Source organism: Electrophorus electricus, chromosome 12, assembly GCF_041902795.1.
Source record: "Electrophorus electricus isolate QZ-2024a chromosome 12, ASM4190279v1, whole genome shotgun sequence".
NCBI classification, from domain to species: Eukaryota; Metazoa; Chordata; class Actinopteri; order Gymnotiformes; family Gymnotidae; genus Electrophorus; species Electrophorus electricus.
Window position 1 is genome coordinate 14,795,566 of NC_137508.1, and position 241,215 is coordinate 15,036,780.

Genomic DNA, 241,215 nt, shown 5'->3' on the forward strand with positions numbered 1-241,215 from the left:
CTACCCAACGTTCTTTACTAACAGAAGCAATTTAAATGCAGCCATAACAGTATCAAAACAGAATGTATTTTAGATGTTAATTGAAAATTGTGCATTAAATATTATGATAATACTGATGTTCTATATTATTATCTTAAACTTGGACCTGGATATATTTCTCAAATTAACAACTGGACCACTTTTCCACTAGAATCATTTGTTTAAATGATAACTAGAACATTGATTGAATACAATCTCTTGGTGATTTGCAAAAGGTAGAAATGGATTGTTTCTTCATTCATGCAATACTGTGAACGTACGTACGCACGCGCACACACACACACACACACACACACACACACACACACACACACACACACACACACACACACACACAAATAAAAAAAATCTCTATCTTATACTCTTCTTGGTGTTCCACGGCAATAAAGTACCCTCAAAAAAAGTGAAAATGTGTATTCAGAGTGCCATTGTAGAAGCAGCAAAGGAACCGTTCGTCATAAAGGTGCTGCAATGCAAAGAAAAGCTCTGGACTTCTTTGCTCTCTCTTGGTGGCATTTGAAAGTGTAAAGCTTTGAATACCAATTGCTTGAACTGGACATATGTGAATCCCCTTTAATCCTACTAATCCTGTCCCCAAGTGTTTCTTTGTCTGTGGGGCGACCACATAGATCTAAGTGAAAGTGTTCCTAATCCAGCCAATGTGGAAAAATGTCTCAGTGTGTGAGGAGAAGCAGAGAGGACAGCCTAGAGATTTGAAAAAGGGGGTGTAGGCTGAGGTGGTCATTAAATAGATGTAGATTGGTGGGGGTGTCATCTACTCACTGCTGTCAGAGAAGGAAACCCAAACAGCAGGATGACCTCCTTCATACATACACACACGTATACACTCCCACCCTCCTGCAGTCTGTTGGGCCCTCGCAGCTCTATCTGCAGCACTGGGGAAGTGGCCCAAATATATGGTTGTTTTCAAGCTTCCCCTTAGTCAGCGTTGAAGACCCAGCAGGTAGCTTCTAATGTGGCCGATCCATTCTAAAGCCTCCAGCTTTTTCATTATACCAACGCTCCACGCTCCATCCCTTCCCCATGCTCCCACCTCGTCCAAAACAGACGTTTATCTTAAATCCATGCGGTTGGTCCGCTTAGCACTGTGGTTAGGCCAAATTATCTTTTATGGGAGAAAGACAGAGTAACCTATGTAGTTACTTAGAGACATTTGAGAAGGTTAATATACTTTGGAAATGGACAAATTGTTTTTGGCTCATGCCGTTCACTGTACACTGACTAAGCACTGATATAATAACTTAAGTCAGTTAATACGAATTTGCTTGGAATGCATTGTCCATCCATAAAAAAAATCTTACAGTGTCTGAAGTTTTTCTATTCTGCTTGTGACACTGCACCCAGTCAAAGGGAAACTCGCTGGGTAGCCACATGGCTATATGTGTGGGGGAGGATGGGTCAACCCATGACCCTTCTTGAGAATCTTTACCCAGGCGTAGTGCTTTCACACAAAGGGTTACGTGTCAGAGGGCAGGATTACACCGGTGTGGGTTAGAGATAATTTACTGCTCACCCAGGGTAGAGCACTACTAACAACACTCTTTAGTCAGGGTATGGCCCTGCTGACAAGAGAAACACCACAGTGAAACTTTCCTATGTCTGTGGCTGTGTGGTTTTAACTACGTTTTTCATTTAAAGGAACCCTTTAGCTATTTTTAGGAGCTTTGTTGTTTATGTCACTACAGAAACATAATGTTTGTTAATTCTATCTGGCAATTCTAATGCAATTCTAAAAATCTGTGTATTTTCAGAATGTCCTTCCAACCAGTTATACCTACCAAAATCAGACACACTGATGCACAACTTTTCAAATTAATGAGTAAATAAGAGTTGGAAAATCAGACTTTTATTGTCAAAAAATCCCACCTTAAATTGTTTAATTCTTTTTGAGTCTATATATAGGACAGTGTCATTAGAAGTTGAATTCTTACTATCATCCATATGTTAATCAGTCAAAGCCAGTGACTTGCACTCCCAGACTAAATAACAGCTGAAGAATAAGGCATTACTTGTGTTGTCCAATATTTAACAAATGCTAATGTAACAACATGAATATCACTTTTAGCAAGATATGGAGTTTGTCTCCATCAAACATATACAGACTCTGAGCTTTTTGGTACTGATTCTCAGTTTCACACAACTTAGGACAAGACACCACTTTTTTATGTACAGTCAGATATAAGCAGTCATATTCATTTTTGACCACAATAAATACTTGTCTTTTATAACTTTTATAACTTGGCATATTTTATAAAAGTGCTACAAAGAGTTTGTCCCAGTGCCACAGGAAGGCTGACAAAAAGTATATTTCAGTAAAAGTTTGGGCCTTATAATACTATACTTTTCTATGATAAGTAAACAAACCTTCAAATTAGATATATCTAATTAAGATTGCGATCAAACAACAAAACAAACTAAATGCTAATTAAAAAGCTCACAAGGAACACTACAAGGAATTTGTGTTTTCAATTAATATTTTGAGGGTTGTTACTTCAAAGAAGACATTTGCATTAATTAGGCAAAAAGAAAAATTTACATTTCAGTGTAAAAACTGGCACCTTTATGTTCTTCCTTAAACAGAAAAGTTCTGAAGTCATTTGGGTTGCCAGTTATCTTGCCAGTGAAACTGAGTGTTCTATATTTCAAAGCTTTCACTGAGCATTTCATGCTTTCCATCGAAGACAGAAGGCCATGGTAGAGAACGAAATAGTCTGCATTGTCAGCTATTACCACAGTAAGCCCTAAAGAAACTCCCACAAGAAAGACTCATATCCTTTTTTAGTATCAGAAGAACTAAACTGTTACAGCAAACAAAATCTGATCAACACGTGTAATATCATTATGGCTTTTTTTTCTACCTTGGCTGCCTGCAAACAAGCTTGTCACTTTGCAGTAGCGCTTCCTCGTTGTGCTAAAGACACTGTTAGGACAAATCTGCCAGATGGTTGGGAGGTCCTATCTCTGCATTTGCTGTGGTCTGCACCTTGCATCCAGGCTGCTTCTTGTTGCCTGTCCATCACGTCGGTGGGTGCAGGCCCACAGTGCAAGATCTGCCCTCAGCCGCCTCATTTTAACCATCCCTTTCAGCAGACACAATCAGTCAGCTCCTTTTAGGTGCCTTTCAGGCTCCGTTTCAGCCTGGTAGCTCCCATTCTACTTTGAATGTCGCCCGGTGTCTGGTGCGTCCCTGTTCCAATGGGTGCACGTGACCAGAAAATGAAGGGTTGCATGAGGCCTCAGCGAGATTCAGAGTGGGGGAGAAGGGATTAATATGTAAGCTTTGCGGGCTGATCCAGACCCAGGGGAAGGAGCTTTGTGCCAAGGCAGGGTTACATGTAAGCAGGGAGGGGCCAGAGCCTTCTGCGCTTTCACGCCCGTGCGTCCCAAGGAGCGCCTGCTCAACCCATTGTGTGAGTCAATCTGAGGGAGGTTGTTTCATTAATTACACATTAGCCATTGGGCTGCAAGGTGGGAGGTAAGGCAGGACGACTAAGAACGTGCAGGAGGCTGGAGAAAGAGAGAGAGAAAGAAAGAGAAAGACTATATAAAGAAGAATATATTAAAAAAATTATCTTTACCAAAGGACTTTCAAGAGCTGTGTGCAGCTGTCGGAGAGTGAGAGGTGCATCTACTTTCCTTTTTCCTCTGCTCTGGTTCCATTTTTTTTCACCAAGCATCTTGGTCTGCATGCTGTGGCCCTTGCAATGCCTCTCTGCGAGTGCCCTCGTAAGCCTGATTTGTCCGACGCACTCCATTGGACCGGACACACCAGCTCGATGAGGCGGAATGGCTCCCTCGCCACCCTACCAACAGCAGGCTTTCGAACAGCCACATCCCTGTGATTGAGTCTGAAAGCGGCCTGGGCTTGTAGCCTGAGAGGGTGCGTCAGGCATCTGCATATTGTGCTCATTCTCCTCCAGCTCTCTGCCACCAGAGACATCGACAGCCTCGATTGCTCCCATTGAGTCCCGGCCCTCCCCCTCCAGCCCCTTGACGACCAAGTAAAACCAGTGGGAGGATCGCAACTTTACAACAGCCTGCCAAAATGTGGCCATCCTATGGCCTCCCCTTAGAGCACCCCTCCTTTACAGAGCCAAAGGCTGACATAGAAGTCAGAGATGGCAGGCAGATTTCAAACCTGCTTATTGCAGTGTTCATTTACCAGCATGGCCTGACTAATAGGTCATAAACATTTTTGACCTATTAGTTGCCTTGACCTATTTTTTGATCTATTATCTCTAAACCTAGTCCTATCTCTTAATTTATCTGAGTTTTCTCCTGACTCTCTAAATCTGCAATTATGAAATCCTATTGCTCTTTACATTACTGGCTTTATATACATTTCATAATCAAGGACACATGAAAAGTTATGAATGGTTAAAGGAGGATTTAATCCAAAATACTGACATTAACAAAAATATTAAAGATTAACAAAAACTAATAGGGCCCAGATATAATTAATTCACATTATCTTTCACTCACTGTTATGAGCTTAACCATAAATCATTTTGTGTAAAATCTCATGAATTTCAAATAATATTCAATTTTTTATTCTTATATCCCCTAATTTCTGGTGAGACAATCCAAACTGTAAAAAACATTTCTTTGCATTAAATATCATTAGCACACTCAGCTTTCCTTGCTGCAGTGTGTAAGAGACAACTTAAGGTTAGCAAGCTTCAGTACACTGGCATTCTGCCACTTATTGCATCTAGCTTCATACCTCCAACTGCCTACAGTGTCTAAAGAAGACAAGTGAAAAATTGTTTGTATCATAGACTTCCATATTATTATAGTAGTTTTTTCAGATTCTTGTTCCACACTTTCACCTTTTGGCACATCGTGTCCTTCTTCTCCAGAAAAGATTTCTGGAAAACATCCAGATGTAAATGGTTGTAGCACACAAATAAGCAAAGCAGGTTGATGACCAACTGTAATTTCATGTCAAAATACATTACTTTGATAAAGCCTGCTCTTTCTGTTGTAAATCCCATTTTGCTGAGGAAGTCTGAAAAATATAATTTTACTTTAGGAGTGTCATTGCTGTCAGTCTGTGTGCTCTGAGAAGACCAGAAGATCAGATGCCAGATGCACACACAAACCATGAACACACAAATGCAAACACATAGTGCTGTCCCAATAAGCTCATCAACCCATTACCCCAACTTCCCACCCCCTTCCCCAGGGAGGCAGGGTACACCTCATTAGCACTCACTAGTCAAGGGCCATTAGCTCTTCAGGTAGAACAGTCAGTGACAGAGGAGAGGTTTACAGCAGTTAAACTAACACTTATCTAATTACTAATAGAGCAAGCACACAGCAGCTTTGTTCTGCCTGACTGCTAAAATACATACCAACACTCACACACACACATACACACACACACACACACACACACACACACAAAGAGAGAGAGAGATCGACAAACACATTGAATGACTGTCTTTCTGGGGTGTTGAATTGTGTGTGTTACTCTAGTTTAAAAATGCAATACCTTCACCTAAAACTCTTAGTTGCTAAAATAAAAGCTGCTTTTTGTTAAACAAACAAACAGACGGACAAGCAAAAAATAAACGGGACTAGTCAAATGTTGTCATCAACATTTTCATGTTGTCCTATTATCATGGGAACACTTGGCTGTGTATGCCCCCTACAACACACTGACATTCAACACATACACTTACTTTATTGGTTGATTGAATTTATTGTTGAAAAATGTAAATGTAATGTTTCTATCTAATCTACTACTATAGAAAGAAGAAATCTGGAGACAAGGAATAAGTCAATAACAAATAAATGCCTCCTCCTCCCTCTTCCTGTCATCTTCAGGAAATCTAATTATTTGTCAAAGAAATAAGAGGCCTAAAAAAGTTGTGGGGAAAAAAGCAATATCAGTAGAAAAGAAGGGCATCCACCTCCTTCACAAGCACCTATAACATTGGCTCGCAACGTTGTATGGAGAAGAGACATTAAAGAAACAATACGAAACATAAAAAGCAAGAACAGAATTCTACATAGATGCCTTTAAATTTGTAACAGGCTTTTTCATAAAAGACAAAGGCATATATCTGAAAGTGTCAAAAAAGGAAGTTGAAGGACATTTTAAAATGATCCATACCAACAATTAACCAATACTTCTCCCTGCTGACATCCCACCCCCACAACATCAATATAAGCCCTCCCAACCAGAGTGAGGTGAAAGAGGCAGTGAAAAGGCAAAACTAGCATCTGTGCCAGGCCCTAACAGTGGGTTTGTTTTTTTTATTGTGCCTACAAAAATGCCCTGGATGTTCTGAAACATAAGGGTTGGCTGGGAAAAGAAAGTTATCCCCAAGGAAGAGTGTTAATCTCAAAAGAAAATCATTTGAACAGTTTTGCCATATAAGCCTTCTGAACACAGAAGGCAAGAGCTTTTTCAGGGTGTTGGGACAAAGGCTTACAAAATGTCTGAAGCAAAAATATTTAATAAATCCATCATTCCAAAAAGCTAACATTGCAGGCATATCACCTTATAGCATAATTATGATACAAGCATAATATGGCATCAAATGCAGACAGGAAGGAAAGAAGGATAGAACCAGCATGTGTTATTCCTTGATCCATAGGCCAGTGCCTATGGATCAGTTCCTCATTGCCTACTGTGGACTACCTGCAAATGAGGAATTTTCAGGTGCCTGCAACAATAACAAATTTGGCAAACACTATTTTCAGGATCTGAAATTTTCTCTCACAACAAGCTACTTCACCACATCTTGGCAACTAGCAGAAGTAGTCATCATGGCTGGGTACACTCTCTCCCCATTGGACTTTACTATGGCAATAGAGTTCCTTATCAGAAGCTCAAAATGGGTTGTGGGAGGAATAAGCCAGTTTGGTCAGCAGTTACCACCAATATGAGTCTAAATGGATTATAGAACTATATCAATAACATCTGTGTCCCACACCAAGAGACTTCTGGAAATGCTTCATCAATATATGACATGGCAAAGATGAGGATCAAGCCCAACAAGTGTAGATGCATTTCCACTGTCAAAGATCAAGACAAATTAAATATTTCAGATTGACAGAACACCTGTCCCAACTGTTTTGGAAGGGCAAGTAAAGAGCTTGGGCTGATGGTATAATGCAAAGCTCAAGGACACAGAGCAGTATGAATAACTCCAAAAGGATACAATCACGTATGTAGATTGCATCAATAAGACCTTATTGCCAGAAAAACACAACTTGTGGTGCTTCCAGTTTGGTATACTAACATGGTCTTTAACAGTGTATGAAACCCCCCATCAACAAAGTGTAAAAGCTGGAAAGGGAAATCACCATATAACAAGGGTTAAGACTACCATGAGGCTTAAGTCCTGTTGGACTGTGCAGGAATGGCAAATTGGAATTACCAATTGTAAGTCTTATGGAAGAAGCAAATCTACCAAGGTAAGGTGAATCAGAAAATCCTGTTATTCAAACAGAAGCTGCTCATGTGGCAGTGGGAAGGAATTGGGCCCCATCTGAAACTATTCATTTTAGGGATATGGTTGGTTAAATCCAACTTGGAGGTCCAGTTTTGGGCTTGACCTAAAAGGTCCCTAGTGTCACAAAGTAACACCAGTGCAGAAGAGGAAGCTTGTGGTGCTAGAGGTGAGAAGACATGCCAAGGTTGTCTCAATAGTCAGACAGGGCCAATGGACTACCTGGGAGAGTGGAATCTCACCTAGCATGAAATCTGGGAGATGGAGGGACCTTGGCTAAGTTTTATCTTCAGAGCCACTCATGATCTCCTACCCACATCCCAAAATCTGAAGCTGTGGTTGGGAGAAGACCCTGCTTGCATCCTTTGTCAAGCACCTTGCATAATTAAAGCATATTCTAAAAGGATGCACTACTAGCCTTACCTAAGGACTTTATACTTGGAGCACAACCAAATTCCTAAACAGCAGGCATTGATTTCAGAATAGATGTGAACACAAAGGCTCTCCCAAAAACATCAACAGGATATATACTCTTCATGCCATTTATACCAGCAGGCCAACCTCCAAAGCATCAAATAACATTAAAGGATGTAAGCATTCTACAGTTGGCTCAGGAAAATGAATGTGGACATGGGAAAACAGCTTGTGTTTCCCTCAGACATTGTAGCTACAATACTCCAGCCAGACTTGGTCCTGTGGTCCATATCAGTCAACCTGTTGCCGGCATACGTTATAGAACTGACAGTACCATGGAAAGATAGTGTTGAAGCTTATGCAAGGCAAAAGACCAAATACACTGAACTGGCAACAGAGCTGCCCAGAATGGCTGAAAGGGGTTTCATTGCAACGGGGGGGTGCCTAGGACACCAGGTATCACCACTGAGGTATCACCCTCTGGCTATGTTGTGGACTTATCAACAAAACATCAAAGATGAAACTCCCTCACACAAAAAAACAAAAACATTCCACCTGCTGGCAAGTTGCTAGTTAATCATGTTTTTAAATCCCAGTTAACCAATCTTTCTCATGGATAACACTCTGTGTAAGAAGTATACTCTATAGCAAAGCTGCAGTATATAAAATATATACTTTCCAAATAGGGTTTTAAACCTAAATCTAATAACATTTGTGAAGCATTCTCTTGTATAATCAGTGTGACCATCTCTAACCATTGAAAAATAATTTGCAAAATACTTTGGAACATTGTAACGAACATCTTAATCCATATAGCTGTCTTAAAAACAGCTAATGACTATGTGGGTTGAGTTTTAAAACAACTTTTTAAAATTTGTTGAGAGCTTTTAGTAATTAGTTTTTATACTTTTGTGCTAAATCTGTATATCAGAAGGTGACCACATACTCAAAGTGACACTGAACCAAAGCTCCAGCCAAAATTCACAGTTAACCAGTCCAAAAGGTCAACTGAAATAGCAGAATCATTAACATATAATAAATATTACATGGACAGGCTGATTTTAAATAATTCATATACAATAAAAGGAATAAGGGTCCCAATATATATTGGGGCACCCATATCTCATCATTCTTGAATCAAAAATGATAATATTTATATAAATTGATCTGTTAAGTGTCACTAAATATATTTTAGGGTCAACCTGGCAAAACCCTCAGCTTCATCAATAAAATTCCTATCAGTTTCTATAAGTCCAATTGTCACGGAACACTCCTCTTCCACTGCTCACATGGTATGGCCCGCAGCATGCAGTGGGAGTTCTTGGTTGACTGTGTCTCGTTTGTAACCACGCCTATGTTAAGCACACACCTGCATTGGTTTAGTCTTGTCACGTTTGTATGTGTTTAAACCCTTCTTAATGTGTGCATTATTGTCAGTCATTGATCCTGTTTGCGTTCATGTTTGTGCCTCTGTTCACCTTGCAGTGTGTGTTGTCTGTTGCACTTGTTTTGTGTTGCACCATGGTCCTGGAGGAGCATTGTTTCATTTTTGCTGTGTACTTGTATATAGCTAAAATGACAATAAAGCCCTTTTTGAACTTTTGAACTACAGTGCTGGTGTTTGTGTTCATTACTTGTGTTCTATGTGAGTGCCATTGTCATGAATGTGCGTTAATAAACGTCTGTCTCCATCAGCGATTCTGTACGTCCTGGTCCTTGACTTGCGCCACCAATTTAAAGATACAAGTTTTTTTTATTTTGTCCACTTCTTTTGAGGTTTGTTAAATAAAATAGTCATGTATCTGTGGAATAAACCCTGTCTATTCATATAAAAACATGTGTTTGTAATGTGTTCAATTTTTAGCATAAAATTCAATCAGGTACCATGAATTACATCATGAATTGATCCATAATTTCCTGTGTCATACTTATGTTTTTGCAATGGAAACACTTGAGCAATTTTAGGTCATTTGTATAGCTGATTGAATAGAGATTAATATGAATAATACAAATAGTAAAGTCCTTAGCAGCATCTCTATATAATCATGCAGGTATGTTATCTAATCCTGTGCCTTTAATAAAACTTAGTTCATTAAGGCTTTTAAAAACTTAAAATTTGAAACCCTGGTAAAGGAGAATCTATTTAGCACCTTTTTAAAAATAAAACTGCTGAATGTGACTTCTACCATACACTCCTTACTCCTGTGGGAGTTCATTGACCTTTTTTTGAGAAACTGTGGTCAAACAAGAATTAAAAAGTTATAACTTATAACTTATAAAGTTGTCTGTTTTAATCTCTCCATTTAAGTCCAAACTGATATTACTCATCATAGTTTTAGCATTGTTCTGTTTCCTAATGCTTTTATCATTAAAAAAATTATGTGATCTTCAATTACTATTTTATGAGTAAGCGTCTGAACTTACTCAGTCTTGATTCCACTTCACTCTTCTTAAAATCTGCATAACTGGCATTCTATAATATATTTGTCTTCAGTATATCACCACTTATAAATTCATTTGATGTCTATTGTTTAATTGTTTAAGTTTAATTTATCATTGATTAATTTTTATTTTCCTCAGTGGAGCTACCAAATTTAAAATAAAACACCTTATTAAAAACTCCACATGCTTTTTCAACATCATAACATTTTGCCAGAGACAAAAACAATCATGAATTCTTGTGCTCAATGCAAATTTTAATGAAAACACATTGGAAAAGAGAAAAATAAACAAATATGAGCTATGAAACAAACACAAAGTGTAAACTAAGCACTAAAAGATAGACGTGACTTACTAGAGCTAGTGAAAACAAGCACAGCAGGGACAGAGAGTGGCATTTGAGTCCACTGCCTAATGGTAATTGGAAACTAGCAGTAGGTGTGGAGAGATGTAACACATTACAATACCTGGAAGCATAGGTGTGAGTTGGGGCAAGAGGCGGGCGAACCCCGCCCCCTCCCCGCCGCCTGGACCATGCTTGTTTTATTTAACATAAAAGACTGTTACCTAATATAACAAGTTTGTGGTTTCATTTGCACATATTGCCTTAAACAGTTCATATAAATCACATTGCTTTTGAGACCTACAGTATGTTCCAACCAATATTGGCCTGCCTTTATAAAAAATAATATTCAACCAAAACACCTCTAGCCTAAATCATCATGATAAAAAATCCTCTCTAATATTAAAATTTATGGTCATTCTCACATATACAGAGACCCCACCTCCCTTCTGATTTTGATCCTTTCCAATAACGATCTAATTTTCTACCTCAGTCTCAGCATCATATAGAATGTTTTCATGTTTCAGAAAACTACTAAGGCATTATTATAATACTGAAAAGGCCATAGTAAAACAATTAAATATTGATATAATTCAAACTGCCTCTTTCCGGTTTATGTTTGCCATGACAGAAGAGATAATAAAATTAATAATTTTGTCAGTTCTTTGGACATTTATTTTTAACTTACTTACCTACTTTTATTTTAATGAGAAAAATCATACTGAAACTTACATTTGCAAAATACACAATTAGACACATCCTTGCAAGATGCACACATATATGTTATTCCTTTACAACACATATTTTAGAATACATTTTATATCTTTAGTGTCATTACCTTTGAATAGCATATGTCCTTTATTCAATCAAATGTACATCATTTAAGATCAGACCAGTTTTAGAGGAGCATAAGATGGATAAAAAAATAATTAGCATTCCTTGGGGGCATTTTGAACAAAGAGTGTTTGTGTGTTCTTTTGAACAATAAGGAACTTGCTAAAGCCTGAATAAGCAAAAGATATACAGCATAGTTTTTTCTAGGGTCACAGGACCTCCTTAGGGCTTATCAAAAGCCTTATACTACACATGTCAGTGTGGAGGAGTTAGGTATAGGAGAAAAGGGCAATTTTCCCAAGTGATAATTACCACTGGGTAATTTAGGGATACCAAAAAGGATTACTTGTCTCCACCCACTAATACACCACCATAAACAGTGTGTTGCTGCCTCTCACACCAGGCACTGTGTGCTCCTAGAATTTCCTCTGGTTTTGTCAGCCCATCAGCTAATGGAGGAAGTTAATTGTGTTGGTTGTAAGGCCACCTGTCACGCCAGCCTCATTAACATAGTAATAGGATGAGGGTGGCATGGACAGCATGCCTCGACCATGATAGTGAAACGCTTCTGCTTGTCTCATAGACTTCACAACTACAGCCACACACATTCATAGTGACGACAGCCATAGCTGTTATGTTTGTATGCACTCCAAGATGGATATGATTGTATACAGCAGCCCAGGAGTAGTAGTTAGCATATGGACAATGTGTATGACACAAAAAGGTATCCAAAAGAAAAGCTATCCACAAATAAATAAATAGCCCATATGTTGCTATGTATTAAAAAAAAAAAAACTTGTTCAGTTGGTGTGTGGAAAAAATGGATTATAGATAGATAAGCAATAACAACATTTGGGTGAGTTTGTAGAATAATACCAAGGGATTAGAGTGGCACTTTAACTAGGCCATCTGTATGACATCCTGTCCATTCTCTTCAGGCCCACTTAGAGTCTCTTGCTCTGCCTGTCAACTAGGCTTTCAGCTAGCCTAGTTAACAAATGTATTCCAGCTCCACAGTTATCATGTAGATTGGGTTGTTTGCCTAGTTAACCACTAACTGCTCAATTGGACAAATTACAATAGGTCACATAAATTGCATGAAATGTATCCAATGGCCTACTGCCGAGGCTGTTTAAAAATAACAGAACTTTTTTCTTATAATAAATATGGATTTGCCATATTTCAGCATCTACTAGTTGTTCCTCATAGCCAGAGGCCATTAAAAGTTTGGATATCCTCCTATGCTCTCATACCATGTAAAGCTTAAGACTTTTGAACATAAAGTTTGTCAGATGTTTAGTGTCATTCATTGCTGTTGAATTATGGGTAGTGGGGATAAGATTATGACATGTAGCTGTACATTTACCTCATCGCCAGTGCACATCACCTTCCCCCCACATCTTTTCTTATGATGCATTTAAAATGCTAATAACCGATTTATTATGTGCTCTATCAAATGCAAATGTTTTGTTTTACTGCTACAAAAGTTGGGTTGACAGAGGCATTAGCATATCTTATGCCTTCCTCCTTAGCATGCAGTGTTGGAGCTAGCACCATGAAACAATGCAATAAATTACATTAACAGTCGCATTAGATAAACAAGCCAAACGATGCCACCATTAAGATGTACAGCGAGGTTGCTCAGGCAAATGAGGGTGTCTAACTCTGCTAGCATATGGTGCACCAATTCCGTCAAAGCAACACCATCTCAACATTAGCTGGAAGTGTCAGGCGAGGCTGTCTGGGTCCAAAAAATCATCATGCTAATAGCCATTTATGACACTAAACGAGGAACTCATGAAAATGGACAACTTATGTGCTGGTCTTAAAGACACAGTTTTGCTAATACTGTTGTACTATAGTATTCCCCAATAATTAAGCTATATTCTAGTAATTAAAGTTAATATTAAAAATAGTAGCACTTTAATAGACTATTAAAGAGATGTAAGTATTCTTACTCCATTAGTTTTCCCAAACTTTTTACTGATCTTAAAACTTTTACTATGACATTTTAGCAAGTTATAGGCACTGAGAGTGAGAGTGACATTTCTTAGGACCTATTGTTAGAGTTCCAGTGGGTGACAAAAGCTTGCATCTGAAAAAAATCATGAATCATGATATGATATATCATGAACCCTGAGTTCAAAAGAGTGCAACAATCAGAATTGTTTATAAAGGCATTTTCCTTTTTGTGTCCCACAAAGCTTTATCTATAAAAACATAGCATCTTTGTCAGGGTATTATTGATGCACTTCAGATGAAGATGCAGAGCCGCTGCTGCTGTGTAGTCTGTCTCTTTGAAGTCCTGATCCACTGGTCACTAGTTAGACCATAATCCTAATCGCAACCATTAGCCATGCAACAACGCACGTGACCCCACTGTAATCTTTGGGGCACCATCCATCTATTTGTCTAAAGGGACCCGAGCATCCATAATCCCACTTCACACCCTACCCTGCGCTGGAAGAAAAGCTCACCCTTAAACAGATGGCCTGCAGTCTAAGCGGACAGGAGGTCTGCATTGGCCCTGGCCTGGGTCTGAGCAGAGGGAGGGGGTGAGGCTGAGGCATATGGCCGCAGCCCTGTCCCCTGCTGAATGCTTAACGGCCTTTGAGCCGCTGCGCAGTTTTTGGCCACAGAGATACACACATGCTTGCACCGGATGACATCTCTATCACACTGTTTCCCAAACCTGGTGCTCTATACATTTTGGTGTACTGCCTGCTCTAACAAACCCACTTTAACTTCAGAATTGCCTTGTTAATTAGCTGAGGAGGTGAGTCAGGTGCACTGGAAGCAGAGAATATCCTGGAATGTGATGTACAGGGGTACTCCACGGCCAGGATATTTGCATGCATTCTGCAGCTCTCACATAGGGTTCAGGTGCTTTCACAGTGGCATCTAGCAGATTGCAGTGAAGAACCTCCTAGCCCCCTTCCCATCTGCACCTAAAGACCTGCATGCCCTGACAATGAGGTGACCATGTCCCTGCCTGCACGCAAACAGAGGGGTTGGCAGAGGCATGAGTAGGAGGGTGAATGTGCAGCGGGGGAAACACATTAACAAGCTATAATCTCAAACGCCTTATCCATAATGCATTGTCTGGGCCAATTTACATGGTGTGGAAGCCTTTGGGGGAAAAATCTCATCCATCAAGTTATTTTATTAGCTTTCCTCCCTCCTCTCCCACTCTACCCGGCCTTTCACTTTTCTTTTTGTTTTTCTTTTTTTTTTTTGGCTTCTGTTTTGTCATGGTTGTTGTTCTGTTCAGCGCAACTGGCCCCATAAAAAACTCCAAACAGCTTAATTGCTGGGTTGTAAAAGATTAGCATGTTCTGGATCGGGGGAGGGCTTGATGTAGGGGGAGTCAGGGATGGAGTGGTCTGGGGAGGGGTGGAAGATAATAGGAAGGGTGTAGATTAGACCAGAGACCGGCTGGGGGAGGCCAATAAAGAAACTTCATCATCCTCATCAAGTGCAACACTGCCGGCACAAAATGCCTGGCTGAATTCCCATCTGAATTGCTCAAAAACGCCACCAATTATAGTTTTGGGATCTGGTGAGGTCAGTAGCAGGGCTGTTGCCATGAACCTGTGGGTGCATGCGCCGACTAATAAACAGTTCCATTTTGAGCCTGTGATGAGAAAGAGAGTGCTGAGAAGGAGTTCTTAATGTTCATCTGAGCTGGGTCTACACCATTAGAGCACAGGAGGCACTAAAGAAAAAGTCAATATTATATTTAAACTAGTTCTTTTTTTTCCTGTCCTTTAAAGTATTTTTAGACATTAATAAGTAAAAATAACAAATTGCTATTTAAGAAGAAAAGAAAATGAGGAAGAGCCTGAAACAGAAATACGTAACTAACTCATTTTCATGTTATTCCATTTCTTTCATATCTGGTACATGAAAAGCAGAAATGGAAAATATAGATATTTGTATGATTGAGAACAGCTTTTTATCCAGTAGCATGATTGCTCTATTATTTTAATGTTAGTGTTTATAAACTAATTAAATAATAAACATATTAAAATGTGTGATTATTCAGAAGCAACAATACACACATTTTGTTGTGTAAAGTTTTGAATTATCATATCTGTTGGTGTTATTAACTGAGCAAAACATTAACTGAAAAAGCTTAACTAAGCTAAATAAACACTTCAAACTAAATAAAACAAACGTTTTTATTTCAGCTGAAGAGACATTTGAAACACTTATTAAGTGGACACATTTTTGATCCATTATTTTAAAAATATTAATTCACGGTCTGTTAACTGTAACCATTTTACCTAAAAGTTTTTAAGTATGTTAATTTGACTGATTTTACGAGTTCATTAATCTGTTTTATTGTCATTCTTCCCTTCTATTAAACTGATTTCCCCTTTTCGTATTAAATATTTAGTGTAGTCTGTTTTCGTGCAAGAGATTAGTGATTATAATTCACAGCCGCCAGCCCTCATTAGCCAAAAGTATGTTTAAATGAAAAATTCGTTTACTGCTCTGTAAAAAAAACTTCAGCTTTAGAAGAACCTGCCGCTACCAACGGGAGATGGATGTAACGGAGCGTTAGAAATTCTGCTGCATGTGTGATGGCTGGGGTGGGATACGGAGCTCAGCCAGTTTGTTTCGTTGTTGGCACATCAACAAAGCAGTGCTTCCTCACTAAGCTCACTCATTATCATCGTACCGACTTTGCCCACAATCCATCAGGCACCACATATCACACAGGCAGCCTTGGAGAAAAGGACCCCATAATTGCAATCATATATGTAGGGATTTAGCATGCGTGCCATACTGTACCATTAGTTTCACAAATAAGTAATAATTTACTAATGACAACATTATGTTGAGTCAGTTTAGGGGCAATTAAAGTGAGTGATATTTACATATGCCTAATGAATCACAGTGCCGTGGCAGCTTGAGTGAGGCTCATGAATATTCATCCGTGCATTCGCCAGGCCTAGCGCAGTTTATAAACTGAATTATGGTTGATTTGCCCTTTTAAAAGATGAACATAGGCGCATCTCCCTCAAGGAGCGAATGAACAATAATGGCTGATTATAAAAATGTTTTAGTGGTAAACTGCCGGTGAGGAGATCAAAGGCTGATTTTTATAGACTTCCACAGCTTTCAGAGGGGGGGGAAAGCGTTTGCCGGGGCAGTTTGGTGTAAGGTACTGGAGACGTCTGTGACCGCCCCCCCATTGGCTGGCACACCAGTAAGGTCAACTATATCATCCCGAGGCCATGCAACAAGCAGCCTGAAATAGAGACCTAATTTGTCATATCTCATCTGACGACTGGCTGTTCAGCAAGTGCTTGCCCATTTAATATCTGTAGGAAATGCAAAATGTGTGTGGGTGTGCCTGTGCATGGTCAACCTGGCCTAACTTTTTAAAAACCTTTTTTTCTCGTGTACTTTTAAGTGTGCTTGTAAAAATCTAAGTTTAGAGTTGCTAATTGGTCTCTGTTAATTGCAGTATGTGTGTTTTGAACTGGTTCCATTTAATTCCCAGAGTAGATTATTAATTGTAAATGCCAACATCTGCCTTGCTGAAAACGATTTGATCGGCTCTCTGGTACTTGAACCTTGATCAGCTCGCTACAGCGCTGTTTACTTAATGGTGAGGGACTGTGACTCATTATATGCTTCGCATAAACTATACATAAAAACTGAATATACTGCATTTCTTTCATCTTAACCTACCTATGTAGGTTAGAGAACACAGTTTAAAAATATGTATACTATTGTCACTCGTGCCAGTTTTGTAAAATTTGAAATAGTACAGATTTTGTCATTTTAAAAAACTAAAAATATTATGAAGACGATATTAACCTGTACCTTAGAACGGATAATAGCATGAAGTGATTTTACGCATGATGAGAAAAAAACAATATAATAAATTAAAAAAAAAACCGAATTGTTAAAATAATAAAAATATAATAGGAACATAACATAATAAAACAATGCAACAAAATCTGATTTTATAGGACGAATCAGCCCACCGTGCTTTATTGCCCCATTTTATTGTCAACATTCTTTGTAGGAGATTTCCCAGTTTTGAATCTCATCCTTGCCTTAAAACCAGTTCAGGTCAGAAAGCGAAAATCCTCCTTCACAACAAAGAACAATGTTCCCCCCTTGTGGACAGTTTCTGTTAGACAGGCAATCTGGGTTGTTTGTACTTTGCTGCTCTCAGTCGTCAAATACATACGCGGAAATATTATCCTAGATAAAGGATAGATAATAGCCCAAATTATGCAATGTAAAATATATATATATATATATATATATATATATATATATATATATATATATATATATATATATATATATATATATATATAAAACCACCCCGCTTAGGCTTTAGATTTAGTTAACTACATATAAAAGCTGCATACCCTTCTCCTTTACATGCATCATAGCAAGACTTTTCTGGTGTGAATTAAATACGATATTGCTGCATAACGATATGCATTTCTGGAAGCCCGTCAAGAGACATGAATGGGCATTAGGCCATAGCTATCCACACAAGTTTTCACTGTATACCCTTTCAGCCCACCCTTGCAAGCCAGCAGAGGTGTGTGAATGACAGCTATCCTTTCCTCTTCATGGTAGGGTGCTCCCATGTCCCCGCCCAGCATAACACTGTGCCCTGCCCCCTGGGATGGGTACGAGATGGTTAGCCTCTCCAGCTTCCGCACTGTGAAATGGTCAGAAGGTGGTGACCCGCCTTTGGCTGTCTGCTCACCTTCAACCAAAGGCCCGTCCCTAGTTGTGCTTCACATGATCAGCACTAGGTGGCGCACCTCTGAGTTGTTCAGGAGCTGTGCCGTGTCAAGCGGTGGTGCGTACCACGCAGTCAGACTCCTTGCACGCAAGGACCACTGCTGTGTGGAAAATGGGTGTTCATTACAGTGGCACTCACTGGAGTCAATGGCGACACAGGCTGCCGGCTCCTGTGCACATGTCCAGGCAAGGAGGCTACACTCTCTTACATAAGACGGCATGAATTCCGCATGCAAGAGTGCCAATCTAGGCCAGGCATAAGGACAGTACAGTACAGCAATGCCTGTCGGGATCAACAGAGGCTTTGTGAGCACGAAGGTAACAGTGGGAAGGCTAATCAGTCCGGCATGAACTTGCACGCATCAGCAGAAATGGAGGTCCGAGGCTAACAGGAACTGAATCACTAAGACTGGGAGCTTTCTTCTCCTTCAGATCGAAAAATTTTCATTTTTGCTGTTACATTCCACTTTGTGCTCACAGTTTGAGCAGTCTTGAGCTGAAAAGGTCGCCATTGGTAGATTGTTGTTATCACAGCATGCCTGGCTGTGCAAACAACAACATAAACAACGTAAGACAACAGAAAGAGCAGAAAAGTGGTTAGAATGTTTTCATAAGAAGTATCTTTTATTATAAAATGTGTTCTTATTTTCACAGCTTTCACTGAATTCCACTACTTCCATGTTTGTCTTTCAAACATGATAATATCCTTTAGAGGCAAGATGTGGACACAGAATTCTGCTAACTACTGCCAGGTCTGGATAGATTTTTGCGGCTCAGACTCACAGTTGGTCACTTTTACGCAACAAATAGGCTTTACAGGAAACTGCCTGCCAATGAACTTCACATTCTTCCAGATGCAGTCAACTAAACACATACAGCTGCTTGACATTTTCTCCACTGACTTAGGGTGTGAGACACAAGCGTATTGTTATTCTTTTAAACCCCCTTTCCATCTTTGTGATAAATATTGCAAATAGTGATAGTATGTGAATACTAAGGTTCATACATCAACAATTTTGAATGTTGGCTTTAAACATCAGTCAACCCCATTCCATTTATATGAACAGATTCCTTCTTAGAAGTACTGTAATAGAAAAAAAATGGAACATTCTGATAGTGATGTATAATGAAAATCAGCTGACAATTTGTGAAACCTTTAAATAATCTTATTTGCTGATGATCAAAAAAAAAATCAAGATGTATTTATATAGAGCTTTTTACAACAGTTGTTGTCACAAAGCAGCTTTACAAATGTTCAAGTCCAAGCCGCAAGTGAGCAAGCCAAGGGCAATAGTGGCAAGGAAAAACTCCCTAGTGCATGAGGAAGACTCAAATTGGGGGGGGGGGCATCCTCCTCTAACTGACAATGGTCACCACAAAAATAATTGTAAAAGAAAAATAAATGAAAAAATAAGCAATTAATATCTAGTCCAACTTTTTAGAGGTCCTAGTCTTGTTCCAAGGTGTGCATGTGTCCGAGACCCATCCGGCAAGAGAATGTCCATTAAGGGCAAGGGCTGACACTTTATTAACAATTTAAACTAGCTGTTTATAAACATGCTTTGCTCTTTTGAATCTTGTTACTGCCAGAATCAAGGGCTAGAAAATTTGATGATAATATTGCAGACAAAGAGGACTTATTATTTTAGCTGCATGTTTGAATAAAGCATCTGAATACAGCATTTCACACACAATCCCTCATACATTCAGAATCCAGTTACAATCACCTTGACATCAAACACAGCTATTTTTGTGATGTGTCCAGTTTAAGTATAAGAAAGGAAAGGAAGAAAAAAGACAAGGCATTATCCAACACAAGTCCTTTCCTCAGTATATGGATCTAAGAGACTGAGCAACATAAAATTTTACTTGGCTGACTGAGTCAGCAGTGCTAGCCAAAGCCACAGACATTGTCCTCAGCATTTTGCTATGCATGGTCAGTCAAGCCAAGCAGGAAAACATTAAATACGGAGGGAACAATGTGAGGTAATCACTCAGAAAAATGGTGTCAATGCCGATCAGTCAAAATATTCACCAAAGAGAACATGTTTTCTGCCGAGGACAGTATAGTATTGCCTTTGAAAAATAAAACATATTACATGTTCTGTGTTATGTCAGAAATTTACACTGTGCAGACTAAAGCAAATGTATCAAATAATCTGCGAGTGCAGTTGCTATCCTGTGTTGAACTATTTCAAAATTAGGGCTCAGCCAAACCATAAGTGTGGGCCAATTCAGCAGAAAAATGAGTCTTTTGGTTACGAGAAAAGCAGTTTTTTGGTAACGAGAAAAGCACTATGTTGTCAAATGCTGTGGAAACCTACAACAAGTAAACAAAAACTGTAGTGCAAAAAAACTACACAACTGCATATCTGGGGAATACAAACACCTGAGAATATTTCAGATATGATTTACCCATTCCAGTTTATCCTACTTGGTAAAAATTGAAATTACTCAAATGGAAACCAAATGCAATGATAGGTATATATAACAGTTTTTGTTTAATTCATAAAGTTACAAATCCAAATCTGTATTTTACAAAGAAGAGTATGAGATTCTACTTCTGCAAAGCATGCAACAGTTCTGCATTTAAATTCATCAGGAAGGTATAGGCATCATTAAGGATCAAAATAGTCAAGTTGTTTTTAATGTAGCATGCTAAACCAGTGGGAGAGGGGCCTTTAAGGTGGAATTTCTCAAAACACATTAACTTTTGTAACTTGTCATTTTGATGCCAGCTATAAACAGTGATCAGACCAAAACAAAAGGCTAAACAGTTAACTGACCAGGCAACACTAAAAACTGATTTAGGTTTGTCATAAAATACACACGAAAATTTTAATTAATATAACAAATTACACATTTATCAAACTGCCAATAAAAACCATGTAGATCTTTGTCCAGAGTAGAAGTTGCAAGGAGCAATGCTTAATGACATCAGGAGTGAGTAGTAATTACATTTATTAATTCATAAGTATGCAAATAATATATTAAAATACTCTTCTACTCTTAATCTACTTTTTAATCAGTTTTATTTTAGTCATTTACACTTAGTTACTACTTACTTCACAGTTTAAGCTAGTTCTTTTATAATTCATCTTACCTGGACTGCTGTTGGCTACTCAGGAGGGTAATTTTAATGCTTCTGCTAGTGAAAACTCATTTTTAACATTCCAACATGCAGAGTTAGCCTAATTAATTAAATATTAAATAAATGTTTTATCCACCCTTTGTTTAGGCATGAATTATTCAGTACAGCAGTGTTTGTGCATCCTACTTAAAGGGGCATTCATATAAGTGACATGGAAAGAACTGCTCCTTGCAGGCTCTATGAAGGCATCCCACAGTGCTTGGGCCTCTCTTCGTTTCACTCTAGGAGAGATAATTCTTACATGGCTTCTCCTGTTGCCAAACTGACAACACTTTCTGTTCTTTAAACCCTCAAACACAAACATCTTGACTTTCAGCATACCCATCTGGGATATCATTATAAATCTCTGTCCACATCAATCTTTGTCTGAGCAAGACAGAGCTATTACATATCTCAGGTGATATCGCCCATGGCAAGTTCTGGTCATCTTTGAGATGATACTGCCATTGAATCCCCGAACTATCATTTTTTGCTGATGTTGTGTGACCTGGATATGCACATTTCTCTTCTATATCAAGAGGATTCACCCCTGTCATTTCAGAGAAGTGACTCTTCTGGTTCCTAGATCTTCCTAAGTTCAAGACTGTTTACTCAATACACACTAAATAGAAATATAGAGGCAGACTCTGGAATTAATTGAAGAGAATAGCTGGTCCCATCTTTATTCTGAGCTCAATGTTACAAATGAGGCATTGTCCGGAGAATGTCCAACACTCTCAGGTGGGCACACCTTTTATACATTTTCTTCAAGGACACTTACACTTACACTTAAACTTAATGGACACTTACCATTTTTATTTTTTCATAATACTTTTCCAGGTTTCCACTATTGTGTCTAAATTGATATTCAATATTTATACCAGCCAGTTTTTGGTACCATTATGTTCAACCTGAACCTTTTTTTTTTTTTTTTTGTATACGATCCTACTTCATATCACCAGATGCCCATATTGGTTCTACCGATGATGTCCATAGTGCTTCTTCCGGTGCTAGGTCAGGATGTCCTGTCCTTGAACCCAGGCTCCCCCCTTGACTGAGGCCCCTTGAGGCCTGTCAAAGAGGCCTCCTGAGGATTTATATTGAAACCTATAGAGGCCATTTCTGCATGAAACCAGTTTATTCTGGACCATCCATACTTTTCTGCTTACGATATCATTTTATTACCTCACTCTGTTGCTTGTTAGTCTGATGTCATCTCAAGCCTGGACTACTGCAATTTACTTTTGGAAGGGCTCCCTGTACACACCACTAGGCTCTTGAGAGAGATCAAGAATGCAGATAAATGATTTCATGGGACGGTGCATATATTCAATCTTCCAAAGTTCTCATACTACTGCATTTGTATTGCATTTCTTCCACTTTCATGTAGTTGCCTTTATAAGATTTATAACCCAATAAAACTTGCCTACAAAACCAAATATGAACCTGTCCTCTTCTACCTGAACCCACCTTGAAACACATCTCGTACACTTTAGGACACACAGTATACTTGCCTCAAGACTAGCAACCAAGTGGTGGAAGGAACTTTCACTACTTCCATACAGTGGAGTCACTTGCTGACTTAAAAAATATGAACAAAAATATATGGACACTTTGAGCCTTATACATATCTATATGAGCTTGTCAGACATCCTATTCAGAAAGCACAGGCATTAATATGGAGTTGCCACCCCTTTGTGGACATAAAAGCCTCAATTCTTCTGAAAAGGCTATCAACAAGATTTTGGAATGTGTCAGTGGAAATGTCAGTCTAAAGAGCATTTGTGAAGTCACAGATGAGAAACTTATCCCCAACTCATCAAAGCATGTTTTTATAGAGCTTGCTTTTGCACAGGGCCATAGTCATTCTAGAACGGGAAAGCGCTTTCCTCAAACTTGCCATAAAGTTGGAAACATGATTGAATAAAATGTCTTTGTATGTGGTAGCATTATCCTTCCTCCACCAAACTTTACTGTTGATACAATTGTATAGATAAGTAGCATTCTCATGGAATCTGCCAAACTCAGATTTGTCCTTCAGACTTCCAGATAGTGAAGCATGATTCACCATTTCAGAGAACATGTTCCCACTGGTCCAGAACCCAGAGGCAGCATTTTTTACACAGCTCCAGTCAACACTTGACATTGTACATAGTAATCTTAGGCTTATGCGCAGCTTCTGAGCCAGGGAAACTAATTTTATGAAGCTCCCAATGCACAGTTCTTGGGCTGATGTTGGTAACAGAGGTAGTTTGTAATACAGCAATAAACAATGCAACAGTATATATATGTGATAATCTGTGTGGTTTGGAGTTGAAAACTTGGCAGCCATGCTTGGCAAGTTTGCATGGCCTTCTGCTATATGGCTGAGCTGTTGTTTTTCAAAAAACACTTACATTTCTTAATAACAGAGGGCAGATCTAGCAGGACAAAAATGTCACGAACAGACATGGGCAAAATTGCATTTTTTACAATACAACAGATAAAGTTGCTTAGCTCTTCAGTACAAACCATTTTACTGCTAGTGTTTGTCTATGGCTCTTGCATCAGCTCTGTGTTTGATTTTATAACCCTATTTGCTTTGGGTGCAACATCTAGCCTCAATAATTAGGAAGAGTGTCCACATACTTTTGAACAGATATCATGTCTATCTTTTTTTTTTTTTTTTAACTCTGCCTGACTTAGCTTTCATTTTATGATCTATATACATTTCTAATCAAAGCATTATGAATTACATCTGTGTTTGAAATAATTAAACAAATTTAATTGCCTTCTCTATAATGAAGGCATCTCTACTATCCACTAGCCTCACTTTCTCTAAAAGGCATTCCTTAAAAATTCTTATAATTAGACAGTTAGAGCACAAAATACAATCTTTCAGTAAATAGTACCTTCTCAATTTTAAAGATAGCTGTGTTAGGTAGCTCTCTGTAGTAGAAGTTTAGTTCTTCATTAATTTAATTACAAAAATATATTTAAAAAGAACACAAAATTTGATTCTCACCATAACAGATTAAATAAATGCCATAAAAATGGCATGTTGCCTTGGCCCTAGTCTCACATCACAATCTTTGCCTACCAAGTAGCCTACCAAAAATGTAGCAAGCAAAGAACTCTTAAAACACAGGCCGGTCAGAAGCAAATATAAGATTTCATATACTGTGCTGTGTGTATTGTAATCTCTTTTAAATGGAGCTAACGGGGTGAGATGAGATGCAAGTGCAGAGTAAAACGCAAGCAGTAAGGTGACAGTACAGTAGTCCTGGGAATTGGACCTCTGGTGGCCATTCCGGCTAACTGCAGACACAGATGTGACTTCCAGCTGTTTGTATTTAATTACTGTAGATGAGAAATCAAATTTGGTCTGTCTTGAGTTTGTAAACACTAACACTGTACCAACAAACATTTCTTCTTACCAACCAAACAAGAAGTGGTTTAGTGGGTAATTATGATGTAATCACTTCGATCTGAATAAAAATGCAAATCTAGTAATGCTATTTGATATGCCATATAATAAAAATTACCTGTAAGTCAGTTCTTGCATAGGTTCATGGCTGTGCAGTTTATTTTAGTGGGCTCCATAATGCATATTTATACATTTGCATGTATACCAGCATTTAAAATGAGCTGATCACCATCAGCTGATTTATTACTGGTGATATTATTCAGATTCATTAAGAACAAATGTAAAACATGTACATTTAAAACAGTGGTTGTTGTATGCAATTGGAGGCAAAACACAAATTAATTTATATAAGAAGAGCCCCTCACTTAAAGTCATCTTAATCTCCTACTTCTTCTTTGCATAAATGACATACAATAACACTGAATCCTTGTTATTTATTTTTGCATTCACTGTAGCCTGCTAGGGACCAGCTCAATTTTAAATCTTATAAAAATAGATCATAGAACAAGACACACAATTATCACAAATTTAGATGCTGCTTGCTCATTTGTAAAATGTTACATTAAAATTAGTAATTGAAAATATTCTTTAAAATATAAAATTTCCAGACTATGCTTGGCAACAGGTAGGTGCATGCCATATACGCACTGAGAAGAATGACGCAGTATCTGACCACCCTGGCCTATAAATAATCGAAAAACGCTTGCAACAACATCAGAGGCTTAGCACAAAACAAAACAAAACAAAACAAAACAAAACAAAACAAAACAAAACAAAACAAAACAGACTAAATGGATAACAGGAATAACAGGGGTTCCATATACTGTTACATGTGGATCCATGCGGATCCCTACGAGTAACTAGTATTTAAATACACAAGGCCGCGCCAGGAAACGCTGGGGAATTCCGTAATTTTTAACGGGAAACTGGCGCGTTCTCGGCTTGTTGGAGAGCCGTTTGGTTTGGTAATAATCCTGTTGGGTTTAACGTTTCGTAGCCAAGTGTGCGGAGGAAACGGAAGCTGTTTGGGAAATATTTGACAAAAATACCTGTACAATTGTTCAGATTGTTGCGCTGTAAGAAACGTGATCATGTTCCAGTGGCCAATCGTCAGTGTATTGTCACTTTATGGGTTTATTTTACAGGTCTTCTGTTCCGGTAAGTAAACAAAGTAGCTAACAAAGTTAGCTAAGCTAGCTAGATAACGACCGTTTTACAATATCAAGTAATAGCTATATATCTCAATTCAGCTCGCTAGACAGATGTTCAACTATGACTGCGAAACCAAATGGGCCTAAACAAATCTAAACTAGCTAGCTCCGCTTAGCAAAATTTGTAGCATAGTTTATGTCAGTTATATAGCAGCTAACTAGCTGTCGACGCATGATGACCAGTATTAAGTTTCTGTTATCCATAGGTAGTATTGGCTAGCTAATTGTAACTCTTAAGATAAAGATGATGATGGCTGGAAATTGATAGTTTTTAAATCAGTTTCCGAAATGTTAAAAATAGCTTAGACGAAAGTTTGATAGCTAAGTTTGTTTTTTGGGAGTAACCTTAGGCCCATTTTCCCGCATCCGTAGTTTACGTTAGAGTCGTTAGTGTGATGGCCTGACCCGTAAAAAAGTATTTATAATAATGTAGTTTACACTCCATCGTTCATTTAAAATAAGAGGTCATGTAACAGTTGTCTAACCTTTTAATTATTACCTCTGTTTTGCAACTAAAGCAGGAAACGAAAACAAATAACCCTTTGGATAACTATCCAATTGCTTTGTCACGTTCTAGGCAAATAAATAGGTCTATTAAAATATGGGCCACATATGCAGTTTTTTCATGTGTGATATATATTCTTGTAGTAAGAACCAAGCTTTGTAGTCTTGTTTCTTGGTTTGACCACTTTACATTGTAAGCTTTTGAACATACTTGTTAGAGTTAATAACTCTTCCAACTCAATGTGCTAATTGTTTAATATGACTGGCAGTATGTAAAAATATACTCGATTTCAGCTGTTAAAGGAAGCTGTAAGCCAAAATACAGCTTCTATGATTGCACAATGTTTGCAGACTGCTACATTTAAATTATCCATGACTTTTAGAAAAATATTATTTTCTTGCTATAATGAATCCCTGGAGATTTGAGTTTCAGTTATTTGAGGTTTACAAAAGCATGTATATAATTAGCTTATTTTCAATTAGCTTTTTCTGAATTCCCTTATATAAGATGAGTAAGAAATTGTGAGAAGTTGACACTTTGTTACAGTAATGCCAAGAGTTGACTGTCATGCTTCATCTTATTTTCACACGTGCAAACCACAGTGAAAGCTGATCTGAAATGTTGTGAGAAAACATGTGAGGGACACTTGTGGTTAAATCAAAAAGTGAGGATGTGTTAAAACCATGCTCTTCCTGTTATTATGCTGCTCTGTCAGAGCTGCAGCAAAACAACCATGCTGCAGCTCTGATATGTAGTCTGAAAGTAGGCCTAATCAGCAAACCAACACTAAGATTTACGATTCACTCTGACACACAACCTATGGGCATAGTTGAATTATTGCTTTTTGTGTACTTGTTGAAGCTGCAAATACGTTTTTTTGTTTGTTTGTTTTGGGTTTTTTGTTTTTGTTTTCCCTTTCTTTCTTCAAAAGTGTAGCTAAAGATAGTGACTGTTTAATTGACACCTGTTTTGTCCATTAAATACTAAAGCCTCTAGTTAGTCATGTTCTTATAGGCAAGTACATATACAGTGTTTCTATGAATACTGTTCCTAGTCCAATAAATAACTAACCAGATTTTGTCCCCTTCCAATGGAAAATGGATGTTCCTAATGTTGGGTAAATCATTCATAAGCTTTACACAGTGTAGGCTACATTTACATTAACTACAGGAAACTGTAAGATGGTCAGTGCTGGGCTTAGTTATGTGGCAGTGAAGGTTGCAAAATCACCATTGGTATGTTTGTACATGGTAGGGGTGTATAATTCTGATTCTCTCTGCTCACACCACTGTATTCAACTTTGCTTGAGACTGTTCAGTGGTTTTTAAGTTGTGTGCTCATTGGAATATTAGACCCAAATCCAAACCATTCTCAGCTAGGTCTGACAAGCCAAAGTGGTTGGTCTTTGAGTAATATTTTATTATTTCTGTTCTTTTTTTTTTATTGAAAAAATACTGAATGTTTAGAATTGGTGTCATCCAAACATTTTTAATATTTTACATCATGCTCTCTGGTACTCTCAAGACAGCAGTATGGCCAAAAGAGTACTGTGTTTTTCTTAAATGAGCAATGGAAAATATTTTTAAAAAATCAACAAACCTATTGTGTCAATAACATCAACAAAATGGGACTACATCCGTCTATTCACTTACATTTCTCAAGGGCGTAGACTTGATCTAGACTGGGTAGCAATAAGTGACCCTTTCTCTCAACCCCTTTTTATAAAACAAATATTTATAAACATTAAACACCTTAAAAAACTATTTATAAACATCACTAGACCCTTTGCAGTGCCAGTTATAGTTCTCAGCCAAAATGCTGTATGATAAGAAAAAGTGGAGAACAAAAAGCTGATTAAAAGAGAAGACATCCTTGTGATGTTAGGTTGCTACTGACTTCCTCTTGTTTGAGGAAAGGAATTATGTTGCAACTTGAAATTCTCACAGTTGTTCTTTGCAGTTCCCTTTTAAAGGGGTCTTAAAAACAGCAAACATGAAACATTTTTATTATGTGTGGAGGAAGGGGTCATTAAAATATGATTGATATAACGAGAGGCCTCACCACTCTAGTACCATGATGGTGGTGCTGTTGGGTAGCAATTTTGAGATATGCAAAAACTAAATTGGGAATTAACCATGTGGGATTTGTAAAACATTGGTAGATAAACATTTTTCAGCATATTACTGTGCCCCATGTAAAACCTAAATAATAAAATATGAGGAAAAAGCATCTGAAGAGGGGCATTTAAAACAAATCCTTTTATGTGGTTTCAAGTTAGAAATCACAAAAAAAGAACTACAACTACTGTAGAACTACCATGCCATTCAATCTCATTGTGACAATTATAGTGACAATTATCTGGTAAGCAGTGATCCTGTGGTCAGTAACTGAATAACAGTGAATGGGGCAAGAGGGTAGCTGACAACTTATGTATGATAAAAGAGGGTCTATGGCATGCAATTGAATACAGGCCTATAAATGCACTTATAAGACAAGAGTAGCTGATATGGTCAGTGACTAGGTGCAAGATACATATGGATGGATTTTGTGCACCTTAGTTAAGTTAGTGTTCTGTCCATATTATACAGCCTTACAATTTATGAATGCACCTTTCTCAGTACCCATTGATGCTTTACAATCAGCGCACTACATGGTGCTTTTACATTCAGTCAACATACCAGTGAGAAGCAGAAGCTAGTTGCCCACAGCATACACTCAACCAGAAATGTCAGCTCCCTGGTGGACTGCATCAGGCATAGGAAGGGGAGAGAACACAACACCCAGGACAGAGTTTCATCCATTCACTCACACCAGGACCCACAGCTTAGGGTAACCAATTTTTAACTAACTTCAAAGTTTTGGACAGTGGGAAGAAATCCCAGAAGAAAACCACACAGAGCGAATACCTAGCTAGGGACATAAACCTGAGACCTTAGTGCTGAGGGGCAAACATGCTAACCACCAAGCCACTCATGGTACTTTTTTTTTTTTTTTTTTGCTTGCTTAATTCTAATTTTATAATATAGGCTAAGCAAGTCCCTACTTGGAATAAGATTAACAGGTAACGTGAGCTTTACTTGAAGTTTGCTCTGTTCGGTGTAAAGTATCTTCAGAGGAAGGTCTACAGCACATGAATTTCTTACTAAAATGTTTTAAATGTTTGAAATATCAGGTCTCCAGAAACCCATTTTTTCTTTTTCAGTAGTATGAAATAAAAAATATCACTCAGAAAATACCATTCAAAATCTGTGAGATTTTCAAGCATCTTGGATGTTATACTGTTGACACATTTAGTGGATGGCTGTCCTGCAAAACTATGCCTGTACAGTTATTGAATTATTAGTGAATTATTAGTGTGCTGTGAATGTCATGACCAATCTCAGACCTTTGAGATTAGTATCCTATGGGTTTTACAATTAATCACCTCAATCACATGACTTAAAAGAAAGAAACTAAGTGGAGACTGAGTGTAACTAAGAAAGTTGGGCTTCTAAAGAGAATAGAAGAGAATCAATGGAGGGTGTTCCAGAATGTGGTCACCAAGACACCCCCACTCGCTGCGCCGTATGAACTTGAGGGCAGCTATGAGCCAGTGTAACTGATAGAGAATTGTGACGTGAGCTGTTCTTTTGGTATGTGCAATAATTCTCTGGTAGCTGAGTTTTTTTGTGTGTACTGGGATTGCGTAGGGCAATATTATACCCAATATTGCTATATTTTAAGTTCTTTTAAATAATTAGGATAATTGTCCTAGTTTAAGGGAAATGTTGGTATTTTTCATTTTATGAGTGTTCTTTTTTTCTTGCATAGACTATTTGAACTATTTGTTGTAAGTGATAATTGTAGTCTTGTATTAATACCTTGGTTTTTTTTTTTCTTTCCACAGTTCCTCCGCCAACTAACCTCACCCTGAATTGTCATAATTTTCACAATGTCCTGTACTGGAATTACAGTGAACCAAGTCTGCAGCCATTATTCATTGTAACTATTCGGAACTATGAAGGGTATGTTCACGAGACACAAATTCACGGGGGGGGGGGCAACAGGGCAGGGACTTAAGATTTGTTGTTGTTCTCTTCCCCCCTCCCCCCCTTTTTTTCTTTTTTTTCTTTTTTTTTTTTAAATAAAAAAAACAAAAAACATTTATTGCCTTATATTAAAAATGTAATTTCTGATCACAAAAACACAGAGCCATGCATAATATGAAAATAGGCTGTGTATTTAACAACATTGATGTAACCTTAATTTGAAAGTGGTTTCAACCTTCTTTCATGCTTCTTGGGGAATTATATTCTATGCAAGGTACAGCATGTCTTAGCTGATTTGAGAGCCCGACTGAAATGTCTTGGACTCCTATGGAATGATTGCAGATACAGGCAATATAAGGATTACTAGAGGACACAGTATGATGGCTATGATTTACAGATTTTATATTCTCTGCATATGGTGTTACGTACTACATGAAGTTATCTACCAAATGTTATATACCTAGTAGAGTGTGGAACTATTAACATCGGGATCATGGGTTCAGTTCCTAGTGCTGTCATACTGATGTAAGTTGCTCTGGATGAGAACATCTGTACATTTCTAGACATGAAAATATATTTTACTTTAAGTATTGTACTACAACATGCTATTTTAAGGATGTGTACATAATGCTTTTTGGGAAGGGAAAGGATTTTGTGCTGATGTAAAACAAGCAGGTCATAGAAAATTTGATTTTTCAAATAGTATGCTATGGGAATCTGCTGGCCCTGTGCTTATCAATTGGTTACCTGAAAAAGCAGTGAACATCACTTTGTGATAATCCTGTTACATATATCTTACATTGTCTGTCTCTCTCTCTCTTTTATTGATATATATATATATATATAGAATGTGTGTGTATGTAATCTTTGAGGCATTCATCTCAAAGTAAACAGTTTTTTGTAGTCCCACAAGTAACCAGAAATGCTTTTTACTGTGTTGTGCCAGTGTTTTAAAGTTGGACAAAACAAGAACAGCTTCGTACCATTTTAAGATAAAGTTGTACGTTTACATTTATGGCTTTTAGCAGACACCCGTATCCAGAGCAACTTACAAAACTGCTTTGTCATTTACTCATAGATTACATCCTAGCCAGTACAGTAGGTTAGACTCCAGTATACCAACAAACTAGAATACTGTTGGAATACAGGAATCAATGCTGATGCCTAGAAGTGCAAAATACATAAGCTCTCGAAAAAGCACCAGGGTAGCTTCCTGCCAGAGAAAGGTCAGAATCCTTCGTAAGTTACAAAGGAGAAATCTGCAAGACTGGGTTAGATTTGAAATGAGTTTAGAGGACAACTGGTTGTCCAAAATTATACCCAGGCTACGAGCAGCTTCAGATGGTGATACCGTGGAGTTCTCGAAGGAAACTGAGGTCATAGTAAGGCTTGGAACTTCCCAGGATGTACAGAAGCCCAGTTTTACTGGGGTTGAGCTTCAAGTGGTGGGCTGTCATCCATGACGCAATGTTAGTCAAGCATGCTGAGATGTCTGGAGACCTGCGTGTCGGAGGGTGGGAAATAAATAAATAATTGGGTGTCATCGGCGTAGCAGTGGTAGGAGAAGCCATGAGAAGATATCACATCACCAAGAGAACGTGTACACAGAGAAGAGAAGAGAAGAGGGCCTAATGCTGAGCCTTGTGGAACACCGGAGGAAAGTCTTCATGGTTTGGATGTGGATCTTCTCCATGTTACCTGGTAGGACTGTCCCTCCTGATGCGACTGGAACCATCTCCATGCAGAGTCAGTCACACCAAGGCTGGAGAGAACAGAGAGGAGAATGTTGTGGTTTACTGTGTCAGAGGCTGCTGAATGGTCCAGTAGAATCAAGACAGATGACAGTTTGGCAGCTTTAGCAGCATGAAGTTTCTCCGTCACTGCTATGAGGGCTGTTTCTGTTGAATGTGCTGGTTTGTAGCCAGACTGATTGGGATCATGCAGCTGGTTCTGGGTGAGGAAAAAAGATAATTGATTGTTAACTGCTTGTTCAAGGGTTTTTGAAAGGAAAGAGAAGTGATACTGGTCTGTAATTGGTTATTTTGGAGGCGCCAAGTGTGGCCTTCTTGAGGATTGGTACCACCCTGGCAGTTTGGACACAACTAAGGAGTTTTTGATGACGGAGATGAAAGGAAGCAGATCTCTTGAGATCATGTAGAACAGATTGGAAGGAATGGGATCTAGCAGACATGTAGTCAGATTGCTGGAAGTCAGAAGTTGATTAATTTCATCTGAGGAGAGAGGAGAAAAATAAGAGAGAGTTGGATGTAGAGGAATGAACACTGGTTGAAAGAGTGGGAACAGGAAAAGGACTGGTGGATTGCTGCAACTTTTTCCTCAGAAAAGGTGATGAAATCCTCAGGAGTAAGATGAGGGAGGAGGGGGGGTTAAGGAGAGAAGGAAAAATAGTGAATAGCATGCATGGATCAGATTCTGATTATTAGAATAATCATCTGTAGTAGGATGACTTTGCAGATGTTACTTCCAGTGAGAACTTGGAAAGGAGAGAAGATGGGAGAGAGAGAAGGCTAGAAAGTGATGGTCTGAGAGGTGGAAGGGGGTAACTGTGATGTTGTGGTTGTCCTGGTGAAAATGAGCGAAGGAGAATGAGCGTGTTTCCTTCAATGGGGATTTGAAATAATTTTATATTTTTAGTGCATCTTTAATCTTATCTTTATAGCAGTTGTAAAAAAAGAAAAAAAAATTGCAGGTTTTTCACATGATGGTAATGAATTGCAATTTAGTTTCAACATGTACCCAACTGGTCTTTGTTTTAAAATCTCCCCATTTTATCAAAGGGTAAAATCAGCAAAGGGCCCTCATCATAAGAGTTTCCGTCTGACATGGCACAGACCACTGTGAATCACTTGTGGGATTTTGGGGTTTGGCTCATCGTTGTCTCAGTGTTATTGGTGTAAACTTCACAAATATTGATGTTCATTTCATCTTCTGTTTGTGTACAGGCCGCGTCAGTTAGTGAATACCTCTAAGAACTACCTGGACATCAGCTCGTACACTCAGGACGCTGACGATGCATACTTTGTGTCAGTGGTAGCTACGTTGAATGAGTCTGCCATCCATAGTTCAGGCAGATCCACCCAGTTCACCTATGGCGAGTTTTCATCCAAGACCAAATGTAAGTGAAAACCCTCATGACTTTAATCTAGCCAACAACCATAATTAAACTGCTCTGTAAACATGGAGCCAGCAAGTTATGTTTTATTTTGGGATGCAAAGTTATTTGGCATGCTGCTGCTGTTTTACTGATTTCAGATGGCACAGTTGGTGCTGTTATCCATAACACTGCCTATCTTTGCGAGTGACACAGGCTGAATTGTAACAAATTAATTTCATGTTTTCAAGCATTAAAATATAAAATTGAAATGTGTATTTGTTGGAAGTTGAACAGAGATCAGAATTTTTTTATTATTTTTTTTTTTGTCATTTTAGGTACAGTGGACTTTCCACCCTTGAACATTTCAGTCTGGTCACGCAGATTTGAAATAAATTATCGTCATCCTTTTTATATCTATGGCATTGAAACACTGAATGACACTTTCATATACTCTGTTGAATATAATGAGGTAAGACGTTCAGATCCTCAGTTTTTTTTAAACTGATGAAAATAAATGTATCTTAAGTCATCCTACTCCATATATGTCATTTAACAGATCTAAAATGGAACAAGATCAAAATTTTGGATGAACAATTTGAAAATCAGAAATACCACTGTATTTCTCTGAGTTTGCACTATGTATTTATCCATTTTGACAAATGTCACATTTGTGGCAAGGTGAAGAAATCAAAAACAGAATTTGTGTGTGTGTGTGTGTGTGTGTGCGCGCGCACGTGTGCAGGTGCACACGTGTACATGTTTGAGTGTGTGATAAATTTGATAAACTGATAAATTGTGCTCTATGCATGATTCATGCATGACTATGTAATTTGTACTATAAAATACTCATCACAGAAAGCTCCCACATACAAATGTATAATTATTGTTGTTATAATATTATTATTATTATTATTATTATTATTATTATTATTATTAAGTTAAATTAAGTGCCTTTCACAAGCCCAAGGACGCTTTAGAATAATAAAATAAAAAAACAGTTGGCTATAGAAAGTTTTAAGTTGAGTTTTGAAAATGGGCAAGGTAGATCAATCACGAAGAGACTAGAGCATGGATAACATCCCCTCCATACACACTTTGTGAATGTTTGTTTGTTTATTTAATTTCCTTCAACAGACTGAGAGCACAATATACAGTTGTCTTGTAACAGAACTTGTCTGCACAGAGAAGATGCACCTTCCCGAAAGCCTTTATGGCAGTTGCATGATGGTACATTTCAAAGGGTCTGTTAAAGGCATACAAACAGATATTTCTAGAAATGTTTGCAGTGACAGACTAGATCCTAATGAAAAAGGTAAGGCCTTTGCTTACATAGCAGCCTATGATGTAGACCAACAACTCAAACTGAATTGTATTGATTAGGAAACCTGCTTTTATAGAAAATCATTATGGTCTGAAAGATTATATGTAATCTAAAATATTTATGTTCTTGAGTTATATTATTGTGATTATCATTATGTTCTGAAAGATTATATGTAATCTAAAATATTTATGTTCTTGAGTTATATTATTGTGATTTGCATTTGTTTTACAGACTGGACAACTATTATAACCACTTTAGTATGTAGTGGGATTGTTGTTATAATGATAATAGTAGTAGGAGGTGTGCTGTACAAGAAGAGGACTCAGATTAAGCCTCAAAACTCTGTAATCTCCAAATTCCTGGTAGGAATTTGTACTGAATATAGCCCATCATTTGCATAGGTAGCAGCCAGTAGTGGTGGCTGCTGTGTATGAATTCTCATCTAAATGTCTTTACTTAATACATTTTTGCAAATTTTGTTAGTTACTTGCATCCACTTGCATAGTACCAGTAAGGTTCTCTACTTGACTGTTCACTAATTGTACCATTTATATTATATTGCTTTTTTTTTAGCATAACTTAACCTAATTAACTTAATGCTGCCATATGTGCCTCTTGCAGAGCATTGTGAGATCTGATCATGCCATGATAGTGCCCGAGCAGCCTACTCTGTGTGCAGTGACGTCTGTAGGCCATATCCCACTGCTGCAGACCCCAGATGATGTGCCCACCCCCACCAACATCTCACCTACAGACGTTACCCACTTTCCCATTGACTCAATTCCTAACATGGAGTCATCAGGGAGCCAGGAGCCTGAAAGTATGGTGGAAGAGGAAGAGTCTGAGGATGCTAAAAGCTCCACAGGCTATGACTGTGGCAAGTTTCTTGTTGTCATGAGCCCAGGAGACACTGTAGATGCTTATGGGCCAAGACAAGCTTAAGGCTTGGTCTGAATTGAGACTGTTTACTAGATGTGAGTAATATGGAGTGATGACACATGATTTAGTAAAGCTCAGCAAGTAGCATTACCAGTAACAGGAATGGTGTAGGAGCTTACATTCAGTATAATTTTTGCTGTATACTGATTGCAAAGTATATTTATAAGACATTTTTTCCATATGTTGTTTAGTGAGAAAATGAAACAATGGTGGTGATGTATTTGGAGTCACCAAAATACTATATACGTTTCTTCAGCTTAGTTAGGGTTGGGCATTCTCATTCAGACCCAGTACCATCAGCTGGTTGGCTATGCTTTTACCTTCTGTTTTCCCCAATTAAAAAAGAAAAAAAAAAGATAAGACTGATATACACTGGGTGCCACTGTGTAATACATTTCAAAATTACTCAGAAAAGTGGAAATCAAAGATACAATTTCAGATGCACTTCTGCAGTGCGACTATAAATCCAGTATAATTGCAATGCAAACATGGATGGTATCTTTTGAAAGTCACAAAACAGAAATAAAAATGACTGAAAGAATCCACCATAGATTGATTATTAGAATCAAATTTCTTTATCTTTGTTTGATTTATATTATAGAAAACTGAATTTTGTTTCATACAAAAAGGTATGAATCAAATCATTTTCTTTGTTATTGGATTGCAGCCTAATTTTGTCTGAAATTTTGACCTTGTATATTTGAAATCATGTTTTTTTGTTTGTTTGTTTGAGGGGTGAATTGGTTAGTTTGGAAAAATCATTGGATGGAAAGAAAAGCAGGAAAGAAACTTGAGAAGCCTTGAGTTTGATAGGAATTGAATATCAATTTGATTACTTTGAAGAGAAATGTAATTTTTTTTTCATGAGATTCTCACCATCCTAGTGACACATGCCATAGACAATTAATCTCTTTTATACCTGGTTAAATATAGAAATGGATAAATTAGCTGCATGTCCATATGTGAGTCAATGGAAAGCCATAAGAAACAAGAGTTTGGCGCATGATGCAGGACTCAGTACCCCTCCCCCTTGACTGATGGCCATAACAGAATGTCTGGTATTTTAGGACCTTTTAACTTGTCAGTCTTGAACATTATATTCTCAGACAAGGAGGACAAGGAGGCTGTCAAGCATTTTTCAGACTGAAAGTTTCACTTTCAGTTAACTTGTGTAGTGTGAGATGGGAAAATCCCTGCAAAAATCACTCGTGGTGTGTTTGTGCTCTTTTTTCTTTTCTTTTTTTTTCTTACGATAACGAAAAGAAAATTGTAGTGTCTTTCCAGCCAGGGTGAAAGCTGTATTTGATTTTTCATGGGTTTTTTCATGACATTTCATCTTAATGCAAAGGTGCTTTCTGCCATTGAATTAGGTGTGGTGGTTGTTGTTATTAATAATGACTGCTGTGAACAATTGAGTGGTTGCAAGTTATATAAAATCTATTACCTAGTATTTAAAACAGCAAATTATGGTAGGCTTTGTCAGTGAACATATTAATATCATAGAAACTTCTGCAGTTGTTCCTATTCATTCCTAAAGCACTTCCTAAAAATGCTTGGAAAATGTTAATTTCTATATCTAAATGAAATGCATTAATACAGTAAAGATTTATGTACAGTGAATTGGGTGTGCTTATATTTGTACTGTACAATTTTACATGGAGTCTCATCACCCTCATGGCATTATGAAAAATACTTTTTGTGCCTTTTTGCTTTGTGTACAGCATGTGTGCCTGACCTTGTGAACCTACCGAAGTTTCACTAGAATCTGGACAAAGCTTCTCAATTCCTTGCCTGTTAAGCAAATTGTAATTCATTGCATGATTAGACAAATATCTGCAAAGTAACCAATTGCTGTATACCTTTACATTATCTTGTTTGGATTTAATGTTTTAGCACTTTTACTTAAATTTGGCACCTTTTTAATATAAAACATTTTAATTTGTTTGTTTGATATAGTATTGTCATTTCAGAAGTGCCCATCCTGATTGTTTTCTCTCCTTTCATGTGATACTGTGACAGACGTAACATTTTTATAAATGAGTTTTTGACAGTTTAGCAAGAACTAGAGCTTGCTAACTTTTATTGTGCATTTGTTACAATTTTGTACATTTACCAGACCTTTGATGGATAAAACCAAGTACCCATATTATTCATGTAAGTTGTTTTGTTTTATACGCTTTCTGTGATATTGCCACTGTGAAATAAATATCCATACAATAAGGTTGGATCCATGTTTGGTTATTTTAAGTGGGGCTTTTGTTATTTTAAAAGCTTGTTTTTAGAACCGTCAGTGGAACTCATCAGGCTTACAGTGCAAAATTGAAAATAAGAAATCTCGTCTTTTTTGTAAGGTTTTCTATCTATTGAAATGCATTGTGTGAACAGTTAGAATCCAGGCCATGTGATATGCGTAAAAAATGATGTCAAACAATTGTGATCAGTGCAAATTTTTAACTTTTTTTTTTTTTCTTTTTTTTTCTTAAACAGTTTTAGGGAAATGGCTTGGTATTGTTAGATGCCTTCAATCATGACCATAGTGGGTTAATGTCCAACCTTTGCAGAATTGGAGCATTTCTAGGAGGACCTTTGTTTTTTTTTAAAAAAAAAAAAAGTGCCGGAAATCTCGTAGTTTCACTTAAAAGTATCCAACACCATCATGAGCAAATTTCCACGAATGCCTCACAATCCACGATTGTGTCATCTTTCAATGACATAAAATTTTAAAAAATTTTCTAAGTTGAACGCTTGTTAGAGTAATTACTATTGTGTTCATATGCTGTGGGCACTACGCTGCAGCCAGCTATAGCAACGCTGGCGGAGAAAGCACGAGGCGTCGCTAGGCCCCTTGGATACCGCTCCTCTTAGAACTGCAGCCTAGTTAGCTGGCGACAACAACAAGCGTGCGCTGTCTGATACATCTTTACACTGACCAATTTAACTACATTTAATTACAGAGATTTCGGAAACCAACACTGCGGGGACGTTTTTTCCCTAGGTGTTGCGACGACGATTGTACTTTTAATTCATGCGAATAAAGAAAATGCGTCCTAGGCTAGCTGGCTAGCAAAGGACTGCTGCTGTTAACAGCGAATGCAGGTAAGAAGCTAGAATACGATGTTACATGTTTTAGATTTATGTGCAGAGGCCGATCTTCTTTGCCATGCATTAAGTTCTTATAATTTAATAAGATAACGATATTTAATCAAGAATAACATCTGACGAGCTAATGGTTTAAAATTCGAGGGGAGGACGGGATATGAGTATTTTGTAGGTTCGTAACGACTTGCCTGCCTGCCTGCCTGCTAGCTAGCTAGCTAGCTAACATTCTCGTGTACTTACCATAGGGTAATTTTACAACTGTCATAAATTCCATGAGTAAACCAATCCGACATTAATTGGCACATGTGTTCTTGTGTGTAGACATTTTTATTTTATTTTAAAGATAAATATACTTATTAAAAAGCAATATACTAATAGGTACACTATTTTAGGAGATAGTTCTATTTAGTTTTATTCACAGTGCCAACTTAGGCTTCTCTATTCAAATAGGCTACTAACATTTCTCCCCATCCCCTATGTTTTGGGTTATGCTGACTTCCTTGGTTACATGTTGCTTAGAGGCATATCAGGAATAGTGTCCTTCAGATAAGCTTCAATACCTGTTAAGGTATATGACACCGTGATTTCATTTTTATAGTGCCTGAGACATTTGACCACTGCCTATAGAAATTAGAGACAGTTTCTATTACTAAATTAAAATGATAATGAAAAAAATGTTCCTAAATTCCTCTGTATGCTGGTATAATATCTATTTCCTTCAAGAATAAAAATGCAGACTTCGGAATTAGTTGAAGAGAATAGTTGGTCCTGTTCTTTATTGCAGATCAACAGTCATTGAGCCATCCTCTGAAGAATGTCTGATTAATGACGTTAAGAACCCACATTTTTATGTTTCAGGAGTGATCATGTAATCGCCCCACCTTCTTTTACATACTAGTGTTTGAACTCTCCACCATTATATCCAAACCATTATTTAGTATGTGCAAATTGAGATCCCATTTTAAACTAAGATGATCTCAACTCACACCACCAAACCCCTCTAAGATAAAGTTGTGGGTTAGCATCACCCTGTCCTTGGTGGTAAGATAACAAACCTTGCTTACCCACAGAACTTACAAGAGGCTTGCACGGAGGCCTTGAAACCACCTGTAACAAAGCTTCTTCTCTGCACCCAGAGACACACAAGGGCCTCTATTCTGTATTACAATTCATAGGCCTTACCTTTGCATTTCTTATTCAATGCCCAGACCTACAAATGTAATTTTTATTACTTCAAAAAATGGTTTAAAGTCTGTTTAACCCACATTTACCTTTTACCTTCCATAAGGCATGAAATATACTATTATATTAGCCACAGCTCTGACCTACCAAAGACATAATACTACATAATACAAAAATACTTTGTAAGACCTTTTCTTACTTTACATGTGGCTAGAATAAAGGTGGGGGCATCTAGGTGGAGGCAGATTTTTGTTAAGGCTAAAGAATGCCTTTAGCTATCTTGAACAAAGCTGCATCGATTCATTTCATAGGTGCTAAAATATGGAACAGTGCTTATTTGACAGGTAAAATGAATATTTTTTGATTGCTTTCATGCATGCAAGTTATCTTTGTTTTTATTTAGGGGTATCCTAATGTTTTTTATTGTATATTTTAATATATATGACCCTTTTGGTCAAAATACAATACTACTTGGCCAGATATCTTTTAGAGTGTGTGGAGAAAAGTGAAGTAAGACTGAAAGGATCATAGATTTTCAACCTTGTGTTGCTTGGCGTAGGTCTAGTTTCATTGTAGGGCCATTGGGTCCTAAAAAAGTTTCTCATTTGTGTCATTCCTCTGACACAATGTTCACACCCGAAGTGGAGAACCCCCTTGTGAAAATCTGTAGCAACTTGAAATGTTAGACTTGGAGACATCATGGCTGTAACTTAAGGGCATGATCTCAATCCAAAATGATTACTTCTGTTGTCATGCTCAGGATCAATGCACTTTTCTTAAAGATAGTTTGTCACTCACAGTAACATTAGCTGAACTGCAACATATGATGAAGTGCAACTATATGGCCACAAAAATTGTCTACACATGGCAAGCACAGATCAGCTTCATTAAGAACAATTAAGTAGAATTTGTTTATGATTTTATACATCCCAGGATATTTTATCTGATGCCACATCTCTGTTCAATGAGGGGTCTTTGCTATGTCTGTTGTGTATAGTTAAATTCATATTTGGATGTGGTGGAATAGTATTTGTGTTCCCTTCAAGACTTACTCTCCTGAAGCATCATGGTGATACTCATTACTTCACTAACAAACTCCTTCAAAAAATGGAAGAAAAGAGAGGAAAAGGGATGGACAAGCTTCTCCCAGTCATTAATTCTCTGTATGTTGCTCCTTTAATGTAGTGACTTGCTCTGTTCTCTTCAAAATCACTGAAGAGTTTCAGTGACCAAGAGAAGTTCCAATGTGAATTCTGTCTTGAAGTGATTCTAACAGAATTTTCAGTGTGAATTCTGTCCAGCAGTATTTGTGAAAAGGTTCTGTGGAACAGTTCAGGGGGTATCACTGTTGCATCAGTTAGCCTGCTGTATTTAGTTACCTTTCTAAAAGATGAGGAAATAGGCCTCTGTAATGTGACCTGCTATGCAAGCAGTGTGGTCTCTCTAGTGTCATGATGTCTCTGTTGGGTTACTATTGCTTTTTGCCTGCATGGCATGAAACAGCCATTTTCCAATAATTGCTCCACTACTTTTATTATTTCCAATGAAATATTAGAAGTTTTACTTCTGTTTTTAAGGCTAATTTGAAGTGCCCTATCCTGATTTATGATTAAGAAAATAGTATATGTTACAGTAAGGGATGCAATGATGGACGGTTCCTTTGTAGGTAAAGAGTTCATCTGCTTCTTTTTAAGTGCTTTCAGTGATCTTTAAATTAAGAATTATTCATGTACATTTACAGAATTCAGCAGACACTGTTGTCCAGGGTAGGGCTGGGCAGTATACCGGTATTAAAGTGAATTCTGTATGACAGCACCATGACACAGATTTTGTACACAGTGGCATCCAACTGCCACTGTGCCATACAGTGCCATCCAACTGCTGCAAAACAGTGAATCAGTAATAGCCTTGCTGTTTTGTTCTTACAAGACAAAATAAACATATATAAAAAGAGCTGCAACTGGAAAACACAGAAAAAAACCCAGAAACACAGAAAAACTCTAATTAGAGATTAGAAACAACAACAAAAAAAGCAGTTTTACACCTTACATTTATGGCTCAGGCAGGTTATCTTTGCTTACATTTCTTATCCACATGAGTGGGAAAATAAGCAAACTTGGCTAGCTATCTTTGCTAAGACAATTGGTAAACATAGCCGAGTAGAAGATGAGTGAGGAGGGAAACATGGCCGAGGCTGAATCAGACAATTAAGAATTATGCTACATTCACATTACCAGGCTGAAGTGACCCAAATCCAAGTTTTGCCATAATGTGACGCATCTGATTTTTTTTCACGGCAGCTTGAACACGCATTCCATTATTTCCAGTTAGATTTGAGTCACTTTTGTGTGTGGTCTTGGATGAGGTTTGTATCCAATTCATGGTGATGTGACTTAAATGAGAACAGTCATATTGGAATCCACGTGGCTATTTGCCTATATGCATGCGCTTAGAGAAACAGCAGTGACAACAGTAGCTGTGAAAACAACAAAAAGTGTCCAGCTTTTTTACGTCTTCTTGACCTGATTATGTATAGCTGATGATCTGTTTGCCATTCTCCAGAGTAGAGCTACTAGCACATCCATTTTGCCAGTTTTAATACCATGACTCATCTCACAATTTGAGGGTTTTTTTGCAATATATTTCAGCACTTGAAACCACATGTTTGGGTATGAAGAGGCGACAAAAGTAAGCCTTATTCAGGCCACAGATAGTTCTATTCAGTAGGGATTAGTTTTACATGGGGAGGTGGGAAAATGTAATTAAGCGTGTTTCTCAATGACTCAATGCCAAATCTGGCATGTCATTTTTATAGACTGAAAGCTTGCACATGCTTTCAAGATTCCATTGTTTATTTGCTATAAAATGATTGGTAAAGAAATAGACTCAGGTTATTTTAATCCCACGTGAATTGCCATGTCAGTAAATATTGCACATATTGTGTGGAAAATTAGTTTTTTTTTTTCTCAAGCATGGATGCACTCAAAAAAGAATTTGCTACCATTTAAAGCAACACTTATGATAATTGGGTTAATTCTACTACATTTAAGAGCAAGTATTTTTTCCAATATTGATTCTTCTGTTATGAAGCCATTGTACTGATACCTAGTGGCCTCAAATTTTCAGATTTTCTATTTTATCAGATGTTTTAGAAGTCTATTTTAAACGTGGCCGCTTCCATGTGGGGGACCCGATTAGTATAAATTGGTTCATTTGAGGAATACCAGGCAATTTGATTCTTCATTGCATGCAAGCTGTACATTATAGAAAATAATGTGTAAATAAATGATCGCTTTCATAAATATTGTTTGCTCATTTTTGGTGGTAACAATAACTTATTGGTCCTTTAATGTAGCCTGCTTATGTTCAGATATAAGTTATTGTTACTATAAGTAGTTTTATTAAGTATCAACATTTAGCATTGAAGATGCTGCTGGTTCATAATAGCCCTGAACATAATATGTTTAATTACTATTTCATGAGGAATTAACATTTTATTGTGACCACTGAAACACTTGTGGAATTGTTTGCGATGGCAAAGTGTAAATCTAGTAGACACACCCATCTCTGAATTTATACTGACATTTCTTGTCCTATGTGAACTGGTCATAAATATTAGCCATTTTGTGGTAAAATTACTTTATGGACACAGGTCTGCAAAACTAATCCTGTCCAAATAATAACCCTATTAGAGGAAAAAATGCATTAAATTATTTAAAACATTAAAACTTAAAGTAATAATTATTTAAATTGTCTCAAGTACTTAGGTTTCTTTAAAACATTTGATTGATTTAAATACCATTATTTATGTTTCATGCTTGCAAAGTTGACCTTTTGCACAATAAAGAAAAGCAAGATTTTATTCTTCAATTAACACTCATGTTTTGGCTCATGTTTATACTTTGAGGTTTATTATGATTTATTACTTTAAAAGGGCAAGTAAAAATGAACAACAACTATTATTTATTTATTTATTTATTCTAGATAGTGGAAAATACCATGATATGAATTTTAGCTCATATCATCCACCCCTAGTATACATGGTACGATTGATCATAGATATTCATGGACTCATCTCATGTAATAGAAACAAATTCCATCTTATTCCAGTGTTTTCTCACTAATGTATGTTTATACCCTGTTGGGTGTGTTGGGATCTCCTGATACATAGGATTTAGGCCTAATAAGTGTGGTAGTCTATATTATGTATATTATGAACATGGCTGGTGAGTGGTATTTTTTTTGTTCTTGTTTCTTTTGGAGATATAGGAGAGGCATCAAGTAAGCCTATTGTAGCTGAGTCCAAACGAGCCCGAACCTGCAGGTTGCCCTATTGAGGTTACAGCCATGTTGGAAGAGGATATGGAGGTGGCCATCAAGGTGGTGGTTGTGGGCAATGGCGCTGTGGGCAAGTCGAGCATGATTCAGAGATACTGCAAAGGCATCTTCACCAAGGATTACAAAAAGACCATTGGTGTCGACTTCCTGGAAAGGCAAATAGTGTAAGTGCACACCGTCAGCCTGTTACTTTTTTACTCATTTTATGAGCCCAATATCTTGCTCATCAGTGGATGTTCTCCATTTAAACTGCAGGAAGGTTTTCAGCAATTTTGTTTTCCTTTCACTTAGCCTTGTTCAGTGCCTTCTCCTGCAATTGAAAGGTTGTTTCAGTGTCAAAACAATTCTTCTGTCAGTTATTCTTTAGAATTTGATACCTACTTGGAGAGAGACCAGTCAACATTAAACTGAAATCAAGGAGAGCTTTTGACATGATTATCAGCATCTGCTGAAGGACAGCAAATGCTAGTAACAAATTTGAAACTTGAAATTCTTCAATTGCTCATGGGCCTAGTTTCCCAAAAGCAGCATAATATTAAGTAAGGCCAGTTCTATCATTTTGTTAGTCTCTATGTGGTGATAGTTATGAGTCACTTGCCCCCAAGTAGTCACGGGGATGTGGGTTTCTTTATTACGCAACTTACACTGACATTCTACCTATTTCCTGCTGAGAAAAAGTGAAGTATGTTTGCTAGTGTGTGTGTGTCATATAGTCAAGAGATATAGTCAAGAGATGAGACTTCCACTCCTTTAGTACACACTTTTTCTGAATTTATGGAACACTAGAGGACTGTGCTACTCCATGTCTTACATTTGAAGCCCCAAATAAAGAAGAGTATTTTCAGTTCCAGCCATCTTACCTAGATTGGGAGAATTTTCACTTCAGAACTGAGTGGAGCAGAGTACAATAATGAACTGTAGGAAGGTAGTGTGAAAAGTGTTTGAGCAACATTTCAGAGTATGCCTGTCACATTTCAGGCAGATGTAATAATTAATTACATATTTGTGCCAACAAATGACTTCTCCCTGCAAAAGGGAAAATCTAGCAATTTTGCTATGCAGTATTAGTCTAAGCCACACTGTGATACTATCTGTGGGAAATATCTAAAAAAGGCCATGGAGAGAAGACAAAGGGCTGTTTTAGTAAGCCACATTTCTACTCCTTTCATATGTGCTGGGCTTATGAATTTTAAGGTACTCGTATATAGAGAAATGCCATGAATGGCATATTTATAAAAATGTGGACTGTAACTTGTGATTCGTAAAATGAATGCATCGCGTAGAAGTAAGTCTGATGTAACTTTTCTGCAGGTTTCAGTGCACGTGTATTGATATGTGTTCATCTCTGTTGAGCTGTGCTAATTTGGCTGTTTCATTTGCCATTTCCTCCGTGTTTCAGTGTAAATGACGAAGATGTGAGGTTGATGTTATGGGACACTGCAGGTCAGGAGGAATTTGACGCCATCACTAAGGCCTACTACCGAGGTGTGATTAGCTGAGGAACTCTGACATTTAATTTTCTGGTGGGGGGAATGTGGTGTATATGGAGTGATGGCATCTGTGTGTTACCTGCAGGTGCACAGGCCTGCGTGCTGGTCTTCTCCACCACGGACAGGGAGTCATTTGAGGCCATCAGCAGCTGGAGGGAGAAAGTAGAGATGGAGGTTGGAGACATTCCGACTGTCCTGGTACAGAACAAAATTGACCTCCTGGATGATACAGTGATAAAAAAGTAAGTCTCACTCTAAATGTAGAGCAAGATTCCAGATTTCCTGTTATATTTGTATGTGTTCTTATGAAACACCAGTATTAAACTATGTTTAACACTCATGTTTAACACTGCAGTGAGGAAGCAGAGGGTCTTGCCAAGAAGCTCAAATTAAGGTTTTATCGGGCCTCTGTGAAAGAGGACCTCAATGTCAATGAAGGTACGTAGCACTATGTCAAGGACAGGACAACAGTCAGTTAATGCAAAGGCCCCAATTGGCCAAATGAGTTTTAGGTTGGTTTTTTTTACGTAAATCTTTGGTGAGGATAACACCACTACAGAGATTAAATGGTTTAAAGCAGGGTAAGACCAAATATATGCAGTGTTGTAATCCCTCTGAACTAGAGTTTGATGTCCCTGATATAAATGAAATTTAAATGAAGAGTTCAACCAAGTAGTACTAAATCCCATAACAATTAATAAAAGTCTGTTGTTGCTCGGAAGCATGTCATAGCACTCTCTGATAACTTTAGCTTTGATTCATTCACAGAGCAAAGACGTTTAGACTTTCACTATTGTAAATGCTCAAACCGACTCTGAAATTCATTTGCTAGCAGTGTTGGCACTGTTTGGTTGAACTGTCCAGAGAGGTTAGTAATAATGGAATACATGTGCATGTGCTTTTGTAGTTTTTAAATATTTAGCAGAAAAATACCTGCAGCGGCTCAAGCAAAAGACAGCTGAGAATCCAGAAGTTGTTCACACATCAAGCAATAAAATAGGTGAGTCCTAATTTATCTGTACAATTCTGCAGTGCTGTTAAAGATTCATTTATCTGCATAGTCATACTGTAAATTATAATTTTTTTAATTGGCACTCAAATTAAACTGAAATAACATTTCAACTGAGCATGTGTATATGTCCCTGTTCTCCCTGTATTCCTTGGACACATCACATGCCATTTCGGGGACATTAACATTTTATAAATAAATTTAACAGAAATCAATATTTGATTTTATGGCTAGATGGAAAATATTGGTATTTGTTAGGCACTCCTAGACACCAAGCTAGTAAAAGGCTTTGCTTTATTGATGATTTTTTATTTTTTATTTTTTTTTTATTACTTTTCCCTACCTGGTCACCTGATTGTCTATCAGGAGCAGGATAATGCCACTCATGGCTTTTATGTTTGGAACAAAGACGATGTCCATGTAATTGAGTAACACTGTATAGTTGTGCATTTCATTTAAAATTACAGCGATGATGTCATGTCAAAATATCTGTTTTAATTCAAATTATTTTAAGCTGTTGCTATACACCCTGACTGTTCAAAACTGCAAAAATACATGATGGTGACATAACAAAATCGTGATATTGTCATGCAACTATACCAACTGTTTTTCATGCTTTCAGGTGTTTTCAACACTACCAGTGGCAACCACCTGAACCAGAACTCCATTGATCTCAATGGCCGTGAGGTCATCAATCTGCGACCAAACAAGCAGAGAACTAAGAAGAAAATCCCTTTTGGTAGCTGCAGACTTGTCTAGAACATCTCCTCCTTTATGGTATGCCTTGACTGTCTTGTTGGGAGAGATGACCTGCAGATGGGGTCCAGGTGACATGGAACATAACTGACACTAACTGGGTTAGAGAAGGGTGCCATCTCCATGTAAACATGCTCCATCCACAGGAGCCCTTACTACTAGATGAACTCATAACTTTTGCACATCCTGTAGTCATGTTTGGTGTCCTTGATTTATAAGGGAGAATGTCATGTACGATTATAGCAGACAAATTGTGGAAATGTGCTCTCTGCTGGTTACAACTGGTTAAAGCAACCTTAGAGGGGGGTCAATACGATCTTAAAGGCACACTTCTTGATTTGTGAAAATCTGTTACATTTTACCTGATTCATTGAGATGATGACTATTAGGCACCCCTCAAGTCTTCTGTAACTGACTTGCTATATAGACAAAATATCAAAGTGGTTTAGCTGTTCATAGTCAGAGAAGGAGCAAACAGTTGCAAATAATACCCTTAAATGGTTTCGTTGAAAGACTAACTTGATTCAGCCTAACTAGACTACAATATTGCTGTAATGCTATAATATTTTTTTTTAATTGAGGACTGTGGCTTTAAAATTGGAATGATCAGAAAATATATTTTCTCTCAATATAAAAAAATATAGCAAGTTACTAAGATTGTGCTTTTTCATGTGGTATAGAGCAGGGTAACATTCACTAGTAACATTAGGCTATCTAAAAGCAGACATCATTTTTACTCTTATCATTTGTGCATTTGACTGTTCATCTTTTGTGCAATATGTTTGTACCGAGTGAGAGAGATTATTTAGTAACACAAGCTTTGCATTAAAAATTATTTGTTTATAATGTCAACAAAGTAATACGATTTCACTATTTTCAGTCCTTGTTCCTAAAGGTATTTTTGTATGAGAGATTGTAATCAGATGAGTTGATGAAAACCATAGCATTAACACAGTGCCAAAAAGTTTTTAAAGCTGTATGTACTTGTAAGAAATGTAAATATTGTTAGTAACAAGTTTCAGCAATCATTTCAGTTTGTAAAACGTCTCAAGTACTACTAATACGCATGAGAATACCTGCTAGTAATAATGTGCAACTATATGCCCATGACTGAAACATTTTCAGGTCATAGCTAATGACTAAATGCACTCCAATGTGATCAGATAAATAAATGAATAAATAAATACCTACAAACATTCCAGTGGACAAAACTGCAGTTTACCTTGCACCTGGTCATTATCTACAATGAGCTCACTGCTGCACCATAAAACCATAGCCATTTTTATGGATCACAATATTGGCTATGATGTTTCTGTGTGCCTTCCACCTGGAAAAGTGTAAAAAGCTAATTATCTCCTAAAGTTATTGTAATGTAAATAAACACTAATCCATTATGTAAAATTGGTGTCAAAGAATTACATGAGAATGCAGTTATACTCCTGGATTCCTATAAACGGATGTTTCCCAACCTAGTACACCATACCAAGGACTGGGTCCCAGCTCATAGCAAAACCAAACAAGGATTAATTTTTCTTGATTGCAGATTTAAGTGTGTTAGGAGCTAAAATGAAATTAAAATGTGCACTGCGTTTGGGCGGGGTTGGTAAATGCTACTATAAATGACCTTGGACATCAGCTTTTACTTGCCATCTCTGTAACCCCTGATCAAAGCACAAGTGCTTTGAATGTGCCACTGAGGATGAATGGTGTGATATTCTGTAGCTGTGACCATGTATATTGGAATAATAGATGCTATGGCCCTTGGACTGGCCTTTTTTTGCAATTTGTTGGAAGAAAAATTGTGGCATTCAGCTTGATGAGTAAATCTGTAAACCCATTATACTGTACTTTCAATTGATCTGAATGAGTTATGCAGCAACTGACATTTTAGGAGAAAGACCATACCTAAAACATTCACCTGAAGCTTTTATCCAAAGGAACTTACAATTATGACTGAGTACAACTTGAGGGTCTTGCTCAGGGGCCCAACAGTGGCAATTTGGTAGTGGTGGGGCTTGAACTAGCAACCTTCTAATTATGAGTCAAATACCTTAACCATTGAGCTACTACTGCCCACAAAACAGCTCCTCCCTCCTGTCCAGTATATATCTCTACCAACCACGCCCCTTCTTTCTCTGGCTCCTCCCTGTACTCAATGCCTCATATACTCCCTGCTGGTACCTTCATCCAGAAGGAACCAGCTTTCTGGCACAAAACAGAAACGGGCCAGCAGTCCAGCCCAAGTTGTTGGAACTTCTACCATTTTGCAGGCACTCTGGAAAAACAGTTTATTTGAAAGCATTTGGTCGGCACTTACACTGCATTGGTCCTATTGTATCAGAGTGTGCTTCAAAATGATTGATTCCATTGGCTTTCATTAGAATCATTTCCTTTAATCTTTAAAAAAATGAGAGAATTTATTCACTAATTTTAACTCTTTGGTGGACAGCACACATGAAAATCCTTCAACATACAAAACACATCAGTGTGGCTTATTATTAATTTTCATATTTATTCATAACATGCATGCCTTATATTTCATTAAAGTGTGAATGTGGATCCATGGTACTTAGCCACAATGGCCACCAACATGTTTACAATTGTGATCTGCTTTCTACCTTGCTCTCTTTGTATTTTGTAATTCTGCATATCTTATCATTATGGGCTTTTGCTATAAAAAATACACTACAGTGAATTTAAGGCACTTTATATGTCAATTTAAATCACTTTATGATTGAGCATATCCTTAAGAATATACTTTGAAATATTCAGTATATCTGCTATTATGATTGCTAATAGTGGTTACTTTTTTCTCCTTTAGTTGTGATGCCTTCACAGTATGTAATGTATGCTTTGTTTTAAATGAAAGCTGGCAAATGTTATTGCACCCACTCTTGACTGAATGTGTTAGTAAGCTACAGCAATGTCATTTTAGAGACTTTGTGTGATTGCTCATTTATTTTGCTGATGTCTTATCTAGTGTGTCTCATAATATTACGTCTGTTGCCTTGATCTCTTCTCTCTTTGGTCCATTAACCTGTACTCATTGTACAATAAATGATTTATTTTAACTCTGTTTAATAAACTTATTTCATATATTAGATGTAAAGTACAAAGAGTGATGAACCTGAGGTTCAAATTTTGAGTATACCGGCAACAAATAATTTTCAATCATTATCTGAGCTTTAAACTGTATGAACCTGTCAGAGATCACTTAAAATGTACTTTCATGGCTCCATAATTTTAATTAGAATGGAAATATGTTCAAGTGTAAATAAAAATTGTACATTTAAAAGAAAATAAATTCAAAGTAAAATTAAGTCTTATCAATCTTATATTAATTATTACTGTTAACTGAATGCCTTGTATTTGCAGCAGATATTTTGAGGAATTGAAGATGAACATTGCTGTGATGCTCCTTTTTTAGACACTAAATTTTGTTAAATATTAAATACTTTTAATAACAAAACTATAACTGAGTGGTTAAGAAAATAATACAATTCGTCTCCAGCAAGTGTACTATTGTTGGGTATGTCTTTTTAAAAATTGAGGATTTTTGTTATTTGAAGTTATAATAATTTCAAATAATTTCAGCAATTTCAAAGTAAATACTTGAGTAGCATTGCATAAATAACACTTACTATCACAGTTAATTGGGCTGTGTCCTATTGCACTTTGTATGATCAGTGCATACTTGATGTAAAGATAGGAACAGGATACCTTATAGCATTCCCTTAATGTAAACAACTGGGTATACAAATGCTTATTGAACCATGTTGAACAGTGCTATTTCCTACACTCATGGTTTCCATGGCAAGTGTTCCATACTGTGATTACAGGCCTAATACCAAAATGAAGACCTCCACTTCGAATTCCACCAAATTCTCTGTGTTGAGGAAAAATCTTAATATAGCCTCAAACTGTATTTTAAAACTTTTTTTTCATAGAGAAAAATGTTTTGTAGTAAATCAAATACCGTATCTAGGTGTTAACTATGATGAAGCGTAAGGGCCAACAAGTTTAATGACGTTCTTATGAAATGTAGGGAAACTGGGCAGCCTGTGGTTATTCAAGTAATTAGCGAAGGCTCTGATATAGTATACACCCCCAAAACGCGCTGTTTACCACGATGCCGTTATTTACCACTGCCACTGTCATTCTTAGATTCATCAACCTTCTGGTAGGTCATGATTTTAATTGTTCGTTCTGTATTGTTCATGTTCCTTATCAGGGTTTCAAGTCGCCGCTTGATTTTCTTCTGGTCTTCCAGCGCACAGCTGATTACTATGCTTTGAAACTTCTGATCAATGGGCACAGGGCCTGCATCTGTGACACAAGCCGCGTGCAAAGCCCGCAAACTCCTCTTTGCGCCCTCCAAGTCTTCAAGCACTTTAGCGACTATCTCATCAATAATGGCCGTGGCTTTTCTCAGCGCATCTTCTTGCTGTGGGTTTCGGATCGTATCTACGGAAACCTGCACAGTTAGAGTCCTACTCATGAGCCTGTTGGCAGTCAGATCGAGCTCTTCTCTTTCTCCTGGGGAAAATAGTGCGCGTTTCAGTTTTGCAATTATGACATTACACTCTTGAGAATTCAGATGGGTTTCGCACACAGCATTACCGTCACATATGGTTCGCATTTCCTGGCTGTTCTGAATGGATTGAATCATTTCTAGTAAGCACTCTTTCTCTTGCTCCATTGCTGTGGCCGCCTCTCTTAGTGCCTCCACCCTGAAACAGACCACATTTCTGACTGTTTAGCAAACTCTTACATAGTAAGCGATATAAGACTGGCGTCTTAAAAATGACACCAGACATCTGAAAATAATCCGCGCATTTTTATACAGAAACAATAGATTACAACTGAGTTATAATTTCAGGTAAATTGAAGTTAATGGATTAGATGGTCGCTGTGATCAAACACGGGATATGGAGTTACAGGAACATCTGTTGCAGACTATATTTTCACAAAATATACGTTATAATAGCAACGATAAATAATTCTTGAAATGACATTTTCTTTGTTTATAACAGCTAAGTAAAAGCAAAACCTACACCTGTTTATTAGTTAACCTATCTAATATATATATATATATATATATATATATATATATATATATAACCTATATGACGTTTAACTTGCTTAAATTTAAACTGTAGTAAAAATTAGGCTTTGCACCTTCGAGCTCATTCAACGTTAATCATGAATCCTAATACAAGTGCACCTTGTGTTGCAACTTATATTTATAGCCTAACTCGAGCAGCTACATCGCAGCAGCTGTCGCCGTTTTGCCGGCTGCACCCGTGTCAACTTTTGCTCAAAATTCAGTACGATATAACCTGTACTAATACGGCAGCGTAAAAAAAATAATAAAAAATTCGCAGTCGCAGTTCTTTTTAAATCGACAACGCTAATACCATTTCTACCACCGTATAGGCTGAACGTTGCAAATGCAGTTTCAGAGGACGCGCAACCTACCTCATTTCAATTTGATCCAGACTCTCCAGCAATCGCATAGATCGATCCGCCATTGAAATCGACCTGCAAAATTTGCCTCCTTTCGCGGCATCGTTAATTTTTGCGTTAATTTTTGCTTGGGCCATCGTGTGAATCTGGTGTTGCGGGAACTACCAATTGCGGTGGTCAATTGTTAACTACACGTTCTAGTGGTTTCCTCGATGTACAGCGTCCTTGAGTAACAACTCCAAACATGGCTTGGAACTTCCCAGGGGCAAAACTCCTTGCCCTCTGGGAAGAACAGAAACGTATTGGGTATAGGGTGGGGTTTATAACATAACAGACCTCATTCTAACAACCTGATGTTATTGTATATGAACTAGAAAGTAACACGCAGAGTTAGTTAGCTCTCTTTATTTAATGTTCAGAATACACTCACCAAAACAAATACATTTAAACTCTTACATGAAATGACTGCCAAAACATCCTTTTTTTAATATTGTCATCCTCTTCCGATCAAAATTCCTCCAGACTTCTTTTCAAAGCTTCTTCCATTTCTGTGAAAATTAAACAGTATTTTGAAATATTTATAAAGGCTGTTAACTTAGTATGTAGATTAAATAAACAAACATTCATAAAACATAATTATATGTTTTGTGGATCTAAGAGCACTACACCTTATTGAGCTATTTCCCTAAATTAGTCTGTGACATACCGTGTAGACACAGTACTGTATATAGGTTCCTGTTCATTTTCAAGATTCATTTATGAGTACATTTAAAATGTATGGCCCACAGCAGTGGCGAGGTGTGAATCACACTTTGATTTTTTCTTCTTCTTTGAGTTTCCTAACTTCATAGCTACCAGATACGTTAATGCAATGTCCATAATCTTAAAAATGCCTTGCCACTGGAAATGGCAAATCCTTAATTCTGAACGTCCAAAGGTGTACAACAAAACGATCAGCAAGCCATCCGTTGGTTTCTCCAATTTAAAGCTGATTACATCTCTTGCAAGTCTCCACATTATCCTGGAGGATTCTGAAGTGTTTAATTATAATATTAGCTACTTTTTATTTTATTTTATTTGTAGCATGATAAGGCGGCACCAAAGGATCTCTTGTTGTCTTAACAGCAGATTGTTTATAGGTCAGTGTGTCCACTCTCTAAACAGGTAAACATGAGCAAAGTCATCATATCATTTATGACTTCCTTAGGAGATCCAAATTTGGATAAAACTATTATACATTTCCCAGAGTTTTGTAGAGGAAGTCTTCATTCTCACTGCAAATGCACTTAAGTCTTAATGTGAGTAAGGGTTTTCACAGGCCTTGGAATATGAAAAGTTGTATTGCAAATGGGAATGAGTGTGTGTGTAGGTATATATAACTTTTCACATTCCCCCCCAAAATATAGATAAATAAAATAAATCACACACTCACATATATACCATGAACAGAAAGCCCCATACTGCATGCACCAGGTAGGTTTCAATGTTCCTTATTACCCTTGCCTCTCTTTTTCCCCCATAAGAGCCAACAGTGAGTTTAACAAGGTTATTTAACGTACCCATACTGCTACCAGATTTCATGTATTCAAAGCTAGTGGAAATAAACATCTGATTAATGAATGCAAAGTCATAAACATTTAGATATGATGTGCCAGCTGAGTAAACTGCTTAAAAAAGTCGTTACACTGACTCACCTGGATCAAACTGTGTTGGCTTCTTTGCCTCCTCTGCGCTTAAAGCCAAAGCCAGTTTCATCTCCTCATCAGCATCATCTAAGGAAAACAAAATCTTCTGTTTATATGCTCACCTTACATAAAATACCCTAGAATGCAAAAGTTTAAACTTCTTAAAGAAGAAATGACCAGAAACGGAAGATTTTTGTAAACTTATCAAATTCACCATGGGTACCTTTAGAGCCCTTAGGGTTTTCTATAGTAACATCAGTGCTTGAAGAAATGATACTCTTTACATCCTGAAACTCCTCAGCTAGAAAAGAAGTGAATGAATAATTTACTTAGTAATTAATCATCTATACATGCAAGTCTCCCACAAGTTTCAGACAGCCCAACAACATTCTTAGCAGATGTTACACAACAGTATGGAGGCTGAATAATGTCTGCAGCCATCTATTCAAATTTTTGGTCTCCTCCTCTTTGGGAATATTTTGGGAAGGTTGACTAACCTTTGAATATTCTAAACATATCAAAGTCAAAAGATACCAAAACTCCTCTTTCCCCTACTTAAATAATTAAATGACTGCCCTGTTATTTAGTTACCAAGACCTATGTATCCAACTGTATTTAAGACCTCACTCTCTAACCTGAGTCACTCTGGCAGACAAAGGTTCCCTTACATGCTTGTATTAATTAAACCCGCTTCCACAGCAGAAACAACCAGAAGAAAACCAATCCATTAATTTATAAATAAGCCTCACCATTCCTGCCTGCTGAGATTTCCTCTGCGTTCAGAATCATGCCACTGGGGGCATCCTTGCTGAGACCACTGCTTCTAGAAGACACACAGGGCTCTAATAAGCAGTGGTGGGCATGGTAGTGGGAATGGAAACTGGGCACATCCCTCTGTCTCTCGGAGCATAATGCACAGATGACATCAAAACTCTTGTCCTTCCCCTGGGCCCCATGCTTCAGGTACATGTGTGTTTTTATCTGCGAATAAGAGCCGACTGCCACTGTGCATCTGCGACAGATGTACTCGCACTTGCCTTTGCCTGCCAGTTGTTTCATGCACCTCGTGAACAAGGACTTCTGCTCCTCGTCAGCTCTTTGGGAGCCCATGCAGGGGCAGAGCTGTGGGAGGCTCCCGCTCGTTGTTGGGGCCTCTACCAAGCTCTTCAGGGCTGAGGAAGTACCATTCTCGACCTGCTCCAAGCGGTAGTAATCCCTGCTGTGCAGGCTGCTGTAGTGTTCCTGGAACTCATGCTCAGAGTCGTAGAGCATGCTGTCGCACAGGCCGCAGAAGAAGCGGAGGAGCAGGTGGCCACCGTGCTCATTGGTGCAGTGCCGCCGAAGGGTGGACTCCTTGAAGAACTTTTGTGGGCAGTGGCCGCAGGCGAACCTCTGAAAGCTATGACTGCTCACATTGCTGCAGTGCTCGTGCACCGCCGCCTTAGACTCAAACAGGTCCTCGCACATCCTGCACAGCCACCGCTGCTTGCGTCCAGGAGGAGGAGCAGGACAGGTGGGGGCTGGCCTGTTATCTGCAGCACTGGAGCAAGGGTTCGGGGAAGGACATGACGAGGTCTTTTCTGTGGTGTCCTCTCTTTCTTGATAGTAAGTGTGGCCGCGATGGGTCACGCCAATGTGAGACACAATGTCTTCCATGCGGGGCATCTCGACTTTGCACAGGCGGCAATGGAAGAGGAAGTTGGACAGGTGAGCGCCACCGTGAAACCTGCTCATGTGCAAACGGGCGATGGACGACTCTCCCATCAGCTTGCCGCAGATGGCACACTTGTGAAAGATCTGGTTAGCCGAGAGAAGGTGCTTGCTGGCCTCCTCCTCCTCCATGTACCGCAGGCCACATTCGCAGAACCAGGCTAGGTTCAAAGCCCTGCCGTCAACCCAAGAAGCTGAGCTGGAGAGCCTCTGTCGCTTGGTCTGTGACCAGAGACATTCACTTTTCTCTCTTCTTTCTCTATGGGGTGAGGCTTCAGTTGCTCTGGCACATTTGGAGGGCTGACCCTGGAGGCCGTGTCGGCTTTCGTAGGAGCTGCTGTAATACAGAAGTGCTTGCTCGACACTGTTGACCGCCTCTACCACATGCTGCATCTGCTCTCTGTGCTCCTCCATTGACCTTTGGCAGAGGAAGATTTTGGTGCAGGAGGTGCAGTGGCCCAAGACCGTCAGCTGCTTCATAACCTGAGCTATGCTCTGGTTAGCTTCAGCAATGGCACAACCCTGTCTGCAGTGCACACTGGGAGTGCAGTAAGAGACAACAGCACCAAACACGTAATGCAAATATTAGTTTAAAAAAAAAATTCAGGTTGTGATGCTTGCATTCCAGTGCAGCTATATATTTTTTGATGATATATCACTATACTTAATGCATGAGTGAGCAAGTAAACTTACTTGAAGTGGGCCTTTGCTTCCATGTGTGAAGTAAGCACCATTGAGCAAGCTGTGCATTTTACACTGAATACAACATCTTTACATAAAGTAATTAGCCGATTCTTTGCATATCGTGGAATTGGAATTGGCACCGTTGATGATTTCACCTCTGATTGGAAAATGTTAAGAAACATTTATGAGGCAACATATTAGATAACTAGAAAGCTAAAAATATTTATTCTAATTAGAAAAGCTAAAAATAATTAAATATTCACCCTCTTTATCAAAGTGAACATGGGGGATTTACACAATGCATGCAATAATTGAATAAAGTGGCTTTTAGAAGCCACAGCATCATCACTAACCGCCTAGAGAGATGAACTGAGTAAAGTGGTTTTTGGCTGCCATGTGCTGAAGACACTCATCTCTAATGTTGAAGAGCAGGTAGCAGGCAGGGCATGCAAAGCACACAATCAGCTGGCAGGTCTGAGAGCTGACGTGACCACTAGCATCGGCGGAAGACAACTGTAGTGGCAAACAAACAGGTCATTTTTTAGGTCATTGTACCAAGCTCTACAAAAGACATAACTGTAATTAATTTGTATACATTCGACATTAATGGCGGTAGGCCATCTCATCCAGTGTGGCTTTTGGTGCAGGAGGTGCAGCGGCCCAAGACCATCAACTGCTGCAGCGCAGCAGAAGTATCTGAAGTAAACTGGCTAGTTAACATATAGTTAGATATTCTCTAAAGTTAAAGAATGTGTGTTGAATAATAATGAAACCTTTAGTAGCATTATACAGTGCTCAAGATTTTGTATCACAAATGATAAAGATGAGTACAAAAATTGTTGCTCGTAATGAGGTCAGTGAATTGTCCCCGTAATCTAACTGCACGAGTGGGAAATTCAGCCAGCAGTCAGCTTCATGTTCTTTTACCGCAGCAGGCTGTGCTACTTTTTAAACATTTGAGAATTATAATGATGTTGAAAAGCAAGGTAAACTGAGCAGCTACCAAGGCAATTCTTTTAAAATTCTTCAGCAGCCTTTTTCAGGACATAATTAATTAAACAGAAACAACTTGAGCCCTTTTAGCCAAACGTTTTCCCGTGTAGACTGTTTTTCTATAGATGGATATCCGAGAGTTTGTTAACTTACGTGGACATACTAAGACTACAGAAGTTAATAATAGCAGCCAGGTGAGAGGGCAAATTAGATCACTTAGTCTGACATAGCAATAGGGGATAGTTTTTCATACATGGCAGTATTGGACTGTCTATATCTCTGACCTCAAACATTTCCTCTTCACCCTAACCAGTTGTTTAGTTTTTATTTGAAGGCTGTTAATTTCTTCGTCCCTTCTACACAGCCTGTCATTGTGCAGTGGCAGCTCATTGCTTACACTAGGGATCTCTACACTAAGCCTCATCAATATTTTCCACCCAGCATGCAGGTTTGAAATTCTAGTCAAGCAGAAGCATACCTTATTCTTCAAATAGTGGACCATGTTTGTTTCTCTCATTTGGAATGAATTACAACCACAAATAATATTAAAGAATCCTGCTCTACACGACATGCTATGCCCATGACAACTCACTTTCTACATATGCAACATAAACAGTGACACCCCTACACACAACAAAAATGCAATACATAAACCATTACATTACCACTAGAGGGCCCTAATCAGTGCTGTCAAATACCCTGGGCATTTCCTTAAAGTATTGTTATACACTGTGGTCTGGCTTACTGCTTTCAGATGCAGAACTCATTTAGTTCTTGTTGGTATGCATTATGTATTTCAATAAATCTTACCTTGATGTTTAATATTTATCCAACTTGCAATCTGTTGAATTTTTTTCAAAATAAGAATATAATACATCTGCACAAATACGGAAATTTATAGCCCTGTATTGCATTCATATGTTGATGCATGTAGTGTTCCATATTCTGTTTGGGGGCTGAGCCCCCCTAAGAGTAAAATCCTAGAATCACCCCTGGTGATTCAAATCGAAAAACCAAATCGAAAAACCTTTGCATCTAGGTGTATCCTCCAGGCCTCTTTGGTGTCAAAGTGCTTGCCACAGGCCACACAGGCATAAACACAAGCAGGGCTGCCCTTAAGGGTGATGGTGGGGTCACATGGTGAGTGGTCAAATCTACAAATTCAAAACACACCCGAAAACTTTGATAAAACATATGCACAGAGGAACAGTTTTTATAATGGTACAGGTCATTTGTGTGACATCCTGCAGTCTTTAGCCTCAAAACTACAAAAAAGTGCTTTACAAAAATATCAACATTGTGGAATGCAGAAATGACATTTCCTGACTTAGACGTCAAATCCAAGCCTATACAACCTGCAAGGTGCAAGCCAAATCTTACACTGATACCAGACTATCACTGACCTTTTAAGGTGGCCCTCGAGGAGAGGGACATTGTCATAGACTCGGCAACAGTTAATCACAGGGCAGGTTTGAGGACAAATTCTGAATGAGGGATTGGGGACAGATCTGCACCTCCAGCCTGTGTCTGTGGTGATGATGCCAGGTTTTAATCCTGAGTGAAGATCAATTGAACAATTCACTGCCATGATGTGTTTGAAAAGAAATTCAAATTACATCAGACACTATGTAATTTGATTTAGCCATAGTGATACAAAAAATAATTCTCTACAAATTCTGCTTAGTCTGCATTGACTGAGGTAAAATAAACCTGGCATTTTCAGCCAGATGTCCACACAGCGTTTGGCATCATTACTGTCCACATTGCTGCAACGCCTGACTGCCAACTCTTGACGACCGTGAGCTTGCAATGAAATCATCTTTTCCTGAAGAACAAATACAAGCATGGCCCTTGACACACTCAACACATGTAAAGTGAAATTGTCATGGAGGGTAGATGTAATAAAAATCATAGGTAGTGGGGGAAAAACAAACCTTAAAGGCTTTGCACTTTTCTGCCCTCTCTTGTTTCTCAACTGCGACCTGACGAGCCAGTCTGTCCAACGTGGAAACTACCTGGGCCTTTTGTCTGTCAACTTGATCCTCAACCTTGCCATTCCATTTAAAGTGTGAACAGTAAATAAAAGGGTAGTTTTGACACAGGTGCAAGCAATTGATTTATGAAATGTATTTTAATACAAGGCACGTAGTCCTTGAACGATCATTGTAAGGCATAAGATATTCACCGTACAAACACCTGCATCTTCCTCCCCATCACTCACGAGGTTTATGCATTCCAGAACTGGTCTGAGAAGACCCTCCTGAAACGTGCACAATTTTAAGGACGGGGTTCAGCTGTGATCTGGCAAGCGCTAAAGCTACATTTGTCATAATAAAATGTCTTATTTTCATTTTTTTAATACACTTACTGATACAAACTCAACGTCATCATCCTCAGCATCTTCAGTCACTGCAGAAGTAGACATAGCTAGCTAGCTGCTCTCTTTTAGATCTGTGAAGAAATCAAGAGTAGTTTTGAAGGGTTACAAAAACTCAGCTGTAGTTTACCACGCTGCAAAACGTTGCCGAGTAATAAAAAAATATATATTTCTAAAGTTGTGCTACGGTTCTCCATTTTAGTCATCTGGGCATTTCAACTTAAAAAAAATAACTAGTGTTTTATAAACATAAATAACCTTGTTTTACTCTATAAATGCTGCTTATTTAGATTGACAATACACTTTGGTCAAAAAACTTGGCTGGCTTGCTAGCTTGCTTGCTTCCGTAGCTAACGTTAGCTAGGTATATCATTGGCTAGTTGGCAAGATGATATGAACAAAACAAGTGCATAAACGCCATTTCACATTTATCGGTGTCTCTCCATAAAACAGTAAATTCTGACCCCGTGAAACAACAATAACTTCGGCGGCTGACAAAAAACACACTTATAAACAGTGATTCGGGATAGGACGTTGGAAAAAATAGCCTACCCGCTTGTTTTGTGAAGATTTGTGAAGCAAGCAACGTTAAAAATATCTAGGTCAGTTTTCAAAGTAAAAGTCCATCCTGCATGCTAGATAATGTTTTGGTGAGCGAAACTGACAAACTTAAAACAAGCTACTAGTACATGCAGTTGAACTGAATAATGTTTCCAAGTAGAACATTGTATGTACTCTTTGTTTCAGGCTAGGTAGCTTGAAGAACAAAGCAGTGTTAATATATTAATTTAAAGAAGGAACAAGGAATCTGTAGGGCTGCATCCTGAGGTCCTGAGATTCTGGAGAGCTGCAGCACCCTTATAATGCACTTTAATGTTGATAATTTAGATCAAGATCAGTATCATTTTTACTTTATTGTTCTGAGCATAGGGAAGAACCAGTTGCACTGTACAATACATTTCTTACATTGGACTTCATACACTTCAGTAAATCAGTACCTTTTACACCCTGAAAAACTGAATAAACACTTTAGCACTGTACAGATACTAGAAATATTCAAGATGAAAAAACAACAGTAAAGGTAATAAATAATTATTAAGGAAAATTCAGCATTTTTTCTAGCAATTTTTGTAATTTTTGCTAATTTTGCAATTAATATGACACAAGAACTTTATTCCTTTGAGATCTACCATGTTGCTAGAAATGTGAAAAAGAGTGTTGTAATACTATAGTATTTGAAACTAGTATTTAATACTATTTGCAGAGAACTTTATATTAATTACAGGGAAAAAAAAATTAAAAATGAGACACTATATCCTCTAGGGTTATTTTGTAAGTAACATTCTCTATAGGTGGAAAAAAAGCAGTACAGGCTGCATTTTTTTTCTTCACAAATTGCTGCAACTTAAGAAAACAGAATGACTCATAGTTCACTCTTTAAGTGATTATATGAGCTAATTAGTTTATCAAAACTTTGCAGCATTAAGCGTATTAAATGAATGTGCAGTAACTGCAGAAGAATCCAAAATATGTAATATCAACACTATTGTTCAATAATTCAGAACCACTTCCACTGCATTAGACTATGCCATGTATAATGAGTTATCATGCTGCAGTATTTGTTCATATGTTTCAACTACACAACAAACCCGTTTGTTTTACAATTTTTTCAGGTAAAATAATTTATTTATAGTCAGCAAAAAGGAAGATATAGAGATTTGTCACTGTTTTTAATATAAGCATTAGGCATTTAGTTTACAATTACAAAGTGTAGGCCATCTGTTACCAAATTTGTCAGCCATCTTCTATCCTGTCCTCTATTTGTCAATTTCTAACATTTAGACCACTGCTAACAAGATATTATTTTGGTGGTGATCCATTCTTATTACAGGCATGTAAGTATTGAGACTAGCACAAATTTTGGTTTTCACAAAGTTTGCTGCTTCAGTTTTATGGTTGGCATTTGTATTAACTCTAGATTGGGAAGAGTGATCAGATGAATTGCAATTAATTGCAAAGTCATTCCTTGCCATGAAAATTAACTTAACCAGAAAAAATGACTGCTTTCTAGCCACTGCATTTCAGCCCTGCCACAAAATGGCCTGCTAACATAATTTCAGTGATCTTCTGAGGAATGCTCAGGAATGGCAGAAGGCAGGTGTGAGGGCATCTACACGCACTGTGAGGCAAAAGCTTTTAGAGGATGGCTTGTTTTGAAGAAGGGCAGCAAAGAAGCCACTTATCTCCAAGAAAAACATCAAGGACATACTGACATTCTGCAGGAAGTATAGGGACTGGACTGCAGAGGACTGCGGTAAAGTTATCTTCTCTGATGAAACCCCCTTCAGACTGTTTGGGATATCTGGACAAATTATTGTCCAGAGAAGAAAAGGTGAGCGCTTCCATGAGTCCTGTGTCCTGCCAACAGTGAGGCATCCTGAGACCATTCATGTGTAGGGTTGCTTCTCATCCAAGGGAGTAGGTTTGCTCAAAATTTTCCCTAAGAACACTGCCATGAATAAGAAATGGTATCAAAACATCCAAGAGGAACCTCTCCCAATCCAGGAGCAATTTGGTGATGAGCAATTTGGTGATAAACTCAGCCTTTGACCTCGACTGTATATAAATTACTTTGGCATGTTAATTGTAATATTGTGGGTTTTACACTCATGAGTGCATCAAGCAAAGCAATATTGCTGTGGCCTTTTTAAAAACATTGTCACTGCTGGATTTCCTGTCACCTTAAAGTCAATTCCTGTGGTCCAAAACTAACATTGATAAAATATACTATATTTGTTTTAAATCAATTAATACTGTGGGACAGGCTAAATCAAAAATAAAACTGTTTTTACATTTGGCTTATTACTTTTATACTTGCTTAATATGCAAATAGGAGTACCAGGTAAAAAGAAGAGAGGCTACCCATTTGGAACCCATAAAATGTTCTATCGCAATATTTGAGCTGAAAAAGACACGTATTACTGTTCTGTGACGTTGTGACATCCATGATTTTATGTACGTGTCTGATGTCCCAAGCTTTTACACCGCAGTCTGTGCAGAACGGATACCTTTAAATATCCTCCTCTCTGCAGCCTTGCTGAGCTCAGATGCAGATGCTCGCTCCCCCTGCATGAGCTGTAAAGAGGGGCTCTTGCTGAGTCATGGCTTGTTGTTGCCTTGCATTACTGAAACCAACAGACCTCCAGATAGTGTGAATAGAGGGAACGCAAGTGAACCAATTCCCCTGTCAGCATGCAGTCTTAGCAAATAGATAAGGAATCCATTTTTACAGGTGGGGCTGCCCTACATCGTGATGATTGCTGCGGCTTTTTTGGTCTTATTAAGACCTCTAAGTATTCAGTGTGTGCTGCTATTATTGTTGCTTTTGCTCGGGACTGTCGCCACAATTCTGTTTCTCTGCTGCCTGCATCGGAAGCTTCGCAATGAGAAAATTCCCATAAAATCAGTGCTTACAAGGCGTTCACGGAGTCGCGGTGAGTAAACGCCTTGCTGTCTTAAATCCAAGGCGTAGCGTACTGTTTTCAGTTGTCATATCCCATTTCCGCATATTTGTATGTAAAATAACAATATCCTTTAGCTGTCCGATGGTATTTTGGTATCTCACTTGGGATATGTGCTCATGGGAGCACTTGAAGCACCAACGTATGCCCACGCAATAGCGAGCGGCTATGTCTCCACTCGTCAGTTTTTCGCAACATCATTATGTAGCTCTAGCCTATTGTCATGCATATGAGGCATTTGGGAGGTATTTTTGTTTCGGTTGACTGAGCAAACTCACCATTTATATACAGTAAATTGATAGGGGTGAGTTATTTCAACATTTCCAATTTGTTCCAGAAGCTGGTTTTCGAACACATCACTTTCGAACTGAGGTAATTTTCTTTTCCTTTTCATCTATCAAGGTCATTATTAGGCTAAGTGATTGAAAGATATTTTGAAAGACGTGGATGTTATGAAAAAGTTATGCTATGTTGAACTTTGTTTTGTAGGTATTATAACACTTGTAATGCGTGTTAAAGTTAGTTGGAATACAGTAAAATACGCATTGCGCATGTGTGATCAATAAATAGGATTTTGCCAATAACTTATATTAACATAGGCAAACACTAATATTACTAACTCCGTTTCTGATATATTTCTGCACATGACAGTTTGAAGCAGAAAATGTACATATGTTGAATATAAGCATTTAATTCAAAATGAACTGTGTGAATGATGTATGAATTGCCGTATCGCTTTAGGAATGGGTATCTAATGCATTGTGTTGTCAGGGTTTTCGGCACAGTCCGCGTCATGCCAAGAGAAGTGCACGAGCCCGCGTGTCAGAAGAGAGGCCACTCATTGACATTCCTGAGAGTGACCCAGACTCCACTACTACTGTCAGAAAGCGCAAAGTGAAGAAAAGAGTCCAGCCTGACTTTTATCACTCAATTCAAATAACACCAACTCGCAAACCAGTAGGTGTATTTTTCACATTTCTAATTAAGGTCACTTATAAAGTACCCATATCAGAATGAATCCCACAATGGTTAGCCTACTATTCCTGATTCATGTAATGTTGACTCATGGGAGTCATGTGAAAACATTACACCTTTACATCATCACTGCAAGACAGTATAATTTTATATATATCAAATATTACAATATTTGATCATACCTTGGTCCATAACTAACAATTATCAATTACTGCAAATTCTACCTCTTTCATGTTACCCCAAGAGGAAGAAATAATTAGATTTTACTGGTCAAATATGAGTTTACATGGAATTGGTGCTGAAAAAAATGACCCTTTAGAAACTATACTGTGAAACCACACATTGTGCAGTAATTATTTAATGGAATAAATTCCTGCAAATAAAATGTCTTCTTAGGGCAGGTATGTTTTAAATATTATAGTTGCATAGTTTTTGTGTAGCTTTACCTGTCTGAAAATATATTCTACATATCCTTCACGAAGTCTTTGTGAACAGTCTTATCATCTCTGTGGTGTTTATTCACGCATTCCATAGACATTTTTCTTGATATATTTAAACTGCATTTACTTATTCTAGTCAGAAAGTGTTATGTCCTTGTGCGATGGTGTTAATACATAGCAAAATTAAGTAAATATTGCTCCAGATATGCATTTGTGTCACATAGTTGTTCAGTTATGAGTAATTTGAGCAAGCTAAGTGAATTTGTTGGGTTTTTAAGAATAGATATAGATACATAGGTAGAATTCTATAAATGTATCATCATATTTTACAAAATCTGAAATAGTCTTTGAAGCTTTCTATTAGAATTAATGAAAGAAAAGAAAGTAACAAGACAAGATGTTTTTTTTTTTTTTTAACCACACAAACGCCTTGTTTGGCAGATATTTACACTAAGCAAAGCAGAAAGTGAACTAGAGTGAATGTGTGTACAGATATGGGTGTGCTTGTAGTTTCTTCATCCAGTGCTTACCAATTCCTCCAGTTCCTCTTTACATTTAATCTCTTTTGCCTCTGTTTTACATGGGTAATATCAGTTAAATATGACAATAACTGGAATAGTTGTAGTGGTCTGCTGATGTATTGCTATTCATGAGAAACAAACATGGGCAGTCATGTTGAGATATTTGTGTCATGTATTAAATTATATTCAGGCTTATGGAGGACTAATCAGGGAAGCATTGAGAGAAGCATGAATGTGTCATCAAATTACATTATCTGCATTACATGTTCCTCCGTCCTTATTGATTTGTCTCACATTGCTCTAGCATTTGATCTGTGAGAGGTTTGAAGATATTCCATTATAAGTGGAATATGATAAATGATGATGTTTGTCCCAGAGAGTGCTTTCTAATAGAAGGGAAAAATATCAAATATACAAGTGAACACTGCTTTGAACCATCTTTTGGTCATACCATTATGGTAGAACACTGAAGAGTCATTGAATATTTTTCACAGCGTAGCTTTCCATTGTCATCCATACTTTGGATTTTGTTTAAATAGCACATGTACAAACACAATCTTATATTTGTTTGTTTTTTTCTGTTTAACCTTCTATTGTTTATTATTACAACAGCACCAAGGATGAAAGGGCTAAAGGCCTTTACTTCAGAGTGCTATATCTGTATTTATTTATTTTGTTTTATTTTGTTTATTTTAATTACTATATAGTGGAAGAAGGGAAGAAAGATGCTCATAGCCTATATATTTTTTCCTTGACAAAAAATTACAATGTAAAAATAGAGTAGGTGCTAATAATATGCTAACAGGTTGCATACCTACATTTGCTTTGCATCATGTTTTATGTTATGCAGTTATATAATATGTACTATGATCCAAGCTCTTTGATCCATTATTAGATACGGGCAGCTATGAAATAGGGTTCTCTTGTATCACGTTTCTTATCTAATTTCTACTTGTCTTTGGATAATGAAAACTGCTGCTTACAAATAAATGATAGAAATGAGCTGTGCAACCTAAACATAGTCCTGCAGATGATGTAGCACCGCTGTCACATAGTGAACAACAGAATGATGAGAAGATACACTTCCTATGCATTAGTGCAACCTATGCATTAGTGTTGCTATAGAAACATATAGAAACTATTACATTTGGCCCAAACATAAGTACAGTGAAGAACAGAACTCAGGAACAGCATACATGGTCAGTAGTCCTGTCTGATGGCAATGTACCAGACACTTTCTTATAAAAATAATCCAGGAAAAAAGGATGTAGGCTAATTAACACAGTGGACGCCACAATGATGCTGGAACCCTCAAGGAAACAGGGAAAGTGTTCACCCTAGAATGGAGGCAAAGCTGTGACGAGCATGCGTGAAACACTGGATAGGCTGCTTTTGATTGGGTAAGAGTGGTGCGTGAAGCACACGCATCCAGTAGGATACGCGGACTCAGGAGTGAAGCTGTAGCGTCATATAATTCTTAGCATTTGAGCAAACAGTACAGCCTTGTCTCTATCCAGCATACATATCTGTATCCAAGGATAATGACGGTGACATGTTACAGCATTACAGGCTGTTTTCCAGCCCAACATATTCTCTCTCTCTCTGAGTGATTTTACATTATTAATATTATAAATTAACCTGGATTATACAAGTGGAGGACTGTATACAGAAGGGTGTGGTTCTGTCAAAAGTGGCATGTAAATGGATAGTGGAACCAGGTTCTCCGTTTTTGACGCTGAGACGTACACAGCGGTAAGTCTTTTCGTTGTCCTGTCGGGGGAGCCAAATGCATTTGATTTTTCCGGCCGCCCCATATGCCTTTGCTATTTATTGTCAGTGAGATATCATTTCAATGTGTGCACAAACCGATGCTGTTCTGAAGCTTATTCGTGTTTTTACGATCCTCGAATTCGTCTCCAGCGAAAGTAAAAATGGTGAGACAAAACAATATCAATCGGTAATATGTTTTTTTCCTTCTTCTAGGAATGTGCCTCTTTGGGCTGTAGTGTATTTGCTGAGAATACACAACATGGGTGCTTTTCTATTGTTCCCACAGAGCTCCGGATCGGGGAACGCTTCCCTCCGCTGTTCTATGTCTTCTTCGGCTGATTTCTCAGACGAAGATGATTACAGTCTGAAATCTGGGTCTGTCTCGCCGGCACCGGGGGACACGTTACCGTGGAATTTACCCAGACATGAACGTTCAAAGCGAAAGATTCAGGGAGGATCTGTGCTGGATCCAGCAGAGAGGGCTGTCCTCAGGATAGCTGGTAAGATCCATAGCGTGCTATTTCATATATTTCAGTTTTCTGCATAATTACATTTAGGGTGTAGGCCCGAGCCTGTATAATTACTTTGTCTTTCTGTTGTTCATCAGCGTATGTCAGGCAACTCATTGTGATATTTTTATATGCTGCAAAGTAGGTGTATAGGCTGCTTCAGAATGATTAATAGCGAGCTTGCATGAATTATTTTCAAGGAGGCTACCACTAAAATCTAGATCGTGTCTATGACGTTATTATTGATTAAGAAGAAAACCCCGATGCTATGACATTCTTGTTACGGATAATTACAGTCCCCACAAGCTGTCCTTTTAAAAGAAGATCACGATGAACTGTGGTCACGCTTGAAGTTGGGTTCAAATCTGCGGTGATATAGCATATTTAGACTTTGGAATGCGTACAGCGTATGTGACTAATTAAGCATTTAGCCAATTGGCCTAATCGTAGACAAAATTGTACATAATATAAAAATTATTACAGTCTGTTACGCCTGTTTGTTATCACATGTACACTTGGGATAAGGATAGCGTATTTTATTAAAGCAATTAAGTTATTTAGGTCTATTTAGACCTTTGTATTTGTTTGGCATTTGACTTATTTGTTATTTTTTATAGTCATTTAAAAATCAGCGTTTATCAGTTGATTATGATTATACCCGCATAAAGGCCGCCGAATTAATCTCCTGAAACATCACATCGAGCTCACATGTTGCATTTGAATTAAAATATCATTTTAGTAGAGTAGTCTATTTCATATGGCTGCCAAACATTTCAAAATTTCGCATTTATATCCTATCGGTGTTCTCAGTTATTACATCCATGTAAATGTATTGTTTAGAGCAGAGGTATTCAAATCACAGACGTCCAATTCCTACAGATTTTCCATGCTCCCTTTACCTAGGAGTCAGCCAGTTACATTAACCTTTTCCAGTTTGTGAGGAACGTTTAATTTTTTGGCATTAGATAGCACAGATAAAAAAGGCAAAGCTTGTGTGAATTTTTACATTGTAGAGACATTATATATCCTCTATACCATTTTAACGTTCGGAATCAGTTATTTAAAAATGATGTATGTTTATCAATCTAGCCAAAATTTAAATAAAAATAAAAAATGAACTTAAAAAAGTCAAAATATCATTCCATTCCTAAAAATTGATATTTTAAAATAAATGTCATTTTCCAGATATAGAACAACATAGAACATTTGGATTATTCACAATTTTTGCGGTTACTTAGCAAAAAAAAAAAAAAAATCAGAATGAACACATCTAACATACAATCAATTTAGTGGTGAGATTGATTTCAATTAGTTAACTACAAAGGATTACAAAATCGAGGACCGGATTTGGGGTCCGGATCGAATACCCTTGGTTTAGACATTCAAAGCGCCGTTCCCCGAGGAATGAAATACATCTAGTAATAGGACCCTGAAGAGTTTGGGCTTACCCATAGGCACGTGGATGACCGACTGTCTCATACACATGCCACAGTGTGAACGCCTTCACGATGGGCTTACCGACGGTCTGTCTATGATAAAGTAGCCCACAAGTTACGTGTTGTTGTAATGCACATGTTAATGTTACATTATTTAAAATACAACTGTTATTTTTATTGGCACTTGTAACCTATTCCACCACCGCCTCAAAAATGCGAAAGCAGGCGCAATGTGAAAGTCATCTGTTTACTTGGACGTAAATTAACGCATGTGAGTTTGTTTATTATGTGCAGGCTAATTATCTGCATTACTGGAACTGATGTGTTTGTGTGAGCTCCTGCGCATGTAGGCTATGCGGTGGGTTTGTGTGCGCGTGTGTGGGAAGGGGCAATTTTGCACTATCACTGTCCAGCGTCAGCGGCACGATACGGCGTGGCGCATTCATAGGTCTAGCAACCTATCGTTAACGCCCGACTGAGATTTTTCAGGAAAGCATAGAGGAACTCCCGTTTATTGGGTGGTTAATGGACATGGGAGGGAGGACCTGGGCGTCGCCTTTCATGGAATAACGGAGCTGATCAGTTTGGGTCTGCTGGCTACAGTCGATTTTCGCTTTCGCGGCTAGTAGCCTGGTTGACCGGCCTCCTCTCCTCCCGGCAATGGCGTGTTATTTACCGGTGGAATATGTGCTCGCCAACGAGAAGGAATATCTGCAAGCTTACGAGGATGTACTCGAGAAGTACAAAGGTAAACAATATTACTTGTGTATTTCGGTTTGTTGATGTTGAGTGGCCGTATAAGAAGACCTTCCTGAAATAGACGTATCGGGTGTTGATAGCGGTATATGGTGTCGCTGATGCATTAACGTACATCTCGTTAAATATCCCTTCAGGATAACTGTAACTGTGTTTCTTATATGACAGGAGTTTTAGTATGAGCTTAGATGAGCTTTGGGAAACGGATGGCTTATATTAATTTTTTTTCTGCTGCATAATGACAGGGATGTTGATAGCCTAACGGTCCTCCCTAGACTACCTTTATTTTGTACAACGCTCATAAGATGAACCGACATGATAACACTGCAAAAATATCAGTGTTTTTGTTTATTTCTTCTCAAATGAAAATCAAACGAATAGGCTATTTCATTATTTATGGTTCTTTAAGAGGATTACGTCTTTGTTATTCTGTTGTCTCTAAACCGTACCAAAAGATTTTTGTACATATAACACCATACTGCTCCTTACATAAATCAACTCCAGTTTACTCACATTCTATGCAAATGCACTCAAAAGGAAACGCTATTTTAGTGCCAAGTGAATCATTTCAGGATGAAAACTGCTGTCTATATCCTCTCGGAAGAAATCTATTCAGTGTCTATCCAGAGCAGAATTACCTCATCCATCCTCATCAATGCTTACTGGCATGACCTGCCTCAAGAGATACAGAGACCATGCACAAAGACATCTTTGCTAATCTCAAATGAGTAGAAAAAAAGAAACTTGTATCTGATCTCATGAGTGAGAAATTGGTAGTGCTGTGTAATTTAGGAATTGACACAATGTATGGACTCCCCTTAACGGTCATCAATGTTTTCCATTTGTTCCATAATCAAAATTTAGTTGTCAACAAATATGTTCTTAGAAGGCTCTGAAAAGGATCTTATACAAATAGGTCTCTGTGCTTTGGGGGGGGGGGTTATTAAGGAATATTTCAGCAGCAATGATAAAGAACTACTGTAGTTTTTTATTATGCACATTTTGTAACACACAGTGAGTGGTGTTTTCTTTTGTGGTATGTTGCTTGTGACTATCAAGTTAAGGAAAAAGTTTGAAATTGTACATGATGGGACTTCCTATATCAGGACTTTTAAGTCAGATGACAGCATGTAATGTGTACCAAAAGACTGGAAACAGTGATTCACATTTTCGGTCATATCATGATAATTAAAAGAGCTTTGTTGTTGGTGTAGCCACAGAGCTCACCATTTAGCTTTCATTTGATCAACATCTTTTGTTTTGTCCACATACTTTTAATCTGATCACCTTCATACTTTGTATACCTAGAAATGGCAATTTCTCCATACATTTTAAATTTGTTAATATGTTAATGTATATTTTTCAGCACTGTAGGTAATGTGGAAGAAGGCAGAAAGACACAATTCATTACACAGTGAAAATATTTTATTAATTTAATAACTCTAACAGTTGTATTATTAATGGTATATAGTCCATGTAATTGTTGAATTATGGCACATCCTAGGCTTATTTTTAAAAATCAGTGAGCAAAATCTGTTTTACTCATTCTGAAATGTCAGAAACTATGGACAGTGACAATCATAAATCTAATGTCTAGATGTTCAAAAATTCCTGAAAGTGATGTTTAGTACTGCATGGAAAATACAGTAACAGTAGGCAGCTGTTCTCCAGACAAAAGAGCTTCAGATTAAATTTCCATTTCATTTACCATTCTTCTGAAGGCCTTTCCTCAGTTATCTGATGAAATCTTGTCTTTGTATGTAATGTCTTAGACCTTGCATGTGCATGGAAAGAGATTACTTATCATCTGTTCATCAGTATTTAATATGTCTTATGTTTCTTGCATAGCAACACTAAGAATGTTGGACACAACACCTACACAACATGATATGTTAGATAATTGCATAGAAGCCAGAGAGGATCAGTGTTCACTTGTATTATTCAAATGGACATTTCACCAGTCTCTTTCAAACATTTTAAGGCTGTACCTTTGAACTTGAATTAAATGTTCATTTTACAACAGGCCAAGATTGGAAACAATAGATGTTCAACTAATGTTTATAACGCCACAGTCCAAAATGCATGTTTTTCAGTGAAGTTTTGTCATCGTACCAGTTGTGGTAGTCTGTCGAGGGCCTGTAGGTCGTCGCAGAGTTCGACTCTGTACTACACTCAGGGCCCCCCAAAATTTTCCAAGAGTATTCTCTCCTGTTGTACCAGTATAGAGAGTGCCCAAGACTATGGGGGGTTTCCCCGCAAGGGCTGGGGAGGACCGGTTAAGTGCTTTCTTTTCCTTCTTCTTACTTTTTCTCCTCTTCCCTGGCATCCTTTGGCGGTTGGTGGTTCTGTAATGTGTGGATGCTTGGCAGGATGGAAACAGGAGCTGTGTAAAACACAACGATGTTTATTGAAAGACACAAAAGTCAATGTAGCACTTAGGCTAATGTAAGTTCAACCACCGACAACATTCACAATTAAACAAGAGACTTATATACACTCATGATAACACAAAACAAGGAGCAAGTGTGTACCACGGGGAGGGCATTTCCATACAAACGAACACACACACACACACACACACACACACAGATGTGTGGGAGGAGGGGCCATACTGTGACAGCAGTAACATACAAAGCCATCATAAATATATGGTATTTGGATATATATATATATATATATATATATATATATATATATATATATATATATATATATATATATATATATATGCTCAAAGTCCAATATATACATATATATTATACAGTCAGATATTATTTTGTTAAAACAGATCAAACAGAATACTGCCAGGTTAGATATGCAATTCATATGCCAACCAAGCCAAGCTGAATTTCAACCAGAAGTGCACACTCTGTAGTACCAAGCATGCTCAGTAATGTAGCATAAATCTTAGAGAATTAAATGTAAAATGTGTGATGTAGTATGCATGTCTTTAAGACAAAAACAGATTGATCTGAAAGCATTTTTTACTGTTACAAAAAACAATCTCCATTTCTTGACTTAGTTAGAATTTTTTCAAGATGTTGGAAAGTGTAAAATGGTGTATACAATCCCCCTATGTAACTTGTATCCTGTACTTCATATTTATTACTATGATGTGATATAATCTCTTTAATTGGAAGATTGGTATACATTTGGTAAGTAAAAATGATTAAACAATTTTCTCTGAGCAAATATGTTTTACACATACTTTAATAATGTAAATATCACAATATCACTAATTGATTCAAAATGTTTCCTAGTGTTTTGTGATATTTTAGTACAGTGATGTATTGTTAGTGTTATCACTGTGATCCATTATGAGACAAAATTCTTTCAAAATGCCATGTGATTGTAACATGAATAACTTAAAAACAAAATATTCTTTCATTCAAAGTGAAAATAAGTTTAAAGTAGAAATATGAAGAAATGCATGCATTTATATAAATACTACTTGCAGTAAGGCCGTATTGTTTGCCACTTAACTTGGCACCATGTAAACGTTTGAAGTATCATCCAAAAATAGTTGATGCTACCTGGAATGTGTAATGTCTGAACTGTAGAGAGGCCACAGATATGTCGGATATGTTGTGAGGGTACTAACACATGGCTGACAGAGTGTCTGCCTAGGGCTCTGTGTTCACATGACCCGGTCTACCTCAGGCATTTTTATGATGAATTTGTTTAGAAGCATAGCATATCAATATCTGTTCATGTGAGGTAAGCTGGTTGTTTCTTACACTGTGTTGATATTTGTTGTTGTCAAGATATTGTTGTTAATGGCTATTTTCAGTGTTGTTAATTTTGTTTGTATTTAATTTTTCATAGTCATAACTTTTGTTTTCTCATTACTGCTACAAATGCTAATATTGCTGATTGTGATTAAAACCTAGTGGGGACCTGTTATCATCATGCCAAAGTGCCATGACATCATAGTGCCTAATGCCCTGTACAAGACTTTATTCATTATTAATAACTTTAGCAATTTTGCAGTGGACTATTGCAGTAACCTTATCATTTGCCATTGCGATATCTTGCATTACAATATACATCCTATGTGTTCTTGCCTATGTCACAAACTGGCAAATACTGCCAAAAACAAACATCAGTGCTTCCTTTCATTGTATTGTAGTGGAGTGCTGTTGACATGCTGAGTGCGATTTCTTTCTCTCACGGGAGGCAGGAAAGCATGCATTTCTGCACATTCACTGCCTTTGTGCTCTTCCTCCTCTGGAGCCCCACCCCTCCTCTTCAGCCTCCTCTGCTTCTAGCAGAATGGGCCACACGGTCGGCAGCTGCCACTGCAGCTGATCTACGCCTCTGCTCCAGCACAAAGGCTGTTCTTGTGTCCTGACGTGGTTGACTGCAGGGGAAGATTGTCCATGCCCTTCTGTGACCGTGTGGCAGTGTTCCTGTGGAAGCTTGTGGCCAGGGCTAGGGGTCTGTGCATGCCCAGCCGATGCTGTCGGGGAAATATTGTGAGGGGCTGTGGCGTGATAGGGAGGTGCTGGGTGTGGGGTGGGTTGGGTCTGTCCTGAGATGACAGGAAGAAAACTGAGCCGGCTACAGTCTCGGTGCCTGAGTCCCATCATACATGCTAACCCATGTTCTGTGATCGAGAGGTTTTCCTGGTCATTTGGCACAGTGACAGATGGGTGGATGGGAAGGTGGAGGTGCAGGAGACACTGCTGCGGACCTTATAGAGAGTCTTTATTGCTATTACATCATTACTATGACAATCATATGATGTGGTCTGCCATGAACCAATTTGATGAGTTTGTCAACATGTGTTAATGTGCACTGCTTTACAATATATTACTCCTTAGATGTGCATTCTCAAGATAAAAATATTCAGTAACACTGATGTCATGTCCCAGAGAGGTATCTAGCAGATGTGCATAGCATGACATCATCGCTACAACTGGAACTGTTGACTGCAGTCAGTAGCAGATGCATCCTTTTTTGTGCAAATATTTCATTCAAAATCATTAGTATTTACATAACTGATGAAATGCCATGTCTGCTGTTGTACCAAACCTCATGACAGCCCTTAGTTTTTTGAGTTACTTGCTGTTTTTGGTTGAATAAGCTTGTTAGTCTATATTTATTTATTTATTGTGTTTGCTAAATTAATAAGAAATGCTGTCTGCTGGCCAGGCCGAAGATTTGAGAATTCACTGGTAAAGGTGGATTAGATCTTTTACAAATCTCAGCTGCAAGTGATTACTTGTGGAAAACAGTTGCAACAGGACAGGAATTTTTTGTTTACTGAGATTGCAGTGCCTCTCTGTGGAACTGAAATTTTCACGTGATAATGTAATGAGAATCTGAATATGTGTCTGTGAATATCACAGTGTATTTTTGTGTGTGTCTGTATGTGTGTTCATGGGTGTGTAAATGTATTGGCTGGTCGTTATGGTGACTCAGCCCGGCCGCTCCCTGCTCGGGACAGCTCAGCTTTGTCTGGCTGCGGTCATGTGATTGCTCACGGGCCCTCCCCTCCGGCCTCATGCATTCGATCGATTGGCTGACTCAACAGAGCCTTCTCTATTTAATGACCTAAGGATGCAGAGAAACACACCCATTGCAACAGATTTGCGGTCTTGCCAGGTCCTGTGAGAGCACTGAAGTGAAAACCAAAAGAACGCCAATGACTTTATTCTTGTAGTTCTGCTCTTTTAAAGCTTTGTTGTTACAGATAAGTATATTCACACTGTGAGATATATATATATATATATATGTATGTGTGTGTGTGTGTGTGTGTGTGTGCGTGTGTGTGTGTGTGTAGTATAGAAACATTTGTTATAGCTGTTCCAAAATACAGAATGAACATAGACCTCATGTTTTTTTTTTTTATATAAAATACACACTGTATGCAATATATAGTGATTGTAAAAACTAACATGTGTAGACTTTAGAAACTTTATAAACAAAGGGGAAGCTTAAAACTAAATCATATATTTATTTGGCCTTGTCACTAAAGACTCAGCATTATGGCAAATGTATCCTCCACATCCAAAAAAGATCTCATTTGCCAAAATGAACAAGTCAAAAACATTCAATTTGAGGCTTCAAAGTGATTCTATTTAGCAAAATAGTATGTGAGTTCTGTATGTCATATTATGTGTGCAGCACCAGAAATGACCAAGTAATCTTGGCAGTTAGTTGGTGTTTATTACAGTCTACTAGAGCCTTGTTATCCCAACAGCCTGGCCTCTCAGGAAGGTGACTTTATTTCCACATAGCTTGATGCTTGGTGGATTTATTACCCATCCATATTTATTATGTATTGAACATTCATGTTTACGTATTATTTTAACTGTTTTGGTTATTGTAACCTTAGCTCTTTTATCACCTCTGCTGTACTGCACCTAACCAGAACTATACAGATAGCCTGATTCAGATTGATAACTGTAGTGGCTGAGCACTAAAGCCTGAGGCAAAGATCAATACACATCATGGTCCATGGCACCACCCTGCTATCGAACACAGGGCATTATCCCATGTTTATATCTTAAATCAAGTAGAAGTCTGAAAAGAGGAATTAATCTTTAACATCCTAGCGCTAATGGCCTTCTTGCCAGCTCCCTGAACCCCTGCTCACCTCCAGTGTTCGACCTGAGAGCCCTGAAAGATTAGGGCCTAGTCGTCCTGGGCAACACTGGGCTGCTGTTGGGCTAGAAGTTCTGATTATCGCCTGCTGAGGCAGTCTCTGGCCGTTTGGCTCTTTCAACTGCTGCCTGCCTGATTTAAACAGGTGCCTGTAAAATCCCTACCTGAGAGTCCTCACTGCCCTTGCAGTGCTTCAGTGTCGCTGTGAGTAAAGCAGCTGGACTGTGGTGTAGCTGACTGACTTGGAGCTCTCCTTAAACATGGGCTGCTTGCTTCCACATTCACAGTTGAGCAGAATTTATTGTAGTACCACCAAGGATTGGTGCTCCTGAGTGCTTCTGATGGTAGCTATATATTTGCATTTTGTTTCTATGCCAGGGTAGTGTGGACTCTTTTTTTTTACCCACTTCGAGAGGTGTGATGCAAGCATTGCCAGTATTCGTTACAAGAAATAAGGAGATTAAGAAGATTATTTTGCTTGAAGAGGACAATTGTCATGGCAACAAGACTACACAGTAATATATAGGACACACTGCTCAGGGAACTGATCAGAGAAATCAGTGACCTGATCTGGAGATACATTCCCAGTTACAGTAAATGAGCACATTCTACCACACCTCCCATTCAAAGTCCAATTTCCTGTTCTGCAGCAGGGTTCATACTGAGGCCTTGAGGGCTCACTTCAGGCAGTAATGCTTACGCTGAAGCCTTTAGGGCTTAAGGGCCCCTGGCCCTGCAGTGAAGACCTCACTGTCTCCGGCACATATTCCCCATATTTCCTTTACTTTTTTTCTGTCTTGACTCTCTTTCCAGACTGATAGCATATCTAACTGCATGCCAGCAAGTCCATAATTACAACCATATCACAACTGGATTTGTGATGATATTTGATGTATACAGTCAGTGCCTTACACTGTGGGAGCAAGACACATGGCAAACAGTGACCCAATTTTAAACCCATAGTCTCGTTTCTAAAGGATGACGTCATCAGACCACCATTTCCCTGCATGCTCCGCAGTGGCAGTGGAGACTCGGCGCTCTGCAATTGCCCTTTTGGCAAGAGGTGTGCTTGGCACATTGTTTTATGTCTTACTTTATTTTAGGCCATGTCTGCTGGCCTGTGACGTAAGCAGGAGTAACTGAACCCTGCTGTCGGGATGAGAGAGGAAATGAAGGAAGTCAGGACTCCATTAGCCACTGGTCTGATTCTGCTTCACTGCTTCTGTAGTTTGCTATTGCAAAACGATCAGAAGTTATTTAGCTGAAGGGTTCAGCTGCGGAGCATTTTACTGCCATTGAAGCTTGAAATGAAACCTTTTTAGTTCTTTATTTTTTGAACCATTATAAAGTAGGACTCAGATTACAGATCATGGACAGATGGAATTTTCAGAACAACTTCCAAACACTAATTGTCACGTGTTTTCCATCTAGGGCAACGTCAGTATGATATGGACTGTAATTGGTTGCTGTTGAGGACGCATAAAGATGCATTACCGTTTACACTACAGATGTAATGTGGCCTGATGCAGCTTACAATGCATGTTGGAGGTTTACTGTTGGCCTTTTATAATCCTAATAAGAAGGATGCATGTTAATGACAGGTGTAAACAGGGACTTAGGCTACATTCACATTATAAGCCTCATTGCTGATTTCTGATTTTTTGGTTTGATTGGCTTTTCCAAAAAATTGCAAGTGACCTCTCTCACTCTTAATTCTATGTGATGCATCACCAAGAAAACAAAATTTTAAAAATCCCAGCGTCACAAACAACAAAAAACTTTATATCTGTGAGACATCTCATAATATTAAAACTGGTGAAATGGACACACTAGTACCTCATGTATGCATCACATTTTGCTCTGGAGGATGGCCAACATTTCATTAGCTGTACACAATCTGGTTTGGAAAGAAAGAAAAAATCCAGACTATCGTTTGCTTTTGCTGTTTAGCTGCTGATTGATGATGACAGGGCTAATCACATGCATATAGGCAAAAAAGCACTTAAATTACGACAGGGCTAAGCACATGCATATAGGCAAAAAAGCCACATGAATTCAGATTTAGGACTACATACGAAAGTGACTCAGTCTGATTTGAAAAGATTGGGTTTGTGTTTTCACACAGCGCAGAAAAAAATCAGATCAGTGTTACATTAAGGCAACACAACTAGATTTGAATAACTTCAGATTGGTGATTATTGTGATTATTAGTGCATGTGTGCATCCTATCTTGAGCTGTGTTTGGACTGAAGGTTGCAATGGCTAAATCAGATTTTTTTCCCCCAAGACAGGTTTCTGAAACTGATATTTGTAGCATTAAATGTATGAAAGAATTATGATTGCTTGTCATAAAAACAATCTGATTTGGAATTGAAAGGTCTTAAATGATTCTTCATGCATAGTATATGCAGAATATTAAGCTATACACTTTGCATTAACATGTAATTATATTATTATGGCATATATTTCAATTTCATGGACAGTTCATATAGGTTCCTGAAGCCAACCAAATGGAGCACATGTGCCCCATATGTAGTCATGTAGTCCTCCTCTTTCCACTTAAACATTTCAGTATGTCTATATGCATGCTCTTAAGCCAGTTTTCAGTAGACACATGACAGAAGAGTGGTTCTGGTCAGACCAGTCAAGCCCTCTTATTGTGCTACTAGGAAAGTCATTTACAGGGAGATGCTATTGGGGAATTAATTTGCTCTTCATTCTTCCTTGTTTGTTGTCCTTTAGAACCTTTAAGATGGACCTTATTTATAGATTTATTGAACTGCTAAAGGACAAAGTTAACATTTGGTTGGTAACCATGACATGGTATCAAACCCGTGACATCTTGAAAGTTAGCAAAGTCCCATTTCAAAATGACTTATTCTTTTGAAGCCTTATGTAGAAACTATATAAATTACTGCACTTTATGTAGCTATACACAAAAAATAAACAAGGCATCCTGCTAGTGAAGGAATATGTAATGCATGACAAAAGACCAGCATGCCACACTTTCAATACACAATTGAAAAGTCTCTATCATTTTTATTTCTCAAAGGACATACCAATCTGAATTTTTTAGACAGGTTTGGGAATGGAAATCCGGTTCCTACCGCTGCCATCAACAGTCCCATTTCTGTCAAAATATCTTGCCATATTTATAACCTATCTGGCAATTGAAACACAAGATCATATTGCCATATTGTTGAAGAGGTCAGTTAATAGGACATGAAGAGAGTTTTTAAATGAAAAACTCTGTGCTTACTTTTAACAGCTTCCACACTCTGTCAGTGAGGAGTATTTCTGGCTGCCTCATAAAGTGATCGAAGGAATGCGTGGCCTGACTGAATTAAATAATTCAGCGTGAAATAAAATATTTTAAAATGATCCTAAAAGAATCTGGAAGTGTTGGTGGATTTAAAACGTACCACCTCACTGTATTAAAACTTCAGAACTGTTTATTTCCACCCACCAGGTATACGAGGATTGCAATCAAGATTAAAGACCCAGATAAGGGAGATTAGTGGAGAAGGTCCATGAGACTTGTCCAGGTTTGAGGAATTTATGGGACATAATGTGTTTATGATGTAAACTAGATAAACTAGATAAATCAGGAACATCATTATTATGCGATAATCACATTGCATGTAGGATTGCCATAATTATTCTCATTGAGGCAGAGTTCTCAGGTGTTTATTTGGCCTTTGAAACAGAATTTGGCTGTGAAATGAACTACAAAATCTATGACTGGAGGTGACCTTTACTTTTAAAGTTTGATAGTTTGATAAAGACAGCTTGGGTTGATTCATTTTATTGCAGTGCTATGCAGTTTTTTCTAGTTTTAATTTAGAAACAGAGTGGTGGAATGAGAAAAAACTGTGAAATGTTTTTATTCCTCAAGAGGGCATCATACTCCCAAGATTTCATTTATTCATTCATCAGAGAATATTCCTACAATTCAGCATCTGAACTACCTATAATTATGTAAACCCTCAGTTATATTTGCTTATTCTTAACGGAAGTAACAAAAGGCTGAAAGCTTGGATGCTTAGTTTATTTTAGTGCTCTGGCATATGTTTGTTTAAATGATTCTTAGATTATACACTGAATTTAAGACAAAACCGTGGTTTGTTTTGGAATTATTAAATTATATGGATATTACAGTCATTTTTAGTCTAAAACTAGTTTTAAAAACCTTACTCTTTTCTTTTTAATGGGATCCATTTAGAAGCTTCTGATTTTCCAGCATGACACTGGAAAACCTGACTGAACTCGTCCCAGTTGTGGCGAAAGAGAGGCAGACAGACAGACAGAGAGAAAGAAAGCGAGAAGGAGGGTGTAAATGTTGCCTTGCAGGCTTTAAAGTTGTCAGACGAGCAGAAGTTCCTCCCTTGGCAGCGGGGCTGTGGAGAGCACAGCGAACATGCGTATAGTGCAGAGGGTGTCGGAGCTGCCTGGTGGGATGCTGGACCTCGTGAGGGGCGGGCAGGAGCTCCGGGCTCACCTGGTGTCTCTCATGTGCTGCATGGGTCAGTAACACTCCTCCATTACTGTGCCAATCTCTTTTTTTTCTCCCTGCTGCCTGACGAAGTCATTTGCTGCAGACCGGCTTCCCACTTCTGATTTGGAGTGATTGTGAAACAGTCTCTGGGTAGGGTAACGTTATGTTGGTTAATGGTAGCTGGTCAAAGGTCCATGAGAGTTTTGACTGATCATGTGCTGTTATGGTAGTTTGCTCCCATGGGAAGAATCCTGGAGGATTATATGTTGTGGTTGAGTGTTTAACCTGAGTGAGTGGTGCACATGGTGACAAACATTTGCTGTCCTTAATGATGATAATGATGATGATGATGATGATGGGTGATGGTGTTAGACGTGATAGAGTGAATGTGTGATGAGACAGATAGTCTCTGTGTCTGTAGTAGTCAGTCAGGATAAGAACGTCTGCTACATGGCATAATTGTAACTGTAGGATGAATGTCATTGCAGTCCATTTGTTAACCCTGCTTATGCTGGTAATACTGTGCTTGTGAAAACTGTGCTGACTATGATGAGGTATAAATGCTTGCTTATATGCTCATTCAAAAAAAAAAAAGCACACTCATACTTCTGTGTGTGCGACGTGGAAGTGGGCAAGCTTGTTGCCATGGTTATGAGAAACAAAAAATAATGTGGTCGGGAGCAATATGTAATGGAATCAAAGACTCATGGACTTTGAATATTTTCAGCATAGCTTACTATAATTAAATATCCCCTGGGAAATGTGAACATATGAGTGGTGTTGCACAGAAGAAATGTTGCTGACATTTAAAAGTAAGAAATTCATCCCTCCAGAATAAAATTATTAGAATTATACAGTTTAAGACTATATAATACAGAGTTATACATATTAATTCAGATGAAGAGATGTTTGTAGATTTTTTCACCTCATGTACTTACTACAGATTGACTCATACGCCAATATGAAAGTAAAACAAACAAACAAACAAACAAACTTGCATAAAGAGAAATGATTAGTTTTCATTAGGGCACTAGGAGTTTAAACACTGTTATCTTGGCTCCTGTACCATTTCTTTTACTGCTTAATTTATTATGTTTTCATCCTGTTTAACACTGTACATGTTTAATTTGAACTTTATTAGCACTTTAATTTTCAACATTTTAGTTTAAAATTTGTTCTATTTAAATAGTTTTTAGTTTTATATTTTTGTTTTGATTTTATTTATCTGTGAAACTCTTTTATGTGAAGCACTTTGAATTGCTACTGTGTATGAAAAGTGCTATATAAATAAACTTGCCTTGCATTTTCTTGCCTTCAAAACGTGCAGTACTATACCACTGTATATCTTTTTCCTCTTAAAAATGTGTGTGGTGGTTATAAGAATCCTGTATTAACTTAAGCCTGTTGTCTTTACAGATGAAAGAGACAGAGTACAAAAAAAGACATTTACCAAATGGATCAACCAGCATCTCTTCAAGGTAAGCCCTGTGTGTGTGTGTGTTTGTGTGTGTGTGTGTGTGTGAGTGTGTATAATGTAGTGAAGTACATGTCTAGAAAAACAGAACATTTCATTAAGAAGTCTTTCATCAGCTGTGCCTGGACATTGCATTAATTACATATCTGTTTGCATTACCAGTTGTTGCTATAAAATTAGGTTACTGGTATTTGGAAAAAAAATGTTGCATGCTGTAATATTTGAGGTAATTGTAAAGGACACATAATTTACATGCTAATCAAGTAAGTAAGATTTATTGATAAAGCACTCTTTAAAAAACTTGAAAGTGGCCAAAGTGCTGTAAAAAAAATCAGCATAATGACTACACATGAGAAAACACAACAAAAACAGGTAAACAGGTAAAAAAAACAAAAAAAAAAACCCAAGTAAAACACATAAGATGAGAAAGAAGATGTAGAACAAGATGGGTAAAAAGAGATAAAACACCAATAAGCTGATGAGTACCAAAAACATAAAACACAGGCACTAAAACACGTATTATTACCACAATCTCTCACTATACCTGACAAAAGGGGCTTGGCGAATATTGGACAGCAGACTGTTCCATAGTCTCAGAGGATTCATCAAAACAGGTTGTCATTTTGATGAATCATGTGATAGCCACACCAGCTCTGTTCATGTTTTTTTTTTTTTTTTTTTTACTTGGAGCTTACAAATCTTTTCTTGAATCGCTTGAAAGGTGTGGTTCAGCAAAAAATAGTATAAGCTGGTTTTCCTGCACCTATACAGAATGCCAGTTATGGCAGGCATGCAGCAATGTATAATGGTTCTATAGGCACTGTCAGCTTTTCCATTTCTCTGTTGTGGGAAATGGTTTGAATTATTGACTGAGCTAAAATATAAGATATAAAAGGATAAAATAGAGAATATTTGTTTTAATGCAGTCATCAGAGTAATTATTTCTACCTGTATCACATGATAGCATTACCAGACTGCACTATTCTTCAAGGTGTATAAGATCTCTTATCAAGCAGTGCACTCACTGTAGTAATGAGATAGAGAGAGCTAGAGAGGGAGAGGAAGGAAACAAAAGAACCTTTAACATTTTGTCTCTCTCTAATTTAAATTGCACTCCTGGCGCATTGAATTCAGTCTTTTCTCTTTTTGCTGGTGCAATTTAGCAAATAAACTATTCACAACATATACAATTCACACAAATTAGACTGTAGTGTATAATTAATGAACCTTGGGCAAAGCCTTCTTTGTTATGCACTATAGAGCTTGTAAGATTTTTGCCCCAAATACACTGTCAGATCAATAATGCTGAATCAATAATGCTGAATTGCTGCTTGTAGCTGCTTGTAGCTCTCTCACCTCTGAAATCAGGAAACCTAATGGCTCTGAATAGGTTAAACTTGCAGGACATTGGGTTGGCATCACGATTCTCATCGTATGTATGACAAACACTAGAGACTAATGGTGCTAGGCCTGGGGTTGGTTCTAGCCCTGGGGTCAGTGCTCGGCCTGGAGTTGGTTCTAGGCCTAGGGTCGGTGCCAGGACTCAGCCCTTGCTCCAGTGCAGGGGGGCTAACAGGCCAAGGGAATGCGGGTCTGCCCATGGACTGCAGGCTTCTCTGCTATTTTGGATGCACAGCTGTGTCTGGGGGATGAAGAGGGACAAGGGTCTGGGTAAATGTGGGTCAGCGAGGCGGCGCTAGGTGACTTCAGTGCCGTGGTATTCAGGACTGGATGCCCCCTGAGCTGTGTAGAGTGAGGCTGTGGTGAGCGGCCTGAAAATAAGCTTTCTGTCATTAGCCAGCAGCTAGCTTAGGTATTACTGAATGGGGATGGAAAATGGAATCTGACAGTATAATTATATGTAGGTCAGTCAGAGCTAATGTGGCTAACAATGAAACAAAGGTGCTGTCAGTTAGAATGATTATGCTGGTAACATTCTAGTGCCTGTGAATGATGTTGGACAATGCTGCAACCAAACTATGCTAACATGACTTGCATTTAAGATAACAATACTGCTGACAGTTTGCATGTTTACTTGTAAAATTTGTTCTAAAGAACAGAATCTAAAATCTCAGCGGATTCAGAACTGTGCACAGGGTGCATATTCAGATCTAATATCTGTGGGTGCTGGCCAAATGAGAACAGGTTTAACCTCATTAGAGTGTGGAGATATGTTTGAACTAGAATTTTTTAGAAAACAGGAAAGAAAATATGCTTGAGGTTAACAGTTGATTCAGATTTGGCTTTGTTGTTTTTACTAGGTTTATGGAGAAAACTGTTAAATCGTATCCTGGATTAGACAAATTTCAAATACATTGTCAGTGATATTTATGATATGTCTTGTCTTACATTACTGTCACAAATAATGTTTGTCAACAGAGCAGAAAATTATTATTATTATTATTATTATTATTATTATTATTCACTGTGTAAATATTATACCTGTGTGTTCCAGGTACGAAAGCATGTAAATGACCTATATGAGGATTTACGAGATGGACATAACCTGATTTCACTACTGGAGGTGCTGTCTGGTGACACACTGGTAAGTATAACTGTCAAAAGTAACCGTTGCTTCGATGAACATGTCCATATTTGCTTTATGGTATATCGTAAGTGCCTTCAACATGCTGTATATTAACTTGTTATATTTTCATCAAGCATTAGGAATATAATAGTTCTTTTATGCTCTTGAATCAGACTGCACTTTCTGGTGGTAACCACACAATGCTTTAAGGGCCAGCACAGTAGCGTCAGTAGTTGCAACAGCCCACATGTGAATCTCACTAAAATGAAACTCCCTTTACACAGTATTGCTAACTTGCTACACCTTCTGAGACTGACACTTGACCATTTGTTCCTAATAGCTGTAGTGCATCTAACAATGCATTGAAAGTGTTTAAATTCATAAATTCATTCTTTCATACACTGCACATTACATAACACTGTGACCTAAGATTTCTTGATTGGGGAATGTTGTTTTGTGTTTCAACCATAGTTTGTCTGTTTGTCTATGCACTGCATCTATTAATTAATTAATTAATTTATTTATTTTTGGTTTTTATAAGTTTTACAGACAAAAGTACCATTCTGACAATAAGGTTTGCTGCAGCTTTGCTGGAAGCAAAAGATTCTTCTTTCTGAAACAGTGTTTTCTGTATTCATAAGTCGTTTATACTGTTTGGCATCACATGCAGCTTCGATGCATCAACTGTGTAATGACTGCCCAGTGTTCTACCAGTTATGTTCTGTATAAACTCTGCTTAAAAATGTACACTGCCTGGCCAAAAAAAAGGTCACACACTCCAATATTTCGTTGGACTGCCTTTAGCTTTGATTATGGTACGCATTCGCTGTGGCATCGTTTCCACAAGGTTTCCAAAAGCTTCTGCAATGTCACAACATTTATTTCTGTCCAGAGTTGCATTAATTTTTCCCCAAGATCTTGAGATTTGGACTACTGCGTAAAGTCTTCTTGAGCACATCCCAAAGATTCTCAATGGGGTTCAGGTCTGGACTCTGTGGTGGACAATCCATGTGTGAAAATGATGTCTCATGCTCCCTGAACCACTCTTTCACAGTTTGAGCCCAATGAATCCTGGCATTGTCATCTTGGAATATCCCCTTGCCATCATGGAAGAAAAAATCCATTGTTAGAATAACCTGGTCATTCAGTATATGCAAGTAGTTAGCTGACCTCATTCTTTGGGCACATAACGTTGCTGAACCTAGACCTGACCAACTGTAGCAACCCCAGATCATAGCAGTGCCCCCACAGGCTTGTATAGTAGGCACTAGGCATGATGGGTGCATCACTTCAGCTGCCTCTCTTCTTACCCTGATGCGCCCATCACTCTGGAACATGGTAAATCTGGACTCCTCAGCCCACATGGCCTTCTTCCATTGCTCCAGAGTCCGATCTTTATGCTCCCTAGTAAATTTAAGCCATTTTTGCCAGTTAGCCTCACTAACAAGTGGTTTTCTTAAGGCAACACAGCTGTTTGGTCCCAATTCCTTGAGTTCCCTTCACATTGTGCATGTGAAAATGCTCTTACTTTCACTATTAAACATATCCCTGAATTCTACTGATGTTTTTCTACGATTTGATTTCACCACATGTTTAAGTGATCGCCGATCACGATCATTCAAAATTTTTTTCTGACCACATTCCTTCCTTGAAGATGATGTTTCCCCACTGTCCTTCCACTTTTTAATAATGCGTTGGACAGTTCTTAACCCGATTTTGTTAGTTTCAGCAATCTCCTTAGATGTATTCTCTGCTTGATGCATGCAAATAATTTGACCCTTCTGAAACAGATTAACATCTGTTCCACGACCACAGGATGTGTCTTTCCACATGGTTGTTTAACAAATGAGAAGCTACTCACTGCATCAGTTAGGGTTAAATAACTTGTTGCCATCTGAAACATAATCACCCATGCAGTAATTATCCAATGGGAAGTGCTTACCTATTTGCTTAGTTAAATCCAGGTGGTGACCTTTTTTTGGCCAAGCAGTGTATTTCAGTTTATGCCAGCATTGAAGGTGTTTGAAGTAGCCGGGTTACCAAATTGTTCATTCTTTTATAATATTTGCTCACAGACATTGATATTTCTTAGTTCTGGATATATAAGGTGCTGTATATTAAGGGTGTCTCAGAAGTTCATAAGAATCTACATATAAGGTCTAATTATGTATGACTTATTGCAGTGATTGCATCCAGCACCAGTAGTTTTGCATTTAGATTGCTCTTGAATCATTTGAATAAACTGTGTGCAGTTAATGCTTATTCTTAATGCTCTCACCAGTGGCCATTAGCTCTTGAGAAAATAGGCCTACATAGTTATTTCTGATCATTAAAAATAAGACCTCAAATATGTTAAATATGTTTAATCAGTCTTTTTTTTTTTTTTAAATCAAGCAGGTCATTAAACTGCTGGTTAGATTAGTGATCTGCCAAAAAAAGAGAAATAGCTCTTAGAATTCCCCAGTAACTCTAACTGTAACTCCAGATATGTGTCATTTTAAATCTGTATGCGCTTCCTACATTGCCCTAAGCCTGTTCCAATTTAAAAACCAAAAAGGCCACCCCATCTGAGAGCTCTTCAGAATTGTTTTCTTTTGTTTACTCCATGTTTTCTCTTTCCTATCTTCCCTGCTCTTTCTCTCCCTCCTTCTCTTCTGTCTTTCTCTCTTTCTCTGTTCATCACTCCTTATTTGTCTACCTGTCTCTGCACTCCCTCTGTGTGTGTGTGTGTGTGTCTGTGTGTGTGTCTGTGTGTGTGTGTCTGTGTGTGTGTGTCTGTGTGTGTGCCTCTCTTTCGCTCTCGCTTGCATTCTCACGGGCAAGCCGAGGGAGCGCGAATTTCTGAAGACATTGCGATTGGTGAGTGCCGGAGCATGTGCAGTTGAGCGGCATGGACGTGTGCGGGATGATGATGATGAGGATAAGGGGGTAGGTGTGGTCACCTGCACTACCCCACCTCAGTAACAGCACTAACTGTTGGTGTGTGGTGACAGTTAATCAGTGTGCCAAAACTAGGAAGCTTGACTTCTCGTGGACTGTAGAAATATAGTCAGTGTCTAAGACTTTGTCTTCAGAGATAAATAAATACCATGTGCTGTGTTGTTTGAATAGGGCCTCTGCATTTGGCGGGGTTGCCATGGAGTGCTTTAGAATGTGAGCTTGGCCTCTGTGTTCTTGACAAAAAAAAAAGCACTGAGAACTAATGACCTGGCTGAAATTCCTAGTGCTTCACTGATCATTATTCATGAGGATGGCATTACCTATGAAGCCTTACTTTTGAATTCATACATTTTTTTCCCCATTTTTAGTACCATATAAGTTTACTTACTGCCTATATTTCAGTCATCCATATTGCACACTGGAATTAAGTCAAAGCCTTTAGTTCTAGCCTATGTGGTTTGTTGCAACAAACACAGACCTGCTGCAACAGTATGCGTATTCGTTTATCATCCATCACGTGCTCAGTTGCATTATAGCCTAGAGTATGTTATCCATCTACACTATGCAAAGTTTTGGTTTTGAAAAGGAGTTATTAGAACTGTGGCCAGAATTAAGGTATATCCTTCCTCTGTAGGTTTCTCTTCATCTGCTCACTGTATTCTCATGCATCGTTCTCTATCTGATTGCTTGACTGCCTCATGCTATACACCAGGTGCTCTCTGGTAGTCCTGTCCCAGGTGCCTGGCTTTCGGCTCCCACAAACCATCATGCAGCTTTGCGTTTGACCCATCATTCAGGTCCAGCATCGCAGGACTTAATGTTGTATAAGCACCTCCAGAAGTGCCAGTTTTCAGGACGTTTGTGAGAAGGTCTCCCATTCAGAGAAACCGAAACTCTGAAAAGGAATTTCCACTGCTTTCCACTGCTGTTTTATGTAATAAACCTGTTCTGTGGTATGTAATTTGCGGATCTGCTTAGCAATCACATTGGACCTTTTTTCCCCATGATGTCCAACCCCCCCGCCCACACACACACACACACACACACACACACACACACACACACACACACACACACACACACACACACACACACACACACACACACACACACACACACACACACACACACACACACACAAAAAGATGATCAGCCTTCCTTTCTGTTCCATCGATTTCCATGAGCACTGATTTGTAGCTTTAACCCTCAGGGCTGACTCTCTTTCTCTCCCCTGCAGCAGGCTATAAAACAGGCAGGGCCCTCCTGCTACTGAGGACGTGGTGAGTGTGTGGTGCTGAGAGCATGGCTGTCTGAAAGTGATATAAACTTATGTGTCCCCTGCCTTGCTCGTCCCCCCTCCCTCCTGCAGCCTCGGGAAAAAGGCCGCATGCGCTTCCACAGGCTCCAGAACGTACAGATCGCACTGGACTACTTAAAAAGGCGGCAGGTGGGACTAAACCCTGTAGGGGCCTTTATACCTCTGTAGCACTTCTATTAGCAGTTTCTCCTGTCATTTTACCAAGTATTTAAAATAGGATAGAGAAACAAATGGACATTAAATATCAGTGTAATTAGTAATTTTGTCACCAGTGTAGAAACTCATATTCCCTGTGATGGTGTCAGGTGGTTAATCACTGTGGCCTAGTGCTGATGAGAAAATGGATTCGTTGAGACATGACATCACTGATAGGGATCTGAATAAGACAAAGAAGGGGCCTAAATCTTGCATAAGTCTTCAAGAAGTCCCCTAATTTGCAGAAATGTCCTCCTAGTTATTAAGCAATCAGTGTCCAGTTTACTTTCATTCTTGGCCGTACTGACAAGTTTATTGTTTCAGTGACTTCAAGACAATAAACCAGAGCAGTAATGAACTGCTGTAAAGCAAGATGATGTCAGATTTAACATAATTAATGACTTATCCTGAATTTCTGAGAAATTATAGTTAAAGCACGTCACTTCAATTCCAATAAAGTACTCTGATTTAGGATTCTTAAAATGTCAGATTTGTTTGAAAAAATAGTTTTTTAAGGAAAAGCATGGACATTATTTGTTATGTCATTATTGTCTGAAATGTATTGTTTTTAGTTGAACAAAGCTTGTGTTGCACATTAACAACAACAAAAACAAAAAACATTTAATGGATAAGCATTCATTCAAAGGATCCATTATTCTGAATAAATGTTCTAGTGTCTAATTTCTTCTGTCTTTTGGTTCCCTCTTCTGGTTGTTAACAGACAGTAACAAATAACAGTAACAATTACTCAAAATAATTAAAAATCACCTGCGACAAAGTTACAAATTGGCACGTACTTTAGAATTTTTTTTAATATGAGTATTAATGGTCATCATACTAAAAACTCAAGGAGTGTATTTTCAGGGAATATTAGATAGATGCCTTCATAGTGATGTCTCACTGGGAGATATGATTACTTGTCAAAACCGTCACAGATTATCACAGTCAAGTATAAGTAATGACACTGTGTTCTGATGGTTTTGCTCCTTGCACTTTGATATGGCAGATTATTTCTATAAAGTATAACCAAGACTTAGTTTAAAATATTTGGCAATATAGATTACAAATAGATTACACAGGAGAAATTAATTAATAATGCCATATATATCAGTTCTAGGCAGGGTTATGGTTTACATGTATTGGATCTGCTGCCTTTTTCCTAATGAAGATTTTAATAAAAGAAAATGTGGAATGCAGATACATGACAGGACCATTTGCATGTAATCTGAGATCATTACATTTTTCAGGTATTGAAAAATGCCTACATCTAATATATGTATGAATAATTAACCTTATGAATTAATTTTTCCTGCATGATCTACTTATAATCTGTTTTATAAATTATTCCAAAATTCTAGTTCAGTTTAAGAGAAATAATATGCCATGATACTATACCTGCACATTTTTAATCTCCATTTTTAATAATGTTCAGTGCATTTTCTAAAACTGTTATTGCGTTACTCAACCCATTACCCTTCCCACAGGTGAAATTAGTGAACATCAGAAATGATGACATCACCGATGGCAACCCAAAGCTTACATTGGGATTAATATGGACCATTATTCTGCACTTTCAGGTCAGTCAGAATTATTTCACCTTTATCTGCTTGTTAAACAGCCATTGGTTCCAGAATGTTCCTTTCATTGTTCCGTTTTGCTTGAGATTCTCTTACTAGTTTTAATGATATTACAAAGGCTTCCCTTTCTGGCTCTGAAGTATTGGCTGAGAAAACACGAATACATACTGCTGAGGATAAAAAGTGACTACCACAGTATGTGTTTTGTTTTAAATTTTGTATTTCATTTTCTGACCTGATAAACCTATTAGAAGAACCAGTAAGATGACATGATAAATAAATTGTTTTTGTCATTTTAGGGGATTAATAAGTATGACAACAAATGTCGTCTTACTACTTTTAATGCTGTTCTGATAATGCAGTTTACCTTTTGACCACAAGAGGTCAAACCTGCCATATGGTCTTTCATGCTGCGAACAACCTGGGTTGAAAACCGTACCAAATAAGAAATGTCATCATAGCACTTGTTGTGCCATATAACTGTTTTCATGGGATTAAACATTATTCACATTGTTTTGTTCTTGTCCAGGTTTTCATATACACTGTCGGTGGTGTAATATGTGCAGTAGTTTCATACATTGTGCTTATGTGGCTATTCTCTTTTGATGCCATTGTGATTACCTCCTGCAAGTACAAGGGGCTGAATAAAAATGAGCAGGCCTAATTTACTGTATATCTCCTTTATGTCTTTGCCTGCAGGAACATTCCATGTCATGAATTACTGTGGTGTGCTAACATGTATGTTGAGGGATCTGATTGCATTTTTCTTGACTATGCTGTGTGATTGATATATTCAGTTCATGCTGTGCTTAGCAGTTACTTGGAAATAGTTCATTATTTTTTTCCATGTAGATTATATTTCTCAGTTATGAATGCTGTTTATGTGTTTAAAGTGTTCTGTTCTCTGGATGATTTTGTCAAGCCATCTGCCTCTGTATTTGAGGGATCTGACGATGCCGATCACATCACTTCAGAACAAAGTCTTTAAGTTCCTATACTATGTGCTTCTCCAACCTGATGTATGATGGATGCAGACAAATGTGTAGTAGCACAGATTGTCTCTCTTTTTTCTGGAGAGGATATGTTGTCACCTGCTGGTGTAGTGCCAGTGCAGGGTTTTTACCAGAGTTGAGGGGAGGTGATGGCTGGACACATTTCTGCTGTCCTCACTGTGCTGCTGCAGGCTAACCAAGCATGATCACAAGCCCATGCTGTCATCAGGATATCAAGTCTGATTCAGGGGAGGTTGGGGGTTGTGTTTAGAGTACGTGAATCCATTTTGTTACTGGTTTGCAAGACATTCTGTATTATATGTCCTGCTTTTGCATTACTTTAGATGTTTCTCTGTCTGTCTGCCCATTTCTCTCTCTCTCTCTGTCTCTTTGTCCTTCTGAGGCTGATGCTATGTTATTAATATCCCGAGTTCGGGTGACTCTGTGAAAGAATAATATCTGCGTTCGCTCTCCGCATCCTGACTGAAGGGCACAGAGATTCGGTAGTAGATTCCGGCAGGCAGTTGACAGGAATGCTCGATTGCATTCCTTTTCCCAGACTACACTGAGGACCTAGCCTTCCTGCTGGCCCACAGCTGATAAATCCTCTATTTGGAGTCTTTTGAGGCAGGTCCAAAGATATGGATGGTGAAAAAAACAAAAAGTACCCACTAATATGTGGGTGTGGTATAAAAAGGCGCTTTATCATTTTTGGGCTCATAAACCATGTTGACAGGTAGTGTGGGGTGATGTGTGCTAGCACCTGCCCCTGTCACTCTCACGCGAGCCGTTAGGCATGAGACGCTAGTGGCTGTGGGCCTGTTGCCTCTTGACTCTGCAGATGTGGATCTGCCCCACTCAGATGTTTTCAACGACTCTGCCTGGTTTGTAGCTCCTTAGCCGATGTCAGAATCCAGCTATGGCTTGGCATGTTTTTGAAGTATAATCATATTTTCTTTCTTTGTTTTCTTGTATTTGAATCCTGAGCTAATTATATTTAATGATTATTATTGACAGTCTAAGCATTTTGATTCTTAGCCAGTTCAGCACTCTCCAAGTCCTACGTATAGCTCAACAATTGGGGGTAGGGGTAGGGGTGCTTTGCGCACTTTGTGAACTTTGTCTGAGGTGTGTAGATCTGCTGCTCTTTCTTTTTGAATCATTACCCATGCCCTGAGTGTTCCAACATGCGTGAAATCTGTCTCTTTAGACCACAAAGATTCTTTAAGATGTTTTTAGCTTGTGGGTGGGTGGTGGAATGATGTTACTCTTTTCTTCTGATTTCAATGAATAAAGGGTGTACGTAAGGTATAATTTCATGTTTCCACAGATAACAATATTACAAAAGATTCTATTTCTTCTCTACACTGCTGCTAAACCATAAAACAGCAACTGCTGCTCAGTTAATTAAATAACTGTAAAATCTATAAAAGTTAATTTAGTTAATCATAGGACTTCAATTACACCCTTTCCCTTTGATATCATGACATAATTTTATGTTATTGCTGTACTGTTGTAGAACTAAATAATTTCTATATGTTAGTGTTTTACTGCTTATCTTCCAGGGATTTCAGATCACAGATTATGTTGCATAAGATCTAGACAGGGCAGTTGAAGGGCTGTGTTCAATCCCATTATTTTGTATATGGGTTAAAATGATAAACTGGGAGAAAGACCATGTGCTAGAAAAGGTTTTTAAAAAGGTTCCATGTCAGTGATCTTTCTTGTTGTTTAATCTTTAATTTTCATACTGCTGTAGCCCCTGTGGGACTGTGGAGCACTAAAGTACATAAAGCTATTGACTTTGACTCTGGTGCGAAGTCAGTCCAAAGAAAACGTCACTGACTAGTATTAAAGCCATGTGACACTTTATTTTTAGTTTTGTTGTGTCATGGAATTATTTTCACTATTTCAAAAACTAGTCACCAGTGACCTCTATAGCAGTTTCTCTTTATTGGTGCATTTAAAAAGATTCCCTGCATCTTTCTATACAAATAACAGCTCAAACAATCTATTAATTTATTTTAATTTGCCCTATTTGTTCATAAATACATGGAATAACATGTAATACGTAAAGCACCCTTTTTAGTCTTTGCACTAGATTTAAGAACAAATAGAGAGACCGTTGTCATGCGGGGACACCTTGGCCAATGGTGTACTTGTCAAGACAGCTGTGCTGTCCTGTTATATTTAAAGCCCACATGACAGGCCACCATCCTCCGCGGCCGGTACGTGCTATGTGATCGGCTCAATTTGCTGAGCAGTGCTTTCGGAGGCGGAATACTGCAATCAGAAGCCATTAGGCCATGAACGGAATATGAAGCACTCTTCTCGCCTTACACCCTCCCACCCCCAGCCTCCTGGCCCTCTCCAAACCTGTGACCACCAACACATGGAGCAGCTGAGGGAAGCTCAACACTGGCAGGGCAGAGAAAGAGAGCAGACTGGGATGGCCTCCCAGCAGGGGGCGCTGGCACTCATTGAGCCACAGTGCTCTCCCTGGCACGTTGCCTTCATGATGTTTGTTTTGGATTAGCAGGGCAAAGGGAGCGGTTTCAAAGGTCAACAGGGACTCCAGCGTGTCGGCAACAAGCCGAGAGCGCCATGACGTGAGAGACTGGGAAAGGGAACGTGAGCTCTGTAACGTGTCACCGGAGCACACAAGACATAGACTAAGAAGCTTCACTGCTCAGACCGGCTGCTTGGATGGCCAGTGAGTTTTAGCAGTAAGCTGCTTGTCACCAGATGCCTTTCAAATAACAACAAAATTACATGGCTGCTTTTTCCCAGAACAAGGGAACTCTTGAGCTTCGTGGATTTTCTGGTGTGTGTGTGTGAAGAAATCAACATTGTTGGGCTCTGTTGGAGTTTTACGAGAATCAGCATGTGTGAGTGAGAAAAATGGGAAACGCATGCGGATGTGTGAGGGGCCCTAAGGAGGAGTGCTACGCTGATCCTACAAAAGCGCCACTTAACCCCGCACCCAAAGATCTCCGGGGCCGCCGTTTCTTCCAGAGAAGGAAGAGGAGGAAACATGGAGAGCTTCATCCCAACAACTCTGTGAGCAGCCACAGAGCGCAAGACAGCTCCCAGACTGAGAGAGTTTGTGATGCCACGGGGCAGAATTCCCACAGTCACACAGATACTCCACACCCAGAGCAGGCTGAAGTTTCAAGACCTAGAAGAGGCAGCAACAGCCACAGCGTTTATATTGGAGTGGTTCCCGTGTTCAGAATTGGCAGGAAATTGGGTGCCCAATGGTTGAACAGAAGCTGCCCATCCATAGAGCAAAACCTCCACAGAGTGGCAAAGCGCTCAAAATGTATTGATGCAAAAGAGCGGCTGTTACAAAAGAGGCTACTTCGGAGGAAGCTGCAGAGGGCAGTGAGTTTTGGTGCGCTGGAGCATACGCTCCGGACATTGGGGGGGTATGACTCCCATAGAGGCTGTACGGATCACGAGCTGGAGAATGTGAAGGGGCCCACCAGGATTATATGTGATGGCCATGTGCACAGGAAGAGGAGGAGGGTCAATTCATGCTCTGGAGGATCAATTTCCCAGGATTCCCTGGCCATTGTCCAAAAAAAGTCTGCTTACCCTAAACAATGTGAGGTAAATTAAGCATTGAGTCAATCCATTTTAAGCTTATTTTCAGTTTTTTATTGTGATAGCAATGGGAAACATTTTGACAAGAGAAGATATGTAATGTTTTCAAAATATCTCTTGTACTTGGTTTGGCAGCCGCTTGCTCCAGAGCTATTTTGGTGTGTTTGAATCTTCTGTTCTCCCTTAACAGTAGTCTAAAAACTATGAACTTTCAGTTTCTGACTGGCAAGCTATAATTAATGGCTCGTAGATGCATACTGAGTTTACCTAAATGTCAGTATGTGTAATTATTACAGACAGTTTCAAACTGTTCATTACCACTAAACCTCTAACTTCAATGTGTTGTGGTACTGTGTGAGGCATCCACCTCAGAGCCTATTCTGAGTGCTACAGATAGGTTTGGTCACTGGTGCTTAGTCATGTAAGAAGATCACTAATGAGCTGTTGAACCATGAAGATCTAAATCAACTGCTAATCTCCATTACTTAACTTGATGTACTTAAGCGCTTTTAAAAAAGATCTTTGTTCCAGCATAAATTGATAAAATAACTGGTGAATTTAAGATGTAGTATACTATGAACATTCTGATCTGTGTCCTAAAATACGTTTTGCCCAGCATGCAGTTATATTTTAGTAAAGTATCCCAATTATTGTAATTAATGCCTAATCAGTTTATATAATGCAGTCTCTATTAATATTTGAATCTTCTGTTGTGCCAAAAGTTTTGAAAAAGTCCACATTGATTCATTTTCCTGTTTAAGGGGTCTTTATATTCAGACTTTTCTAATCAGAGACTTTGGACTTTTGGATTGGTCTGTGTAAATAAATACCATGAGTAAAAAAGCACAAATCAAAACAGTGCTTCTAAGTCTATGGGAGTGGACAACAGCTCAGTGCACAATTGACTAAACTACTGTTCTCATATTGCGTTGAATAAATACATTTTTGTTAACACTTTGTTTATAAGCTCAGCAACCGTTAAAAGAAAATTTAGTGTGAAACTTATAAAACAGCACCACACCTTGTGATTCTTTATTTTAATAACAAAGATGGTGGACATCAGCTGTTGAGATAACTGTTAGGGAGTTACTGTTTACTTTCATTCGGTGTTATTGATGTGGGGAAGTGTAGCTTTGTTTGTTTGTTTGTTTTTATTTGTTTGGTGTTTTAGAGGTTAATTGTCAGCAATAAAGGGCATTTCTTAGACATTCAGACATTTCCTCAACCATCTGTCAGGTTAACAACAATAATAACAGCAGGTAGCAGGTTAATAGCAAGTTAACAACAATAATAATAACAGCAGGTTAATAACAACTGGCAGAGTCCTGACTTATGGCAGAATTAGTTTGCTATTTATAAATACATACATACTTGTGTAGTTTTGGCAGTCTGGAATTTTTTAACTTTTGAATAAATGTTTTTTCTGGCATGTTCATTTCGTTCATGTTCATTCAAATAGTGAATTGTATAAGCATTGCTGTCTGCACAGTATGGACATAGCATAAAGATTGTGAGAAGCTGTCATAAAATGTGTGAGAAGCTCATTATGAGACTAGATGCAAAGGCCTAAGCAGAATGGTATTTAATGAAAAAAAGCACAAAGCAGACAGTTAGTAATCCAAAATTCAGAAACATTCAGGCACTGTCAAAACATAATCAATCAGGCTACTATTGTCATGATTGGCCCCTTCTAGCGTCCTCTCTCCATGGTTTCCCTGTCTCGTGCCATTGTTTCATTTTCTCCATTCCTGTTCCCCTCCTTGTTTTGGTTTTTGCTGTATCATTTGTATCACCTGTCTCTTTCTGCATCTGTCTCATAATTGCTCCACATCACAACTATAGACTTGGGTGTGAAAGAAAATCATGAACTCTATATGAAAGAGAGACTTCACAAACAAACTGATTCAGGGGAAAAGAAGTGGTAGTTAATGGGTACAGGATTGGAGATAGGTGAAAGTGATGAATGGTGGGAGCTGGCATTGAGCTGATGGTCAGTAGGCCGATGAGGCAAAGTGCTGGGATGGGTCAGGATGTGTGGCTGAGGGCATGACAGAAATACTGTGAACTGATAACATATTTATTTAATGTGTTCAAGATGTGTGCATGACGTTACAAAGACATGTCAATATTTTAAGTTTACCTTTACTGTGTTCCTAAACAAGGTCAAATGAGATCGTTTTTGCTGTTTTTTTAAATTTACTTTGGGTCATATTTCGGTATGAGTCAGCAAAGCAAGCACACTATGTAACCTTTTTGTCTTTTTATGTCTGCTCTTTCTGTCCTGAAAATTAACATTTATTCATTGCTGCTCCTGATATGTTTGAGTGAAATATTCAACTGAATATATTATTGCAGGCTAAATGTTATTTGATGAAGTGAGCGACTGTGTCAGGCAATGAAATGATGGATGGATAAATAAATGAAAAGATGAGTGGAATATTTGGTAAATGATTAGTCTTTCAAAGTATTTGGCAGTATCATTTTGAAAAACATGTTCTGGCACATAGTTCTTCAGAATATTGAGATTTGAAAGTAAGTTCTGTGGGTTTCACCACATGCTTTCTTAGTGCTGGAAATGACTGATTTTATATTCAGTTACAAATGTGATTAAGGTAATAGAGGTCTTTTTTGATTCCTCTATATAGATATCAGACATCCACATTCCTGGGGAGTCAGAGGACATGACGGCCAAGGAGAGACTGCTCCTGTGGTCCCAGCAGATGACTGAGGGTTATGTTGGTGTCCACTGTGACAATTTCACTACCTCCTGGAGAGATGGAAGGCTATTCAACGCCATTATTCACAAATATAGGTAATAATCACAGATACTGTTTCTTTTTTTTTTTTTGTCATTAGCAATCATTGCTAATGCTTCAAACTAAGCTTATTCTGAAGCTACCTGGCAACTATCAGTGACTAATTTTGGTTTTACCTTTCCTTAAGTATTGAAATGATCTCCCTGACTTGATTGAACATGCATTCAGCATTCAGCAGACCTAATCAAGCAGTACCCAGTCCAATTATAACTTTCTCTCAATAATGCCCTACTTCTGTTACTACAGATAGTCACTGGATTCTCAGTAATTAGTATGTCCTAGGACATTAAGATCTGGCTTTTTATCAAGAGTAATTATAGCATGGTTTCAGAATTCAACTGACTAATCACACCTTTCCTAGTTGTTAACTTTATCTCCTGTCATGTCTTACTTTATGTTACTGTAGATAGTCATGGTACTCACAGTGGTTTGTCCTTGTGGTTTGCGTATCTTGTGTAAGTCAGTAAGCGCTGGTATTTTCCTTCTGACCTCTAATGGCTCGTCTGTGGCTGATGTCCTCTCTCTTAGAGAAACACAAGTTGACAGCAGTGGAAAGTCTTGGTCACCTCTGGCATTCCATCTGTGCTTTAACAAATTCTTAGTGCTGCATCTTTGCCTTGTCCTAGTTTTAGTACATCAGTGAGTTGATGAGGTGTTAAGTAAACAAATTACCTTGTTTATTTGCCCCCCCCCCCCGAAATTTGGAAATATCCCTATCAAAATGAATAAATAAATTGATGATTAGTTTCAAGTTTCAAGTTTGGTTTATTTGTCACATACATAGTCATACACAGTATAACTGGCAGTGAAATGGTTTTGTGAGTGCTCTGTCCAAACATTACATTCTAAATCTGATGGTATGACATTAGATTTTATTTTTTTTGTCTTGTCTTTCTGGTCTTTCTTGCTGTAGGCCTGACCTGGTGGATATGAGCAAAGTATCAACACAGAATAGCAGATCAAACCTGGAGCATGCTTTCAGTGTGGCTGAGCAGCTGGGGGTTGCTCGGCTGCTGGACCCAGAGGGTGAGTTCATCACTCACGTTTGATCATCACTGTCTTTTTATGGTATATAGATTCTGTAGGCACCCAAATCTGCTACACTGAGAAGAAATATTGTTGTCTAGAGGTTCCTGAACAAAAGCTTTTAGAAAATGTAATCTTGGTTTTATTGATGAGAGACTGAAATAATGAGTATGCAGTCATCTTTAGTTTCATGTTTGCCAATCGTTCTCTCAACAGTGTCCATGATTTTTTGAAGGCAAATCTAAATAAAGAAATACCTAATAAACATTTGGGAGAGTCAGGAGTTTGGGAGGCTGTAATGTGGACACTTGATGCCATTTTAATTGCAGTTCTTTATGGGCTGGCATGGGTCATAATATCTTTCTTAACAGATGTGGATGTAACATCTCCGGATGAGAAGTCAGTCATTACATACGTTTCAACATTATACGATGTCTTCCCTAAAGTACCGGAGGGTGTTGAGGGCATAAATGCAAATGTAAGTTGAGACTGAAAATATATACCATGTTTACCATTTGGAAATCATATCATCAGCCTACGTCATGTTTATTTCTATTATGTAGTGGCCTGTTACTAAGGAGATATGATTTGAGGCAAAGCTGTTTTTGTGGTATCGGGTATAATGTTAGAGCTAACACCATGACTACACTTATAAATCAAGTATGTGCCTGGTCTTATGATGATGTTCTCTGTGCTCTCTGAGCTAAAACACCTTAGTATTAGTTGCCAGTTCATTTAGAAACTGTAGGTTTGGCTAGTAAACAATAACCCTTAAAGTTTAAGCTTCATTTTGGTTATGACATTTAGCTGTTGTTTTTCACATAGTTATTTTAACTGCTCAAAACCAACACTAGTTACTTGGCAGCTTGTTTAATGTCTTATTCATATCACTCTTAAAATACTGGATAAGTGATGGAGAATTTGATTAGATAATTGTTAGATGCCAGTTTTCAGTGTATGAGTTGCTGTTTGTCTGATAGCAGCATTGTATCTATGTCTTCACACACCTGACTACACAATATTGTTGAGCATATTGTGTCAAAACATTTGCTCAAATGGCTTGCCACTGTGCTGTGTGGCTTACAAGGTGGGTAAGCCACACGGCACAATGAAAGTGTAATGTCATATAATGTTGTATAATGTCATACCATCAGATTTAGAATGTAATCATCAAGGAGTTTATTTATTTAATCAAGGAGTCATTATAAGAGTTAATTATTTTCCTTCTTTCATGGAACAGGACGTCGATGTTAAATGGGTAGAGTATCAGAACATGGTTAATTACCTCAGCCAGTGGATCAAACACAACGTGACTGTCATGTCCGACAGAAACTTCCCCAGTAATCCTGTGGAACTTAAGGTAAGACACAATGTCCTTAAATGTTATTGAACTATTTTGTAGATCTGTACCAATTCTATAGATCCATCATGCAACACACTTGTCTCTTATGTTCACATGCAAAGAAAGGCCTTGATTAATTGTTTCAAGTGTTAGATTTAGGGTTTCAACTAAACTTTCCAGGGAATTAGATCCCCAAGATTGGAGTTGGGTACCTGAGAACACAAAATGTATCTACATGGCTGCCTTTGCAATAAGAAATCCAAGATAAAAATATGCAATGGGCCACTCAGTGACAATGTATGTAACAGAAAAGAGTTCACCCTGTCATTGTGGGTTCACTGGTTCAAGCCCCGATAGTGCCACAGCCATCTGAGGCCAGGAGTCCAAGGGAGCAAAATTGGCTCTGTGCTCTGGGTGGAAGATATGGAATTACCTTGTCTCCTATCAAGTGACATCAGCCAATTGTGTATGTCTGTGCAGTCATGCTTGCTGACAAGGACAGTTAGCACTTTCCTTTGAGGTCATTGTGTTGTAGCATGGGCAGCAGCTAAAAAAGATGATGTGCTTGGCTTCACGTGTCTCCAAGGAAGCATGTGCTTGCTGCACCCTCCACAGTTGGTAGTTGTTGTAGACAGGGGAGAGCTAGCTAGCTATTTGGTGTAAGAGAATTGATTTAATGACTAAAGGAACTGCAATAAGAGAGTTCTTTGAAAAACAAAAAAAAATAGCAAGAAACTACAAAAAACCCATGACAGTATTAGAATAATAATTGCATTCAAAAGCCTGGAATGGGAAATTTCGATGTTTTGATGATGTGTATCACCAGTGCTGGGTATTGGAAGCTTGGAAAACTAGGGGCAGAGAGGTTGCTCATGCTTAAGAATGTGTAGCTTCCCCTTTGTTAACAAGTATTAAAGCCTTACCAAAATTGTAGACCTCATCCTCTGGCTATCAGATGAGTTTGAAGTTGACAAGAACTGCGCTGTATTTTTGGAAAATGCTGGTGTAAGGCTTTTCCTGTAATATCTTTACCAAGAGAGAACATGCATTTAAAAACCGGCTGTAGACAAAGCTGCTGATTGGTGGTGTTCTATTTTCACAGGCACTTTATTCACAGTACCTGCATTTCAAGGAGAGAGAAATCCCACCAAAAGAGACAGAGAAGACCAAAATTAAGCATCTTTACAAAATGCTAGAGGTTGGTACTCTCCAAAAAACTGGACACACATCTTCACACTTCTTTTGCCTATAGTGCAATGAAATAATGTGAAGAAAATGTCTGAGATTTTAGGTCTGATATTTGGGGTCTGAGATGTGTTTTAATGATATGGGGTGGCAGGTATGGATCGAGTTTGGTCGCATCCAACTGCCGCAGGGCTACCATCCAAATGACGTGGAGAAGGAGTGGGGCAAGCTGATTGTGGCCATGCTGGAGCGGGAGAAGAGCCTGAGGCCAGAGGTCGACAGGTATGAGATGCCTAAGGCGCCATCCATTCTGTTTTAAATCTCAATCTGTAAAAGTCATTGACAGCACAGAATCAGAGTGGATCATTCAGACCCCATGGTGGTGATGGTGTGTGTTCATACAGCAGGGCTGAAGTATTTACTGAGGATTTCCTCCACTATACCTATGCTTGTTTGAATGTAAACGCACACGGATTGTAAAGGAGGAAAGAGGCAAATGTGGAATTGTCTTTATAGAAAAATTCTTTGCTGTATTCCTGTTAATTTATTTCAGTAGGACTTTATTATAGTATAGCACACATTTTGTCTTTAAGTCTATATTAAGATATTTAGTATAGATAAAGATATTTTTCCATCTTTTTAAGTCATTTATAAATTATTTAATTATATAATTTGTTAAACAAATCTTTTCAATTAAAAACACTTGCATTTTATACTTTTATATATAAAGCACCTCAAACAGATCTGTCTTGCCTTGTCAAGTTAAATGATATATCTCTTGAATCATCTTGCTTATGATTATGGCTAAGGCTTTACTCATTAAATGGCTTTCATTGCTTTGTATCTACTAACCTGAAGTGGATATCCTCAGGTAGAATATTTTTGATTGTTGATAAAACTATTGTAAGTAAAGCTTTGTTTTGTGTTGAAGTTACGGGTATGTTGGGTTGGGTTTGTTTAGCTATTTATAAAGCACGCACTCTTAAAGCAACACAATACTGCAGTTTTATAATTTATTATTTAAAGGAAATGCTGTGTTGTCTTGTTTTAGGATTGCCTGTTGATATTCAGTTGCACTATAATTCTCTTAATAAAAGGTCTGCTGTCCATTATACAGCTAAATAAGCCTATTGAGGGATATGAGTGAAAATGGTGGGTGTGCCACATGTATTACATTCCACGCCCTCCTGTACAAACCGTAGCTGTCTGAACCTGTAGCAGATCATCTGTCTAAGAAGTATGTCAGGTGTTTTTCACCAGAGGGAACTATTATCAGGGGCTGGCTTTTTTTGCTGCCACGCATGAGCTTATAAATGGCAGTGACTGGAGTCGTGTGCCATCAGAGGGTTTGCATGTTTGCATGCTCCTGTGAGTGCTTCAGCTATGAGATCCCAGTCTCAGATAGAGGTGTGCTAGGTGCTGTTCTCGGTGCCTTGGCTGGGGGACTGTGCCATTATGCAGAGTGGCCTGATTTACCACAGCAGCGTGTCATCCGTGAGCGACAGCACCCTAACCAGCCTTGGCTCGGCGGAGAACTTGCTTTCCGGAGCACACGAGCCTTTCTCTAGCACCCCGCTCTATCTCAACAACAACTCTGTGTATGGGCCCAGGTGAGGTTACCACTTGGACATTAGGGCAATGCAGAGGATTACTGAGGGTCTTGTCTTCTTTACCAAATGCCATGTTATATCAAGACTTGGTATGTACACTAGCATCTAGCACTCTAGAAAGACTTGAATACAACTGGATTGTTCTTATTATTTTCTGTTCTCTTTATTATCTCTTTATTATAGACTTGAAATGCTGCAGCAAATAGCAAACAGAGTGCAACGAGACTGCATGACTGGAGAAGATAAACTGGCTTTAGTACGGGCATCTCTGCAGTCTGTAAGTACAGGAATAAGAGAACAATGTCAGAAGCTCCTTTTCTATACATAAGTAACTGACTGACTTAATGCTTCTTAAATATTCCTTAAGGATGCAAAGAGGCTAGAATCTGGGATCCAGTTTCAGCATGAGGCAGAGATTGCGGGATACCTCCTAGAAAGTGAGAACCTGCTGAGACAGCAAGTTGTGGACATCCAGATTCTACTGGATGGGAAGTTCTACTTGGCTGATCAGCTTGTTCAAAGGTTAGAAGCCTTTGGGAGTTTACTACTACATCTTATAATTCTAGATTATTTGCTTTTGTTCTGATTTATTGCCTAGCAACTGTCTTTCATAGATTTTGGTTCTGAATTAGCTGATTTTTCATGCCACAGAGTATCTAAGCTTCGTGATGACCTGCTGACCCTCAGAGCAGAATGCTCATCAGTGTACAGCAAGGGGCGCATACTGACCCAGGATCAGACCAAGATGATGATCTCTGGCATCACTCAGAGTTTGAACTCAGGCTTCTCTCAGCACCTGAATGCAGGCCTGAGTCCGTCTCTCACGCCAGCCCTAACGCCTGGAACCATGGTCACTCCAGGCAGCACACTTGCCCCAGCCCTAACCCCAGACATGACCCCAGCCCTGACCCCTGGCTTGCAGCCCATCTTAGGTGGTGGAGGGGGCATGGAGCCAGGGGTCCTCCAACACCTAAAACAGGTGCAAATCCGCAAACCTATGCTCAAGTCATCATTAGTAGACCCCAACTTATCTGAGGAAGAGGTCAATATGAAGTTTGTGCAAGACCTGGTTAACTGGGTGGAAGAGATGCAGGTGAGAATTCTGTTGGTGAATTCCATTTTTTAATCTGAGGTAAGTCAAACGAAAATGGAAAATAATGCAGTTTCATGCCTTGAAGGTACAGCTTGATCGAGAAGAATGGGGATCAGATCTGCCAAGTGTTGAATCTCATTTAGAAAATCACAGAAATATTCACAAAGCCATTGAGGATTTCCAGATGAGCCTTAAGGAAGCAAAAATTAGTGAGGTAAGACTTCATGTTACATTTTACTTTAGTGACATTTTTTGGGGGCAAAGTCATTGCAATAGGCCTTGAATCACAATTGCTATCTGACTTTTCAGATTCAGATGACCCAGCCACTGAAACAGAGTTACTCAGAGAAACTGGGCAATTTAGAGAACCAGTATGGTAAACTACTGGTATGTGTATCTTACAAAGACTATATTGACTGCCTTTTATTACTCAGTCTAATAAAAATCAGTGACATTTACACTGAATTAATTTGGTAATTATGAGTAGTTTGAATTGTTTTCTCACTAATTGACTACGATTCCCTGTCTTTAGAACTTTTCAAGAGAGAGACAAAAACACCTGGAAAGCCTACATGATTTTGTGTCACGTGCCACCCAGGAGTTAATTTGGCTTAATGAAAAAGAGGAAGAGGAGGTGGCCTTTGACTGGAGTGAGCGTAATGCTAACATCTCCAGGAAAAAAAACTACCATGCGGTGAGTCTACCCACCTGCCAAAGCATATGCTTTGAAATTCTTCTTCTTTTATGGCCTAATCCAGTCCTGGGACCTAGGTTAGTGCAAAAATGAGGTCCAACTCACATGTCCTGTGGACTAGGTTGAGCAACTCTGCTTTAGTGAAAAGATTGAAACATACATGCCTTCAATACATTTTGAGTTGCTTGCAGATTAAGTATATACACAGTTCCATAAGTAGGATAATTAGGAATAAGTTCAGACTAACTTTACCAGAGAATGGCTCTCATTGCCCTGAGCTTAAGTGTTAAACTACACCCACTGTTTATGTCTTCTCAGAGGGTGAGAGGTTTTTTCCATGTAAACAGGTTAGGTCTCTAGACACATTTAAGTGCTTTAGGGGAAGAGTTAACTTTAGCACATGACTGTGTCATGAGCATGCTGTTTCTTGTAATTACATTATAAGTGTTAGTATGGTTAAAGACATCTGCCATTACAAGCCTAAACATACTATGCCCCAAAGCAAAAACTACCATAATAAAAGTCACCCTATCCCTTCTTACAGGACCTGATGAGAGAGCTGGATCAGAAGGAGGGGGTGATCAAGTCAGTACAAGACCAAGCTGACAGCCTTCTACAACAGAACCACCCAGCCAGGCTTACCATAGAGGTAAAGCATGTGTGAGCCTGAGCACACTGATATCTCTCTTTACAGCACAGAACAGATACCAATGTCTGAAACAGGATAGTATTCTAAGGATGAGGATGGCTGAACCTCTCTTTTGTCCCATCAATCCTCAGGCATATAAGGCTGCCATGCAGACACAGTGGAGCTGGATCCTGCAGCTCTGCTACTGTGTGGAGCAGCACTTGAAAGACAATGCTGCTTACTTTGAGGTAGGCCACAGTCGCTGTGCTCTTGTCTTGCATTAACAGCTTTCCTGTTTTGGCTGATTCAGCCCTTGAACTTGTTATCCAAACAGTTTTTCAACGATGCCAAAGAGAGCTTGGACTACCTTAAGAGCCTTCAAGATTCCATTAGTAGAAAATATGGGTGTGACCGTACAAGTAGTCTGCATAAGTTGGAGGACCTCATTCAGGAGTCTATGGTTAGTAATCTTGCTGAACAATGTATAGTCAATGACTTTGCCATTATTATACAGCTGATGTGTATCTAGTTGTATATTGTCACTGCAGGATGAAAAGGAGCAGCTACTGCAGTACCGCAGCACTGTGGCTGGGGTAGTGGGCCGGGCCAAGTCTGTGTGTCAGCTCAAGCCTCGTAACCCAGAGAGCCCTGTTCGAATGTCCGTCCCTGTCAAAGCCATCTGTGACTACTGTCAAATAGAGGTATACCCTTGCGAAACAATTCTCAGAAATGATACACTATTAATATGGTGGTAGAACACATGATTAGTTGAGGTGCCATAAGTCCTACTATTATTGTTACATGTATATATATGTTTTACAATTAAGATGATTTCTGTCTTTTCCTTTAAATTATCTTCAGATCACCATCTACAAGGATGATGAGTGTGTGCTGGCCAGTAATGCTCACAGAGCCAAGTGGAAGGTGATCAGTCCCTCGGGGAATGAGGCCATGGTGCCTTCGGTCTGTTTTAGCGTGCCCCCACCCAATAAGGAGGCAATAGACATGGCCAGCAGGTGGGTAGAACTTATCCCCACAAAGACAAAGAAACATCAGTAAAATGATTCAGCTTACTTGGAACGTTCCCTTCTAAACTATAGTTTAACTTTACATTACATTTTGTAAGGTAAAACAATGCTGCTGTATAATATAGTACACAGACAACTTATGGGAAGTCGGCCCTCCCTGAACCCTCCTATCCATTTTTCTCATATGAATAGGTATTGTACCTTTGCCTCATAGTCTGTGTTTTTTTCCCATTGTCAGGATTGAGCAGCTGTATCAGAATGTTCTAGCACTGTGGCATCGTTCCCACATTAACATGAAGAGTGTGGTGTCCTGGCACTACCTGATGATGGACATCCGGACTATCCGAAAAAGCACCGTCGCCTCTGTACGCATATTTGCTTATGCACCTGCATGAGAATTAAGCCAAGAAAATAAGTGGGAAATGACCGGGAAAGTCACAGTCACTAGACAAAAGGCATCTAGGGCTGGGAAGGTTAACAGCATCCCAAGCACTCCCCAGCTCTCATCTAACCTAACTACACTAAGGCTGCATTTACTCAACAGAAGTCGCATTCATCCCATTTATGACAACTAATTGGAACTTGATGCGACACATTTACCAACACTCACTCTTTTTTGTGCTCACTGTAATAGCCAAAATAACTCTGTGTTGGAAACTGCATTACCTGTTCCTCTCAGATTAAGACCATGCTGCCAGGTGAACACCAGCAGGTCCTGAGCAGCCTGCATACTCACTTAGAGGAATTCCTGGAGGACAGTGAGGAGTCGGAGGTGTTCACCATGGCAGACTGTACTCAGCTGGAGAGAGAGGTGCTGGCCTCAAAGGAGTACTATGAGGAGCTGCTGAAGTCTGCGGAGAGAGGCAAGATGACCCATGTACTCCCTAGGGTTTCATTCTCCTTGTTAGGAGAGTACTGCTGACTAGAGGGAAACACATGCCCGTTTAAGCCTCTGAAGTTAGAAAGTTAATACCTACTGGAATTCTTCCTCATCCAGCCTTGTCTTCAATGCTATGATCAATATATAAAGTGCACAAATCAGTTTCCTATGTTTACTAAACCCAAAATATCAAATAAGAAGCAATTATATTAGAGATATATAAGATTTATTTATTGTCAGTTTGTTATTGAGATTTTGTTTATTTATTGCTAGAAAATCTGGAGGTTTGCACATGACTTGCAAAATTGGCTTGTGTTTGACTGTGATGCCCTCTTGTGGTTCGCAGAGGAACATGAGGAATCAGTCTACAACCTCTTTATATCAGAGGTGCGTAACTTTCGCATGTGTGTGGAGGCCCATGAGGAGCAGCTGATACGGCAGGTCCGCACCCCTCTGGCCCGGGATGACCTGCAGGCCAGCATTCAGCGCATTGCCGAGCAGGAGGTACAGCAGCTCGACTGGGAAAGTTTATCCTTCACCCGGCAACATTTCTCTCTGAACACCACAGTAGTTATCCTCTGGTCACCGACCTAGTCTCTTAAAAGCACTGTTTTTTGTCTGCTCTCTTCCACACCCACAGAGGAAAAAGGCAGAATTAGACCGGTTGAAGGAGGATCTGGAGGTGCTAAAGGAGAAGTGTGAAGTTTTCCTCAGGCAGGCTGCCAACTCTCCTGCCATGCCTACCCTCTCCTCTGAACTCAACATTCTCACTCAGAGCATGAATCAGGTCTACTCGATGTGCTCCATCTACCTGGAGAAGTGAGTGTGTCATTCACTGATATGTTTCTGATAAAGAAGATGCATGAAAGTAGCATTCCACTAAAGCCCAGCTTTTGTGATCATGTTTAGACTGGCTGGCTTGATTCCAGACTTTGCTGATGTGACTTTCAGGTTGAAGACGGTGAGTTTGGTGGTGAAACACAGTCAGAGTGCTGAGGCTCTGGTTAAGCTCTATGAGGCTAAGCTCTGTGAGGAAGATGCAGTCCATGCTGACATCAAGTCCATTGATGCAGTTATGAGCACTCTCAAGGTAAGAAAATGTGAAAATGTGTCCATGAATTATTTTTTTGCTTTCCTGCACCTTTTCCCTAACAATCAACAATTAATATTTTCAGCGATGGAGATCTGAAATAGATGAAAAGCGAGAAGTATTCCACGATCTGGAGGATGAGCTGCAGAAAGCCAGAGTCATTAGTGACCGTATGTTCAAAACACACAATGAGAGGGATTTCGATCTTGACTGGCACAAGGAGAAGGCAGAGCAGCTTGGAGAGAGATGGCGTAACATCCACTCTCAAATTGAAAACAGGTAAGTGAGACAGTCAATTAAATCAGCACAATCATTCCTTTGCAGTAATATGTGTGACAGAAATATTTGCCTTTCATTATGAATCACATACTTTTTTCAACATTTATTCTTTCAGACTTCGGGACCTGGAAGGCATTAGCAAATCTCTGAAGTACTACAAGGATACATACAGTAGCCTTGACGAGTGGAGCAAAGAGATGGAGGCCAACCAGCTGAAAACACAGGAGAACCAGCCAGAGGACAGCAAGGCTTTGGCTGAGTTACTCAACCAACAGAAAGTAAGAACTTTGTCCATCTCAGGTGTCCTCTAAAGAAATGTTATTGTTAAGAAAATCATACAACTCTTCTTAAGAAATAATCTTCTTTGTTTGAGTCTACATATATAAATATATATGAACAAATACATGTAATTTTATCAACTGAGTTGTTTATATTTCAGGTACTTGTTGGAGAAATAGAACGTAAGCACAGTAAGATTGATGAATGCCAGAAGTATGCAGAGCAGTATGCAGCTGGAGTAAAAGTGAGACGGGCTTCTGACTCCACCTTTCAAAATGAATCTGTTAAAAGATGCTGTCAGAGTTAAGATGGCCTCAGTGTAAAATGTTCCCCTCTGTTTCCAGGACTATGAGCTGCAATTGATGACCTACAGGGCCATGGTAGACTCTCAGCACAAGTCCCCTGTTAAAAGGAGGAGGATGCAGAGCTCATCAGATGCTATCCAACAGGAGGTGGGCAGAGAAACGATGTGAAATAACTAGCTAATCAACCAATAACCATGAGTTCATTTCAAGCAAAACAACTAATAGGCCTGTAGCTTTGCCTTCAGTTTATAAAATCTTTTTTTTCCTCTTCAGTTTATGGACCTCCGTACTCGATACACAGCACTGGTTACACTTATGACACAGTATGTGAAGTTTGCAAGTGAAACTCTAAAGAGAGCAGAAGAAGATGAGGTAGGAAATTCATACAATAGCCTTTTTCCTGTTCTAGAATAGATTATTGCTTTATTTAAAGCCACATTCGGGGATCTGGAAATAATTTTTGGTCTAGTGACATTTATGTTATTTATAGTTGGAAATGTCTCTGTGATTTGTCCATTTGTCATAGATTTTGGTTCTCTTGCATTGAGTCTTTATACAATTGCCTTTTGCTTCTTTTGATCTGACAATAGATATGAGGGAAACATGCATAAAGATCCTTCCTGCAGTATTTTAGAAATTTCTATGCCTGAAATGCTGTGCATAAATGTGGCAATTCTACAATCCCTGACTTTGGCCTTGATTAAATTATTCTCTTGTTATTAAAGACTTTTACTGTTAAAACTGTAATGCTTTCATTGCCCTGTCCATGGAATGTCCTTGCTACCTTGCAGCTCATATTCAAGTATAAGCTTGAATATGATTGTTGGTTTGTCGCGGGTGCTTTCCAGTACGAAACATTGTTATCTCATAGCTTCTCTGTACCAGAACAGTTGCTATCAAACAGTTGCTATCAGTTTTTAATACTTCGGCTGTGCATGTTATAAGGGTATAGTATACTTCCAGCCATAATTCACTGTTCTTTTCAGTTTGAAACCAAATAATTCACTACACTTACATGCTCTACACTTTCCATGCTTGACACTCCTAAGCGCATTATTTCTTCACAGGAAGTAATGCACTTTATGCATAATAATGTGCCATAAAGTAAACAAAATATTTTGATTCTACTTGTCCTTTATACTACTATAAATCAGACATCAATTTTGATACAAAGTATGCACTATTTTGTATTGATGAAGGTGATGGTGTTTCTTGAAATAGAATGCTCAAAATCCTTTCACCAGAAGGGTGGAGGAGCATTTTCATGCTTGGTTTGGTAAGAGTACAAGATGTTCAAATCACATTCTCTTTCTGTAGTCATCTGTTCAAGAATTGGAGGGTAATTTTGGCTGTAATTTCAGAGGACAACATCAATTGAAAGAGCTGAATATAGAAGTTGCATAGAAAGTATGGAGGTGCAGAAAACAGCAAGTGAAGAAGAGATCTCAAGGCTCCAGCGGCAGGTACTGGTATTGGAGGCCTCCCTGGCTGACAGGCAACTGCAGCTGGAGATCCTTGGAGGAGAAATGGGAATGCAGAAAAAGTCCATTGAGGAGCTGAATATGCAGAAATCAAAGGCAGAGTATGAAACACAACAGTACCGATTTGAGCTGGAGGGTGCTTTAAAATCCAAGGCTGTCATTGAACAAGAGCTAAGTCATGCTCGGCAGCTCATTCAGCAGTCAGAGGCCAAGCAGGTTTCCTTAGAGGAGAACCTTAGGATGCTAAAGAAGAACATAGAGGAGAGCACACTGGCTCGAAGGAAGCTAGAAGATCACTTGCGGCGCAAGAATAGTGATGTACAAGATCTAGAGGAGCACAGTCGCACGTTGGAGCGGGAGCTGAAAGCCAAGGAAGATGCTGAGACAGAACTCCTGAACCAGGTTAGGACCATGGAAATGGATCTTGCAGAACAGTCTGAAACTAGAGTGCTTCACGGGGATTCACGGATGGGACCGACAAAGGATGTTTTGAAAAAGTCCACGTTCTCAAGTAATGTTCAGCTTATCCATACAGAATCAAATGCTGAAACCCTGCAGTATAAAGTGGATGAACTCATGATGGGCAAAAAGAGAGCTGAAACTGAGATCAAGACTTTAAAGTCTGAGTTGAACACAGTGCTTATGCACAAGAATATGGCAGAGGAAAAAGCGCAACGTTTCAAAGAGCTGCTGGATGATGCAAATAGCAGGCTAATGAAGCTTCAGGTTGAAATGGAGTCAGATAGGAACAGCACCAGACAAAAATCTGAAGAACTAAGGCAGGAGGCTTCTGAACTTAGGAAATCTGTCTATATATTTCAAGAACAAGTCAAATCCCTCCAACGAGATAAATCTTCACTTGAGCAAAGAGTGCTTTTTCATAAAACTGAGGTTGATGGATTAAAGGAACAACTTAAGATCAATCAAGGGAAGCTTCTCCAGCGGAGCACCAGTGAGCAGGAGAGTTGTCAAAAATTGAGGCTTCTAGAAGAAGAGCTTTCCTCTAAACAGGCTGAAGGAGAACAAATGAAGTATAAGATAAGTGATCTTAATAGAATAAATCAGTTGCTGGATGGTGATATCAGACATCTTACAGTAAGTATTGAGTCATTCCAGCAAGAAAAACTACATTCTGAGCAAAAGATTAAAACACTGAAAAATGAAATAGAAAGCTTAAAAGAACAACTGCAAAAAGCCAAAGAAGAACTTGGTGCCAAAACAAGAAGTGAAAAGGATCTGCAGTTAAAGATCAAAAACCTTGAATCAGAGCTCCAGAAAAGTGACTTACAATTGACACAACTTACAAAGAAAGTAGATGATCTCAGGAGGCTCAACATGGATAATGAACACTCCATAAAGAATTTGAAAACTGAGCTTGATAAACGTAATGTGGAAACTGACAGCAAGGATCAGCAAATCAACATATTCAAATCACAGGTTGAGAGCACGAAATCTCAGCAGAAAATAATTGAAGAGGAACTCCTTAAGAAAACCCAAATTTCCCATGAGCTTCAAATTAAACTACGAAACTACAATGAAGAAGTGAAAAAAGCATCAGAGCTACAGCAGAAAATCAAAACCCTTGTAACAAATGTTACCAACTATGAAAAAGAAATAAAAAATCTGAGAGCAGAGTTGACTTCGATATCAATGGAAAAGAATCTTGCTAACCAAAAAGTTCAGGAGCATAAAGTGGAAATGAACAACTTGAACATGGCATTACAAAAGGCCACAGGTGAAGCACAAAAAGAATCATCAGAAGGTAAAAAGAATATGGCAAAGTTGAGAGAGCTTGAAAATGAGATTTTAAGATACCAACAGACCATAAATAGAATGACTGGAAGCTCTGAAAAGGCTGCAGTGAGCCTTAAACAAGATATCGCTAGTCTTCAGAAAGAAAAGCAAGCTGCGGACCAAAAGCTGCAAACTTTAAAGACTGAATATGATGAACTTAATTTCACTCTTAAAAAGACAAAAGATGAGCTATTGAGACTGAGTCAAGAAGGAAAAATTAATCAGTCAAAAATCAAAGAGATGGAAGCAGAACTACAGAAAAATAGGTTGACCATGAAAGAACTTAGCTCAAATTCTGATAAATATACAGCAAACCTAAAGCAAGAATGTTCTAACCTTCTTAAAGGAAAGAGTGCTGCAGAAGAAAAAAATACAACATTGGCAACTGAAATTTCACAGCTGAAAAAAAAGTTGGAGCAAACCCAAGGAGATCTAATGCAGAAGCAGAATGAAACAGCAGCTGCTAAACTGAAATCACAGATGTTAGAAGAACATTTAGAAAATTGCAAAAGGATGCTTGAGGACCTAAAAGGGAAACTTGAACTACAGAAGAAAGGCTATGAGACCCAGTTACATTTAGTGCATTCTGAGATGGAGCAAAAACTAGCATTGCAGGACTCCCGTATGAAACTGGATTATGAGAGAAAATCAAAGGAGTGCTCACATAGTACTGAAACAATTGAGCGAGACAACAAACATCTCTTGCAAGAGATTGAGCAGCTGAAAGCAATGCATATCATTGTGACAAAAACAAAACAGGAGATTCAACAACAGCTTGATAGCTTACATGCTCAACTGGAACGAACTGAAAAACAGAAAGGAGCTGTGGAACTTGAATTGCTCAAAGCAAAGTCTAAAATTACAGAACTGGAATCAGAGAAAATCAAGATGAAATCCAGCATTTCTCAGATAGACAATGTCAGTAAAGAGAACTCAAAAGAAACAACCAGATTGAAACAGATGTTGAAACAGAGAGAACAGAAATTGGAAATAGCTGAAAATGAAGCAAAATCTGTTAAAGAGCAGGTTGCTTCATATATCAAAGAAGTGAAGTCTTTACAGGAGAAGAATTTAAAGCTTGAGGTAACTATCAATTCTGGAAACAAATGTCTGAAAGAAGCAGAGTCTCTAAGCCAAACCAGTCACCAGTGTGCAAAAGACAGTGAGCTTGCAAAGCTAAAGACTGAGTTGATATTGACACAAAAAATAGTGTCTTCATATGAAGAGGCAAAGCAAAAACTGGAGGAGGAACTTAACAAAATAAAACTCACTTCTGAGGTACAAACCCTCAAGTACTTTAGACATTTGTAATTCTTATAGATTTTAGCAATTTCTTGCAAGAATAATATAAACTGATTAAAATTACTTATCACAATGATTTTACTTACTATATTTTAAAGATATTTTATTTATGGATATTTTATAAGTATTTCATATACTATAAAATAATGTGTTAAACATTTTAATTAAACATTGACACTTGACTATCACATTTTTCCATGTTTATCATATCAATCACTTTCCTGCTTACAGATAGCCACTCTGGAGAAGGATAAAGCACTGGAGGAGCTGAAAAAAGTGAAACAGTACAAAATGGAAAGAGTAAATAGTAGAGTTGAGGAACGGAGGATAACAGAAAACACAGTCCTAAATTTAACCACACCAGAAAACCAATCAAAGCCACTGATATCCAGTAGCAACCATAGTTCTGAACACACATCCATAGTCAGGAAAAGCTCACGATCAGATAAAGGCAAGTCTGGGAAAATTCACTCTGTAACATTTGATATCATCACCTCTGAGTCTTCCTGTGATGATTCTACTGATTTGTCCAAGATAGATCAGACTGAATCGAGTACCCCAAAATTTCAAGGTTTAAGGGGACGGATCAGTATTAAAAAATTGATCAAAACCAAAATAATAACTCACGAACTTGCCCTTAAGTTGGAAAAAGGCTTGATAACCATGGAGGAGCTAGAGGCATTGCTGGGCCAGTTCACTGGAAAACCTGCATCAATTGCTGGAATTTACTTGGAATCCAGGAAGAAAAAGTTATCTTTTATGGAAGCTGCAGAGGCAGGTCTTATGGCAAAGACCTATGCCGTGGAGTTCTTGGAGGCACAGGCTGCCACAGGAGCCATCATTGATCCAACAACTGGTGAAAGCTACACTTCTTTAGATGCTCTTGATAAAGGCATCATCAGTGGAAGTTTGAGGGACAAAATAACAGATGCTGACAAAGCAGTCAGTGGTTACCCTCATGGTGGAAAAATACTTTCTGTATTTCAAGCTATGGAAGAAAGAATTGTAGACAGACATAGAGGGAAGGGGATAATTGAAGCACAAATTGCTACTGGAGGATTGATTCACCCATTAATTGGTATGCGGGTTCCGTTGGAGTGTGCCATCGAACAGGGACTCATAAATCAAGCCATGCTCCATACTCTCTTTGATCCTGTCAGTAACCCAAAGAGCTTCCACAACCCAGAAACAGGACAGAGAGCATATTATATTGAACTTCTGAAAAAATGTGTTTATGACATAACTGGTGGAGTGTATTTGCTCCCCTTTGGGGAGCACCATATTTCCAGTTTCTCTCCAGCCAGCACCCACAGAGTGTCGGTCATTAACAGTGCTACTGGAGCAGAAATGTCAACATATGAGGCATACAAAGCTAACCTCATAGACAGGAGAACCTACCTGTTCCTCTCACAACAGGAGAGTGAATGGCAAGAGATAACTTCCATGGACTCTGATGGAAATCCTTTGCATATTTTGACAGACCAAAAGAGTGGTCGGGAGTTTTGCATTGAAACTGCTCTGAGTCTAAAGATACTTCAAACAAGTGAGCTAGACAGTTATCGCAGTGGTCAGCTGAGCATCTTTGAACTTGCTGACCTTCTAATTTCACGGAAAGTTGTGATCAAAGATACAAGGAGCCCCATTTCAGGGCTCTGGGATGTAGCCTTGAAAAAAAGGCTTTCTATTCTCAAAGGACTACAGCAAAACCTTGTGGACAGACTCACTGCATTTAAGCTCTTGGAAGCCCAAGCTTGCACCGGAGGTATCTGTGACCCAGCAACTGGAGTCAGAGTTCAAATTGCAGAAGCACTGCGCCAAGGACTCCTGGATGAAAATTTTGCTCGACAAATGCAGCAATATGAGCAAGCTTACTATGGAATAATTCACCCCAAGACTGGAAAGACCTTGACAGTGACTCAGGCAATGCATGAGAACCTATTGTCAAAAGATGTTGGACACCGGTGTCTTGAGTATCAGCTTGCAACTGGAGGTCTGATAGACCCAGAGACCCATGATAGGGTGTCAGTTGAGGAGGCAATCCAGAACTGCCTTATTGACAAAATAACAGCTGCACAGTTGAAAGATGACCATTTGCATGCTAAAAGTATTACCTGCCCGAAGACAAAACGAAAAATTTCCTTCAAAGAAGCTCTGGAGAAAGGTGTATTTGATAGTCATACTGGGCTCCTTCTGCTAGAGGCAAAGCCTCGTAGTGCTGGGGCTACATCATCTTTTCAATACATTTGGACCTATCGGCATTTCTGATGTACACAAAGTTAAATAAATAGATTCATACGGATATTAATGTTGCTAATTGTAAAGGAAAAAGCACATCCATAAATTAGTGTAATGCAAGTGATATTATGCAGATTGGTGGCTACTAGCTTCCATTTATTTTTAGCATATTTGGATCTATTCCTTTAGGTACAAATAATGCAACAGGAGCATTTGTTGGTAAAATATGCATCATGAATATATGAATATATATATATCTATGACTCATTGGTTAAACTTTATATTAATTTGTGTATACATGTGTATGAATATGTTAATCTATAATTATCTACATGTTTTCTCAGATTGGTTGAAGGCAGTTTTACAGTAATCAACTACAGTACACAAACTCACTTAAAATTCACAAAACTAATGTTACATTTCTGAAACAAAATGGCATGGAAGTATATATACTCAGTGATACTGTTAGAAATCTAGATGTAATGTCAGTTGATTTACTTTTTTATGTTTGTGTAATTCATGCTGTTCTTTCATGAAATATAGAAGTCTGTTGAAGAAGAGAAGAAAGAACATTGTGATAAAGTTAACAAGTTATTGAATTGGATGGCCAGTGTGAAAACAAATCTGAACAAAGATGGAAAAGCTCTAAGTGATGATAAATCCACCACAGAGAGCTCTAATAAGCCTCAGGTAAATGATTCTATTTTGCCCATGATTTTTTATTCTACTAATTACATTTTCAACAATTTTCAGGTACTTGAGAGACAGTCTTTTGGAATTAGCTTCAAACAAATGGTCTTGGAATATGGTTCAAATTGTTTGCAATACCTTAAAAAGATGTACATACAATATTTTAAATAAAGAGTTGAATTTTGTGTATATTTTATGCATTGCTTTTAATTTTCATGTTCTCAAAGTATTTTCTATTTTGTATGTTCTACTTTTCTAATGCAGTTTTACATATTGCCCATTACTATCCCAAAATGTACAATTCCATCAAAAGTTTCACAATCACACAAATCAAGCATACATGACATTAAACTGTAGATACAATATTTTGGTCTCCTTAATGTTTACTGTGCAGAGGTGATTTGAGGGCCCCTTACATGTAAACTAACTTAACTATAGTTACTGGAAATAGGTGATATTTAGATATAAAGAAATAACATCTGGTGGACATAGCTAAAAGAACAAATGAGCTTACAGCTTCTATCTAGAAAGTCTGTGCAAAGAATTTTCATTTTATTACATCATTCTGTCTTCCACCTTGAGTAACCACCTCCACACTTGTCCAGAGATAAGTTCAGCATGTGCAAAAGTGGAAAAGTCCTCCTCTGAACTTTGTTCTAATGTCTGGGATCAAGCCAGCAGATACAATTTCAAATCAAGCCAGCAGATACAATTAATTAGTCTAATTACATATTTGATGCTAAATTGCTGCAGGACTTTTACTACTTTTAAAACCAGAATTGTCTACCTCTGCACTTGACCCAAAGGAAATATGAAAAAGGAACATTTATCCATCTTCTAAACCATTTAATCAAATTCAAGGACACTGGGAGCCACAAAGATACACAGGGCAGGAATGCACTATGCCCCTTGTAGAAGGGGCAGCTAATTTTCATTTATTTTAACACATAACTTATATACTATTAAATACTAATGCAAAACAGTTAACTTGTTAAGATGTATTTCACCAAATGCTGTTTTTTGTGCCAAAGAGATTCTCTACACTGGTTGCACACTTTAAAGTGTTTTCCCTGGACAAGTAGATGTTATCCAACAAATTAAGGGCTTGATAGTCAGCTAATGAACCAGCTCAGGTGTATTGAGAATAAGGAAAACTTGAAACTGCGGTGGAACAGTGGGTTACCAGAACTAGAGTTCAGAACCCAAGTCCTAGGAGAGTTTCATGCAAATGTGTAACAGTTGCTGAAGGAATTAGGGTACATAATCTAATGTGGACACCAGTAAAGCTGATCTAATATTGAAAATCTCTAGGGTCCTTCTAATGTCCTTGATCTAACCACTGCAGTTGCCTTCCTGAATAGAATACTTACCTCCTTATTACTGTCATAGGGCCCCCTTCCTCCAAACGTCATAGAAAAAAGCTGTTAGACCACAGACTCTCTCTGTGTTAGTTACCTTGGTAACTTTGTAGTAATCACTGATAATACATGAATTAGTGGAGAAAAATAGTTTATTTGCAGGTATGACTAGCCAACAGAGAGAATGGAATGTTCTCTACAAACTATGGGATGGCCTGACTCTTTATACAGTCCTAATTTGAGGTGTTTTGAATAGGTGACAAATGAGGCCACAGATATTCTAAACAGATAATGTAGATTTGTCAGATAAGGTAGCGTATCGTCTTTCCAAATGGTTGAATTACAATAAAGGAAATATTTTGCCTGAATGTGGACTGAAAAGAGATGAATATTAAATCTAACAAGGGCACAGAATGCTCATTGGCCCTGCTGTCATTAAATATATGGTAAAAATGCAGTCTATCACAAGAAATTAAAAATATATTTTCAAATTAAACACTACTTGGTTTAAACATGAAAAATAGCCCAGACCCTAATATGTTAGCACTTAGATCAAAGAACAATTCATGTTTTAGCAGTATAAAATGGAAATATATGTATCTCTGGAGAATTAAGATGTTTCCTTTTACTTATTATGTAACAATGTCACATGTCAGAGGGAACTTTAATTAAATTTAACAGGTGATACAAACTAATTTTTGGTGATGTTACTTATATCTTTAGATTCCAGTGGAAGATGTTCTGACAAAGAAGGAACAAATTGCAGAAGCAATAAGAAGTACTCAGTTGATGCTAACAAAGCACAGTGACAAGTATGGGTTTTTTTGAGCAAAGAAACACTTTTTATATCATTTATTTTTTTCAGTAGCTGTAATTATAACTGCAATGTCCATGATATGGCTCTTGGTCTGTAAAATCCCAAATAAAGCAACTTTTTGTTCTTATCAGGATGACTGAAGAGGAAAAGCATGAAACAAAAGAACAGCTAAAATCTCTCCATCAGGCTTACAGTGAACTCTCTAAGCTGAGTGGCGATCAGATGACACCTGCTGAACAGGTGAGATGGCTTGACCTGTACAGTAAAAGCCATATATACAGTTTCTTGTATATGGCATCTCTCAGCCACTGTTCTTGTGTGACAGATGCATATATTCTCTTCTCAACTGCATGGCTAACCTATTTAATACTCAGCGTATCTGGCCTGGTGTTGTATGAAAGTTTCCAAAGTCGAATTAACCCTAACGTTTTAATCTCATCCCTATATGCACCCTGATAGTAAAAAAAAAAATGTTTAAGCAGCTTTAAGGTGGCTTCTCCACATGATCTGGAAAACTTGTACTGGAGATACATGGTAAACTAAGTATGCTGTAAACATTGCAGAGCATGAGTGTATAATGTCACACAGCCTTGTTCTGACTTCACAGCAAACCTTAGGAGCTCTGGTTCACTCTTCACACATTTTCACCATGTTACAGTAATGCTCAATGTGTTGTCTCTAACCAACTTTGCTGTTTTGCAAGATAGTGAGTTTTCTGCCCACAGATGCATGACAACTTTTATTTCCACTCTACTTGCTGTTCAAATTCTGACTTGCACTATTGCAAATGAACTATAACAGTACATAGACTTGTCTAATGGGTGAGTACATGTTTAATATCATGTGAAAAGGAACTGCACCTGTCAGATTAACAAATTCTAGTACTGACATTTTCAGTGTGCATTTTTATTAAGCACATTTAATTCAGATTTTTTTTTTTGCATTGCAGGAGTTCCAAGTCATTGAGGGGATTCTAGATGTGAGAAATGGAGCAGTCCTGTCTGTGTGTCGCTCAGTGCAGAATGGTCTCATTGACCAAAGCACGGGGCTCAGTCTCCTAGAGGCCCAGCTCATAACATCTGATCTCATCTTACCTGAACTTCGCATGTGTCTGGACCTGGATGATGCATTTAAGCACAACCTTGTGGAAGAACCCATGTATAAACAACTGCACAACTTGAATAAAGCCAACAAGCTCATTCAGGATCCACGTTACACATCTGAACCCTTACCAGTGGTAGCAGCACTGAAAGATGGGGTTATTTCTGAACATGTGGCCATAAAGGTTATTGAGATCCAGCTAGCAACTGGTGGTTTAAGACTCACGTACACTGGAGACAGCTTAAGCCTAGAAAAAGCCTTCCAATTTGGCCTGATCCCCCACTCTCTCTATATACAAGTACTGGAAAGGCAGAATACCTGGAAGGATTTGATTGACCCGAACACAGCTGAAAAGGTCTCTCTTATCCAGCTTGTGCAGAGAAGCATTGTACATGAAGAGACAGGGCTCTGCCTGTTAGCAGTGAAGTCTGGTAAAGATGGAACCATATCTTTAACATCTGGGAGAGATGTTAGTATCCTGAGGGCCATGCATGAAGGTCTAATTGATCGAGAAACTGCGCTTCGGCTGCTAAGCGCACAGCTGTTTGCAGGAGGCATAGCTGACCCTAAAACAAACCATAAACTCACAGTTGAAGAAGCACTATCTGAAGGCCTTATTGATCAGGACACAGCTATTGGAATTCTAAGCCACCAAGTCAAAAATGGAGGCATTGTAAACCCTCACAAAGGCGATAGGCTAACAGTTGATGAAGCTGTCCAGTGTAATTTGATGAGCTCCCAAAGTGCTCTGTTAGTTCTAGAGAGACAGAAGGTTTTTATGGGCCTCCTTTGGCCTCATTCAGGAGAAATCCTCACCATCTCAACATCTCTGCAGCATGAAATTATTACTGATAAAATAGCTTCTGAACTGCTATGCAACCGGCATAACATAGCAGGCTTTTACATACCAGAAAACTCAAAGGTAGTTGATATTGACTCTGCTGCACAAGATGGTTTGATAGATACTTGCACAAAGGAGTTGCTGAAAACGATAGAGATACCAGACATGTTCCCTGATGAAGTCAATGATAGATTTTCTAACTGGTTAGTTATATGTAAGCTTCAAACTGAAGGCTCTCATAGATTCAGTGAAAAAATGGAAGTTGATGAAAACAGCATAAATACCTTTGAAGCAAAGCAATTATTCATCTCCTATCTAATGAAGAATAGTTATATGGACCCAAAGTCAGGCCAGAGGCTTTTAATTTTTGACAGGAAATTAAATAAAATGGCTAAAGTTCTGCTGGAAATGCCAGGAGTACAAGATCTTAATGGCCCTTCAAATGTTAAAATTCATGATTATTTTCTGGACAAGAATATTCTTGAAGATGTACATGAGTGTCTTATTTCACACACTGGTGATATGGAAAAACAAGAAGAGAGTGATCCACAGGTCTCTACAGAGTGTGCTGATGTGCATAAACATTGTATAATATCTTCAACAACTGAATCTGGCAATGTTACCTCAAATGAAATAGAGTCAAGTGAAATATTTTACACTTCCATAGATGATAAGGCTTCAGTCATCGAGACTGGATCAAATAAAAATACTCTAGAGGAAAGTATGTTTAAATCCTCTAAGTACCACGCAAATTATGTTGTTAATGCACTGGCTCAGCCTTCTTTAGCAAAGCAGATTTTAGAACCATTTTGTTCTGAATCTGCTACTGAAACAAGCCTGCACCAGGATCATGTGGATCACACAGGGAAAGCAGACCAGACTGAAGACAAATACCACACCAACTGGTGTGTAATGTTCAGTGAAAAACCTGAAAGCATTGAGATGCCATCTGAATATCCACATTCTAAAGTTTTGTGGAAAAACCCCAAGGAAAGAACCGATACCATCCATCTTCTGAAAACCCAATTAGGAGAGGGAAGAATTTTAGATGTCACATCTGCAAAACGATATGATCTTAAAGATGATGTTAAAAAGGGCCTTATTGATGAAGAGATTGCATTAGACGTGCTCACACTTAAGCGTCAACAGCAAGGGGTAGAAGGAAACAAGTCAGTCAGTATGTCAGTACAAGCCATGTCGCAAAACTCCATATCATCTGAGGAAGCCTTACAGATAAGGGTGCAGCAGAACATGGTGGGTGATTTCTATGATTCAGAAAAAAATATCAGCATTAGTAAGGCTTGGGAGCTGGGTCTAATTACTGATGTCATTGGCTGCAGTGTCCTTGATTCTGAGCTAGTCCAGAAGGCAATCATTGATCCAGAAGGAAAGCATGTCTGCAGTGTCTCTGATACCCAGCTTTTGCACATGCTGAAAGATGAGAAAGAGATGGAAGTTGAGAATCTGTTACAAAAAGAGCATGATAAAGATATAGACATTCTCATGGTTGACATCGCTGATGAGAAGCTTGGGAAAAAATGGCAAAATACTGAAACTGCACTAAAAACAATAGCGGAAGCCACTTCTTTATCAGAAAACACAAAACAACCAGCCAGTAGTCTACACTCTTCATTCTCTTTAAAGACAGTTAGTGATATCCCTTCAAAGACAATCGCATCTATTAGTATTGACTCAGTGACAGAGAATAGCATTGACCAAATTGTCCATACTCATGGTTCACAGGATTTCCAGAATCTGGATCTTGAAAATTCTTTGGATACCAAATATGAAACACATAGAAATTCCACAACATTTGGGAAAGTGATGCATAAAGAAAATGAGAATAATGCATTTTCTTTGAATGTTGCCACAGGTGCATCATGTAGAGTTCCTTTAGTTAGTGTTAGAGATGTTGTATATGGTGGGGAGGCATCAAACAGGATGGAAACCCCTGTTCAGAGTGATTCTGGCATATCTTGTTCTTCACAAAGTGACATTTATTCTTATGAAAGGAAGTCAGAGATTTCAACAAACATGGGTCAGCAGCACTATGTATTGTATGAGTCACAGCAAACAAGAAGTACATCTGTAAAAGAAGGATGTTTTGATGGCTTAAATACATTAAATACAACAGGCCATGAAGATATCAAAACACTAATGGATCTTCAGCCATCATTATCTTCACGTGCTTTATTTTCTGAATCATCAGAGCAAAGAACTGAAGAGAAAATTATTCTGGGTGCTTTTTCAAGTGGAAATAAACATCAGGAAGTGAATGTATTGTCCCAGTCATCAAACCTTTTCAAGTATGGTCAAACAAATTCGAACAAAGAAGAATCTGATCAGTGTAAAGTTGAAGAAAGCAGTATGAATATAGAAGATCCTGCATATGACTGCAAGCTAGAAATAGTTGAGAACCCAGAAACCTCTAACGCAGAGTCCAAATCCTGTTACATTGGTGCAAGTGTTGACAGTAACACATGGCATGATTGTGGTATTGCTGCCGATGTCAATACCTCTGTATCTGTGGGTATGTCACAGACTTGCTCCCAAGATGCTACAAAAACAATATCATCTTTGAAGTTTCTGCCAGATGTGACACTTAGTGATTCTAAATTAAGTGGAGATTCCCATAATGGGAAGCAAGCTGGGTTACCTAACCACTTTGACACCCAAACCACAGAGATATCTGAGAGAGGTACTGACTCCAGAATTAAAAAATCTTATTCTTCCAATGGCAATAACATATATAATATGACAACCTCACAGAGACACTCAGATAAAATCATAGAAGCATCAATCATTACCCCTTTTTACCAAGTGGAAGAGCAAGCATCAAAATCTGCTAATTTACAGTCTGTGTTTCCAAATTCATCAGATAAAGCCCTCCTGGATTTTATTGTATCCCAAGACACAGAAAATGCTGAACACCCACACAGTGGAGATGATTTATGTATTATGCCTTCAAGAACACAAAAGGAAATAACATTTTCAGCCTTAAACAGTCATTTAAGGACTTCTTTAAATGAGCTGGTCAAGACTGAGACAGATGGGACTGATATCAGTGAGATTAGGAAAAAACAAAGTCCAACCATTGACAAAATTGCAAAGACCATGCAGCACATGTCACTATCTGTTGCCACTCAAGGTGCCTTAAATACCAGTAATGTACCACAAGATCTTGTAGAAAGCAGAGATCCAGATCTAAGCCAGGGAGGCAACACACCTGAGGAAATTAACCCAAGGGTGAGAGAGCTGAGTGAAAAACAAGAACAGTGCCTATTCAATGGAAGAGGCTATGGTCTTAAACCTCCAGCATTCATGCATTCACAGATTCTGGAGGTGATAAAGGGGAAATCTGTGGGTAAAGATCCAGAAATTCTAAAAGAAATGTGTGGGAGCATAAGTACGCTGGTGAAACGTACTGCTGAGGGAGATGAAGACCTACGTATGGAAATCATCGAAAATCAGGGACAAATTGTTGCTGGTAAAGAAGGTGAAGATGTCTTTCAAGTAGCTTTGTCTGATCAACAGCCACCTGAGACAAATGTCTTAATCACAGAGGATGTGAAGGAGATTGAAGTCAGACCTAAAGTGAGTCATATTTTTTACTTAAAGTAGATTTTGATGAATGACTAGAATAGAATAAAACAGAGTAGAATAGAATAGCTTTACTGTCCCTGCAAGAGAAATTAAATTTGACTGTAATAGTTGTAGTAATTGTACATTAATATATGTTTTGAGAAATTAAGATAGGATAAGCATGTTTCCTTATTAACATATGTTCTAGATATATTCCACCCATCTTTACTTGGAATGTGTTGGCAAACTCCAGGACCATTATGATACTCTTGAGGATATCAGGAACACCCTGCTGACCCAACATACTTTGACTAATGGCACTGAGAGTTTACAATGTCAGCTAGAAGATTCTCAGGTTTGTACATCACTTCAACTTAGGATTTCTTATCATGTGTAGGATATTCTTATCAGTGTTTCTCTGTCTGCATTGGTTCTTATTTTTTTGTTTGTGTTAACTTATTATACACATTTTTTCTAGTTATTGGAGGCACAGCTTGCTGCTTTTCCTGGCAAGTTAGCCTCAGATATGGAGCTAGCTGAGCAGCTTCTCAAATCTGATAATGAACTAATCCCCATGCAAATCCAACAAGATTTGGATGCAGTCTTTGTAGATTTGCAAAACACTTTCGCAAATGTTTGCCAGTTATCATCTGAGAGAAGTAATGCAATTCTTCTGGCCATTGACACTGTAAAGGTTAGTGCCTTAGAAACTAGATTGTGTTACTTTTTAAATTTGGGATTAGAAGAAATTGTTAATATGACTGAGATTTTTATTGAGGTTATAATTTATGCATATTTACATGTGTTTCAGAGCAATTTGGAGTACACATATCAAGATTTCCTCAGCTCCCTTGATAAGATGTCATCTTACATTGAAGATAATTATGGGATGGTATGTAAACTTGACATCATGAACACTGATGACCTGGAGACAGTTAAATACAGGATTCAGCAAAATAAGGTACCACATTTTAAACCATCAATTTAATTTTATCATAAACAAAGTGTGTAATTATTGTTTATTTTGGCAATATCAATATAACTAGCTATGAAATGACTTGAAAAATTGATTATATAATTGTGGTTTATTACACAATACAGTTTGATATCTAATCTTAAAATTCAATCCAAAGCATACTGAAATTTAACCCATAAAAATGTAGGTGTGACTGTTTCTTCAAATTTATCAGGACCTAGAGAAGAACTTATCTGGAACTAGACAGCATCTGGAGGGTATAGCTTTTGACATCCAGTACTTCATATCTGAGAACACACAGTTTCTGAGTCCAGCCCAGAACAGGCAACTACTGAAGTCTCTCAGTGCCACTCAGAGGAAGTTTAAGGAACTGATGGAGCGAGTGTTTACTCAGAGGCACATATTGGACCTCCACTTGGACATCCGTGAAGATGAGAGTCGGCAGCAGGTCTGGATGATGCATCTCAGTGAGATTGAATGAAAATACACTGTTATTTTGCAGGGTTGTGGACATGTATTGATTTCTGACCTGTTTTATAGGTGTATTTAACTTTTTATTTTCATTTTATTTGTTTGGTATTTAATAGAAAACATTTTGTAATATGTAATATTTTGTAATATATATCAACTGAAGTTTATAGAATCAGTTTTCCACGGTATATTGTTGGTTAGAAATGACCAGCTGTCACATTCCTGCATGTTTTCCTTAACACCACAAAAACCCGTTGCTTAATCACAGCCTAAAAACCTACTTTTTGATCATGTTCGCATTTTCCAGGCTCCAAGAAACCATTGAGCTCTTACTCCAGAAGACCAAACTTTGCACTGTGCATCTACTTTGGAATGCTTTCCAACAAGTCAGCACTAACACAGCCAAGAAAACCTTTTCTTTTGTCTGTCACTGAAAAACCCTCGTCCTCTGACTGGCTAGCATGTTTACAGCATACTCAGTTGTAATGTCCATGTGTGATCTGCAATGTTAAAGTATATTCAGAAAGTATTTTAAGTGGAAAGTATTTTCTTTTAAAATTGTGTCTCTTTTGTGCTAGTCGGCTATGGACAAGCAGAAGGAGTTTGTAGCCAAGCTGCAGGAGCTCTGTGATGACCTAACGCAGACTGAGAATCATCTCATTGGTCACCAGCAGCAAGCCAGCAGTGCGGGGAAGAGTCTAGGAGACCTCCAACAGTACCAACAAGAGCACCAGGTACATAGTTTTGGCCATCATTATTATGGTTTACTTAGAAGCACTTCTGTAAAGTAAAACATGATCTATCTCCACTAACCCACCAGGCTTTGCAGAAGGATATCCAGGCTAATGTAAGTGCCTTGAATGAAGTCATCAGTGGCACTAAGAAGTTCCTGGAGGAGAATCTGTGCAAACTTACACCAGAACAGATTGTTGCTATTGAGCTCAAGTTGGAAGAGGCTAAAAGCAAGGCTAATATGCTTAACGAGAGAGCTGAAGAAACAAGGAAGGATCTGGAAAAAGTTGTCACTACTGCTATCAGACAGGAGACTGAAAAGGTCTGAATGCTTTATTTTAAACATTTTCATTTTGCTAACCTTTCACATAGAGATACAAGTATAATAAGTAAATTGACAATCAAAAGAAATGTTTCTCATTCTCTGACAATATGTTTTTTGTATTATGAAAATGTTGGGTATGTCCTTGTTTGAGTGGAATTCCTCTTATTGTCATAGGTTGCAGCAGTGGAGCAGCTTGAAGAGAGCAAAAACAAGATTGAGGTTCTCTTAGACTGGATATCCAACATTGGGAAAGAGAGAGAGATGGGAGAAATGCAAAAGGACCAGTTGACCAAACAGAATAGAAACATACAAGCAGACACCCCAGAAAAAATAATAATTGGACAGGAAGAAGATCCTAATGGGAATGCAATGGACACCACAGACAATAGCCCAGAGTTTACTGGTGAAAGTAAAGACAGCAAAGGACTGGATCTTGACCAGCAGTATGACAGGGTTAAGGCAAGTAGATGATCTACAGTTCAACAGAAACATGGTTTACAGTATGGAAGAACTACATCAGAATGTAACTAGAAATGTTCCTTTTTACAAAAGTCTGTTAAATTAATTTTATCTTGAAGGCAACATTATTATGTTTCAGTAAGATTTGGTAATCTGGTAAACTTGGTAAAATATGTAAAACCTGATGAACTGTTTACTCTGCAGGCTCACCACCAGGAAATCCTTTCCCAGCAGCAGGACCTGATTATTGCCACCCAGTCAGCCCAAGCTCTTCTGGATAAGCAGGCAGAGGTACTATCTCCTTCAGAGAAAGAGAAGCTCCAGAGAGACATCCAGGAGCTGAGGGGGCGCTACGAGGCCTCACTTGCCCAGGCTGAGCAGCAGGTGAAGCAGGTTCAGAGCATACAGGAGGAGCTGCACAAATTCCAGGGTGACTACAATGAGTTCGATGTCTGGCTCCAGCAAGCTCTGGAGAAGTTGGAGGAGCTGGGGTCTCCAGCAGGGCACTTGGATGTACTGCAAGATAAGCTCCAGAAACAGAAGAGCTTTTATGAGGATGTGATCTCCCACAAGGGCGACTTGCGCTTCATTACCATCTCAGGCCAGAAGGTGTTGGATGTGGCTGAGGCCTGCAGCCATAGGGAGGCTAGAGAGAAAGAGGCACTACCTGAGGTAGACACCTTGGGAATGTGTGCTGCAGTGAAGGAGAAGTTGGACTCGACTGCTGCTCGTTACAAAGACCTGCACATGCAGGTAACTGCTGGCAAAAAGTACATGTGCAGTTCATGTTTAAATTATCTTTCTTTGGATCGGTTCAAACACATTTTCCTTTCTTTGAACTCCATCTCTTGATATGTGTGTTTTTGTCCTTACAGTAGTTCACAGTGTCACAGTTTAGCTTATTTCATCATATCGCTGACTTCAAACATAAAGAACATGATAATAGGATCAGGTGTGTTAGTCTAGTGCATTGAGGGTTCTGGGAAACACTGTCTTACATAAATGACCAGTACATTTTTGGCTGGTACATCACAGTTGTAACCAATAGATGGCGACATTTATGTTGAAATAAATGACGCATTACATATGACAGCATGACCAAACACTTAAGTCCCAGACTGAACTTTTGATGAACTTTTTAAATATCTTTTTTTCTCCTTTGTGTAATGTCAAATGTTGGTGATGATAACCACTTTATTACTTTTAAGTTAGTGCATTTATCTTAAATTATTTTACCTTTACTTTTAATATTTACTCACCCTTCTACATGGTGTTAAGGCATTTGATGTCTTTTGGGCAGGAGTAGGAATTGGTGAGGGTAGCACAGGGATCTGGAGTTCAGACCTCTGGTGATGTGCAAGGAGGGGGCTGGGTCTGAGAGATATAAATAGCACAGACGAATGTTACCATTTAACCTGTCCTCTGCTGCCCTAGAAGAGGTATAGAAGAGGTCATTTTAAAAACTGTCCTTATTATTTCTTTCAGTGCAACCTGCTTGGAAACAATCTCAAAACTGTAGTTGAGAAGTACAAGAAGTATGACGATACTACTCGGGGCCTCTTGACATGGCTCAATAATTCTGAAGAGGAAGCCATAAGACAACAATCTGAGCCTATCATGGCAGAACCCCAGACACTCCAGAGACAACTTGAAGAGACCAAGGCATGAGACAAACACACTTCCATCATCATTCACAGCTACATTATTACAGTCAAAACATTTTCATCTAACACAGGTGGCAGCGAGTGGAAAAGCTGTTCTCACACTCCCTCTTCAGAATTTTTTCATGTTGCTAAGTTCCAACAGCGCTGGGAAGTTATTATTTTGTCAACCAGCCGCTCCATATACAGTGTTTCCACTCAGTTTAAAACAACAGAGCTTTTTATAGGTCTCTTAGAATGCAGAGTGGTATGACAGATACAAATAGCTTAGCATAGTTTTGCCTGCATTGGTCACTGGCGTTGGTTGCCAGTGTAGGTTAATGCTGAGTATCATTAAATAAATTACTTGCTCTCCTTCTTCATCTTGTTCACATACAAATGGCCAGCAGCCCAATCTGATACATAGATAAATTGCATTCATGCCCTGTTCTATTTGTGTGTACCTATAATTGTGTGGACCTATAGTTTATGGATAGAATGATGTTGGGAGGCGTTCAGTATTCTATAGTTGTGTTTGTTTTTTTCAGGCAATAAAGGAGTATTGTTTGAAATGTATCAAGTCACCAGTTTATACTATATGGTTGCCAGTTTATACTATATAATAGTAGTCAGGTTTATTAATTTAGTGACCCTATTACTCTACCCCCCCCCCCCCCCCCAAAAAAAAAAAAAAAAATCTATCTAACAGAGAGTTGTCTGATGCAGGCTCTTCAAGGACAGACTGCTGGCCGGCAAGCTGCTGTGGAGACACTACGCAAAACCGCGGATGCTCTCATTGCCACAGAAGGAGACCTGCTGTCCAACAAGGATGACATTCAGGAAGCAGTGGGTGAGTCATATTCACCTTGAACTTTATCAAATCTAAATTTAAATGCAATTGCATTGAATGAAATTGTACTGGAGGTTTGTTAAAACTGAAATAAGGTTGAATAACCTTAGGGTTGTTTATGGTTATAATGTTTATAATATAATAGTCAGCCTGTGTGGTATTTCTCATAGTATATAATGATCTGTTTCCAGATGACATTGTGGAAAGGTATGATAACTTGTCCAAATCAGTGAGTGACCGTAATGAGAAGCTACAGGTGACACTGACACGCTCGCTGAGCGTGCAGGATGGTCTGGATGAGATGATGAACTGGATGGGGAAGGTGGAGGAAAGACTTGGAGAGGAAGCACAAGTGCCCCTAGACTCAGCCATGATCGCAGATGCACTCAGCAAAGTGACAGTATGTGACCTTTCACCACCAGGCTCTTCAACAAAAATGCTAAAGTGTCTAATGTGTTTATGAATTCTTATGATTTAACCAATGACCAATGATTTAAATTAAATTCATTGATGGTAGTTTTGAGGGACTGTTCTTGATTAGCCGGTACAGCATGACCAAAATGGCTAAGGTGGCTAAGAAAGACAGCTGGTAGCCATAGATTAACGTGAACCAGGAAGAATCCCTGTATTGTTTGTCCCCAGGCTCTGGAGCAGGACATGTGCAGCAGGCAGAGCAGCATACTGGCGATGAAGGCCAAGGTGGAGAAGTTTGTGGAGACAGCTGAGCCGGCTGCTGCTGCTCTGCTCCAGGCCAAGATGAAGGGTCTGTCCCAGCGATTTTCAGATGCCTATGAGAAGCATGGGCTGAAGATCTTGCAGATGGAGCAGCTGAAGGAGAAGGTGGAGCAGTTCGAGAAGACATCTGAGAAGGTGCAGCAGTTTGTGATGAAGCGCACTCAAGCCCTCTCTGAGACCAACGGACCTGGCAAAAATGTAAACGAGCTCTCCCAGCTTGTGCAGGTATTCTCCAAACCTATCCCTCAAGAAACATTTTTTCTCCAATGTTCATGTAGCCACTATGTACATTAACATTCCAAATCTACATTTGTAGGACACAAATGCAGAGTTGGCTGAACATGCAAAAGACATGGAAACACTGCAGACACTGTCAGATGAGCTTTTTAGCTTAGGTCCAGAAGGAAACAAAACTGTGATTCAGGGCAAGATGGCCAACCTGTCTAACATGTTCAATGCTTTTAAAGACACAGTTCAAGAAAAGTAAGTGTTTTTCAACTTTAGACATTTCTATTGTAATCTTTACACATGATACCAACAGTATTATACAGCAGTCTACCAATATCATGTAATATCACAGCCTGTAATTTATGTAATATCATAAACAAATAACAGGATAAAGGCCACCTTCTCATTAGCTGTCATACTGCTGTGTCATGAGAATCTAACAATATGTGCATCTGAATCCTGCGTGATGCAGAGAGGAAGAGGTTTCCTCTTGCCAGGACCAGCTGGGCGAGTTCAAAGCAGCTGCAGGGGTGCTAATGAAATGGCTGGAGGAGACAAAAGAACAAGTGCCTGTGGTTCAGCCCAACTGCAGTGAACAGAGCCTGGGAAAGGACTTGCAGAAAGTCAATGTTAGTGAAAATATTTACCTTCTGCTTTGTTTTACACAGTCAACACAATTAGACAAATGCATAGGCCTAGTGTAAGAGGTAAAAAAAAACCCCAGCAAGACTAGATCTCAATTACATATGGAAAAGATAATTTGTTTTTGACCAGTTCTCAAAAATTTCATTTGCCTCATAATCTCGTAATAGTTTTGGCAAAGAAATGGCAGCATATTTTGGATATTTGGTGAGTACCATGCTTTACAAACTGGAATTCTATCCCAACAGGGATTGCTGGAAGAATGGGCTGCTAAAGCTTCTGCTGTCCAAGACATAAATAGCAAAGGGTCTGCACTGTGTAGCCTAATCAGTGTTTTGACATCCCCAGGCAAAGCCAAAATGCATCACAAATCAGGTATTGCCAGGGAGTATTTTTAGGAGTTTACGAGCGCTCTTATTGCATGTCTTTGTCCAACCTGATCACATTAGGAAATTTAACCAACATGATCTCAAACAGATGGAATATAAGATGGTTTTTTTTTTCAGGACTAGGATCAGTAGTCACTAATGGCTCAGGTCCAGGAGACCACGCCTATCTGATAAACAAAGGTAAAAGCTCACACGTTGTTGGACTTTATTGTATATCCTATGGCATCCCACCAGAGGTTCATAGATTCCATGCAATACAATTTATCCAGCAACTATAAGCTCAAAGATTAATACACTGTGGTGTTGTTCACTTGTAAAAATTGTTCATATTTCTTTCTTAAGGCACAAACATTAAATCACCTTATGGTTTGTGTGCCTTACTTGACCCAGCTGTTTACAATGTGCTATTGGTTGTTGAACTGAAGATGGTGATAGGATTCTGTCTGGTTCTTGGCTGCCTGCAGAGCTGATGCAGGTGCAGCAGAACATGTTATGTGTGGGCGAGAGCTACAGGAACCTGGGGGAACTGCTGAAGACCAGGTCCTCTGAGCTAAATGCCCAGCTGCTGAAGGTACAAGGGGCCCATGATGAAGCAGAGTCCATGCTGCAGTGGCTAGAGAACATGAAGAAGACGGCAACTTCCTGGAGCTCTGAGCCCATGGGAAAAGAATCAGTTAAAACACAAATGGAACAGCAGAAGGTAGACACACTGCCCTTCCATAGATAATGTATGTTTTCACTCCCCATAACTTACCCACACAGGCCTTCTACTGCATATATCCAACTTCGTGGTTTATTTAGAGAAGGAAATTACTAAGTTATCTCTTTCTGCACAGTCTTATGAAGAAAATATGAAACAAAAAGAGCAGCAACACCAGCAGCTGAGGGAGAAGTTACTCCACCTGATAGAGGAAAACCCAGATTCACCTGAGGCAGCTAAGTGGAAGCACATGCTGGATCAGATAGGTATATCATGTTCAAAACCATTCATCTAAAACCATGAATCTTTTTCTGCCCACTGGTGTTGGTGAGGTGAATGTCTCAGACTCCACATCTTCTGCATCAACCCCATGCTCAAGTGAAAGCATATGAGCACTCAGTACCATAGTTGGGGAATCTTGCCTCCTGCATGTACTCTGATGGTGCTCCCCCAGTATAAACCAGTGAGTGATGGTATGTGTGCTGTGCTTCATATACAGATGCGGGATGGAAGGAGGTCAGGGGATCTGTGGAGAACCGAAAGCAGCACCTGGAGGAGTCATCCCGCATGCTGGAGCTCTTCCAAACAACCCAGCTGCAGCTGTTCCAGTGGCTGCAAGAGAAAGAACTGATGATGAGTGTCCTGGGGCCCCTGTCTATGGAGCCCAACATGCTCAACACTCAGAAGCAGCAGGTTGAGGTACTGGGAGCCACTCAAAAATTCTGCCTAAATATCTCTTAATAAACTGTATATTTAGATGATACTTACATTAAACTGACAATGTTATGTCTTTGAAATTCCTTCATCCCACTAACAAAGACAAGATATTAAATAACATATAACTACTTAGGCATCTAAATGTAGTGCATCTCCCCAAAGTATCTAACTTTATCTCCTTTTTAGATTTTACTGAAAGAGTTTGAAAGCCGCAAACCTCAATATGAACAGCTGAATGAGGCAGCTCCGGCCATCACTAGTTCATCAGGACAGCAGGACCCTGCAGTAGAGGGGGTGAAAGACCAGCTGGCTGCTATCACCCAGAAGTGGCAGAGTCTGACAGCTCAGCTGTCTCAGCGCAGTGTCCTCATAGAGCAAGCTGTGGATAAGATCACACAGTTCTTAGAACTCCTCCACAGCCTGGGTGACAGTGTGGTAAACCTGGAATCTCAGCTCAATGGACAGCAAGCCTTGAGCACACATCCTGATGTAGTGAAGAAACAGCTGGAAGCAACTTATGCCATCGAGGCTCAGCTGTGTGAGGAGAAAAAGAGGCTGAAAGAGGCAGAAGGTCTCTGCTCTGAGCTTTCGGCACTGGTGACTGAAGAGTATCTCAGAGCCAACCTTAAAAAGCAGCTGGAAAATGTCTCCAAACCATTCAAACTGCTTGAAGACAAAGCAGGTTTGTTGGATAACATCAAGTACCCTTCCTAATCAGTTGTATTCTGAAAAATTTCTGAAAATGTGTAGTTGCTTAAATTTACAGTACTTGAGGCTTGCCAAAATAGCATTAATTCATCTACTCACTGATTTGTTACATTTATTTGGATAAAAAAAAATTTGTTTGACAAAATTAAGATGTCTAAGGGAGGGACATTACATTATTCAATTTTTATTATATAAGTATTACAGTTTCAACTGAGGCCATAATCAGATATTTTCCTTTTAACAACTACCACATGTTCAATATGTTCAGCTAAGATAATAGTTCACATATAACAGGTGGTATTATTACAATAGTATTATATTAATTTATTTGAACTTAAAGTCTAATTTTGTATTCACTAGGAAAGCGAATTCATCAGCTCAACTCTACCTTTGCTAGCTCTCTGCAATTCCATCAAACATCTAAAGACTTTCAGGCTTGGATAGAACAGAAGTTGCAGGATCAGGCTGGGCTTCAGACCATCTCAGCAAAGGTGGATATTCTGAGTCAAAGCTTGAAGGAGCACAGTGCTGTTCAGAGGGCCTTGAGTGAACATGAGGAACCTTACAGCACCATTATAAAAGAGGGAGAGACACTCCTTCAGAGCACAGAGGGAGCAGAAAAGCTGGCCCTCCAAGGACAACTCTCAGCCCTCAAGTCCAACTGGGAAGAGGTAAAAAGGGGTGCTGTGGATAGAGCAGAGAAGCTCAACACAGCTATAGATAGGGCCCAGAAATACAAGGAGCATGCAGAAAGTTTGAGCAAATGGCTGCAGGACTATGTAGGCAGGGAGAACATGGTAAAGTTCAGTGTGAACCCTGCAGAAGTTGAGAACTGCATCTCACAGGTCAAGGCCATACAGAAGGATTTGGACAAACGCAGAGCTCAGATGGAGCTGTTGAACACAGCTGCTGACAGCCTTATGGAAGTGGCCACAGCAGATGTGGATGCTGTAAAAGAAGAAAAGATGGTTATTGGGCAGAACATTGAGAACTTGACTGAAGATTTGCAGCTCAAGAAAGAATCACTGGAGAAGCTTTCACAGAGGCTGAAGGAGTTTACTGATACACACAAAGAGCTCAAAAGCCAACTTGAGGATGCAAAGAGGCAGCTGGAATGCCACACTGACCTTGGTGTCCAGGCTTATAGTAATAAAAACTTAACCAACATGAAAGCCCAGCAGAAAAGCTTAGAGAATGTCCAGACACAAATTGAGCACCTTAAAAGTCTAGCTCATGTTTTGGTAGTAGATGTACCAGAAGCTGAGGGAGTGACAGATGTCCTCCTTCAGGCAGACAGCTTAGAGAAGGAGCATAGAACCATCAGCAAAGCAACTGAAGACACCTGTTCCATGCTGGAGAACAAACTTAAGGGCATTGGCCAATTCCAGAACACCATTCGGGAGATGTTCACAAGCTTTACAGACCTGGATGATGAGCTAGATAGTATGGCCTCAATGGGCCGAGACATAGACACCCTGCGAGATCAACAAGGCAACATGCAAAGTTTTGTGACTAAACTCCAAGATCTAATGACCAATACATTGAGTGCCAGAGACACCTGCAAGAAAATGCTAGAGTCAGAGACCTCACCAGATCTACTCGGCCTAAAGAGAGACTTGGAAGCACTGAGCAAGCAGAGTGGCAAGCTGATGGATCGGGCCAATAGGAGGAAGGAGCAGGTTGAGGACATGCTTAAACATCTGGAGGAGTTCTACAACAAGCTACATACATTCAAACAAAGCATGGTTGTTGCAGAAGAACACGAGGAATCCCTAGGACCTGTTGGCATGGAGACAGAGGTCATTAACCAACAGCTAGAAACTTTCAAGGTAAGATAATAATATTTGACTTTTTGCTCTTGTCTTGTTGTCCACTGGTGTCTATAAAATTCTTCAAATGTATTAATTGCTGCCCTCTGATTCTGTCAGCTATGTTGTCATTGTAGCTTACATTGTGAGAAGGAACATTCACAAAATTTCCATCTCATCATTTAATGATTTTTAGCCTATGAAATCAAATCATGACTATGAGTTCTTTTGTTTTCTGTGTGCCTTAAAAAGCAAAGTAATATAGTGCAGTAATAGTCATAATACGGTAATGTAGCCTAATGCTTCATTTAAGTTACATTGAAGAACACCTTCTCACTTAATTGTGCTGACATACAGTAGAATGCGTAGAACGTGAATAATATGTAAGATAATATATCCAAACAAAATTCTGTAAAGGTCATAGTTAAAAACACAGTAATACACTTTGATTGTAATAAGGGAAACGTTGGTTGGTTAGTCTCCACCCATATAGTGGTCCTTTGTGATGCATGTGGACTTCTACATAGATTTTCATCTATAATTAACTTTTCAGTGGTACATTTACCTGCACTCTATAAACTTGAATACAGTGTAACTGAACTGTTTTAATGTGCTCTGTAGACATTATGTAGACATTACATCTATGTTCTTGTTGTTAAAAAAAACCTCACAGTAATTACACTGTGTTGGTGTGATCTTTACTGCCATGCTGATATGAGTTAAGCAGCATTTACTTGGCCTGTTAGCCACGTGCTTGGCTGTTGTGTTGGGACAGCCATGTTCACTGTGTTGCTGAGCAACCTGCAGTAACAAAGGAGCCCCTGCCAATGTGCCATTTGTCATGGGTGAGCAGTCAGCCAGCTGGGAGCCACTGAGGCTCTGTGTACCAACAACATAGTGAAAAATGACAGGGTCTGACTCCTGCTCTTTCAGTCATCTGAGAAGGCAGACACATGCCTTGCAGCCACCTGAAAGGTTCTTCATTTCATTATGACTTACTAACAAACTAGCAAAAAGGAACTGGCAAAAAATTGTGATAAAGATTTTTTTTTTTCCCAAAGTAATAGTTATTATTCCCTTTTTGTAATTATATTATGTAATGAAAACTATTGTGCCATATTATATTGTTTCCTTCATAATGCTTAGAAATGCCTAAATGTTTGCCACATCTCTGGATAAAACAGATCTACATGATCAAGATGAATTGTGGTATATTAAAATGTTCTACAAGCCTTATTTCCTAATAAGTCTAGGTTTAGACTATAAAAATGCTGATAGTTTTCAGAATTACAATTTAGTAATGCTGTAAAACATCACACGTAAAACTTGTAACATAAGCCACAACAAATGAGAGTTTATGAGAAAAGAGGACCAGTGCAGTTGAGTCATTGTAGGGTTAAGGAGCATCAGCTGCTGCTGATCATTTAGACCCCATGCTGCATGAATGCTGCCTCTTTTGTCTTGTCCCTACATCTGGGGGCTTCTCGCTGCTACTTCAGCTGCTGGGTCAAAATCATCATTGTTCTCAAAGATGCAGTCATTTACCTCAAGGAAATGAAGCACAACATTAAACAAGATTGCGAGATTCAGAATTTTAATTTGGCAGCTGCTATGTGTTTGGGATTAAGAACGTAAGTATGAGTTGCTGGAGTGTTCCCTTAAAATCTGTGGCTGTTATCAGTGAAGTACACAAGAAGAGCATTGCTAATCACATCTCATGCCTTTGTGGTATAATCTGGCTATTCACTAAGAAGACAATACTGGGTCAACTGTCTGCTTCTGTGCAGGTTTTGCCATCTTTGTAGTTTTTTTTTCTTCTTTTGTTTTTTCTTGCATTTTTCCAAGAATCCTTATACGTGTAGAAGGAAATATTAAATGTTACATCGCAGAAACATTTTTTGTGGGTGACTGTAATGGATGAGGGCATGTTTTTTTTTCCACTACTTGACCATGACCTCAGCAACCCCCTATGAACCTAAAGGCATTACTTTCCACTGAATAATGTGCATTACCAGCTCTAAAGGTGATGATCAGAAAGAGAGCTTTATGAAGCCCACAGCTTTGAGCTTAGTCATTGCCCTGACTCTTCGTGAAAACCCCCAAGAGGAAACATGAGATCACTCAGGAACAGCCTTTTACACGTTGTATTATAATGACCTTGGGAGTATATGAAACACCCAATATTCATGCACAGTTTATCTTAACTCTGAGGACTCTATAAAAAGGTCTCTGAAATTGTGTTCAGGGCAGTCTTTGTTCTCTCCTGAATAATAGCTTTGTGTTTCATTGGCTAGAGCTATTATTTGTGTGAGCATTATCTTGTGTGAGATAATGTTGTCAGAGGGTAATTTTCTGATGGGTAGATGTCCCTGTCCTGTTTGCCTGTTCAGGCATGCACTCTCTCAGTAAGTAGTTAAAGCAAATCCTGTCAAGCATACAATATTAAATCACAATAGAACATTTTTTCTCCTAAAAGTATAACATTAAAAGCCACACTTAATTTACAACATTAATAACAAACACAGTAATTTGTGTTTGCTTTGTAAAGAGATATTACTTTTTTATTTCAAAAGGATCCTATTAACTGAAATTAGATTCTACTGGTAAACAAGTGAATTCAAGATAAGAGACATGAAAGTCTGCCCCCTTGACAAATGTTCTGCCTCCTTTAATCCAATGCCTGGATTATGTCAAAAGTATGTGGGATTCAGCTGCCGAATATCCTTTCTGTAAATCCCACAGATCTATTTAACTGCGTACTCATCTCTGCCAGTTTCCCACTTTTCTCTCCTTGCAAACATGGAGTTGAGCAGCAGACCATGCCTGTATTCCTATAGGCTGTCTTGTTCTTTTGGAGTTGACAAGAACACAAATGAAAGGGGATTCTTCCTTTTATATGGACTGTGCTCGATTCTTCCTTCCAGCCTGGTCATTGGCTATAAAAAAAAAAACATGTCCCATCCATGCACTTGAATGTGCTCATGCTGTCATTTTCTAGGACTAGTAACCTCCCTAAACATTCCAGAGTAATTAAGTGAATATACAGGCTCCTCGACAACTCCCCACATGATAACACCAGAGAAAAGGGGGTTGGAGAGTATCTGTTTCTGCCCCGTGTGATGTCATCTGAGAGGAGGCTGTTTGCTTCTAAAACCTTTTTTCCCACTTTCCCCTCTCTGTACTGAAGGAGGAGGGCTACTGTCAGAGCAGGAGATGAATAAGAAGTTAAGTCAAATAGGCCACAGAGACAGAAAGGGAAAATTAAAACAGGGTCAAGCATCCACCAATCAACATGTGCTCTCAGCATAAATGGAGCTGCGGCAGATGTTGTCGGAATAATGAGAAGGGGGCGGGGTCTTGAGCACATTGCCAGGAGGGTGTCTGTCATTGCCGGGTGGACCACAAGAGAGGCAAGAGCGTTTTTTTATTGTTGTTTGTGCTGGTGCCCTACCGCTTTTTTTTTTTTTTTTTTACAAATTGGAGTATTTGTATCAGGATTTTCCACTTCACAATGGAGATAGTTCTGGGGAGAGCCACTGCTGACTGCTCAGGAGAATAGAAAAATGCCAGCACTTTTGTTCATAGGATGTTTGTGACGAAACTTAAGACTGACGAAACAAGCTACAATAAGCAAGTTCTTACAATGAGAAGATATGAAAACTAATGCGTTGAATATATGGAACTGAATGTTCTGGAGGAAGATGAAATATTACTAAAAGCGCTCTACATTGCAAGATATATTATTGACTTAGCTCTCAGCATGAAATTGTTTTATATTACAGATAACATTTGTCTTATTTTTTCCTATTGGAAATCTTCATTCATTGAAACTTCTATTTATGTATATTGAAGACTGCTTCTAAAATAGATTTTTCTATTTATTCTTAGACTTCATGTTTTGGCACAGTGTATGATAGGATGCACTTTTTAAGAGTTCACCATGTAAGCTGATATGTGCTTTATAGCCTTTTTATGCCTTTTTCTTCAACATGAATGGATCTTTGCACTGAAAACTCATACCTCATTTCTAAATTTAAATTTCACAACATTAAGTGTTAGTTATTGGTAGAATGGGCAAACCTCTTAGCAGACCTGACTGCCTGCGCCAGAACCCCTCCTGTGTGGGTAAAGGAGAAGAAGAGGACCTGAACATTGATGACTGCTATGTTCCCCAGAGATCCATTTATGACACTGTGCGGCTCAACGAGCAGATCGACTCTGGTTCTAAGGGCAGCCTGGCCTCCCGGCATTTTATTGGCACTCTGCCTTACGCCCACCGCACCCTGGACATGAGTACGCTTTGTGGAAATGGCGTCCTGGTTTCTTCCAGTGCCTTCGAGCTACACAGCAGGGAAGTGTCACGGTTGGATGAGCAGGTGGTGTTCGATGGGCTGAAGCTTAATGGCGCAATAATCCGTGGGGCAGGCACTGTGGCAAGGAAGGTGCGGGTGCAGGGTGAGAGACGGGAGCCTCAGCAGCACCGGCGCTCCTGGAAGAGTTACGCACAAGCCAGCCTCAGTGAATATGGAAGCTGCAGCGGTACCCTGTGTGCTGACGGAGCCGGCCGGCAAGCCTTGGTGCGAGTCAGCCAAGGGCGGAGCGTCACGAACTCTCTGACGTCGGAGGATGATTCTGGCCTGTGCAGCCCCATGGTGGAGCGAGAGCGGCGGAGCCAGCGAATCCAGTGGAGACCCATGCCAGGCACCAGGAGCCTCTCCTCCACTGAGGCTGTGCACATATCTGAGGAGCTAAATGCAGCGTGCTCCCTCAGTTTTAGGCAAAAGGAGTTTCTGTTCTCTGCACCTAGCATGATGCACCAAGCAGTACAAGAAGACCAAAAGCATAAAGACATGTGTGCAATAGGCCTCAGCGACACTGAACCAAACATTTCTAATGGTAGTTGCTCAGATATACGTAGCAAAATAGCAGTTGGGTCGATAAAACAAACACAGAACTCTACCTATGACAGCCAGTCTAGGACGATCTCAGGATATGATGAGTTACCCACAGCTGAACTTCTTGAGGATACTTCATCTCAGGAGGAAGTTGAGCTTTTAAGCATAGTTGTGACACAGCCAGAGACTGTGTCACATCACAGTCCCTCCCTGGAGCAAAATGTTACTAAAGATGCAGAGTTTTATGAAAATGAGCAAAGAATCACAGAGTCTAAAATGGCTGATTTGGAAGAGTTTCTCTTGTCTGTGGAAAGAGAGACAGGTCTTGCCAATGGAATAAAGTGGGCTATTAACTGCAAGGGAGATGAGGAAATACAGAGCTTGTTAACATCCTTAGCTGCATGCCCTGAGATGGATGATATGGTCTTGCCATCTTCACAGGTAGGCTATCCCAAAATATCCCTCTTTAGCCTTAAGCCTTACCTCATTAGGTCAGCATGGCAAATATATGATTAGCATTTCCTGCGAAGTTGTATTGTACTGCTCTTGCTACCTGATTATCAGGTGGCTGCAATGAGTTTGGTATCATTTTCTGTCAGTGACTCACCTTCTATGATGTTATACAGCTGTGTATTAACAGTAGCCCCTTTCTGAACTGCTGACTGGTCCTACAATGTATGCTGTGCCCAATTCAGTGGAAAGTCTTGCCATAAAAGGAGCAAATAAAAGCAAACAGGTTCAGGTATTCAGAGTCAAATATACTGAAAGAGGCAGGTACTCTAATTGATGCTTTTATAAAGAGGATTTTGTATCTTTGTGCTTTTGTTGGTATGGAGCAGTGAGCCTTTGTTAGGGAATGGACTGTACTGTTGTCAACTATTGGAATTTAGTGATACAAAATCTGCAATTTTTCATTATATTAACAGTAATACATTTTCCTAGAACTAGAGGGCTGATGATGATTCCTTAAAATGACACTTTAAACAAACCTTCCAAATGGAATCATTCACGAATCAGCAAACCATAATAAATGACTGTGACAGCTTAATCTGTACGACTTCTAATGAGATTCACATCAGTGTTTCCATTCAGCCTTTGACATATCTCTATGTTTTCCACTCACTTTAGGTTTTCCAGAAAGATACCATTGAGTCACTACAAACTCAACTACAAGAGCTAAACTCGCTAGGCCAGGGCCTTATTCAGAATGCTCCCAAAGGGACTGTTATTAAGGGCCTTGAACATGACTTGGATGAGGTCAACAACAAATGGAACACCATCAACAAAAAGGTGACACTTTTATATCTATTGTCCGTTAGCTAAAAGATCAACTTTTTGTACTCTATTAAGAGTTCTATATGTTTCTGCCTATTTGATCATGTCAGGTAGCAGAACGCTCAGCACAGCTGCATGAAGCTCTGCTGCACTGTGGTAGGTTCCAAGATGCTCTCGAGTCCCTGCTCAGCTGGCTTACAGACACAGAAGAGCTGGTGGCCAGCCAGAAACCTCCATCAGCAGAGTTCAAAGTTGTCAAAGCACAGATACAAGAACAGAGAGTAAGTATACAACTCAGCAATTCTGTGATATTGATTATAAAACTTGCCTGTATTGAAGGCCCAGTTGGGAAATGCTTCCCCAAGCAGGTAAGGTTTCACCACTCCCAGTAGACCCTTTAGGATAACAGCAGCACACGAAGACTGCTACCATGAAAATATACATCACATATGTTTACCATGCTCCCATTTAATAAAGTCAGGCTTACTCCTGGGGCCACACCACTGTTTTATCAATACAGCAATGCAGGATATAGGCTTTAATAAGAGATCAGAAATATATGAAGGCTTTGGAGGATTTATGGTCAGTTTATCATGATGCACATATTGTTTTATTACCTTGCTTTGCAATTGTATATTTTGCTCTTGTGTGCCATGGCCAGCTCTTGCAGAGACTGCTGGATGACCGCAGGCCAACGGTGGAGCTTATTAAGAAGGAGGGGGGGAAGGTGACAGAGCTGGCTGACTCTGTGGATAAGGAAAAGATTGGAAAGGAGATTGAGTGCCTGGGGGAGAGGTGGGATGCTCTGCTGAAAAAAGCGGAGAGCAGGTAAAAGTGCTGCACTTTAAGTTCATAAGGATATATATGTTATCATCAGGAAGTGAGATAAAGTGTCCAACTATTTTAGAAAATCTCTTAAAACCTCTCTTACAGTTAAATAGCAAAGTAAAAATATTAGTGGGTGTAGTTCAGTTTTTCATGTGTAACGTTAATCAGTGATTAAACATTGGGTCATTATACTTCTATCCTGGCAGACGAAAGCAGCTGGAGAATATTTTGGTGGTGGCCCAGCAGTTCCATGAGACACTGGAGCCACTAGTCGAGTGGCTCACTGCTACAGAGAAATGTCTAGCCAACTCAGAACCCATAGGCACCCAGACATCTAAACTGGAAGAGCAGATTTCTCAAAATAAGGTACAAAGCTGCAGTGCTTTCAGGCACACCTGTACTTATTGGTTCATCCTGCGTTAAACCCCATCCATTTTGATCTTTTTTCACACCTTTATGTTATCACTTTTATTGCATCTTTATATTATTGTCACATTTGTTTTTGATATCTATTATTTTTTTTTTTTGTTATTATTCCATTCTCTTTGTGTTCGCTATGATCTCCCCACCCACCCACCACTGTACTCTGTGTGCCATGGTAATCAGACCTTAGAGGAGGAAATTATCAGCCATAGTAAGAGCTTGTACCAAGTGATGAGTCTGGGCCAGGAGCTGCGGACGGTCAGCTGCATGGATGATAAAGAACTGGTCCAGGCCAAATTGGACAGCACTCAGAGCAGCTACATCAAGCTGCAGGAGTGCTGCTGTAGGAAGGCTGAGTTGCTGCAGCAGGCTCTGTCCAATGCTCAACTCTTTGGGGAGGACGAAGTGGCTCTCATGAACTGGCTTGATGAGATCCACGGCAGGCTGAGTGAAGTCATGGTCCAAGACTATGCACCAGCCATGTTGGCAAAACAGCACGCCAAGCAACTGGTAGACCAGATCTGCTCCTCTGCAGGCTCTCCTCTCCAACTTTTCTTGTTGCTGCTATCTATCTATCTATCTATCTATCTATCTATCTATCTATCTATCTATCTATCTATCTATCTATCTATCTATCTATCTATCTATCTATCTATCTATCTATCTATCTATCTATCTATCTATCTATCTATCTATCTATCTATCTATCAACCAACCATCATCACAATTTAAGTTATCTGTGTTTACTCAATTATCTTGTTGTCGTTGTTTAAGGATTATTTGTGGTTAACTGAGATTTGCTCTATGGTTAGGTTCTTCATGAAGATATTGTGTTAAGAAAACAGAGTGTTGACCAGGCATTGCAGAATGGAATAGAGCTGTTGAAACAGACCACAGGTGAGATTTTTCATTTTATTTTAATTCATATTATTGTCATTTTTATAACAAAATATTAAAAGTTTGTAAATACAATGAGTATAGAATGTGTTCAACTCCAATATTTGCATTCAAGCACATTTTCAAGAAAACTACTGTATCTAAAGTTAATAATATTGGTAGCTGATAATATTGATACAGTGGTAGTGCTTACCCAGTCATATCTGTATCAACGTCTGAAAGGCTGAGTAGCAGGGCGTGGAGTGTTTGCGGGGGTGGGGGGGATGTTATCTTCCACTTCCACTTTACACTGAGCCTTTTAGCAAATTTTAGAATTGCCTACTGAGAAGCAATCTACATCTGTAATTCAGCTGGCTAGTTTAAAAGCTTTTTCACTTAGTACCACACCATGAAAGCTTTAGAAATGGCAAAGTGCCAGGCTGAGTAATTTGTCTGCCACTTTTATGCAGGTGATGAAGTTGTCACCATTCAGGGCAAACTGGATGGAATAAAGACAAGATATGCTGAGATTACTACAATGAGCAACAATGTGCTGAAGACCCTGGACAAGGTCCTGTCTCTGGCTACGAGTCTACAACATACACACGAGGAGCTGAATTCCTGGCTGGAGAAGGTGGAGTCTGAGCTGGCTGTGTTCAGAACTCAGGAACAAGTGGGAGAACAGCTCACTCAAGTGCAAGTGAAGCAAAATGTGAGTACGCACTTTTAGCCTGCAAGGGATTCTTCACCTTTAAAGAAAAGCTTGGAGGATCCAATTTGCATTATATGAGATCGTCAAATTACCCACTAGTCTTCATTCATTATTAGCTTTAGTAGCACTTTTGGGTGAAGGGTTTTTTAAGGTGTTATTACATTCTAGTTTACATTTGCTATTGCTAAGCTTCATGTTAGTTTTTAATGAGTTTATGTGTACATTGCAGTCTGTCTGAAATGGTCTACTCGTTTACACATTCACTAATCACCAGTTTAGTGAGACAGTTCTACATGTAATGGTACATAGGGTATGCAAAGGAGACAAAATTTGGACAATACTAGCTTGTGCGGGAAATATATAATGGTGGTACTATCACAACACATTGAATTAGTGTAGTTTAGCAATGTTTTACAGCTTCAAATGTGTTATGTTGTGACTGTATTAATACTTATCTCTGTGGTTACATCCCATTTTATGAATAAAAACTACTGAAATACTGTAATGCGTATTTCTTGAGCATGAGCGTTCACATTCTATTAATATATTCTGTGAATGTTACTTTTGCACTCACATGAAATGGCGATGCCAAACCAGTCAGCATTTCTTTTATACAGGCAGTCCAACAGTATTAACATCTGCCATAGGAAACTGTTATGCATTGTAGTACCTTTTCACATAAACTGTGAACATCAGTTGTTTACTACATTTACAGTGCATGATGGGTAACAATATAGTGAACTATATATGGAACTTGAATTTTCCACTGAGAATTTGGACAACACTACAACAAAATGGCTGAAACTCTAAAAAGAACACTAAACAGTTTCGGACAAAGCTTAGGAAGTACTAGCTGTCTTAGCCTGTTTGCATGAGTGTGCATAAACTGTGCTTTGCGTTCAGGCGCTACTGAAGGAGGTTCAGGAGTGCAGGCCAGTGGTGGACATGCTAAATGAAGTGAGCAGTGCCTTGCTGGAGCTGGTGCCATGGCGTGCCCGAGAAGGTCTGGACAAATTGGTCACTGATGACAATGAGCGCTATAGGTCTGCTAGTGAGGCCATTGCCAGGCATGTCAACCAGACTGGAGCTGCCATCTTGAAATCACAGCAGGTAACCTCAGGTGCTGCAGGTACATGAATAGTAACAAAAAAGCAAACTCACCACATCGATCATAGATTCACTCCAATTCGGTTGGCGTCACTAACACAATATAGTGTCATGACAGCTGAGGTTGATTGGCCCTTCCATAGAATTTCTTTGAATAATATGTTGTTTAAAACATAAATGGTGCATTAATATCAAAATGCAATGTATATTTTTTGTGAGCTTTTTCTACTATAATCAAATGCCATTACCTGTACTTGTTGCTGATGCATGAGTCTGGTGTTCAGTTTAAGCAGGCAGCAGACACTGAGCTGGCCTGGCTGACTGAGGCAGAGAGGAAGCTTACATCCCTAGGGGACATCAAGCTGGAGCCAGAGCAGACTGTAGATCAGCTACAGGCTCAGAAGGTCAGACTGACAAGCCATGGTTATTAGTGGCTGACCCCACCATTAACAACAACAGCAAATGTGTCTGTGTGAATATAACCCATACCATTAACAGAAGCACCCTCTTTTTCCCAGGGTTTCTCCATGGATATTATGAGACACAAAGACGCTGTGGATGATATCACGAAGACTGGAGATGCAATCATGAGCAGTAAAGATGAAGCAGAGAAACAGGCTCTAAAGGTGAAAACAAAAAACCCTTAGTGTAAAGAGATACCATCCAGAATCATGACTGAACCCCATATGTAATGTACACCTACAAGACATGACACATCTTTTGTGTATGGTAGCGGTTTTTGGATGTAACCATTATGTGTACGTGACTGCTGTTGTCATGGGAACAGGCTAAGGTTCAGGCCCTCCTGGAGAAGTACAACGTTGTGAGTCACTTGAATTCAGAGCGCTGTCTGCAGCTGGAGAGGGCCCACTCTCTGGTCTGCCAGTTCTGGGAGACCTATGAAGAGCTGTGGCCATGGCTGCATGAGACCCAGGCTAACTTCACCCAGCTCCCTCAGCCAGCCATTGAGTATGAGACTCTCAGACAGCAACAAGAGGAACTGCGGGTAAGAACATAATGGAGGTCCCAAAATAGCAGCTACTTTTTAACATCATTCCTCCACATACCTTCCTAATAATACACATGGTTTTGCTGTTAGCAACTGAGGGAGCTGATTGCGGAGCACAAGCCACACATTGACAAGATGAACAAAACTGGCCCTCAGCTGGTGGGGTTAAGTCCAGTGGAGGGGGAGAAGATAAGGGAAACCTACCAGGCCACAGACAAATTATATGCACAGCTAAAAGCAGATGTTAAGCAGAGAGCTACAGCCCTCGATGAGGCCATTTCCAAATCTACCCAGGTTTGTCTACTATGTTGGGTGTTTTTTCTTTGCCAAAGTTTACTTGGAGTTAATTTCAGCCTTTTTGCTTATTAGACTTGAATTACTGCTGTCTTAATAGCCTTAAATTCTGTATGTTCCTGGCAGAAAGTCTTGCTAAAAAATCTATTGTTAATCTTATCTTTAAAAACAAAATCACTTCTTTTATAGTTGTCCAATATAGTAACAGGTCATTAGTGAGGTGTGATGTCAGAACCCTTTGATGGAAGTAAACCTTTAAATGTTGTACAGCCTGTTTTTGTATAAAAAGGATATATTAGTCATGACCTCTCTGATATGAGCATGAGGAGGTGTGAGTTCTTCATTTTTCCACTAAAACGCTTCCTGACAAACTCATGTTTAACAGATCTGAAAGTGATTTTATTGGAAGATCAAGAAAAGTTACTGGCTAGATCGCTTGAAAAAAACTTTTTAGTTTTTAGACTAAACTACATAATGCTTGCCCTGATGCTTATACCTGCATGGGTAATGCAACTGTATGACTTTAACTTAATGTTTGTAAAATTTCTATCTGAATGGTGGCCTGTCCCTCTTAAAGTTCCATGATAAAATTGACCCCATGCTGGAGTCCCTGGTGCGAATAGCAGAGCGTTTGCGCCAGCCCCCCTCCATCTCTGTTGAAGTGGAGAAGATCCGTGATCAGATTTCTGAGAACAAAGCTGTGAACATGGACTTGGAGAAACTGCAGCCCTCATATGAAACTCTGAAGCAGCGAGGGGAAGAGATGATCACTCGCTCAGAGGGAGCAGACAAAGACCTGTCTGCCAAAGGTAATGATTTCAATCCAAAGGTAATAATCTCAATTAATCTCAACTGGTACAGTCTACTGTCATCTCAGCCAAAATGGTTGGTTTACCATATGTCTGTCACAACAAAATGAAAGGTACAATATACTTTGATATACTTTATATACTTTATAGCTGTGCAAGACAAACTGGACCAGATGGTATTTGTCTGGAATGACATACATGCCCTTCTGGAGGAGAGGGAGGCAAAACTCCTAGACGTGATGGACCTGGCTGAGAAGTTCTGGTGTGACCACTGTGCACTCATTGTCACCATCAAGGAAACACAGGACCTCCTGAAAGAGTTGGAAGAGCCTGGAGTTGATCCTTCGGTGGTCAAACAGCAACAAGAGTCTGTAGAGGTCAGTTAGCCATTGACTCAACGTAAAATAATAAAATATATCTTTTAAAGCATATATTTAGCACTGAACAGTACACATAGTTTGTTTGTAGCTTGTTTAATGCACTGCTGTAAAGGAGGATATGTTTTGCTTCCCACAGGGGTACAGAGAGGAGATTGATGGTCTTCAGGAAGAGGTGAATGTGGTCCAGAATCTAGGAGCAGAGCTTATGACAGCTTGCGGAGAACCAGACAAACCAGTGATCAAGAAGAGCATTGATGAGGTGATAGTGCCAGAGATATGGAAATGAAAATGCATGAAAGCTTTCATCATTGGTCTTACATTATTTAGAATGTTTCATTTATAGGCTAGTGTGGTTTATATGTCCTCATACTTTATAGATTTTTGCTGTCTTATGAGGAAATTGCCACAAACATCTGTCTAATCAATATGGCTCGGGCATCCTTATTTAAATATTTTGTTATTCTTGAATTAAATGTTCATTATATCAAAAAAGTTCATATACTTAGCACCAATTTTTTAAAAACTCAGTATTAAACTCAATATCTACTCTGCATACTAGGTGAACTTGGCATGGGAGACTTTAAATAAGACATGGAAAGAGCGAGTTGAGAGACTGGAGGAAGCCATGCAGACTGCTGTTCAGTTCCAGGATGGACTTCAGGTATAGCATGCTCCTCTAAAATGTGAGACCTAACAGTGCTGTTCCACATAGGAGTTGATCAGGATGTGGTGCTGTAATTGTATTAAATTTACATTTTACAATGAGTGGCACCATCACCCATGATGATTAATGTTTTTACACATACAATGGACATAGAAGTATTCATCGCTGATGAGCACATTTGAAGACATTAATAATTGTAGTTTTAAAAATAATTTGTTTAGTTTGATGAAATAACAAGTACCATTTAATCAAAACCATTTAAACTCATCAAATGTAAAATGTATAAACATGATGAAAATCTCAAATGGCTAAAGCAAATAGTGCAGACTGACTGCTTGAAAGGTCTTAGGCGTAATTCAGTTCTGCAGCTTTTCCATTGTTGTCTCAAGGGTGAAAATGCAACCTGAGTCTAGGTAAAGGCAGCATTGTCAGTGACAATAGTGCTCCATTCCATCTCTACAGGGCATGTTTGACTGGGTGGATATTTTGGAGAGTAAACTGGATTCAATGTCACCTGTGGGCACAGATCTGGAGACTGTGAAACAGCAGATTGAGGAGCTCAAGGTATTACTTTACTGTTTCTGCATGTGTGAGCTTTTTTTCCCTTCAACAGACCTGGAATTACCTTGTTTGGTTTATGCTAATAAAAGTATAAAGATGTTTCAGTGATTCCACATAGTTGTGCCTTGACTGTTTGTTTCATAAACAAAGTGACCTTTCAGATGAAATTACAGTTGTGTTTATCCAGAGAAGGATCAATTCATTTTCTGTTCCACAGTTAGTTCAAAGCTACATTGTGGTAAACATTGTATTCAGTATATGTCAGTATAATTTGAAAGAGAGATAAAGACAAACAATCCTAAATTTTTCCTTTATTGTTGACCAAGGGGCACATCTATATTTTTTAGTACTTAGAATCAAGTACAAATGTAGACAGGGGATATTGAATGTTATGTCTGGTTCAGCATATAACTTTTCACATTGACGTGCCCATGCAGGAGTTCAAAGGCGAGGCTTACCAACTTCAGATTGAAATGGAGAGGCTGAACCATCAGGCAGGACTGCTGCTGAAGAAAGTGTTAGATGAAGCAGACCGCATTGCCATCCAAGAACCCATGAATGAGCTCAAAATGCTCTGGGACAACTTGGATGAGAAGGTCATCAACCGACAGGTATGGCAATGACTATGAAAGCCTTTGTGTCGTGTTCTTCAATGACCGTGAGTGACTCCACTATTTTTCCTGATGTCTTGCAGCACAAGCTGGAGAGTGCCTTGTTGGCTTTAGGGCAGTTCCAGCATGCTCTAGATGAGCTTTTGGCCTGGCTGACCCATACTGAAGACCTGCTAAGTGAACAGAAAAAAACCAGCGGGGACCCCAAAGCCATAGAGATAGAGCTTGCCAAACACCATGTAAATGCAGGGATTTATATATTGTTAATATGTTTTTGAGATCTCACGATCTGTCCAAAAATGTTTTATTTGTTAGTTACAGAGGCCACGTGTCTTTGGTAAAACACATCTCTCCCTGAATATTAACATGTCATGTTCTCATTAGTTTTTATCACTACTATTGCCAGGTGTTGCAGAATGATGTCCTTGCACATAAGAGCACGGTGGAGGCAGTGAACAAGGCAGGCGGTGATCTGATCGAGTCCAGCGCAGGTGAGGAGGCCTCCGGCCTGCAGAGCAAGCTGGAAAATCTCAGCCAGCGCTGGAAGAGGATTCTGGAAAAGACTGAGCAGAGGAGGCAGCTTCTGGACAGTGCCTTGCTCCAGGTCTGACTGAGCTTGGAATGTGCAGGTTTACTAGAAGGAAACTGTGATTGATGATGCTCTCAACAGGAGTGAAGGACTTTAATGAAGGAATGTGCAGACAAAGAAGGAACATGGCAGGATTTTATCAGACCTATGCTCACACACAAATTCCCATGCATGCACAGACACATGCACATGTACTGGAGGAAGCCCTTGATATGAGATCTGAAATAGATGTTGAATATTTCTTTTAATATCCTGTGATTTTTCTTTAATCATATTTTTGGAAGAAAACATTCCCAATTTTCTTTTTAGTATAAACAGCAAAGTTCAGATGAAGTTTGATGTAGCCATTCTTGCTAAGACATTTTAAGATCCATATTTAAGCATCTTACAATACTATAAATAAAACTCTGGAGACAGTTGCAATGCAGTCTACTACATACTACAATGCATCTGCTCACAATGTATGGTCTACGACAGCATTGTTCAAGATGGGAATTTGTCATTTTTACTCAGTCCAGATTAATAACAGAAACGGGAGGGTTTTTTTTTTTTTACCTTCTTTTCACTCCCTGAAGCCTCCTCTAATGAGTGTATTGTCGTGACACTGCATACATTGTGTTTAGGCCCAAGGTTTCCATGGTGAGATTGAAGATATGCAGCACTGGCTAAAAGACACAGAACGTCAGCTGTTAGCATCAAAGGCAGTTGGGGGCCTACCAGACACGGCCCGCGAGCAGCTTAACACCCATCTGGTATGTATTTAAGACTGCAAGGTCTGGTATAGATGGCAAGTTTGTGCCAGTTCAGGACTGATTGCTGACAGTATGTTTGTTTTTGTTTGTTTGTTTGTGTGAACAACAATAAACAAGATTACATAATTAATTAGCAATCCTATAGATTTTGAATAGCCCTAGAAAGCGCTTATTAAAGAAAACAAACAAACAAAAAACTAGCTGTGTAGTACCTTTGCATGCTTCTTTGTAAATCCATGTATATTTGAGTAGTTAATTAGTCGCTGAGTAGAACAAGAGCAGAAAAGAATAAGAGCAAAACAATAAGAGCCACATAGTGGTTATATGTATAACAGGATCAATATGTGCAGGCTAAATGCCTTTCCCATTGTTCCCTTCATAAAGGAAATGTATGCTGTTTTGTATGTGTGCACAGGAGCTATGTACTGCAATGGAGGTGAAGGAGGAGGTCTACCAGCAGCTTCTTCACCGAGGACAGCAGCTGGTATCCTTGATGCCGGAGAGCCAGGACAGCACCACTGAGCTGGACCTCCGCAACCTGCAGGACAAGTGGGAGTGCGTGCAGGCCAAAGTGGCCGAGAGGAAGGTGGGTGCGCTGAGCAGCAGATCCCACATAGGAAATGGTCTGTCATGATCCACGTCTTATCCCAGGGCTGTGAATTATGGTGAACTCAGTGAGGATATGGTCAGAAGGGGTGCTTGTTCTCGCCTGCCTGGGGCAGGTATGAAATCAGTATAGAACAAAAGTGGCCCTGTCTGTTCAGACATATGACTGTTTTTTATTAGGACTTGCATCAAGCTATGGAGTGAAGAAAAGTATAGGTTGGTTTGGTCCTAAATTTTGTTAACTCAAATCTTCTGTTTAGTGATGCATCATCCCAGGATTTAAGCTTGACTTTTGAATTCAGGATATAGGCTTTACCACTGAGTAAGGTCAGTGCTCTTTGTGTCAATACATTTTATGTTCTAATTGTTTTAACCTGGTTTGACATCAGTTTACAGGATTAGTTTGATTTCAAAAATCAAATGTTTTTAAAGCACCACAGCTTTCACTAGAGAAAGTGATTGGGCTGTTTACCAGACAGCACTATGAGCCAGGCTGTATTATGGAGTCAAAGCATAATGATCCAGTATTTGTGGTTACTGGGGAAATGTTTCTCCTTCACATCCTCTTTCATTATAGCACTTGGAGATCAAGACTTCCTCTCTCTGCTCAATCACCAGAAGATTAATCAAATGTCGACACTGGTTTCCATTGTACTGATGTAATTATGTCTTGAGTAACTGAAGCCGTATGTGTATTTGTGTGTGGTTATGGGGGTGTGTGTGTGTCTGTGTGTCTGTGGGTGTGTATGTGTGTGTGTGTGTGTGTGTGTGTGTGTGTGTGTGTGTGTGTGTGTGTGTGTGTGTCTGTAGGTGAAACTGGAGGAAGCATTAGCAATGGCCACAGATTTCCATAACTCGCTGCAGGATTTCATTAACTGGCTTACACAAGCCGAGCAAACCCTCACCATGGTCTCTCCAGCCTCCCTCATCCTGGAGACCATCTTGTTCCAGATTGATGAACATAAGGTATCTCTGTGTGAGTGTGTGTGTGTGTGTGTGTGTTTGTGTGTGTTATATCACTGTAAAGTATACATTATATCCTTACAAAGTATCTATACACCCTAATCTATACATTACATCTACTAACTAATCCTTTATTGGAGGAATCTGTTTTTCATTTACAGTTAATCATGTGATTTAACATTCACTGATGTTTTTAAACCACATTATTGTGGTTTTTGAAGACTCACAGTCAGAAAACCTCTGGTCTTTTGAGCATAATCACATGAAGTTTTAGGCTGGCTGTGTTCTAAATACAGCAGCCTACTTTATAATTGTTTGTTTAGAATGAAATTATTTGCCCTTTTACTCCAAAGAGATTGTGACCCTCCCAAGTCCAAGTACTGCCTCATCTTTCCTTTCTTTTGTTGCCCTGCAGGTCTTTGTGACTGAGGTGAATGCACACCGGGACCAAATCATCGAGCTGGATAAGACGGGCACCCATCTGAAGTACTTCAGCCAGAAGCAGGATGTAGTGCTGATTAAGAACCTGCTCATAAGTGTGCAAAGCCGCTGGGAAAAAGTGGTGCAGCGCTCGGTGGAGCGAGGACGCCTGCTGGATGACGCTAGAAAACGTGCCAAACAGGTGCAGAACCAAGACTATGCTTGAAGTGATTTAAAGTATTATTTCCATGTTTTTGAGCTCAGTACAGTCTTTACCCTAGTATTTCTAATAATCAGACACAGTATACTCTTAAAAACTTAGATCATCCTTCAATAGTTTGGTCAAAATCTGATTGACATTAATAAACTGCATTGTTTTACCAAGATTAAATATTCAGTGCATGGATCTAAACATCTGTTTTTATCTAGCCTTGACCCTATAGAGTCGTACCCAGGGATCATTAAGTCAAAGGGACCTTCTCGTCTTTCTTTTCCCCCAGTTCCATGAAAGCTGGACCAAGCTGATGGAGTGGCTGGAGGAGTCGGAGAGGGCTCTGGATTTAGAGCAGGAGATTGCTAATGATCCTGACAAGATCAAAATGCAGCTAGGGCAGCACAAGGTAACCAGATCTCAACACACGCCTTCCCTTAGAACCTGGAGAAAAAAAAAAAAAAAAAAACATTTCCCACATCCTACCAAATTAGTGAGTTGCACATCTGTAGAAACACATTAAACCATGTCTGGGCATGGTGAGAATCACAAAACCAGCTGCTCTCTATCACCCAGTTATTTATTAATTGGCTGTGACTCACACAGGAAGAATCACTCTGCCGCAGTGATAGCAATTCTGTGTTAATCCTATGTGCTTGTAATTGTGACCTGGTACACCATCCAGTGTGTATCTTATTTTGGGTCTGCCCTAAATCCAAAATAATCCCTCTCTCTGCTGATTAAATAATAAATTAGGCCAAGCCCTAGTCTCTGATACTGATAATCCAGGAAGATAATAGGAATATTAGAATTCTATCCTAGCCTTGCCAACAGGAGCATGACTCACTATTTTTTCTCACAGCAGAGGAGCAAGAGCACACTGCCATGTAATTAACAGCTCAGCCGTGATGACTCAGGACACCTTCTGTTGACTCAGTCACAGAAAGAAGCCATCCAACTCCACAAATTTTAATGCATGTCCTTGAACCTAAACATTAACCTTGGTTTTCTGCTTTTTGGGATCCTGTAGGAATTCCAGAAGGCTCTGGGTGGTAAACATTCTGTGTACGATACTACCAGCCGCACGGGCAGAGCCCTAAAGGACAAGACCTCCCTTCAGGATGACAACCAGAAACTGGACGACATGCTCTGTGAGCTCAGAGACAAATGGGACACCGTGTGTGGCAAATCTGTAGAGAGGTATGTCTATATGTTTTAGAGTGGAGCTGTACATTCCTTTACTCTCTCTCTCTCTCTCTCTCTCTCTCTCTCTTTCTCTTTCTCTCTCTCTCTCTCTCTCTCTCTCTCTCTTTCTCTTTCTCTCTCTCTCTCTCTCTCTCTCTCTCTCAGACAAATCAATGATCAGACAAATCATTCCCTGTTTCCTGTTAACATGGACATATGGGCTTCACTCACAGGCAGAACAAACTGGAGGAGGCTCTGTTGTTCTCAGGCCAGTTCACAGATGCTCTGCAGGCTCTGATTGACTGGCTTTACAAGGTAGAACCTCAGCTGGCAGAGGATCAACCAGTGCATGGAGATATAGACCTGGTGCTCAACCTCATTGACAACCATAAGGTACTGCTTGCCTGTCCTTATTTTGGTAACATTTGTTGATCCTAGACAATTTGTTAATAGGCAGCACTGGGGGCTGTTCTTATGAGTATAAACCTGAAAGCTTTTTTTAGCATGCCAGATACTGGATAAAATTGATTAACTGTTTAAACAGGGATTACTGTTTACAGCTGGTGTTTCCCAGCATAGTGTCCCCTAGGGTTCTCTCCTCATCCCTGCCCTGCATGTCCAGTGGTTTTATCGAGACCTTCTAAGGTTCTGTTCTTAGAGCCATTGGCTTCAGTGAAATATAATGATGGTGGAATAATGGCACTTTTCTCCCCCGTTTTCCTTGTCCATGTGTACAATGTGGAAATATTCTGCACTTTCCAAGCCCTTTCCAATTAAGGAAGCAGCGGAACTAAATCACAAACAAAAGCTCATCTCAGTGTCTACATCTCACTCTCTACATGAGCTCTGTTCAGCCTCTCTGATGGGAAACGTAGGGTTTATCTGCTCAAAGCGTAACCTTTAGCCTCAGGACACATTCTCCAGTGTTTTCAGACTTGTCCAGTCCTATTAGTGTGGTTTCCTCCTGATCAGCATCCTTTTTCTTGGAAGGGATTTAAGCTCTGATGACCTGATCTGATGAACTGGTCAGTGGTCAGTGCTATGGTATGTCACACATTATTAAACCTGTCTTCTGCTCTCATAAACTCTAATTATAGCCAATGTGAGGGTTCAGGAGACTGACATGCCATATTTGGGTTATCAGTGAAATAGCGATAAAACAAATAGCTTTACGATCTACTACCATTTTCATATTTTACTATGGTCATTAAAATGACTGCATTGAAGGCAGGACTTAATTATGTTGGGGTGTGTGTGTGTGTGTATGCGTGCGTGTATGTGTGTGCGCGCACGTGTGCATGCATGCCTGTGTGTATGTATCATAGGTGTTTCAAAAGGAGCTAGGAAAGAGGACAAGCTCAGTGCAGGCCCTGAAGCGTTCAGCCCGGGAGCTTATTGAGAACAGCCATGACGACTCCTCCTGGGTTAAAGTTCAAATGCAGGAGCTAAGCACACGCTGGGAGACTGTGTGTGCTCTCTCAGTGTCCAAGCAGACACGGCTGGAGCAAGCCCTCTGCCAGGTACATCACAGTCTATTAAAAACAGCCAAGGCTCAAAGCTTGTTATGTGTTGAACACTCTTGATAGTCAGACATCCTACAATCAAGGTCTTCTGACAATTATGTCAAGAGTTTACTTATTTACACAAACAGACCAGGGTCCAATATCTTATGTAGAGGATCTGTAATTTAAACAATTTAAGAGAATTTACAGCAATATTCTTGAGAACGAAATGAAATTATTTGGATCTCAAAGCTACATTTCTGTTGGTTGGAATTTTACATTTCCAAGCTGTCAAATTTGTGTTATTCCAGTGTTATTGCAGGTGGCTTGTGTCCTCTGTGTTTCTCAGGCTGAAGAGTTCCACTCCACTGTTCACATTCTGCTAGAGTGGCTGGCTGAAGCAGAGCAGAGCCTCCGTTTCCATGGTTCCCTGCCCGATGATGAGGAAGCCCTCCGAAACCTCATCGAACAGCACAAAGCAAGTTTTCCCATGCAGCCACACCAGCATACAAGTCTCACATACACAGCTATTCCTGACAGAGTTAACATGTTTTATACGCTCTTGTAAGAAAATGAAATAATTTAGTTTGATTTATAAATACAATTCTAGCTCTAAACATTGAATGCAGACCCATGCCAGTGTGATCAGCATTCGAGGCCAAATGTGTGTAGCTATAATCAGCCACACTGTCATTCTTTTCACATTAACTCCTCTTCTAATAAGGCTTTGAGACCTTCAGGCCAGCTCATTCTGAGGTCTGCCAATAGAGTAACACAAACCATATGCGGCCTCTCCAGCTTTATGGTACTATCACTGGCCAAAACAGGACTCAGGCTCTAATATTGCATATCCAATGAGCATGATCTCATATTTGAACCAGTAATGGCTTGTTCAAAGTCCATATACTTCTCATCAGACATTGTCCACATTGCACACAGTATGAGGTCTTGGGAAAAGCCTCATTGGGACATCAGTGTAAATTCTCATTGTTGTGCCTTGCATTGGCATTTGACTAATGAGAGGCCCTCTGGTATGAGCAGGAGTTCATGAAGAAGCTGGAGGAGAAGAGAGTGGCTCTGGGTAAAGCCATCAGCATGGGTGAAGCCATCTTAGCCATCTGTCACCCGGACTCTATCACCACCATCAAACACTGGAATACGATCATTAAAGCACGCTTCGAGGAGGTCAGGCCACCAACTGTTGATCTCAGTAGTATTACTTGCGCACATACATGCAGGATTTTCTTCTCTGATAGATTTAATTTAATAACCTACATCTATATCTTTGACTTTGGTGTGTGGACTTTGAAGCGATGCCTGTATCAAATGATCCATTCTTTTAAATAGAATGTGTATAGATATGTTCATCTTCAATCGTCTTCAATGTTTGTCTTCAATCAGGTCTTCCAATATAGATTAGGAGTGCTCCCTCTAATGGTGTCTGATGACTTGTGTAATGCTGAGCTATCTCACTGTAAGTACTCAATTATGTGTGTCATGTGCCCATTGCTTGTATATTTGCTGTGAATCAGGTCACAGCTTGGGTGCGGCAGCATCAACAAAGGTTATCCACTGCCCTGAGCGAGCTTCTAGCCAATCAGGAGCTGCTGGAGAGTCTGCTGAGCTGGCTGCAGTGGGCCGAGACTACACTGACAGAGAAAGACAAGGATCTTCTTCCACAGGAGATAGAGAAAGTCAAAGTGCTCATCACTGAGCATCAGGTAATACTAATATCTAGAATGGTACTTCATACTAACCATTGATTATCCATTCCCTCTTCTTTGGTAAGGTGGTTACTGCTTTTCAATGGAAGCTTTAACTTTTGATTATGTTCCTTAGACCTTCATGGAGGAGATGACCAGGAAACAACCAGATGTGGACAAAGTTACTAAGACCCATAAAAGAAAGGCAACAGCTGAACCACCAGTTCAGTCTCAGATTCCTGTGCTGGACAAAGGAAGAGCAGGCCGTATGCTTTTGACAACAAAACCTTAGCATAAGTCAGATAAACATATATAATATTCAGAAAGAGTAAAAATCATATGTATGTTTGTTTTGATAAATGTTACTGGACACAAAGAGTTGTTCTTCCATGAATATCAAATGCTGAATCAGTGTAATTGATTTCAAATTGATTTTCAGATGGGTTGTATGGTATATATGTGTTTTAATAATCAGGAAAGAGGTCACCGACCCAGGCCATGTATCCACCAGCTGCCCAGCCTCAAATCGAGACTAAGAACCCAAGAGTCAATCTGTTGGTCAGTAAGTGGCAGCAGGTCTGGCTTCTGGCCCTGGACAGGAGAAGAAAACTTAATGATGCTCTGGACCGACTGGAGGAGGTATGTTAGACCTACCAACTTCATGATCAGCACCAAAAGACTAAGTTTGTTGTTTGTGAAAATGACAACAGCCACTAGAGAGCCCCATCTATCCAATGTCTTTCTCAGCTGAAAGAGTTTGCCAACTTTGACTTTGATGTATGGAGAAAGCGCTATATGCGATGGATGAACCACAAGAAGTCACGAGTTATGGACTTTTTCCGCCGTATTGATAAAGATCAGGATGGCAAGGTCACCAGACAAGAGTTCATTGAAGGCATTCTTTCTTCAAGTGAGAAATGTTTCCTTCACTTGTTTATAGGCAACTTATAGAAGCTGAATTAAACTAGTCCATCCACAAAGAACAGTGTACTTTACCCTTAAAATGACTACAAATTGCTGTAAGGCTATCAAGGAGCAAAAGCTAATAGTTACTATGATCCCATTTGAATAACACTAATCATTGGCTATTAGCTTTTATTTATTAGTAGCAAAATTTTCTTTTTATCCTTGTATCCAGGGGAAACCAGACCTGATCACTTATTTTTCTGCTCTTTGTAGAGTTCCCCACCAGTCGACTGGAGATGAGTGCTGTAGCGGACATTTTTGATCGTGATGGCGATGGTTACATTGACTACTATGAGTTTGTGGCTGCTTTGCACCCCAACAAAGATGCCTACAAACCGCTCACTGATGCTGACAAGATTGAAGATGAGGTATACTTTGTTTTAATTGCCACCAGAACTGTGAGTCTGTGATTAAGTGATTTAGTATTTTGTTGATCATTATAGTTGCTATTTTTCATGTGTTGTAATGTACTGACTTCATTTCTGTAGGTGACTCGCCAAGTGGCAAAGTGCAAGTGTCCTAAACGTTTCCAGGTGGAGCAAATTGGTGCCAACAAATACCGGGTAAGAAACTGCCCTAATTACCATTTCTTTGTAAGTCCTAATGCTTTCATGTATGAATACTGTTGCAGAAAGCAATATTGAAGCCAAAGCAAATATGAAGTCCTGAAGCACATATCTAGCCTCGTGATGACAAAAATGTTTCATCAGCCAATGGCAATGCAGAAGAATGGAAAAATGGCAGCATTCCATTGGCCTCTGTTAGACTACATCCCAAGACAGACTTTTTTTATTTGCCCCCACACTTTTTGTTGCCAAAAAGAATGACTTCATATCATTGACATGTGGAGATTTTTCACTCCCAGTGAGAGGGCAAGGTGACTGTCAGAATCCATTTTGCCCTTTTTGAACTGTCTTCTTTGTTTTTCAGCTAGTTTGTGAACTGACAAAAGACCAGTCCACAAAAAGATTTAAATAAAGATGTGGAGTTTAAAGTTTAAAGTTAGTAGTGCAAATGCTGGTAGCTGTGTCCCAATATGGACCGTATACTCCTCTGTTAAATATGTATGGTATATTTGCAAATGCTAATCTAAGGTAAATGCTAAAGAATTTAATGAAAACTGTGCAGACCATGATTTCTAATGTTTGTCTCTTTTTTTTTTTTCTTCTGCTGTTCAGTTCTACCTTGGAAACCAGGTATATATACAGCTTTTAAATGTTATGCTGTGCTGACTGCCTGTTTTGGTTTTCATTTCCTTTCACTTTTCCAGATCTATGAAGTCAATCTTGAACTCAGAAGCGGATAGGCATACTTAATATTAAGAATTCTCTCCTTCAACACTAGCTTGTTTTTCTGTGATCATGGGAAACTCTACAAGCACCCATATTTATAATATTTTATTTGAGTCTTCTTTTGTGTGACGCAGCAAGTGCTGTAGGTGGAGTGATGAGCAAGAGAACCAGAGAGAAAAAAATCAAAAGTGGGAGTTCCCACTAAGAGCTTTCCCCACCTGTCTGTTTGATGGTCTGTTTTTAGGGAATAGAAAGGCAACAAAATACAGAAGAAAAGAAAATATCCATTAATATTCATTAGTGGAGAGCATTAGCCTCTTATTAGGTTAATTATTTGTGTCAGTTTTAGGAGGCAAAACTATTTTAGACACAGGTCAGAATGAAGTGGGAATGCTGGCCTTTTTAGAAAGACTGACCTTTTTACGTTTTGACATTTTACAGTTTTTATGGCCTTGCATATCTGCTTTTGAGTTACAGTGCAGGTCTAACAACCTTTCTTTCCCTCCCCTTCTGAGTATTTATTTTTATTCTGATATGCGTTCATGTTTTTGGGAGCTTTGGAGCATAACAAATGTTTTCCTGTCTTCTTTTGCCTTCCCTAATGTTTTTGGAATCATTCCACTTTTCATCTTTAACCTATGGTGAAATAATAACTGATGCTTTAGGTTTTTGTTTTATCCTTTCAATGAAATATTGACTGATTTTAAAATAAGCCCAGCTCGAGTTTGGAAATGCCTGTTGTGCTTTTTTGTTATTTTATCTATTTTTTTATGCAGCATAAATCACATGAAATCATAGGCTACATGCTTTCTCAAGCTCACATTTTGACAAGATATGCGTTAAGTCATAGCTGGTCAAACATTAATGGGACTTTTATTGTGGATTTCATGCAAAACTCATTTTTCCTTTGCTTGTGCCAAGCTTTTTTTGTTGTTGTCATGTACACTGGTCTGTTCAGTTTTTTGCTGTTCCACATCAACTGAAACAATTCTTTCGACAGTTTGGTCTGGTTCACTGCTTACATGACCCCTTAATCGCCGATGAGAGTATAACAAACAGGGACTATCAAAATCTAAACCCCCAACTGCACGTTGCTGTTTTGGAAAGCTGTATCCTGGTAAATGGTCATTTTTAAGCCGTTTGTTGTGACTTTTTACTATCTCTTACCTGATCATACTTCAGATATCATCCTCTCCCCTCAATCACCAACTTCACCAGTGGCATTAAATCATTTTGGTTATCACATAGAGAGAGCAGAGACCAGAGAGAGGGATAGCAAGAGGTTCATCAGTGTGTTGGTCATGTCGAGTGTTAGAGAATGGTGTACAGCCATCTTTCCATATTGTTCCTATTGTGTCATTGGAGTCTAGCTACATTGGTACTGCATCAGTGTTAACACACACATTCTCTATGGGTATGGTGATTTAGTAGCTATAGAGTGCAATTTTTGTATGTATTGTTGGTTTGTGGAAAGATTTATTTTGGTTTACACTATTTCATTTCTTTTTAAACAGAAAGCATGTGGCCATAATTTTGTGTGTGCGTTGTGAAATCAGCTACACCATGGTTATATCCTACTGGCAAACTGGTTTGTTGAGTTTCTGTCATTCAGCTCACAGAGCATTGCTTCTGAATTCTATTGAACGCCCTTCAGTTTTGATTCCCAAAATAGCTTTTTGACGTATGTAGTTGCTAATGTGGTTCTGCCAATGAGGACCAACAACACTTAAGCGCACTCTAGTGGTGAAACCATATAGGTTAACTAATCTAGAATAACTGTACACCACCAACCTGAAAATGACTTCTTGAAGTTCTAGCATACCAAAAATTGGGCTACTATGAAGCACTCATCACCACCCCCAAAACAAATGGTAGCTGCACAGGAACATTAAAAAAGGGGCAAACCAGTTGGATTGACCATTCATTTGTATGTCCTATGGAATGAAACTGATGTCGTGTCTTGATCAGAAAAATTCTCCACACAGCTGGGCAACAAGCGCAAACAGGGCATTTAGCTTGGTCCAAGCAAGAGTTTATGGAATCAAACATGGCCACATTATCTGACTCATATGGCCACATATGTGTTACAGCTAGTATATGCAAGGACGAATGCTGCTTTGAGAACACTAGACATTCATAAAACGTCAGCATGGTCTCCGATTTGCGCGGTTACCCTGCTGTGGGTCTTTCTCAGTTGTGTCTCTGTATGACTCCAGTGACTCATTGCTCTCTGCTCCTTGCCCAGTTCGGAGACTCCCAACAGCTGAGGCTGGTGCGGATCCTGCGCAGTACAGTCATGGTGCGAGTGGGAGGTGGCTGGATGGCCCTGGACGAGTTCCTTGTGAAGAATGATCCGTGTAGAGGTAATGCAAGTGCACAATTTATTCAATTTATACAGTCTTCTCTTAAAATGACAGCATAGAGAAACTATCAGTTAAAAGTTTGGTGTAAGTTGCAGGACCTTTTTTGTACATGCATGATAAAATTGCTTTATTATCCTTTCATTGCAAAGTATTTTACTTTGATATTCTTACACTGTCACTCATATTTATGTTAAGCAATTGGGATTATGCATTGATTTTGTAGAAAATCAGAATGAATACTTGGATATTAAACAAGCTAATTTGAATTTTTAAAAATAACTAATTATAACAGATTTTAAATGTTAGTTATGTATAATATTGTGGCTGAATTGCCTGGCTCTGCCTCCTGGTGGGCTGTGTATAATGTTCTCAAAGCTTGCTGTCATGTTCTTCTGAGGCTCCTCTGTTTGTAAATCTGCTCTCTCTACTGTTTTCCTGCTGAATGCACCCACTATTTCCATCATCTTAAGAATGAAAATGAAACTATTGTTTCTTCTAGTTCATCACCATGGGAGTAAAATGTTGCGCTCGGAATCAAACTCGTCAATTACTCAGTCTCCTATAGGTTGGCAACTCTCCCACTTTCTCTCCTTGCTCCATCCCAGTGGTATGTGTGCATCCCCATGTGAGCGTGCATGTTTTGGTGCGTACGATCCAGGTGGAGTGGTGGTTTTCTCATTAATATTACTCCCCGAGACCTCTCCTGCATGCAGATGTCCATCGCCCTACATTTCCGGCCGCTTTTGCGCTCGCCTGCTGCTCTTTCTTTGCTCAGTGTGGTTTTGGCCCCTGTGCTGAAGTCTACTCAGCTGTATCACTTTGCTCTAAATCAGGTTACATGTTCTATATGAGTATAGTTGGTAACATAAATAAAGTTAGAATTATATTTTCTTAACTTCAGAATGTCTGCTACTAGCCTGTTTTAATAGTTTCCTGGTAGACATGTCCATCCTGGACATCAGGAAAAAAAATTGCAGATGTTACAGTATATCATACATGAATAGTGCTCTTTATTGTTTTATTATAACTGAGTTGTTTTATGGGTTATAGTTGATTTAAGGGGTTTTTTGGTTATTTGGCCACTAACCTCAGAGGTGTGAAACTGCATGTTGTATGTTCATGCTCACCAGACTCATCAAATGAGTGTCACTCATTTCACAGAGTCCATTGCCTCAAAAGGCAAGCATTATTTGGGCCATTTATGAAATGGGCCTCAATTTTGTCAAATCACCCTTGCCATGTCTTCCACCCTCTACATATAAGCGCCATGTGTGTCTGGCAGATCCACCCTCACTAAGTGTGCACTCTCTGTGCACTCTCTCCTCAGCTAAAGGTAGGACCAACATAGAACTGCGTGAGAAGTTCATCCTTCCAGAAGGCACTACTCAGGTGATGGCCAGTTTCCGCTACCGAGGCCGAAGGTCAAGGCCCTCGTCAAGGGGCGCCTCCCCGAACAGGTCGAACTCCAGCCACAGCTGTCCTTCACAACCAAACCCAGCCTCAACTTCTACACCCAAAGTAGGATTTTTTTTTAGCTATTAGCTGAAAGTGCAATGTGATGGGTCCCTCTCCATGCCATTGATTAGCCTATTATCAATAGTTTTTATATTAGTGTTTATATAATTCCCATGTTTTGTCCATGTTTGCCTTTTCAACCAAGGATGGTTCTGGAGTTTTTCAAAATTTTCCAAAAATTTGTTTATTTGTACTTGGCTCAATTTACACCTTGGTAGAAACCAAATTCGTTAATGTGCTTTGCATCAAACATTTAAACATATGTAATCTTTTGGAAAAAAAAGTCCCTTCCTTTGTATATTTATGTATTTGGCTTACAATTCTTTCTCGCAGACTCCCCAACATTTAACCCGCAATTATGATAAACCCTGGCTGACAAACAGCAAATCAGCTACTCCTATAAAATCAACTGACTCCTTTGAGAGCCAAGGTTCATCCACTGAGGTACACTGATTTAACAGCACTGACGAAACCAAACCTGATGCATCAGTCCTAAGCTAACAACTAACTCACCATTGGTTTCCTGCAGTCTACCTAAGGTTAATGCTCTGTAGGATTTCAATTGTCCTGGCTTACCCTACGGTCTGCCATGATGCATGACTGTGTGATTTATTTAGCAGATTTGGATTGTCGATCAGCAGCAGCTGTAACTCAGTTGTTCCATCAGTAAACGCTGTCTTTTCTTTTCACAAGTGATTTTTATGGTATTTTAACATCTTAACTTCTTTTTCTGTTTCGCTTGGGTTGTACTGTCATACATTAAAATACTAACTACACAATGGACATTTTGTTCTGTAGGCCTAACTCCTTCAAGACGCCCGTCTTGTCCTTGAATTTTTGCACCACTAAATTATTGTGCTTCCTGTATAATAACTGAGGACTTTTTTATGTGCAAAATATTCTGTTATTCCCTTATTCTCTTCTAATGATATGCTTGTTCTACGAAACAGTACACTACTTTTCAGTTTCTATTGCCTGTGGCCATGTGAAGATCAGTTATTGCTATATAATGCCATTTCTGTCACTTCTTATGTTATTTTGTTCTGAGTCACTGTAATTATCATTTTCTCTCATTTGAAATACAGATATGTATGTGGTCTGAGAATTGCAGCTCCAACCATAATGTGATTAATCAAGTGGTGCATATAGGATGTTTGTCAGGATTGGGAAAGTCTATTCAAAATTAGCTCACATCATAAATGTATGATGTAGCCTTTGCCACTTTCTTCCAAATAGCTGCTTTGTGGTTTTGGTGAGAGACAGATCTTTAAAGTCAATTCTGACTGGGTTATTTTGCTTTTGACAGAGTACACCTATCCAAGGCAGCAAGCTCCGGCTGCCTGGCTATTTGTCAGGAAAAGGTTTCCAGTCTGGAGATGATGGGACCCTGATAAATGCTGCTGTTTTGAAGGCCAGAGGGCAGGCCACTGGTGAGTTAGTCAGTCCTCTGTTCAGCACATTAGAGTGCATTCATATTAAGCAAGTTATCCTTCTACCCAAAAGGTATTACAGATTGTGATTGTGACAGTATTCCTGAGATTAGTAGTTATAGCTCTAGAATATAGACTACAAAATGTTAAAATTTAAACTGCATCTCTAGGATATAAGATATTAAAGTACACTGAACTGTTCTGGAATGTTCCCTTAGGGCCTGGTAAGATTCCAAGTAGGCCTGGCAGCAAAGCAGGTAGCCGTGGGAGCAGTCGCCGCGGAAGTGACGCCTCTGACTTCGACATCTCCGATATTCAGTCCGTCTGCTCAGACATGTCAGAGGCAGTGACAGACTCAGGGAGGCCAATTCCCCGTGCGACCTCCCGACAGCCTGGGGGCAAACCCTCCAAAATCCCCACGCCCCAGAGGAGGAGCACACCCACCAGCAAACTGGCCAAGACCACAAAAAGATAGTCAGCAGCCTGGCCTTGAGAACCGGGAGGACCAGCGTAGACTTCCACAGCACTGTGCTGGAACACACTGGACTTAGACTGGGCACTCACAGACACTAAAGACTGCAAAACATCATTATTTAAAAACAAAACAGTATAGCAAGATGTAAATTATTCTGTGGAGAATTGTGGGGGAAAGATGCAGGATTAATGTTTGAGTGTGAGTGGAATGTCATGGTTTCTTGTACTTGTCCTGTAATTTTTTTTTCTGTGAATAATGTTGCGTCAGAGTATTATTTTTATTTTATCGCTGCTGGAACTGGAGAGGTTATCACCAGTGGGAAAAAATTAATTGAACTAACAATTTACCATATTGATTGGCTGAGCTGATAGAGAAGCTGAATGTACTGTAATCTCCTCAAGATGACATGCTTGCGAGCAATGATATACCGCTGTAATCTGCTGGTTCACCACAAACTATTTATTCATCTATTTAAAGTCCAGTGATGTGCTCCTGATAATACATTTTAAAAGGCGATGCAATTCTTACAATTGTAACTACAGCAACAGCTCCTCTTAAAACATTACAGCAAACTTTGGTCAACCTTCGAACAGTCCATCATAATCCACCTGCTGCATTTGAAAGTAACATTTAAGTTCTTCAGCTACTAGCATTGTGTACCATTTATCCTTGACAAGAACCCTCCAAGGTTCTGACTAGTAAATATTCTGAAGTGTAGTCATGTTTGTGTACTGTATGGTTCTGTTTTTGCCTGAGTGACAATGGACTACTCACAACATTTTTTGTAATAAATCTGCTTGCAGAAAGCTATGATGGCATATAAAATCCAAGCGACTTCATCTGTCATCATCTGTTCAGCATGTTTAAAATGTCTGTGAAGCATTCACAACAAGGATGCATCAAGTCAGATACAGATATTGGCTGTAATACAGGCTGTAAATAGATATTTTACTGGCTGTAATAGGAGTAGGGGAGAAGGGGAAAAAAGCATTTTGGTGCCTATAGCAAGTACCCCTCTGGTTTCTATGGAAGAATGAAGAATGCCAGATGTGCATCAGATTAATGCATGCATTTGAGTAAAGGAAGCAGTGTATTCAGCATAAGATAAAAGATGGCCCTGATTGCATTTATATACAATAGCCTATGATACCACACACTTCTAATACCACACTGAGAAAAAAATCTGTGAGCCTCCTAGACATTTCTGCAGTGCTAAAAACCACCCAGTGTTTCTAGCATTATCCAGTGTTTCCAGGGTATCCAGTGAAACCCTAAAATATTTCATGCCATGGAACTGTTGGTAAATTTATAAAGTGCACTAACCTATGCTGTTACTGAATTAAAAATCCAGTTAATGGTGGATTATTAATGCCAAGTCACTAATATGGGGGGTGGAGGGTGAAGGAGGGTGTAGTGTTATGAAGACACTATTCATATTTATATGTAGAACATGTAGCCAACTGTAGTTTTTAATATGACCGATAGCACACAAGCTTAAGTGGTAATGCTTTGTATTTATTTTCTTTTTGCACGATTGTAAATGATCAATCATTCATTCATTCATGCATTCATTCATTCATTTATTCATTCATTCTTCCAGCCATCCAATAAATTATTTATTTTGCAGGATTTAGTTCCCAGTTGTTTTCTGTGAACATTAACCCATTTTTTTTTAAATGGAATGTTTACAGAGCTCCTGTTGAGCCTATCTGTGACATACTGCATCCTTCCATCAGTGGCCTCTCAGAGGGCTTGCTGTCCTGAACAGACTACAGACTTTAAGAATGACAAACATAGACTACATTGATTATGGTATTATGGCATGCCTTTTACTGTACCAAAATAACAAGCACTTAGATAGGCCTATGAAATTTTATGATCACACCTCTACAGATACGTCTGATTAATACAACTGCAATGCTCTGGAACCACGTATCGAAGTACACTCAGCAATTCTAAAATCGCCTTCCAGGACTACTCCTAACATCTAAACATTTAAAACCAGGGTGCTTGCTACACAAAGAGAAGGCTATATAGACAAGACAGCAAGAGTTTTGTAGTGCACTGTTTACTTATAATTTATTGCAGTGATCAAATTACCATGGTGTAGACTTTGGGACCTTGGAAAGCCAGCAGATCCCTTGGGACCGAAGGTGGAGTGGAGCTCAAGGGTCATGTCCTCTTCGAATACACTTCCAGCAGGACAGACTGCTGTAAAGGGGCTTGCACCTAAGTCAGTCCTCGGCCTACGCATGGGACTTTAACACTGGTTATGTTCTTCACTGCAGGAACCATTAAGTCTTGAAGAATATGTAAGTGAATGCTTTTAATTAATTATTTTCATGTGTAAGCCTAATAGCCAATTAATTAAAATGAGAGGCCATAACACAACTTTGAGCCTATCATGTCAAAACCATGAATTACATCTAAACCATGATTAGTCTTTACTGGAATTATCATTCTAAAAAGTGATTTTAGATTTCAATTTTTATCTGCAAATTTTATCTGCAAATGATGTTCCGTTTTTAAAAGTATGCTAATGTTTTGCAAATTATTATCCAACACTATGATAAATACCGACCTAAACTTATAAAATTTAGAGTGCACTGGGTTTTTTTATGTGTGCTAAAATGGTATTTAAAAAAAAACTGGCTTAATACCTAGCCTATTTTATTGTTATGTTATTTTGATGTTCAGTTATTAACCCATGTGTTAATGGATAGTTATAAAATGTTATTTGGTGAAATATTTTTTATGCATATGCCTAAGATTTTTAGGTAGCTTTAGCCCATTGGATAAATGTTTTAGCCTCATGCGAAATGTCTGTGTAAATACCAGTGGATGTGCAAACTAGTCACCATAGTGACAGCATGATTTTCTACAATTAGAATGTAACTGAACCCTTTTCCACATGTTGATTACTATTTTGCATGGTAAACTAATTACAGAAACTCTCGACATCATCCGAGGCAGAATTTTTGTGTAACAAGCTGTCGCCTCAAGATTTCCATGATATCTACTCCAGCCTTTTCCCCTCTACTGCCTCTTTCCTGCAGGCACAATTAGAGGCTGACAGTAAGTAAGTGACAATGCCAGCTTGGAATAAAATGCTGGTTCTCCATATTCTTTTGACTTCCTTGGGCATCATCAAAAGTCAGGATTTTCCAAGTAAGTAACCTATCTAAGCTCTCAATTCTTAATTTTTGCTACACACAGAAGTCTAAAAAGACTGAAATGTTCTAAAATCAGACCTGAAGGTTTTATGTATTAGGCCAAGTTTATTAATATATTTTTTAAATGTTTTATTTTGTCACTAGAGGGCAGTAGAAAGCCACTTCAGACCAACTGTGTTGTCTTTAGCACTTGTTTAATGTGAGAGGAATTACCATTATCAGAATGGTTCCATGATCACTGGTATTATGAAAAGTGGGCTATATCATATTAATTATATCATGTTTCCTTTGCTGAGTATACTACGAAATAGCACGAAGCTCTTGGATGTTAATGCCGTTGGCCAATGGTAATTAAGCTGCCAGAATGCTATTAAATGCAGTCTGAAATATTTCTATTAACTCAGCAAGGCCATAATAGTTTTTTTGCCAACAACAGGATGATTAAAAGAAAAACAATAAGAATCTTTGATCTCCAGCAGTCTTCCTAAGTGTAACGCCATGAAACTTGTCATACCGTTGTGACTCTTTTAATCACAATGACAGCAAACTCATCTGATTTCCAAAGACTCTTCAGATCTTAAACAGTTTACAATGTTTTGCCAAGATAGCATATAGTGCTATACTGCATATACTGCATATAACGTATAACATATTATTTCGGTAGAATCAGTACAGTGTACATGTGTTTCACTCTAGGTTATGACCTGCTGGAAGAGTTCCGCCTGTCTGAGTCCAGAGGTGTGAGGCAGGTAGCGGGATCTGAACCAGATGCAGTAGCTTACCGAGTTATTCCCGCCCTCCAACTCCAAAAGAGCATGAGGTATTCTAGCAACTGGGTACAAGATCAAAATAAATAGAGCATTCATTTTACGTGAGTTTTCAGGTAACAATAAGACACAGAGTATAACTGAAAGAATTTTCCTACTCATGTCCAAACAAATACACTTTTTTTTTTTTAGCTCTGTGGTATGCACAGATATTTCAAAGGCTTGATCAGCCCAATTTTCCTACCTTGCCAAAGTGAGACAATGTTATACCCTGACATGTGAGAAGCCCAGTATGTCATTTGGTCTTCAGGACAGAAGCTAACTATCCTTTTTTCATCTGATAGTTTTCCACCAATCTAGCATTTCCACTGAGTGCATTCATGCCCTCCTCCAAACAATAGCTTTAATTTCCCACTGCTGATCAGAGTTGCTGAGTTTACAATTCACCTGAGTTGCTGAGACAGTTAATTAATGCATCTATGATTATATGTCATTAAGCAATCAAACTGCTAGACGTACATTCTTTATGTACAGTCAGGACTTGCCTGAGAGCTTGCATGTCCTTAAATGCCCCTACAGGTTTACAATCTAAAGTGCTTTTGAATATGTTTTGGGGCCCACAGCATGTTAGTTTCATGCCTCCCAAGCGCAGCAGTAGATTCTCCATGTGTAGGGCCTTTCCTTTTTGTGTGCGGGCCAACTAAGCTGTCCTCATTGAACTCCCCTAGCTTGACAACCAAGCCATGTTTACATATGAAAAGAGAAGAGCACATTAGTGTATGTCAGCGGCCAAATGTGGAGGCAAAATATGATCAACAGTATTGAGGAAAACAAGAGAGGGTTATGTGGGGGGCCTCCGTTCAGATTTGCACATGGATGCGGACTGTGCACCCAGCAGCTGTTCTTGGAAACTTGAGCTGCTGATTTCGACAAACTTGATCTGCTCACTAAAAACAAACAAAAAAACAAACAAATAAAACAAACAAACAAAGCAGAGCAAAAAAAAGAGCATGTGGTTTTAGTTACCATGTGTGTTAGATTAAAGTACTCAAAGAATACAAAGGCAGAGCTGTGATTGCCTGTTTTCATGACATTGCTGCCGATCTGATGATTATATTTTTATTGTACAGGAGTGCAAATATTATTACATTTGTGTTTAGAGTACACTGGATCTGTGTCATAATCTCTCCCACGGAAACACCTATGTTAATCCCTTCTGGATCTCCCTCTATCTCTCTGTTTCTCTCCAACTTTTCACCCACTTAGTGACGTTCACCCAGAAGGCCTGCCTGCTGACTACTCTATCGTAGCCACTTTCAAGATGGTCGAGGACATGGCAAAAGACTCCTGGGACCTCTTGTGGCTCAGTGATCCTGAGGGCCAGGACCAGGCTGGGCTGCGCATGCATGGAGACACCCAAACCTTGGACTTTTTCTACCGTGACACTGGGGGCATCCAGAGACTGCGAACCTTCGACCATGTGGAGAGGCTGTTCGATGGCGAGTGGCACAAGCTGGCACTCAGCATAAAGGGTGACAGGGCGACGCTGCTTGTGGACTGCGAAGAGGTCGGTGGCGAGCCGTTGGATATGCCCAGCCGAGTCATTCGTCAGGGCCAGGCTTCCATCGCCAAGAGGGATACTGGTGGCCCCTCCTTATCTGTGAGTGCTGGCGGGTTTACCTGGCAACACTTAAGAAGTCTTCTTGTGACACCAGTCCTTTGGAGTACTTTATGCAAAAGTGGTGTTTGTTACCTTCATTTTTTTTATTTAAATGTTAACGTTACAGGGAATGTCAAGATTTAATACTGCTATGAACATAAGGTTCAGATTAGGTACTAGTTGTATCTTAATGGCCTACTCTGAATGTCTGTGTAACCATCTGGATACCAAATCTATGCCTTTGACAACTTGAGCAATTCTTTTGTGATGGAGAATAAATGACTGCAGTAAAAAGAACTGTTTATCATGCAATCGGTGCCCTGCTACACAACACAGCTAAAATATACACTCCACTTCTATGTGATTATGTAGGTGGACCTGCAGAAGATGCATATCTACTGTGATGCTGACCAGGCCTATTCCGAGGGTTGCTGTGAGCTCTCCAATGTAGTAAGACAGTCACTCTTCTGCTGTGTGTTGTTTGTGTGCATTGCCATCTCTACTACATGCCTTTTACTCTCCTCCCACTTCTCTCGACAGTGTGGTGGATACGCTGAAATTGGACTGACTGTTGGAAGAGGCAGGGCATCATGTAGATGCCTCCATGGGCAGCCAGGTCCCCAGGGGCATTCTGGCCCGAAGGTAGCCCCCCCCCGGCATTAAAGTGCTCTCCTCATGCTACTGTAACCTGAACGACATGCTGACCTCACTCCTGCGTCTATCCACAGGGTCACAGAGGCCTGCCAGGAAACCCAGGGGCACCAGGCAGAGTAGGGAACTGGGTAAGAATCATAGTGAAAATCTTTCACCTGCACCTGGGAGTCTGCCACAGCAAAGCTGGAAAAACTCGGCAGGAATTGTTGGGTTCCTAATAGGGGGTTGTTATGTGCCAGTGAGCAGACATGCGGAGTCATGAACAGTGGGTAGAGCAGCACAGAAAACAAAAAAGAGAGGGAGGAGAGAGAAAGGTTTTTTTAGGGGGGGGGGGGGGGGAGTAGAGAGTAGCAGGAAAAGAGCCTGGCTAGGGGGATGAGTGAAGTTGTGGAAAATGGCAATGGAAGCAAAGTCCGGATGGAAAGAGCACACAGAGCAGGCGTCACTTTGAGATGTTAAACACTGTGGCTTCTCACACTTTTCCAGCAGGACTAATTACACCAGTCAAGGCATTAATCAGCATTTATTACCCCTGTTTGCATAAGCCACCATTAACACACAGACATGTAATTATGAGTGCAATACAAATTAATACACCATAACATGCATTCCTTATTGAAGACAATGTTGACATTGGTCAACTTTCTTTATGTTCAGTGATGATTACTGACTTTTGATACATGAGATAGAGGAATAGAGGTCCTTTCTTTGAACTAAAGGAAATCAAACTGTAACATGTGCCACCACAGTGCTTGGCTCTAGACATTTTGGAGAAAAAAACTGACCACAGAGGAAAATAATCCCAGCTTTGGTTCTAGTGGTATTCACTTTGTAGTTTAAGTTACAGCTCTTCCTTGTTTCCTGCTGCCTTGTTTTCTTTTTCTTTTTTCTTTAACTTTTTTATATGTGACAGGATTTGTAGCTTCCGTTGATGCTGAATAATTACACTAAATCAGACTTTTCTGAACACTTTACAGTGCACATGTCAGTGTTTTGACTGAGGTATAATAAATAAATAAACAGTTAAAAAAAAAGGCAGCAGCGCAGGAGACTCAGAGTACCTTTGATTGAATGAAGCCACACAGCAAACAGCAGATACACAGGACACAGTGTTTCATGATGACCTTAATTCAAGCACATGACACACTGCATCAGGTTCCAGTTGTATACATTTGGCTTATGTGAACTTCCCCAGGCTTTAGACATGATGCTTTCCACTCCAGAGTTATGACTAATTTACATCTTTGATCCACATCCAGTTCTCAGTGGTGAGCTGTAACAGAGGGACATCTTTAAAACATGGATGAGGAACCATGTGCCTTTGTGAATATGGTTTCTCCCTCTCTCCCTCTCTCACTCTCTCTCTCTCTCTCTCTCTCTCTCTCTCTCTCTCTCTCTCTCTCTCTCTCTTTCTGTCTCTCTGACTATGTACACATAACATCACTGATGAATGCAGCACTGGCTGTGCTTTGGGGTGAACATCTGATTAACTCTCTGCAGACTGTGTGTGGGTGTGAATTGTTTTCTGCCACCCTTCTGAGGGCCACTGACTGCATTTCCTGCCCTGTGCAGGACACACTGGATATCTGGGTGGTCTGCACCCACACTGCACCAGGCACACTTCACCCTCCACCTCCCACCTTACACCCTACACCTCTGTTCCCACATGCCCATCTACTCACAGATACTTTCAGTCTCCAGATTCGGCTCGCACTATTGATGAACTGCTCTTGAACGAGGCTGCTTACTAAATAAGTGCTAACTGAATAAGTACTTGTTTATGACTAAAGTGATAAGTCATAGAAGAGAAGCAGCCTAAACTAATACACAGCTGGCTTCACTGATGCAAAGCTGCAATTTTGGGTCCATTTTATCAGGAATATGCCATTGTGGCATTTTGTAATGGTTAAATTCATGTCATTTAGCATCAGGCTTAGACTACAAACATAAAAAAGGGATGGCAGCTGCGACATCTCAGTTGAAAGGATCAGTCACTATGTCACAGTTATTAAACCTGATGCCTTAATGCAGTCTTTAGGGAGTATCCAGGAATGCTGAAGCTAGACACATTTATGATCTTCAGATGTTAATTGTTCTTTCATTAATGTTGCTTATATATGTTCTTTCATTAATGTTGCTTATAATTGTCTTCAATGCATCCTGACTTTATGTAATAGATCTGAGCTCTTTACATCATTGGTTAACATTACTGACCAAATAGAAGCAATATTTCTATCCTTGAATGCTGTGGTTATACATTTATTATTCATATTACTTGAAATATTAAAACTTCAAGACATATCTAGCTTGTGTATCTCTGTGTATATCTCAATGTATATACCTTCCTATAGGGGTCACGTGGAGACACTGGAGAATATGGAAACATCGGGGAGCCTGGTTCTAAGGTAAAGCTTATATTCTCATTCTCACGTACTGTAATGGTATGCAGTAAGGAGGTGGATGCACGTGCACAGAATAGAGAGATTTAGTAAGGGCAAATCCAGAGTTGTAGTCAGAGTAATCCAGGGTCATTGATCCAATACAGAGCATTCAGGGATACATGATCCAACAAACAAAAACACACGAAGGCAAACAGGGGAATCAGGCTATAACAAAAGACGCTAGGAAGAACTCAGGGACTAACAAAGACGAAGGCTAGGAGAAACACAAAGGCACGGAGTACAAACTTACACACAGGCAAATAGAGGCTTTCAGATATTCTGACATTCAAACAAACATTAATCCAAACATAGAAACACAACCATTCAAAAAAACAATGAACAGCCCAGACACTGCGAACACGACAGGGTATAAACACATGAACTTAACAAGACTAGAAACAAGGGACAGGTGTGGAAAATCAAACGAGGGGAGGAGAAGACAAAACTATGGTATTGAACTAAAATACACAAGACAGGGAAAACATGGAACATGGAAGCTGGGAGGGACTAACTGTGACACGTACCATCATTTACTTGCTTACTTCTTGCTTATTAGAACCCAACTCATCAACATAATTGTTCCTGCAGTTTAGGTTTCTCTTTGCTACTGCCCCTTCTGGCTTCTGGTGTGTAAGGCTTATGTGTGAGGCAGTGTGAAAAGTTCTGTACAGTCAAATCTGTAGTGGACTGAATGTGTCCCCCTTAGGGCGATCCCGGGATCAAAGGAGAGAAGGGAATGAGAGGACTGCATGGCCTCGAGGTGAGCAGCCATCATCGTCATCCTCTCTTCAGCCTTTCTCTTCTGCTTCAGCACATTAGTGATGTTGATGTGACATCTTCCTCCTGCAGGGTGACAGAGGCACTAAAGGCTTGAAGGGCTTACCTGGTACTGCAGGCCATAAGGTTGGGAGCATAGCAGAGTATACTCTGTATACTCCGAAAGGATACTGTTAATCATTTCCACAGTCATGTAGAAAAGTCTGGATATATGCGAGCAATGTGCTTCTCATTTTTCAGTCACGTATTCAAAGTTTACATATGTTACCTATCTGCAGTAGAGTGTTTACTGCATGTAGTTCTTTTGGCGTTTTATTTTATTTTTTTATTGCATGATATTCTATTAACAATGATAGGGAGTGCAAGGACCTCCTGGTGAGAGGGGTGAGACTGGGTTGCTTGGAGACAGGGTAAGTTAGACCAGAATTAAAAACTTTTACTGCAACATTTAAGGTCATTCTTTTGCAGCAGTTCACGCTGCTGGGGATATTAAGTGACTCATTCACTCCTTATTGCCTCATCCAGGGTTCACCGGGAGATCGGGGATACAAGGGGATTCCCGGATACCAGGGAGTGAAGGTACATTTGGTGCATTGGCTTCTATCATGAGAACTATGTATGTGTATTGTGTGGTCCGACAATCACTGTGCTTATTTCATGCCCTCTAAAGGGAGATGAGGGCTTCCCCGGCAATGAAGGACCTTCAGGATCACGGGGCCTGCAGGTATGGAAACAAGTTGAACGTTGTGTTCCATGAGTTAATGACATTTAACACTACTGGGCCACTTTTAAATTCAAAATCTGCCACCTCTGACATCACACATGCATGTGATACTTGTCAAATTATTTATTGTTTTAATGCAGTTGGGTCCATAGAGAAATTCTCATAAGGTCAGGTTTCTAGCTGCAATTTTTGCTCTGCAAACAACAAACAACACTTTAAGGTTAAGCGGTGGAGGGCAATGTGCTGTGGAGATTATGGTGGCAATATGGGGGACTGCTGGCCATGTTTTATTTGGACAATTATTTTAGGTAATATAACTAGTGCAAATCCACTGTAACATTGTTTTCAAACTCCATTCAAGATATTATATATAATGGAGAAAATTAGGCTAAAAATGACATGGATCACAGTAAGGATAAACCCTAAGGTAAGCTTGCTTGGGGGTTCTGCTAGCATTAGGTTGCACAGCATAAACAGACAGAAATATTAACCTTTTGAGAAAATTTTAACAGAGTTACCGCATTCTTTCAAAATGGAAGGTTGTAAGGTCACCCTTTGAAATTTACTTTATGTCTTGTTTTTTTTTTAACTTTTTTTTTTTTTTTGGTAACCAGTGCGCATATTACTTGTCTATTACTCTGAGACAACAAGTGACCTAATTATATGTAATGTGGTCATCATACTCCATTGATATTAAACAAACAGCAGTATGTGTTATTCTATATCAGCTGGTTATTTCATATCTCTGTAATGGCGCAAATCAGATGATCTAGCTTAATATGAGTTCTCTTTTTGTTCTACTATAGGGTGTTTTGGGAAACCCTGGTGAGCAGGGAAAATCTGGAGAAAAAGGAAAGCCTGTACATATTCCCCACCTCTTGAATTTTCACATTCATTCAAAAAAAGCAATTACAATTTACTATACTCTTCTTTAGTTGAACAGTTCATTTCTATTTGTCAGGATATAAAGGTCACTTTTTCACTTTACCCAGGGCATTCAAGGTCTAAAAGGAAGAGTTGGAGGCATGGGAGAGAAGGTAAACATGTTGCAAGCTATAGGCATGACATGTGTTCCCTACAAATAAATGGGAGGTGTAAATGGTATGTACTTTTCAGGGCATCTTTGGTGATCCAGGTTTGCCTGGCAGAGATGGCGATCCAGGAATTGAGGTACATTCTATTAATGAAGCTGAACTGTGTGACATCTCTTCCTCTTCACCACCTCTCTGCAACTTCAAATTGATTTCAGTTTTGTTTCCTCACAGGCATATCAAGGAGCACAGGGGCCAGTGGGTAAAAACGGAAGAGTTGGCGAGAGGGTAACATCAGTCTACCTCATGTACCTACCTTGTAGGAAAGTCTTCCTAGCAAAATATATATGTTTTAGGTTAAATAATCTAACCAACTGTATTTCATACAGGGTGAGAAAGGTGCTCTGGGGCCTCCAGGGAACATGGGCCCTCAAGGACGCCCTGTACGTTTTTGGAACTTTCCCTCAATGGCTAAATTCTTTATCTCTAAACATTGTCTGAATTTTCTTCCATCCCTTTAGGAATTCTGTAGCATAGATAAAATAAACTGTGCTTTCTGGTAAATATATAAAATGCTAAAATCTCTAGGGCCTACAAGGTTACAAGGGCTCTGCTGGAAAACCAGGAAGACCAGGATTTATTGGACCCCCAGGAAGAACAGTGAGTGTTCCAGATAGACATTCCACAACCTAGTGAAATAAAAGTTTATTCTCTCTAAAAAGTGCATTTCAGTCTAAAATATGACATTTTATCTCCAGGGACATGTGGGGTTACCTGGAACACCAGGCCCAAAGGTAAACAATCCACTTACTTTACCCCTGTAAGTGAATGGGCTTCAGTATGGATTCTGAGACAACAATCTATGACAGTTGGCTTTAAATTCTAACAGTATCACTGGACTGGGACCATAGAGTTAGTACCTTTTGTTAGTTGTGCTATCCTTTGATATCCTCAAATTGTAATTATAACACAAAGTTATGGAAAAACTGGTAGTTTTGCAGAGGGACATATTGCATACAGAGATTGTACGCCTAGGTCAGGAAAAGGTTTAATGTAAATTGAACTCCTGTAAATCTTTGGCATCATCTGTGCCTTTCTGCCCATGTACATTTGTGTCAGGAGCAGATATCATGTAGGGGAAGTAGTTTAAGCCCATTAAGCTACTGTCACAAGAGTCTCCATAAATCATATAAAAGCATAATTCACCATGTATGACTCGATGTCTGATATCTTCAGTCTCAAATGCTTGCAGGCAGAACATGCAGCGTATTTCTAATATTATAGTGACACATTACACATTCCTCATCATAGTATTGTCCTTAAGCCATTTATTATAAAAGGGAATGGTCAAAATTCTAGTAGTGTAGCCTATATTAATAAAATGTGCAATTAAATGATCTTAATCATTGTTACATTATCCATTTAGGTAGATGTGACAAGCAGGTGCTTGAATCCGGCACCACAGGCAACCAGAAAAGGGCAGTGTAAAATGCATGCATGCACTGTATGTGAACACTCTGGAAGCCGTGCGTGTTTCAATGGTGGTGTCATGTCCGTCCCATGCTGCACACCAGTGTTTGGCCACAGGCAGCCAGCTGGCTCAGAGAGCAGCCGCACTGCAGAAGGTCTATCAACTACTATGTTCTCTTTGCAGGTTCATCCCCCCACTCCTACTGAACATTTTCATGCCTAATTGGACCCCTGTTCATCTTGACATGCTCCATCATAAGGGCACATCAACAGTGTGAATGGTCATATGAGTGCCATGCTGTATATAACATAGCTTTTAGAACATCGTACATAAACAGAAAGCAACCCAATAGAAAGTGATGGCAGCACAGCCCCCGGTCTGCAGATATGCTTCAAAGCTATCAACTATCAATTGTGACTAATGCCTGTATATATTACAGGGAACCACTGGTATTCCAGGAATTCAAGGTGTTAAAGGGCAGAAGGTAGTAAAACACCAAGTTGTTCCATTTTATTATGCACATAAATATGTTGCATTTTTGTATACATACAGTTGTTTACGTCTCATTTTTTTCATGTAGGGAGAGAATGCAAAAAGAGGTTCCAATGGCAGGGTAAGATTTCCTTGAAATTTTGCAGTGTTTCAGCAGTTTGAGTACATTTGTTCGCTTACAGTCTTTTATTAGGTGGTACTGTGAAGACTTTATGCATTCTAACATCCTAACCCAGTCTTCCTAAATCCTGTAACAGTTGTAGAATTGCAATTTGATTATCCTGAGAAACCTGTATGTGCACAGGTGTAACCAATGGTGGCAACATTGCTTAAACATGTGTTCCAAGCCTACCATTTGTTGCCAGGATGAATGTGACTTTCAGACTTGACTTAATATTGTATATACTGTGTAAAACCTGTTTGTGTGTATTGAAGGCAGGGGATAGAGGTGTGCCAGGACCACAGGGAAACCAGGGGAAGCGAGGGCCAGCTGGAGAGCCCGGTCGGAAAGGCAACGTAGGGACCAAGGGCATCAGAGGAGATGGCGGGCCAGTGGGATTTCAGGGACCGCCAGGTCCACCAGTAAGTGCTATCTGTGCAGATTTCATTTTAAACATGTCTGCTTTTATTAACCTCTTACACTCACCCATGTTCACATGGTGGTGTTAACCTCTTGAACCCCACTGGGTAGATAACTGCCCTATTGCAGAGGAGTAGATGACCAAGAGGCTGGTTATCTGGCCTGATTATGTACATGGTTTATTCAGTTACCTGCTCAGCATAATGTCCCTCATAATTGGGCGTTAATACGTGATTACAGATAGTAACATTACTGACAATGACTTTGAAAGTAATATTGTGACTACAGATAACAAGTTTCCTGTTTGGCCTAAAGTTCTTCATGATTGTCAGTTAACTGAAACAAGTAACATTGCTTGCTTTTCAGGATCATTGTGCTTAGAATTCTATATCATTCAAAAACAAAAAGAATCAGTTATATGGATGATATGTCAGTAAATATGCAAGTATGTCTTCTTTTCAGTTTTATTGTGTAATAATCCATTCTGAACTGCACAAGAGAAGGGTCAATTAGGAAAATAGCTTCTAACCAACAATTAACCAACTTGAGGTCTTGTTTACAAAGTCCATTCCTTAACATTTTCACCATCCAGTTATTAGACACAACACCAAGACAACTTCAAAGATACAGCCATTGTGCCACTTGGCATTGCATACATAAAACCCAATCTGGGTCAAACACTTTATTGTAAGTTTGGGCTCTGCAGCTTGGAGAAAGGTTTTCATTTAATGTTGGCTGTAAAGTTTTGCTGGCTGGTGAAATATTGCTGGCTATGTTTGATTCTCCCTCATTACGCAGCTACCCATTTCCCCTCAAGACTAAGCATTTGTTTCAGAACTGGGACAGAGCCAGTGAATGATGTGGTAATTTCTCTTGCAGGGCCCCACGCTCCCTGCCCAGCATGTTATAGAGGTCTGCAAGCGTGTGGTACTGGAGCAGATGTCCACCTTTGCCAACTCTGTAAAGCGAACGTGCGCTGCCGTATGCCCACTCTACGGTGATGTGCCCATGGGTGTCCCTGGTCATCCGGGACAAAAGGGACCACCTGGACTTCCTGTGAGTTGCCCTCACATCTGAGTGGCAAGAACAGCAAAAATATCTCTACAGTAATCTTAGTGCAGCTGATGTCTTGAAATGGCAAACTTTAGATGGTTTAATTCAGACATTTCAAACCATTAATTTATGCTTTTCAGCCTCAGATGTTGAGATGTTTGTTTATTTACTTTTGCCATTATAAATAGAGGAAGAACATACTCCATACATCAACAGCCTTAACATCTCCAGAGCCAAGTTTGATATGTTCATAGTGTGTAGACCTCTAGAGAGCATGCTGCAGAGCTTGGCAGTATTGCTTGGAATTAGAACATTCAATATTTCCAAGTCTCCATGAAAACAAATAGGAAGTTAGAGGGGAGGCACGTACTCTGTGTTGAATGGTTCTTGGAGAGAATCTGGAGTGAAAAGCCTTTTCCACATTTTAAAAAAACCTTTTTGGGGGTTCTTAAACATTTGCACTTGGGAAACTTCACAGTGCTTCAAATGCAGAAATATAAAAAGCAGAAAGTTGTACATTTGACAGTTGTGAAATCTCTCAACATTGGTGTTACAATGCTTTTTAAATGTATTCATTTTTTGTGACCTCAGACTATTTTAAAGGAAAGAGTGTCCATTATTAAGTTGAATTAAACTAGTTTTACTGTGTAGTCAGCAGACATTGGTAATTATTGGTCATTTCAGACATGCCACAGATCAATATTTAGCATTGATTTTCTGGCAAATAGATATGTATTATACTTATTTTGAATGGTATGATATTAGGGTGATCCTGGCACTGATGGTGTTGCTGGAGAAGTTGGACAACAAGGATTCTATGGCGAGCCTGGTGACCCAGGCAAGCAAGGAGAGCAAGGTAATACATTACCATTATCACCTGATAACTGGTAAAAATAATGACTGAATATCACCACCTGAATCAAGGTGGTCCTGTTCACAGCCATCCTATGCTTATGAGTTTAAATGTTTCCTTCAGTGCCACACAGATTGATATATTTCATATACTGTGGCTCCTTTTTGAGATTTCTATGTTAGCAGCAGTGTTTCCTATGTATTTCAATTTTCACCATGAGAAATGCCTCTCTGAGGGTTAAGGATGATGATCAAGTGAATAGCCCAAATGAATTATTAATTAAATTCTTGGATTTGTGGTCTCTCATAACAGTGTATTTGTCAGGTATAGAAATATAGATAAGTATACAGCTGGGGCTGTTTCCTTAAAACAAGATCAGGATCTGTCAGCAAAGTAAGAGTTATAAGTGCATTAAACATAACCAGCTGTGTGGCTTCTATGCCAAATACCATTAATAAGATTGATGAATGCACAGGTGCATTCAAAGGATGTTTGAAAATGGAGTGTTTAGAGAAGAATGATCTCCAATATTACCTTATTTTGTTTTAACACAGAATGAGATTTAAAAGTGAAAAAGGAGGAATACATGCAGATGGTTAATGTCAGTGTCCATGGAAATCAAACTGGAAACATAAATGTTGGTGTTTAGACAAGGCCTGAGATATTGGATGCACCTGTATAACTGAAACATAAGCCAAGCAGCTTGGTTGACTTTAGAAGCATTTTGACAGGATAACATGAGAATAGTGCAACATAGTACCACAATGGGACACACAACCCACATTTGCATTTCCCAACTCCCGTTCTCATCCCTTAAACATACTACAGTATATACAACATACTGCAGTGAAGACAATGTTAATTGTAAAGTATTATGTATTAATGAATTACACCTTTTACTGCTGGTAGTTAATGATATTTTGTCTAGTGTAAAATCTATGGAATAACCCTCAGTCAAGCTAATTCAATTAAACAATATTTACAAGTAGTTTCATTCATTGATTTAGAAATGACCTCAGGCTGTTAGGGCAATTAGTCAGTATGAACAGCATGTTCTGAAATGGCAGTTATTTCCTCAGGGAATACCATAGGTTTATTATTATTTTATCCTTCTAGGTGATACAGGTGAAAGAGGAGACAGGGGTCCTAAAGGCTATGGCTTACCTGGTCACATTGGAGACCAGGGACAAAAGGGCAAGTTCACCTCACACATTACATCAGTTACTGCATACATGCAGATCAGCGTCAGGCTCCCATATATGTTTATAGTAAAAATTATATGGTTAAATTTACTGTCAACACGGTAGTTTTTAATTAAGCATTAGTTATATTACACTAATAAAAAACAAATATTTAATTAATCTGAACTCATTTATCAGGCAGGCTGTAAGAGCTAAGATTGAAGAATAAGTACTATTTCCAGGTCATCGTGGGCGACCTGGTAGAGCTTTTGATGGGCGTCCTGGTCAGATGGGAGAAAGAGGCCATGTTGGTCAGCCAGGACTCAGAGGTCATTCTGGACTTCCTGGGGTCCCTGGAGTCTGCTTGACCTCAGGATGTGCTTTACTCAATGCCACTACCAACGGAGCATCCCAGCGCTCATCCCAGCGCTCATCCCAGCACTCATCACAGCGTTCACCACAACATTCACCCCATCACTCACCTCAACGTTCACCCCAACGCTCACCTGAGTGGGCATCCCAGAGGTTCAGGACACGCCCATAAAGGCGGGCAACAAATACAAAAATTGTGTGAATGCTCAGAAAAAAAAACTCTTAATTGCATTTGTGTGAAGACAGAATAATTAATGTAAATATATAAATACATATATACACTCTCCATTAACAGACTGTAACACACAAAAAATTATCCTGTGTGCAACCTCTGAAAAATAATATTATTTGCAAACAATAATAAGTATTTGAATTACTATGTAAAACAATTATTCGTTTGGGATGCCATATAGGTTTCTATCTCTTTATGTGTTGTTGTGTAATGATTGGATTTTTAAAAAGAAATTTACAGCACCTTTTTCTTGTGAAATTTGTCAGTAAAGTCCATTGGAAAAAAAGTCCATTGGAATAGTTGTGTATAGTCTTTCTAAATGATTATGATTATTCACACTGTCTGGCAGCTGCCTCATATTTTTAATGTATTATTGCATTAATTAGTGGTGTGCTGTGTGGTCATGTGTACTTAGTGCTTTTGCCTTTAGGGGTCTACAAAATGAACTATACTCATTTACACAAGGAAAGTACAAACTTTCCTTTTGTAAATTTCCTTTACGTATTTTGTTGAAATGAACCTGATGAACTTTTGAGGCTTATGAACATTCACATCTGACCCCTGTTGTGAAAAGCAACAGAGTGGCCTTAAAACATAGGACATAAAAATAAAAGATCAAGTTTAACATGCTCTGTAGTCCAGGAGCAGCTGTGGCTTTTTATTTCCTCAGGAATTCCTGAATGGGATAATAAAACCAATGGTGTTGACAAAGGTACATAATTATTTGCTATTTGGTTTCATGCATGGTCATGTTTAATATATTATAATGTACATGGTAAGTTGATAAATGTACCAAGAAATGACACATGACCTCCACATAAAAATAGTTAAATTGTTTATGCTTTCTCGGTATAAGGCTGAATGCCTTTGCTGTCTGGTTGTAATTTACTATGCTGATAGGATTTTTATTAAAAGGCACCAAATAATAAGCAAAATGTTAAAATATGACTGACAGGATTAGATCAGTGTGGTAACTAACAGCAAGCATATTAAAGAAAGTAAATTAATTAACAAATATCAATTCTTTAAAAATGCCTATAGCATACACATACTAAGCTCTTACTCCTGAAACAGATATCATGAAAAAGCTCCACAGTCTATGTGCAGTAATGTGATATACAGAAAATGTCTCCTTGTGACAAACTTTAATCTGTTCCCTGAGTGCAGATTCCAGGAAGCAGTTGATTAGTTGTGTTCACTGGTGGTCAGTGACCAGACTGCACATTTCTAAGAAATCCAAAAGGTAATAAATCATTGGCTCAGAATCGCTACCCTCCCTCACAATGGATGAAACCAGGAATTTCCTAAATAGGACTGTGGTGTAGCAGCATATTATTGATCCAGGGGTACCATTAATCTGCATTTTGGATAAAGGCACTGGATGAGCTTCTACAAAATGCTGCTTAAAATTAGTGTCAGAGAAATTCTCTTAAATAGCATTGCATTATTTCACACTTGTTTTTGGGATCTTTTTGACATGATCTCAGTGGAGCTCCCTGGTGAAGATTTCCAGATTTCCTACCCTTCTTGTTAGTCTCCAGCAGTCTCAGGAACAGTCAGGAGGAACTCTGGCATAATTTCTCTTAACATTGCTCTGAATCCTTCCATGGAAACTCTTATGATTACACTCCAGCTCTAACCGCTCCCTTTCTCTCTCCGTCAGTTCAATCAGTTGGTTTCAGCTACGTTTTACTCTAATCTCCAATACTCACCACAGAAATGATCATGTTGCCATTTAATGTGTGGAATCATTAACCATTACAGCTCAAACATGGAGTCCTGCAAAAACAAAGAATGGGCACTAAAAGATTGCAGGAACAAAGAAAAATCTTACAAATAAAGGTACATTCCAATATGTCTTTGGTTTACCAAAGCCCATATATTAAGCCCACAATGACCTTAGAGGCCAACAAACATTTAATAGGAATATGCAGTTTTATAAAGAAACAGTGCTTAATGTTTATACATTAAACACTAAAGTGGTACAGTATGAATGCTGTTTCACTTATCCAGGGCTACGATTGCTTTCTTCCTATAAATATAAGAGATTTCACACATATCATGCTTTCTCAACACTCCACATGTATTCCAGAGTTTCCACACTCAGTAATAGTACACCTAGATCCAACCTACACAACCACTCCAAAACTCATAATTTTTATGTCATACCCCACCACTATTTTTCCCCATTCAGGAAACAAGCAAGGCCTTCACCTCACAGTCATGACTTTGCAGTTGATATTTAGATGTTTTTCAATGGAATATGCAGTCTTACCAACCCAGCTGTACTTTTTAAAAACCAGGAAGCCAGTGCAAGCAATCCCCCGAACATCCAGATGGGATTCTCCACATTTTCCAGGCCTTTATATACATCAACAACAGCCCCCAAACCCTCTGACTAAGCATTGTCAGGGGAATAGCTGCTCTGCCAAAGACAGCAGGTGGGCCTCTACAGAAGGGTACTTTGTCAGAGAGTCAGGATCAGTATTTAGAAACAAGATCGGGTCCAGGCAGATTTAGCAATGGTGTGTTTTCACTTGAGCATTTGAATAGCTGGGCCTAAGAGGGCAGATTAAAGAGGCATGCTTGATATGCTTCCTGTCAGGTTTTGGTGTTCTCAAGATTGCCTGCGAGGGAAGTGAATTGCTTCCCAGAGGACGTGGGTGATGACTCTGTAGAATTTGAGAAGATGGGGGCACTGGGTCTGTGGGTGGAGAGCAAAGCCTTCACTTTCTGGCTCATTCCTCACTCTCACATGTCAATTCAATTAGACAGGGTCCAGCAGGGACACCACATGGACAGAATTCATTAGATAAGGCTTTTTTTTTTTTTTTTTGCTATAAACACTCCAAATAGTTACAGCACTGAAACCCTGTTTCCACACATATACTAACCCAATAGTCATAACAGTATAGCTAATATTACTGGTCACTGCATGAATGGCATCTAATCTTCTTCTAAATTAAATGCTGACAACACTGCCATATCTTTATTGAAACAGTAAGGATCAGAGTCAGGCATTATGACCAGATTAGGTGTGGATTTGCACTGCCTTCGCCCAAAAGATCTTTTAAATATTAAAAGGTTATTTATGCCTCCAACATTGAAAGTAGACATATAGTATACAGATGGATCTTGTCATCAAGGCATCACTATAGGACCCATATTCTACTGACAGATTAGAAAGTTGAAATTGTAGTTAATTGTAGATATCATTATATATGGGGATTGCATATAAAACACTGAATACCAACATACATAAAAAGGGGGCTTGAATGGCTTGCAGTCATTGAGAATCCAAGAATTCCAAGTTGAATTAAAACATTCTAAAGCAAAATGTTCAGGTGTGTGTCTTTGAGCTTATACCCAAGGGGGCTGGGACAGGCTGCATTCCTTATAATGTAAATGGAAGAAGTGAAGCAACAATACAGTGGCTCAAATTCTTTTTTTGAAAAAAAAATCATCAGTATTCTAGAATGGAAAAGTCTGAGTCTTAAATTAGCTGAAATGCTGTGGCATGATCTGAAGCAGACTGTTCAAGTAAAACATTTCAAAATTATACATAAACTGTTTTATATAAAAGAAACTGTAAAAGTACCTCCTAATGTCTGCAGAGGGTTTATCAGCTACACAAAGCATTTTGTTAAAGTTATGACCAAAGAGGTATCAATAATACTTTTTCATTGACCTTGATTGTTTAATCTATTATGTACAATAAAAATATATAATGGTAATACATCAGTTGTGTTTTTTGTTAAAATCTGTTAAAACCTACTTACTTATCTATATTAAATAAGCTTATTTTACATAAATGATAAAAAGATCACACTGTAGGTGAAATCTATGAAGAAATGTGTGCAAATCCAAAGGATTCAAAAAAGGTTTCTTGCAACTCTACCATTCTCCTTTGATACATTTTCCAAATAGAATTTTAGGAATAGGTTTTTTTCTTTTTTATTATGACTTGTCATGCCTTTCCCTGAAAATGTTTATATATTATACACTACAAATGCACTTTAATCAACCATATCAGCCGATTCCTATAACGTATGAAAAGTGTATTTTTAATATTAAAAAAGTAACTAAAGCTATCTTCTTATACAAAATTGACTCAGTATCTGAAGTTCTGTCCCTTATATAATCTCATGCTTCACTGCAGAAACCCTCACAAGCTGTTCATTCTATAGGCATACCTATACATACTGGCAAATACTAGCAGCTTGGAAAGATGTTGCTAGTAGTAGTGTTGCTTTCCTTTTTTCTTTTACAAAAAGTATTATTCTCTGTTGATGCTTTTATGTAGCTTTCTTTATCTGTGTCTGTTCCCAACCCCTAGTAAATTGAGGGTGGCTGCTTGCCACACACACAGAGACTGAGTTTGAAAGCGCAAGAGTAAGAAAGAGAGAGGGAGAGAGAGAAGGGGAAAGTTGGAAAGTAGCTGGAGAGGGCAGGCCCATTCACTGAAGGAACATCTGCAGTCTCCCCTGACTTACCTTCTTCAGTCTAGTGCTCTACAGAACCTTGGCCATGGAACACCTATGAGGGTGTAACTTCATTCAGTAGGAGTCCAGCTCCACACACAATAAATCCTGGTAAATCTTACCCTTTTCTCTGTTAAACTGTTGTGATGCAAGGTTTTTAGCTGTATGCTTGCTTTTTCTTGCTAGTATTCAGATTTTGCAGAATGAGACCTTTATGTTAACTCAATCTATAAAGGAGAAGGCTAGCTGTTTGAAATTCTGTTCGTGTTTTTATTCTGAGGATTTCATAATTGATAAGCTGATACAATGCATTGATAGTCATTGATGCAACAACAGCCTGTTTAGAAAGTCTTCTGGTACAAATGGTTCTTGAGCAATGCATATTTGTTGCATATCTCCTTTAATTTTATGTGTATGCATACAGGATATTTAAAATAGTGTTCCATCTCTTTTTGAGAACTTTTTTGCACTGAAACGTAATAGAAAATGAAGCATGCCCAGAGCCTTATGCGTTTGCATTTTGCCTCAAGGTCTTTACGAATCATTGAGCATGCAGGTTTCCGCAGTCCGACAGCCTCTGCACTGGGAACATGCCAAAGACATTTGAAACAGTTATCTGTCCCTTTGTTTGTGACACTGTCACATAAAAAGAATGAATGAAATTTTGATGATCACCTTTTTTGCTGATTTTGAGAGGAATGTTTTATATTAGTCCTACAAGTTGTTTGCTTGGATTCTTAAAAAGACTCGGAAAAGGTTGGGTAAGAATGATATAAAAAAAAGAGGGGGGGGGATTCCCAACATGGACAGAATGTTAGTCACGCTCTGCATGATGTGGAGGATAGTGGAAAACCCCTGGATTGTTAGAATGGTTTAGTCCTTTGTAAGTCACTGGGTTTACGGTTTTGATTATTTGAGATCAATTCAATGGGCTTTCTGATATAATGCTTTGGCTTTCCCTTGGTGCCTTAGGCATTTGGCTGTCATTTATTTTCCCTTCATGTTGGCAAAATAATTGAAAATAATGAACAACAGTTGACAATGTAAAAGAGCATTTCCAGTTGGGCAAGCAAAAAAAGAACTTGTAATAATATAGTGCTTGCCAGGAAGAGGGAATTCCACCTAAGAAGATTCATAATGCACAATAATAATGGATATTAACACATTAAATCCACAAGAACGGTACATCTACATATAAGACATTCCAGTCAAGATATTTAAAAGACATCTTTTAAAAAGCACATGATTATGTATTTAGGCTAAGCAATTCACATCATCTGGAAGACAGGGAAGAATCAGCTGTTCAGCAAGGTTTTCTGTCTGCCACATCTATTTGGACAAAACCCACCAGCCTGAAATAAATCTTAAACAAGTATCCCTGGGAACAGGAGGAATTATCCCACCACATTCCACTATGATCTCCATGTCATGTTTTGGATAATACATGCTGAAGATACATTTGCGTAATTTTAAAGGTGCAATTTTGAATTGCAAAAAAAGATATTTAAACATGCCACATTCCATCTATGGTCCTGCCTATATCAAATCAACCTGGGAAATGAACCAAAAAGTGTCTGGAGAGCCCCAGTAACTTCAAAGGTCAATGAAAGGGTTATGGAGCAGAAAAATGCCATATGGCAGGAAGCACTGGCTGACAGACACATATGTACAGGGAGTTTTATTGGGGTGTAGTGCTACATCTCTACTTGCTCCAGAAGGAAGTGGTGGTGTCCACTCAGGAAAAATGTTGCATAACTACAATGTCAAATGAAACTCTTTCTACTTTTTAAACCAAATTTGCCTTTCCTTTGTCATGAGTACATGTGTTTGGTTGCTGTCCAAAACTGGAATTTCACTGTCTGACACTGTAAATGAATTCCATGTGTTATTGGCAGAAATGTAGAAATATCCAGTTCTTAGGAAAAGCCAGTAGGAGGCTGTATGGCAACTGGTTCATGCAAATAGTGCAAGCAATCCAGATGACCACCCCCAACTCCCCCGCACTGAGATTTTGGAAAGCAATAGAGCAAGAGGCAAGCTCTGTCATGGCAGAAGGATTCTGTATGATTTCATGCCTCGATTTTGAGGTCATAGAGCAGAAATCCCCATTTACATAAAATAAAATGCTTAAAATCAGGTTTAGCTTTCCTCTGTCAAAGCTGGTGCTTAGTTTCGAAAGCTGCTCAACTTTGCCTAATTATGGATATTGTGATCACAATATCAACAATAAATGAGTACAATAATTCAACCCCTTTGAAAAAGCTGTTCTTCAAATATTACTCTATTACTCTTACATCTGCTTAGTTAGATTCTTCAAGGATCAGCCAAATTAGGATCAGTATTGTAACCAGACATTGTAAATGATGCTATAACATTAGAAGATTTAGCTGAACACAAATTGTTTGGCTGTCTTAAATTAGTCTCTCTTTGCTTGGTGTAGGTGTCTTAGATAGGTTTAATAATGAGCTATCGTGTTTGTTGGCATGAACACAATTAATCTCACTGTAGCCTATCTTCTGCACCACAAATGCAATAAAATAACTCTCTTTGTCTTAAACAGCCATATTAAAAACAAAGAGCATGCCATTCATGTAACAAGCTATCATAAACACTTTGCTTTAACATCCACAATACTGATACCACTCTTTTGAGATCACCTAAGAAATGCATGTCTTATCTATATTTCTCTTTAGGTGCAAAACTGGAGCTTGGCACTTCAGGAACATGGGTTGCAAAACAAGATCCATGCATTTTGTGTTTTGGTATCTGTGCTTCTTCTTCCTTCACTTTTTTTGCACAGCACAAGATGAGGACATGAGATTAAGTAAGATGCTTCTCTCATTCCCATTCCTATTGCATGGAGACTGCATCTCAGATAACATCACCTAATTAATCATGTTCAATGCAGCTGTCTCAATTCACATATAATCTCCTAAACTAGTATTTTGCAACTTAGTCCTTAGGGACCCTCAAGCAGTCCACAGTTTTGCTCTATCCCCGCTTCCAGTACACCTGTTTCAGGTACTTGGTGCTCATTATTGCTTGGTCTAAGTTGTTAGATTGTGTTAGGGGTCCCTAAGGACTGGATTGGAAAATACTGCCCTAAACTCTGTATTTGGTTGCAAATGAATAGAAAAGTTATTTACTGAGTTTGCTGTTAATATAGTATTATCTATCTATAATTTCTATTTAAATAAATAAATAAAAATAAAGATGAACATGTCTCATTTTCCAGGTTGTAGAACAGCCCCAAGTGATTTAGTTTTCATACTTGATGGATCATGGAGTGTGGATGATACAAATTTTGAGATAGTTAAACGGTGGCTGGTGAACATCACATCAAGCTTCAACATTGGTCAGAAGTTCACCCAGGTTGGGGTGGTCCAGTACAGCGATTACCCAGTACTACATATACCGCTGGGAAAACATGACTTAACAAGAGACCTTATTGAAGCAATGGAAGCCATAGAATATATGGGAGGCAACACCAACACAGGAAAAGCTATCACATTTGCCAATGATAAGCTATTCACCCTGTCTAAGCGTGGACCGAATGGGATTGCAAAAATTGCTGTAGTTCTGACAGATGGGAAGTCACAAGATGCAGTGCTGGAAGCTGCAGAGGCTGCAAGGAAAAAAGGAATAATCCTCTTTGCTATTGGTGTTGGGTCTGAGACAGCGGAAGCAGAGCTGAGGGAGATTGCTAACAAGCCGTCCTCGACCTATGTTTTCTATGTTGAAGACTATAAAGCCATTTCTAGGATCCAGGAAGTTATCCGACAGAAGCTGTGTGAGGGTAAGACGTTTCTGATCATTTCACTCCATCTTTTGATGTGTGCTTAGACGGGCACACTGCGTGAATTGTTTCCAATTTCTATCAACATTAAATGTTATTAAATTACATTTTATTTATTACAAGCCAGTTTAACCTAGAATCCTAAATGTTCCAGAGTGTAAATCAAGTCCTGGTCTATGTTTTGAGGTAGAAAAAGACATATATTAACCTAGTATTTATTCTGAGAGGTTATTTCTGTGTCAACCAGTCTCTGTACACATAGGCAAAAATCTTTATTCTTCATGTCATAGGTCAGCACTTAATTTATACCACAACATTTTGCTGTTCTCACCTGGTTCATAAATAAAAATGGGAAATCAGATGGCACTCTTTCTGAGACTGTGACATCAAAACCCTTAAAATGTTTATATGTACTATCTGAAAATGGTAGTTTGATGAGTTTTGTCTAGTTATATACACAACCAGGCTATGTATGGCACAAACAAGCAGAAGTGTTTATACTACCTCTGCCCACAAGCTTCTGGAGAGTCTGAGATTTGCATTCTAGCAGCATTATATTAGAAAAAGCATGTGTGGCTCAAGTTTCTTGTTACACACATAAGCTGTTTTGACATGTTTTAACACTTAAAGCTCACACACAGTGCCAAAATACTAGGTACTAGCTTTACTGCCAGTGATGTATTACAGATTTTCTTATTAAACATGGAAAAGAAGAGGTTGTCAAATGGCAGACCTTTACACTTATTAAAAATAATGGGACAATCTCATTTCACATGGGATTTCCCACAGTGCTAATTCTACATGAGCAGTGATTCTAAATAGAGTTGTTAAAGGAAGAAAAATATCACGTCTGAAAATCTAAAGGTTGGAATGTCTCAAAAATAAACTCGTGTGAACCCAGAATATATATTCTGTAGATTTTCTGGAGACTGCTAGCATTAAAGATCAAAATGTGTCTTGGAAATAACATTTGCAAATCCAGGGTTCCATGGTAAGATATTTATATACTAGATTATTTACTATGTGCCAACACTAAAATGAAAGTCCAGGATTACTTCAATGTCTAACTATTCTTCCTGGGAGTATATGAAATATAATTCCATAATGAATCAGAAAAAAATAATTAATCAGAAAGTAGATTTAGAGAAATAAATTACTAAGTTTTATAGAGGTCTTCCTTTATTTAAAACTTAAAAGAAATTTTCAACTAGTATAGTAAAATGTGATCTTGTTTTTCACTCTCTAATACAGAGACTGTATGTCCGACCAAAATAACAATTGACTCTCGGGATGAGAAGGGATTTGATATTCTGCTGCACTTGAACTTGGCCCAAAAAGCCAAAAAGATACAAGGATCATTTTATGGAACCAAAGCATACCAAGTGACACCCCGAGTTGACTTAAGTGAGAATACCAGGTACAGTCTGTAAAAAAATGTCGCAGTTCTTAAGTTAATTTTATATACATTACATTTAATTTTAAATAGTGTCATTATTTTGATATCCATAGGACCTTGTTTCCTGTTGGGCTACCACCATCCTATGTATTTGTGGCCACACTTAAGTACAAGGGTCGTGTGCTGACAGAGGAGTGGGATCTGTGGCGTATACAGACTATGGATGGGGTGCCTCAAATGGCAGTAACCCTAAATGGCTTGAACAGAACCGTCATGTTCACCACCACAAGCAGAGCACCGAGTGGTACTCAGACAGTGGTCTTCAGTAAATCACCAGCAAGGGTAAATACATTCACCACCATTCATACCACCATAACACCAACTACCATGCCAGAGACACTGCTCTTGATAAAAGACCATCATTCTCATAATTTCCTGAAAAAACTTTTGCCTGGGTAATGGTACCACAAAAGCTTTAACCCTAAATACTTATATTTATAATGTACCCAGGTCTTAAAATAACATCAGTGCTTACTGACAGGCAGCCAAGACCCTGACATAAAGCAAAGAGCTCTTGTATCACTGTGGAGAGGTTTATTTAGTGAAAATGATGGACTATTACATTGCTTCCTACTAAAGAAACAAATAGGCTGACTCTAAGAAATGGTTTTGACACTAATTTTGTAAGTGAATTATATAAAAACAGTCCACTAAGAAAAGCACAGGACTGCACACCTAAAAATTGCATTGGTTGCCTACGGCAGCAGTATATTACACAGTTAAGCAACCCAACCTCCATATGTCATGATTGACCAATCAGAACCAATGGGTATAGAACATGCAGCAAAAGAGGGGGAAGCAAATGCAAGTCTCCAATTGAAGAATTTAATGAAACAAACGAACATGAAACCGAACATATGCACAAGTGCACTAACAATAATAAAACTCAATGTAATAGGAGCAATGACCAACAACAGTCATGCAAACAACAAGGGATTTTAGAGTAACCAACATAATAACATAAGAACACACAGGTGGTGTGGCAAATGAGACAACATGCATTAAATAAATTTATGCTAAATATTAATTTATGAACACCAAGCACACTTGCTAAGTAATTAGGTTATCTGAAATGTACATACTTTAAAATTTATTACTAGACCTTCTTTTCATAATAATAAGGAATCTGGTATGAATTATTTAAATACATTTTTTTTCAGTAAGTTTTAGTAGTTTCAATTCAGTAACTGCATTTTAAGGTATGTAGAGTAAAGAATTAGAATCGAGATTCACCACTGGTACAAGGTTATTGCATAGTTATTGTATTGCTCCATACTAACTCCTGATATTTTACTGTATATCTGAACACAGAAACTTTTTGATGAACAATGGCATCAGATGCGTCTTCTGGTAACAGAGGAAGATATCTCTCTTTATGTGGATGACCTGGAAACTGAAAACTTGCCACTGGAACCTCCTATTGGCATTTTCATCAATGGAAAAACACAAGTTGGCAAATATGTTCGAAAAGAAACAACAGTTCCAGTAAGTATTCCAACTATTATGTAATACAATAACTCAGTTACTAGTTACCTATGGATGAACCTCCCAAGGGTAACAGGAATATATCCATTTTATGCAAAGCAGCAATATCCATATAAAAAAATATATATATAAAAAAATGGCACATTGACAGGAAATGTATTTTCTTTTTGCTTAGAAGTACACTTTAAAAAAGAAACGTTCCCACCTACAAAACTGATTGTTTTTATGTTTGATAAAAAAAACAAAACTGATTGTATTTTAAAATATACTTGTTTTAAACAGTTTGATGTCCAAAAATTACGAATATACTGTGACCCTGAGATGAATAACAAAGAAACTGCTTGTGAAATTCCCGGAGTTGTGAGTACAAGAATCCTGAATGTTTGTCATTTTATCATTATATCAACCATTATTGTCATTTTGTCTTTTTCCAGCATAACCCATGAATTGGTATGTAAGGTAATGTTAACCAATAATTTCATAGTATTTTCTCTAAAAGTATTTTATTGCATAAACCATGGATTTTTTGCTCATTATTGTAGCCTATATAATGTGCATGTTAATGCTTCCAGTCATATTTCTTTTTACTAGTTTTCCATCTCCTTTTGGGAAAAATTTTATATAAACCATTAAAAAGTCAGCTAAACCAACTTTGCTTAGCTATTGCTTTAAATTTACTAACCCGTTACCAAATATAAATACCGGGACTCACTGTTAAGGAAGAGTTGCAGTAGAAGGCATGAAAAACAGATAATTCATATTAAATTCATGTCACTTTTTCATTCTTAAGCACTGCACTTGCACCAAGTTAAAATTAATCTGTGCCAATTTGCTGCATTTTGGCTGATTGTATCATTTCACTCCTTTCATTTGTAGGATGGAGAGGTATGTATTTTGGCCAATGACTTTGCTCACTTTCAAAAGTAACTGCTAAACTTATTTTCAACCATAGAGGTAAGACTGTTAAGAGTGTAAAAGTATACCAAAAACATTACATCTGTTTACTAAATAATAAAATTAGAGTTGCTTATAGAACATAAAATGATTCATTGAGCCATGAGGTCTCTTTTTGCTTTTTATTTTGTCACCTCATAATTGCCACTTCACATAGCTGAGCTGTTTACAGTCATGTAGTTAGATGTGAGTCTAAGATTTAGCAATCCCAAGCTTGTCCTTCCAGTTGGCTGACTACCCTTTTGCACTGTGCTATGAGCTATTGGGGACTACAAGGCTGTAAATACTTTTGAATGCAGAAATGATATGCAACATAAATAATATGGCATGTAATCCTTTGTTTTCACATCATATATTTTTAACATTATCACGAGAGAAGTCGTCAGAAATGCAAAATAACAGCAGGTTTCTTTGGGGTTCTTTCAGTGTGCCAGTGGACCAGCTGATATTGATCCAACCCCTGAACCATGTATCTGTCCAGCTGGGCCACCTGGGGCTCAAGGCCTAAAGGTTATTTGCCTAATTTCTTCTTCTTTAGAAAAAAAATAAGCCTTTAGTGAACATAAGCTAGTGAACGGTGTATCATGACAAATTTATTAAGGGTTAAATATATTTACATTACAGAGTCTCCCACAGTGCATAAAATTACCTCCTTAGTCTTCACTGTTTTAATTTTTATGTTTAATGCATTTGGCAGATGCTCTTATCCAGAGTATACTTACAATTTCAAGCATGTTACAGAAGTATGCAAATGTAGTGTTAAGAGCCTTGCCCAAGGACTCTTACTGGCATTGAACAACATACTTGCCCAGATGGGGTTTGAACGCCAGTCACCACAGGAAAGACAGCATTGCTACCCACTACATTATTCCGACCACAAAAGCCTCCTTAAAGAAAGTTTGAGATTTATGAGTTCAAGTCTGTGCTTGGAATCATCCTTCTTTTAAACATGAGATCACTATAAAAGCTAATCAACTTTCTAAAATGCTTCAGGCTTATCTTTTCTTATAGATTTAAAGAGGAACTTCATAATACTATTCCATTACACTAAAAGAAACTGAGTCAAATAGGTTTTATATAACTGTAAATATTTTTAAAATGTAAATGTAAACACTGGATGTCTACAAGACTGGAAATCTCTATAGGTCGTACTTATTAAACATAATATGAAATGGCAACTGATCTAGAAATACCTTCGTATGTCCAAATTATTAAAGTCATTACAACTTGAGTCAACTCATTGAGTCAACTTGAGAACAATTCCAGAGACTACTTTACCTAAACATGGATGGTCATGCATTTGATAAAGTGATTTTAGTCTACCTCCAATATATCGTGGAATAAATCAAACATACACAATATTTACATTTTTATACATTGTCTCTAGGGAGAGCCAGGAAGAAATGCAGAACCTGGTAGACCTGGTCTTGCTGGTGCTGATGGTAAGCCTGTGAGTACTACACAGTTTAATCCAAACCTCGAATCAGCTGGAGCACATGTAGTGCCAAGCAGGGGCCAGTCATACTACTTTGATTATTCCTTTACCTATGTCAAGCCAGCACTGGCCATGATAATTCAAAGCAGTCAAGATTACTGAACATGTTTAGTAAAAGTAATGACTGTAGTGTTGAGGAACTGGCAATGGTTTTAAAAGGCTTTTGTAATGCACTGGTTAAAAAAAACCCAAAATATTACTACCCAGATGGGAAAAATTTCAAGCAGATGAAATCTATTCATACAGAGTTATTTTAAAGTGAAGTGGAATTTTTTTAACATAAGGGCATAGAGTTTCTTTCCCACACAAGGACCTACAAAAATAGTAAAATAAACTGGCAACATTTTTGTTTGTCATGTAGAATATACATGTTGTTCTGCCATGTTTAGTTCAAGGAATGTGATGGATACTTTAAAGCATTTTAGAAGGAAATCTATAAAGAAGTAATAGGTACCACTTCCTAATTTCTGCAGTAAGTCAATTAGATAAGGATATTGCATAATAAGGATAATTATAATTATTGCATAAGGATAATTGCAATGTGCCACTGGTTTCCACACATTTTTTATCTCTACATAACAGAAGTAGAAAGCAATTTAATACTAGCGTCTCTGGGAATAGAGTTTTTCAAAACACTCATCATTAACGTACATTCCTCATTTATACTAGTGATAATCTCAAATTTTATGCCACTCAGTCAGATGCTTATTTATAGTCTACAGTTAATTTAATTTGGCTACACCTGGAAGGATTTTATAAAAGTGAAAGCAAAGTGAATTATGCTCATCATTATTTGATGTTCTTGTCAGGCCCATCAAGTGTGTAGAAATTACCCTTTGCATTATTCATGCAGATGCTAATTCTAATATTTTTAGTGTAGTTCATGCCCTTAAAACCAGATTATCTAGGATATGAATCTATAAGCTTGACTCCCCACGAATTGTTATATGATGACAAAATATTGCCCAGAAATAGTAGCCATTTTATTGCCAGCAAAGAAACCTTTTAAATTCAAGGATTAATATATGCATAACTGAGATTTTCTTTGTCACCTGAAATTAAAAAAAACAAAAAACAAAATACTGATAGTCACAATCGGTACTATCCATTTTTTCTCCATATCAGACTTTTAAAATGAAAGTGATATGGTTGGCCCATCCTAGCATCCCTGTCTCTATGGTTTTCTCGTTTTATGTCTTTGTTTTACTTAACTTCCTTGTTGTGGTTCCGTTCCTTAGTTTCGTTTTCTCCGCCTCTCATAAATTGCACCTGTGTCTTGTTAAGTCCTCATTACCCTGTGTATGTAAACCCCACCATGTTGGCTGTTTTTTTTATTTGGGGGGTGTCATTGTTAATACTAACCTCTGTGTATGTAGCCTCTGCATGTAATTCCTAGTTGTTCGTGATTCCTAGTCGTGTTTCTTATCCTATTCGTGTACTTTGTGTTCCTTACTGTAGCCTGTTTAGTCATTTTCCTATTATCGTGATTTACTTTCTGTTTGTTTCATCATGTTTCCTGGGTCCCTCCATGTTGGTAAATTGACCCTGGACTATGACTACGACTCAGATTATGAATTTGCCCTTAATAAATCTCTCTCTTCTCAGTGTTTGTGTCTGCCTCATAATCGCTCCACTTTACATAAAGTTACTGAGTTCATTAAAATATGGCTCTATTTTTCACATTTGATCATAATGTCTAAGGTCATGATAGTATGAGGCTGCCTGTCTAAATACAAATAATAATTATTTAATGGATTTTGTGCCCTTTGAGTTTTGGCAGTTGTGCATAGAGGACGATGACTATGGTAAAGAGGTTCACTGTGCCACATTCATGCTTGTCAAGAACTGTCTTGTATGAAAAATGTCTGGTTTATGAAAAAGGAGTTTTAGATTTAGTTCACATCTGTAAAACAAAGAATTGAGTGTCAACCTCCTATGGAGGTACAAGATTGCACAGATGTTACGTTTAGGTGTTTAGGGATTTCAAATGCTTTCAAATGCTAGATGTTCTTTCAATAATCTTTACTGGCTTTCATGATCTGTAACTAACAAATGTTTAATGATGCATGTTGTCTGTTGTACTTAATGTCTTCCTTGCCTAAAGCCTGTTGTGACTAATGACCTCTTTGAAATTCCTTTTGGAGAATGCTATGGATTTACCAAGGAATGCCACAAGTAAAACATTCTTTATGTTCTGTGTTATCTAAGAAGGCTGATTTAAGGTTTATACTTTAAAATTTATGCAGAGCTGTTATTTTCCTACTGCTGGATCTAAATTACAAAATGTATAGTGCTTGGTACCAAAGGTACTACAGTTCACATAAATTATAATAAATTCAAGAACTTTTTAAAAAACTCTTTGAGCTAATGTGAGCTAATCTGTCTTATTTGTCTAATGTGTCATTTCTTTCAAAATTGTTCAGATCTAACATGATATATAATATGCAATAACAAAAGGTCAATAAAAAAGCAGTGTCAAAGGGACAATGACTGAAACCAGTCTCCCTATAGACTTTCTGTTGCTACGTCCCCAACCTTCCCTTGTGTGAAACCATAATTCAGGTGTACTATATTACCACCCAGATAACCACAGTGGGGTGAAAAACTTACAAATGTCACTCGCTAAGACAGGAGAAAATGTGCATCAGTCAGCAAAGATCTATAACACTACAAACAGCTGGTCCCTATGACATGGTGTTAAAAAAGAAAACCTTTGCTTAAACCTTGCCATTTCAAATCCCACCTCATGTTTGCAGCAGTGTACCTTAATGATGAAAGTTTCTGTGATTAGGTGAGAAAAACTGAATTTCTTGGTTTAAAATGCCTAAAGACATTTTATTGCAATCTAAATACAGGGCATCTCTCACTCATTTCCACCAGTGAAGTAATGGTGGTGGTAGTTGTATGCTTGTGAGGTTCTTTCTTGTTAGCAGGCAAAAGCAGAAGATGAAAACACAGAAATCCCAAATTTGAATTGCACTGAGAATTATGGATTAAACCTTCAATGATGATTTTAATCACCAGTCCTTAGCTGGCCAATAATGATAGACAAATCTGTCACAGCTGAAAAATAGAAGTTTCAAAGCTAATTGATTAATGAGTTTCATGTGTGTTCTTGATTGACATTATAAATGTTGACAGTACTTGGCACACTTGTTTCTGAAGCGCAACACAAACTACTGAAATCAATAGAAGTTTTGAAAGCGATTAAATATGGCTAAATTTAGAAAGTATTAGAAAACTCTCTGCATCCCTTCAAATGCCATGAAGAGGAAAATAAGTTATTTAAAGGTAGATTAAGGACTGCTTTTTATATGCTTTCCTTTGAAATGCTTTTTAAACTTCAAATGTTGTTGTACATAACAGTGGCTAGTGAATGATGTCATGGAATGCAATAACTAGTGAAAAGCACTAATGACAATTTTGTTTCACTATACCAGTTCAGTACCTGTATTGTACAATTACTTTGACATTGTGATTGATAGACTGATACATTGACAAACTGATACACTTGATACACAAGATTCCTACATTTATTTAAGGGTATTCCTGGGCCAAGAGGAAGTCCTGGCCTTCAAGGTTCTCCTGGCATGGCGGTATGGAAATCAATCTCAATAATATATAAATGTTTTCCAGTAAAGCCTCATGGTATTTTAATGTCATCAGATTCTCTTTGTCCTCTGTGCACAGGGGCCTCGTGGTTCAGATGGGTATAAGGGGGAAAAAGGAAGCCCAGGAGAACCTGTAAGGAATCATTCTATTACAATAATTTATCAGTTTGTTTTATTTAGACTGTACATGAGGATTGTTGAGTCTATTCTTTTTCTCTCTTTAGGGTGCAAGAGGTGTCTCAGGTTTACCTGGGACATCAGGTCAAGCAGGTGAAAAGGTAGTGTAGATCTATAAGTAATGCATTTCATGTGCATGACTAATATACATTGCATACATGACAATCTTTGCTCATTACATCTGTGTGCACATTTTTTGTAAACATCTGGATTTCAGTTTAGTGCAATGACACTATTCTGCTGATGAAATATAGTAGTTGTAACACTTTGAAATGCACTTGGGACACCTTTAGCTGTCCCAGTGTTAGACAGACGAAAAGATATTTGAGCTTAAATCCAAAAACAACATTGCAGGTCGGTATTGCTACCCTATGAGGAAAATATGTTTGATGATAAATTGTTAGATGACTTAGAGCCTTATCTTTCCAGGCCATTACTACAACCTTTGCAAGCTGTGCTACATGCACAAGGACTAGAGGTTGTATCCAAAAGACAATATTTGCAATATTTGTTCTCATAAGCATAGAAAAACCTGTGGGGGTGATGTCCAAATAAACACATTGGCAATTAATTCTTAGCCAAATATATTTGCTACGCACAATAACATATCCTTACACCTCACTATCTTAGATTTATACCTCCCTCACAGCTTCTCTAACCACAAAATTACCAAAATGTATGTTCTACGTCCACATAGATACCAGTATGTTGTGTGTTCTGTATGTATCCATGTGCATCCATGAAGGATTTCATCTTAATGTAGTCTAATAGCATTTGAGATTGCATTGCAACCACTTAAATAACTAAACAGTTACCCTGACATGTGTTGTCATATTCATCTTTGGTGAACTTATTCTATTTCTCTCAGGGAGCAACTGGCTCTCAAGGCAGACAAGGAATGTCAGGCAAAGATGGGCAAGTGGTACGAATATTAAGGCTAAATAAATATACAGACCTGTGAATTCTCATTCCATAATCCACTGTGAATATCTCTGAGATGTTACAAATCTTACATAGCAATACAAATTGTTTAATGGCAAGCACAAATGTTTACATTTTTTGTTAGAATAAAGTCTAACAGAATTCCATCAGTAGTATAGTACATAACAATAACTCTACAGTGCATAAAAAATTACACACCAACTGTACAAATGTCTTTATGTTTTACAATTATAAAACTCATTTATGTAGTTATATATGAAGATTTGGAAACAACCAAATAAAATTATATAATGCATTAATCTAGTCAGACTATGTAGGTTTTAATGTGGGTCTTATACATTTTTGTCTATGATATTCAAAGGAAGCATTTAGCCTAACAGACAGATTTTCTCTTGACTAGGGTGAAAAGGGAAGCATAGGACCTGTTGGCCCCCCTGGATATCCAGGGGAACCCGTATGTACATAATTCTACCTTTTACAATTATGTTTCTAGCCTGCAAAGATAATTGTTCCTGAAAATACAGTAATCACATTTTACTCCATTTTGTATTCAACAGGGGAGACCTGGAAGAGATGGTAAAGATGGAAGTCCTGGAGAAATTGGTGAAAAGGTTTGCATTAAGTGGTTTCTCAGCTCAGGAATAAGCATATTTAGACTAACTGTCTCTGTAAGAAGGGAACATGAATCACTGCATTTTTAGCCAGGCCTGTTTCAGGACATTAAGCTTGCTTTTTCTGCGTTACTTGGTAGAATTCTATGTAAAAATGTATTATTTTGGGTTGGTGTCATGGTTGCCGACTACATTTTCTCTTGCTAAGCCTTTTCAAAAACAGATGATTGTCATTATTATGAACTGTTCATCACAATCAAGGAGGTGGCATACAGAAATGTTTTTTCATGAGATGGATAAATGGCTTTAAACCAAATAAATCATTTTTTAAATGTTTATTTTTATGTTTATTTTTATCCAAAGAATAGAAATTAGTGGTTTGTCACAATATTTCTGAATGTTTATAAATTGTTTACCATTTTTTAGCAACTCAATAATTATTGACTAAATACAGCCTTTGTAAAGCTGAATGAAAGACCATCACAAATATTTTATGCATTGAAGGACATCAAAGATCACAGTTCATGTCTTCTTGGTTCCTAAATGTCCAGTAATTCTGTTATTCTAATTTTCTATATTATTCTACACTGTTTCTTAAGGGAGATAAAGGAGCTCCTGGCATTCCTGGCCTAGATGGAAGAGAAGGACAGCCTGTGAGTACATTCTACAATGGTCTCAAAGAACTGTCATTTTTGAATAGCAAACAGTGAAGGTTACTACACTGTAACCTGTGGTTATACTCTTTATATATTAATCCAAAGGACACGCCTATTGGTGTGTTCATGGACGAAACTGAACAGGAGCAACCCTCTATGTAGTATGAGAAAAATGAGAAAAAATAACTCAGCTAAACAACAACATGCTTGCAACTGGTCTCTCTAGAGGAGAGTGAGGTCTGATTCAGTTTTGTGATCCCACTGAGGGGACTCTACAACATGTGCTGTCGCAAACCATCAGGATGAAGGGTATGGTTTGCTCATTTCTGACAGCATGCAAACAGGTTGGAGCATTGGGTTTAAGTGTCAAATTCTTTCTAGATCCTGGATTATTTTTTTCCTTTGTTTTGTTCTTGTTTTATTTCACTGGTGAAAGAGAGGTCATACAGACTTTTAAATAAATCTTTAAAATCCCACTTGTAATCTCTATATGCAAGAGTAACACAATCTCTAAAAGCATTCACTACACTTATTATGAGCATATTTGTCAATTATTCTCACAAACTACCAAGCAACTGAATACATGAGAAAATACACTTTAGTGGTGTCTTATTGTTGTTTTAGTCTGTTAGGTGAAAGGATGCAGAATATTACTTTTGTATGCCTTTGTTAACAGTAATGCATTTGTGAGTAATTTTAAAATACTGAAATTTAAAGAATGGACATGGTGGCTATATCTGGCTGCAAAAGAACATAAAATTCAAGAAAAAGATTAATAATAAAAGCATTTAATGGAATTCTCCAATTGAACAATTATAGATAATGTCAAAACCTATTAGTCCGGCCTATAATCCTCATCTCATTTTGTTCCAAAATATACCTCAGCAACTTCTTTTTTATGTCCTTGAAGAAATGGAAGGTACTTTATTTTGCAACACGTTTCCATGTTCCTTTACTATTCCCTCCAGAGCAAATCCAAACCAAACATCTGCCTTCGCTTATCATGGAAAATAACCCAAAGCCTAGCAAAAGCTATTTCAAGGTGGCTATGTTGGATATGCTAAAATTATAAAGCATTTGTTTATTTTTCTGCTCATTCACAAGCCACTAGATTTATTATTTATTTTCATTTGTGCCCTCAGAAGACCATTAAAATCATTGCTATTTTTATTAACCCATAAACAGGAAACAATCATCATTTAATAGAAAGATAATGTAAAAAAACAAACAAAAAAAACCCAGATTGTTATTGTTTAAATGATCTGCTTGTACTTTTACCATTTTGTCTAAAGAATATGCTGTGTATATACACTTAATTTTCAATCTATTGTGTCTTTTAAGGGTGGGTGTACTAAACATATGATGAAAAACTGTTCACAAAGTAATGCACAGAAATGCACAATTTAAGATTGTTAAAAATATATTTATGAAAAGACAGCAAAAAAGCTTTAAGCCTTCCACTGAGCCATGTTGCTGCAAATTTGCATTTAGGAATAAATCCTAAAGGCCTTTACCCACAGAGCTCGGTAGAAGCAGGGCAGTCTTAAGATATACAAAAACAGATAAACAGGAAGTACATAAGAGTGGAAGTGTTTTTTTCAAAACCAGCAAAATATGTTAAAACAAGGAGTCTACCAATGCTTTAACTTAGTAATACAAAAGCTGTTAGATAAAATAAAATGTGGATTGGCTCCACGTTTTATCTTACCAAAATCTTAACCACACTAACAAATATATAATTTAACTCTATTTCCAAATGTATATTTTGCCTATAGATTCAATGTTTTTTGTACCATGCATTACTGTTTAAGTTTTCAGGTAGGAATATTACTTTGCCAGAGATTCTAAAATCACCAAAATCAGCCAGGCTCAAAGACACTGCATCAAAATCAATCAGTAATCCACCAAAATGAGCAGTCCTATAAACAATGCTGTTACTTTGTACTTACATAAAAAAGCCTCCAGAGTTTGGATGCTTGATAACTGTATCTGTTGGAAAACCTTGAAGTGAAGGAAATGTTTTCAACAGATAATATTGATGCACATACATCATATTTCAAAGAGGAAGTGTGCATCTCTTTGGGACTGCTTCAACATGATAAAGTGACTGATCTTGGCAAGTGTACAATAGGATGCAGGTAACCTTACATTTCAAAAGATCTGAAACATCACACTATACTAAATCATTTTTTGAAAATGACCGCAAGATTTATGCCATCAATGCAAAGGTCTGTATTTTGCATTTCACTGAATGTATTAAAGTATTCTTTTGTCTTTTCAACAAATGAAAGCACTTTGTACTACAAATTTACAACTTTAGTATAATGTTACTTGTAACACTATTAAGATTGAGTGAGCAATAATAGTCTTACTCATGATCCAAACTGGATGATCTGCTAACCACTGTTCAGTAACAACATAAACGTTGTCTATCTTAATATTGTTAATTATTTAAGTGCACATTTTACAAGTAACTTTATCTACATTTACATTTACAGGCTATTTTTAATAACAGCTATGACATATGTTCAGTACAATTTTGATTTGGTTTTTGTCTCTTATCTCTCTGAGAAACCTCTCTGAGATCCTCACTAGTCAAATATAATTGTATAGGGCAGGACATGAGAGAACTGGAACCTGTTCAAACACAACTGGACCATTAAACCACCAATTAATCAATATAAACACCTGCAAGTAAACACATGTATTTCGGATTTAGGAGGCTAAGATGTTAGCACCAAATAAAGATTGTGTGCTAACATCTTAGCCTCCTAAATCCAAAATTTTGATGAGAATCTTTGTTCTGGAAAACACTGAAGTAAAGGAAATGTTTTCAGCAGATAATATGAATGTACATACATCATATTTTAAAAAAGGAAGTGTGCATTACTCTCCCTTTCTGACAAAACATCAGGGACACATAACATTTGTAAATAATACAGACACTAAGAAAAAGAAACAAACCCATGTATTCCAGAGACATGCATGTTAACTCCATTAGAGACAAGGGAAAACCTTTAGTGTCTTAGTATATGAGCCAACTATAGTTTAGATCTCTCAAATAATTTTGCACAGTCAGACTTAACAATACAATGTTTTCATTTATTTGTAAATTCAACATTTTCAGTTACATTTGAAGAAAAAAAGTTAGCACTGAATTCATTTTTTAATTTATATTGTATATTATATTATGTTGTGTGTGTGTATATATATATTATATTGTATATTATATTATATTGTTTTTGTAATTCATTAGTTACATTAGGAATGACGTCTGTTTTAAAGGAAGACACTACATGATATTTTATAACTAAAAGACCCTGTAACTGTTCTCAGGGGCTGCTGGGGTTACCTGGCAGTGAAGGCCCAAGGGGCTTTAAGGTGGGTATGTTTTCATGTGGCATTTGTAAAACAAATAACCTGACTTTTTCTGTCACTGATAATTAGCAATATACTAAAATAAAGTCTAGGCTTCAACAATTGATACCTTAACTTGTACCTTATATCAGCTATGATGCAAAATGTTCTCAGCATATATGGAGAGGGCTGCTCAAAACCTGTTTTATCATTTTCATAACAGGGTGATGCAGGACTTCCGGGATCAAAGGGCACCAAAGGTACACGTGGAGACAATGTGAGTAAACTGAACTTTTTGATCTTTTAAGAACTGAAATAAGATTGCACCCGCAACTGCCAATTCATCACAAAATTACCACAAACAAATGATATCAAGTGATACCAAAAGTAATACAGAATCTTTCCCAGTAGGGTGCTTCAACTTTAGGCCCTTCAACTGCATTAACAATTAAGGAGAAACACTACCCACCAAAATCCCCAGTGCACAATTAAGAACAGAAATTATTGTGAAACAATGATAAATTATGGTATTTGGAAATCTCATGTATATTAATTATGATCTTACAGCCATTGTGAATAATCTTGTCGGTGTTGGATTCATAAACATTTATCAGGCATAATTGCTGGTGTTTTTACAAGCATTGATGTCACTGCTGAATTTAGGGCAGTTCAACTGTCAAAATGTAGCTCAGTAGTTAAGGTGCTTGAGTAATAAACAGAAGTTTGTCAGTTCAAGACCTGTCCCTGTGCAAGGCCTTTAACCCTCTGTTGCTCAAGCTGTACTCAGTCATAATTGTAAGTTGTTTTAACTGTCTCTTGTTGGCCAGAGGAGGATGGGCCCCCCCCCCCTTTGAGTCTTGGTTCCTCTCAAGGTTTCTTCCTCATGCTCTAGGGAGTTTTTCCTTGCCACTTTTGCCCTTGGCTTGCTCATTGGGGACTTGGACTCAGACATTTGTAAAGCTGCTGTAAACTGTTGCTAAAAGTGCTATAAAAATACATTTGACTTTGACTTTGAAATGTGAGCATGTCTGGTACTGACTTGGCAAATTGTTAAGAGAAAACATTTGGTTTTATGAATGCACCTTTAGCAAGAATTCCTCATTCTCTATAACATGCTTTGTAATATACCCCTCAGATCAAGTTTACAGGATGTGATGATAGCTTGAGGCAAATTCACTGCTGTGTTTAGGTTCACATAGGCTCAATTTAATCCTGTGCTGAATGGACTGGTTTAAACCATGTGTGTATTAGGAACCAAAATGATGATGAATATAGTTTTGAAAACAATCAGAGGCAATTGCATCTCAACTGAGAGTGTCTTTTTACAGGGTGAGATGGGTTTGCCTGGAATACCTGGTTCATCTGGATTAGCTGGACCTAAGGTAATGCATGTTACTGCTGTCCTGGTACACACAGTAGTCAGCTCCAGTGATTAGACCATTATATTGTCATGGAGTTATATTATCATAGTTTCAGAGTTTTAGCTGACTAACTAATTCATTTTATTCTACTTTTATTTCATCATTAGGGCAGTAAAGGAGACAGCGGAGTGCCAGGTCGACCAGGGCTGCCTGGGCAGCAGGTAAAATTTCTTAACTGAACATGCATATTCAAATACCACATCTCTGCAGTGCATATTCAAAACACGTGTCATAGCTTTAAAATTTGAGTAGTACTTTCAGAACATAGCAATAAGGGATAAGCAACAGAAGGAAAATATTTCAGTGTTCTATATTTATGATTATTTAAAAACCTTTGTTCTTCTTTAGGGTCAGTCTGGAGAACCTGGAAACCCAGGTCAACCAGGACATCCTGGAATGCCTAGCATAAAGGGACAAAAGGTATTAATGACTACCCATCATCTGCACTGACTGTGTGTCTTGTGTTCAGCAGTTAATTTAGACTTTGAAGTATAGATGGGTAATGCTTTCCAAATTACTTTTTTCCTCTCTTTTTAAGAATGCTGCCATTGCATTTCTTAGTCATGTAGGCCAACATGAAGGACAAAGGATAAAGCATAGCATCACACTACTGGCTTAAATAAATAAATAATAATTTATGACTGCCAACCAATAAGTAATTTATGTATATAGTAATTATGTCTTACAGTGGTGTCTTCTACAACTGAAAAGGGAGGAGTTCTTGTAAGAAAATGTCTCCAAGATATTTAAGAGAAGGAAAATAGATTCATAATATGTGCCGGTGATTGTACAGATAATTTTGTGCAGATAGTTGTTATCCAAGTAGTTTTGCACCATTCCTATCGATCCATTCCATAGGCTGACTTATTAATCCGGAGTGTACATGAGTATAAATATAAAATTTATTATATATCATATATAATATTAATTATTTTCATTTTGGGCAACATTATATGTTAGAATAACAAAGTCTATAGATATATGTATTTTTTCCACTCTCTCCAACATTTTTTTTTCACTTTTATTTCAGAATATTTACAGTAAGGCATACTACATCTTAAAAATCTAACAAATTGTGGGAAAATCATGGAAGAGAAAGAAACCTAAAACACAAAACTAAAACACAAAAACAAAAAGTCTACATTACATGTAGTTAAATGTGTTATGGCATGGCAATGTTAATTATTGGTAAGATTGAGGTGATTTGTTTCTTCTTTATTAAATTTCTCCAGCATACATGCTCAGTGTTTTGTTTTTTGTTTTTTGTCTTTTGTCAGGGACAAAGAGGAGATACTGGTGAACGAGGGGTAGAGGTAAAGTGCACTTTGAAATGCAATGCAAATGTTAATTGACAATCTTTTAAAGATAAAATAACCTATTTTCTTGTATGTTAGGCATATCTTAACATCATTTCCTGTCCTCATTGTTGAAGTTTCTGAACAATCCCAATTATTTTCAATTATTGCATGCATATACAGTATAAATAATTAAATAAACAAACAAACACAAACAAACAAATAAATAAATAATAATTAAATAATAATAATTAATTATATATATATATATATATATATATATATACAGGCAGATCAGATCATGTGAAAGACAAAAATTTCACCCAAGATCATAACTACTGATCATCTTGAGGTTACCAAATCCCAAAATCTATAAGATGCCACAATCACCCCTTACATTATTTGTAAGGTTTGCCAAATGTGATTGGAAATTGAGTTATTCAGTAAATTGCATACTTCCCACTAGGATGTATAGTGAATGTGACATTTGCGGCATGGAAGTGAGAGGCGAGGTTGCAACAAAGTGGTCTTTATTATCCATTGTTCCAGAGCAATGGAAGCACTAAACAAACATAAACATTGGCTCTCAAAAGGTAGCGTGAATGTAGTTCTCAGACATGGCTGGCGTCTTAGGTCCGCTAATGTGCAGCCTTGTCTCTTGGTTTCTGTGGGTTTAAATAGGTGGAGTCTGAGTAACGCACAGGTGGATACAATTAGTATTCTGGTGATTGTGAGTGGAACAGGTAAGGGGTGTGATCCCTAGCAGGAGTGGGCATCTCCCTCCTGCTAACTGGCCACCCAACCGTGACAGTGAAGTTATGGATTTTTGGATATTCTAGGGGACAATATTTGTAACAATTGTTTTATTTTTTTTGGAATTATGAGATCATAATTTTCTCCTGGTACTGAACACTACAATTTTGAAATTATTAATGACTTAGAATTTATCTACCTTTTTCATACTCACTGACTATACCAGTAATTCTGGAATTCAAGACTGGACCTTTGGGTGATAATCTTTTTCTGCATTTCAACAGGGGTTGAAAGGAAACAAAGGAGACCCTGGAAAACCTGGTGACAATGTAAGCTTTAAGGCAGAATGTTCATCTTAAATGACTTATGAAGCCCTTGTGTGTTTATTGCAAACAGTAATATGCATCTACATGTGTAACTAAATAAGGATGAGGATTAACAAAATTTAATTTTTTTGCTATACCCATAAGTAGAAAATGTGTAGGCAGTTTTGGAAGACGTTTTGACAGTTGAAAATTCAGACAGGGGTACATCACCAGATTTAGGCCTTGTCCAACACTGTTAATATCTCAAAGAATGTAATTGCAAGTTTCATTACCAAGAAAAGGTTAAAACATACTGGTTTTGCCATCAGCAGGATCACCAATGAAGTGACAGCCCTCAGCCATAAGCCTTCAAACAAGTGTAACAAAGAAATGCACTGTAATTCGATATCTGGTCTGATATTAGTGAAGTTGGTTGAAGGAAGTCAGGATCATGTAATGTCATTAAAGGTCTATTGTGCCAAAAAGCACAATAATTCCACACAAATTCCACACAAACAGTTTAAAACGTAAATAGAACAGACGATTTTTGAACAGAATACATTTATTTTAATACTGATGAAGAAATTCTGCTTTTCTGTGTTTATGAAATATATGTATGAATGGCTGTTGATTCCCATGTTTCTCTTTGTGAGCAGGGTGTGACAGGGCTAACTGGACAAAAAGGAGAGGTGGGTTAATATTTGTACTGCAGTTTTTTTAAGTAGGTTGAAAACCAGTACATCAAAGTAAGCCTTTAATCATACATTATAGTATTAAATATACCATTTGCTCTTTGTTTCCTGAAAATTAATTGATGATTTCTCATTAACAGCAAAACAGTAGGTATCAAAGAGTTAAAGTAAGCGGCAAGTGCACTATACATGACAGTATGCTATACATGCCATACTGTGTTATATCCTACTGTGAATGCAGTAGGAATGTTCCTGCAGTATGGGCTTCAACACAGTCATCATTCAAATTGACAATTGGAGTGCGGGTCCCTGATAAAAAAACACATGCAACATGTTACATATGTTCAGGGATTACAGCTGCAAGGACAGTGCCAAACTACAGCTGTGCCTACTTCAGCATGACAAGTCTAAGGCAGCAATGATATGCAGATAATTACAAAATGGTGATACATTAATAAAGTTCAAGTAAATACTAACTAAACCTATTTAGTTGATATAAGATGGCATTTATAGAAACGACAGAGAAGCAGCAAACATCACGAAAAAGTAAATAATTGCAAAGTTAAGGCCAATAAACAAGGAAACATAAATTGACATTAGGCTTATGAAGGTTCTGCACTATTTCAGAGAAGAAAGTTATTTCCAGGTTTTTTGTTTTTTTAAATGGGTTTAAATATAGAATACTCTGAAGTTAAAGAATATTACTACAATTTCTCTCTCTACTTCAATTTCTCTCTCTCTCTCTCTCTCTCTCTCTCTCTCTCTCTCTCTCTCTCTCTCTCTCTCTCTCTCTCATTGCTGATGCTGTGCTTTCGTGCATGTCAGAAAGGGACAACAGGAGAGCCTGGCCTCAGAGGACAGACAGGGCACCAGGGACAACCAGGACAGCCAGGACAACTGGGTCACCCTGGGCTCAGAGGTCAGAGTGGGGATGCTGGACCCCCTGGACCACCTGGGCCTGAAGGACAACCTGTATGTGTCTTATCTCCTTACGACTTTACACTAGCAAAACATTCTTCTAAACAGGGGTGGAAATCGTTGGGGGAACAGGGGGACCCGATGCTTTCTTTCTGGAAAAAACAGAGTTGCCCTCCTCAATATATCATTGTAAACATAACTATAGAATTTTAAATGATATAGTAATATGCATTGAAAGAATGTGTGCTAATTGTAGAGGTGAAAAGATTAATTGTTAAGTTCTGAAACATTGCATTTCCCCCTTTATATGCCTCACAGTGACTTGGTCCACTGCCTATCATCACTGCCATGCACATTAGCCCTCAGTATGAGAGTCAGTGGTGGCTGACCTGCTGTAAGTAGCTAGTTTGCAAAGGTTAACAGAAGTCAACAAAGATGGCAGACTTATTTTCTCCTACCAATCAATAGAATAAAACACATTTGCAATTATAACCTAATTGTATTTTGTTCGTTCCAATACCTTGCAATTGAATCTTGTGTATCAACATGGCTGCCATATTGTTACAGGGCAGCTGTGTCTCCTAATGCATGAATGTCTTGGAAGGAAGGAGATCTACAATTAAAATCTTAACAGGCTGAATTTTCAATCAATTTTTCAATTTGAAACAGAATACATGGTTCTCAAAACAGACCTCCCATTGGGTACTAATAAGGAACACCCATACATATTATTATTATTATTATTATTATTATTGCTACTACTACTATTAATAATTAAAACATTTGAAACTGCAGGTACATCCCTTAAGTTATTTACCCATTAATTATACAGTGTGTGTACTCTCTATCTCTCTCTCTCTCTCTCTCTATCTCTCTCTCTCTCTCTCTATCTATTAATATTAAGGGTTCTCTATATACATTTAATGCAATGGTACTTTTGGTGGCACCTTTGGTGTTCCCTCAGGAACTACAGTTGAGAAATGCCTGCCAACACTGAAGGGAGACATCTGCTTTTGCTTCTAAGCTTCTAGTTCACACAACTTCAGTTATGTTGACAGTGGGGTTCTATTTTGGCGCTTTCTGTAAGTGGACATTTGTAGGCCTTATTCAGTCTAAAGGGCAACCTTAGAGATACAGCAGGAAGATAAGCATAATGGAACATCTAGCCTACCTGAGCTATTTCATTGTTATTTCAGGAGATTTTAATCAAGTTTCACTCTCCACCACACTGCCAAGATTCCAGCAGTTTGTCAATTGCGCTACCATGGAAAACAGATTGCTGGATCTTTGTATGCAAATGTTAAAGATGCATACAGTTTATCAGCTCTCCCTCCACTTGGATGATCAGATCATAAACTGGTTCTGTTGTTACCCACATACTGGCCTGTTTTAAGTCAACCTGTGACAAAGAAGTTGATAAGGAAGTGGTCACCAGAGGCAGAGGAGGCTCTGCAGGTTTGCTTTGAGACTACAGAGCTGCTGTATGAATCAGATGGCAAGGACATTAACAGTATCACAGACTGCATCACCGATTATATCAACTTTTGCACTGACATCGTTGTTCCTGTCAGGCGGGTACGTTGTTTCCATAACAAGCCGTGGGTCATCAAAGACCTGAAGGAACTTCTTAATAGGAAAAAACAGACTTTCAGACTTAAGGATAAAGAACTATTGAAGGGGCTAAAGAAAGAGCTTAAGGTGAGACTCCGGGAGAATAAGGACGCCTATAGAAGGAAGCTGGAGATGAAGCTTCAGCAGAATACAAAGGAAGTGTGGACAGGCATGAAGCAGATCAATGGCTTCAAAATTAGGCAACAGACTATTGGGGGCAGTCAAGACAAGGGCAAAGAGTTGAATGTGTTTTTAACACGTTCAGCACAACACCTTCCCCCCACACCTGCAGGGGCATCTCCGCCAGTTCCTTAACATCAACACCTCTTAAATATCGGCACCCACCCCCTCTCTCCATACAGTCATTATCTGTTGATTTGAAACGTTCACAACTCCCTTACCTAAAAGTTACAACCAGCCCTTTCCTGGACCCTCTGCAGTTTGCTTACCAGCAGCAGGTAGGAGTGTATGATGCTGTTATCTACCTACTCTAGAAGGCACATGCACATCTGGATCAGAACAACATCATTGTAAGAATCACTTTTTTTGATTTCTCAAACACATTCAACACCATCCAACCTCTCAGATTGGGGGAGAAGATGAAGAGAATGCAGTTGTATGTGTCTATGATCGCCTGGGTCAAGGACTACTTGTCTTACAGACCCCAATATGTGCAGCTGGGAGCAAGCTGATCTGAAGTCTTGGTCAGTAACATTGGATCACCACAGGGAACTGTACTCTCACCTTTCCTATTCACCCTGTACACTACTGACTTCTAGTACAGGTCTGACTTATGCCATCTTCAGAAGTTTTCTGATGATTCTGCAGTGGTTGGATGTATCAAGGATGGTCAGGAGGGAGAATACAGAAATGTGGTTAACAGTTTTGTAGAGTGGTGTGAGAGGAACCATCTGCTCTTCAATGTGGACAAGAGCAAGGTAATGGTGGTGGATTTCAGGAGGACAAGGACAATAACCAGTCCTATTACCATCAAGGATCAGGATGTTGGGGAGGTGGTAACGTACAAATATATTGGTGTCATCCTCGACAATAAACTGGACTTGAAGGGCAACTCAGAAGCTACGTACAGGAAGGAGACAAGTAGACTTTACTTTTTGAGGAAGCTGAGTTCCTCTAATGTGTGCAGCAAGAGGCTGACAATGTTCTACCAGTCTGTTGTCGCGAGTGCTATCTTCTTTGCAGCTGTGTGTTGGGGAAGTAGCATCCGAGGAGGAGACACAAACAAGCTCAACAAACTGATCAAGAAGGCTGGCTCAGTCCTGGGCTGCTCTCTGGACAGTTTTGAGGTGGTGGTTAAAAGCAGGACAAGGCTATCCTGAATAATACTTCACACCCCCTTCATAATCTACTGGCTATACAGTGGAGCACTTTTAGCCACGGACGCATTCAGCTCCACTGTAGTAAGGAGCGGTACAGGAGTTCATTCGTACCAACTGCGATCACACTGTACAATTCTTCTTTTTGTGTCGGGATGCTACTGAGTGGTATTGAGTACTAGAATCGTACTAGTTGGTTGGTTGGTTGGTTGGTTGGTTGGTTGGATAGGTTTATCTATCTCTATCTCTCTATCTCCCTCCCCACAACAAATATTCAACTTTTTTTATATTGGTATACTGTTGGTCATAGTATTTTATTATTTTACATGCAAATAATCAATCAATTCCTATATATTTGTGTGTGTGTATAAATGTTTGATTTTTGCACAGTAATAAAAATGCAGAGTACATAAAGTTTCCAGAGAAACAGGATGTTTTACCAGATAGCCTTTATTATCTGTGCATTTTATAATAAATAAATATGGAAAAAACATTGTATTGAAAATATAACATTGTATTAGAGACAGTACTGTATATCTATGCTCCAAATTATTTTATTTACAAATCAGGAGTTTGGTTATAAATGGTAATATGTTTTCACAGGGAAGAGAGTTATCAGAACAACATATTCAGCAGATATGCAGAGAAGTATTTCAATGTAAGTTCAAGTTTGGTTTTATTCGTCACATACATAGTCACATTCGTCACATACATAGTCATACACAGTATAAGTATAAGTATTTAGAATAACAATTCATCAATATTTTCTGTTATGCTAAGTAGAATTTTAACAGTTTAATTTAATATTGTATGACTTTAATGTCATTTTAAAAATGAATATAGAAAATTCAATATCACCGGAAAAGAATTTGGGCTCGAATCTATAGGTTAGTGAGAGCAACAGTAAGAACACTGAGTTTAAAATGGGAAGGTTCACATTAATCTTGACAAAAAAGAACTTTAATATTACTCTAATTAGCATCAGTCTCTGTTACAACACCTTTACCCATGTCTTCTATATTATTATTGTGAGAATATTTCCAAGAAAATGATGGCAAGCATTCAACTTGGTTACTATGGCACTATATTGTGCCAAGGTTCAATGATTATAGTGTTTTGAGAACAAATGGAGCTAAACATTTTCATGTTAAAAATGATCACAATATCACAAAGATGCATGAATGAATGAATTATAAACTCCCCAATCCCTTTGTAGTAAATGTAAGCAAATATATTAAAATGGATTAAAGTTACAGTGACAAAAAAGGGAATAAGTATAGTAGAGGAGAAGGGGTTGAATGAAGGTTCTATGTAAATTACAATCTGCTCTTAAATTGTAATGATTCAGTGTTTCTTAAACAGTTCAGAACATTTGTTGGCTAAATGTTAGATTACTGTATCTGAACAAAATTACAATAAGCAGTCCCACATTTAGTAACCAAACTACCAAACTAGGTAGTTGAGAAAGTATACTAAGTTTAGTGAGAAACATCCTTAACTTTTTTAAACAGAACGTTTTAAGGTTTTAAACATAAAGATTTAAAGCAGTTATGTGTAAATTATCCAATTAAATGGCAAGGGTATCATGGGCTCCAATAAGTCCATTTAGTCTATTCTAATACATGTGTACATTTATATTCATGGAAAGGGTTTTGCATATCTTTGTCCTGCATAAATCTTCACTTTTCTGAATTGCAGCTGAGATTTCTTCACTTCTGCTAAGTAGCCATCAGAGAAGTTGTGACCACTGCCACATGAGGTTAGGACCCCCAGGGCCACCAGGGCCAGTAGGTCCCCAAGGTTCAAGAGGTTTTACAGGAATGCCAGGATCTAACGGGATGCAGGGGCACCGTGGTTTACCTGGGAGGCCTGGTATTCCTGGCATGAAAGGTAAGAAACCTTGGAAATGCACCGAGTGCCTTTTAAAATCCAGTGTTAGCTATTTCCAGTTCAAACCCACTTTCTAGTTTCCCCCTATTAAATGGCAATAATGATTTACAGAATTTGTGGTTTATTTGATACATTTATTGATGCAGGAAAAATGAAGGGTATAGTAGAAATTCATTGAAAGATGATGGTGAAACGTTTATATTTTCATCGATATAAAATTCTAGAAATTAAAAAAAGAAAAGAAATATTCTGGAATTCTGGAGATTTCTTTATAAAAATATTTTTGAAACATAACCAAAAAGCAATGGCATTCTGAAGGCTCTTTAACAACAGAAAAGATATTTAGCCAGCAAGGCTACTTGGTTAGTCAGGCTTACTGCTTTTACCACCATAATTATTAAATTGGCTGATGCATGTTGACAGCTAATCTGCAAGACAGATTTTAGGCAGATGCTATGCTTACTGATGATAGCCTGTTGACGGTTACCGATGATAGTCATTAAAACATGCTTCCATGTGGTTTTAGTAATAAATCTTTTCATATTATTATTGTATAGGCTTTCATGGAGGTTGCAACAACAGTTGCAAAACAAAATTTACATCATTTTTTGCTATTTGAATGTTTTGTTAATCAGTATTTTAAAAAGTAATTTTTTGTTAAATATTTATGTACAATGTCTCTTGAAAATATCTTGATGTATCTTGTCATATTTTTGCTATCTCTCTCAACCCTTTGTTCAAATCCCTTCAGGAAAGCTAAATGCACTCAGAGGAGAGCCCTCATTGACCAGTGTTTCCTATGAATATACTCAGGGGCCTGGGGAAAGCTAAACTAAGTCATGCCTCCCATGGCATAAGTGCAAGACCAGTTGTTTTCAGTATTATTGTATTCCCAGAAATGTATAACGCAATGATTCAGTGAAGACCAAGTATTAAACAAATAAGGCACAAGTAATTATGGGATGGTCAATTCATGCTTAACATGTTCCTTTTGTGAATCTTAGGTCTTAAAATTAATTTGAATATATTTTGATCCACTGTATGACCTATACAGTCATGTGAAAACACTGCATCTGTGAAAGTTATCATACATGTAGCCTTGACTTGTTTTTAAGCATGAGTAATATTTATATCTACACTATAGATACTGCCCAATTCAATGTAGAAATGTATCAGATTGTAGCAAATTTGTTTTCTCACAGTGCCTGAAATGACAAAGTAGTCATAGTGAGACACATCCTCTACTTTTCTCACACTTGCCTCACGCTAACTGGTCTTGGAAAATTCCAGGTGATCCCGGAGAAAAAGGTGAAAAAGGAAATAAAGGAAGATCAGTAATAGGATACCCAGGTCCTCCAGGACTTCCAGGCAAGGCTATATATCATCAATCAACTGACGACCCTATAATATACATATATTAACATAATAATATAACACAATTGTGCATTACTAGTTATTGCAAGGTAATCATTTAAAATAAAAAGATTATATTTAGAATTCAGATGTAGGCATCAATTCATCTTGCAATTTCTAATGTTATAGATTGACAGATGGAAAAAAACATCCTAACCATTCTAGCTCTGTAATGCTAATGGGCACTGTAAATTCTAAACTGAATTAGCTGAGATGAAACATTGGTTGTATTTGTCGTATGTGCTGACAGAAATAGACTATATGTTTTAGATCCTCTTTCTAAATATAAAAGCCATTTGTCATTTAAAAGACGCTTCTTCTTTAGTATTCTAATTGCATTTTAAAGATTAAATAATATCATCTACCAGGGTTTTTATAATGCAAATTAGGTTTTCAAACATCATTCCTGGTTATTTTTGTTATATTCAGATAAATTCTAATACTTATTTTAGGTCCTATAGGTCCACCAGGGGCCAGTAAACCAGGGCATCCTGGCCAGCCAGGCCCATCTGGGCACCATGGAGAAGAGGGTAAAAGGGGCTATCCTGGAGAACCTGGGGCACCAGGAGTATGCCATCCATCTATGTGCTATAGTGCAATGTTCAGAAGGGATCACTTCAGTAAAGGGCCAAACTATTGAAATAACCTTGGATGAATCATGGACTATCTGGATCTGGTGCTTGATGAGTGAGCAATGGCAAGCCTTTCCAATCTCAGGATGATCAAATTTTCAAGGTTGTCTCTAATGCATGGAGACATTAAGTACCTCTAATACTGTAAATAATGAAAAGCACCCTTGCACGCTGAAACATGACATTGCCTAAACATTATCTCACACTTTTTTACTTGGTTTATTTTCTTTTCTCTTTCATGAACTGAAGGGTGTCCTTAGTAACTAGAAAGTTTTTATAGTTAGCAAATTGCATCAGATCAATTGTAATAAAAGGCATTCAATGGTTGTGGGATTGTACTGCTTATAGACTTTGAATCAAACATATAGTCATTTCCTGACTCTTTAGCTCCCTCCAGTGTTTGTCTGTAGCTTTTCAACCAATCTGCAGTAATGCATCTCTTTTTGGTAATTTTGCCTTATTTAACATGTTCAAGATGCTGTGTCTGGAAAAATGTTATTAAACACTCTGACATCACATTTCTCTTTCATAGCTAAAATGTAAACTATAAAACTGCATGCTTTTCAAGATGGCTCTGCCTGCTCATCTATTAAATGAATGTCTTGTTTTCCATAGCAGAGGATAACAGGAGATAAACAATAGACCATGATTCTGTCCATTTTAGTAATATTATTATATTTATGTAATTTTATTTTATTACATATTCAGAGTTGATACTCCTATGCTGTTTGAACTTTTTCTGGTTATCCTTTCAACAATTAAAACAGTTTTAGTTATTCTTATGAACTAAAATCTGATTTTAATTCCACTTTTTGGATGAGTTTTTGCAAGGTTTATTTTTTCTTACTGTTTATGTATTTTTATGATTTATGAATTACTTTTGATAATATTAATTAAAATTTTTTATTAAGCCTTCTGTGCCTTATTTCTTGCAGTGTATTAAATACTTGAACTAATCATATGCACACAGAAAAAAAGGTGTTTGCTGTATATAGAAAGTCTTAGAGACTATGAATGTTTATTATCTAACACCAGAAATATTTCAAAATATTTAAAATAATGTAAAAAAAAAATCAAATAAAAAGTAATGAGTGATGACCAAATAAAGACTAGCAAACATCTGTCTTATAAAAGCTATTAAGACTGAAGAAAGGAGAAATGCCCAATTCTGCTCCCCTGACATGCCATCCTTAGATCAAATTTTACTCTAACTTCCCTAGATAAATTCAATCAGGTTTTGTAGTTCATATGAATATCAGAGTAAAATATGCAAAACATATTAAGGTTGGAAATATCTACTCCATGGCAGATCACCAGCATGGTATAAGACTGCAGTGTAATGGCTTTTTTGTTCATCATTCTAGCTCACTTGGAATAGAGGTTCATAAACATAAATGGCTCTCTCTCCCTTCTAGCCAATGACAAACATCTCATAAACCCACTACCACACTAGAAAAGGATTCTTTGACAATAAAAATGAAAGAATAAGCAGAAGCCCAAATGCGAAAATGAAAATAATTGCTTTTGGGGTGTACTGACTCAAACTCATTTAGAACAGTGGCAACTTACTGTAGCCATCATCCTGAATTGAAGATGATGGCACTATAAATTCTTCATTATAGATTTTTTTCTTGCCACTTTTATTCAGACATGATCATTTGAGTGACATATATTTAGCAACTTGACAGTGTGTTTCCTCCCCCATGACTATGGCGTTACTAGCAATTTTCTAGAACTGGTCTACCAGGTGCGCTGCAGTATACAGCACATTTGGCTTTGTCCTCTTTGTTCATCATTCTAATGCCTTCACAGCATGCAACATCAAATGAAAGCTAAAGGAAAATGGAAGGGGTGTTTCAGTGAGACAGCTTTATACAAGTTAATTGAATTACATGGTGAATAAACTAATGTGTTTTTTGCTCAATGGCTAACATCAGCTATAAATACTGCACTGTGCTTCTAACATAAAATCATTAGCAGTATAAACTAAAAGAAAAGAGCACTCAAAAAATGTAAGCTTTTTAGATTGGGTTGATTGGGGTGTCACCTGTTTTCTGCTCCAGACATTTTGTATGTTTTATATAGGTTTCAATGCTAGAAAGAAAATGATTGCCATCTCTGACATGCTGACAGAAAATCTTTCACCTATTGTCGTGAAAGGCTAAAAATGTTTCCCAAAGTTAGTGATCCTTCCCTACCAGCACAACTGAATAACCTGAAGCTGGCAATTGTAGATATATTTACATGCACAGAGTAACTAATTTCTTAGTCTAATAGAACCAATGTAATATATTCTGACTCAACTACAATGTGAAATGCACTTTTCATATGAAGCACCCTCTCATATGCGGCAATTAGGTTATTAAAAAGTGCTTTGCTACAATCCCTGTTTTTTACAACTCAACATAAAAATTTGGAGAATCACAGAGAACTAGTGGTGTGATTTAAATCTACATAGTCTGGCCAATAGAGGTAAGTGCCAGTTGCACATGCCCCTTTTATTATGAAGTTCAACAAGAGGTTAATCTGGGATTCTTTCTGTCAAACATCTTCCTCCAGTTCATCTATTGCCCTAACAGATCATGGTGGTTAATGTTAGTTGACTGACTAACTTGTGTTGGATTTTGTATCCTTTTCTTTTCTTAAAACCTCACTACTATATAATTTTGTAACTTTGTAATTTTCGTATGAATTTGTATGATCTTTTTATGGATCATCTTCCAGATGACTTTGACACATATAGAGAACAATATCCACATAACAATGATCTTTTCTGATTTCTGCTTAGCTCCACAAACATACTGCCACACTGTGCACTTGATCTGAGTTGGGTTACTTCCTGAGAAATCCAGTTTAATAGGCTTTTAACTCCCAGTCAATCAGCACCAGTACTGGAAACAATTAGAATTTTGTGCTAAATTGTATGTAGTCTCGCTTCACCCATGATTGTATGGACTTTGACCGAACCACACTGTCATCACATTTGCAGATGATACTACTATCATGGGATTGATAACTGATCAGGATGAATCACATTGCAGGAAAGAAGGTGATCTCATGGCTGCCAGTTGTATGGATAACCACATTTTCATGATGGCTGGCTAAACCAAAGGACAGGATATTAATAATTATATTTAATAAAGACCTTTTAAAAACATTTACAGATTGCTTTACAGAAACCAATAAAATGCAAAGACAATATAATTAAAAATATACTTTTAAAAATTGAATTTTTTTTAAATCACTGAATAATAAATGTATTTTCAAAGACAAATAAAACAATAAAAACAAAACAATATAATGCAACTGTGCAAAAATAAGTCAAAAGCAATATACAACAAATATGTTCAATACATGGCAGCCCTCAGAATTTCTGGGAAAGAGTTCTAAAGTTTTTAACACTAACTAAAGGTTTCTTCCCCACTCTTCAAACAGGTTTTAAGGGTGGGAGGGACAAGAAGCAGAGACATTTAGATATTAATAAAGGAGCCTCAAAGTAAGCAAAAAACATATTTTAAAACGGTGTAATATAACATGTCTATTGAAGCTGAAGTCAATGTAAAAACAATTGGATTCATGCAGACCAGTTTTTTGCCTAAATATCCAAGTGTATGTTTTCACTGTGCTTAATTTCTAATTACAAGGATATCTGTCTTAATTTGCAGAAAATTTAAAAAAAATTATAGTGGAAAAATATTGAGACAACTGGAATGTAATATATTCTAGAATATCAAACCGAGAGCTATCACACCTGGCAGCATCAGATGGTAAACACAGACAAAGCATTTGTGTCATTTGCAACTGACAGAAATGTGTGTATTTATTATTTATAAAAGAATGTGTCTTTGCCAGACAGACCAACCCAGTTCCACAGCTGAATATTTCTCATGGTCAGCTGTATAAAAGGGACAATCAAAAGAGGCAACCAAATCACAATGACTGTTAACTCAAACCATGTAAATCTCAGAAAAGTGAAAATGTGTGATATATACATAATTTTCTGTTATTTTGCCAATTAATGAAAAGGTTAGACATATTTTTATAGTTAATAATCACAGAAGAGTCTAGTTCTTTAGTTTAGCAGAGACTTATTAACACCTGTTTTGAATTTATTTAGATAAATGTAATGTTTCTGTGATTGACTGACAAAATATAGGACATCAGCTGATAATGAGTAAGCCAAAGCCAGCTAGAATTGCAGATTGAAGACATTTCTGCACCACTATTTGGTTACAGACTGCTCTATGTAAGTGACAACTCACTATGTTTTGCCTAGTGGCAGTAACTTTATTTATTGCAAACTCAATGACAATCAAAAGAGAAACTGGGTAGTGGTTAATTAATCTCTATATAGTGGGAAAGAGGAATTCCGAGTTGATTATCAAACTAGAAATATAAGAGAAAATATATATCTATATATAATATATGGTTAACTGTTGGATTTTGTGCACCCACTGTGTACCTGCAGTCCCATTTAGGTTTTATAATAAATCTTACAAATGGATTTTCCCGAGTCAATACCAGACCGATACTATAGATTTGTCTGTGTAGTGATTTAGCCTCAAAGTCCAACAATGAATGCTACCTCATGTGTGCTTCCTGCTGAAGAGGCCTATTCTTTCACAAAAAAAAAACAACTAAAAAAAACAGGCACGTTGAAAAAAAAACATTGCTGTAATCTAGGCTACTTTTAAAATTTGTCAGATGGAGGTAAGGGGCTATCTGTGAAAATATTACATTATTTTAAAAGGATACATTAAATATTTGAGTGAAATTACCTGTGACAGCTACTATTTCGATCAATCTAAATAAACTCTTCCCGGGAGCGATAGCATTTATAATTCAAACAAAGCCTTAAATAAGCCATTTATAGAAGAAAAAAATCATATGCACGTATAATACCTGGTAAAATAATCGTACTATCGCCTTCTCTGAGAGTCTTCTAAAAAAACTCAGACAGCATCATGCACGATAGCCAGTTACAGTAGCCTCTACATTTAGGACATATTGCACAAACGTTTGGATTTGATTGGCCAATTTACACATTTGTTTGTTTTGCCTTTACAGATTACAAATCTGTTTTATCCCCCAAAGTCGGATTAACGCAAATGCATAATCATGCATGGTAGGTTTGTGTATGAACATTCATCTTCATCAGGTTCGTTCACTGCAACATCTGGTCGGCAGATTGGTTTTTTTTTTTTTAGAATGCAAGATCAGCTTTCACCGAGGTTGCTTAGTACAAGTGATATGGACTACCTCATGGAATATACTCAGTAACGGCAGTAAATCCCGCAATGTCAAGACTCGTGGCTAATTAAAGAAAAATGGTTGGCGCTTCAAACACACAAACGGGAGGCCTGTATAACATAGCTGCGGCCCTGTTTCCTCTGGCGATTTTCCCCAGTAGGGTACGGTATTAATCAGAATGAGAATACGGAATTAATCAGATTTCATTCCACTCTGTTCATGCAGTTTTAAAAGATGTATGCCCTCTTTTTTTCGTATCTCATTATATCTACTTAGGGGGAAAACTGTAATATTACAATATATTTCAGCAACAAGTATTAGCCTCACACGAAACCAACCAGAGCATTGCTTATTCGTACATTTCTTTAAAAAATGTATTATGTTCTGGTAAAAGTTAAGTAAAATAATAGGCTATGTTAAGAATGCATAAAGTCGAACATACTCGAAACAGAATGGACAGGTGTTTATCCGCGGTCCTTTCCTTTGCCTAATTACGACGTGTCTCAAATATCAAGTGTCTCTAATTTCACGATGGAGCTGCATTCATCCTCAGGTCAATGATGTTTCATGCGACCGCTAGAGGTTGATGTGAATCCTCTTGAGTGTGGGACGGACTACTGGTTTCAACACTTTTTTAAAGGATGTAGGCTTCTCGCGCTGGAACTTCATTTAGTTTGAGCAGTGAACACTGATTCCACGAGCTGCACGCACATGCCCTTCTAGTCTCTCGAGCTTGGCCAAGATGAGTAATTTATTGCTGTTCTTCGAGCACTAGCTGCGCAAGCTGAAAGAACTGTATGTAAGTTGTTTTTGCCTTATTAGAACCAATTTGTATGTAACAATAGAGATTTGAGGGAGAAGAGCATCACTCACAGAAGTTTGCTACAACAGATCAGAGCGCGTCAACGGCAGTGATTTGAAGAATAAATGCGAGGTGATGTGAGGCGTCGCTGAACAACCTGAGAAACAAACCGACGTTTTTGACGTTCTGGTTGGAAATAAAGAAGCAAGTAAAGACTGCTTATCGAAGGGGCATACGGATACAGTTTTTATGTATTGTTATTTTTCATTCTTGTTAATCAAGAAAACATATCACAAAACACTCATTGATATTATTAATGGTTGAAGCGTTGCAATGGAGGGTATCAACAAGCCAAGATCTGCATTGTGAAACGATATTATAAGAGTCACTATGAAGGTATTGACACTTTATGACGGGGCAGCCTTTGGACTTCTGTGGAGTTGTCTTGGTTTTCTTCAGAGTGTTCAGTGCGGTTTAGGGGATAACCATGTGCATTCGAGCTTCATTTACAGGCGGTTGCGTAATCACGAAAGGAGAGAAATTCAAAGAGAAATTCTATCGATTCTGGGTTTACCACATCGTCCTAGGCCGTTCTCCCCGGGGAAACAAGCATCATCGGCACCCCTGTTCATGCTAGATTTGTATAATGCTATGACGACCGAGGAGGAGGACGCAATAGTGGAAAATACTAGGAAGGGGGTCAATGGAAAATCTCTTGGAAATTCGCGTAAAGGCTACTATGGGTCTCCACATGGATATTCTCGCGTGGCGCAGCCCTACCGCGCTGCAAACTTGACAAGTCAGAGTCCACCTTTGGCTACTTCTCATGACACCAACTTTCTGAATGATGCCGATATGGTTATGAGTTTTGTAAACATGGGTGAGTATGATCTGAAAATTGTAACGCGTAAGTGTGATTATTTATGTGCCCTTCGTCTATTGCACTCATGTCACATATAAAACAATTTAAGAGCCTGCTAACATTTTACTTTTTTCATAACTAGTCGATATAGCTAAAGGTGGGACTGCGAACAAGCTTCAAATTAATATATATATATATATATATATATATATATATATATATATTTTTACTATGGATGTAAACCTTTAAAGTGCTTTGCATTTCTCACCGTTTATTAACCACTTGCGAAATAACGTTTCAGTCAGTCTAACGGGATTTAGCTGGTTAAAAGTATTTTGCTTTGGTCTAAATGGTCAGAAATAGGTTAAAATAGAGTAGTAGCTGTGAATAATACTGATAAAAGCAATAACATTAAATGGTCACTATGTTTGACCACTGATGCTTTGACTACATGCATCAATCTAATTCCGTTTTATATCTTTGCAAATATGAATGTATTTCATTGTGAAAGTGCATTTCTTCTATATTACCGTTCCTAAAGTAACATTTCCTTCAGATTCTTGTGCAATAATCTAAATGGTAAAAAAGCAGGTGAACTTATATATATGTTTTACAACTTTCCATTTACAGCATGTTACTTATGAAAATATAGCCTAACCTTGCACAAGCAGTATGTCCTTGAAATCTCCTTAAACTATATAAAATGGAACAGAGGCAATTGCAGGTTAGAGATGAAATTGAAATGTCCTCTAAAAATTGTTATTATACCGTTTTTTTTTTTGTGAAAAAGAAAATATTCCATATTAATAGCCTCCATAATGTCCATTCCAGCCACATTTAGATGGGACATATGATGCAAAGGCATTTAGAGACATGCATGGTATATAGTGGGGAAAGCTGGAAATGTTAATTGGCTAGGACATGCTGAAGTGTTTTGTTGAATTCATGTCGTTAAGGTTTTTTTATTTTTTATTTTTTATAGTAGGCACTGCATTCTGGAATGCTGCATGCTTTTAAAAAGAGGCATGATGATAAGCATGATTAACACTGTAATGCTTCAGTAGCTGTGACCTCTCTCACCCAGCACCTCATACAAACTTATCAAATGACTGTCTGACCTGTGGAAAATTTGCCTTAATTATTTCCTGTTGTTAAAGACTGGACCAAGTGTAAGGGTAGCCTGTTTTTGTTCAAGACCAGTTAGGTCAAGACCTTATATGTTTAGTGGCTGTTCTAAAATTAGAATTCATGATCATAAGTTGATGTTGGTGTGTTTAACTGTAGGTAAAATTATATTTCATGAGACTAACATCTTGAATACCTAAACAGGTGTTTGTGTGTGTGTTGTTTATGTTAGTTATTGTATTTAGAAGAGGAAAAACAGCGTGTTGGCGTGAGAGTGAAAAGTAGGTCCGAAATGTTGGACGGACCTTTGAAAACCTTTCAGTTAAAGTGGCCCACAGAGAAAGCCATCACATTGAACACACTACGTATGTTTTCATTTATAATTATGTGAGGCATACACAGTCCACTTTAAAAGAACAGGTCTCCTAATTCATAGTGAGACAGAATTGAGGCAAACAAATCCATCCACACAGTACATAATACTAAACAGTGTTTTAGTCTATGATCTGGCTATGAAGGGCACAGATTTAATTATTAACACTTTAGTGTCAAATGTTTTGATGATGTGATGAATGGGGCATATTAGATAAGTTCTGTGAGGGTATAAGGATAAGGGATGAAAAGAGCCACCTTTTTATTCAGATATCAATATAGAATTTCTAATCAACTGTCCTTGTCCTAAACAAAATGAGTACTACTCAAATCATTGCAACCAAAGCAGGAAACATCAAAAAATGACTCTTGACCTTGACCTTTTCAGTGCTCAGAGTTATAAAAATATTCAATGATATAGTTAAGATTTTTTCCTAGGGTAGTAACAATACATATGTCTGAAATAACAAGAACCAAAAAACAGACAGAACCCACATACTAACATTAATTCAGTCATACTAAAGTAACTGCATTACAGTTCACTGCTCAGGGTACATATCCCGTTCCAACAATTTATACATTTAATTAATCCTATGATTGAATCTCATGCCATTTATGGCTTGACAGGCTCTGTATCCCCCACCTCTGTTGTTAATTAGCAGACCAGGCTAGCAGTTGAGCCTGACCAGCTGGTATAACGCAGGCCTGGCCTCTGACCTCTTCCTGTTAAGTAACCACAGACTTTCACTGTAGATAAATTATCAGAGAAACGTGGCTGCATTATTTCTGTGGCACTGTGGATTGAAAACACACTGACAGTACTGCTATAGCTGCTCCTCAGCTGCAATGCTGTCTGCCTAGATGTCAATTTGCACTTTTTTATTCTGGGGGTGGTGGGGTGTGTGGACTTTTATATGGCCGCTTGCATGATTTCAGCACTTTAAGTAGACCATTATGTGTGATAGCACTTATCACTGTAGTGTATTAAGACCTGCATGATATAGTGTTCTATAAACATCTGCCCAACCAGATTCTAGATATATGCAACTTTCCATGTTTATAAAGTGCTTTATATAAATTTTTTATCTTGTTATCTTTTTAGTCTGTTGTTTCAGCTGTTCTTTTATGCTTCTGTAGTAGATATATATTTAAGAAAACATTCAAACTGTGGTATAACTTCAAATGTATTACTAGTAACATTTTTATTTTATTAACATATTTCATGTATTTTAAACAATCATGAGAGGTAAACATCTGTTAGGTAAAATATGTGGACTATGCAATTACTGTCAGTCTGTCTGCAAGAACAAAAGCTTTATCTTGTGGACTTGCCCAAGCTGAAGGGCAGAATGTCATCAGTGGAGGCCTGTTTTGCTTAACATACAGTTCATTCATCATAGTGAGAGGATACTGAAGGATCACAGCTCTGAAAAAGCTACCTCAGCCGACTTGATTGATTTAATGGAGTGCATATTGCTTTCTTTCTTTTTTTCTTTGGTCGTCAAAATGTTTAGATTGGGCGAATAATGTTAAAGAATTTTGATCGATGGCCCTTTTCTTCGAGAAACCCACGGCAGACACTTCACGTGTAAGACTATCTAATGCCCCTCCAGCAGTGAATACTTTGCCGAATGAGCTAAAGCACACTCAGTTAGTTACCAAAGACATTGATGAGATTTATCTAATGCAGTTTGGGTGTTTTTTGTTGTTCTTGTTTTTTTGTTTTGTTTTGTTTTGTTTCTTTTTTCCAGTGGAGAGGGACAGAGACTTCTCTCACCAGAAGAGACACTATAAAGAGTTCCGTTTTGACCTGACTCAGATTCCGGATAGGGAAGCTGTGACTGCAGCTGAATTTCGCATCTATAAAGATCACAGTCATGGCAGATATGAAAATGTCACACTTAAGGTCTCCATATACCAAGTTATCAAGGAATATCAAAACAGGTGAGTACAAAAAGTTGCACATCTGATCTCCTAAATAGTTAAGTTATGGAGTTAAGTGTACTACTAGTACTGACTCACTGAATTAAGTTTATTTAACACAGGTAGTATTACTGTATTAGGAAAGTCTTTTATCTTAAAGGCACTTATAATATTTTATGCTCAGGCAAGCAACTTGACACAGGATGTAGAGGGGAAAAGATTTGTTTTGTTTCTTTTTGGAGCAACCTGCGATAGATGCAAACGTTGCTTTTAACTGGTGAATATAAATATTCGTGATGCTGACAGTCTATGGTCTTTAAAAATTTGACAGCACTGACTGGAGTAAATTTCATGCCTTTAAGTTAAACCCTGTTTTACATTTTCTCTTGTGGAAATGGTCTTTTAAAACCATGGCTGATGGTAAAAACACTTTGGACAGGCAATCAGGCAGAAAATAAAAGGACATCCTGTTTACACTAGCGTGCGTCTGGAGTCTGTCTGGAATCTTCTTTAGTGGTGATTAAGCAGTGTGTTTCAGGAAGTTTTAAGAGCATAATTTGTCACCATTGAAATACTGACAATGGTCTTAACCTACATGTGTCAGCTAATATAGACTTGGTCTGAAAAATACATGGAAGTGGAGCTAAACAAAGAGAATGTAGTGCAGAAATGACATTTAAATGAACCATTCCAGAATACTGTATGGGCTGTTTTTGATATATACTCATGATGAAGATGATTAATTTTTTACTTAGTATTCCGAAGTATTTTCATTACTTCATGCAATATTTTTTTTCTCTACCCTTGAAATAGATTTAAAATAATTTCTTTTATTATATGCTGAAAACAAAACAAATGCCACACAATAATGTAAGTACCACACAATAATTTATTACTGAACATTTTGCAGTCAAAGCACATTGTATATTACATTTACTGCACAGTATTTTTGTTTGTCCTGTGTTTTCATATGAGTCAGAAATGCAAATATGCAAATATGTAAATATGTAATATGACATGATCCTTGACTGTAGACTCGCGAAATTGCTGGACTTCTTGTGGCTTCATGAGCCCTTATCCTAGAAGTGAAAATCTGTGAATCAGATGTGAAATCTGAAGCACGGGAGGTCTAGTGCAGCACCGTCGCTGTGCAGTGAAGAATGTATAACAGTAGTGAACAGGCAGGCGGGGGACAACCCTGTTTCTGAAACTGCACATGTGCTGTAATATGGATTTTAGTCAGCTGTGCATATGCTGTATCTCATCTATCTGTATGCAGTCATCAAAGGCCTGCACCCTATTGCTTGCCCACATCATTTAGTCTTTCTTTGTTCTATGCAGAGGAGAGACCATGTGCATGACGGAGGAGCAAGTCGCCCCTCTGCACTGCCTCACGTTCTGTTGCGAGCCTGTTCTACCTCACTCTCACCATATATGCTCCCTGATAAAGCTCAGGGATAAAGTGTTTCCATTAACAAGTCATTTGTAAGTTCTTCCCACTTATGAAGTCTCGGAAGCCCATCAGTTATCGCTTTCGATATGTCACTGCTGCTTTGTCAGACCACTCGCAAATCATCTGCTCTTAATAGTGACCTTCCGGGGAGGGGAGCCACGTCTCTGGAGAATACCCTCCAAGCCACCTGTCCCTTATACAGACATAATGTTCTTGATGAGGGAGCCATGACTTCTCAGTAGTCATACATGGGCAGTCCATGTATGACTGTGGTCTGTACTCCTGTGGTATAAATGCAATGGGAAGATAGACGTGGAGATATGGTTCTTCTGGGGCACTAAGAAGGTGATTTGAAACAACTCTGGCCATGTGAGGCCCCAAACCTGCCGGTCTGCTCTGATGCTCTGATTTTATGAGAGGTCTGGGCCTAAGACCTTCACAGATTCAGTCCCCCACTTCCTAGTTTGGATTTTTCCTTTGATAAAGGGAGTTTCACAGCTCAGCACCTGGTTTTTTAAGTATGAGCCAAGATCATGCTGCAGAACGATATTATATATATATAAAGAAAAAGAATACCTGCATGAAAGGACAGTTCAGGACTGAAAAGCACTTTGTTTGTGATGTATGATCAGAACCAGTGTGTGGGCATGGGGCATGTCTGCATGTCTGGGCCTGTTAGAGTTTCTTTTCTCATACATCATCTGCTCTCACAGTGTGTGGTCCATAGGCTGCTTTGGAACATCACTAAGCAGATTAACTAAATTGCTTGTATATGAAATTGAAGCCAAGATGACAAAGGAAGACTTGGAGTAGAACACGACTGCATTCATACTGATTCTTGTGTTTGGAATGATTAGCAGATCTGATTTATCAGGCCTTTTATTACATGCTATTTGTAAGACCTTGCACACTTACAGCTTTAACCTAAATTTGTCGTTTAGGGATGCTGAGACATTTTTACTTGATTCAAAGAAGGTCCGTGCCTCAGATGGAGGATGGCTCGTGTTTGACATCACAGCCACAAGTAACCACTGGGTGCTTAACCCTCAGCAGAACATGGGCCTTCAACTCTGTGTGGAGACCATGGACGGTAAGACAAAAACATATGCCCATTATCAAATAGAATTAATCAAATGTTGTTTTTTCCTATTCTTGTTGCACATAATGTCCTTTGAAATGCACCAGATTTTATTAGTTTTTACATGTGTACAATGCTTCTTGTTCTTTGCTGAGTGATTATGAAATGGACTGAGATAATATTGTGGAAACAGAATATTATCCCCATTATTCCCCTTGGTTTAGGGGCACATGGCAGAATGCCATAAAGATTTTATACAGTATCATATTTCAACCCTTTTCCCCACAGTGCCAAACAATGTGCAAAATATGTGCTTGAAATCACAAGGGCTTGTGTGTAGTCATTAGTTTACATAAAATGTGTTGTAGACTATTAGATAGTCTGTTGACCATATCTATAGAGTAGGCCAAACTCTGTTCCAGGCACACTCTGAAAACATGCTCCCTGCAATGTCTTTATTTGACCTGTTTGACCTCTTAAATTTTAGGTCGAAGCATCAACACAAAATCTGCTGGAATCATTGGAAGGAGTGGGCCACAATCCAAGCAACCTTTTCTTGTCGCATTTTTCAAAGCCAGTGAAGTGTTGCTGCGTTCCGTAAGGGCCACTGGGGGCAAGAAGAAGAATCACAGCAGGAACAAAAGCAGAAGTCAACAGAAAACCTCCCAGGCTCCCCGGAGTGGAGGTAGAGTGCACTTTAAGGCAGCGTCTAGGCAACACATTCCACTGTGTCTGTGGAATACATATGACACACTTTTGGAAGCACAAAGCTTTTTCAGGAAACTAAACCTAAAGTGTTGAACCTTTTTTTTAAAATAGCAGTTCTAAGGCTCCGGTTTCAGGGTCTTAAAAGACATAATTTACACATTGGTAGTAGTCATTTTTTTGGCATGTGACTCATGAACCCACTTTTTGCTGAGCTGCTTTCTGAAAACTTACAAGGCACTGATTTTGGTAACAGGATCATGTGGTCAGTGGGGATATTTACCTAATTTCATTATTGTGCAAAGTCCTTTTGGCAGATGGAAATGCAGAGGAAATGCCCAGGAGGGTTGGCTATTGGGGCCACCCATGCAGAGGTAGACTAAACAACATTAAATGACTACACTGGTGTTTGAACACTGATGGCAGGCTTTTGTTGTCTTTATCTAGATCAAAACACCAGCGAACAGAAGCAAGCCTGCAAGAAGCATGAGCTTTATGTGAGCTTTCGTGACTTAGGATGGCAGGTATGGGGCAGGCGTGAAAATGTCAGGGAAACGAACAAAGACATAGTGCGTAACATAAATCTGTGTAATCTCTCAATTTAAGTTATTCTCTCTCTATCGCTCTCTTTTTCTCTCTCTCTCTCTCGCTCTCTCTTTCTCATTCTTTCTTTTTGCTCCTTTGCTGTCTCCAGGATTGGATAATTGCCCCTGAGGGCTATGCAGCTTTTTACTGTGATGGAGAATGCTCATTTCCACTCAATGCACATATGAATGCAACAAATCATGCAATTGTGCAGACATTGGTGAGTCTTTTTAATGGCTTGTACAATGTTTCATATCTACAAAATAAAGCCAAGTATTCGTATGTGACATAAAGTAAGTTTGTGGTATCTAGCTTGTTGTATCTAGTAATATTATGTGGTATCTAGTAGTGTTACTGCATTTTCCAATTTAATATTCTGATTGATTTTTGTTGGTCTTGCAACAACAGGTCCATCTTATGTTTCCTGATAATGTGCCAAAGCCGTGCTGCGCTCCAACCAAGCTGAATGCTATATCTGTGCTGTACTTCGATGACAGCTCAAATGTAATTCTGAAGAAATACCGCAACATGGTAGTCAGGTCATGTGGCTGTCATTGAGAGTAAACTACACATGTGTTTGGGAGCTTGTTTGACAGACACAGCTTAAGCATGGTCTTGGGCTAAATTACACCAGCAGTGGAAATTATCTATCAAAAGTCATTTTAAATCTAGGACTCTAGGTTAATAAGTGTGTATAAACCTCAGTGATATTGCTGGACTTAAGTCCATACCAAATAGATTATTTTGACATTTGATGTACAGTGTTATGTATATATTAGCTCATTAATGCTGTTATTTATTTTACTTTGAAATAACTGTTTCAATAGACATTTTGCAGAACAAAAATGCCACTTGCAGATACATGTCCAATATCGAATAGTCTTTCATAAAATGCAAGCAGTAGCTGCTGTTATTACATTGGTCATCAACAATGTTTATGATGATGTTAAATATGGAGGTTTTAACTTAAGATGACTAACAATTACCCACTCAATCAAGGCATTGCTGATCTTTTAAGGTGAGACACTTTTGCTCAAGGATGATGAAAATTACCCAGTTCTTATGTTGACAGCATTGAGTTTGTCACAGTAAATTATTATTAAATATGGTAATGTATTAAGATGAAATCTCCCCAGTACCATTTAGAGTGACTAGTTAAGTTCAGATATCAGTGAATGCATAAACCTAGGGAAAACCTATGGAAGATTTGTTTGAGGTAATAGTCATCCAAGTTGCTCCTGAATTTTGTACATTTAAGCTAGTAATTGAGTAATATATTTTGGAAAACCTTTTTGAAATAATTTACTGTATTAGAACAATATTTATGTATTTTTTTTTATATATATATATATATATATATATATATATATATATATATATATATATATATATATATATATATATATATATATAATGACTGTGATGTTTTCTTTGTTCCACTTCAGCATGGCATTTTGCCATAAGTTTACAGACAGTACTTGCAAACTGCAGAATTGATAGAAAATAATGAAGAAATTTCAATAGCCAGTGTGAAAACAGAACAAAACTGTATAATTTATTCTTTTTTTTTTCATTACTACCCCTATTAGATGTACTTTGCTTAAATAAAAATAAATAAATAAATTCAGCCACATAGTCTATTCCTTGGAGATTTGCAGAATATGGCAGATGCAATTATCCAGAGTAACTTACATATTCAACAGTATGACAGTAAGTGTGCTCTCTAGAAATCAAACCCAGCACCTTTATGCTGTTAGCACCTTCTACCCCATGTGCTACCAGGTTAACTTTAGGAGCAGTCTTTTGTTTACACTAGTGCTCACACCCATCAGCTTCACCCCTTCTGATCTTGTGTCTACATTTCTGAATTGGTCCTGGCATTACATCAAATTAAACATATTAGGCTAGACCTTAACATGCATCTACACAGCTATGCTGGCCCACTGTGACCACAGGCTATCATCCTATGTACCCTTCCCTGGCTCTTGACTTGTGGGTTTTGTCTTTGTTGTGTTACATTTTTCATGGTGAGTCGGGAAGTCGAGTGACCGTAGTTCACTTAATTAAAAGCAGTGGCAGAGGTGGCCAGATGTTAAGCAGGCTAAGTTTGAAACAGAGTGTTGACGTGGGATGAATAGAAGAGGCCACCTGCTAACTTTTGGCAGTGTGGATGATTTGCATTCCTGTGGGCTGCTGCCCTGTGTGATTACTCCTGCCACTTAACAATCCCATCTACTGTTTAATATCATGGATTCCTTCCAATTCTGCTAAATGTCTTCTTTTCTGCAACACCCAGGCCCCAGATGAATGAGCTCCTATTTTAGGGGACTCTGCCAGTAAGGGGACCTCTTAGCCCTAAGCCCTTGCACCCACATTAAAGGGTATTGGGAGAACAGTCACCATACTGACAACGAACTGATATAGAGTCCTGTGCCCTCTTAAGAGACTCTCTCCATATGCATGTACACACACACATGCAGCTGTAGAAATATCTGAAGTGAGTTAGAGATGCTCTGAGACCTATTCCCCTCACACTCAGAGTCAAATGGCAGCTTCTCTAAACAGCTGTTAAACTTCCCAGGAAAGTCAATGAGAAGTAATATTTAGATTTGGAGTTTCTTAAGCCATAACACCAGGGGACATGGCCTGCTGAATTACACAGTGTTAGGGCTGTGCTCTGTAAATCATGGTTTTACCTTGAATCGAAGCTCTGTTCTTGCTCTTTGAGTTCATTGTGCTTTATGAACTTCACATCTTATACGTATGTTATACTGGGTCAGTTGCCAGAACTTTCTTTTCTTCCCACTACCATATTGTGACTATGAGAACTGACATGCTTGAACTGAAACCATGAACCAATGTTTCTTTTTATTACTGAAAGCCACCAGTTTTGAATATAAGTACTCCCAGCTACACATTAGAGTAACAGAGAACCCAGAAATAAAACACAGAAAGGACAACACAGCTATTTGGGAGCATTTATAAGAGTGTAAAAGTAAGTGGAGCTTTTTTTTCAATTATCTGCTACTCTTTGGGACAATGTAAGTCTTGCTAAAGTTGTGAGTGTAATTATGTTATTATGTTTAAGCCTATTTTATGATTTACACATAGGCAAAATAATCACACACAGATTCAAACAGAATTTTAGAATGATAAATCACTTTCTCTTTTTTTGTAATTAATAGAGTTCAATCATAGAACACCATACAGTTCTTGTATTGACAATTAGGTTAACACTGGCTAGTTTTGTGAAATTTTACATCTCTCCAATGTAAAGTGCATTTTTCATGTTCATCTTTCTATCTTACTATCTTTCTTTCTCTCTCTCTCTCTCTTCTTGACCTGACAGTTTATTTTCATGGTGCCATCTTTCAGTCAGACCACAAAGCTACTGAAACTTTATCCAATCAACATGTTTTTAAGTTTCTTTCTCATCTTTCTGATACTCTCAGTTGGGTCGGTGGGTGTGCTGTATAGCCTTCAATTTTGTTCAGTCAGTATCCTCTGAATGGCCTGACCATCTGGGTCACATTTTTACATTAGCTTGGACAAGGCCAAGCACACAAGACTGAAAGAATGAATCCTCTTTGAGACACCATGAGTGCGTGTGTAGCCTGCACTCAGAGAACATTTGTTTTGCTCTAAAATGGAATGTAAGAATGGAAGACTGCATTTGACCTGTGTAAAAATGAGCACCTGTACACCATGGCTTCAAGCATAGGCATTTCCTCCTGCAGATCACTGTCAAAGAGGGTGTTTTGAGGTCACCATGTGCAATTTGTTCCATTTCTGATTCATCTTTTGTTCCATACTTTGTTCAAGGTCTCGTTTGTATTGCACATTGAACATGGAAACAAGAATCCTTTCAAGGTGGCAGACAAAAATATTACCTCATATTTGAAAGAGGTTTGGGTTTTTAGCATTGTTTACTCTCTTAGCCATACCCAACATATTTGAGATTAGAAGAGACTTTCCATGCCATTAATTTTCCTTACCAAAGGCATATACAAAAATTACTCTTTTGATCCTTATTGCATATAAACACCTTTTACACATTTGTAGTTCCAAACCTGGACATAGATGAATGCAGCAAAGTGGACCTGAAATTTTCACTTCATTTTTCACTAAAACAATCCTAATTCTTTTGATTAGGTGGACTGGATAAAAAAAAAAATGTTAATTTGTGATCAGTGTAAATATTTTATCATAAGCAGGACAGGTATTTTAGTAAAAGAGAAGATGCTTTCTGGGTTTTACAAAATGGAATATACACAGCAGCAGACCTCCAATTCAGTTCATGCATTTTGTAGCTTGTAAATTAAGTGCTCAAATTGAAATTAAATCTTCACAAAAGATGAGTTCCTAAAAATTCGTTGGAGTTCAAATTTGTGTGAGGGAAATCATGTCATGGTTTCCTTTAAAGTGCAATTAAACAATTGGCACAAAACATCTATGTAGACAGATTTCACTTGCTGATATGTAACTTTTGAGCCTTGTCTTGAGTATCTTGCCAACAGTTAGTTCTTTTTCAGAGCAAATTGTCTGCATTGTAACTATATTATAGACCATCCATCATGTAAAGGAGGTGGAAACAGCCATTCTATCATACTTTCAAATATAAACTGTGAATGGAAAGCCACATATATTTGATATTCAGGACTTGTAAGCAATTTAAATGTCAAAGCTCTGCACAAAATTGATATCTAATTTAGATTGGGTTCAGATAGCTACATCAACAATGGGAAGCAATGATCTTTATGTGGAAATCAGTTTCATCTATCAGTATAGTGTGAGACAGCGTGAGACTAGCATGAGCTACTGCATGGTAATCTTTAATGTCTCTGAAGACATCTGTGGAAAAATGGCACAGGTCAGCTTCTCATAGGTACCGAGTAAAATAAACCTATTGATTTTTTAAAAAGGCTCGTTTGCTAAAAGTAATATTTTCTTCTGGTCATTTGTGTGCATGTTTGCATGCAGCTGGGTTAAGGCAAAATAAACATGTCATTAGGACAACATTACTGATCCTTTAAAGGGATGGCACAGATGTTCTCAGAGACAGCAAGCAACAGGGCCCATAGCTATCCATACTGTCCCTAAACAGGGATGTGCTGATGATAAAGTGCCCAGGGTTTTATATTCTACCACATTCTATATATATGGCATGTGACATTAAGAACAGTGTACAGAATATTTGCAAAGCTAGGGTATTAGGGTTACAACTGGTTTAGTTCACAGTGACATATACTATATTTATATTCTCCTCAGTACATTTCATAGACCCAAAAAGGTTATAAAAATGCTATGTCTACAAATGGACAGAACAACCAAATAAGTCCCAGAATGTAAGCATAGCTATTATTAGTAAAGGAAAGACTACCATAAAGGAACAATATGATGACACATCAAAAGGATATTAAGCAAGAGATTTCCTGGCTGCTTGGCTTTGCACTTTTAGAAATGGAAACAAGACTGAAAAATAACTTATGAATTACAAGTTAATGATGTTGGATTCATCTATGTTATGTTTATCTGTATGCATTTTGACATCTTCTACATATACTGACACTGCTATATACAGTCAACCAGAAAGTCAACAGATTCTCCAAAACTGTTCATTATGTTCCTTAACCCACTTCACCTATCTTCATCCTACATTTCCCCACTGAATATAATAGGCCTTGTGTTGGATGTAGAGGCAGTTGGGTAACTCCTTCAGTGTTCTCTCTATTTTACATATGTTGTGAGAACATTGCTGCTTGATGAATCTAAACTAGCTACCATCATTTTCAGGCATACAGGCAAAACCTGTATGTGCTACCACTCTTGATCAGAAGGGAAATACTGAGACCAAATCAGGGGCTAGGTTTAGCCAGTCCCTTCCAGTGTCCTTTCCTGTCCTGGTTTCTCTTACAGTGATAGTTACAGTGACTTCTGGTTATAGCTTCCTGCTACCACACTTGCTCCTTAATGTGTCCATATTCCTGATACTCTGGCCATGGTCTCTAGTTGCAGCCTGGTCTTTCTGCCCCCCTCCAAGGGAAGCAGTTTCTGACGATTAAGAGTTCAGAGTCGCCCCCTGGCTATGCTTCTTCTCTTCTCATGTTACTCTGGCTTTGCAACACATTCTCCTGTTCCAAATCCAATGACCAACCAGTGTCAGATCCCTCAGGCTGCTGCCCGTCCATTCCTACTGGTCTGGGATGCATCTTATTCCTGCACAGCCTTCTGTCACTTCTGCTGATCCAGTGGGCTTGCCCATGTTGTCCATGCCTATGTAGTGACTCCTTACAACTAATGCAGGCAAAGATTAGTGAATAAGTATGACTAAATGTAATCAGTGCTTATATCCTACTGCCCTGACTTCCTATCATTACTGCTTCATTGCAGGGATTTTAAAAAATGTGAGGATTGAGGAGCATGAACATTGCAATCAGAGCTTGGATCTCTTCATTCACTTTTAGGAAAGGAGAACTGGTGTGGTATATGGGACAATGAAAATTGTTTTAATCTGGACTGAATTTTCTGTAGTTTCAGTCCATTTTCAGGATTTATCTGATGGCTTGAAATCTCTTTGATGCTCAGCTAAGGCCTGCTCCCCATAAAGAGTTTTTT

The 241,215-nt window shown here is 38.5% G+C and overlaps 10 protein-coding genes and 1 long non-coding RNA gene across 51 annotated transcripts; 7 read left to right on the forward strand and 4 right to left on the reverse strand.

Moving 5' to 3' along the window:
- Positions 1-18,041: 18,041 nt before the first annotated feature.
- LOC118242213 (uncharacterized) lies at positions 18,042-18,560 on the reverse strand. Its single transcript, XM_035531625.1, is given in 1 exon segment — positions 18,042-18,560. A coding segment is annotated over 1 exon segment (519 nt).
- A 7,051-nt stretch (positions 18,561-25,611) lies between these two features.
- On the forward strand, positions 25,612-38,214 carry ifngr1l (interferon gamma receptor 1-like). The gene is made up of 7 exons (XM_035531628.2): positions 25,612-26,033; positions 30,478-30,595; positions 33,583-33,755; positions 34,070-34,203; positions 34,869-35,046; positions 35,287-35,417; positions 35,677-38,214. Exons 1-7 carry the CDS (start codon positions 25,967-25,969, stop codon positions 35,995-35,997), a joined length of 1,122 nt encoding a protein of 373 aa, XP_035387521.1. The 5' UTR covers positions 25,612-25,966; the 3' UTR covers positions 35,998-38,214.
- Positions 38,215-38,636: 422 nt separating this feature from the next.
- On the forward strand, positions 38,637-50,939 carry rab23 (RAB23, member RAS oncogene family). 2 transcript variants are annotated; one of them, XM_027023613.3, is made up of 7 exons: positions 38,637-39,090; positions 44,539-44,777; positions 46,013-46,098; positions 46,189-46,345; positions 46,459-46,541; positions 47,011-47,103; positions 47,735-50,939. In XM_027023613.3, the coding sequence occupies exons 2-7, from the start codon at positions 44,623-44,625 to the stop codon at positions 47,869-47,871; spliced, it is 711 nt and encodes a 236-aa protein (XP_026879414.1). In that variant the 5' UTR covers positions 38,637-39,090; positions 44,539-44,622; the 3' UTR covers positions 47,872-50,939. The 2 variants fall into 2 exon arrangements, with proteins under 2 accessions (XP_026879414.1, XP_026879424.1); XM_027023623.3 differs by having other exon boundaries at positions 44,545-44,777.
- Positions 50,894-53,621, reverse strand: bag2 (BCL2 associated athanogene 2). Its single transcript, XM_027023635.3, has 3 exons — positions 53,347-53,621; positions 52,489-52,598; positions 50,894-52,404 (listed from the first exon to the last, which is right to left on the reverse strand). Exons 1-3 carry the CDS (start codon positions 53,469-53,471, stop codon positions 52,004-52,006), a joined length of 636 nt encoding a protein of 211 aa, XP_026879436.2. The 5' UTR covers positions 53,472-53,621; the 3' UTR covers positions 50,894-52,003.
- Positions 53,622-53,723: 102 nt separating this feature from the next.
- Positions 53,724-61,359, reverse strand: znf451 (zinc finger protein 451). 7 transcript variants are annotated; one of them, XM_081724670.1, is made up of 13 exons: positions 61,336-61,359; positions 60,775-60,857; positions 60,592-60,666; positions 60,341-60,454; positions 60,117-60,231; positions 59,810-59,960; positions 59,434-59,560; positions 57,767-57,926; positions 57,423-57,570; positions 55,769-57,267; positions 55,243-55,320; positions 55,029-55,106; positions 53,724-53,882 (listed from the first exon to the last, which is right to left on the reverse strand). In XM_081724670.1, the coding sequence occupies exons 2-13, from the start codon at positions 60,829-60,831 to the stop codon at positions 53,842-53,844; spliced, it is 2,643 nt and encodes an 880-aa protein (XP_081580796.1). In that variant the 5' UTR covers positions 60,832-60,857; positions 61,336-61,359; the 3' UTR covers positions 53,724-53,841. The 7 variants fall into 7 exon arrangements, 5 of the variants coding, with proteins under 5 accessions (XP_081580796.1, XP_026879476.2, XP_026879467.2 ...); XM_027023675.3 differs by having other exon boundaries at positions 55,234-55,320; XM_027023666.3 differs by lacking the exon at positions 61,336-61,359 and adding an exon at positions 61,248-61,312 and having other exon boundaries at positions 55,234-55,320.
- A 2,558-nt stretch (positions 61,360-63,917) lies between these two features.
- On the forward strand, positions 63,918-168,526 carry dst (dystonin). Of its 24 annotated transcripts, none has more exons than XM_081724191.1 (104): positions 63,934-64,277; positions 64,642-64,676; positions 65,076-65,261; positions 68,297-68,510; positions 83,232-83,293; positions 85,745-85,834; positions 88,640-88,744; positions 90,126-90,203; positions 91,754-91,846; positions 99,090-99,256; positions 100,174-100,286; positions 100,658-100,764; positions 101,527-101,646; positions 102,731-102,826; positions 102,968-103,095; positions 104,607-104,700; positions 104,791-104,945; positions 105,075-105,516; positions 105,602-105,730; positions 105,826-105,903; positions 106,049-106,210; positions 106,755-106,859; positions 106,991-107,086; positions 107,173-107,298; positions 107,387-107,539; positions 107,700-107,854; positions 108,105-108,231; positions 108,546-108,729; positions 109,093-109,250; positions 109,387-109,565; positions 109,698-109,836; positions 109,922-110,115; positions 110,231-110,393; positions 110,555-110,638; positions 110,739-110,846; positions 110,973-111,071; positions 118,055-118,201; positions 120,283-120,371; positions 120,508-120,616; positions 121,326-125,912; positions 126,109-126,255; positions 126,379-126,594; positions 126,712-126,861; positions 127,091-127,324; positions 127,926-128,081; positions 128,168-128,401; positions 128,579-128,863; positions 129,068-129,616; positions 130,349-130,525; positions 131,230-131,353; positions 131,545-131,753; positions 131,996-132,313; positions 132,405-132,571; positions 132,789-132,945; positions 133,207-133,333; positions 133,465-133,527; positions 133,812-134,047; positions 134,184-134,313; positions 134,547-134,746; positions 134,951-135,446; positions 135,833-137,301; positions 143,304-143,465; positions 143,561-143,731; positions 144,112-144,278; positions 144,485-144,644; positions 144,885-145,211; positions 145,514-145,598; positions 146,048-146,289; positions 147,193-147,399; positions 147,681-147,800; positions 147,915-148,022; positions 148,184-148,402; positions 148,496-148,699; positions 149,277-149,508; positions 149,659-149,885; positions 150,025-150,147; positions 150,448-150,549; positions 151,015-151,116; positions 151,551-151,724; positions 151,808-151,963; positions 152,131-152,328; positions 152,937-153,065; positions 153,481-153,651; positions 154,482-154,637; positions 155,050-155,256; positions 155,555-155,674; positions 156,296-156,465; positions 156,684-156,843; positions 157,776-157,970; positions 158,302-158,430; positions 158,994-159,137; positions 159,485-159,673; positions 159,792-159,921; positions 160,131-160,294; positions 160,403-160,565; positions 160,835-160,989; positions 161,110-161,184; positions 161,800-161,817; positions 164,159-164,276; positions 164,776-164,883; positions 165,604-165,794; positions 166,125-166,235; positions 167,098-167,221; positions 167,440-168,526. In XM_081724191.1, exons 1-104 carry the CDS (start codon positions 64,097-64,099, stop codon positions 167,694-167,696), a joined length of 22,551 nt encoding a protein of 7,516 aa, XP_081580317.1. In that variant the 5' UTR covers positions 63,934-64,096; the 3' UTR covers positions 167,697-168,526. The 24 variants fall into 24 exon arrangements, with proteins under 24 accessions (XP_081580340.1, XP_081580329.1, XP_081580336.1 ...); XM_081724196.1 differs by having other exon boundaries at positions 164,776-164,841; XM_081724194.1 differs by having other exon boundaries at positions 105,608-105,730.
- On the forward strand, positions 111,078-118,048 carry LOC113585686 (uncharacterized). Its single transcript, XM_027023347.3, has 2 exons — positions 111,078-115,252; positions 115,508-118,048. The coding sequence occupies exons 1-2, from the start codon at positions 112,109-112,111 to the stop codon at positions 117,539-117,541; spliced, it is 5,178 nt and encodes a 1,725-aa protein (XP_026879148.3). The 5' UTR covers positions 111,078-112,108; the 3' UTR covers positions 117,542-118,048.
- A 1,083-nt stretch (positions 168,527-169,609) lies between the features above and the next one.
- zmp:0000000760 (uncharacterized) lies at positions 169,610-185,786 on the forward strand. Its single transcript, XM_027022951.3, has 27 exons — positions 169,610-170,008; positions 170,753-170,864; positions 171,566-171,689; positions 172,903-173,296; positions 173,669-173,746; positions 173,837-173,938; positions 174,025-174,078; positions 176,302-176,355; positions 177,098-177,151; positions 177,241-177,294; positions 177,525-177,578; positions 177,694-177,747; positions 177,839-177,892; positions 178,699-178,752; positions 178,885-178,929; positions 179,009-179,062; positions 179,158-179,211; positions 179,313-179,366; positions 179,512-179,583; positions 179,682-179,717; positions 180,834-180,878; positions 180,975-181,007; positions 181,322-181,468; positions 182,346-182,522; positions 183,285-183,375; positions 184,489-184,566; positions 184,796-185,786. Exons 2-27 carry the CDS (start codon positions 170,786-170,788, stop codon positions 185,095-185,097), a joined length of 2,397 nt encoding a protein of 798 aa, XP_026878752.2. The 5' UTR covers positions 169,610-170,008; positions 170,753-170,785; the 3' UTR covers positions 185,098-185,786.
- LOC145660179 (uncharacterized) lies at positions 185,705-187,826 on the reverse strand. The gene is made up of 3 exons (XR_014126361.1): positions 187,433-187,826; positions 186,870-186,936; positions 185,705-185,833 (listed from the first exon to the last, which is right to left on the reverse strand). It is a non-coding gene; the product is annotated as an uncharacterized LOC145660179 (long non-coding RNA).
- Positions 187,827-189,550: 1,724 nt separating this feature from the next.
- Positions 189,551-221,356, forward strand: col21a1 (collagen, type XXI, alpha 1). Of its 10 annotated transcripts, none has more exons than XM_081724297.1 (29): positions 189,552-189,749; positions 192,332-192,462; positions 192,874-193,434; positions 194,686-194,851; positions 194,944-195,172; positions 196,202-196,375; positions 196,658-196,834; positions 197,756-197,839; positions 198,717-198,779; positions 202,367-202,420; positions 202,515-202,568; positions 202,660-202,713; positions 203,481-203,534; positions 203,955-204,008; positions 204,112-204,165; positions 204,765-204,818; positions 208,158-208,202; positions 208,402-208,455; positions 209,507-209,560; positions 209,707-209,760; positions 209,948-210,019; positions 210,877-210,912; positions 211,932-211,976; positions 212,609-212,641; positions 213,470-213,616; positions 217,114-217,168; positions 218,209-218,400; positions 219,691-219,768; positions 220,266-221,356. In XM_081724297.1, the coding sequence occupies exons 2-29, from the start codon at positions 192,363-192,365 to the stop codon at positions 220,451-220,453; spliced, it is 2,985 nt and encodes a 994-aa protein (XP_081580423.1). In that variant the 5' UTR covers positions 189,552-189,749; positions 192,332-192,362; the 3' UTR covers positions 220,454-221,356. The 10 variants fall into 10 exon arrangements, 8 of the variants coding, with proteins under 8 accessions (XP_081580429.1, XP_081580428.1, XP_081580423.1 ...); XM_081724298.1 differs by having other exon boundaries at positions 220,275-221,356; XM_081724299.1 differs by having other exon boundaries at positions 189,553-189,749; positions 196,658-196,735.
- A 5,007-nt stretch (positions 221,357-226,363) lies between these two features.
- Positions 226,364-236,203, forward strand: bmp5 (bone morphogenetic protein 5). 2 transcript variants are annotated; one of them, XM_027022793.3, is made up of 8 exons: positions 226,364-226,494; positions 226,587-227,377; positions 230,608-230,800; positions 233,174-233,322; positions 233,798-233,995; positions 234,463-234,539; positions 234,710-234,820; positions 235,009-236,203. In XM_027022793.3, exons 2-8 carry the CDS (start codon positions 226,888-226,890, stop codon positions 235,156-235,158), a joined length of 1,368 nt encoding a protein of 455 aa, XP_026878594.2. In that variant the 5' UTR covers positions 226,364-226,494; positions 226,587-226,887; the 3' UTR covers positions 235,159-236,203. The 2 variants fall into 2 exon arrangements, with proteins under 2 accessions (XP_026878594.2, XP_026878587.2); XM_027022786.3 differs by having other exon boundaries at positions 226,365-227,377.
- The last annotated feature ends 5,012 nt before the right edge of the window (positions 236,204-241,215 follow it).

Bases quoted from the DNA above. Each gene is read 5' to 3' on its own strand.
- ifngr1l (XM_035531628.2), top strand. From the start codon at position 25,967: ATGTTCCAGTGGCCAATCGTCAGTGTATTGTCACTTTATGGGTTTATT. The intron at 30,596-33,582 runs GTATGTTCACGA...GTTTGTGTACAG, and splicing joins ACTATTCGGAACTATGAAGG to GCCGCGTCAGTTAGTGAATA. The intron at 33,756-34,069 runs GTAAGTGAAAAC...TTGTCATTTTAG, and splicing joins GTTTTCATCCAAGACCAAAT to GTACAGTGGACTTTCCACCC.
- rab23 (XM_027023613.3), top strand. From the start codon at position 44,623: ATGTTGGAAGAGGATATGGAGGTGGCCATCAAGGTGGTGGTTGTGGGC. The intron at 44,778-46,012 runs GTAAGTGCACAC...TCCGTGTTTCAG, and splicing joins TTCCTGGAAAGGCAAATAGT to TGTAAATGACGAAGATGTGA. The intron at 46,542-47,010 runs GTACGTAGCACT...GTGCTTTTGTAG, and splicing joins GGACCTCAATGTCAATGAAG to TTTTTAAATATTTAGCAGAA.
- bag2 (XM_027023635.3), bottom strand. From the start codon at position 53,471: ATGGCCCAAGCAAAAATTAACGCAAAAATTAACGATGCCGCGAAAGGA. The intron at 52,599-53,346 runs GTAGGTTGCGCG...GGTCTGTTTCAG, and splicing joins CTGGATCAAATTGAAATGAG to GGTGGAGGCACTAAGAGAGG. The intron at 52,405-52,488 runs GTAATGCTGTGT...TATTTTCCCCAG, and splicing joins AATGCGAACCATATGTGACG to GAGAAAGAGAAGAGCTCGAT.
- znf451 (XM_027023675.3), bottom strand. From the start codon at position 60,831: ATGTCTACTTCTGCAGTGACTGAAGATGCTGAGGATGATGACGTTGAG. The intron at 60,455-60,591 runs GTGAATATCTTA...TGGAATGGCAAG, and splicing joins AAGATGCAGGTGTTTGTACG to GTTGAGGATCAAGTTGACAG. The intron at 53,883-55,028 runs GTGAGTCAGTGT...TAATTTTCACAG, and splicing joins GCCAACACAGTTTGATCCAG to AAATGGAAGAAGCTTTGAAA.
- dst (XM_081724191.1), top strand. From the start codon at position 64,097: ATGATTGCTGCGGCTTTTTTGGTCTTATTAAGACCTCTAAGTATTCAG. The intron at 132,572-132,788 runs GTAAGTGTTTTT...TGCGTGATGCAG, and splicing joins AAAGACACAGTTCAAGAAAA to AGAGGAAGAGGTTTCCTCTT. The intron at 143,466-143,560 runs GTGACACTTTTA...TGATCATGTCAG, and splicing joins GGAACACCATCAACAAAAAG to GTAGCAGAACGCTCAGCACA.
- LOC113585686 (XM_027023347.3), top strand. From the start codon at position 112,109: ATGGAGGTGCAGAAAACAGCAAGTGAAGAAGAGATCTCAAGGCTCCAG. The intron at 115,253-115,507 runs GTACAAACCCTC...TCCTGCTTACAG, and splicing joins AAATAAAACTCACTTCTGAG to ATAGCCACTCTGGAGAAGGA.
- zmp:0000000760 (XM_027022951.3), top strand. From the start codon at position 170,786: ATGCCAGCTTGGAATAAAATGCTGGTTCTCCATATTCTTTTGACTTCC. The intron at 180,879-180,974 runs GTAGTAAAACAC...TTTTTCATGTAG, and splicing joins AAGGTGTTAAAGGGCAGAAG to GGAGAGAATGCAAAAAGAGG. The intron at 184,567-184,795 runs GCAAGTTCACCT...TACTATTTCCAG, and splicing joins TGGAGACCAGGGACAAAAGG to GTCATCGTGGGCGACCTGGT.
- col21a1 (XM_081724297.1), top strand. From the start codon at position 192,363: ATGGGTTGCAAAACAAGATCCATGCATTTTGTGTTTTGGTATCTGTGC. The intron at 194,852-194,943 runs GTACAGTCTGTA...TGATATCCATAG, and splicing joins GACTTAAGTGAGAATACCAG to GACCTTGTTTCCTGTTGGGC. The intron at 204,166-204,764 runs GTTTGCATTAAG...CTGTTTCTTAAG, and splicing joins CTGGAGAAATTGGTGAAAAG to GGAGATAAAGGAGCTCCTGG.
- bmp5 (XM_027022793.3), top strand. From the start codon at position 226,888: ATGAAGGTATTGACACTTTATGACGGGGCAGCCTTTGGACTTCTGTGG. The intron at 230,801-233,173 runs GTGAGTACAAAA...TTTGTCGTTTAG, and splicing joins ATCAAGGAATATCAAAACAG to GGATGCTGAGACATTTTTAC. The intron at 234,540-234,709 runs GTATGGGGCAGG...TGCTGTCTCCAG, and splicing joins TTCGTGACTTAGGATGGCAG to GATTGGATAATTGCCCCTGA.